General features: G+C 38.0%; 2 protein-coding genes and 1 pseudogene across 4 annotated transcripts; 1 reads left to right on the forward strand and 2 right to left on the reverse strand.

Annotated features, from left to right (window-relative positions):
- Window positions 1-66,036: 66,036 nt before the first annotated feature.
- PURG (purine rich element binding protein G) lies at window positions 66,037-100,412 on the reverse strand. 2 transcript variants are annotated; one of them, XM_061177340.1, is made up of 3 exons: window positions 100,187-100,412; window positions 98,981-99,856; window positions 66,037-66,677 (listed from the first exon to the last, which is right to left on the reverse strand). In XM_061177340.1, exons 2-3 carry the CDS (start codon window positions 99,848-99,850, stop codon window positions 66,573-66,575), a joined length of 975 nt encoding a protein of 324 aa, XP_061033323.1. In that variant the 5' UTR covers window positions 99,851-99,856; window positions 100,187-100,412; the 3' UTR covers window positions 66,037-66,572. The 2 variants fall into 2 exon arrangements, with proteins under 2 accessions (XP_061033323.1, XP_061033322.1); XM_061177339.1 differs by lacking the exon at window positions 66,037-66,677 and having other exon boundaries at window positions 98,733-99,856.
- Window positions 100,413-100,516: 104 nt separating this feature from the next.
- On the forward strand, window positions 100,517-230,945 carry WRN (WRN RecQ like helicase). 2 transcript variants are annotated; one of them, XM_061177178.1, is made up of 35 exons: window positions 100,517-100,617; window positions 132,962-133,066; window positions 133,723-133,835; window positions 137,210-137,355; window positions 137,817-137,965; window positions 138,703-138,852; window positions 140,070-140,139; window positions 145,038-145,152; window positions 147,093-147,516; window positions 149,593-149,658; window positions 151,599-151,740; window positions 153,280-153,355; window positions 154,806-154,873; window positions 155,161-155,269; window positions 155,843-155,911; window positions 160,765-160,847; window positions 165,298-165,404; window positions 172,104-172,291; window positions 183,970-184,144; window positions 187,955-188,136; window positions 191,725-191,826; window positions 192,110-192,202; window positions 196,869-197,010; window positions 204,647-204,817; window positions 204,894-204,991; window positions 206,017-206,086; window positions 206,919-206,992; window positions 212,811-212,886; window positions 213,115-213,227; window positions 214,910-215,024; window positions 215,964-216,095; window positions 218,504-218,666; window positions 222,248-222,462; window positions 227,095-227,226; window positions 230,186-230,945. In XM_061177178.1, exons 2-35 carry the CDS (start codon window positions 132,974-132,976, stop codon window positions 230,303-230,305), a joined length of 4,341 nt encoding a protein of 1,446 aa, XP_061033161.1. In that variant the 5' UTR covers window positions 100,517-100,617; window positions 132,962-132,973; the 3' UTR covers window positions 230,306-230,945. The 2 variants fall into 2 exon arrangements, with proteins under 2 accessions (XP_061033161.1, XP_061033160.1); XM_061177177.1 differs by lacking the exon at window positions 100,517-100,617 and adding an exon at window positions 100,846-101,051.
- On the reverse strand, window positions 224,973-225,055 carry LOC133081491 (U2 spliceosomal RNA; annotated as a pseudogene).
- Window positions 230,946-288,358: the final 57,413 nt, after the last annotated feature.

Here is a 288,358-nt window from a genome sequence, read left to right on the forward strand (position 1 = left end):
AGGCCTGAAGCGTCTTTCGCTATTGATGGGTGAAGACTTTGGAAGAGGGAACCCAAATGATGCACCATCCCATTTCCCAGTAATCACTTATCATAAGGCACATTTGAAATGTGTTTTACATCTTGAATGTAGCATATCATGAGATAATTTTAAAAATTCAGTCTACAGCAGGGTTTTTGTATGTTTGTTTTAACTTGAAAGAGGAGCTTCAGGAATATGTGAACACACAAAAACTATATGAAAATGGAAATGATTAAGTCCAATTTAGTGGGAAAAGATTCTGTAACTTCATCAGATTCCCAGATACGTGACTTCCCCTAAAATGGTAAGAACAGCTTTATGTTTATGTGCCTGTAAAATGGTATTTCTAAAAATTATTTTAAGCTCCGGTTTTATTCCATGTGAAATAAAATTTTATTATTCCTCTTAATCTATTTTGTCAATAAACAAAAGTTCAAAATCTATTTCTCATTTTCTCCTTCATTGACCCTATCCCTCCTCTTAAACTTAAGAATTAGGGTACTCAGCAACTGTACTCCTAGGACTTTACACCCAAGGGACATGTATAAGAATTTCATACCAACACTATTCATAATTAGCCATATTAGCCATACATTCATAATAGTACTGGAAACAACCCAAATATCCATCAACAAAAATTGTGGTATATTCATCTACTGGTATATTTAACAGCAATGAAAACAGAATAAACTACACTTACATGCAGCAACATAGATGAATTTCATGTTAAGGGAAAGAAGTTAGAAAAGAATATATATTGTGAATTTCCATTTATATACTGTTCAAAATGGGTAAAACTAAACTCACATTTAGGGATGCATACTTACATAAAATATACAGAAAAGCAAAAAAGTGATTTCCATGGAAGTCAGTGTGTTGCAGAACTATAGGTGATTATTTTCTTCAGTATGCATTTCTCTAACCTCAAAATTTCATACAATGAACATATGTAATCAGTAGGGGAAAAATAGATATTATTTTTAATAGTGAATAGAAAGGACAAAGAGTGCTACAATAAAACTGAAAAAAGAATTATCTTGTGAACAGCACTATGTAACTATATCAAACCTATGACTTTAGTTTCTAGTCCCTCAATTCCCATCTTTGTTTCCTTTTTGAAATCTAAAGAATTTCAAGTTCTGAAGAAAAAAAATCTACCATTTATTTTTTATTACCTAAAAATTAATTTTTGTTTTATTCCCTATCATTTTCTTAGATTTATTTATTTTCTATTATCTTCTTGGTTTGGTTTGTTTATTTTCATCTTATTTTTCATATTAAGAAAATGTTTTTAAGACTGTGAGTCTGAGGACTTCCCTGGTGGCACAGTGGTTAAGAATCACCTGCTAATGCAGGGGACATGGGTTCGAGCCCTGATTCAGGAAGATCCCGCATGCCACGGAACAACTAAGCCCTTGCACCACAACTACTGAAGCCCACGCACCTATAGCCCGTGCCCCACAATAAGAGAAGCCACCACAATGAGGTGCCCGCGCACCGCAACGAAGAGTAGCCCCCGCTCGCCGCAACTAGAGAAAGCCCGCGCGCAGCAACGAGGACCCAAGGCAGCCAAAAATAAATGAATAAATTTATTAAAAAAAAAAAAAAAAGACTGTGAGTCAGCCTCTGAGGTCATACATTGGCTTCATCCTATGAATTTTTATGTATAGTATTTTCGTTATCGTTATTTTCTAAATAATTTGCGTTTAAATTTAAAATTTAAAATTTTCTTTTTATGTCAAGAGTTATTTTGGAAGCCTTTTAAATTTCCAAGTGATTTAGAAGTTGTTTTTTCTGTTCTTATTTCCCAGTTTAATAACAACACAGTCAGAAAATATGATCTGTACAACTTTGGGGAATTTATTGGGGTTTTTTATGTAGCCTAAAATATGTTAATATTTATAAAGTTCCCATTGCTGTTTTCTGTAGTGTACAAAGTTTAGCATACACATACCTTATAAATCATTATTTAGAACATTCAATTCTTTTTTTCCAACTTAATGTTTTTGCCTTTTGATTTTTCCAAGAAATCAGAGAAATGTGCACTCAGAGAAATGTGCTTCTATCAGTTTCTCCTTGAATTTATGGCCACTTTTCTTCATGTTATTTAGTACATAAAGCTTTATGAAGATTGTATTTTCATGTATATTGGATCTTTTCTCAAAATGAGTCTCTTTATCACATTTAATGTTTCTTTCCTCCTTAAATTCTGCTTTAACTGGTATTATTATTGCTATTCCTTTTTACTGTTAACATTTGCATCTTATTTCTTTTACTTTTCTGTGTTATTTGGTTTACCTATTTTTAATAAACAGTGTGTAATTAAATTTTATTCCTTGTTAATTTCTTTTTAGAAAGGGATGCAAAACCTTTGTAGGTATAACTGACAGTCATCTTTTTTTAATGCTATTTTTCATGCATTTTTGTTGGGTTTTTTGTTTTATATCTTTTGATACATGGACTACATTTTCTTTTGTTCTCCTCTAGTGTTTTGGCAGGTACAGATACTTTTGTTAACTAAATAATAATAGAACTTGTTCATTCTAATTGTCACAAATGAAAACTCTGCCATTTCTTCCACTTGGCAACTAATTCAATTTCTATTTCTACCTGCTTCCTTTTTACCACAGTCTATCGATTTATAATCTCATCCTATGTTTAAATTTTTAGCATTATAAAAATTATTTAATACTTGGGAAAGTTTGTCACACAACTAATACATAGGAAAAATATTGAATACCTTAAATTTATAAGTGCAAGTCAAAGAATAAGTTCAATTATCTAAGTTTATAAACAGGACTAAATGTTTAACAAATGCCCTTTAAAGAAATTTGTATAATTTACTACATTTATAAATCAAATAATAAGATTTGTAAGGCTATTCTTAAGATTTTTTAAGTATTCCAACACTAAGCTTAAGAGTTAAGCTTAAGATTATAGTCTACACAGATTATTTAGTTATACAATTTCAAGTACATTCCTAAAACTAATCACTTAGACATATGAAAATGCCAAAACTCTCTTAAACATTTTTATACTTAATTCTAAATCTCTTGTTTTTGAAAGATGTTTACATGCAAAGGAAACAATGATATCAACACAATTTGGGGGTTATTTTTCCACGTAACTCTTGGGGTCAGTTTATTAGCTTTCTGCTGTTTCTTAATGAACAGAGAGGCTCCTGGCCCAGACACCAACAGAATTCTTTTCCATGACCCAGTGTGAGGTGAGTTTCCAAAGCAGTAAATATCCTGCTGAATTTTTTTCTACTTGAATTTCACTGGATATAGGTGAGAATTTCATATTTTCTTCCAGCCTGACTTGTCCTCCTTTGAGTCAACAACCTTCTTATTTCTTGAAATGGTATGCTGATTGAAATCTGCTCTGACTGGGAACTCCTCAAACATTGTTAACTCATTCTTTCTCTCTTGTTACTGGAATGAACATTTTCTTTATTCTATACCATTAATCTTAAATGTGGAAATCAAGTTCTATTCTAAAATTCTAATTTTAAATATGGTGCTTTAAAAAATAATTTCTAGAGTTAACTCTGATTCCTTTTCTAGATGTGACTAGCCACCAGGTGTCACAAATGTGCATGCATTTTTTTTTTTTTTTAATCAAAAGACTGTAGGGTTAGCAATAAGAGCAGGATTTTACCAAGGTAATGGTGAATTTTACGTGTAATCTACAACCCAGGCATGCAAAGTAGCATGTTTTAGAGTTGGCAAGGACTTTACAGCTTCTGGAAACTGAGGTCACAGATGTTACATAAGTTGCCCACACAGCTATTACTTTATTAAATACTTGTAAGTAAATAATATTGTTTTCTTCCTATTAAGAAATCACTTATTCCCCACACGTTGTACTCCATGTGAAATGAGATTGAAGAGGAATGGGTTATTGAAAGAATCAGTGTCTTTCTAGAGAGAAAGACAGTGCCACTTTCCAGATAGATTTCATGGTTAGTTTGTTTGTGTAACTGGGTTTTAACCCAAAACATCTTTGCATCAAGACATATTTGTCTGTTCTGTCCTCTCACTCTCTCTTTCTCCACCATTGAGACAAGCTAAAACTAACTTATGACACTTTCAAATGGTTGGATCAAGTTGATTTTCTGTTGAATATTTTCTAGTCCTTAAGGACTTCAGTAAATATTTTTGGAGAGACACTATGCTTTGTATATGTTACCAGACACTGTGCCCTTTACATATATTCTCAGGTAATCCTCACAACAATCCTGAAAAATGGCATTAATTTCATTTTACAGTTGGAGAATCTGAGGCTCAGATGAAAGAATTTCCTAAGCACATACAGCTAATAAGCGATAGAGCAAGAGTTCAAATCTAAGATCTTTGGCTCTTAAAACCCACCTCCTTTCCACTGTACCACACTGAGTGGAAATTTGAAAAGAGCAAGTAATTTTCTTACCAAATTCCAAAAGTAGAGGTAGTTTATTTGTCAAAGTTTTAAGTACCTAACAATGAACCTTCATAAGTTCAGGTCTTTGACATTTTGTAAGATAATTACTGTAGTTTCAGGGCAGTACTGGGCATTTGAAAGAGCTACTCAACAAATGCTGTGGACTTTAATCCAAAGAAATGATATTTTCTCTTGAACGATTAATTATTAATTTCCTGGCAAGAAAGCTACCATGTAAAAGTTTCCAGCATCTTCTCCATATAGTAAATGACCTAGAAAGAATCACTTGAGTAGTTCTGTATTTGCAAGACAAATATGCACCCAGTTCCCTAGGGGAAGAGTGTAGTGGTAAATTTTCCATGACTTAAAAATGGCTGGGGCTTCCCTGGTGGCGCAGTGGTTGAGAATCTGCCTGCCAATGCAGGGGACACGGGTTCGAGCCCTGGTCTGGGAAGATCCCACATGCCGCGGAGCAACTGGGCCCGTGAGCCACAATTACTGAGCCTGCGCGTCTGGAGCCTGTGCTCCGCAACAAGAGAGGTAGCGATAATGAGAGGCCCGCGCACCGCGATGAAGAGTGGCCCCTGCTTGCCACAACTAGAGAGAGCCCTCGCACAGAAACGAAGACCCAACACAGCCATAAATAAATAAATAAATAATTTAAATTAAAAAAAAAAAAAAAAAATGGCTGCATCTCCCAATACCCTCTTGTGTGAAAATCTTGACTTTGGGGAGAAAATGTGCACATTTAATCTAGAACCAATGTGCTTCCAGAGAGCAAGGAGTGGAAGGCCTTGACTAACTTTAGAGTCAATATAAAACTTCTCTGATGAACTGAGATGGTCCCCACCAGGATATGCTGGAAGGATAGCTCCCTGAAGGACCCCCAAGGATGAGCACAGTATAAAGGAAGAGAGAGTGTGGTGACAATGGCCAGCATCTATGCTCAGCCTGGCCTGAGTGTGGAAGCTCTTCCAGACAGTATGCGATTACCCTGGAGTTACAATGGGGCTGTGTAACCTTAGGAGCACAAGCTTGGAACAGAAAACTGGAGAAAAAGACTTCTCCATGAAGCTAGATGATCAGTGGCTCTATCACAAACATAAGCAAGGGTGCAGAGGTAACGCAGGAACTGCTGTTTCAGTGGCACAGTGGAGTGACAGGAGTGGCGTTGGCAGTGACAGACACATCGGCTGCAGAAAAGGACAGTCCGCTAGTGGGCTGGTCACTTCTTTCTCTACATAGCCTTCCCAAAGCAAAAGTGGCCCCTCTGTACTTACTAAGTCTCTGGAGTCCTCGGACAAATCATGGTGGGGAGGTGGTCAGATTTAGCAAACAATAAACAAATAAAAATACAGGATGCCCAGTTAAATTTGAATTTCAGATAAACAACAAGTAGTTTTTCAGTATAAATATGTTCTATGTAATATTTACCTGAAATTCAAATTTAACTGGGTGTCCTGTATTTTTTGTTTGTCAACCCCACTTCCAAGGTAAAAGTTACAGAATTTCTGGACAATTATGTCAGATTAGGCTTTAAACAGGGGTCATACCAGTTAATAAGCCAAAATAGACTATAAACAGTATTTTGTCTGTAATCTCATAACATCTGTGCCTACCTCTATTATAGCACTTAACCCTGTACTGCAATCACTGATTTTCTTACGAGTCTCCGCCAATTTTCTGTGAGCTATTTGAGGGAAGGCACTGTGTTTTCCCCATGTCTGCGTCCCTGAAGCTCAACATAAAACCCAAGATAGCCATATTTGCTAAATGCTAAATGAATACTTGAGAAATTAATTCGTTTCAATGAACTTGGGCAAATTGTCATTCTCTCCAATAGAGGGCAGCTGTGCACACAGTACTGTACAGGGCAATCTGTTCATAAGGGCAAACCAGCATTCATAACCTGAAAAATTGTATACCCCTGGCTCTGTAATTACAGCAGTGCTGGCCAATCCCCCACTCCCACCCTAACCCATGCCTGGGTCAATACATGCAGGATCCAATCAGTCTGTGGGAAAGGCTCACACATCCTACACAATTCTTAATGTTCCATTGAAAAGCTCAATCAAAATCTCCTCTTTAGAAATGCAGAACTCTCCTACATGAAAACATTTGGAAAAAAAAAAATCCAGGGACTACCCTGGTGGCGCAGTGGTTAAGAATCCGCCTGCCAATGCAGGGGACACAGGTTCAATCCCTGGTCCGGGAAGATCCCACATGCCACGGAGCAACTAAGCCCGTGCACCACAACTACTGAGCCTGCGCTCTAGAGCCCGCGAGACTGCGTGCCACAACTACTGAAGCCCGTGCACCTGGAGCCTGTGTTCTGCAACAAGAGAAGCCACCGCAATGAGAAGCCCGCGCTCAGCAACGAAGACCCAACGCAGCCAAACATAAATAAATAAATAAATAAATAAATAAATTTATTTATTTATTTATTTTAAAAACCTTGTGCATGAATGTTCACAGCAGCATTATGCAAAATAGCTAAAAAGTAAAAACAATCCAAATATCCATTAACTGATAAATGCATAAACAGAATGCGGTATATCCATACAATGGAATATTATTCAGGCATTAAAAAAAGGGAAGTTCTGATACCTGCTACAACATGGATGAACCTGCAAAACATCATACTAAGTGAAAGAAGCCATACACAGAAAGGTCACATGTTGTATGAGTCCATGTATATGAAAGGTCCAGACTAGGCAAATCCATAGAGACCAAAAGCAGATTAGTGGTTGCCAGGGGCTGAAGGGAGAGGGGAGATGGTGAGTGACTGTTAATGGATATGGGTTTCTTCTGGGGGTGATGAAAAATATTCTGGAATTAGGTATTGGTGTACAACGTAGTGATTATACTAAAAGCCACCGAACTGTACAGTTAAAACGGTGAGTTTTATGATATGTGAACTGTATCAGTTTAAAAAATAGGCCGAAAAAGTTAAATTTCTTATTCTGAGACATCTTTTCACCTACAAAATCATGACAAAGTGATACAAAAGATTAAAGTTTTAGCACAAGCTTCTTTTTATATTTATTTAGAAATGTGTATTTCTTTTTCCATAGGGTCGTTTTTCATTTTTTGGAAAGAGACCTACTTGTATTGGTGCTCTTAGTTGAATAACTTTTGATACCCAGTGTTCTCGGCATTTACTTGGCATCAAGAAATATTTTATTTTATTGATTGATTCTCCAATCCCTAGTCTAACCCATAAGTTATTGGAAAATGTATCAGGCCATATACCTAAGAAGGAAGAGACAAGACATAAATCTAGGTCTAAGGAGAAGGTGACACATGAACTCCGAGATGGATCCTTCTCTGGTTGGCTCTTCAGCAGGCATCATCTAGCTCTGCTCTCAGACAAATTCTCCAAGTGAAAGGTGGAACTTGGAGGCAGATCTCACACCAAAACTCTTCAGAGAACAAGTCCTTAGCAAAATGCCATGAGTGTGTTTTCCCAGGAGTTATTTCTGTTCTTCTTCTGAACAGCAGTTCCATTTGCCCAGGTCCAGTTTCTCTCAGAGTTTGGATTCTACCCATAAACCCAGAATAACACATTCAGATTTTATTTCCTACCAGTTCTTATGAAACGGGTACAAATTGGTTTGCCTCATCCTTTTATCTCCTTGGAATTTCTTTTGCTGACAGTAATAATGACTGCTATGAAATATGTGTGTATTTGAATATATGTATTCAAATACTACATAGGAGATCAAAATCTGTAATCCCATACCCACAGAGAAGATCGTTGTTAAGACTTTGATCTAGATAGGGCCATACTCATCCCTACATCTATATTAGTGGTTCTCAATCCAAGGCGATTGTGACCTCCAAGGGACATCTGGCAAGGTCTGCAGACATTTTTGGTTGTCACTGCTGGGTTGGGAGAGAAGTGACATTGGTAATGGCATTTGATGTGTTGGGACCAGAGGTGGTGTTAAACATCCTATAATGCACACAACAGCCCCCTACAGCAAAGAATTATCCAGCCCAAAATGTCAACATGGCTGATGTTGGGAAACCCTGATTTACATGATCACACTTTATGTTCAGTTTTATAGTCATACTTAATAATGTATCATGGACACTTCCTCATGTCAAAACCTAGAGTTTTACCATATCTCTTTGTATTCTTTTTTTTTTAATAATTTTAATTAATTAATTTATTTATTTTTATTTTTGGCTGTGTTGGGTCTTCGTTTCTGTGCGAGGGCTTTCTCTAGTTGCGGCAAGCAGGGGCCACTCTTCATCGCAGTGCGCGGGCCTCTCACTATCGCAGCCTCTCTTGTCGCGGAGCACAGGCTCCAGACGCGCAGACACAGTAGTTGTGGCTCACGGGCTTAGCTGCTCCGCGGCATGTGGGATCTTCCCAGACCAGGGCTCGAACCCGTGTCCCCTGCATTGGCAGGCAGATTCTCAACCACTGCGCCACCAGGGAAGCCCTCTCTTTGTATTCTTAATTCAATAATAAATTTTTAAATGAGAAAGGAATTTTGAATTTTATCCAAATGTTCCCGTCTATTGAGAGAAACATAAGTTCTTTTCCCTTAATATATTAATAGTGTATACTATGAATTCATTTTCTAATGTCAAGTCATTCTTATGATTCTCAAATAAACCTTTGTGATAAAAATTTTTAATCTCCAAGAACTCTTTCCTTTCTCAACTGCCTTTAAAAAATTTTTTATGGCATTTTGTATCTTTTGCAGATTCTTTGTGTCTTTAAATCTCTCTGAGGACAATAATTAGAAGTTTTTAGATGGTCTCTTCTATTCACAAAATATCTCTTTCTTCTAGAATGGGCTGCTCTGCTTTGTTTATCTTAAAGCTTTTCTCAGGCTCTTGTTTTGCTTTGAATATCTGGGGACTCGAACTTGTTCATGCATATTTTTCACTGATAGACTTGGTTGTGCAGCATTCAAGCTGGCCCTGGTACCCCAGGGTACCTCCACAGTCCTAAAGGTCTGTTCCACCATAGCTCTTCCCCCAAATAGGATAGCAGGCAGGAATGTGCTGACAGACAGTATTCCTTTTGGAGTGAGTGCAGATTGCACAGGTGGGAAAAGCCCAGCTAAGCTCAAGCCCCTTATTTGCTGCAGTAAGAAAGACCTAATGTGGCATCAGAGTGGTATTGTGTATTTCACCCCCTGCTCTTGCTCTGCTTCCTTTTTTCTTTGTGTCTGCTGTGGGGTTGCAAAGCTGCCCTGGGTTCTACTCAACTTCTCTCTTGGACTCCAGTGATCTCGCTGGCAGTCTTCCCCTTTTATTGAGATTTTTTTTTTCTCATCATATCTAACTTGGATGCAAATGCCTCCACTAGGCATTCTATCTACAAACAGTACAATTAATTATCCTATTCCATGACGCACTCCCCAACTCCAACTCAGTATGAACTTGGAGTTCCTGCTAGAAACCACTGGGGAGAGTGGTGCTCAGCTGTGTATCAGACCTCGATTTTGGACAGCAGGTTTCTTATTTACAGTTTCTTCATCAGGCAAAGAACTTCCTTTTATGTATTTTCTATCCCCTCAGTGAGATTTTGGCAGGTATGAGAGATAAACACATTCGCTTAGGCTACCATCTTGAACAAGTTAACATACAAGTTTTAAATTTCAAAACATATATTCAAAATCAACTTTCCAAAATAAAATCTGCACCAGTTTACACTTCTATCAACAGTAAACAAGAGTGTCAACTTCCCCATTCCCATGCAACCTCCAGGCAAAAATCTCGACTTTAAATTCTTATCTTCATAGATTCAAAATATTTTCTTTTTCTTTTGATTTGTATTTCTTTGTCAACGAATTTAATATCTTTTCATCTTTGTAATAACTTCTTAGTTTCTGTTTCTGTGAATTTTCAGTTTGATCCCCATTTATTGTTCTATTGAAGTGTTTGTTGATTTTTATTGATTTCAAAAATATTTGTACATACTGAGTGTATTAATTATATCTCTGCCATGTTACATGTATTTTTCCCAGTTTGTCACTTGTATTTTGTTTTTATGGATGGCCTATTTTGTTCTAGAAGTTTAAAAATAATTTAAAAAATAAGTTTGATAATCAAACCTGTCAATATTTTCCTTTATGGTTTCTAATTTTAGTGTAATACTTAGAACGTTCCTTTATTCTACTTTCTTTTGTTTTCTGTTTCTTGAGATAAATTCATAATTGATCAATATTTCTTATTTATTCATATAAATATTTATAGCATTGAATTTTTCTCTGAAAAAGGTTTTAGCTATGTCCCAAAAGTTTTGATAAGTAATGTGACATTGTTGCTATATTCTAAATAATCTGTAATTTCAGGGTTTTTTTTTTCACTTTTATTGTGTAACTTCAGTTTTAATGTCTCCTTTACCTAAGAGTTATTTAGAGGTGTCATTTAATATTTCCAGGCAATTTCTTTTTTAAAAGTTATCTTTTAGTATGGTACTGGCACAAAAACAGAAATATAGATCAATGGAACAGGGTAGAAAGCCCAGAGATAAACCCACACACATATGGTCACCTTATCTTTGATAAAGGAGGCAAGAATATACAATGGAGAAAAGACAGCCTCTTCAATAAGTGGTGCTGGGAAAACTGGACAGCTACATGTAAAAGTATGAAATTAGAACACTCCCTAACACCATACACAAAAATAAACTCAAAATGGGTTAAAGACCTAACTGTAAGGCCAGACACTATAAAACTCTTAGAGGAAAACATAGGCAGAACACTCTTTGACATAAATCACAGCAAGATCTTTTTTGACCCACCTCCTAGAGTAATGGAAATAAAATCAAAAATAAACAAATCAAAAATAAACAAATAAATTTTGATTTTAAAAATCAGAAATAAACAAATGGGACCTAACGAAACTTAAGAGCTTTTGCACAGCAAAGGAAACCATAAACAAGACGAAAATACAACCCTCAGAATGGGAGAAAATATTTGCAAACAAAGCAACTAACAAAGGATTAATCTCCAAAATATACAAGTAACTCATGCAGCTCAACATCAAAAAATCAAACAACCCAATCCAAAAATGGGTGGAAAACCTAAATAGACATTTCTCCAAAGAAGACATACAGATTGCCAACAAACACATGAAAAGATGCTCAACATCACTAATCATTAGAGAAATGCAAATCAAAACCACAATGAGGTATCACCTCACACCGGTCAGATTGGCCATCATCAAAAAATCTACAAACAATAAATGCTGGAGAGGGTGTGGAGAAAAGGGAACCCTCTTGCACTGTTGGTGGGAATGTAAATTGATACAGCCTCTGTGGAGAACGGTACGGAGGTTCCTTAAAAAACTAAAAATAGAACTACCATATGACCTAGCAATCCCACTACTAGGCATATACCCTGAGAAAACCATAATTCAAAAAGAATCACGTACCACAATGTTCATTGCGGCACTATTTACAATAGCCGGAACATGGAAGCAACCTAAATGTCCATCGACAGATGAATGGATAAAGAAGATGTGGTACATATATACAATGGAATATTACTCAGCCATAAAAAGGAACGACATTGAGTTATTTGTAATGAGGTGGATGGACCTAGTGTCTGTCATACAGAGTGAAGTAAGTCAGAAAGAGAAAAACAAATACCGTATGCTAACGCAGATATATGGAATCTAAGAAAATGGTACTGATGAACCTAGTGGCAGGGCAGGAATAAAGACGCAGATGTAGAGAATGGACTTGAGGACACAGAGCGGGAAGGGGAAGCTGGAATGAAGTGAGAGAGCAACATTGACATATATACACTACCAAATGTAAAATGGATGGCTAGTGGGAAGCTGCTGCATCACACAGGGAGATCAGCTCGATGCTTTGTGATGACCTAGAGGGGTGGGATAGGGAGGATGGAGGGACACTCAAGAGGGAGGGGGTATGGGGATATATGTATACTTATAGCTGATTCCCTTTGGTGTACAACAGAAACTAACACAACATTGTAAAGCAATTATTCTCCAATAAATATCTATATATATAAAATAAAAGTTATCTTTTTATTGATAGCTTCTATTTTTTACTTTGTTCAGAGATTTCTACTTTGTAGAATTTATTATTTATTGACAATATGATCCCTTAATCTCTATGCAATTTCATTTATTCTGAAAAACTCATCTCTAACCATCCTCATGAGATCACTCACACTAATCATTACCTCTATTCATGGAGCAGGTCTTTCCCAGTCTCACCCAATCTGCTGTAATTTGATTCTCACTGGCTTCTCTCTCTTCAGAATGACTCTTCCTTTATACTTTCTTTCCATTTCTATAAACATGTGTGAAATTATCTGAGGTATGTAGATAATGGTCTTTTGGAGCATTGGAAGAGTCTTAGTATGGATCCAGACCACAGCCAGGTGGAAGCTTATGCAGACCTTGAACTAGACCTGCAAGATAATATAGACCCTCCAACAACAGATGCAGCAACGTCTGCTGGGAGGTTGGGAAGAAGTCCAGTTCAAACGGGCAGAACAAAGTGTTTAAGAGATCTAGAAAATCCAACAAAATTGATCTCAGATTAGTCCAAAAGCAGGGTAGCAAGAGCTTTAAGAGGCTTGTAGAACAAATAAAGGTGAATTCTGGAGGCAATGGAAATCAGAGATAGGCAGCCAGAGAGATCAACCATGGAATCAACAACTGAGAAGAATTCTGGTCTCCAATCCCCAAAAGATTGCTGACCTGGAAAGGTGACCAAGAATTAGAGCACAGAACATGGTAGAAGAATGCTAGGCACTGCAATTCAGGTAAAGTATCAGAGGTGTGAAACAGTAAATGTGATGACATCAAGTCCAGTGTTTTGGGGTTAATGCCTTCTTTCAAAGATTAGAATTGGCCCTAGTGATGAGGTATCTCTTGGTTTAGGGTAGCGAGTTGTGGCAGGAGGGAGTGATATCAGGCATAATTTGACATAGCATATGTAAAACTTAATTATCCCACTGAAAATATCCCTCTGTAAATGGTGCTAAACAATGGATTTTTTTTTTTTTTTTGCCACACTGTGTGGCTTGCAGGATCTTAGTTCCCTGACCAGGGATCGAACCCAGAACCCCTGCAGTGGAAGTGCAGAGTCCTAACCACTGGACCACCAGGGAATTCCTGAACATGATCTTTTTTTTCCAGTTTTATCGAGATATACTTGACATACAACACTATATAAGTTTAAGGTGTACAGCATAATGACTGTACATATGTTGTGAAATGATTACCTCCATAAGTTTAATTAACATCCATCATCTCATATAGATACAAAAAAAAAAAGAAAGAAAGAAAGTGTATTTTTCCTTGTGGTGAGAACTCTCAGGATTTACTCCCTTAACAACTTTCAAATATACAGCAGTGTTAACTATAGTCATCATCTTGTACATTACATTCCCAGTACTTATTTATCTTGTAAATAGCAGTTTGCACCTTTTGACCACTTTCATCCAATTCCCCCACCCAAACTCCCACCCCGCCTCTGGCAACTGCAAATCTCATCTCTTTTTCTATGAGTTTTTTTCCTTTTTTTAAAGATTCCACATATAAGTGAGATCATACAGTACGTGTCTTTCTCTGCCTGACATTTCACTGAGCATAATGCCCTCAAGGTCTATTCATGTTGCAAATGGCAGGGTTTCCTTCTTTTTTATGGCTGAATAATATCTGGAATGTTATCTTTATTAAAAATAATTAAATGTTCAATTTGCACATTGAAATAAATTGATAATAGAACTGATAACTATTTTTCAGCTTTATTGAGGTCTAATTCCTGTATTAAAAACTGTGCATATTTAATGTATACAATTCGATGAATTTGGACATATGCATACACCTGTGATAACACTGCCACAATGAAGGTAGTAAACTTATATCCATCACTCCAAAAGTTTCTTTGTGTCCCTTTGTTTATTTGTTTTTTGTGGAAAGAACACTTAGCATGAGATCTATCTTCTTTTTTTTAAAATTTAATTTAATTTAATTTTTAAAATTTATTTATTTTGGTTGCGCTGGGTCTTAGTTGTGGCAGGCGGGCTCCTTAGTTGGGGTGTGCCAGCTCCTTTAGTTGCAGCATGTGTGCTCCTTGGTTGTGGCTGGTGGGCTCCTTAGTTGCGGCTTACAGGCTCCTTAGTTGTGGTATGTGTGCTCCTTATTTGCGGCTCACGGACTCCTTAGTTGTGGCATTCGAACTCTGAGTTGTGGCATTAGAACTCTTAGTTGCGGCATGCATGTGGGATCTAGTTCCCTGACCAGGGATGGAACCTGTGTCCCCTGCATTGGCAGGCAGATTCTTAACCACTGCACCACCAGGGAAGTTCCCATTTAACAAATTCTTAAGTGCACAATATCATACTGTTAACCTTAGGCACTATGTTGTACAGAGCGTCTCTAGAGCTTATTCATCTTACATAACTGTGACTTTCTACACATTGAATAACACCTCCCCATTTCCCCTTCTACCCAGCGGCTGGAAACCACCATTCAATTTTCAGCTTCTCTAAGCTTGACTATTTTATGTACCTCATGTAACAGGAATCATAAAAGTATTGTCCTTCTGTTACTGACTTATTTCACTTAGTGTGATGTCTTCCAGGTCCATCCATGTTTTTGCAAATGGTGGGATTTTCTTCTTTTTTCAAGGCTGAATAATACCCCATTGTATGTATAGACTATATTTTCTTTATCTATTCATCTGTTGGTGAACATTTGGGTTGTTTCCCTATCTTGGCTATCATGATTAGTGCTACAGTGAACATGGGTGTGCAGATATCTCTTTGAAATACTGATCTCCCTTCTTTTGGGTATATACCCAGAAATGAGATTGCTGGATCATATGTTAGTTCTAATGATAACTTTATCTTACTATTGTACCAAAGTGTAAACTAAATATTAATATAGTTCCCACTTGACTGAGTAAAGACTTGAATGTTTCTATGGACACGTTAAAAAAAAAATGTAAATGAAAACCCCAGATCCTAACACACTGTAAGCCCTCAATAAATATTTTTGAATTAATGAATGAATAAATGACTTCGTGTAATATGTAAGAGGGAAAAAAGGGAGAAAAACTAAAGACCCATTAGTAAGGTCATAGAAAAGCATAATACATTCATATTTTGTAATATTGTATGATCATGAAAAAATAATCAGATAGAACTTTTGGTACTCACAATGAAGCATGTTTATGATTTTTTTAACCCAGAAATAAAGAGAATATGGCTCTCCATGTATCCATTATCCAGATTCAACAATTATCAACATTCCGCAGTTCTCATTTCATCTATCTTCCTCTTTTGTTCATGACATATTTGATGAGTGAAACACACAAATACACATAGCATCATCCAATTTTTGTTTAAAAAGTAACACACTGAGAGAGAGAGAGAGAAGGTGTGTGGGTGCATGCAGTAAGGGATCTGGGAAAAAACATATCAGACTCTTAAGTGATTATCCCTAGTGTGTGGGAATGAGGTAGTTAAGAGTAAGATAGGAAGATAAGATTTTGATTTTTTACTTTATACTGCTGTGTTCTTGGTTGGTTGTTCTAACAACATCATGTATTACTTTTGCAACTATTGATAAAATATTTAATGAGAAAAAGGAAAGCATTTTATATAAAGAGCTTAACAAAATAACCAACATTATTATTTTTATTAACTTCAATGCTCAAGGAAGAAATTTAATTTAGCATTTAGGTATGGCCTTTGTGATATTTTCCGTTTTCTACCACACCAGATACAAACAATCCATTACACCAGTTTTAGTATATATGCTGTCAATGTAACCACATGTAGACAACTCGTACTATTGCCGGAAAAGAAAACTAAGCTATCCAGGGAGTTCCCTGGAGGTCCAGTGGTAAAGAAACCGCCTTCCAATGCAAGGGATGCGGTTTGACCCCTGGTCAGGGAACTAAGATCCCACATGCCACGGGGCAACTAAGCTGGCTCGCCATAACTACTGAGCCAGCATGTCACAACTAGAGAGAAGCCCACGCGCCGCAACAAAGGTCCCCGTATGCCACAACAAAGATCCGACGCAGCCAAAACAAAACAAAACAAAACAAACCTAAGCTATCCAGCGACAGCAAAGCCCTGAACAAAATGATGTGTACAGCTGGGAGTTGTTAATAACTGATTTGATCAGTGCAGAGTGGGTTGTCACAGAGATGAGGAGCAGGAAACCCTCTGGATCGCATTCATATAGAATAGGAGGTGAATTCAGGTATTGTGTGGTCCCTGGAGGCTGACAAGCCCGTTATTCACAGTACACATTGTGTCATGATGGCAGAGCTGTTACCCTGACAAACACTAATTCTTTGTTGTCTCTCGTCTGTGAATACATGAGACAACGTTCAAGAAAAGGAGTGAGTTTAGTGCATAATATTGAAAAAATGATGAGGAAGTGCCTGTTACGGACTGAATTGTGCTCCCCTCCCCACAATTCATATGAAGCCCTAAGCTCCAACGTGACTATATTTGGAGATCAGGCCTTTAAGGAGGTAAGAAAGGTTAAATGAAGTCATAAGGGTGGGGCCTTAATCTGGTAGGACTGGTGTCCTTTTAAGAAGAGGAAGAGACACTGGAGATCTCTCTCTCTCTTTGCACTCACAGAGGAAAGGCCATGGGGACACAGTGAGAAGGCAGCTGTCTACGAGTCAGGAGGAGAGACCTCAGCAGAAATTGACCTTGCCGGCACCTTGATCTTGGACTTCTAGTCCCCAGAACTGTGAAAAAATAAATTTCTATTGTTTACACCACGCGGTGTGTGGTGTTCTCTTTTGGCAGCCCTAGGAGACAATGTTCTAGCATCTTTCTTTAAGACTCTCTTTTTATTAAACTGAGATCCCCTGTTGTCTTTTTTCAAGGAATTCTATTCAACCTTCCAGTCTCATCTATGTCTTTTGTTCTCAATCTTGTTCTCTTTCAATTGTTTCTTATCATTTTCGTATTGCTAAGCTTTTATTAAAATATAGTCTTTTGCTCTTTAGATAAGAAACTGAGAAAAATGTAATACAATGTGATTTCATTCCTTGAAAAAAACTATTTAAGAAAAATATAACTTAAAACTCCGGTTTAGAACAAAATTGCCAAAATACCTTAGTTTCCATGCACATTTTTATTCTCTTCTTTATACTCTCTAAATTAACTTTATTCATCTGAATCTGTTTAGAAAACGGTGACCCTCGCTATCAGCCTATCAAGATTACCATTTCTATTCAAGAGTTTTTAAATATACTTAACAGCTCTTTTTTTTTTTTTTTTGTAAACACTAGGAGTAAAGAATTCTGTCTTAAATATCATTGTTTCAATTCCTAGCATGATCCCTGATAGAGATCAGCAGATATTTTTAAAGTTGATTTTAATTGTGTACACATTAATCCTCAAAATTCTCGTAAGTTGGTAATAAACCCAAGTTAACAGAAAAAAGATCCAAGGGAATGCAACTGTTAATGATATATAAAATATACTAAATGTTAGGCAATTAGGTCTTAATCATAACTTGCTGTAAGACCTTTGGTAAGGCACTTAGCCACTGAGTTTGTTTCCTTGTCTGTGAAGAGCAGGCATCCACTGCTATTCGTGTTTTTCCCTTTTCAGAGAAAAGGTTGAGGAACACTGGAAAAGATGATCTTTTTTTTCTTTTTTTTTAAGATATTAAGTTTATTTATTTATTTATTTTTATTATTTTATTATTTTTTATTTTTTTATTTTACTTTTGGCTGTGTTCGGTCTTTGCTGCTGAGTGTGGGCTTTCTCTAGTTGTGGTGAACGGGGGCTACTCTTCGTTATGGTGTATGGGCCTCTTATTGCGGTGGCTTCTCTTGTTGCAGAGCACGGGCTCTAGGCATGCGGGCTTCAGTAGTTGTGGCTCACGGGCTCTATAGCGCAGGCTCAGAAGTTGTGGCGCACGGGCTTTGTTGGCCCGTGATATGTGGGATCTTCCTGGACCAGGGCTCGAACCCGTGTCCCCTGCACTGGCAGGCGGATTTTTAACCACTGCGCCACCAGGGAAGTCCCAAGATGATCTTTAAGATTCCTTCCAGTTCTAATATTCTTTCAGTCATATGTCATAATTCACAGTCCGAGCTGCATGGCATGCTGGGACATTCCAACAAGCAGGATCAGGGAACCTGGGCCAGAAAGTGACAGTGTTGTGAGAAACCCCAGGAGCAGGAACTCCCCCTGGGGAAAGGTTGTGCCATCAAATCATCAAGTCCATGGAGATGCGGCAAACTCCAGGTGACTCTAGGTCAACAGCACTCTCTAAGAGGGGAAATTTGACTCAGAAAAATAGGCACAGCAGTGTGTGCAGGATTTCTGGACAGCAATGATTCTCAGCATCAGGTGGGCTTCCAGGATCGTAAGTCAGGGAGGACTCAGAGTCAAGTTATTGCAAGGAATAGCAAGAGTCCTGGAGGGAAGTGGGAGGAATAAACTTGGTGAAGGGAACCTGGGTTATGTTCTACCAAGCTGGGATTCAGGGCCAAGCCTTGTTCCCAGTGGGGAAGCTGCATGGGGGCAGAGAACCCTGGTGGACAAACCAGACAGGCTGGCTACATCTGGAAGTGGTGAGTGTGTGTGAGTGTGTCTGTTTGCTGGGCGTGAGGATTAGAGGCAGGCTGCTGCTCAGTGCTCACATGGACATCCAGGACTCTCTGCACCTTTGGTGTATCAATTATTTCTATACCCCCCTCACTCTCGGGGAAAGCTTCTCACTTCTTGCCAGACTGGGTTTTCACGTGTTTGAAAACTGGGTAGGGTGAGCCTGCAAAGAGGAGGACGTGAGCAAGCAGTGACTGACATTTGGCAAGTGGAGGAGGGAACCACTTCTCTGGGGCCATCAGAGGCTGGAGGTTTCCTGTTGGTCTCACCCTATCCATAGTGATGCTATGGGCTAGAGATGCCTGGGGACACTCACATGGGCCTGAGGGGAGCACCCGCAGACATTACCCCTTTCAGAGTTAATATTGTGGCTGTACCAACCCTTGTGGTTCTTATTCTGATTGCAAGACACTCAGAGGTTACCAGGGAGAGGCTAGGGGCGAGGGAATGGGAGTCAGTGTTGAATGGGTATAGAGTTTCTGTTCAGGAAGATGAAAAAATTCTGGAAGTGGATAGTGGTGATGGTTGTACAACATTGAATATTCTTAATGCCACGGAATTATACACTTAAAATGGTAGATTCTATGTTTTGTATACTTTACTACAGTCAGCAATAACCATCAGGGAACTTTAGAAAAAAACAAGGTTTATTGGGACTTCCCTGGTGGTCCAGTGGTTAAGACTTTGAGATTCCACTGCAGGGGGCGTGGGTTCCCTCCTTGGTTGGGGAACAAAGATCCTGCATGCCGTGCGGCGTGGCCAAAAAATTAAAAAACAAAACAAAACAAACAAAAACACTCCCCCAAAACCCAAGGTTTATTACTCACAGGTCCTGGAGGGCACATGGCACACCTGGAGCCACACAGCAAGGTCTCTGGTAAAGAGAGAGAGTGTGAACATGGGCCTGGAATTCTGCTTTCTTTGGGGGTTGAGGCTGGGGTACCTAGGATTTCACGGGTTCACTCTTTATTGTTGAATTTAAAGCAGGAATTAAAGATGGCAAGGGAAAAACAAGCAGTCAAATGGGGTCAGTTATCTAAGTCAACCAGAGAGCTCGAAAACAAAGGAACTTCAGGGGTGGGGCGGCCTGGCTCTTTAGTCACGTAGCTGGCAATGTGTTTATTCGAGAAGACAGTCTTTGAAGTGGATGCCTCAGCAGTCAAAAGCTTCATGTCAGGCACTGGTATGACAATCAAAAAGGCCAACTGTCAGGTGCTTACACTACACTGAGCTAGGACCACGTGGCAGAGCCATGTGCGGCAGACTTAGCCCACCACAGAAAAGAAGGTGGTCAGTTAGAACTGTCCAAAAGTGAATTCTCTATCACTTAAAAGTGTTAGTTGAATTAGAGTTGTCTGAAGATCTGTAAGGGATACTATGGAGGGAATTCTTACCTAAGCCCTTAGCAAGCCAGTCAGCTCTGCCTCCAAAGTCTATCTGCAGTCTGACCACTTTCCCTGACCCTTTCCCCCGTCCAGCCACCATCATCTCCTGCCTTGACCACTGCAGACACTTCCTCACTGGGCTCCCTTTCTCAGGAAAGGCCTAAGCAGTCTTTGAAAGGCTCACCTGATTAGGTCAGGCTCACCTCAGATAATCACCTTTTAAATTAATTCAAAGTCAACTGATTAGGGACCTTAATTACAGCTGCAAAATTTCTTCACCTTTGCCATATAATGCCACTTGATTATGGAGTGATGGAGTGATAGTCCATCAGAATCACAGGTCCTGCACACACTCAAGGGGAGGGGATCATACAAGGGTGGGGTCATTGGCAGTCATCTTAGAATTCTGCCTACCACAGGTGTATTACCAGCCTCAGCATAACCCTATGGGGAGCTCTGGAGTATAAATTACACCAAGCTAAATCAGCCTTGGTGTGAGAAAGCCAAAGCTGTTGGGCCCTACAATGCCTTCATCCTGGTCATCTTTGTTCAGGTACTAGGTGGCTGGTGATAGAAGTCTGAAATTTTGGGCAAGTCCTTAGTTGTTTAACGCCTCTTCTGCAGTGACTCTACTCTGGTGGGCGTTCATGGGGATACAAAGATCCTCTCACTTTAGCCCACTCCTGTAAGCTCCCAGGCTGTCATGTCCCCAGTCTTAATCCTTCCAGACCTCTGACCAACCAACTGAATTATTCACCAGAGCCTACGAGGAATGGTGAACTACGGGGTGAATGATGGAAGTGGCCCACTCCTGTGCAAGCAAGAGAATTTACATAGAAATGCTTAAAAGACAGTTCACTTTGTATTATCACTGGGCAGTGGCAATTCTAACAATGTCGGTATTAAACTATTTCTCCACACCGGGGTGGACTGTTCCCACTGCCCCCCCACCCCAGCTTGGTATATCCTAATAGTATCTGCCCAACAGTCCACAATACCATTCCTGCAGTCATTTCTCTCTTCACACACGTAGATGACCAGGTGCACTGCTTGAAACTCAGCCCATCAGGAGGGCTTCCCCTCACCAGTGTCTTTCAAGAATACTCTTGCATGGGGTTGTAGTGCATCCCATTCTATCTGTGGTTCCCTCTGATGAGCTGACCCATCCAGCCTTGCCAAACATTACAGTAATTAAGTTCACCTTGTTGCTGGTGGTTAAGGTCTGCCACCTGGCCTCTACTGTTCCGGAATCCTACCACCCCATTGTTATTAAAGAGAACAGTTGCATAACAGCCTCTGGAACAGTCAACCCTGGGCGATGGAGGACCCCACAACTGTGTGTCTCAAGAGTGCTCTGTTCTCCTCATTAGTACATCATCCCTCATTGTGTAAGTGAAAGGAACATCCTCCGTGCCTTCACAGGGAACAAAGTGGGTCCTTGAGTCTTAAATAATTGATTCATTCATCTCTGAGCCTTTAGCTACTGTCCTTAACACTCTGCCAAAGCATTTCTAACATCTCCACTTCTTTTAATGTGGGCCATTTCCCCCACAAATTCTAAAAGCCATCCCAATAGCACATTAGGACTGGCTTCACTGCCAGGAAATTAATTCCTGAGTCACAGGATATGGACCTCAGATTAACAAACTCTCCCTTATCCAGATTAGTGTGCTGTCCCCCACTCAGGTCCAGCACCCTCCTGACCCACTCCCAGACATGTTAGCCAGGACTTGAAGCTCCTTCAGTGAATACTCTCTCTCGCTGTGTGTCAGGACCAGCTCTTTCTTAATCAGGCCACAGTGAGATTTGTCTCTCCTTATTGGTCTAGTGGCCAGGCGGGAAGGAGGTTGCTGAACTTGAGAAGGATGGCAAATATTGTCTTGAGGAGCACAGGGCATCTGCCACACTTGAGGCTTTAAGTGGTCTTCAGGCAAGGGGTGGGCTGCTAGTCTCTAGCCAGGAGCCTAGAGACCACTTCTGCAGACTCAGAGGGTTCGAGGTTCTCAAGTGCATCTACCCCAATGTCACCATTCCAAGTCTCAGGTTTATACTCCTTCCTGAATAAGGCCCTGACTCTGATCTAGGAGACTTGATGAGGCTGAAAATACAGCCTTCTCTGAAGTTCTGCTACTCTTAAAATTAGGTCCTGGCCTGGTCTTTAGCATACTATGTCCTCTGGTTTTGGAATGTGAAAGTCTCTTTTTTAGTCCTTTCTGTGCTAAGGAGGCCTTCTGACTGTCACATCTGAGCCTATTTTATCTTCAATGTCTGGAAACAGTCAACCAATTTCACAGTCCTTACAATTACCATTTCCTTCTTAACTTCTCAGACACCAGAGAAGTCACACAAGCCACTGGCTCTCCTCCCACTGTGTCCTATCAGTTTCACCGCAGATGAAAGTCTTAGTGATTGCAGTTCTGCAGTGTGCCAGGGACTATCGACACTGCACTTACCCCAGGGAGGAAGCTCTGGTTGCCATCTGGCTGGCAAGTGACCCAGCTTAGAACCCATACTTAGAGTCAGCTTCCCAGGACCCCCTTCAGAATCAACTGTCTCAGGCTCAATTCCCCCGAAGCAGACACTGAGACAAGGATTTGTAATCAAGTCATTTAATAAAGAGGTGCTTCCAGGAGAATTCTGTAAGGAAATGTGGAAGCAGGATGAAAGGGGAAGAAGTGTGCACTTTGGGGCAAAGTCTCAGCTTCAGCCTGTCCCTTTGGGATCTGGAGTATAAACTACCCTTAAAGTTGGAGTCCCTCAAGACAAGGGAGGTGGGCTTTCATATACCACGTGGGGCAGTCACAGGCTAAGGCCTCTCCAGGGAGAGATGAACTCCCGGGCCCATCTGCTTCCCTGCAAGTGTGGGTCGACCGGCCCCACAAGGTCAGCTACGCTGATCAAAGAAGCGTCATGGTACATCTGTCAGCTATTCCAAGAGACTTCCCAGATTAGCTGACACCTCTGGGTGAGGGAGGAGAGCGAACCACAGGCATATGAACAACAGGGCCAAACCAGTAGGTTTTCTGCGCTGTGTCTATTGAATTGGGGCGATGAGAATTCTATTTCGTGTGCGTGTGTGTGTGTGTGTGTGTGTGTGTGCTTTTTGACTCCTCAGTACTGGCAGGCTTCTTCTGGGCACATGCTTGTATTCCCCATTATTTAATTGCCATCAGGATTAATGTGTCCACATTCTAATATTAGCATCATAAAGGAAGGGTGTAGCTATTTCTGTCTTTTGCTTCACAGTGGATGAATGTCTACCTTGCCTACTTACAGAAACACAAAGCAAATAGAACAGTGGATATAGACCTGAGGATCAATGAGCACCCATCAGTTTAAGGCCTGATTTACAGGCACCTTAGATGGCTGCACATATAACCATAGCTTAAAAAAACTGTTCAACTCTTAAGAATCATCCAGAATGAGAACTTTCAGGAACAGAGCAAGGTTAACTAAATGATATTTATTTACTCAAACATCCTGCACACCTATTACTTGCCAAGCGTTTTGTCAGGGGAGAGGCACACGGTGATGAATAAGGCACAGTCCTTCTCCTTGAGCTTACAAATGAGTGGAGGAAGCACACCAATATATAGTTACATAATACGAACACATACACATACAACCTATAGTTGTGCTGGATGCAAAAACAGAGGTAGATACAGTTTAAAAAGAGGGGTAGAATAAAGTTGCTAGAGGATATCTTGCTTCAGCCTCAGGAATACTTGATAAAACTGTGATGAAAAATTGCAGACAAAGAAGCCTACAGAGTCACTGAGTTTTCCACAACTGGAGATGCGGTGGGAGTATTATGTTGCATATGCTTCTGACTCCTTCCCAAGCCTTGAGTATGATGCAAAGAAGATGACTTAACGATAGTGCCTGAAAAATGATTGTTAACTCTTGAAGGAGCTATCGTCATCACCCCCAACAAATACTTGTTTGCTCCTAACACAAGAGATGCTGGGGGTGGGGTGAAGGATAGAGAGGTTAAAGGCCACCTTTACAAAGACTTTCCTGCTCTCTCCAGCTAAATATTTACCTGCACATTTTACCTCTTCTTTGGCACTTATCGCCTTATATATTACCATTAGCTCTATCTCGCTAACTCAAGGGTCTGATTTTTGGATGTAGAGGCTACGTCTCACTTATCCTTGGCTCTTTAATAGTGCCTAGTGCTATAGCTTATATGTGAGTGGCTTTTACTAAATGTTGGTGGATAAATGAATGAATGAGTGAATGCAATGCGAAGACCTTGCAGTGAAGATGGGGAGATAAATTACATACACGTGAAAAAGTAATTATAATATTATAGGTCTAGATCATCAGTAGTATAGAATAATAAGGAAATGCTTTGCAGCTATACCATCAAGGACGGGTAGAATTGAAAAAAAATGAAGGCAGACATTCCGGAATAATTAATAAATGAATGAATGAAGTGAGCATCTACTAATGCAAGGCATTGTGTCAGGGCCTGAAGATACAAGAGTGAGCAAGACTGATATAGCCCTGCCCCACATGAGAAGTAGATACAAAACAAAGAAATACACAAATAACTATACAATGAAAATTGTTGTAACACCACAAAAGAATGCAATGCGGTTGTGTATTAGGGGGACCTAATTTGGGGGACCTATATTAGGGTGACATTTACGCAGAGACCTGAAGAGTGAGTTGAAATTATCCGGGTGTATTAGTTTCCTAGAGCCACGTTGCCAAATAACCACAAACTTGGTGGCTTAAAACAACAGAACTTTATTCTTTTACATTGCTGGAGGCCAGAAGTCCAAAATCAAGGTGTTGGCTGGGCCATGCTCCTTCTGAAGGCTCAAAGGGAGAATACTTATTTGCCTCTTCCAGCTTCTGGTGGCTCCTGGAGTTCCTCGGCTTGTGGCTGCATCATTCAAATCTTTGTCTCCATCTTCACATGGCCTTTTCCCCTCTGGGTCTCCTCTATCTGTCTCAAGTTTTTCTCTCCTTTCCCTTATAAGAACATCAGTCACTGGATTTAGGGCCCTGCCTAAATCCAGGATGATTTTATCTCGAGATCCTTAATTACATCTGCAAAGATATTTCCAAATGTGCTCACATTCACAGGTACTGGTTTGGATACATCTTTTGGGGGACACAATTCAATCTATGCACTACATTAGATGAATGGATATCCTGGAGGAAAGGAAGGAGGAAGAGCCTTCCATAGACAGAAAACAGCATGTCAAAGACCCTGCTATAGAAAGTAACACAATACTTTTATTCAAGCAATAGAAAGGAGGACTTATTTTTAAACATACTGAACAGTTTCTTTATAGCTTCCTCTGAAGATCCCACTAAAGTGACAGAAAATGAATTTGAAATATATGAATTCACAAGAATAAAGAAAAAGAGGCAATACTGGACTAGTGATGTCAAATTTTTGGAAAATAGTAAGGAGAGGGAGGAGTCATTAATAACCTTAGTAGAACAGAAAAAGCTGAATCCTTAGGTGCCTGTGTAGGAGGATGACAAAAAAGAGCAAAGCCATCTCCCATAAAACCACAGAAAGAGTCAGTTACTGGAGGCAACAGAAGCAGTGGAATGAAGGGTAAATGATGGGGTGAAACCAATGATTAGTTGAAAATCTGTATATAAAACAGATTCCTGTTCGTTTTCCCCACGTTTCATAGTTAGGCAGCAACCTTTCCTCCCGCCTCTGCAGGACCCCAGAGGTTTATAATCTGAAGAAACTGAATTAGAGAAGTTCCACACTTGAGGACACCAGGCAGAATGGAGGGTAAGTGCAGGACGGATAGAAGGCAGAATAAGGGAGAATTCGCACATTGAAAGGCAGAGACCCCACCCCTACCCCACCATGCCAGCCACCCTTCCTGCTCATCTCTGAGTGGTGGCAATCAAGGTTATAGTTTCTAGGCAAAAAACACAAGGTGCTTCTCTAGAAAAACAGAATGGTCACAGAGAGGGGAAAAAATAGTTACACAAACTGATATTTTCAGTTCTCTTAATTCAATGGGATCCTTGCCCAAAGGCAACTGGTCAAACCAGTCCGTGCACACAGAGCTTCAGTCAGCTCCCGTATTCCAACTAAATATGAGTGGACAACCAAGTGTCGCCATACACTGAAAGAAAGTCAGTATTATGAAATACAGAGACTAGGAAAGCAACTCAGAGGAAACAGATATTACGAAGAGCAGAAGAAAACTTCATAATATCCCCAGAGAAATCAAAGAAGATACTCCCTTTGTGAAACAGTTTTCAATTCCTGTAAAAATAAAATCAGAAGAAAGTGTGGGTTTGGAAACTGGCCCCCTTACATGGAGGGCAAGGAGAGACCAAAAAAGAGGCAGACCACTAACAGGTTGGTAGGTGGCAGGTTTAATAAGCAAGGGAACATGTTTATAAGGCTTGTCTTGGGTGGTCACAAGACGAGTAGCTCTCTGCACTCACCTGCCAGAATCTTAAAGCTTATAAAGAGGTCTTAACTGAGTTCAGTTACATACACTGTCCAGATGGTCTCAACAACACCTTACTCTCTTAAGCCTGCGTCCTTGAAAATGGTTCCCATTGTGAGAAGAGTGGGCACAGCACACATTCTAAGGACAGGGGAGGGGATGAGGAACCTCTGATTACGTGGGTCCAGCTTGAGGGTCAACCTGTGCTCATGCCCTCTTGAAAATCCTCCAGCAGAAAGAGCATTTGGAAATTTAAAATATGAGAGATTAAAAACTTTCAGTATTGGGAATTCCCTGGCGGCCCAGTGGTTAGGACTCTGTGCTTCCACTGCAGGGGGCACAGGTTCAATCCCTGGTCCGGGAACTAAGATTAAAAAAAAACTTTCAGTATATAGGCTGGAACATAAGGTCAGGAAACTCTCAAATGTATACCTTTTCTGCAAACAGATAGAACACAGGAGAGTAAATCTTCTTCAGAAAGAGAAAAAGAAAATCTAGGGGAGCAAATTTTCAAAAGAATAATACAAGTTTAAATTTTAGTCTGATCTGTTTCAAGAATGAAACTGTCCTTTAAATTCCCAGGATAATGAGTGAAGAAACACCTACAAAGCAGGAGGTGAACATGGGATGAAGGAAATAGGGAACACAACATAAAAGAAGGATGAGGGAACTCCAAGAAGATGAAAGTCTTTGGGATAACAGTTTTACCAAAAGCCTAGAGAACACTAGTTCAGGTTGGAGTAGAAGACTATTGGTCTCTAAAATACACATATACCCTATCCAGAACTGACACATTTGATGATATGAAAAATAATAAGTGAGTTTTATAATTCTGTAAGGAGTTGGGAAGAAAAAAATTAATGGGTACATCATTTACACTAAGCAAAGGAATGGAAGAATCAACTATTAACTGTAGATAAAACCAGAAAGAAAATATAATCAAGTTATACTTTTGGTTTAGCAGTAAACAGTAATTATATAGTTACAGTAAAGAAATCACAGTACTGATTTTTTTTTTTTTTTAAGTTTTGATATATCTAAATTGGTAGTATTATCAGGGGAGAAGTGTTAGGAGTGATGATGCTAAATCTTTACCATCCATTATAAGAAGTTAACAGATAATATCTAAAGTTAATAACTCAAGCATAGAGCATAAAATAATAATATCTGCAAATACCACAAGAAATACTTAAAAGAGCTGAAATGCTTGAGTAAGTGGGATTGGACTGTACAGTGAGTTGGGAATTCTTGTTTTATGTTTTGAAAACTTGTAGTACTACTTGACTTTATTTAAAAAGTTTTTATTGAGATACAATTGACATATAACATTGTATTAGTTTTAGGTGTACGACATCATGATTTGATATTTGTATATGTTGGGAAATGATTACCATAATAAGTTTAGTTAACATCCATCACCACACAGTTACAAAAATTTTTTCCTTGTGATGAGAACTTTTAAGATCTACTCTCTTAGCAACTTTCAAATATACAACACAGTACTGTTAACTGTAGTCCCCATGCTGTACATTACATCCCCAGGACTAATTTATCTCATAACTGATAGTTTGTACATTTTGACCACCTTCACTCATTCTGCCCACTCCCTCTACTTAACTTTTAAAAAATTATAAAGCCTTATTTTTATTAAATATTAAAATACCAAAGTGGCAGTAGCATAGTAAGTAAGGATGAGGGACACCTGAGATAAAGCTGGAAAGTCAGGGGGAATTAAGGAAGAAGTTCTGTGACAGTACAGGAACGAAACACACACCCATACAAGCTACAGCAAGGTGACAATATTAGTACCTTTCATTTGTATAATACATTGTGATGGTGAATTTTATGTGTCAACTTGACTGGGCTAAGGAATGCCCAGAGAGCTGGTAAAACATTTCTTGGAGTGTCTGTGAGGATGTTTCCAGAAGAGATTAGCATTTGAGTTGATAGATCGAGTAAAGACTGTCCCCTCTCACCAATGTGAGTGAGTCTTATCCAATCCACTGAGGGCCCGAATAGAACAAAAAGGCAGTGGAAGGGCGAATTCTACTCTCTCTTTTTGAGCTGGGATGTCCATCATTTTCTGTCCTCGGACATCGGAGCTCCTGATTCTTGTGCCTTTGGACTCCAGGGCTTAACATCATTGGCCCTCCTGGTTCTCATGCCTCTAGAGTTGGACTGAATTATACCACCAGCTTTGTTCTACAGCTTGCAGACAGCGGATGGTGGAACTTAGCCTCCATAACCAGGTGAGCCAATGCCTATAATAAATCTCCTCTTATATCATTCTATACATAGCCTCTGGGTTCTGTTTCTCTGGAGAACTCTTAACTAATACATAATAAAACATAGTCATAAAGCAGAATTCAATAGACAGAGAACTTGGTTAAAAAAAAAAGTAGTTAAAAAAAACCACTGGCAGTTCAGTGGTTAAGACTCTGTGCTTCGACTGCAGGGGGCATGGGTTCGATCTCTGGTCAGGGAACTAGATCTTACATGCTGTACAGTTCGGCCAAAAAAAAAAAAATTAGGTTAATGATAATTAGCCTAACTTCACAGATTCATTTATCATATATGTATCAGGAAATAATGATGATCAGAACAGACATGACCCCTGCCTCATGGAGTAGTGTACTGGGAAGAAGGACGTTAAATAAAAAATCATAAAAATATATAACTACAACTATGATAAACAGTATGCTTACAGAGTATATAGCAGAGAGTCTGTGATCTAGTCTGGGTGACACAGAAAGCCTTCTTTCAGAGGAAACAAATGCAGGCCAGGGTGCTTGAAGAAGAGAAGGAAGGGGAAAGTGGCACAAGATGAAAATTTTGAGAGACCATATCAGGCAGGGCCACAGGGGATATAACAGAAATGGGAAATACTGAACAGTTTTGCACAAGGGAGTGATGAGTTTAGATTTTTGTCTTTAGAAGATCACTTAATGATGCCATGCCTGTTATTTTAAACAGTATATACATATATGCTCTTAACACACTAGGAATAGAGGGGAACTTCCTCAACTTCGTAAAGAACATCTACAAAAAAACAACAGCTGGACTTCCCTGGTGGCGCAGTAGATAAAGAATCCGCCTGCCAATGCAGGGGTCACGGGTTTGATCCCTGGTCCGGGAAGATCCCACATGCCGCGGAGCAACTGAGCCCGTGTGCTGCAAGTAAGGAGCCCATGTGCTGCGACTAAGGAGCCCCGCCTGCCACAACCAAGACCCGGTGCAACCAAATTAATTAATTAATTAATTAATTTAAAAAAAAATCATACTTAATAGTGAGTGTCACGGGCTGACTTGTGTTCCCCTCCCTCCATTCATATGTTGAAGTCCTAACCCCTAGTACCTTGGAATGTGACTATATTTTGGGACAGGGTCTTTAAAGAGGTAATTAAATTAAAATGAGTTCATTAGGGTGGGCCCTAATCTAATATGATTGGTATCGTCATAAGAAATGGAAATTAGGACACAGAGAGGTACAGAGGGAAGACCATGTGAAGACACAGGGAGAAAACAGGCATCCACAAGCCACGGAGAGAGACCTCAGAAGAAACCAACCCTCTGACATTTTTTATCTCAGACTTCTAGCCTCCGGAATTGTGAGACAATAAATTTCTGTTTAAGCCACCCGGTCTGTGGTATTCTGTTACAGCAGCCCTAGCAAACTAATACAGTGCGAAACTAGATGCCTTCCTAATAAGATCAGGAATAAGGCAAGGTGTCCCCTACCATCACTGCTATTCAACATTGTACTGAAAAAACAACAACAAACATCGCACTGGAACTCCTAGCAATGCAATAAATAAGACAAGAAAAGGAAATATGTCTATGGAATGGGAAGGAAGAAGTACAACTGTCTTTGTTCATAGGTGGCATGCTTGTCTATGTAGAAAATCCCAAAGAATCAACCAAAAAACTCTGGGAACTAATAAGCAATTATAGCAAGGTTGCAGAATACAAGGTTAATGTACAAAAGTCAATTGCTTTCTTATATACCAATAATGAACAATCAAAAATTGAAATTTAAAACAGAGTCATTTACACGAGCCCCCCCCAAAATTAAACACTTAGGAATAAATCTAACAAAATATGTATAAGAGCTATATGAGGAAAACTACAAAGCTCTGATGAAAGAAATCAAAAAAGATCTCAATAACTGGCGAAAATATTCCATGTACATGGATAAGAAAAGTGTCTCAATATTGTCAAGATGTCTGTTCTTCCTAACTTGATCTATGGCTTTGATGCAATCTTAATCAAAACCCCAGCAAGTTATTTTGTGGATATATGTATATGCTTTTGTGTATGCATAGACTATATTCACAAAGATTCATTAGAAACTGCTAACAATGTTTGCCTCTGAGGGTGAGGAGCTGGGGAAATGGGGGGGAGGCTTGCTTTTACATTTTTTGTATCTTTTGAATTTTGTACCACGTCCATGCTACGCAGATGAAAAAAATTCAAGCTAGAAAAGAATTTGTACAAGGTCACACATGTAGTAATGGATAAAAAGGGACTAAGGTGGAACTACAGGGTGGAAAAGAGAAGGGGTTTCTCTTTGTGCAGGTTGATAGTGACAGAGAAAGATGGAAAGAGCCTTATCGTAGGATTAGGAGTGGGCTAGGCAGAGTGCCAAGCTAAGGATTGTGGACGTCATCCTGCAGATCATGGAGAGCTGCCCAAGTTTTATGCAGAGGATAATCTGATCAAAGGAATATTAGGGACTTTACTGCTCTCCTCTCCGACCACTGCCCAGAATCCACCTAGTTAGGCTTCAGAGGGGTGAATTAGGAGGAAGAGGAATTCTGTAAGAATTGAAAAAGTAAGATATAGAATGATTCTCTCTTAATAGAAGCAGACAGCTTATTTAAATAAGCCTCCAAGGGCTGCAGGAGTGATGGGAACACGTGGGAGCACAGGAGGCCATATAGGAATAACCTGATAAGTAGCTAAGGAGACAGCATACACATAACCAGTGAGCAATTAGGAGACAGCAAGCAGTTCTGGGAAAAAGTATCAGGAGTGACTCTAACATTCCTAGCTACCCTTCACAACGATTGCTTTTTCTCTTGGACCAAAAAAATTGAGTAAGCTGTGTTCAGATTAGAATGACTTCTCAGTGTTACGAGAGAATAGAGGATCTAAAAGTCATTGCATTTGTACATGGAAGCCTAGCTGTAATGCAATCATTTGCATTTATATAGAAACATTCGTCTAAGGCAGAAACGTGCTTCCCAGCATTAACTTATTAATCCTCACAACATCCTTGTGAAGGAGTCGGTGATTATCTCCATTTCACAAATAAGAAACACTGAGCTGCAGAGAGGGTAAGTGATTTGGGTGAGAAAAGGTTGGGTCTATATAGGGAATTAATACTTGTATTAATACAAGTCTCTTGAAAATGAGTTATAAATGATTGGTTCAACACAGCTTAGTGTTCAGATTTCTCAAAAGTTTTTAATAAATGAATATCTTGCTTTGGCTTTATAACCAGCAGAATCTGATTATTATTCAGTCTTTATTCCCTCTAATGAATAACAGAATTTGTCTCTTGGGATTCAAAGCCACATTTATCCCTGACTAATAACTTTAGAGCCCAGAAGTCATAGACTCTGAAAGGAATTGCAAGGTCAGGGAAGTAATGAGAGAAAGTCACTTGGCTTATTAATAGGTTATTAGCACTTAGTTTCAGTTTTTGAACGACAAGCCCCCCACCCCCCCAAAAAAAACCCAAGGTAAAGATTTGGGTGCAGGTAGTTTATCCAGAGGACATCCCGAGAAGCTTGTTGAAGGAGAGGTAAAATAAGACAGGGAAGAGAGGAAAGTGAATAAAGCGTTCCTGATTGAATAGCTTACCGCTGTGGGAATGGCTCTCTCTATTCCATAGGGACCTGCGGTGAGACTGCGTACAGCACACCTCAGAATTGTCTCATCCAGGAGCAAGGAAGTTGGGGTTTTTATCCACTAACTCCTGAACCTCTTTAGTTGAGCATTTTTCCTGCAGCACTTTGTGCCCAGGAATAGCTCCTGGCGCCAGAAAGCCCTGAGGCAGAGAAATGCTAGCAAGCTGCAGGTGAAGTGCCTGACATTAGCGGTTTCATTGCTGACGTATCCATAGCAAAGACACAAATCCCTTTTAGAAAGCCCTGGGTAACTTAGGTAATTAACTACTGGAGTGTCCCGGCTTTTCTTTTCCAAAGCCCTAATTCCCGATCTTTTGTTTGAAATTAGCCACTCAAGAGTGAAACCAGGGACTTCCCCGGTGGTCCAGCGGTTAAGACTCCCCGCTTCCAAGGCAGGGGGCACTGGTTCAATCCCTGGTGGAGGAACTAAGATCCCACATGCTGCACAGTGCGGCCAAAAAAAAAAAAAGTGAAATCAGGAAGCCCTTAGGAACCCCGCCCTGGACCCAGTTCTGTGCTTGCTCCCTCTCTCTTCCTGCAATTATAATAAGAACCACAGGGCTTCCCTGGTGATGCAGTGGTTGGGAATCTGCCTGCCAATGCAGGGGACACGGGTTCGAGCCCTGGTCTGGGAAGATCCCACATGCCGCGGAGCAACTAGGTCCGTGAGCCACAACTACTGAGCCTGCGCGTCTGGAGCCTGTGCTCCGCAACAAGAGAGGCCGCGATAGTGAGAGGCCCGCGCATCGCGATGAAGAGTGGCCCCCACTTGCCGCAACTAGAGAAAGCCCTTGCGCAGAAACGAAGACCCAACACAGCCAAAAATAAATAATAAATAAATAATAAATAAATTAAAAAAAAAAAAAAAAAGAACCACAAGGGGCGGGCCGGGCACAATGTTGGCTCCGGGGAAATGTCTGGGGGCTGCCACCAGTATAATAGTTGGGGCCCAGATGACAACACTACACAAGCCTTCAGCAAGTAAGGGGTGTCACACCTGAAACTGCTGGTGACCTCAGGACAGGTCAAGAGGAAAAGATTAAAGCTCTGACCGCATCCGCTGCACTATTCAACGATTCAACATTTACTGAATACCTACTATGTGCCACTTTGCTAGGTGTAGGAATACAACATAACTAAAACATGGCATTTATCTGAAACAAATTCGGATCATGACACTCTTTAGATGCCCTTTAGTAGTTCAGATCTACTTCAAACTGCTACTATATTATGAGAGATGCAGAGAAAGTTGTAAGCTTGAGATGGAAAAACATTGAATAGCCTTAATATATTCTATTCAATTTGGGTTGACTGAGGGAGTGATTCCCCAGGCTGCTTTTCCAATCTTATCCCAATATTTAAGCTATAAGGCTTTGGTTTCATGCGGGAACATGGCAGAATCCTCTCGCTTTATGAACCCACTTTCACCACATTTCAATTACTTCTTCCCTAATAGGGACAATATCTATTTGGCTTCAGTTTTTGCATCTCTCCTAGATTGAACCACAAACATACCGGTTTGTCCCTTTTTAATTTCTTTGCCTGTTTTTTTCTCTTTTCGATCTGATCCTCCCTTTTAAAAAATCTTTCCGATGACAGTGAGTTCATTTTGAGCTTTCCTTCCCTATTCCAGTGCCCTCATAATGACTACTCCTCCCTGACAATTTCTGGTCTCCATTTAAATTGAATGATATTATTATGTAATATTGAAATTCCATGCTCTTTTCTAATTTCCAAGATAGAGCTAGGTGAACTTTTCCCTGGGTTAATAGATTGTGAATGAGAAAAGACAAGCTCTGTCTCTCTGCCTCACAAACGTATCCTAATAGTATTTATGGATTTTAAGCATGGCTCTGCCGACTGAAAAAAAATGCACAATGTGAGAGTCATGAGTTAAGTTTTATTTGAGGCAAAATGAGGACTATAGCCCGGGAGAAAGCATTTCGGATAGCTCTGAGAAACTGCTCCAAGGAGGTAGGGGGGAAGGTCAGTATATATGTGATTTTGGTGAAGGGGGATTACACGTAATCAAGCACATATTTTTCGCAGAAGGTTTCTGCTAGTCTCGTGAAGATTACTGCTAGACACGAGAAGCAGACGTCACCATGAGGGATTTTAGTGCTTTTCTAGATACGAGGAGATGCAAGAGTTGGGCTCATTAAAATCATCTCCTGAAAATATCTAACTATCTGAAGACCCGTTCTGCCAGTTCTTCCCAGAGCGCAGAGTGCCTCATTTCTGATCTCTGCCCTGAACTCATTTCAGAGGGTGTTGAAAGTCAGCAGCTGCAGTGGCTCATAATTAATCCTTGTAGAGGTAGATGGCAAGTGCCAATTTGTAGGTGACAGCTCTCAGGAATCAACCTTCTCCTTCCTGACCATTGTTTGGCCCAATGGAATAATGATGACAAGACCCTCAGTTTAACGTAAAGGCAAAGGTAATATGTTTTCTAGACATAATGCTATTTCTGCTTAGGATTTAAATCTCATTGAGTATATTTCCAGATAGTCTTGTGAAGAAGTGAAATAAAGTAGTTTGGTGTGGTGGGGAGGATTCAAGTTATATTTCTGTTAACTACGTGGTTAGCATCTATGCTTACTGTCATGCAACTCTTTCCTTGGCCATTTGTGTGCGTCCTGGTCATTGTCAGATATGAAAAATGCATGTGTGTACACACATGCGCACAAGTGCTCAGTAATAATCCAAGAACAAAGTCAAATGAGCCTTGAGTGTTAGCCGTTGTGAATTATCAGCACCGCATTGAGGAACTCCAAAAGCTGGGAGTTAATGCTCCCTCTGCTTGATTTGTCTTAGTTTGGGCTGCTGTAACAAAACACTGTAGGCTTGGTGGGTTAAACAACAGGCATTTATTTCTCACAGTTCTGGAGGCTGAGATGTCCAAGATTAAGGTCCTAGCTGATTCGGTTCCGGTTCCTGGTGAGAGCCCTCTTCCTGGTTTGCAGATGGCCACCTTCTTGCTGAATCCTCGTATGGCAGAGAGAGATCACCTCTCTCATGTCTCTTTCAGGGCATGAATGCCATTCATGACCTAATTACCTCCTAAAGGCCTCACTTCCAAATACCATTGCAATGGAGATTAGACATTCAACATGTGAATTTTGGGGGGCACGTTCAGTCTGTAGCACTAATGTTAGTATTGTAGAAAAGTACCTGTATTTCCAATACAAGAAAAACTTTATTAAGTAATGAAACTAGACTAAAATTCAAAATCAGAGATGCTAGTGGATGTATAAACACTATTGCATTCCCACTGGCAAATCAAACCACTCCAGGTCCTTGAGACTATGATTTGCAGTGTCCTCACTCTTCTGAGCCTTTAAATTTAAAAATAATTTTGAAAGCATTTTAAAACTTGGATAAAAAGAAAAACAACTTGGAGCAAAGAGAGTACAAGGCACTGAAGTGAATTGTTGATGGGAAATACATATTAGAATGTATTAAGGTGACCTCGTGTGTGTGTGTGTGTGTGTGTGTGTGTGTGTGTCTGGTAGTAGGGTGGGGAGGTAGAATTTAGAGAAAGCTGAGAAAGACACCATCTCAAGTTCATCTGGGTAGACCAGCGGTGGCCTTCATTTAGCATCCTAAGGGACCATTGGAGCCCACCTTTCACTGCCCACCCCTCAATTATGCCTATTTCCTTTTCTCTCCCCATTTCCCCTCTTCTCTTTGTTGAACGACTTTCCCTCCCACGTGTGCTCTTTTCTCTTTCTTCCTTTCCTTTGCCTCCATCCTGCGCTCAATATCACAAGCAGTAACAGATAACATTTAAACAAGTCCCCAAAGCCTCTTAGAAATCCAGAATGAATCCATTCAGGTCAAGAATCTCCTTAATTTCCCAAAGGAAGTCAAGATTTGCCCTGTTCTCATGGCTGGCTGCATGGGAGTTCAGAAGTATTCTCTGTTACACGCGCATGAAATTTCCTTGTCGATAGTGGATTATTGTGATTTCTGATATTTCAAGCCCTCATGCATCCTTCACTGAAGGATTCAGGAGAAATGATAATAGTCCCAGCCATGAATTCCTATTAAAGCTGAGTATAATGTAAGTATAATTTTTTTCAAGTCCTAACTAAGGACAGTGGAAGGAACTAGTGATCAAAGGCAATTAGGAGTAATTCACAATGATTAAAACACCTGCCCTGCTTGTTACTCTACATATGATTCTTTTGTGATGCTAAGGTTACTGAATTAAACCGAGATTTGGTTAATATGTTGCAGATGTTGGGGAATCAGACAGCCTTGTAAATAGAGTGAAGGTTTTCTCTGAAGGGATCAATTATTTCTGGTGTCATTTATCCAGTTGGACTTAATAAATCAGAACTTAGAATGTATAGCAGGGATCATGTGTCCCATTTGAGATCTTGTTCTTTTCAGAGATAGATTTTAAAGGGGGCTTTCAGGGAGGTGAGTGTCTGGGTGTGGGATCCTGAGTAAGAGATGCAAAGATGGTATCTGTAGTAAATTTGACAATCATCTCTTTCCCATCCACAGTGCTGTTTTCAACACATTGTTCCACCCACAACCCCTGGAAAACACCATCCCCCATCACAACTTGTAGGACAGGTTGTGGATACCCAATACTAGATAACATCAATTAGACTTTTGCTTTTGAGAAGTTGGAATTGTGACAATGAGAGTTTGAGTCTCTTAGATGCTCATGGGTATTTGAACTGAAAGGTAATGGACAGTCAGGGCTGAAGCTGAATTTAGGGAAGCTCCATGTTCAAGCCAAAATTATAGGGAGCTGAGAGTTTGTCTTCAAAAGGAAGCAGGAGACTAGCAGAGCAATGTAGCCAAAAAGAGACTAGAGATCGTGCAGCATCCCTGATTACTTAGGGGAAGTAATGCTGGCTGTAGTTTAGTCCTTTTCATTGCTGAACAGTATTCCATTCAATGTACTACGCCATCCCATAGTAAAGCACAACTCACTTATCCATTAATGAATTCTCTAGTAAGAAAACTCATTATACACCCAATAGATTTACCTGGTTGTTCAGGTAGAAAGATTCATAGCACAAAGGGATTCTTCACTTTCAGAAGGATTTTCCCCAGAGATCCTTTAACTAGAAATGACCCTAGCAGCACTTAAAATGCAGATCTATTTACTGAAAGCCAATTTACATTTTTTTAATGTAAAGATTTTAATTTATGTATTAAATTCCAGAAGACCCTTGGTAAAATTCCTTGTTCTAGTCCTAAAGCTTATTGATACTTGTTATACATTTAATGGTTTTCCCTCCTCTTTGGGGAAAAAATAGAAATACAAAACTGTGACTAACTAGTTTTCTCAAGCAAGTCTCACCAAGATCCGTGTGCACGTTTCTTGGGAAAATAATTTGTATTTTCATCACAAACAGAACATGTAAAATTTGCAAAGTTCCTACAGGAAATCACTAATATTTGTACTGATATTAATATAAAGTATACCATATTAATATTATACTAATATTTGAACTAATATAAATACTAACATTAGTATTAAATTATGGAGAGGGACCCACGTACTGAATCCTTCTTAACTGAGATAAGGGAACTACGATTAGATGTCATCATTGCCCATCTTTTCTGCATCAGAAGTTTTAAAAAGGGCCAGAAATGGAATTCCCTTGTGGTCCAGTGGTTAGGACTCTGAGCTTCCATTGTCGAGGGCGCAAGTTCAATCTCTGGTCAGGGAACAAAGATCCCACAAGCCGCAGGACGCGGCCCCAAAAAAACAGGGGGGCCTGAATGTTTTTTCCCTTTGAAGGAGAGGAAAACCACTGCGGCTAGAACCACTGTTTTAGCCTCTTGGAGTGTGGGGAGGGTAACATCTGATTACATGAAAAAAGAAAAGAATTCCCACAGGCAGAAGGCTAAACCTAGTGTGGTCATACTTGAATGTTGTTTCATTTTGTTTTGGTTAGAGAACAAATAGGTATTAAAATTTCTTTTTACTGGTCTCAGAGTCTTTTGGCATTTTTTAACTTTTTCGTATAATTTATCGAAAAGAATCAAAATTAGGCCTACTCCAAAAAAAGGGAGTGCTTAGCATAGGTACTAATTGATCCTTTTACATTTGTCTTTAACAAATCATCACTTCTCCTGAGCAAGTAGAAAAATAGTCATTTGCAAGATTGCGTTGTCTGCTTACAAGTGCTCACCTGGAGTGATGTCTCTCTCAGAATTCTCTTTGATTAGGTACCCACATTGCACATATCTTTCTTTAAAAAATAAGGAATCATTCAGCATTATTATTTTCATGTAACAAATACTTATGTGCTAGATGTCAAGGGTACGGTAGTGAAAAAGCAGTAAGTTTATCCTGAAAACGAATTGAAAATACTGTGAATGAACAGTTTGCAAGTGAGAAATGTGTCAAGCTGAGATTTTGCTTTGGGGGAAAAGATGCAGAAAGTGAGGAATAAAGACGTAAGGTGACACTTTTTAAGGAATGACATTCACCCTCACCTCCACAGGTTTGAAAAGTCTGGAAGTTTTCTAGCCCAGAAGCTCATGTTTGGGATTAAAATCATCCTCATTCAGAATGGCCCCTATTTCCTCTCCCCAACATGGAATATTGTTTCTAAGATACAACACACAAAGAGTGGCATTTTTTTAACTTAAAAGAGAGATGGAAGATGTACCTTGGATTTTGTGTATGAAGTCCATAGATCAAAGAGCAAAATAAAATTTGCTTTATCTTCATAGAAAAAGTGAATTGTATTTGAAATCATCCTTTCAAGGTAAAAATGGACAGAAATTCAAGCTTGAAGAAATATGTTGGATATTTTTTTTCTTCAATGAATGAATTTTGTTAGCTCTAACACCTTTCTACTATTTTGTGATGAGTGAGAAAGCCTCAAATATAAATGCTAAGCACTGGCACTGACCTTTTTCTACAGCTACTTAATCAGCGGACTTTGTCCAGAACAAGCAGGAATTGCCCCGAAAGACAAGAGCCATCCCTTGCTGTTTAAGTGACTACTCCTGTTGGCAGTAATTTTCATAAAGAGAACACAATGGCTGGAAGCAAAGGAAAGTTCTTTTCCATCGTCTATTCCTCTATAACGCCAAAAATAATCTGCTGAAAGGCGGTAGGGAAAAAAAAATCTTACAGACAACTTGTGCTTCGTCTGTACTAGGTCAAATGATTTTTTTTAAATGAATTGATTGCAAAGAATGGTTGTTTTTGCATTGGGTGGAAACAACTTAAGCTTTTAAGATTTACCAACTAGCAGACTCTGCTAGCCCAGTAATGATGGTGGTGGTGGTGGTGATAGAAGATATTATTTATTGAATGTTTACAACATGCCCGGCATTATTCTGCCCACGATCTAATCCGCAGTAACCTAACGTCTTTGTTGTACGATGAGGAAATGTCCAAGATCACACAGCTGATATGAAATCTAGCTGGAATACGAGCTCACGTTAATGAGCTTGAAAATACATGTGTAAAATATACCATAGAAGGGCTCATCTTTGTGAAAATTTACTTTGCAAATGCCTACAAAAATAATGTAACTTGATATTAAAACCTAATAATAATAGGCCCCAAATGCCTTGGATTTAAATAACCCTTTTTTCTTGAATAGTCATCTTTAGAAAACAGATTTATCAACACTATTTTATACCACTTAGTCATTTCATTTTGAAGAGATTGCAGAAGACGATTTTTATGTCTGAAAGTTCCTAAAAATTGAAAGTGGTATTCATCGATTTATGTAATCTTTCACAGCGTGTGTAACATACTTTTGGATGATAATGGTGGTGAAGGTGGGGATGGGGTATGAGAAGAAAATAAATAAGTTTGGAATGAGAGTAAGAAATAATATGTCTTGTATAAATCTAGGCAAGCCAACCCACTGCTGAGGGGTTCAACATATGTATACTTGGAGTAATATAGTAGCATAGATTCCTGGGTTATCTGACAAAGATACATTAAAACAAAAGAGATAATGTACAAGAAGCATTTAGAATGCCAAGTATAGGGCTTCCCTGGTGGCGCAGTGGTTGAGAATCTGCCTGCCAATGCAGGGGACACGGGCTCGAGCCCTGGTCTGGGAAAATCCCAAATGCCGCGGAGCAACTGGGCCCGTGAGCCACAACTACTGAGCCTGCGCGTCTGGAGCCTGTGCTCCGCAACAAGAGAGGCCGCGACAGTGAGAGGCCCGCGCACCGCGATGAAGAGTGGCCCCCGCTTGCCACAACTAGAGAAAGCCCTCGCACAGAAACGAAGACCCAACACAGCCATAAATAAAAATAAAAATAAATTTAGAATGCCAAGTATAAAGTGACCATGGTGCTGTATTTCACATGTATGACATACAAAACTGCATTCTATTTTTAGATATATATCCTCTTTTTTTGATATGACGGGCTTCACCTTTCTGACAATTGGTACTCTTCTTCATTCATATCTTACATATTACCCAAACCGTGTAGGCTCTATCCTCAGGACATGCTTATTGTCCTTCCATTTCTCACTATCTCCACTGCTTCCCTGGTTCAAGCCACTGACATCTCTTGCCTGGGTTACTGCAAAACCTCCTAACAGGTTTCTCTGCTTCTCCCTTGCCCTCTTGTGGTCTTTTGGATCCTATTAAAATGCATGTCATATCGTGACACTGACATGCTTAAAACCCTCTGGTAGCTTCTCACTTCACTCAGAGTACAAGTCCTTATGATGGTCTACACATCACTACAGGGTCCGTCCCCTTTCCCCATCAACTCTCCCGTCTCATCTCTTATTCTCTCTTGTTAACTCTGTTCCAGCCACGCTTACTTCCCTGCTGTTCCCTGAACATGCCAGGAACAATCCTGCCTCATGGCCTTTGTGCTTGCTATTTCCTCTGCCAGAAATGCTGTTCCCTCAGTATCCATACTGCTCATTTCCTGACTTCCTTCAGGTATCTGTGTAAATTCAGCACATCAGAGAGCTCTTCCCTAAGGGCCACGACCTTTTTTTTGGCTGCACCGCACAGCTTTTTGGGATTTTATTTCCCCGACCAGGGATTGTAGCCTCGGCAGTGCGAGCACGGAGTCCTAACCACTGGACCACCAGGGAACCCCCCCTCCCCTGCACTCCTTATTCTTCACATTCTGCTTGATTTTTTTCCTCCATTAATTCCTAGCACTTTTCATCACCTGACAAATTCTTGTTTGCTGATTGTCTCTCTGCTCTTGAATGTAAGCTTCTGAGGTAAGAACTTTTGTTCAGTTCACTGCTGTATCCCCCAGAACGTAATAAACACTCAGTAAATAATTGTTAAAAAAAAAATGAATGAGTGAGTTCATCCTCATGGTAGTTCAGGATTGAAAATAAGATGGAAAGGATCTTCCCCTTTAAAAAATTGGCTTGAAAGCAGATTTCTGTAATACAAGTTATGTTTGCACATTACATAAACTCTTACATGATTTAGGAAAAGTGGTTCTAAGTTTCCAACAGTTTCCATTTTGAGTTGCTGATAACCAAAGTGATAAAAGAATACGAGAGAGATGCATTAAAAGTTTGAGGCACATCTATGTAAGCTCTATGAAAGCAGAGATTTTTCCTGTTGTATTCATCACAGCTTTCCTAGAACTTTGAACAGTGCCTAACATAGTAGGTGCTCAATAAGTGTTTATTGAACAACTGGACACATTTTGTACGTTCCCTTTATGCAAGCAAATAGCAACCTAACTCTTTTCTTTTGCCAATGCCCCTAGGCTGCTTTCCAAACAGTGAGTTTTAGTAGGTACATCTACTAAAGTATTTGTTGAGCACCCTCTATGTGCAAAGTATGGTTTGATGCAGTTATTGGGCTTTTTGCAGAGCCCCATGAGGGGCAATGGGCCTAAACTAGGCTACTGGCCATTAGGGTATGTGGAAGGGGCAGAATTTAACTTCATTATGGCAGGAGTATGGCCCGGATTCGACAACTGATTGAATGTGAGGGGCAAGAGGAAGGAGGATTGACTTTTCTTGACCTTGCTGCTGTTCATCCCGCCCTTCAAATAGCTGTATGGAAAATGTCCCTGAACTCCTTCAACTTGAGGCCCCGTGGAAAACCTGCATGCTATGCACGGCGTGAGAAAGCTTACAAACAAGTCTCAGATAAGGACTTGAGACTCCAGGGACAGAAAAGTTTATGACGTGATTTTTATGTTAGGAGGTCTGTACTTTGCTTGAAGATAATTTAGCATAGACTGAGTGTTATTATGTGTTTGTTACTTACATTAAGCTACAACCTAGTTGCAGCTAGCATTCTGATCAGAGATTACCAGGGATGGCTATCCTACACAGGTGGTGTTTCTGTGATTATGTGTATCTTGATCCACTCATGGTTACTCTACTACTTAGCAGAGTGAATGTCAAAAAGGCCATTTTACTGAGGTGTTAACTAGCATGAAGAAAGGTAGAAATGGGTAATTTCAAGATATATTGATTGGTGAAATATTTTAGAGACATTCCCCACACTTGCATATATAGGATACAAGAATCAACAGAATCCTGTAGCATGTATCCTTAGGAATGTAACTGTAGGCTAAGAGGATTCTTGTCTATTGTTCTGCCATGTCTGTCTAGAGTGGTAAGAGAATCTGGAAAAAAAGAAAAAGAAAGAAAGGAAGGAAGGAAGGGAGGGAGGGAGGGAGGGAAGAAGGAAGGAAGGAAGGAGAAAGGGAGAGAGGGAAGAAAGAAGGAAGAAAGGAAGGAGGGAAGGAAGGGAGGGAGGGAAGAAGGAAGGGAGGAAGGGAGGAAGGGAGGAAGGAAGGAAGGAAGGAAGGAAGGAAGGAAGGAAGGAAGGAAGGAAGGAATTTCTTTTGAGCTCAGAATGGGTTGTGTGAACGGCTTCATGCTTGCCTGTTTAGTGAATGGTTCAATAGTAAATGTGTGTGTGTTGGCAGAATGTGGTCTGAGGGCTCCTTTCTTCATACCCAGGCACCAACGTTGTGGTAGATCGCTAATCTTCATTCAAGGCAAATTTTTGGGCAGCTACTGTCATCTTTCTAAAAGAACCCCAGTGTTCCAAAGTGGCTTGGATCAGCTTGCAATACCTTACCACCGTATGGTATAAAATAAAGCAATCCTAACATAAAATAAGTGTAAGTCAGTCCAATTATTTTAAAATTTATACCAGGATAACTATTAGATGATTTTTGAAAACATTAAGCATATAATTATTTGTATTCTTGTCTGGCATCCCTGATGTGCTGAAGCCTTAATCAAGACTGTTTGCCAAGTGTACAGCCCAGCAAAGCCTGCAATGATGAGGCTGCCACTTTGAGCTTCTGGAGAAGAAAAAGTCACTTGGGCAGTTTGTGCCTGGTCACTCGCGTTATCTTTCTCTGTGCAAGGTGCGCCTGGTGATACAGGAGCAAATCAAGGCCAGGGAGAGAAGGCAACTGAAAGTCATAGGAAGGTTAGAGCAAAGAACCATGAAGGGACCTATGAAACACTGAGAAGAATTAGGGTGAATTGCTGAACGATATCATTGCTGTCTGGTGCCCCAAGGGCAGCTGACAATCAGCATGATATTTTTCCTGTTTCTTTTACACAACAGAAAACCCATGATCTTGCTTTATTTATGAGGCAACTGAATATTCTTACTCTGAAATGAGCTTTCAGACCTCTGGTATTTGATTAAAGGAAAGCAAACTCTTCATCTGTTTTCAAGCACCTATTTTCTCTGGCCCTTCAGCTTTTTTTGTGTGTGTGTGAATGGATTAAAACTATTAACTTTCCATAATATCTATGAATTTTGAGAAATGGAGAAATATCAAATCACCAAATTTAGGGTATAAAACATGTCTTGTTTACTTTAGTCTTTTTTTAAAAAAATTTATTTATTTTGGCTGCGTTGGGTTTTCATTGCTGGGCACGGGCTTTCTCTGGTTGCGGCGAGCTGGGGCCACTCCTCGCCGCGGCGTGGGGGCCTCCCACTGCGGTGGCCTCTCCCGCCGCGGAGCACGGGCCCTAGGCACATGGGCCCCAGCAGTTGCGGCATGCAGGCTCAGCAGTTGTGGCTCGCGGGCTCCAGAGCGCAGGCTCAGCAGCCGTGGCGCACGGGCTTAGCCGCTCCGCGGCACGTGGGATCCTCCCGGACCAGGGCTCGAACCCGTGTCCCCCGCATTGGCAGGCGGACTCCCAACCACTGCGCCACCAGGGAAGTCCTAGTCTTTCTTTTTAATTATCATTTTCTGAACTTAAATTATACAGCTGTCTGTAAAAATGTGCAAATAAAAAAATCCGCACCTTGACACAATCAAAACAAGATATTTTGGTACCTAACTAAATTACCTGTTTATCTTCAATATACCTTATTCATTACCTCACAAAGAATGTTTTTAATTTTGGTGTATTAAAAAAGCCTTCTTTGTAAATGAAGTACTGATTCATGCTACAACATGGATGAGCCTTGATTCCATTTATATGAAATGTTCAGAACTGGCAAATCTATAGAGACAGAAAGGAAATTAGTAGTTGCTGGGAAGTGGGGCAGAAGGGAGGGGAGTGGGTTGGTGGGGATAGGGATTAACAGCTAATGCGTATGGGGTTTCTTTTATAAGGGATGAAAATGTCCTGAAATTAGATTATAGTGATTTTGTGAGCCATCTTTTATTTTCCTTTAAACTGCAACAAATTTGCACGTAGGAGCATATATCACGTTAAGTACTGACATAGCAAAATCACATAGTTGCATTTAGAGTTACTCAGTGGTGAGACACACTGTTTATACCTCATCTTTCACAATGTTGGAATATGGCCAGTGATTTCAAATCCATACACAGGGTGCAACAGTTTTCCTGTGTAATTAACAAGTGAGAGTTTAAATGAAGGATGCTATGTATCTAGTTTTAGCTCATCTACAAACCATCTTTTAGAACCAGGAACTACAACATAAAGAAAGAAATTATATTTAAATAACAATGCTCCATCTGTAGGAAATCAAAACCAATTACACTTACCCTTCATTTGCTCAGTCCTCAATGTTGAGGATCCAGGCAAGTCAAGAGGGATAAATCCCTGTTAGAATTTTTTTCTCCTGCTACCAGTTGTGCAATGAATGAATAAATGCACACACAAAAAGGAGATACAGTAAAGGAAATCACTTATGTGAAAGAAAATAACATTGTGTCTAGCATATGGTGCATATGTGATAAATGATGTGGTAGTTTCTTAATAAGTAGGAGAGGGTGTTTTCTGCTAAATAGAAAACAGGCTTCAGCTTGAAGCTCTTCACTAATACGTAATTGCTATTTCGCTATATGAGGGATTCAGAATTTAATTAGTGATTTTTCAGTATTTAGACCTTTGCTTATTGGGCAAGAGTGAGAGTACAGAATGTAGAAAGGAGATGATTTTGTTAGTATCTACACTTTGCAAGCATGGAGGAAAGAACATTTAATCTGTTTGGTAGGTGTGGGTGTTTTTAACCTTTCACTCTCTGGTCTCCTTGGAGAACTGTCAGGAAGTTTTAAAATTCTCACACTCTGCTTTGAGACCTACAAATCAGGAAGTTATAGAAGTCCTGTTCTGAGACACGAGGACATTTTCCAGTGTGGCAGACCAGCCTTCAAGCTGATTTGAGAGAGGTGTTGAGGGCACAGTCATCAGGCCAAATTGCTTTGAACTGTAATAGTAACGGGTGACAGAGAGATTAGAGAATTCAGAGAAAACACGAAGCACAGCAAGCCATCTCTGCAACATCATAAAATATCCCTGTGTTGTCCGTCTTTGTCTGTCCCATTCCTGGCACAGAGCTCCCAAAACCCTCAAAATTTCCTAAGTGCTAAGAGAAGGGATAAAGGTGTCTTTTGTTATTCATTACAAGCCTGTTTTAACCACACCTGGGTTTATGTTAATGACCTGACTTCTGGAAAGCCCAAGTGGAAGGGGGCTGGTTGCCAGGGGAACCAACCAGGCTGAAAGGGGCTGGAGATTGAGCTCAGTCACCAATGGCCAATGATTTAATCCGTCATGCCTGTGCAATGAAGTGTCCCTAAAAATCCGAAACGACAGGATTCAGAGAGCTTCCAGGTCGGTGGACCCATGGAGGTCTGGGAGAGTGGTGGGTCCAGAGAGGGCATGGACTCTCTACACACCTTGTCCCCATACCTTGCCCTTGAGTTTGGTCCAATTTCACTAGGAGTCAGATTGGAGAATTATTTAATATTTAAAGATGTATAGGGACTTCCCTGGAGGTCCAGTGGTTAAGACTCAGCGCTTCCACTGTAGGGGGCGCGAGTTCGATCCCTGGTCAGGGAACTAAGATCCCACATGCCACATGGTGCAACCAAAAAAAAAGAAAAAAGTTGTATAATATGGATCACTAACCCCTACAACCTTTAGGTCTTTAGGGGTAGAATCAGTCTCTGCCATTCCTCCCTGGGATACGGTATTGTTTTTGATTTATTATAGTATCTTTGCTGGGGGAGGGGAGTAGTTTCAGAGACTTCCACTTGCCTTTTTCCATTAAAAAATTTTTTACCCCACAAACCAAGGAGCCAGTGTAGGATATTCTGCTAACTAGTAAGTATATCTAGTCCAATAATACATATGCATATAGATAGATAGATATAGACATTGGCAGGATACAAATTATAAAAATTCAATCATATACAATATATACAAATAACAGTTGTATTATAAACTAGGAATGGACAACAAGAAACAAATTACAGAAACATGATTTATAATATCAAAATTATGAAATACTTAATAAATTTGAAAAAAAGATGTGCAAGGCCTGTACATTTGAAACTGTAGTTCACGAAAGAAATTAAAGAAGAACTAGATAAATGGAGAGATACAAAATATTCATGGGTTGGGACACTCAATATTGCTAAAATGTCATTTCTCCCCAAATTGATGTATAGATTGAATTCAATCCCATCAAAATCCCAGCAGGCTTTATTGAAGAAATTGAGAAACTGATTCTCAAATTCATTTAGAAATGCAAAGAACCTAGAATAGCCAAAACCACTTTATAAAGAATAAGAGAGTTGGGATACTAACACTTCCTGATTTCAAGACTTATTAATCAAGACATTATGGTAGTGGCACCTAGATAGACAAATATATCAATAGAACAGAATAGAATCCAACAATAGAGCCACATGTATATGGACAACTGATTTTTCAACAAAGATGCAAGGGTAAGTCAGTGGAAAAGAATAGTTTTTGCAACAAATGATGCTGGAACAATTGAATATTCTATTGCAACAAAATGAAATTTGATTCATATCTTACACCATGTACAAAAATTAACTTAAAATGGATCATAGACCTAAATGTAATACATAATACTATAAAACTTGTGAAATAAAATATTGGAGAAAATCTCTGAGATCTTGGGTTCTATAATATGGCACCAAAAGTATGATTCACAAGAAAAAATTGATATATTGGACTTCATCAAAATTAAAAGCTTCTGTTCTTTAAAAGACATTGCTAAGAAAATGAAAAGGCTAGCCCCAGAATGGGAAAATGTCTGCACTCATACAGTTGATACGGGACTTGTGCAAAGAACTCTTAAAATTCAAATAAGGCAATCAAAAAATTTGCAAATCAAAAATGGGAAAAGATTTGACACTTTACTGAAGATTCTATAGATAGTAAATAAGTATATGAAAAGATACACAGAGTCACTAGTCATAGGGAAATGCAGATTAAAACCATGTGAGATACCCCTGCATACCTATTCAAATGACAAAAATTAGAAAAACTGATCATACTAAGTATTGGTGAGGATGTGGAGGAATTGCTGGTGGGAATGTAAAATGGAACAACCACTTTGGAGAACAGTTTGACAGTTTCTTAAAAAGTTAAACATACACTTACCATATGATCCAGTCATTCCATTCCTAGATATTTAGTAAAGAGAAATGGAAGCAAGTGTACATAAAATACTTGAACACAACTTTTCACAGCAGCTTTATTTTTTAATAGCTAAGGGTGGCAAACAACTCAAATGTCCATCAACAGATTAATAAATTTAAAAGTTTAGTATATCCATACATTGAAATACTATTTAGTAATAAAAGGAATGAACTGTTGATAGACACAACAATTTGGTGAATCTCAAAATAATTATGCTGAGTAAAAGAAGCCAGACAAAAAAAAGTATATATTGTATGACTCAATTTATATAAAATTCTAGAAAATGCAAACATCTATATTGATGGAAAATAGGTTGTAGTTGCTGGGGGATAGAGGAATGGATGAGGATGGGTGGGAGAGTGGAAAGGAAACTTTTGCAGATATGCTTATTATTTTGATTGTAGTGATGGTTCCATGGTTGTATACAAAATCAAAACTTATTGAATTGTACACTTGCAATATATACAGTGTGTTGTTGGTCATTTATGCTTCAATAGAATAATTAAAACACTCATCTCTTTCAAACAAGTAACTTTACTTCTTTTACATATTTATTTGTAAAATATGTTTAATGCTTCATTAGTTGAAATTGTAAGAAACTGAGAACAATGCAATGTCCATTATTAAGGGATTAGTTAAATAAATTTTGATGCCTTCATACAATGGAATATTAAACAGTTTTTAAAAATAATTTTGTTAATCTTTAGACACAGAAAGATGCCTAGGATATTTTAAATATAAAAAGTAATTTGCTTGCTGGTGTTGATGTAAAATGGTGCCACTGTGGACAACAGTTCCTCAAAAAATTAAATACAAAATTACCATATGACCCAGAAATTCCACTCCTAGACGTATATGCAAGAGAACTGACAACATATGTCTATGTAAAAACTTGTACACATATGTTCATAGCAGCGTTATTCATAATAGCCAAAAAGTGGAAACAACCCAAATGTCCATCAACTGATAAATGGATAAACAAAATATGGTATATCCATACAATGGAATATTATTCAGACATAGAAACGAATAAAGTACTGGTGCACACTATAACATGGATTAACCTTGATAATATTTTGCTAAGTGAAAGAAGCCAGACACAAAAGGCCACATATTGTATGATTCCATTTTTCTGAAATGTCTACAATAGGCAAATCCATAGAGATGATAAGTAGATTAGTGGCTAACAGCCCTGGTCCAGGAAGATCCCACATGCCGCGGAGCAACTAAGCCCATGCACCACAACTACTGAGCCTGCACTCTAGAGCCTGCGAGCCACAACTGCTGAGCCCGCGAGCCACAACCGCTGAGCCCACAAGCCACAACCACTGAGCCCGCGCACCTAGAGCCCGTGCTCTGCAAAAGAGAAGCCACTGCAATGAGAAGCCTGTGCACCGCAACGAAGAGTAGCCCCCGCTCACCGCAACTAGAGAAAGCCCGTGTGGAGCAATGTAGACCCAACGCAGCCAAAAACAAACAAACAAACAAACAAATAAATAAATTTATTTTAAAAATATCTTTTTTAAAGTCTTAAAGTAGTTGCTTTTTTGCAGTAGAAATTTGACTATTGAGCTTAAGAGTACTCACGAACTAACACACCATTGTAAAGCAATTATACTCCAATAAAGATGTTAAAAAAAAAAGTACTCATGAATATTTTAGCATTACTTTTATTACTTATGGTCAGTTCAGACTCCAATTAGGCTAATCCTTCTCCCCCAAATTTGAGTATAAGGATCAAAATTACCCCTCTCTCAAAATGAGCCAAATAAGCATCAACATTTTATCAATGGCTGAGATGAGCTCTTTGTGATGCAAATGCTTCTATGCAGTGGGGTGGCAGCCATGAGAGTATGCCTCCCAGATCTCCTAAAGCAGGGAGGATAATGAACCAAAGGCACCAGCTGCTGTGCTCTGACTTCCATCACTGTGTTCACGCCAAGACCCCATTCCCTTGGACTGTTCCCGGTGACTGCTTATGGCAGGGACACGAAGGCAGGCCCATTTCTGAAATACACAGGATTCCTCTGAAGGGCACCTTTGGCTTGAGGTCTCCCTGTTGGTCTTGCCAAACTTCCTTGGAACAGTGTTGAGTTCTAAGATGTTCCCCCTCTCATTCACAGGGGCTGTATCAGCCTTGGTCTGAGGGTTCTGCCCGCCTCCTTCAGCTCCCCATTTTCCTTCTCCAGCACTTGCCCCAATAAATCTCTTACATCTCTAATCCTGGCTTAGCTTTTGCTTCTCAGATGACCTGGACTAACACAAGCAGTACCAAGAATGATCCAATACAAGACTGACGTTTGAGACTGGCCCACTAACCATGCAGCGGGCAAAGAGGATGATGACCTGGTTGATAGGTGGGGCACGGATGGCCCCTGGTGTAAGACGGTGACTCAAATGCTAAAGATTTCATTGATGGTGACCTGGGGAAAGGTCCTGGAGGAGGAGAATGCTGTTGCAGATGTGATGATTCAAGTATTGGAAAACTCTGGAGAGAACAATATACTCAAAGACAGCAGAGTTGGCTGATTAATGCTAAGCGGTATTCATGCCAGCAGAGGGATAATGAGGGACTCAGAGCCATTAACAAGCAAGTAATGGCTAAGTGTGAGAGCCAGAGGGTCTCTTTGGTAGCTTCCAAAGAGGCCCTTACCTCCTGTAGAGTGGGAGAGCAGACACAGTTGAACAGGTCAAAGATCAAATAGAATTGTAGAGATTCCTAGATATTTGAATACTCAGCTGAGAGACATCTGTTATACCAAGGTCAGGGTGCTGGTCAGGGAAAACCTGGGACCCTGAAAACTGGGATGAGGACATGTAGATGGATGTCCCTGAGTGTATTTTCTCTGCAGGACTACCCCTACCCCCATCCTTTAGGCTTGCACAGGTGTCCCATCCTTCCCTGGTAAGAGCTAGCACTTCTATCATGCCAGAAGATGCTCCAGAAACCTCACCCTTAGGGAGGAACATGAGCTTCCCTCAGTAGCCGCCCTCACCTCCTCCCTGTCTGATAACCAAGGTTCAGTCTCAGCATAACCTGGGTGGGTACATATTGGAAATGATTAAGAAGGAAGGACACTATACACCAGGAGAGCTGCAAGAATTAGCTAGTGTGTACCAGCAGGAGCAGAGGTGTACCCCTGGGACTGTATTTTGAGAGTGATTGGAAAGGGGCCTGAAATGTAACTTTCTTAGGACCTGAGATTCAACACCTTGGTAAGGACCCCAGGGAATGGGGCAAATTCACTGCTAGGGTGGTTCTTAGAAGTTTGGGTAAGGCAATGACAACACTCAGTGAAGTGGGAATTTCTGAGTTGCCCTCAGTAGGAAAGGATTCTGCAAGAGGTCCAGGCTGCAGTGCCAGCAATACTGCTCACTGGTCCAGGGGATCAGAGGAAGGGATAAAGAGGCTGAGGGAAGGGGGAACTCCAGAATGCACCGTGTGAACATTCAGACTCCTGCCACTTCAGTGAAGTTTTTAGGGGGTCCAATGGTCAGGAGCATGCGAGGACATCTTCTCAAAGTAAAAGACATATTGTTGCATTTTGCATTCCTACTACATAAGGAAGGCCAGCACGCTTACGTGGCTTTTCTGGGCTCAGGAGACAACACATTCCACAGATGAAAATATTGCTCTGGCCCATATCTACTACATAGATAAATGCCAGCTTTGAGTAGAGATCAGAGCAGGAAATACTTACAGTAGGTACAGCAGTGCTGCTGCTTGGTCCATATGATTGGGCAAACCCTATGGCTTTGGAAGGTGTCAGCGTTGGGAAAAGATGCAGTGGGAAAAGATGAGTCAACTGCCGTCGGCTGCCTCAGAACTGACATGAGGGAACGGGGTGGCCATGGTAGCAGAGACAGAGGCATCCAATCAGAGGACCCACTTCACCCTGAAGGAGGTGGATGGAGTAGGCCTATGACATGAATATCACACTATCTAGAAGAAGCCAGCTTCAGAGAATGCAGAAAGTCTTCTAAGGGCACAGTTGAAGTGCTAACTTGAGGCAATACTCTGGAAGCATAGCGTACAATCCTTCAAGATGCAGTACATGCATGAAATCAGAGGCCTCCAATCTGGGAATCAAGAGGTGGAAGCAGGTGGCTCCACTTACTGATCTCGGAGAGGCATCAGTGGGTGGTGACGTGAAGGGAATCTTAATTCCCTGCCCAGGAATTGAACCTGGGTAGCCTGAATGAAAATCAGGAATCCTGATTTTTACTGGGGGCAATGCATTTCTCACGGAGGCAAAAACTGTAAAAACAGGTACACCGTTTATTATTAGAGACATAGCACAGCAACAAGTGGGAGAGCACACAGAGAAACAGTTTGTTTAGTTAAGACAGAAGCAAGGCAGAGATGCACACCCAGAGAGAAAGGGTGTGAGGTCCTCCCTAATGAGGAGGAGCCCATTTAAGAGGCGGTTAAGTCATTTACATAGGGCAGTTCTTCCAGGTCTTTGTTTACCTCTGGCCAGTTATCTGGTTTCTTTTCCCACACGCGACCTGCCCTAGGACCTGCCCCAACACGCGTGCGCAATTGTTTTCCAAGATGGATTCCAGCCCAGAGGCCTTAGCATCACATATTATGGGGTGGTGCCCCCTCCTTTGTGACACCCCCAAGGAGCCTTTCTGCGCATGTGCAGTGTCTCCCTTGCCCCAAGGATGGGAAATATATGACTTCTTTTTTTTTTTAATATAAATTTATTTATTTATTTTTGGCCACTTTGGGTATTTGTTGCTGCGCGCGGGCTTTCTCTAGTTGCGGCGAGCGGGGGCTACTCTTCACTGCGGTGCGCGGGCTTCTCACTGCGGCGGCTTCTCTTGTTGCGGAGCACGGGCTCTAGGCACGCGGGCTTCAGTAGTTGTGGCACGTGGGCTTCAGTAGTTGTAGCTCGTGGGCTCTAGAGCACAGGCTCAGTAGTAGTTGTGGCTCACAGGCCTAGCTGCTCCGCGGCATGTGGGATCCTCCCAGACCAGGGCTCGAACCCGTGTCCCCTGCATTGGCAGGCAGACTCTCAACCACTGCGCCACCAGGGAAGCCCCTATATGACCTCTTGATCTTTTCCTCAAACAGGGTTTAGCCCCCTTCTGTCCCTGCCATGACTGTTATCTTAAGGTGTCCACAAGAGACAAAGCCTGGCTATTTACCCTGTTTCTGTTGTCACTCCCATTTCAGAGAGCAAACAGGAGGCTGATTGTAAATGCCTAACCTGGAGCCCTCATATCTCTTGTCTCAGGAAATGCAAACAGGAGGCTAGTTGTAAGTGTCCAGACTGAAGCCCACTTTTTTCCTGCCTCATTACCACTATAGGGGAGGAAAACTTTTCCCTTCTTCCCTTCCCTTTTCCCTCCTTTCCCTCTGGTTCCCTTCCCTTTGGGAACCAAAAAGCTGTCTGTTCATACCTGATTCTATTCCAGTCAAAGCCTTGGTAATATAACCAATGTTTCCAGCTGTGTCTTGTTACAAGGAGAACAGATTCTTTTGAACATATGTAAATAATTATATTACCATAAAAATAAGAACACTCATTAAGAGTTTTTGGATTCTAAAGGAATCAGGGAGAAAAAGATGTGTTTTTCATCTTTGTTCACAAAGGTGTATTTTACCAAACTGCTGATTACTTAAGAGAAAAAGGTATCCTTAAATCTGGAAAAACAAAACATAAAAGAACCAACATTTCAAACAAAAAAATCATAAAAATTATAATCATCCTCATCGGTTCATTCAGTCCCATGTAATTAATTCTTCTTGATCTTGATTCTTTTTTAGCAGTTTTACAAAGCCATTAGTTTCTCCATTAGAGTTCTATAAATTCTTACTCAGTTCACTCAGTATGAAAGTTATTAGAAATCTGTATTCTAGAGTACTTGTCAGAGTCGTTTGCATGAATCCCTCTGAAGATGAAACACTTCTGCAAAAACATCAGAGTAAAACAATAACCTCTGTAAATGACAAAAGACTTTAAAGTGCCCATGGTTAAAGATCTGATGAGAGCTCATTAAAATGTTATTGACAAGGAAATTTGGTTATTTCTGTGACTTACATCTCAAGATAATAACTAGAATTACAAATGATGACATTATACTAGGACATATCAGATTTCTAGGAATTTCATACAATTTCTGGAACACTTATAACATACACCTATACAAGTAAAACAAAGAAATTTGATAATGCTTCCCATGTAATTTAACATATCAAATAAAGCTAATTAGTTTAACCCCTCCCTCTCTCTCTCTTTTTTAATAAGGAGAGAGAGCAAATTTTGTTTTTGAGATGTTCCAGGGGATCCCAGAACTAAATCCCATTAGTTTGAGGTCAGAAAGACTTCACTTAGAATTTAATTTTTTTTTTTTTTGGAGGGGGTAGAAGTTTGCCAAAAATTTTTTGATAAAAAGGTTTTAAAACAATTAAATAGGCTCATTGGTCACTGTGAAACAATACTTAGTTATCCATTTAACCAAAGTGACAAAGACTTAGCAGACAAATATAGAAAGTTACATAGTTGTCAAAAAAAACCCTTAGCTCTTTTAATAGAGAAGACTTGGTTTTATGTAATCAAAGACCTGATGAAGACAGTGTGAAGCATAGTAAATTTTTTCAGTAAGACATAAAATCTTTGCTTTCGGGCTTCCCTGGTGGCGCAGTGGTTGAGAATCTGCCTGCCAATGCAGGGGACACGGGTTCCAGCCCTGGTCTGGGAAGATCCCACGTGCCGCGGAGCAATTAGGCCCGTGAGCCACAACTACTGAGCCTGCGCGTCTGGAGCCTGTGCTCCGCAAAAAGAGAGGCCGCGATAGTGAGAGGCCCGCGCACCGCGATGAAGAGTGGCCCCCGCTTGCCGCAACTAGAGAAAGCCCTCGCACAGAAACGAAGACCCAACACAGCCAAAAATAAATAAATAAATAAATTATAAAAAAAAAAAAATCTTTGCTTTCCAAGCAGATTACTTAAAAGGTAAAGAAAACCTTTCATAATCTTATCGAGAACTGACCAATGGTCCAAGAAAACTTTGAGCTTTTTAGTAGATGAAAGAAAATTAAATTTTAGTTTTACACAAGCATAAGTATACTATTGATATTAAAGCTTATTAAAAAACTATTATAATAAATTCATTACATTTTTAGCCAGCTTAAGTACACAAAGTAAAATTCCCTTTTTCTCCCTCCCTCTCTCTTCCCAACTTTTTATATTTAGTTTGTCCTTTACTTTCCTCTTTCTCATTCAGAATTAACCAGTTTTACTTTTGGGCAAATTTAATTTCTCTTAACGAAAATGCATCTCCAGGGACTTCCCTGGTGGCACAGTGGTTAAGAATCTGCCTGACAATGCAGGGGACATGGGTTCGAGCCCTGGTCCAGGAAGATCCCACATGCCGCAGAGCAAGTAAGCCCGTGCACCGCAACTACTGAGCCTGCGCTCTAGAGCCCGTGAGCCACAACTACTGAGCCCGCGTGCCGCAACTACTGAAGCCTACGCACCTAGAGCCCGTGCTCTGCAACAAGAGAAGCCACAGCAATGAGAAGCCCTCACACCGCAACGAAGAGTAGCCCCCGCTCGCTGCAACTAGAGACAAGCCCATGCACAGCAACAAAGACCCAACACAGCCATAAATAAATAAATAAATAAATAAATAAAACGCTCCCAATCTTTAAAAAAAAAAAAAATGCATCTCCATAACTCGTACATTTCTTACCCAAAAACACATCCTACTTTCTTTGCATACAGTTATTTCCCTTATTATTTCTAGTAGTTTTAATTACAGGTATTAATTAGAAGTCTTATTCCTTAAAACCTTAATTTCTAGTGAAAACTAAGAAGTAAGCAACTGTGAAGTGTGTTATATAAACATTCTTTACATTAAAAAATTTATGAATACATTTCATAATTTCTAGATGCATACTCTTCCTCATAGTATAATTTTTCAATGTAGCATGAGGCACGTTTAACAAAACAAGTATCTTTAGTTTCTCTGTTAATAGGCAGCCCAAAGTGGACAAGCCTATGTTCAATAATTAACGTTCCTGTGTTTTATCTTATTTGGAAATGATCTAGGTATTCAATGAATTTCCAGCATTGAATTTAACTTAGCAAAACTCTAAGGGTATAAGTTACCAAAGAGATTTGGGAAACTATTTAAGCAGACATATCATAAGACATACTTACTGTTGAAAAGTTCACTTAAAAATTTTCATCCCAGGCTTCCCTGGTGGCGCAGTGGTTGAAAATCTGCCTGCCAATGCAGGGGACACGGGTTCCAGCCCTGGTCTGGGAAGATCCCACATGGCGTGGATCAACTAGGCCCGTGAGCCACAATTACTGAGCCTGCGTGTCTGGAGTCTGTGCTCTGCAACAAGAGAGGCCGCGATAATGAGAGGCCTGCGCACCGTGATGAAGAGTGGCCCCCACTTGCCACAACTAGAGAAAGCCCTCGCACAGAAACGAAGACCCAACACAACCATAAATAAATAAATAAATAAATAAATAAATAATTAAAAAAAAAATTCATCCCGCTTACATTTATTAAATTCAGTCTTTCCCACCAATCATATCTAGATTACTCATGAAAACTTCATGAGACATCAAAGCAGCCGGTCATCACCTTAAGTTATTTTTCTTGCTGACTAATTTGGCAACAGAGTATACATGAACTTACTTGACTTTCAGTAAGTCTAGGCAGAATAAAAGTATTATACTAAATATAAGCTCTAAAGACATGCCTATTTAATAAACCAACAAACTTAAATTAGCTTTTACTTTACAAAATTATTCTAGATCACATGAACTTGAAAACATTGGGTTCTTTTTTATATTTCTGAGATCATAATTTATATAGCCCTTGTTTGTCTTTAAGCCAATTAAATAGAACTCTTTACAAATTAATTTTGGCAATACCACTCGAAGGTAGAAAAATATCATATATATAAAACATGCATCCATAGACATACATAAACACACAGACAGACACAGAGATCCTATAGCTTTTGTTCCAAAAATTTAGCTATGAATCAGGTACAACAATACAAAACTCATTAGTTTATAAATAACAATTGGAATATGTTAAGATTACCCTCTCAGATGACTAAAGCTTTTTACTCTTTGTGGAGAAGACTTTTAAAATTTGTATTTTCCCTTGACAAATCTTATGGAGGCTATGGACCAGAGTTTGGGCAAAGGAGCTTTTATAGCAGTCTGCATATTTCAAGGCCTTTTTTGCCCCCCTTCAGTCTCAGGTGTTTGTGGGCAGTGTTTTAGTTATCTCCTGGGATGTTTATATTTCAAAGACATGGTAAGATGTATATCTTCAGTGGTCAGAGAAAGAAGGTAAGTTTTTTCCTGGGAAGTTTGGAGTATATTTGTCTATCATCAAAAGTCTAGGAATAAAGAGGTAGACATAGAAAATGGACTTGAGGACATGGGGTGAGAGGGCGAAGCTGGGGCGAAGTGAGAGTAGCATCGACATATATACACTACCAAATGTAAAGTAGTTAGCTGGTGGGAAGCAGCAGCATAGCACAGGGAGATCAGCTCGGTGCTTTGCGATGACCTGGAGGGGTGGGATAGGGAGGGTGGGAGGGAGGCTCAAGAGGGAGGGGATATGGGGACATGTGTATGCATATGGCTGATTCTCTTTGTTGTGCAGCAGAAACTAACACAGTATTGTGAAGCAATTATACTCCAATAAAGATCTGTTAAAAAAAAGTCTAGGGTAATTACTATTTTAAAATGTCCATCTTTTTCTTATGTGCAGGACAACTGTACTTCCAATGTCCTGATTTTTTTACAATATCTGCAGATGTCTGAAGGCAAAAAAGGGGGTGAGTGGATTTTGACTTGTTCTCAGAGTTGGGCTTTTGTTTCTCTAAAGGTTCAAATTGCAAATCAAGGATTTTTGATTTTAACTTCTTTTTTCTCTTGCATTCCTGCAAGCTATCTTCAAAGAACTGGGTAGCTGCTTCTGTGATAATGATAGCAGTTTGACTAGCCCACCCAACCACAGTAGTTTGAATTTGCCTTTTTATATCAGGGAGAAAATTTCCTACTAAAGCAGAAATTAAAAGATTTCTATGCTCTGGAGCTTCACGGTTTAGTGCAGTATGCCTTTGAAAAGTCTGTACAAAGCATTCAACAAAGGCCTTTGGATATTCTTCTTTCTGAGTGCACAATTCAAACTTCGACCAACTCACCCTAGGGGAGAAATCTTCTATTATGGCTTCTATTAGACCCTGAACCTCGGCCTCCAGCTGATCCATTTCCTGATAATTTGTAGGAAGGAAGACCTTGGGAGAAATTCTGGTCATCTGTTTCCTCTGTGAAAGGGCTTTTGAATGGCCACTAATCTTTCTACTTCCTCTCTCTAAATTTGGTAGGATCTTCTGAAAGTGGAGGTAAAAGGGCTTTATAATTTAAAAGGTCTGTCACTGTCCAGGGTACATAAATTCTTGGTCAAAGATACATCTGTAAAGGATATTGCATAGGAAGGCCTGATGCTTGCAGAGCCTGATTTAGAGCCTAGGAAAATAGGAGGAGTTGTAAAAGACAGTCAAGTGAGCCTTACTGACCTTCCCAGGTGCTTTTGCTCAATTCACTTTCTGGCTTTGAGCATTTACACGAGTAACCTGTATACCCTGGGCGTAGAGACCAGGCTAGAGGGCTGTCTGTAACTGGGTGTTTAAGGGATTTTCTGCGAAAGGTGGGGGAGTTTTGAGAATTTGCTGAGGAGACGGTACTGGATTTTAAGGAGGGGAATTTATTTTGGATGACAACTTTAATTTTTGTTCTAAGTCTATTTTCTGTTCTTTCAGCTTGTTAAGGGATTCCCTCAAGCTAGCCTTTATAATCTTTTTTTGAAATCTTTTTCATTTGGTCTTTCCACAGATATCAATAAGATAATTGTTTAGGATGAGAGCTCGCTAAAAAAATTTTTTTCTTTCAGATGTGGCCAATTCACAGGATCCATCACCTGGCCATTGATGAATAGGATCTTACAGTAATCTCAACAGTGACTCAAACCAATAAGCCTTTTTATGGCTTAACCATGAACACAAGAGGTATCTCAAAGGACAGTGCAAAAGATGCAGCCCTCACAAGATCCAGAAAGTTCATTCCCAGAGTTAGCCTAAGAAAGCAAAGACCTTCGTTGTCACAGGCAGTAAGACACCTGTAGTGAAAACAGTGTCTTGGGTCTCCCATGAGAATGTGAGATACCTCCAGTCACAAAGCTGCTAATCTGTGACACTGGGCTGGTGCTACTGGAATGGGACATTTCCAGCAATAACAAGACAATGAAGGTTGAAATGACAAAGGTCCTTTATGGACTGGGACACCTTATGACAAATTCCCTTGAGAGCTGGCACAGTCAGACAAAAAGAATGCTGAGACTTTGTGTCTCAGACTCCCTGTCTATTTGACTGGCCATCAAATGCAAGCCAGTACTTGCATCTTCCAGCTGGCAGAGACCAGAGAGAATATTCTCACTGGTCACAAAGCCAAGCTCTCAGGACAAAGAACAAGATGAAAGGAAACTCTCCTCTGGTTTTTATATACATAGGAGAACCAGAGCAAAGTTTGCCCAAATAGATGCTGGTCTGGTGAGAACTGTGAACTCATCGCCTTGAACAACAGACTTATAGGACCTACACCTGTGTTCTGCCCTGTGGTTTTCTTCCTTATGACAAATGACACAAAAGACAGAGACAAAAGAAAACAATGACCATCTCTGGGAGGAAAGGGATCAATCAAGCGTACTCGTAACAAATCTCTACCAGAGTTGCTGCACCCAAGTAACCAGTTCACACAAATATTTTCTCCTGCTAATCTAAATTTAAGAAAAAGAAAAGGACTCTCACACGCTCACTTCCAACAGACCCTGCAGGCAGAGATCAGGGAGACTCACATGGTAAGAATTCTTACCTTCTGCCGGCGCTTGTCAGAGGTCGTGGGATCTCTCAGCTGCTGCAGCCCCAGAGCAAACAACGACCAGCCCGTGGAGAGTCCCACGCCGGGCGCCAAAGCTGTAGGGGAGGAAAACTTTTCCCTTCTTCCCTTCCAGGTTCTTTGGCTGGTCTGATAATTAAAGCGACACAAGATAGATTAACAGGAGAAAAACAAATTTAATTTCATACGTTTGGGAGTCCATAAAAATATGAGACTTCGAGAAGTGACCAAAACAGGCAGCTTTTATACCTTTTTAGACAAGGAAACAATTTGTGATGAATTGACAGAACAAAGGGATCTGGACTCGGGGTAGCACATTACTGAAGAAGTATCAAGATTTGTTTACATAGCCCTCTGAGCCTTGAATTCCCTACTCTGTTGATAAGGATGCCTTCTACACTCCTGCTACAGGGAGGGTATCTTCACGTGGGAGATTTATTTCCTGCTTTCAGGGGACAAAGGAGGATCAGAATGTCCTTCTTGCGCTGGCTGTTTCTTAAGTAACTTTAATTCAAAATGATCCATATGCCAAAGTGGTACATTTTGGGGTGACATATTCAGCTCTCCTTCATCATCACTATCAATGACCCACTGGGGGAGTTTGCCTCCCTGTTCCCACAGCTCTGGTCTCCAAATGGGGCACGTTCTTGCCAAGGAACATAGCCAGGATCCATTGAATTACAATGTAACTAACAAGTTACAGCTGCTGGCCTGGCACTGTGGATTCCTTATGCCAAGGAACCAGCAGGTTAGAAGAGGAGTCACCACATGGGCAGGGATCATTGACGCTGACCAGAAGAAGGAGATAGTGCTGCTTTAAACAAGGGGCCATGGCGGGAGGAATGTGTATGGAACCCACACGATCCACTCAGGCCCCCCCGTTTCTGCTCACGAACCTGGGCAGCAACCACAGCCTGAGAAAGGTATGCTGCTGCGTTTGATCTCAGGGCCACAGCTGGAACTCATCCCCTTCCTCTTCCATCATCCATTCTAAATTACCGCTCGCCCCAGCCCTCGCCTTGGCAGGAATCAGTGGCTTACCTGGTAGTAAGACTCAAACCTTCATTCCCAAGGGGTCTGATCTCTTGGTAGTCATACCTTTCCGGGGTGACTGCTCTGATGAGCTGGTGTGATTATTTCCGTTTCCTTGGCAGGTTTGTATCATGGAGCCCATCATAACATGATGCTATTCATTAATATGACTCATTTCCTTCCTATCTGATTTTATACTTGTCAAGGAACATAGTTACTAGGTTTTATAAGTAGATTTTCCTATTAGAAAGAGAATTGCCAACTGGTCGACACAGGTATTCTAATCTATCTAGCATTTAATTCCTTCCTTTAAAAAAATAATTTTTAAAATTATAAAAATAATATATGATTATCATGAAATAATTTAAAAAGTATAGAAGCAAAAATTGAAGTCCACTTCTTTTTTTTTTTAATCTATTTATTTATTTATTTTTGGTTGCATTGGGTCGTCGTTGCTGCGCGCAGGCTTTCTCTAGTTGCGGCGAGCGGGGGCTACTCTGTTGTGGTGCGCGGGCTTCTCATTGCGGTGGTTTCTCTTGTTGCAGAGCACGGGCTCTAGGCACGTGTGCTTCCGTAGTTGTGGCACGTGGGCTCAGTAGTTGTGGCTCACAGGCCCAGTTGCTCCGCGGCATGTGGGATCTTCCCGGACCAGGGCTCGAACCCGTGTCCCCTGCATTGGCAGGCGGATCCTTAACCACTGCGCCACCAGGGGAGCCCCTGAAGTACAGGGGCTTATGCAGTTTCCTTTTAATCCTACTCCATAGGACAACACTATTTTTTGTTGTAAATTAATTGTTTTCTCCATTGGATATCTGACACTCAAGGTGTTATTTTAATGACCTTGTTTAAAAGGAATCTCTTGTGTATTTACCCAGAATGAACTAACAAAACTGAGTTTTTAAACACACAAAACTGAGAGTCAACTCTTTCATTCAGAGTCCTTTTTAATCTTCACAAGCCAATCTTTTAGTAAGTCTTTTAGGATGGCAAACATTATGCTTTGCAAAAAGGGTAAGCTTCAGTTACCACTCAGAATGAGAGATCATTTGGGGAGAATATGTATAGTGCTGTGCTTACTGCATTTCAAAGTTTATTCAATCTTATGAACTATGACTCATTTGTTTTGGTGTTAAATTACTTTTTGCTTATTTTCTAGAAGTCTTTTCATTTCCCCAAGGATAAAGTGGGGGGTAAGAAAGTGATTTTCTTTTTCAGTGTGAATTCAGCATGCACCTACTTCAATAGTTTTAAAAAGAATGGGTGAAGACAAGTCTGAAATAATTTAGGTTATAGATTGGCTTTTTAAAAAAAAGAAGGTCGGGGATTCCCTGGTGGCGCAGTGGTTGAGAATCTGCCTGCCAATGCAGAGGACACGGGTTCGAGCCCTGGTCTGGGAAGATCCCACATGCCGCGGAGCAGCTGGGCCCGTGAGCCACAATTACTGAGCTTGCGTGTCTGGAGCCTGTGCTCCGCAGCAAGAGAGGCCGCAATAGTGAGAGGCCCGCGCACCGCGATGAAGAGTGGCCCCCACTTGCCACCACTGGAGAAAGCCCTCGCACAGAAACGAAGACCCAACACAGCAATCAATCAATCAATCAATCAATCAATAAAATGTTCAAGGGAATTCCCTGGTGGTCCAATGGTTAGGACTCGCACTCTCACTGCCGAGGGCCGGAGTTCGATCCCCGGTTGGGGAACTAAAAATCCCACAAACCTCGTGGTGTGGCCAAAAAGAAATAAAAAGAAAAGAAAAAAGAAGGTTAATATTACTATCATTGGCCATTTTCAAACTCAAAGCAATTCCTGATGAGAAAAACTAGTTCCCTAAGATGAGTAAGGTTAGGCTGTTAGCATACATGAAATTTAGCTCAAAAGATGTTCTTCAACGGAAAACATCTGGATCTTTATTAAAGTGTTTTCATTCAAGAATTTACAAATGACACGAGCTTAAGATCTTCAAGGGAAATTATCGTTTAAGGAACAGAAAAAGCAACTTACCAAAATAAGGTTGATAAAACTGTAAAGGCAAATATAATTTTGTACCTTTAAAAAAACCTCAATGATGGTTTCACTCAATGAGGGAGGGACTACATTATTCTCACAAACAACCAAACTTACAAAGTGTAGTCATTGTATTACTTTTCAGTTATAAAGGGCAAATGAGTTTTTGAAAATAATTTCATACTAAAAAGGCTGATAAAAAATTTGTGAGAACAATTTTTTAGGTGGGACAAACTGTGATGAACTGTGATTTATAACTATGGTTGACCATGGGGATAAAAATTAGAGATCTTTCCATGTAGATTAAAAAGTAGACTTTTTTCCAAAAGAAGTTTATTTATTCTCTTACCCTTTCATAAAATTAGAATTAATTTTCTTTAGATTACCAGGCAAAATATTACCACAGAAATGAAGATACCCTAAGACTTTCTTTGACCTTTCTCTCTCTTTTTTATTGAAGAAAACCTGGAATTATTTTATAGCACATTTACTAATTGCCAGTTTTCATGAGCTGGAACCCTGTAAAGGTAGTTACAAAAATATACAGTAGAAATGTCTTTGGGGGGACTTCCCTGGTGGTCCAGTGGTAAAGAATCTGCCTTCCAATGCAGGGGACACAGGTTGATCCCTGATGGGGGAACTAAGATCCCACATGCGTGCGGCAACTAAGCCCACACACCACAACTACTGAGCTCGCACGCCTCAACAAGAGAGCCCGCAGTGCTGCAAACTACAGAGCCCATGCGCCCTGGAGCCTGCGCGTCGCAACTAAAGAGAGAAAACCCGCACGACACAGCTAGAGAGAAGCCCGCGTGTCACAACGAAAAATCCCGCATGCCTCAACGAAGATCCTGCGTGCTGCAACTAAGACCCGACGCAGCCAAAAGAATTGAAAGTAAATAAATAAAATAAATATTAAAAAAAAAGAGAAAGAATCCGCCTTCCAATGCAGTGGACGCAGGTTTGATCCCTGGTTGGGGAACTAAGATCCCACATGCTGCGGGGCAACTAAGCCTGCACGCTCTAGAGCTCGCGCGACACAACGAAAGATCCCGCATGCCTCAGCTAAGACCCAAGGCAGCCAAATAAATAAATATTAAAAAAAAAAAAAAAAAAGAAGAAAGAAATGTCTTTGGGGAGAGGTTGTGATTTAGTAAATACTGCATTTGTTCAAGATACTGCATTTGTTCATGGAGATGCAAACCCAGTGTTCATATGGGCTCTGTTCTCTAAACTTCATTTTCTGATATTAGAAGTCAGACATGATTTAATAACTATTTGAGGCAAAATTACTGTAGCTTACATTTTTTATGTAATAAAGAACCATAGTAGTATTGGAATGTCATTTCACTCATGGACCCACTCGATTAGGTGAGTAGGTTTGATCATTTTCTATTTGAGACCCATGATTGTTGCTTGAGGAGCTTTATAGATTTATCTCGATCTTTTCTTTTAAAATTTAAGGTTACCCATGGGTTAGGAAAAATACCAAGGTCAGCATGCAAATTCACACACTGCCTTAATATTGCGTTTATCTCTGGTTTAGGAGAAATAGTCCTCTGTCCTCATGAAGATACAGGAGCAACTTCATTTGTCCTAATGCTGTGATTCTTAGTACAAATGCTAAAATTAAAAATCAGTGAACCCCCTGCATGGGCTTATCTATTATGCCATTCTGGCATGTGATATCAGCTTGTCCTGGAAAGTTCCAATTTGATTTTTTTGTCCTTATTTTCATACACCTGGAGAGGAACTTTTAATATAAGCATTTAGGAATGGCTTTTTCAATGTCTTTGTGTTGCAGTAAAGGTTTTGAAGGCCTACTTGCTTCCATGTAAACGTTATTTCATGGACCAGATGATATCAACCTGATGATAAAACTTTATTAATAAAGTATTAAAATAGACACTCAGGACGTCTGTGCTCTTCTCAACTTACTTATTTCCAGGTTTGATAGGTCTAGTTTTTATAGATCTGATCTGAATTTGATTTTAGAAGCCAGGCCAACTGGATTTAAATTCCTAAAGATAACATAAATTTTGGGCACAAATAACAAAATAAACACTACAAAAGGTCTACTTTTGGTTGATATGAGGGCCCAGCAGAACTAATCTGCTTTCTGAAAAATAATTGAGAATACAAACTAATCACACATATAAACCAGTTTATTAGATTGTCAGTGATACTTTGAGACAAATTCAAGTTATTTTATTGTACTTTATATAAACAGAGGAAGGGAGGAAAGTTTTAAACATGAAGCTTTGTTCAGCATGTGTGCAGTTAGTATCCACAAAAGCACCATTGGATATGGAAGAATTAGCACCACAGAATTTTAGGACCTAACTGTTAACATGCATCACTGAAAAATTTGGGACATGAAAACTGAAGTAGTACATGGTATGGTCTATTATAAACAATACAAGGCAATTTATGACTTGTTTTCATACAGTACAATACAATCACCAATCAATGAGAACCTTTTAAGTACAATACAGGACAAAAAACACTTTGTACCCTGTTAACACTAAAGCAGTTACAGATTTAAAAACATGTTTCTTGTAAGAGGCGGTGGGTTGAAATGATCCCTCCTCCTCAGTTTTTAAATTCAGAGTTATATAGTTACATGATCTCTTAAGAAAGTATTTTCAAATCTATGTCCTTCTACCTCAATGCTGACAAATGGTTTTTTGAAAACGGAAAGGCTTGATGAATTAAAACAGAACAAAACAAAACAGAAAAAACCTGATAGAGTCAAGAAGTACTCCAGTGTGGTGGAAGATATTCCACATAAGATCGGTTTGAAAATGATGCCAGTGGTGTTGACACTTGTCTTCCCTTCCGCGGAGGAATGTCAAGAACAGAAGCCTTGCATTCACGATGAACTTCGGTTCATTTCTTTCACCGAATGCCTTTATTCTGAAGTGTGACATAAGAGACTTATTCCTTATTCCTCAACTGTTTTTGTAGTGTCATAGGGCTGTTCCTTATGCTGGATTTGACAACAGTGAAAAGGGTGGATATTCCCTCTGGATTTAGGGTAATTTGTGAGCTAAAGAAAAAATATTAATTTAAATTTAGCATATATGAAATTTTAAAGGGAGTTTCACTATTTTCACAGTACAAACCTATAATGAATACCTTTCTGTTTCATTGAAAACCTTTCTGTTAGAAAACATGTAACAAACCCTCAATTTTAAGTCACGTCTAGGCCAATTTTGGCGTATTTGAAGATACTGTATAAGAAATGTGCAATAAGAATAGATATAGGTATATTCAGATCTCAGTGCATTGATGCCAAGGAAAATATATTTTTACTCCCCAAGAGAAGAATATACCTTGAAGCATCTATGCAGACACATGAATCAATCATATATCTGCCCAACTTCTAATTCTGGAATAGTGATAACAGGGTCATTTAGGAAAAAGTACTCAATTACAGTATGGCAGCAATTTTATGTTGTATATATTTAACAGCAAAAACATTTTTGAAAATAGAATCAGTACTATATGGTAAGTTTACAATTTACTATTTCTATACTTGTAACACATGCATTTATTTGTTTTCCCAGTTTTTAAAAATCCCACTAGGACCAACATCTTTCAGAACAACAATCTAACATTAAACAAAAACCTTCTAAGGAAAATAGCTAGCATCACAGAGATTTGAGAAAAGTCTGTTACTCAGCATCACAAAATACTCAATAGATCTACATTTAAGATTGTTCATGCCATGACATTAACACACCTTTGGGTTAATATATCTTATTTAAAAAAGAAAACAAAGAAACAAACCAAAGAACTGACATGGAATTTATCTTTAGTTTCTCCTTGGTAAGAGTAGACTTCTAATAAACTTGACTCCTTTCTGTACCATGTAATGATGACTACATCTATGAAGCAGCATTTACATTTAGCAAAACATTTACGAGTAATGATAGGAAAATGGCCACTAGAGAGAAAGAATTAAAAATAAGTAAAATTATAGAAAAGTGGTTTTTTCTTAAGTGAACTGCCCCCAAACAAACAAACAAAAAAAGCACAAAGTTTGTTTGCTTTGAAATATTCTTCTGTTGAAAAACATTTTTGGACACAAGTTTAGCCAATCCTTATAAATGTCAGAGAGATGTAAGGTGTAATTTGAGAAAAAATTTAACTTTTGAAAAAAAATCCTATTTTTTTTCTGTTGAACCAAATCTATTGTTTAAATCAAGTACTAATTTTCTGAAGAGGAAACAGGTATACACAGCAGCACATCCACATTACTGATTTAAATTTGATAATTCTCCAGGCATGGCTGACTTGAGCATAGAAGAAGCAACACTTATTTCTTAATGTTTTAGGGTTACATTAAAAAAAAACCTCAACTAAAACAAAATTGAGTAACGACAGGCTGGCTTAATAGTTTTGATTGACCTTATCTTTGATCAACATTTCAAAACAAGGTAGTACCAATTAAAAATAAGATTTAAAAAATAAAAGCTGTCTAAAAATTTTTCAATGAAAAAGCCTTCAAATTTTACAACATTTTAACCTCAAATGATTGTAGACTAACTTAGACTAACAGTTTTGCCATTATCACAAACACTTTTGTTACGCTTGAGTTTTCTTCTGTATTGTTCATTGGTTGTATTATGTAATACAATTTTCTGTTAAGTTAAAATAGTTTGAATTATTACATTTAATTATAAGAACGTTTAGAAAAACACATAAGTTGGATAAATTTATAAAAGGATAAAGAATATTTTATGGGATTTTAGACAAGTTCTATACAGACAAATAGCTTAGTTCAAGGTAATAAAGTGCCTTCATTTCCAAGTAATTAATTTTTCACTAAAATATTTTAAGGCTTTATAAGAAACTTAAAGTTATCAGAAGTTTGATATGGGGTTATGCTATTAATTAGCATTCTTTCATAGTCCTTATTTCATTTACTCTTTTGATCCATATTAGGTATTTTTAATAATTAGCAGCTTAAAATGATAAAATTTGAATTACAAATTCTGAATTCATTTTGTGAGGAAAAGGAAGAGGTATAATTTCTAAATGCTGTGATTTGTACATAAGACACACATATTGCTTGTGAACAATCTAAGTTTATGTCATAATATACAACAGCCAATGCCCCCCAAAATTCAACAGAATATTTAATCCCATGGCAAACAGGGTCATCATTTCATTCATACATATATTCTGTTGTGTTTACATTTAAAATGATTGTGCAGCCTTGAATGAAAAAGGCCACAGAAAATCTAACATAAATTCTTCAAATACAGGCACAATTAATATTTTTATTGCAATACCTTATGCATAATCTATATTGATGCCAATATCTAATATTAAAGCATTTATATTTATTTTCATTTTGCTTCTAATACCCATGGATGTATCACAGTAAAATACTGGTAACCTAATCGAAGTATATATAATAGCCATATCATACAGAATTCTATTTCTTCTTTTGATTTCTCTTTGGAGGATATGGGGGTATTTTAAGCACAGCTGTGTCCTTAGTTCTCCTGGCAGCTCCAGATTTTAAGATAAATTATGACTGTATGGACATCAACTACTCAATTGGTTACAACCAATGAAAACAAATTAAAATGTTTGAATATTCTTTTTCAGGAATTTAGTTAATTTTATCAGAAAATTACTAAAGTCAGGCACCAGATTAAATGGCCATGACATCTAAAATGCTTTTCTAATTACCACTGGATTAATTTAAAATGTTCCTTAAATTTAAAGTTTTTTGAGATTAGAATGGAGGAGGAAAGGTAAAACTCATTGCAAAAATTAGTTTATGTTCCATATAATTGGAAAAACAGGAACTACCAGTAGGAAAAAAGTGCTGATCTTAAAATTGGGTTTGGTTTTGAATCTAAAGCCTAGTAAGAGTAATTCCTGGGAATTAAAAAAAATAAAATGGCATAAACTTTTATAATTGCACATTCCTTTACCAAAGTGCCACAAGTTACCAAAAATTTAAAAAAATGTACATGAGTCTACTTTTCAAAGTCTAAGTATATATAAATTTACCTTTCTTTTTAATAGTATAGTACAAACTTAGCACAAATATAAGCAGGAAGATGAATTATAACTTTCTAAAAACAGTATAGTGTGTTTTAAAAAAATAACTATTAAGAACCTTTGTCATTATGAAGATTCAAATCCAAGTATAGCCAAAGCATTCCCATAAAATCTGAAAATATCATGAGAGATTATCTAGGCAAATTTTAGTAACACCCTGCCATGCAATGCACAGACATCATATGCTTTTTTTTAAACATAGTTATCCTGTTTTTATCTGATTACATATTATACTCAGTTTCTTCCATTGCTGAAGTGACAATATATGCAATAACTGAGTTTTGAAGACAGTATTAAACATTAAGGTTTCTAGTCTTAAGTGTTCGTTCCTGTTAAGCACAGCAAAAATGTTTGATGCATGGGTAATTAATTTTCATGCTTCTATCTCTTTATTCTAAATCGAAATGTGAAATGGAAATGTATAGACGTAATATAATAAGGACAAAAGGACATTAGAGACAAAAGCATCAACATATGGAACAAATAATAAGCAGCTGTGGTGGAAGCTCTCCATATTATTAAATTTGGTGAATCAGGGAAAGACACAAACAAACAAACAAACAAACAAACAGAAGATCCCTTTACCATGTAATAATTATATTAATATATATTTTTAAATAGATGGTACCCACGTTAGGTTAGAATTTTAATAGTTTTGTTGCTTGAATGTGATGAAGTTAAACTAGGGAGGTGTCGCATTCTAAACTGAGACCAAAAAAAATTTTATTATTCAGAGGAGAGAGAGAACATAGGATCATGATGCTCAATGACAGCTCACCTGTCTTTTTTGTTATGCCACAGGCTAAACAGTGTGGTGTAGTGTCTCATTTAATTAGGGTGAAAAATGCTGGTAAAAACACACAATAACTTATGTTAACATTAGGATTAGTTCATAGTCATGGAATATTAAATGACTAGCAAAAAAGGACCCCTTCTTTTTTCTACAGTTTGAGACTCTCCCTTGGGTGTAAAAATGACCACATAAAAGCATATGAAAGAAATGCCCAATTCTATAAATTCTTTACCTTCTGAGGATATAGAACGGGATATAAAAATTGGTATCCTAGTCCTCTGAGAGAAGTAACAAACTTTAAAAACAAGTAAAATCAGAAAGGATCAGGCATGATAAATCGCTGATGACAACTCCCCCAAACCCAACATATAATAGGTTAGTCACAGAAAGGACAGATATCCTTCCTATATAATTTAAAGAGCCTTCTTGTAGTTTTCGAATATGAGAATATAATCTCTTATTGGTAAGTAATAGTCTTGGATAGTGGTAGCGTTTAACAATAACTAGAGAAATACTTCAAATAACACTGAAATGTATAATATTCTTAATAGAAACTACAGACGTGTAGAAACTCCACACTATATATGATATTCCAACTATATATTAGCTCATGTAATACCCAAAATAATATGATTCCACAATCTTTCTTGCTACAACACACAGATTTTTTTTCTTGATTTTGCAAAAGCTAGGAAGTTGTATTTACCTAATTTAGTTTTTCCCTGGTAGCACTGCTATAGTGATGACGTAAGTATTGAATATACTGATGAGGACCATTCCTATCATATAATTAATCTTGCTTTCTATTATTCAGCTCTTTTATAGCACTTTTCATTTCCAAATGCCTCATAATCAGTTATAACAGTCACTTCTCATTGTATCCCTATGAGGAAGGCAAAGTTAATAAATTGCTTGAGCAGTGGTAGAACTACACAGATGTATCTTCTCCAATCCAAAGGCAGTTGTCCTATTCTATGTATCTATACCATACACTCTCTGAGGCCGAAGACTGGATCTTGTCTGCTGTACATCTAGACCTAGCCGACTATCTAGCTCATGCTGTATGCAAAATAAATATTTGTTGACTTAATGAAAGAGAAATGAGATTGAGAAAACAGAACAAAGAACTTCAACTCCACTGAAAAGCTGTGCTTGTCCACTCTTGCGTCTTCTCTATTACAGGAAGGTAGGTAGTATTACTCGTCTTAAATGATAGGGTAGTATTATGCACGATGGCAAAGCCCATATTGTACATGCCCTCCAGAGTATCGATGACGCGGCTGTTACTACAACTACTCCTAACGCTTTGAATGATTCACCTTGCCTTTTGTCAAATATTTAAATGAGAAGTTGTACTTTTATGTACAATAGACTATCCTTAAGCTAATTCAGGCACAAAGAACCAAGGAAATAATCCTCCCAGCTGCAATCATTATCATGACTATGGAGAATATCAGAAGGGAGTGGAAAGACAGTTACACAGATAGGCGAAAGGAACTGGGGACTAGTGTTCTTCAATGTTTCGGAAATAAGTGCAGGAAAGTTAAGATCCTTGAGAAGGTAGAGATTTTAGTGAACTAGGTGAATGGTGAGATTAAACTAGACGATATCAAAGTCTTTTCCAGCTCTAAAATTCTATGCTGTGCTAACTGGTTCCTCCTCTGATATGATGGGAATCTGTATGGTAATCAAAATATATTTTATTTTTAAGAAAAAAGAATAACCTTGTAAAGTTTAATATTCTGGAACTCTTGAACAACTGTGAGTATTAAAAGTTTTCTTCAAACCATCATTAGGCCTCCTTTTGCAGCAACACCATGTAAAGCCTTTTAAATCCTAAATAAATCCACTTATGTCAATATAGTGTGGATATTACAATATGTTATGTCGTCAGCACGATTAGCAGCTAAGAGCTTGCTCCTACTCCCACTACTTTACCTGAACATGTCCTCTAAAGAATAGGTCTTGGGCTTCCCTGGTGGCGCAGTGGTTGAGAGTCTGCCTGCCAATGCTGGGGACACGGGTTCGAGCCCTGGTCCGGGAAGATCCCACATGCCGCGGAGCAACTAGGCCCGTGAGCCACAATTACTGAGCCTGCGCGTTTGGAGCCTGTGCTCCGCAACAAGAGAGGGCGCGATAGTGAGAGGCCCGCGCACCGCGATGAAGAGTGGCCCCCACTTGCCGCAACTAGAGAAAGCCCTCGCGCAGAAACGAAGACCCAACACAGCCAGAAATAAATAAATAAACCCAAAAGTTTAAAAAAAAAAAGAATAGGTCTTACCAGTTAAGTACAACTCATGCCCTCATTCCCAGTTTCAAAGAGAGAAAGGTGAAAGAAATGATTTCTTGTAAAAATTAGAGTTATGGTTTCAAATCACATCAGTAAAAAACACTAAATGGTAACGATATTAAGTTTGAATCTCTAAACTGCTGTACGTGTTAATAAAAACAGCACTATTAATTAGAACATTTTGACTGAGAAGCAAAAACATTATTCATTCCAAAATTAGGAAGCAAAAATCTAATTTTTATTAGCCAGAAGCATAAATACACAGGTGGAGGAAAGATGATTTACTATCAGCTTTAATTTCTGCTAAGTTAGGACTTTTCAAAACTCTTCAAGCTGCATGTACTCACTGGGAACTCAGGCTTATAATTCTTTATTTCACAACCTAAGACCTCTTTACCCTTTGAACATTAAACTCACATCATTACGCATATTCACGTGGGAACCAGGGCCATATCCTCACTTTTCCACATGGCAATAAACATTATTGGCAGTTAATTAAAATTAATTACTACAACCAAAAGGATGATGAACTGCTTAGAGAATTCATGCATACTGCTTGAAAGTAGTTAATCGTCTTCATAGTTTAGAACATATATCCTTGATGCTGAGTATGATAGCACTTCAAATCCTCCTTATGGGTTAAATTACACTGAAGAGATTCTCTTGGTAATTTAAATGTAACTGCCTTTTCATGAGAAGTAAGACTTAGGCCAAATTCTACATTAAAGTAGGTCATGTTAAAGGGGAGTTTCATTTCAGTATTTTTGGAATAATCAGAATGAAATATGAATGTGGTACAATAATTTAGGAACCATAAGGAGAAAAACAGCTATCAGAGAGGAGAAGGAAAGTATGTGTATTTAGTGGCAGGCAGAAAGGTAAAAGAAATGAGAAAATAAGTAGATGAGAGGGATTCAGAGAATGGGAGTACTCTGAAATGTTATTAATATTCTCTCAATAATCTGGCAAAACATTTCCTTTGAGTGTCTTTTTCCATAGAACTGATACAGCATTGTAGTACCATATGGTTACTCTTTCTCTTGCTGAATAGTTGTATAAACATTGAAAATGACTTACTACCTTCCCATAAAGTTAAGAGAAGCCCTGTTGGGATTGCTCTTGGTATGTGACTTAGTGTTCTGGGATCTCTTTGTGGTTCTGCAGCTCCTCCTTTTAGAATCTTAAAGGTGGACATGGTATGGATTGGGATGGACTAGCCAAAGGCCAGCTCAAGCCTCTCCTTTATTTAGTTACGTCAAAACTCAGACCCCTCTTTGGTAAGAATAGGATTCTCTTGAAAAAGACAACAGCAGATAGTAAAAATTCCTCCTTTCGATCTATTGGTACACAATTTACTAAGGCTCACTAGAATAACAATATTATCTTCCCTTAAATATATTGCCACTCCTCAGAATCTCAACGACTCTTTGCTTCAAATGGCAAAATGTAGGTAAAGTCAGTTAGAACTTTCAGAAAAACAAAAATGCAATCTGGATGTTGCTTTCATTGTATCCACGCTCTTTCCACGTATAAAACTATGGACCAATGTGAGTTTCCAATAATAACTGATTCATAAGGTCTACGTTATATAATTTTAAGAGTGCATAAAAGCTACTGAGGCATCACCATATCGATAAACAATGAAAGCATTCCTTCCGGCATGCTTTGATAATAGAGATATCATAAGAAGTATCTCCTCACTTGGAATTATTTTTCACATTACTTTCTGAGGTCGAAGCAGAACTGTGAAGTAAAATAAATAATAACCATTCTTTGGCCATTGCAATTGCTGAAGTGCACTAGCCCATTATCTCTGTTTTTAATAGAATAATTTAGAGTCTCTCAAAAGAGTATGCACATAACTAAGGTGAGAGAGTTGTTTGAATGTTAGGAGCAGTTATTTAATATTAATATTTAAGGGTATTTTGTCCCCTCCATTCTTACTACAGGTTTGCTGCCATGATTCAACTAAGATACTCAGTGAAGATCTGCTTATTTTTTGCCTGTTTAAAAAAAGCATCATTCAAAAAAAAAACAAAAAAAAAAAACAAAAACAAACAAACAAACAAACAAACAAACAAAAAGCATCATTAGCAATAAAAAGTCACTATCTACTGATAAACTCAACAGATGATCTCAAAACTACCAGGCTGAGTGAAGGAAGTCAAATACAAAAAAATACATGTTAATTTATATGGAATTCCAGAATAGACAAAAGTAGCCTATGCTAATAGAAATCAGATCAGTGACTGCTTCTGGAAGTCAGGAGGAGGGGGAGAGTGTGGGTGGTGACTGTGAAGGGGTACATGGGAATTTTCTGGGGTGAGAAAAATGTTCTATGTCTTGATATTTGCCAAAAATGACTGAATGGTATAATAAGAGCTGTATGTAAATTATACTTTAATACAAAATGTTCAACAACATTACAACTAAGCAAAATACTCCTGCTGAAGAAGCATCATGAAGGCTGGTGTCATTCTTCTTTTTTCATTTCAAAACTTCTACCCTCACCATGTCCCATAGAGAGCAACATATCCTAGAATGGGGTCCATGACTAATACTCTGCAGAGGACATGGATTTTATATCAGGGCACCAAACCAAAACAGGCCCTTTATAACTGGAGAAAAATTAAGACACATTCTTTTATGGACCATAGTAAATGTGTCAGCTCTAAGAAAAGATATAAAACATTTTATGTTCAAAAAATACCCTAGAGGGCTTCCCTGGTGGTGCAGTGGTTAAGAATCCGCCTGCCAGTGCAGGGGACACGGGTTCGAGCCCTGGTCCGGGAAGATCCCACATGCTGCAGAGCAACTAAGCCCGCGCGCCACAACTACTGAGCCTGAGCTCTAGAGCCCGCGTGCCACAACTACTGAGCCCACGTGCCGCGACTACTGAAGCCTGCACACCTAGAGCCCGTGCTCCGCAACAAGAGAAGCCACCGCAATGAGAAGCTGTGCACTGCGACAAAGAGTAGCCTCCGCTCGCCGCAACTAGAGAAAGCCCGCGCACGGCAACGAAGACCCAACACAGCCAAAAATAAATAAATAAATAAGTAAATTTATTTAAAAAAATACCCTAGAATGTAAAAGATTTTCCAAGTCAGATTTATTGCTGTGAAAATACTAATTTATAAATGCAGAAAAAAAATTGATAAAATTTTGGCTCAAATGCTACTTAACAGTAATCATGGCAGTTTGGCCTTCACTCTTGTTTTGGTTCCCCAAGGTTGTGTGAATACTGGTGTGGCAACAGTGTACCACTACTACCTAAAGCAGACAGATGAACTTAAAACATTCAGGCGGGAAGGAAACAAGATTTTACTTTATGCTACCTGGTGCATAATCGAGTGTATATATAGTAAATCACATTTTAAAACCATTTTGAATGCCAGTGGTTGGAGCCTAATTTTTAATGATTACCTCGCCACTTCAAATCTAAGGGGCCATGTTCATCGACTTTAAAGAGGTTACAATCAGAGTTAAAATATTCAATGAATTCCCAACTTCCTACAGAAATAACCTTATTACACTATCGGACGATTCCAAAAATGAAGTGAAAAAGGACTATTGGTTCTGAGAAGAAAATAGTAATATCCTGAAGAGAATTCAGGGGCAAGTGATGCCAAGTATTTAAGGGCAAAATTAAAACTGTAATCAAAAGCCAGATAATTATTTCACCAAATTATTTCTTTTTGTAATTCCAATTCTAGCCCACCAAAGGCTTATGCTGTCCTAAACCCATGTATCATACAAAGATATCTAAAATATATAATTTAACTACTATTCATCATTTCCACTAGAGAGTAGAAGAAAGAAATGGAAAAAGTAAGAAATTTCCTTAGCACAATGCCTGGCCTGTGGGAGGAATTCAATAACTATTTGTTGAATCAGTGAATGAATGTTTTCTTTTCCCTGGAATTGTCATTTCTTACCTCACATAGTTGCTTCTTACTATACGTTAAAAATTCAGTATGACTGAAAAGGAAAAGTACAGGCACATACTTAGTAAAAAAAAGTAATGCTCTGAAACCCCTAAGTCCCATGTCATTATTGCTGCTACTACTATTGTTGACAAAAAAATCGCATAAATATAAATTGACACAGTTGGAAAACAACAACAATAAATTGATACATGATAATCTAATTTTTAACTATAAAAAATGTTCTTTTAAAAGCTCAATTGACACTAAAGGACACTGTTTGCTTCTCTAGAGGCAACGATAAAAACTTACATAATTAATAGAATGGGTAGTTGTGTGATGTTTCATGTAAATAGTTTCTGAAATAGTGAGAGGTTTAAAGGTTCATAAGTACCAAAGAAAAACAGAATGCTAAGTGCTAGAAGATAGAAAAAAATATAGTTTAAGATTATATGAGGGACTTCCCTGGTGGCGCAGTGATTAAGAATCCACCTGCCAATGCAGGGGACACGGGTTAGAGCCCTGGTCCGGGAAGATCCCACATGCCACGGAGCAACTAAGCCCGTACGCCACAACTACTGAGCCTGTGCTCTAGAGCCCGTGCGCCACAACTTCTGAGCCCACGTGCCACAACTACTGAAGCCCGTGCACCTAGAACCCATGCTCCACAACAAGAGAAGCCACTGCAATGAGAAGCCCGCGCACCGCAACAAAGAGTAGCCCCCGCTAGCCACAACTAGAGAAGCGCGCGCAGCAACGAAGACTCAACCCAACCAAAAAAAAAAAAAAAAAAAGGCTCAGTATTGAGACAATGTTCTGTAGGGGCTTCAATTATAACGGCTCCTTTACCATCTTGAAACTAAGGGTTAAAGTGTCTATCAACTATCAAAAAAGCTATTTTTCAGAATCAAAAATGACTCATGAACATAATCTTGTAATAGTTTTCACCTTTAAAATAGATAGGTGAGAAAATTCTTCCAGCTGAGAGAAGAAAACAAACACATATTCTAAATGAATCACACATACCATCTCCGACTGATTCTGAAGCAAAATAATAGAGAAGTAGATATTAGGTAGTGGAAAGACCATTTAATAAGGTCTAGCTCAAGTTCTGAAATGACTAGTTAAATGATTTTGAACAAGTCACATGATATCTTTAATATTTTTCCTATTTGTTATAAAATGAGGGTGTTACGTTACTCCAAAGAGTCCTTCAGGCAAAAAAAAAAAAGTTGATGGCAGATTAAGACAAGAAAATCATAGGTTGTTAAGTTACTACGGATACTTACACCAATACTAGAAAACGGGTGATTAGAATCCTTTTAGCAGTGGGGTAATTGGTCCCCAAATTATGCAAACTGCCTAATGATCATCTTTTTAAAAAACGAAACAGAGCAGTTCTGTTTCCCTCTAGCAATAAAACCATACTTTGCTATTTCCTTGTCTGTGGATAGCTTATTCATTTTCTTAATGGTGTCTTTTGATGAGCAGAAAATTTTAATTGCGGTGAAGTCTAGTTTTTTTTCTTTTATAAAAGTTAGGGCTTTTTGTTTCCTGTCCAAGAAATTTCTGCCTACACAGTTGTTTGCTTTTATATTTTACTGAAAACAGCTTCAAGGGATTATAACTAGCCCAACTAACTCCCTTGCCACTGCTCTACCAGAGAGCTCCTCCGGTAAAAGGAGGTTTCCTTCCAATTTTGCATACGTTTGTTATAGTTTCTGGGGAACCATCCATTTTATGGGTTGGGAAGAATTAATAATGATGTTATTAATATTTATTAAATGCTTATTATGTGACAGAAACTTTGCTAACAGCTTCAGGACATTTAATTTTCTTTAAGAAAATTTTGGCTGACTCTAGGTTCTGTGAAGCAAGAAACCTTATCTGTGTTGTTGTTGATACATCCCCTGGCCCCAAAAAAGAGAGTCATTAGTAAGTATAAACTGAAAGCTGAGTGAATAAATTCTCACAATAACTCTATAAAGTTATAAAATTTGCCCCAAATTACACAATATGTGACAGAATTTGAACCTGAACCCAGGACCGGCTGACATGAAAGTCTGTTCTGTACTCTTTACCATTCTGTACTAGGCCACTGACACTGCCTGATAACTCTGTGGGGAACCAGTACCTAGAAATACAGCTGAAATTATTGCTATTATTTAAGGGGGAGGAGGAAATTAAGTAAAATTAAATTGTTTTAAATTAAAATTGTTGTTTTATTCCTCACAAAGCAAAAAGCAAATGTGGAATTTCTCCTAAGCTCCTTCATGATAAGCCTAGACATATTGACCTTCTTATATTTATAGTTATGTGATTATTTATGCAGATTGAGCCAACATGAAACTTTTATGGCCACAGGAATATATAGAGAGAGAAATTCAATCTCCATGTAAGAATTGAGAATTCAGCCTGCTAATTCCTCAGTGAGGCTACAAAGCCATGGTTAACTGGGAATGCCAGGAGCAAGATCATTTATTCAATGGAATTTCCTAGTCAGGAGAGCTTTAACCACAATGCTTTTGATCCTATTGAAATTCAAATATTCCTAGTATGTATTATTTTGATTTTCTGCTTCAATAAATACAACATAGTGAACATGATTAAATTTTGTGTGTGTGTGAAGATTACTGCACTGTTAACTGCTGTAACGTTATAAATGAAGATGTGGATTCTTGAGTTAATTTGATAAAAACTTGGAACATCCCTTTCAAACGGGTTTTTGAAAAAGCTTGCTTCTAACTTATTATGTGGTCATTTATCTCTTGTTCATAAGAGTGTAGGGGAAAAAAATCACTAGTTGATTTTTAATTATTAACTGAATTCATTGTACAATGAAGTAGTTTTATCTCTTAAATTCTCTAAATAACATTTTTTGAAGGCTACACTGCAATGCAGTGCCATGACAAGACATGTGTTAACAGGACAGGAAGGGATCTGTATTCTAGTTATTAGGATCCAGTTCTGGAAGGTTCACTAAGGTGGGAAGCTCAGGAAAGAGAGGGTCAAAGTCTCAATAACTAGAGGCAAAGAGGCTGAATCCAGGCAAGTGGTTTCTATACAGACATGAACACCAATATAATGACTTCATATACCTACTGCCAGGGCCAAAATGGATTGTAGATTCAGTGCAGAATTGAGCCTAAAGATACAACAAAAACAGGAAAATACCTAGAATGTGTTAAAAAAAAAACAACTAATTTTGCTATAAAAACGTGTTTAATTCTAACAGATTTTGATTTCAAGTTTACCACTTAAATTTTCTATAGTGTTAATTATGAGGCTTCAACGAGCAGTGGGCGCCTTATAAACCCTGGTATTTTATTAGATCACTAGATGATCTACGGCAAATCATTTAACCTGCCTTGGCCTGTTTTCTTCATTTGTTAAGTGAGGTTAGTGATATTGACCTAAACTAATCTAACTCAATATTTTCATCAGGATGAAATGAGATCTAATATATGAAAGAACTCTGAAAAATATGTCAAATTATATGAAAAGTATTATAATTTAAAATTCTGTAATTCTTCTAACATTGAATTTAATTAGAAAACATTTCAGAACTAATGATCAGTTATAGAAAAACTTTCAGGATAAATGAATCTTTCATACCAATAACTAATTGAATTTACCCATTAATGGATTTTCACTGCAATGCATCTACAGTGAAAATTATTACAACTTGTGATTTACAAAGACACAGTAGAATCAGGCTTATTCCATTCAGCTAAGACATTGGTGAGTAATTCATAGTTGAGAACACCGATGGATTTTGTAAATCCAGACATATGGAGAGAAAAGTTTATGAAGATATCGCATATGCGATGAGAATGCAATAAAATTAAAGTGAGGATGAATACAAAGGCCTGGAGCAGGGAGGGCAAATACGTGACATGAATGTTACTATTCCTTGCCTTCCTCATCCTTCTCCCCAACTCAGTCCCCATGGACATACAGAAATCACAGCAGTCTGATGACGAACCTGAATGGGGTTTCACAATTTCCAACCTAGAGCTCAGGAAGTCATTACCATTTGAACACAGGCACATGAGATGAAAGAGAATTATTATTTTCATCCTAGGACATCAAAAGAGACGTGGAATGGAGAAGACAGAAATATTGTTTAAAATAGTATCATTGTAGTTCTCTAAATTTGCATCAATGAAATATACTTTGAACACTATAACAGAATGTAGATCATTCATCATATTTAAAGAATAAACTGTTTTCAAGGGAAAATAACATACAGCATTTTATAATAGCTCCAAACACACTTCTCATATATACCAACACACTGCCTGGCCCGTGGCAGATAATCAGATGAATATCTGTTGAATGGAAAAAATGACAGCTTGATTAGGCTCCAACAGCTGCTTTGAATCAAATAACTTTGGACATGGCACACTTAAAGCTAATGGCAGTGGAATATTTTTCTTTTGTAGTTCATTGTATCTCTAGTCCCTAGCAAAAGGGCTGGCACAGAGTAGCCACTTAATAGTCACTGCATGAATACAAGAACAGGATCATTTATCTATTAAGCAAGGGAAAAGATATTTCTAAAGTAAAATTTAGGATGGGTAGGAAACTAAAGATCTCATATTCTACTGAACCTTAATTTGTGAGTCAATCTTTGAAATAAAATGACATAGTATTTCTTATCAGGTTTTTAAATTATCACTTTCATTCCCACTTGTCGCCATTTTGATTTGTCTGTTAAGTACCGTGATCTTGAAGCAACAAGATTTCAAAGGCAAAACAGGAACAGGAACACTTGTGATTAAGTGAAGAGGGATGATTTAAGTCATCAGCCCGGGGCTCGGTGTAGAGGGGAATAGAAAAGAGGAAGAAAAACAGTCTCTGGTTTTAAACTTAAATTCAAGTTAAAAAGATGGGATTTTTCTATGGGAAAGTAAGTTTAAATTTTTAAAATATATTTAATCAAGTTTTAGGCTGTGTCTAAAAAAAATCTTTTGGAACTGGAAGAATGGCCTATTTAAAGCTTTTGGTGTATAGGGCCAAAAGATAAGTCCACACTTTACCAGAGCAACTGTAACTAAATATGAACGATGCCAAGAAGGAAAGGATGGTCAATTAATGTCAGATAAAATAGAGAAGATATAGAGAAAATGAGAAAAGCCCAGAGAAGGAAGTTGAAGGTAACTTTAGGAGAAGTTTCACTGACTCCATGGATATAGAAATTGAAAGGTTCTTCTGATCCAATGCCCACACTGATAAGCAAGCTGGAGTCTCCAGCAGTGAAATGACCTGCCCCAGTCCTATCTAGAATGCACAGAGCCAGGGCTTCTGAATGATAACATACAACACAGTACCCCTAGCCTCTACACCACACCTCTGCACACCAAGAGGGCAAAGGAGAGACCTTAGGATTCTTTAAATTCCATGAATGCTTGAAATAATAGTCCAAATAAAAAACACCTAAAATATTCTGGCTTTATAAATTATAGCACAATTATACAGTAGTGAGTAATTTGGCATCCACATTCATTTTATAGTTATTTTTGTAACAAAATTATTAAAACGAACTTATTTAGAATTGAATTATTAAAAATCTAATTCAAGAATCAAGTTTCATGTTTACCTAGATTAATTTTTTCCCACATAAAACATAAAAAAATTTCCATCAAAGTGTAGATTTTCTGTAATATGTCTCACGTCAGAAGCAAATCACCTAATGGAAGGTACTGCTTGAATCCCAGCTTGGCAAGTCATTAAATGGAATATTGGGGTCTTTTTCAAACAATGAGTCAAACAGTAAGTGGTGATTAACAAACCAAATTGCACATAGTTACCTGATGACCCAAAGGATCCTTAAATAGGAGTATAGTTTAGCAGTGTTTGAAGAACAATAATACAAACTAGTTTTAGTTATTATAAGTCACACAGGCATCCCTAATTCTAAGTAAATTTAACATTATGATTGATTAAGTAGGTAAACAGTTGTCAGAAAAAGGCTCAGAACTTGGGGAATTTTCACACGGGAGTTTACTACATTAAAGATTCCTATTGGGACTTCCCTGGCGGTCCAGTGGTTAAGATTCTGCGCTTGCATTTGTAGGGGGCACAGGTTCGAAACCTGATCAGGGAACTAAGATCCTGCATGGTGTGTGCAGTGCAGCCAAAAAAAAAAAACCACAAAGATTCCTACTGGCAAAGTATTAATGCCTAGCTTATGTCAGAGACTACAAAGAGAGGAGAAGTTAAGTTCTGGGTTGTTGGCAGCATGTGCCCTGAGGACTGCATGATGCTAAATGAAGTTCTGTGATTTAGGGGTGACAACAGTGGGCAGTGGAGAAAGATCTTAAAATGATGGGAGCACTGCAAAGAAAAAAATAATTGCTTAGTATGTTCCTGAACCAGATGCACCTCAACTCTTTCACTAAATCTTTTCTACTCAAAAAAAATTTTTTCCCCTTGCTGAGAAAACATTTTTGATTTTATAACGGAAATCAAAGGAATAATGAAATTCAATTTTAGAGAATTTTCTTTGAAGTAAATATTATCAATCTGTTGCAACAGATCATTGAAGAAAAATATCTGGGTGCTACAAAAATTATGGAGTTATTTTAAATGTTCTAAGTAAACTGCATTTTTTCTGAAAAAATCATAAGAATACATTGATATTATGAATTGTTAAATGCATAAAATGAAGAAAAGTTCAGTTATCATTATCCAAGAATCACGGTCAACTAGTTTTTCTGTTAGTTCCAAAATAATTTAAGCCAAGAAATGGTAGGCTTTTTCCTTACGTCAAGATCATAAGCATAAAACCCTAATTATAGCATTTCTGGCTATTTAGATGGATATTGCTTACAGGATTGCAAACTTTATTGAGTTCTTAAAAAATTTTAATAACAGAGTAAGAGAAACTTTTTGAGGAAAAAACTGAAAAAGAAGAGTTTTAAAAATGTTTCTTGTGTTGGGTTTTTTCTCAACTGCCAATGATTTTGAAAACAGCATTTGAAACACTTCATTTGCAGAAAATGCATTTTTATTTATGGCTAGTCCTCCCAAATTATGTTTCTAATGAAGCTACTTAAAGCTAAACAGTTTCATACTATACTAAGGGAAGATTCTGAAATCATTTAGTGAACATCAACACTGTCAAACACCAGAAAAGTTTCCAATCTACTATACTACTATATACGTAATGAGAAAACAATCCTAGAATGTACGTAGGAAAAGTCTAGGAAATTCCAGGATTTAAGCCTAATTGTCCTGGTAACTCTAACCTCAAACCTTCCACAAACAAGCACAAAGATTCCATTTGGAGTCCCCTAGGTCTCAGGAGGAAATAAAGTGCTACCTTTCCCTGTAAATCAGTGGAAAGCTTCCAGGATAAAATGCCCTTCATTCAGTCACCCAAAGATTATAAAGGGCTCTTAATATAAGCACCATTGCGCTGTAATTGTAATCTTTTTGCATGAGAATTATAACAATACAAGCTATCAGGATTCTACTTGGAGAGCGAAGTGGCAATAATTATAAACCCATTATTGGTGGAAGAAGGGTTCAGAAGATATCTTGCTTATTGAAAAGAAAGGTTGAGAAGAAAGTAGAATGGTGTTGCCAGGGGATGGGGATGGGGAATGAGGAGTGTTTAATGGGTATAGAGTTTCAGTTTTGCAAGATGAAAAAGTTCTGGAGATTGGTTGTATAACAAGGTGAATATACTTAACACCGATGAACTGTATACTTAGAAGTGGTTAAGATAGCAAATTTCTTGTTATGTGCTCTTAAACACACAAAAAAGTTGAACAAGATCAGAAGTGAGGCATTCAGATTGATTAAGGATATATTTTCTACTCCTAATAAACTTTAACTTTTATCTGAAAAAAAAGGTTGAGAAAAGTCATTCAAGACTCTGAGGGTCAACTTGTGAGAAGGCAAAAGACAAATTACCTATGGACTTGATTCGGGCTGGAATTGATTCTGAGTCTTCAGAATGTTTTGGTTGTGAAATGTGGGGAGTATGCAACCAGTGGTTATATGTCAAGTAGTTTGAATTTGAATTTAGGAGGTGGTGGAAAACTGGCATTCCCAGTGATCACTGCCCAGAAAGCTAGCCAATATGATAGCACACAATCTTAAATATTTGGATTTGTGTATTCAGCCTCTCTGAGTTTAGTGAGCCGTAGCTATTACTTGTTAATAGCATAATCAAAAAATTATCTTCCCATGGTGTTATGGCTGACAGTATTATAATTTAAGTAATTCCAGCTAGAAAAATGATATGGGAGAAAGGATGCAAGTCTAAGACCATGACAACAAATGGCCTCCAGACCATCTGTATCAGAATGAGAAAGAGCCAATTTCAAACCCCACTCTGGACCAACAAAATCAGAATCTCTGGGGATAAGGACCAAGCCTGCATTTTTAATTGCTATGTACACTATTGTTTGAGAATGACTGGGCTGAATTTGAAAGGGAGAAACTGTTGTCATTTTAATGGAAGTTAGAACGCATTAAAGGTAAATACAGAGTTTAATGCTGAAGGGTATTCTTGATGACATCATCATGGCCATGGTTCTTTGAGTTCTTCAGAGGCACAGAAGAGATTCTCTGCTGTTTTAAAGGAGGGACCATTGGATTAAAAAAATCTCTTTGGGGATTTCCCTGGCGGTCCAGTGGTTAAAACTCAGCGCTTCCACTGCAGGGGGCGTGGGTTCGATCCCTGGTCAGGGAACTAAGATCCCACATGCCGTGCAACACGGCCAAGAAGGAAAAAAACCCCATCTCTTTGAAGTATTAGAAGAGACATATTCCTAGGTGAGTCACAAGACAGTTTGTGCTCCAAGAGCCAGCTGTCTGGCTAAGCTTGAAATATTCAGAACTACAATGAGAACATTATAGCTCTAAAGCAGAGATGACAAATAGCAAATATTTGGCATGAATGCTGTTCTTCTCTCTTTCCCTCTAGATGCAGATTTCAAATTCTCAACGCCGCACTTTAGGGCAGCCAATCAACTGTAGTAACAAACAAGATGAAACAAATTTGTTGTTACTTCTCCAGGGTATGGAAGGGGATGCAGAAAGAACTGGTCTCTCTTCATAATTTTATACACACACACACACAATATTTCTGTAGAGGAGTAAAATTTACTTAGCTAAATATTTAGAAATGTATAATACAGATATAGTTTATAGACTTTGGTGTAATATATTTCAACGTACTCAGGTCTCTTTCTTGAAGGTATTATTAGTTGTCCTTTTGAAATTTGGAAATGTTACAGAATCATAGAAAGCAGAAACAACTGAAGAAATGACAAGAAAAAAGTGGACTCTCCAAGTGAGAACTGAGTTTCACACTGATGCACGCTAGATCCCTGAATTTAGATATTATTGCCGCAGCTACCCTTCTGCCTTTTACAAAGCCTTGAAACTCTCCAGGAGAGAATCACATATTATTTGCAACAGTAATCAATTTACTTGGAAACCTGACCTCTAATACAGATTATCTGAGATAAAATTAGTAAACTTTATGGTTTCTTTCCATCTCAAATTAGTAGTGCAAGAAAAAAATGAAGAGTGAAAATATTATTTTTTCGCTTCAACATTTAAACAGAATTTATTTCAGATTTTTATGAAGAAAACCTTCATTGGATAATATCCAATAATTTGGTTTTCCAATTTACCATACTATCACTTACATCTTTCCAAATAAACCTGTAGAAGGTACTTTTGAAACAGCAATATAAATACTAAACTTATTCCTTCATATAATCCTTTCTGAAAAGAATGATTAAAAGTGAAAAATTTCTTTTAAAAATTATATGTTATACTTCATTTTGTAGGGCAAATTTCATGGAACTTGTCTTAACTAATTCATTTAAGTAGTAAAGCTCATGAAAATTTGAAAACTGGTTCTTATGTTGCTTTGCAATAACAAGGGGTGCGAGGAAGTGATAAACTTTTTCTCTTTTCAGAATAATACTAGAAAAATTGAAATCACACTTCTTTATCAAACCTGGTAAATTAACAGAAGACCTGAATGCAAAAGTTCTAAGTATTATTCCTAAGAAATTCTCTCTGAGTTGAAAAGAATTTTCGAAGTAATAACAATCCAATTTTTTTCTGATTTATTAATTCCCTTTATGCATCCTACATTGTGTATGTCTAGTCTCTGCCTTAAATAATTCCAATAACAGGGGTGGGGGTAACACTACTTCTTGAAGCTAGTCCTCATATTGAGGTGAAATCTTCTATAAATCTCTATTCTGTTTGAAGCCTACTCAGATTATAATTCTAAGACAAATATTTTAAACCTAAAATTTTAATTGTTGCTATAATACAAACAGGATAGAGAATATTAAAAAAAAGTTACACCACCTGTAATGACCCTTTTGAGTTGTTGAGTATCTCTGTTATGTCAGCAGTGAATCTTTTTCAAAATTAGGAATTCATTCATTGTTTTTGGAGCACTAATCACTGAAGTTGGAAATAGAAGTTAATGAACTTGCAGAACTGCCAAGTGTCTATATGTGAATTAATTTAGTGTTTCTGATAGGATGTGATCCACTAAAATGATAGCTGTTAAGTGGCTATGTATAGTCATATATATTAATTATACAGATTTATATATAAAATATGGTTTTGTTAATTATGATCAACACATTAATTATAGAATCTCTTCAGGTTGGCAAACATAAATTATTCTTAAATATGTTAGTTATGTTTTCAAATAATATTCTCAATGAGTGGGTGAAGTATCTCTAAATTTAAATCAATGGGTCCAATTGTTAATTTGAAAAAAGTACAATAAATATACGATAGTATATATATAATTCCTCTATCCTATGCATATAGATAGGACACAGGAAGACGGTGAAAATATTACATGCTTTTAAAAGAAATTTATGTATTTCTATCCACATATATCTTAAGAGCCAAGCAGCATTTTAAGCTTTAACCTTTATTTTCTGTTTACTTAGCCTATTTTAGTAATTATGAACCATTTGAGCTACATGGAGTATGTCACAAAACGTAAATTTAAGGGGCTAAACTAATTCCAAGGTCCCTTCAAGTCCTAATACTTAATATTCACTAAAACTTGTATTAACAATTCTTGAGTATAGAAATTATTCACTTTCCTTTAGTAAGACTTGTACACCACAGTTATTTAATAAATTAAAAATATGCTTCAGTCTCCATAAATTTGAAAGCTAAACTTTTCATATAAGGATTCATAATTGTTCATTCCTATCAGAATTATCTCAAGATAGCTGTAAAAAAAATCAGAGGGAACTAATAAGAGTTATTAAATGTAATGAAAGGGTAAAAAAGAGAGGAAAATATTCTTTACCTAACCTCTAGTCAATTTATAAAAAAAAGGTTGCTTGTTTTAAGATTTGTAAATTTCTCAAAGCAGAATGAGTACCACTGAATCTTTTTCCTACCAAGATGCTACAGTTGTTTTGACCCAAGTTTCCGCTTTATTATCTTTTGTAGCTAAGGTAAAATCACATCAGCCTAGAGTATTGGTTCTTAAAGTGTGGTCCCCAGATCAGCAGCATGGGGTCACCTGGAAATGTATCAGAAACAAAAATTCTTGGTCCTCTCTTCATTCCCCATAACTAAGGAACAGAAACTCTGGGGGTAGGGGCCAGCAATCTGGTTTAATAAACCCTCTAGCTGATTCTTAATTCCCCTAAAGTTTGAAAACCACAGCCCTAGAGTAATGGAGAAAAATGTGGATCTGTAAACAGGGCAGTCATCACAATTTATCCCTCTGGAGGTAAGGAAAAAAAAAAAAGAGGAAACGTAATTAAAATATGAAAATGAATGGAATAACGCAGAAGGAGTAGGATGGCAGAAAAAGTTGCAAAAAAAAAAAAAATCACCCAGTAAAACTCTCACCAATATTGATAAGATTTTTTTTAACATAACCAGTTGACTTCGCTTCATGAAAAATTAACTTGTAGACCCACTGTGAACAGTAATTTGTCTCTTCTATGCCCTTAGGGTAGAATTGGGATAATCATCTATATTCTCATCATCTGATCCCTTTAAAAAATTATTCACACTTACTTGAAATAGTTGGTTGGGATTAGAGGTTTAATCTGTAAGCTATACTAAAAATCAAATAAGTTGGATTTATTAGCACCATACATCCCAGTAATCAGAGGCAGATTTATTTACAGTGGTGGCTGGGGTAGATTGTGCTTTATTAGTTGGGAGTTAAATTTCAGAGTAAGTCTTAGAGGCAGTCTGGTCTAGCTGAGCACAATCTTTGGCTTGGTGCCAGTAAGGATTCAAATATATTATATTCTGAAACACTGAACCAATTTCTGAACCTCTGGAAAATTATATTAAAATGGGGATAATACGAAGATTAGAAATAGTAGATATAAGGGGCCCAACAAAGCCTAGGACATGGTAGGTATTCAATGAGTAATAGTTATTAGTACTGATAAATCTTGATTGACTCTTCCTTTTGTTACCACCTTCTATTTAAAAATGGTCATGGTGCAATTTTCCTAGAGGCTAAATTCATTTCTGAAATGACCTGTCAATCATGCTAGTCAAAATATTTTCTGAAGACCTACTATGTACTGAAAAGTAGGAGTAACTGCCCTTTTAGGCCATATCATCCCAAGCGAAATGTTTTCTATTCATCTTAAACTGTTATACAGAAAGTACAGTTAAGAGTGTTGAAATTAGTTAAGTAAAGTGAAGCAGGAGCCCTTCTTTCTTAGAGTCCGAAGTGTAGTTCATAGGGCAATTTATAAATTTTCAAAGATCAGCTTTAGTCTTTATTTACAGTGTTTCAATAGTCATCTGAACAAATAAATAGGATGGAGTGGGGCTAAGGTAGTAGTGGGAGAAATTAGTGTTCTCAACCACTTTCAACAGGGTACAGTGTACAGAAGGGAGGAAAAAATGGACAGAGGTTATTTATGAGTGATGGAGTTTTAGAATTCTATTTTTACCCCTGATGATAGCATGGTTTACCCTTTTGGGAGAATTTACTCAACAGTGATAGATAAAATCCCATAATAACTCAACTGCACCTTCAGACTATTTTACCCTATTGAAATTTCTAGACTGACAATCATTGGTATAAATCACACTGCTAGTCTGAAGGACCTAGAAATAAAATACACTTTCTGAAGTAAATTAGCAAATGATAAGTAAAGTTATCACACTAGGTGTGATACACACTAGGTGTGTACACAGTAGGTGTCTTGTATTCCTAAGTCATTATCTCATGATTCTGTTGTTTTATTTGCTGGGTAATTTTGTCACTTAGGTGTGTTCTTTCGGTAAGGTTGCTTGGAGTGTTTGAAATGGGAAACTGAGGAAAATTTCTACAAAATGGCCAGGGTAAAGAACTGCCAAACTAAATTATTCCCTCCCATCCCACTTAGATTTCAAACTACACTGAAGAAGAAGCAATCAAGAACCTAAAATGGATCTGCTATTTGAGGAGAAAGAGAAGAGAGGAAAAAAACTTCTACAACAGCCAATTCACTCTATAGAATTTGTTGATCAGATGGCTAGTGTGAACCACCACCAGGCTAAAGACTGTTTTATTAAACGTTTCTGCAATCAAATTGTATGTGCACAGATGTTATTATTATTATTATTATTATTTTTGAAATTGACAAAACACACATCTATACATGCACTTCAAAATATGCTTTCCTTGCCCGTAAACACTGTCTTTGATAAAGAAATAGGCATCCAAAAGACAGGTTTAGGGAGAAAGGTGTCACTCCTTTAAAATCCCCTCTGTAGACAGTGGTGGTGGCACCAGTGACTGGAGGACTGGGATGCCTAAGTAAATGCCTCTGAGACAAAAACCTGTGTGATGCTTCTCCTCCCCTCTCATCATCAACCTCTGCAGTTTCTCAAGGCTAAAAACAAACAAATAAACAAACAAACTCATTATGTTTTATCTTTGCACACCCTAGTAGGGTCCTCTATAGCAAAACTATATTGTGCGAAGTTCAGCGTTCTTGATTTTTTGTTAAATGTCGTGATTTGTAACATAGGATGTTCAATAGGACCAAGGAAATTGGGGTCAAAGGAAGGACCTGATTCTCGGGGACCAATGCAATGACAGTTGCAGTGTATTGTTTAGCAATGTAATTTATGGTTATTTCAGGAACAATGGCATTTCAGAAAGTGATGTTAACTTTAAAAATTCTTTTGTCACATGCAATATAGAAAATGATTACAGTATGTATAAAATAAGTGATGCTACTTCCAAAAAATAAGACTTCATATAGATAATAAAAATATTTCTTAAAAAAATTAAAGCACAGGATAGTTATATAGTAAGTATATAACAATTTGGTCTTAGGACTAGGAACAAAATTTTATTGTGTGGCTAGAGAGATACATATGTGTTATAAAACTGACACTTCTGCATGTTCTTTTGGGCATCATCACAGGTTGGTGCATTATTATAGTTGTTTTTAATAAAAAGAGAGAATCTCTTACTCATACTTTCTAATCCGGGTATTATTCTTCTATTTTTTCTTTCACATTCTGTTAATACAGAATTTAAGAAGTTTACAGTAGGAGGGAACCTTAGCTTCTAGTACAATCTTGTTCATGTTTCATATAAGGAAACCACCCAACAAAAGTGAAATGATTTGCTCAGGGTCAGGCCATACACTGGCAGAATTAGGTCTTATTATTCTTTCTCAAAGGCTCTTTTAAAGGTTAAGTAAACAGGGATTTAGTTTTGAGAATGACTTGTTTATCTCATTTCTATTAGATTGATTTCTTTTGTAATAAGCAAGCAAAATAATCAGCCACCACCTTTCTCTTCTCTATTTCTTCTTTTATATTTGCCGCCTCTAGGCAACAACTTCATCAAATCCACAACAAATCATAAATAAAATCCTGAAGAAGAGTATTATCCTACAGAATCATTTGTTCTAAGAAAAATAAAATACTGAATATTTCCAAATATAGGCGTCTCAGATAAAGACATTTGGCCTCTAATCAGATCAAATAAAGTAATCAGATTTATACCGTTATTCTGATAAAGACTAAAACCAACAAAATCACTTTCCCTCCAATTTTACACTTGGAGCGAATCTAGCTTTTAAATACTATGAACGCTTTTCTTAGGGATTACTTTCTCCTTTCTTTACTCCTAATATTTCCTGGGAACAATGAATACTTGGAATAGAATAACACAGAAACTAAGTATAAAGGGGTAAAATGAAAGTACAGACAATGCCTATTCAATCTTAGAAAAAAGTCAACACTAAAGAAGAAACCGTATATTCCACTTAAATGAGTATTTTCTTCATATTCACATTACAAACTAACCTCACCGTAGCAGCACTAATTCATTACCAATAAGCTTTTATTTACTGGTAGATGCCACTGGCCTCAGTAAGACTATGCAATTTCTCACAAGGGATATTCCAAAGAAGGTAAAGTTTGGAAAACAATTTACCAGAAAGCACCAACATGGGAAACTCCTTGATTAAGGATGGAAAATTAATATTTTTTAGCCTAAATTTAAGCAAAACTCTTCCTGAAGGTGAATTACTTTCCTTTTGATCCCTCTCTTTAAATAAGGAACAATACCTATAAACCATTTTAAGCTTCGACAAGTAAGTACCTGGTGATCTTTACCAATGTTACAGATTCTGCAAAGGATAATGAGTTATTCATCACTAAAATAAAAGAAGCAAACTCTTTTATGCTTTAAAAATATATGTTTAAGAGAATCTTGTTTTCTAACAACACTTTTTCCATGTTACAAACAGAAAATCATGCCATCAATTATGGAGATATTATTCTAAAGTTGAAACCAATACTTTGATTTTTAAACCTTTTAATATTTTCATAGAGTTTACACACACCAACCCACATACTCTTTAATTTGAGAAATTCTTTCTCAACCCACATACTCTTAATTGGTTGCTTTAATTCATAACTATATAGGACCCTTCAGGGTTCAAGTATAGGACCTTTAATTTTTCAGATAATAATTTTTTCTTGGTGGTTATTAGAAAAGTGACCTTAAAGTGCCTCCTTGATGTGAATAAAAAGAGAACTGTGACTTTTGAGGGGGAGGGGTTGGGGAACTATTAAAGCAACTTGGTTTATATTTTCAGGAATAGTAATTATGCTAATTTCATTTTCAAACAATTACATTTGCTATTTTATATTCTTACAGCAGAAAATAGAGATGGTTTAGTTGTACTTGTAACCTCATAGCCCTTACGTTTTTAATCTTTTCCCAAAACATCTTAGTACCTTTTGGTCCCAAGGAAATCTGACGGACTCTGGGTCCCTCAATGGGGAATCAATGCTTTAAATAATCAGAAGTAGTGTTATCCCTTTGCTTAGTCTTGGATTTGACTAAATGCTAAATGAATTATTCATTAATAACTATACTTGATCTCATTATAAACACTCATGTTAATAAATCAAAAGATTTCAGCAGGATCATAACCTTTTGCTATGGTTCTAGTACTCATTTACTCTTACAATGGCAAGGTCTTTGGATAAAAATAATAGTAACAGAAATAGTAAAAACTGACTAACAGTGATAATTTATTAAAGCTTTTAAACATGGGTGTTTTTCATTAGAGGACACAGTTAATCTAAAATAAACTTTGGGTAAATAACTTAACATCCTGAACTGTATTACCTCAGGAAAAAGACCAATACTTTTTTGAGGGAAGGAAGAGGGGGAGCTAGGAGGGCAAAGTGGTTTCGAATAGGAACAGGAAACTGAATATTTATACATTTAAAAATTGATATATACATATATTTGCATTTTGAGTAAATTCCAATGGGAGTCATTTGAAATTTCCTTGAGGTTCCCTTGGTGTCATAAATAGTTCAAATTAAATGTAACTATCTATGCATTTAATTGATCTATGGTAACTAGATCAAGTATGGTATCTAGGTAAAAGGGGAAAAAATTCACTTATAATGACAGATCTAAAATTGATACTACTGGGTACAGGAAAGTGTATACGATATGTTTTCAACTGTATGTTTAAGAAAAATATCTGTATATATAATACATATGCTTGTATATGCAGAGTAACTCTAGAAGGAGACACAAGAAATTGGTAACACTGGTTGCTACATTTCAGTGTCTACCCATCTAGCCCATTTAAATTTTGTACTATATGCATGTTTTCCTTATTCAAAAATATTGACTAAATAAATTTAAATTACTTAAAAAATCCTGTCAAATTAAGGAAAAAAAGATTAATTTTTTAACATTATACAAGAAAATATACTAACACATAAACTGTTTTTCTACATAAATTTGGGTATGACAGAGTAACTGTGATCTAAAAACTCAATTTTCACAAGACGTGAAATTGGGAAAAACACATTTTCCCTGTACCTCACTGCTACAGTATTGTGGACTATGGATTGTCTCAACAGCATACTAACATCCCTACTCTCTTCCTCTAATGGGCTAGCCATGAGCCAATATTTCTCTATGAAATTCAAGAAATCTTTAAGGAAACTCCAGAAAGATTTTAAGAATCTTATTTGGCAGTGATAAATATTATACCTGTATTATTCTGTTGGCACAGAATCAATTTTAAATTCTCTTTGTGGTTTACTTTAGATTTTATCCTGCCAAAGATGTTTGGTGTTTTGGTAAAAGAGAAACTTCAAACTATGTGATGACTAAGCAAAGCTCTTACATAAAGCTTGGAATAAGATTTTACAAATAGTTCCAGTGAAAGACATTTGGAAATAAGCAGGAAAAAAGAAAATCTCACACTTATGAAAAAATTATTTCCAGAACACTACTTCAAATTTGCAATTAAGTCCTATTTACTTAAGTATTAAAATAAACCATAAAGCAAATTCTAAAGGAATGATAGTACATACATCAACTTTCAATGGTAGCTGCTTATTAAAACTGAGTGTCTGAGGGTGTATTCCAATTTCATCCTCTTCAAATTGTGCAGCTCAGATAAATGTTTATTTTACTGAAAATATTTGCAAAATTACAATATAAATACATGACTATATTAAGATAGGATCACTATATATAATGTATTCTTATCCACAAATATAAAATGAATGCAGTAAATATAGTATACTCTTGATGAATTGTTAGTACACAGTGTTGTTAGTAAAGTACATACAACCTATTATTAAGCAACAATTATCTAGTTTTCAAATGTATATCTTAGGAAGTTTTCAGGATGGAAGGATACACTAAGTCCCCTAATACCCTTTTTGGTTGGTGAAAGTTAGTTCTTCTGCAAGTTTTGAAATAATATCATATTTATTTTAGCAATTGTTCTTAGGCTCTTTGCATTTCCTTAATTTGAACTTTCTTTAGTCTGGGTGTTTTCTTAACGATGCCATATCAGCCAATCATACTTTTAATTCTAATACAGTATCATGCACTGTCTTTTCATTACTAATTTAAACACACATCAACAATGAAACAGAATTGTTAAAAATTTTTTTGTCTGCACAAATTCCCAAAATTAATTTTCAGGGTATTATGGGGAATCTCAATTAGATATAATCTCAACTGTAATACTAACCTGGGCTAGAAATAGTTTTTTATTGATTCTAGTCCTGAAGAATACAAATATGAACTCTACTTTAAAATTCTTTGTTAAATGTATTGGGATTTGCTTCAGAAACATCTTCTACCCTTCTCCATTACACTGATTTAATGGAAACTTGTTACTACGGCAGTTCCAACACAAACATATGCATGCAAGAGCTCACCCTACAGATTCTAACTACATAGTTATTGAAACACATCCCACCGGTCAAGTGGCATAAATGTACATCTTTTATATACAAAAGGTAAAGTGCATTATTAAATTAGTGAACTGACAGATTGTCTGCCTGGACCATATAGCTTTCAAATAGACAAATGTGAAATTCTCCCATTAGAACCAATTATTTCAAGAGGTTCCAATCAGCTTTTCCACCCTGTCATTTATTTTTTGGCCATGCTCTTTAGTGCAAATAAGCTTGTGTTTGACTCAAGTTTAAGGGACATGGCAGTTTGGGGCTTTAACAAGGAAAATTATAAAATGTGGCAGAAGTTTAATACTTTTATAATACATTGCACCTTTTGCATATAAGCAACAGATTAGTGCTGCTTTCAATTGGTAGGAGCACACTGCCAACGATTATGAGGGACCCGTTTCCAAATTTCATACTATCAGCTTATATTATTACAGTTTTGAGTCTGTACCACATTATGCTTGGATTATTATGTGCAAACATCATCAGTGTTTTAGAATTATATAGTGAACTAGTAATTTTGGTTACTAACTTTAATGCTCACTTTTTGACTTCTAACATCCAGTTGCCTTAAGAGTTTTATGTCTTCAAGGCAGGGATCCTATTATTTTGAAGAGTACCATGTGCACTTGCAGCTCCATTTACGTTACAAATGACAATAAATAAAGTGTATATTGCACAGATAAGAATAGTAGCTTATTTTATAAGATACGTCTCAATACATGTCCTAATACCAGAGTTTTGGATTGGATCTTATTTGATTATGGCTAATGAATGACTGGAAATTTTAAGTATCAAAAAAAATCATAGCATCATTTCATTTTTCGGTGAACATTAACTTTGAAAAAAGTGAAACAAAAGGACTGGCAGAAGGCTTAATGATTCTAAAGTATATTCAACTGCCGGTACATACGCATCTATCCAGTTTGTAGCTTTGAGATGGTAAAAACTCTGAAGTATACATACAATGTAGAAAATTTGGCTGCCTAACCAATTTTTCACTTAAATTATTAATGCAAAATTAAACTAATAATATTTATATACAATGAGTTAAAGATATTTAAGTCTGACATTGTATCGTGTGTATGTATATATATATAACACACATAGATGTGTGTGTGTGTGTATATATATATATATACATATATACACTCAAACCTTACCAGACTAAAAACCAAGAAGGAAATTATTTAGACTTAACAGATATAAATATTTTGGAAGGGAAGGTTTTAAGAGAGAGTATACAGTCACAGCAATAGTGATAGGAACACTCAAATACTGGAATATTCACAGCTCCAGTTTGCCAAAATCTGACAGGTTGATTATTATTAATAGGCACTACGATGGGCAGCAAAGCAATCAGTAGTACAGTAATTCAAGTGTACACCACTCCTTCATATACCCCAAAACTACTTTTTATCAAGCCTAGAATAGTTATTTTACAGTGAGGACTGTTTAAAGATCCTTGCTACTTTTAGAGTCTCAACACCCTCCATGAGCTATTAACTCTAGTCCTAACACCATCTTCTAACCTTCAGCTGGTCCATAGTGATCCAGATGGCCCACAATTATAATGAACTGGGGAGATTCCTTCATACTACTTGAGGAAACTGGAAATACAATCAGTAAGCCAACACCTGTATGTATGTCTAGGTTACTGATTGCTTGTTCTTCAGTAACGTAATCAGTGAAATTAATTTTCTTAATTCATATCATAAAGTTTTCTTAGTGACCTTACTTAAGTGTATTTGGGGACAAACCTCTGGAGGGAAAACAACTGTTAAAATAATTGTGAATTACTTATAGCATATAAAAGAAGAGCTACATTCTGAACTCAATCCATGCAGCCAGCTCTCATCAATGAGAGCTATATTTGGGGGTTGAAATCAGTGTCTGGCTTTTAAACATGATTATATGGACTCATTGTGTGGGAGGTGAATAAAGCCAAGATAAAAGACAGTAATTTCATTCAGATAAAATGCAGCTCAACAGATAAAATTTCAGTCAGTTAATACAGGGTGGGTTGGTACACATATACATTATATCCACTTGTTTAAAAAATTGCTTAGGTGTTGAAAAATTGCTGTGGCACTTCCTGGAAAGTAATTTTTAATGCCAGTAAGTGGGTGAGTCTTGTGTAAAGTAAACCTTGTGTAAAGTATCATAAAGAGCACCTTGGAAAAATGCCTGAATTATTCTTTCAAATATGTTTATAACCAATCTTCAAATTATATTTTTCCAGGCTGAAATTGTACATTTATTCTAAATGCTTTTTAGAAAAAAACTTTTTTTTTTTTTTCCTGGAATTAAAACACCTTTAAAAGTCAGGCTTATACTGGAAGTGTTGAAATGGACTTCAGGGTAGCAACTGCAAAAGTGCTACTAAAATATATTATTATAGATTATTTTTAAATCAGGTAACTGGTGCACCAACCCTTCTGAAACAGTGTTAAAGCAGCAGCATAAAATATAACACCTTGAGTCCATGATGTATTTTGGGAAAGAACCTCTCACAACCTTCAAATTAGCATGAAAAGCTAAAATATCAAGATTTCCATAGCAAAGCCTCCCACGCAACAGTGACATAAAAGTAATTCCTGAAACTTTGGAAAGTCAATAATAATATACGGTACAATAATCAGAGGTGAAGATGGGATTGTAACTAGCTTAGAATGACCAATTAAAACTCTCTCATGGCATTGATATGGCAAGTATAAACTGTAGGGTCACCACAAAATTTGAAATTATAGAATACTATAGTAACTCTAAGATTCGATTCTTTAATGGTACTGTTTAATATTCAGTTATCCAATGGACATTTAATATATTTCTACTCGTACTTTTGTAAATAAATATATTTATAATAGAAGTCAGTTTCTGTTTCTGTGGTAACTGTCCTACAGGTAATCCTAGCAGCTTTTAATGAAGTAGGAATGGAATACGTTTTTGGGGGGACTTGTTAAATAGAAATTCACACTTACATATTAGGTATATGTATCTTTTTTTAGGCTTATGTCATACTGCAATGTTAATCTTAGTTATGGTATCTAGAAGGTCAGAATGTCACACTTTGTGCTGATTTGCATACTTCAATAGTCTGGAGCAGCTGAAGCAGCTAAACTATTTAGCTCTGGGAAGGTTGAAATTCCCATAAGAATTATAGTGTTTTATGGATAACATAACATGAGAATCAGACTCCTTGAAGTATAACTACTAGAGGTATTACTCATAACAAAGGGCCAAAAAAAGAGGAAAAATTTCTTCAAATGATTATGGATCAGTACTTTTAGCCAATTTATGATTTTAACTTTTGCCTGATGGAGTTCAATTTCATTCTAGTCGAGGCATTCTTGCTCTTCACCACTGGCCCTTCTGCCATCCATCCTCTTTTCTTTATGGCTGTTGAAAATTTTCCTCATCTCTTCTTCGTACTTGATAAAATTCTCCCCAAACCTTGTCCAAGCTTTGAATGGAACAGTAATAGTATTACGGTAAGGTGGCCTCACCTCACTTACCTTCAGGAAAATTCCATATTTATTAGAGCCCACATCAAAGTAGAACCTTTTATTGTCCACTCTGAAAGAAGTCCCCTCTGGGAGTTCGACTGGGTCATCGTCTCCACCTCTGCGTTCTTCTATGTCCCCTTCGCCATAGTCTTCAATGAGCTGAACCAAGGCATCCCGAAACTCAATCATCCCTTGTGCTGGGAGGACGATAGTCTGCTCTTGCCCCAAAGTGTGGCCAAAATAACCTATCATGCCAGTCCCCCGGATCATGGTTTGTCTTATCCTTAGGAAGCGACCCCGCTGATTTTCCTTTAGGTCTAGATAGTATTTCCTATTGTCCCTCTCTATGTAATCTGTTTTGAGGACACTGTGAGGGTGCTCTTCGGACCCCACAGAGACTGGTGGGGAGGGTGCTGCGTGCTTCTGTCTCCTCCTGGAGCTTTGCTCTTTGCCGTGACCATGCTCTTGTCGGTGGCCTTTCAGGCCCAGGTGGGCATAGTGCTCGATGAAGTCCCCTAGACAGTCCTTCAGCTCCGCGGCCACAGACAGGGAGAGGGTCAGTTTACTCTTTCTGATATTGTCTTGCCGGCCTCTCCCTATCCAGACCTCGGCTATCTTTAGGAACCGGCCCCGGGAGCTTTGCTTCACGTCTAGGTAAAACCTCTTTTTCTGGATGTCCACCCTTTTGGAGGCCAGCTCCTGGATTTCAGCTGCGCCCCCGGCCTGGTTAGGGGTGGCTGAAGCCGCGTAGTGGGGGTAGTGGGAGTGCTGGGCCTGGGGATAGAGTCTACTCTTGCTGAAGCCAGAGCCCCCTACATTCTTGCCGCCGCGGCCGCGGCCGCCGCCGCCGCCGCCTCCCCTTCGCCTGGCTCTTTCCATCTTCAGCTGCAAGTGACAAACAGACACACGGGTGGGGTGGGGGAGGAGTGTTGAGAACAATCGCAGACGCCCCTCGGCCTGCGCTGCCCCAGCCTCTGCCCGGGAACCCCACACCTGGCCGCTCTTTGCGCGGCGCCGGCCGCCGCAGCGCCAGGACGGTCGGCGGCGGCGGCGGCGGGCGGCGGGCGGCGGGCGGCGGGCGGCGGGCGGCGTCTCCCGGCTCCGCACCGGGCACACATCATCCCTCCGCCGCCCCTGGCCTCCCGCTCCCGCTCGCCTCCGGGCCGCCCGCCTCGGGCTGGACAGCCCCCGGGGCCCCAGCCAGCACACACTCACATCACCACTGTTGCCATCACCGCCTCCGCCGATGCCCTTCGAGGCCGCCGCCGCCTCCAGCTCTCGGCCCCTCTGTTGCAGCCGCCGCAGCCGCCGCCCCCTGCCTGCTCCCCCGCCGCCGCTCGCACTGCCCCACGCCGGAGCAGCCGGGCAGGGGCATCTCCTGCGGCGCCCACCGCCGCCGCCCCTCCTGCGGCTGCTGCGGGGGCCGCCGCCTCTCTTCGGGCACCGGCCCGCGGCCCGCCGGAGAGAGGGGGGCGGGGAGGGGGGCGGGGAGGGGGGCGGTGGGAGGTGGGCAGTGGGCCCCGCCTCCTCCAGCACAGCCCGCTGAAGGGAAGACCCGGTCTCCGCTCTCCCCAGGGGCCCGCCCTGACGGAAGCCCAGCGCGTGGGATCGGAGCGTGAGCGCGAGGTGACCGGACAGGTGTGAAGGTGGGGATAAGGACCCGGGTGGCGAGAGTGTTCTGACTTCTCCAGGTTCCGCCGGGACGTAGGACTCTGGAGGCCCACCGGCACCCACAAGGAGACTACACTTCCCGGAGCGCTCAGCGGCGGCGGGAGTCCTCCGCGCATGCGTTTCGCGTAGCCCGCCGGGCTGGGGTGGGAGGGGCTGCAGCGCGGCGCTCTGGGAGTGGTGGACTTGGGGGCGGACGGACCCCGGAGGGAGGGGTGGGAAGGTCCGTGTCCCAGAAGTGACGTGTGCTGTGTGCGCCGTGACGCTCCGGCGTGGACTCTTCCCCGCGGGAATAAGGTCGATTGAATTGTTGGTGTCCAGCCTGAGTGACTGAGTTCCAGGCAATGCTGTTGGGACGCTGCACAAGTCGTCCAGCTGAAGGAGAAGTCCCGTTGAACTGACTCTCCTCACGGTAACGTGTCCTCCCCAACCCTGCTTCCACCTCCAGACCCTTGAGGTATCATTCTAGCCTTCTCCGACACTGGCGGTGCCCAGTCCGGCAGAGCAGGCCTCTGGGCTGTGTGTGGGATATTCCTTAGAGACGGACATCTTCCTTCTCCCTTTCCACCTCCCAGGCACCCAACCCATTTTGTGTAGTGTAACAAGTTATCCATTTTGTGTAGTGTAACAAGTTATGTTGGATTTTTTGAGTTCAAAGCATCGAATCCTTAATGGTTTGTTTTGTTTTTGTTTTCCCTGGTTGAATTTGAGTTGTTTTCTGGATATGTTTGAAGATGTAAAAATTCTCCCTATGGAAGAAGATATTAAAATCCTTAGGATGCTAATTTAGTGGTCTTTAAGTCAGAGTACTAAGGATTTTGTATAGTTCGGTGTGTTAACTTTTAGGGAGCTGAAGGTCTGTATGGGTGGGGCATTTAGATTTTCATGCCATTGAACAGTGGTCTCCCTTTGTTAATTCATCAGACATTTATTGAGCGCTGCTCTAGGTACTGGGGATACCATCAATGAACAAAACAAACACAAATCGCTCGTTTTTGGAGTTTGCATTTTGGAGAGAGATAGGCAATGAGTCAAAAGCCTGGCATATCAGAAGGTGAAGAGTGTCGGTGGGGGTAGGGAGCTGCAATTTTACAGTAGGTGGTCAGGGAAGGCCTGGTTGAGAAGGTAATTTTTGAGTAAAGACCTGAAGGAAGTGAGAGAGCTAGTCCTGTGGCTATCTGAGGGAAAGGAAAGTGCAAAGGCTCTGAGGGAGCCTGCATGGTGTGTCCGAAGAGCAGCCTAGGAGGCCAGTAAGTTAGAGCAGAGTGAGATAGAGAATTGTAGAAGATAAAGTCAGACAGATTGTGTAGGACCTTGTAGGCAATTTTGAAAATTTGGGTTTTCATTGTGAGGGAGGTGGGAAGCTACTGGAGAGGTTTGTCAGGGAAACACCATGATCTGAATGATCTTTAAAAAAAAAAAAATTGTGGGAAAATGTATATAACAAAGTTTGCTAATTTAACTATTTTTTAAGTGTACGATTCAGTGACATTAATTACACTCACTGTTACAACCGTCACCATTATTTCTAAAACTTCTGCATCACCCCAAGCAAACTCTGTAACTGGTTAATTAAGCAATAACTCCCCATTGCCCCCTCTGCCCAGCCCCTGGTATACTCTCTATGAATTTGCTTATTCTAGGTAGTATATACAAGTGGAATCATATAATATTGGTCCTTTTGCATCGGACTTATTTCACTCAGCATAATGCTCTCAAGGTTCATCTGTGTCGTACCATGTATTAGCACTTAATTTCTTTTTATAGCTGAATACTGTTTCGTTGTGTATATACTATATTTTGTTTATCCATTCATCTGCTGACAGACAGTTGGGTTTTTTCCCCCTTTTGGTTATTGTGAATAATGGTGCACTGAACATTGGCTTACAAGGATCTACTTGAGTCCCTTTTTCCAATTCTTTTTGGGTCTGTACCTAGGAGTGGACTTGCTGGATCATATGATAATTCTATGTTTAGCTTTTTGAGGAACTGCAGAACTGTTTTTCACGGTGGTGGAACCATTTTACATTCAACCAGCAATGTTATAAGTGTTCCAATTTCTCCAAATCCTCTCAAAAACTTGTTATTTTCTGTTCCTTTTTCTTTTGTCTTTTCTTTTTTCTGTTCCTTTTCTTTTCTTTGTTTTCCTTTCTTCTCTTATCTTTCCGCTTTCCTTTTTCTTTCTATTATAGCCATCTTAGGTGGTGATGTGATGTGGTATCTTATTGTGGTTTTGATTTGCATTTCCTTAATGACTAAAGATGTTGAACATCTTTTCACATGCTTATTGGCCATCGGTATATCTTCTTTGCAGAAGTGTCTATTTAAGTCCTTTGTCTGTTGTTAAATTGAGTTGTTTGTCTTTTTGTTGTTGAGTTTTAGGAGATTTTTGTGTATTCTCACTAAACCCTTATCAGATATATGATTTGCAAATATTTTCTCCCATTCTGTGGGTTGTCGTTTTACATTTGGATAATGTTCTTTGATTCACAAAAGTTTTAAATTTTGATAAAGTCCAATTTATGGATTTTTTTTTCTTTTGTTGCTTGTTCTTTTGGTGTTCTATTTAAGAATTTGTTCCCAAATCCAAAGTCATGAAGATTTACCCTTATGTCTTTTTCTAAGAGGTTTACAGTTTTAGCTGTTATATTTGAATCAATATATTTTGAGTTAATTTTTGCATATGGTCCAACTTTACTCTTTTCCATGTGGTAATCCAGTTGGCCCAACATCGTCTGTTGAAAAACTCCTTCTTTCCCCACAGAATAGAGTTGGCCCTCTGTCAAAAATCAGTAATTTGTCCAGAAATATAAGGATTAATTTCTGGAAGCTCAGTTCTGTTCCATCGATCTGTATGTTTATCCTTATGCCATACCACTGTTTTGATTACTGTAGCTTTGTAGTACGTTTTGAAACTGGGAAGTCTGAGTCTCCAACTTTGTTCTTTTTGAAGACTGTTTTGGCTATCCAGGGCCCCTTACAATTCCATGTGATTTTTTTTTTTTTTTGCAGCACCAGGTGGCTTGCGGGATCTTAGATCCCTGACCAGGGATTGAACCCAGGCCACGGTAGTGAAAGTGCCAAGTCCTAACCACTGGACCACCAGGGAACTCCCAATTCCATATGAATCTGAGGATTGGCTTTTCCATTTCTGAAAAAAAGGCTTTTGGAATTTTGGTAGAGATTGTGTTGACTCTGTAGGTAGCTTTGGGTAGTATGACATCTTAACAATATTAAGTATTTCTATCCATGAACATAGGTGTTATTGCATTTGTTGCAATGAAACTTGTCTTCTTTTTTAAAAATTAATTAATTAATTTATTTTTGACTGCGTTGGGTCCTCATTGCCGCGCGCAGGCTTTCTCTAATTGCAGCGAGTCGGGGCTACTCTTTGTTGCGGTGCGTGGGCTTCTCATTGTGGTGGCTTCTCTTGTTGTGGAGTACAGGCTCTTGTTACGGAGACAAGTCACGAACTTGTCTTCTTTATGAATGAAATGTCTTCTTTAATTGGCAGCAATGTTTTGTAGGTTTTGGTGTACAAGTTTTTCACCTCCTAGATATTTTATTTTATTCTTTTAGATGCTATTGTAAATGGGATTGCTTTCTTAATTTCCTTTCAGATTGTTCATTGCTGTTGTCTAGAAACGCAGCTTATTTTTGTGTGTTGATCATGTACCCTGCAACTTTGCTGGATTTGCTTATTAAATCTAGTAGGTTTCTTGGAATTGGTGGGACTTCCCTGGTGGCGCAGTGGTTAAGAATCCGCCTGCCAATGCAGGGGACACGGGTTCGAGCCCTGGTCCGGGAAGATCCCACATGCCGTGTAGCAACTAAGCCCGTGCGCCACAACTACTGAGCCTGTGCTCTGGAGCTTGCGCGCCACAACTACTGAGCCCGTGTGCCACAACTACTGAAGCCCGTGCGCCTAGAGCCTGTGATCCGCAGCAAGAGAAGCCACTGCAATGAAAAGCCCGTGCACCACAACGAAGGGTAGCCCCCACTCGCTACAACTAGAGAAAGCCCGCACACAGCAACGAATACCCAACACAGCCAAAAAAAAAAAAAAAATCTAGTAGGTTTCTTGTGGATTCTTTGGGTTTTTTTTTTTGTATACAGGATCATGTCATCTGTGAGTAGAGGTAGTCTTACTTCTTCCTTTCCAATTTGAATGACTTTTATTTCTTGTTTATATCTAATTTCTCTGGCTAGAACTTTCAATACTATGTTGAATAGCATTGGTGGAAGTGAGTATCTTTGTCTTGCTCTTGATCTTAGGGGGAAAGCTTTCAGTCTTTCACCACTGAGTATGATGTTAACTGTGGGTTTCTCATAAACCCCTTTATTGTGTTGAGGAAATTCTCTTCTATCCCTAGTTTTCTGAGTTTTTATATCATGAAAGAGTATTTGATTTTGTCAGATGCCTGTGTCAGTTGGAATGATCATGTGTTTTTCCTTCATTCTATTAAAGTGACGTATTACATTGATTTTCTTATATTGAGCCACCTTTGCATTCCTGGGATAAATCTCACTTGGTTATGGTATATAATCCTTTAAATTGAAATTTCTTTTAACAGAATCACTCTGACTACTGTTTTGAGACTAGACTATGGAGGCAAGCAGATAAGAGGTAATGTGGCTTGAACCAAGGTTTTAGCTGTGGAGGTGGTGATAGGAGGTAGGATTTCAGCTTTATTTTGAAGGTAAAACTAACAGTATTTGCTGATAGGTTGGATGTGAGGTGTGAAAGGAGGAGAGGAGTCAAGGATGATTCTAAGGTTTCTGGCATGAGCAATCAGAAGGATGGAGGTGTACCTACTGAGAATTGTAATTTATGGAAGGAGCAGTTCGGGGAAATTTTATACCTATTGAGTACAATATGTGCATTAGACATTCAAGTATCTAGTAAATAATTGGGTATACAAGTTTGAAGTTCAGAGGAGTGCTCTAGGCTGTTTATATAAATTTGGAAGTCACCAGTGTGCTGTAGGTAATTTTAAAGTCATCAGGCTGGATGTGATCTCCAAGGGAGTGAATGTAGATGGAGAAGAGAACAACCAGGTCTGTGACCTGAATCTGCTGTGATGTTTGGAGACTGGGGAGGTAAGGAGGGATGGGCAAACGGTACTGAGAAGGAATGCTGACTGATGTAGATGGAGAATCAAAAGTTGTCACAGAAGCCTAATAAGGTGTTTCAAGAAGGTGAGTGTGACTGATTGGGTCATATGCTGCTGATGTGTTGAGCCAGATGAGGACTGACTGTAAGATTTGGCAGCATGAAGGTCATTGGTAACCTTGATATGAGTGAGCCCTTTTGGTGGGGTGGAGTGTCTTTTAAACACTGGGAAGAGACAATGGAAGGAGTAGAAATGGAGACAATGGAAGGAGTGGAAATGGAGATGCTAGTATAGATGACTCTTTTGAGTAGTTTTTCTATAAAGGGGAGAAGAAGAATGGAGCAGTTAGCGAAGTCAAATTTGTTTGATTTTTTTAATGATGGGAGAAATTGCATATGCTTATATACTGATGGGACTTTGGGACTTTTCTGGTAGACTAGTAGAGAGGGAGAAATTGATGATGCAGAAGAGAGGTGAAAAATGCCCTTGACTAGATGAGAGGATATGGAATCTAGTGCACACAAGGAGGGACTGGATTTAGGAGCACAGATAAGTCATGGGGGATATCTATCTATCTACCTATCTACCTACTTCCATAATAGCATGGGCCAATTCCCAATTTTTTTTTTTTTTTAAAATAAATTTATTTATTTATTTATTTATTTATGGCTGTGTTGGGTCTTCGTTTCTGTGCGAGGGCTTTCTCTAGTTGCGGCAAGTGGGGGCCACTCTTCATTGCGGTGCACGGGCCTCTCTTGTTGCGGAGCACAGGCTCCAGACGTGCAGGCTCAGTAATTGTGGCTCATGTGCCTAGTTGCTCCGCGGCATGTGGGATCTTCCCGGACCGGGGCACGAACCCATGTCCCCTGCATTGGCAGGCAGATTCTCAACCACTGTGCCACCAGGGAAGCCCTTTGCTGTTCTTGAGTTTAAATATAAATTACATTTTTTAACTGATTCTTGCTCACATATAGAAAAGTATCTTAATTTGTATATGCTTATCTTGAATCTGGTTATCTCAGGAGTATTTGAACCTTTTAGTCCAACTGATAAAATTTGATAAAATCAAATCACCTCAAAGTGATACTGGGGGAAAAGTATTTTGGAGGCTTTAGCTCTTTGATAAGAGTTAAGCTTACCTCATGTGAAAGCTGGTTAGTCATAGCAGTCAGCCTCTTTTAGTTTTTTATTTTTTTTATTTATCATTATCACCATTTTTATTGTTATCATCAACACCATCATTATTCTGCAGTACTGCCCTTGGGGATCATAGAGGTTTATCAACCTGTGTCCTCCCTCACAGCAGAGCAGTCAGCCTCTTTTAAAAGTGATTTTATTTCTTTTTTGATAAATGCCTTATATAAATGCCTTATATTAAGGAGGATTAAGAAAGAGGATGGTTTTTGAATAATTTCTTCATTGGGAAATAAGCAATTAGAATAGTTTCACATTCTCCCCAAAATAATTGGAACCAGTGTTCTTGTCCCTGCATTTTATGATCTTCCACCTTTAGTCTGATAGGCTAGCTCTTCAGGGCAGGGCAGAGATTCACCCTCTCTCTAGGTCTCTTTGAGGCCGAGAAGGTAGAGATATGGGATCTTCCTAGTGTATGGTAGGAATAATAGGAGCCGTTGGAAAAAATATCAGAGGTTTGTTGCTTCTCCTGGAAATTTTGATGTGTGGCATGAGACATCACCTATTGGCACCTGATCTTTTTTTTTTTTTTTTTTGAAAATGATAATGCACAGGCCCATGGTATTTCTTTACAGAACAATTAGAACTATATGGCAAAGTCAAAAGGAATACCCATCAATCATTATTTGGCTAGAACACCAGGTTAGTAAAAGTGACTAGAACAGATGAGCAATGTTTGAACATATGTCACCATATTTCACAATGGACCCTATCCGTGTGATAGATCATCAGTGTCAGGGAAGTCTGCTGTTTAATAATGAATGTTTCCATGCCTGGCAGTAGGAACCTGATCTGCTTTTGCTGTTCATTCATGAAATGAAGGCACTGGAGTGTGGTGGTAAGATAATTGGACTGGAAGATAACTTGCCTTCTGGGAGGTGTACAATCACAAGATTGCTGATTTTTCCTTTTACTCATTTCACGTAAACTTGCCCTGTCTGAATAGGCTAATTTGAAGTTCTTATGAAAGATTTGCGTTGGGTAAACTTATGGTTGCTTTCAGAATTGTATATTAATTTTCCAGTTTCTTTTTCACTCTGTCTCTATTTTTATCTTTTGCTCTTCCTCCCACACTTAAATTGGTCTTATTGTAAAATACTGCATTTTTCTTTCTACCTGACAATGCTGAATTTCAGCTCAGTACAGAGCTTTGCATCCTAAAGTTAAATATAACTCCCATTTATTTATGTTATTGTTTTGCCAAAAACCTTACTTTTGGTTTCAAGGTTCGTAGGATTCGCTGGCAAAATAACCACTCTGCACTAAGTTAAGCAAAAATTTAAAGAGTTTATTGAATTAACACGAGAATACAGTATGTTAATTAAGAAAAGAATAGTATAACTAATTAAGAAAGAATAGTAAAGACAGAGGTTTATACATCACCGAATTGGGGAAGCACCTACATCCATATCCAAGCAGTGCTGGGAAGTCCCTGGAACAGCAATCTGGAGTCCCAATTGTGAAAAGGCCCCAGGCAGTGCGTCCACCCCACGGGTGAGACTTCAGTTTGCTACACGAAGGAGTCCCACTATAAGCACCAGGCCGAAGGCTGATAATAATCAGCCTGCGTGCAAATTTGCAGCCCTGGTATTATCATAAATGTCTTGATCTTAACTCGAAAGTCTTGGAATGTTCTCTAATCCCCGGGGGCTGGCCAGGCCCTCAAGGTGCAAAAAGCCCCCAGACTTACTCCCTGTCTTATCTAATGATTTACAAGGTGTGCTGGCGTCACCCCTGCTGGCCTGTATGTAGCTCAGCAGTTTGGCACGTAGCCAGTTTTTAGGGTCGTTGCCTGGTCAGAGAGAGGCCTAGTGCCACCTCTGAAGCCTGAACAAGACTACTTTACTAGCTTCTCCAACAGTTATAATTTTCTGTTACATTGCTATTTAATGTTATTTTATTCTTATTTTGATTTAAAAAGATTTGAAACTCTGTGTATGAAACTTTTGGTATTGTATCCTTTGTGTGGCTAGTTTTTTTATTGTTGTAATTTATTTTTTGTAAGATAAGGGGTTAAAGAAAGAAAAGGATTGGCCACATTCTTTTATTTTCAATTATATTTGTGTATTAGAACGCAAGCACAGAAAACTTGATTCAAACAGGCTTAACAAATAAGGAAATTTATTATTAAAATGGAACTTGAAGGCTGAGGTAGGGCTGACTTGAAGACTGGTTTAGTCCATCTACTGTAGCTCCATTTCTTATCTTTGCTGTCTTCTGTGTGTTGGCTTCGTCCTCCAGCTGGCTTCCATCATGGTGGCAAACTGGCTGTAGAAGGCCCAGGCTTCCCATTTTCAAATATAGGGCATCTCTTCTGGTACTTTCTTACAAGAGCAAGACGCGTTATTCTCAGAAACCCCCTAAACACCTTCTCTTGTATCTCATTGGCCTGAATTAGATCATAGGTTTTATTCTTAACCGAAATTCAAGGGAATGCCTTGAGTTTAGGCCTGAGTTTCTGAATCATCATTGTGGCAAGGGGAATGGGATTACATTAAGATCAGTTGGATTTTCCATGGGAGCTGGTAGTAGGGGCAGCTTCCTTGACGCACATTGGCTTTGTGAGTAACTGGTCATTATCTCAATTAAATTTGTGGTACTGTACAAAGGGTACAGGGTGGAATGGATGCTGGGTAGGCAACCGTCAATGTCCTCTTGATAATGAGTCCTATAAAATTTCATCTCAGGCCATATGAAGTAAGAGTAAAAAATAAAAAGGAAAAATAGGCAGCCTAAGCAAGTTTTAAATTGACTTACTTGAAAACTTTCTCTGCAGTTTCTCAGTTTATAGTGGTTGATTTTAGCTGAGTGGCTATTGCTACTTACAGAACAGAGGAAATTCATTAAAAATAATGAATTATTCAGTTGGATAGTGAAATTCAGTTATAAAGCACTTCACTGTGCCATGGATTCAGTTCAGGTCAAGTCATGTTCCTGGTTTATGGGCAGTGCGGCTTCTCACAATGACACAGCATAGAGAGAGGCTTTTATTCTTTTCCCCTGTTGCTAGCATTTTAATGGCATTTTATTGTATTTATTTGTTTCTATTTGTATTTTATTTCAGTTGACTATTAATACAAATTTTAATTTATACTTTGTTATTATAAATTATATATTACATAATACTTGACAGTTATGAAAATTTGGTAGATGCCTATAAAGAAATAGGTCTCTCAAAAAAAAAAATCCCACTGCTTTTAAAATTGCCTTGATTTGCTGTGGCTGGACCAAATGCTAATGGTGGTTTTATTTAGCTTTTCTTGTTTGCTTGCTTGGGTTATTTGGAGCGAAATTAAGATTAGCCAAAATTGAGCAATAGATTAATTAAAGCCTCTTTAATTAGGGAATTTAATGAGGGCTTTGTCGTGGATTCTTTGGTCCTAATTTTTTTACTCTGCCCCCTCCTATTCCTATTAGTGCATTGAAAAGTAGAAAGGAATTCTCAAAAAGAATAGAGGAGAATACCTTATAAATTATATCTTCTACAATAAGTTATAGATTGTACATGCATGTGTATATATGCATGTGTATATGTGTCTATATAGTATATGTATATATATATAAAGTAGTTGCTAGTATATTGGTTAAGTATAGATAAGCTCATAGGGCAAGGTTACATTTTCAGAAACTATGTAATATAATAAAAGAACTCAAACCCAGAATTTTTAAAGTTTGTTGCATTGTTGATAACATTTGAAAGGCTTTTTGACTGGAAACTGCCTCTTTTAGTAAAAATAACATAATTGTATAGGTGAAACCCAAAGTGTCTAACCAAATTTAGGACATTGATAACCAAAGTGAATTGCTGAATCATTTAAGCTGCTTTAGTCTTATAAGCTTTTTGTTAGGTTATTTGAAAACACTTACTAATCCAATCTTATAACTTATCAGTCTTTAAAATTTATTCTTTTTCTATATTCTCATCTACACACATGAAAAGTTAGTTGAGTGTATGTATATTACTGTTGTAACTTGGATTGTAGTTGGAAACCTCCTAAATATAATTTGTGTAATATAGTTACAGAGAAATAAAATAGATGCATTTTGAAATTTAGTACTCCTTGGATCAGATCTGATGCATAAGAATGAAGTCTTTTTGGATAAATGAATCCATTTTCTTTTCTCTATTTGGATTTATCATTTAAAGGAACATTCTGCCTATGAAGCACTTCAGTGTTTAATTAACTTTTGATAAATTTACATACTTAGTCTAATTTGTATGGATTTGATATCTCTTTCTGTACCCATAGGTTCTTGATCCTTCTCAGTATACTAAAGAGAATGAGGTATAATAGCAGTAACAGATCTATCACTACTCCTATCAGTATGCCAACTCATGTATAGCTGCAGTTTAAGAGATGTCACATCAGGTTTATCACTGTTTATCTTCACATCAACCCCGTGGTCAGTAGGGCAGGTAATATATAATAATAATGTAATATAGTAAGGCAAGTAATATAATGGCAATTTAATCCCATTTTACAGATGAAGAAATGAAAATTTAGAAAAGTAGTGCCTTGTGCAAGATCACATGGATACTACGTGGCCAAGTGTCACAGCATATTTTTCTAAAAAATTAAAGACCAATTCTCATACAAATATACAATGAGCACATCACATTTGTTTAATTCATTAATGAGGGAACCAACAGGAGATAAAATTGGTTCAAAGTGGAGCAAAGATTATATAGGTATACGGTTCTCCAGAAAAATAGAACCAATAGGATATATATATAGATATAGAGAAAGATATTTACTGTGAGGGACTGCCTCATGCCATTGTGGAGGCTTAGAATTTCCACAATCTGCTATCAGCGAGCTGGAGGCCCAGGAAAGCCAGTGGTGTCATTCTAGACCAAATTTGGGGGCCTGAGAACCAGAGGAGCCAATGGTGTGAGACCTGCTTAGAGTCCAGAGGCCTGAGAACCAGGAGTGCTGATGTGCAAGGGCAGGAGAAAATGGACATCTCCGCCCAAGCAAAGAGCAAATTTCCCCTTCCTCTGCCTTTTTGTTCTGTTGAGGTTCACAACAGATTGGATGATGCCCATCATTGGTGAGGGCAGTCTTCTTTACTCTGTCTACCTATTCAAATGCTAATCTCTGGAAATACCCTCCCAGACACACCCAGAAATAACTGTTTTACCAGCTCTGGGCTGGTAACCCTTAGGGCAGTCAAGTTAATACGTTAAATTTACCATCACATAAAGACATTGGAGAAAGAACTTTGAAACAATTGCTAGCTTAGGTACAGAGCTGTCCTACAGGGCAGTAAAAACCATAGGCTTTGAGATTATCTTTTCTGCTGGAGACAATTCAGTTGCATTTTTACTAGATAAAATTTTACAAGTTAACATGTAACTTCATAGAGTCTGAGTTTTTAATCAATAGTAAATAATGAGTTAAATAAATGTATATTCCGTATGAAATAATCTTTGGGTGGGCTTGTGCTCCTGTATGACGCTGAAAGGACATATTGCCTTCTTTTTGTCTTACTTATAACTTTTGGATAATTTTTCTTGTTACAATGCAACATTGGAGCCTAGGTTTTCTGACTCCAAGTCTAGATTTCTTTCCACTGTACTTCCCTGCTTCTTCATAGTATAATTTTTAATGCTAGAGCACTCTGCTGACCTTTGCAAAATCAGCTAGCCTTTGTTATTAGTTTTCCTTTGTGTGTAGTGATGGTGATACAGCTTTGTTCCTTAGAGAAACTTTGTGAAACTCAATGGACATTTGTAAAATTTGCATCAATGCCCAAAGTGAGAAATTGAAATTTTAGCTTGTTTACCGTGACTTCTCTTTTGTGACATTTTGTTAGAAAATTTTAGAATAATTCTAAAATTCTTGCATTTTTGATTAAATAATCAGGTTTGTAAAATAGTGTATTTCATCAGGTTAGCCTTCATATATTTTGAACAAAACAGAATTGAACCATTTTAGGTAGTAACTGAAAATTTGTCCACATTAAACAATATAATTGTCTCTCAGAGTGAGGCATTGAAATACTTACTGATAATTTTTTCCTGGACTTGAAATGGTTTTCTGTATGTGCTATTTAACTTAACAGTGTAGTGTTTTTTTGTTTTTTGGGGGATGCATTTCAAAAAGGTTGGGATTCTTTATTAGCCCTCAAGCAATTAGGCAAGTCAGTTACTGTGGTAACAGTAGGCATTAATTTCCTTACCTTACAGGTTTTAGGAACAAACAAATCTCTGAGCTAATCCACTGAAACCCAACTTTCTCTTGAGACTGGTGTGAAGTCTGTCCGTTCTCTAGAAGATGACACCATTCTAAGGGAAAAATGTGCTTTTGAGATGAATTTCTACTCTGCCGGAGAGAAGTGTATAGTATGGTTTAAAAGCTAGGTGGTGAAAAAGTTATCCCTTCTTAGCTAATTTGGAACTGCGATTGGTCTTAAATTTTCTAAATCTGTTACTAATTTAAATCTTAAATCTTATTGGTGTGATTTCTGTTGACATGAACTAGAAGTGGCTTGAGTGGATAGCTTATCCTACTATCTAATTGCTGTCAAATAAAATCACCTTAAGATGACTTCTTTCAAAACATAATTTGTAATTTTGGCAGATAATCTCTTAACATTTATTTGGCTAATATTACTAACCCTATAGTAAGCTCACTCATTTAGCTATAATGAGGTTCATTTTGCAACTAATTTATCAAAAAGCTTTTCTTTTCCAAGAAGTTGCATTCTTATTAGGTATTTTATGAATGTATTGTGGTGATTAAAAAAAATAGCTATAGTGGGTTGTTAATCACAGCAGCATTGTATATTTTCTAGTCTTAGAGCATTTTGTCTGTGTTCTATAGCAGCAGTTGGCAAACTGGCTAGTAGGTCACATCTTACTTGCTGCTTGTACTGAATATGAGCCTAATGGTTTTTACGTTTTTAAGTGGCTGAAAAAAAAATAAAAAGAACAGTATTTCATGAAATTTGTGTAAATCCAGGTTTCACTGTGTATAAATAAAGTTTTATTAGAACATAACCATGCCTATTTCTTAAGTATTGTTTATAGCTTTTGTGCTATAGTGGCAAACTTGAATAGTTGGTGACAGCAACAGTCTGCCTGGAATATTTACTATCTGATCCTTTAGAGGAAAAGTTTGCTGACTCTTGTCCTATAGTATAAAAAATTTAACCTTGATTGTTCATTAAACAAACAAAAAAAATCTTTCCCACTTTTATTGGCATACGTTTCCCCCGATTGCAAAAAGGTAACACGTGTTCTTATAGAAAATTTGGAACATATAGAAAAGCATAAAGAAGAGAATTAAACGCTATCTGCATTTGTGGGATAACCACTTATATTTTGGTATACATTGCCAAAGACCTTTAAAAATGTGTTTGTGGGGACTTCCCTGGTGGTCCAGTGGTTGAGACTTCACCTTCCAATGCAGTGTTGTGTGGGTTCGATCCCTGGTCGGGGAGCTAAGATCCCACATGCCTCGTGGCCAAAAAACCAAAACATAAAAAGAAGCAATAGTGTAACAAATTCAATAAAGATTTTAAAAATAGTCCACATCAAAAAAATCTTAAAGAAAAATGTATTTGTGTGTGTGTATATATATATATATAAAATATGTTAATATATACATATAGACAAATACACATCTTTATTTTCTGAAATTAGAGTCTAACTTGCTTTTTTCACTTGATAAATTATAAGAACATCTTTTTAATGACTGCATAGTGCTCTGTTTTATGGATGTACCATTATTTATTATTTAACGATTTTTCCATTGTTGGATGTATAGTCTGATTTCAACTTTTATTATTATAAATATTATATATTGCACTATATAATATATATTTTAAATATTGTGTATAACAAGGATGACTATCCTTGTATATAAATCTTTCTGGGGAATGCCGGTTATTTTTGTAAGATTAATTCTTAAAAATGTAACTATAGGTAAAATGGTGTGAAAACTAGAGAAGTATTTTGAAGGGATATCTTGGTATTTTGTGAAGAAACTCCCTTGGCCTGCCTTCGTGAAGATGGCTTATCTTCCATTTACCCTAGGTTCTGTTTAGACATACTAATTTTCACACTAGACCATCAAACTAGTCCTTTTAATAACTTGGCTGTTAAAGCATTTGATTGATGCTGATAGTTGATGGACTGGAAGAACTGGGCCAGTGCCCCACTCTGGGTTCATAGTTTTCCCTCACAATTCTACAGATGGGAAGGTAAATGATTTGCTGTGTGAGTGTTCCTAGCATCATTGTGGAGGCCATAGAGTGGAGTAATGCTCCAGGCCAGTATGAGTTGACATAGTAGACTCAGAAGTGGGGAGAAAAAGGAGATGTGCTCCAGTCTTAGGAGAATTCACTTCCTACTCCACTAATTAAGTAGATGCCCCAGACTACCACCCTGTCTCCTGTGGGCCTCTTGAAGGAAAATCCATTTGTTGGCATATTCCTACTCTTTCTCAACCACTCATTCAGTAGTGCACCTACAAAAATGTACCCAAGTATTTCACTCAAAGGATGATTTATGAAGGGGTATTGACTCTTAAAATTTCTAGGGATACTCACATCAGCTGCTAGTATTGATCTGTCTACAGCAGAGGTTAGAATTAAGAGGGCTGCAGGAAAGTGGGTCTTGGAAGTTGATATCAGATGGAAGATTGCATAGTAACATCCAGTTCTTTTGAAAAATTGGAAGGTCTGGCAACACTGGGTCCATACTGACTGTTGGCAAGAGTTAACTGAAGTTAGTGCCTTCCAATTTGTGCTGCAACATAGTGACATGGGTTATAGGTAATGCAAGATTTTGATGGTTGCATATTTTTTATAATTTTCAAACATAAAAGCACTTTATAAGGCAAACATTCAAAGATTTATACTAGGTGAAATTATATTTGAACACTTTTTTTTTTAAAATACATTTATTTATTTTTGGCTGCATTGGGTCTTCGTTGCTGCGCTCGAGCTTTCTCTAGTTGCGGCGAGCGGGGGCTACTCTTTGTTGTGGTGTGCGGGCTTCTCATTGCCGTGGCTTCCCTTGTTGCAGAGCACTGGCTCTAGGTGTGCGGGCTCAGTAGTTGTGGCTCGCAGGCTCTAGAGCACAGGCTCAGTAGTTGTGGCGCACAGGCTTAGTTGCTCTGCGGCATGTGGGATCTTCCTGGACTAGGGATCAAACCCGTGTCCCCTGCATTGGCAGGCGGATTCTTAAACACTGTGCCACCAGGGAAGTCCTGAACATTCTTTATGTAGATCCTTTTGTTAGCTACTTGAGTTCAATAACATGTACGGTTATGCATAGTAAACATGGTCAAAAAGAGTTGTGTTGTGGCTGTATCATGTAGTACTTCCTTCTGACTTTCCTGTTAAATAATTTCCTATCTATTAATCACTTTAATTGGCTATGTATATGTTATTTAATCATTGGGAAAGTTATGGGCGTTCTTTAAATTTTATTTGTCTTAATTTTCATAATTTTACTACTAGCATAGAAAAGAGCAGGATTATTAGCTAATTATTATTGTATGATATTTAGTGTTCTCTAATAGATTACAATTAATTTTATTAATTTTCTTATTATTAATTTTTAATTATTTATTCGGGCTTTTTTTTTTTTTTTTTTTTTTAAACATCTTTATTGAAGTATAATTTCTTTACAATGGTGTGCTAGCTTCTGCTTTACAACAAAGTGAATCAGTTACACATATACATATGTTGCCATATCTCTTCCCTCTTGCATCTCCCTCCCTCCCACCCTCCCTATCCCACCCCTCTAGGTGGTCACAAAGCACCGAGCTGATCTCCCTGTGCTATGCGGCTGCTTCCCACTAGTTATCTATTTTACATTTGGTAGTGTATATATGTCCATGACACTCTCTCACCCTGTCACATCTCACCCCTCCCCCTCCCCATATCCTCAAGTCCATTCTCTAGTAGGTCTGTGTCTTTATTCCCATCTTGCCACTAGGTTCTTCATGACCTCTTTTTTTTTTTTTCCCTTAGATTCCATATATATGTGTTAGCATACTGTATTTGTTTTTCTCTTTCTGACTTACTTCACTCTGTATGACAGACTCTAACTCCATCCACCTCATTACAAACACCTCCATTTCATTTCTTTTTATGGCTGAGTAATATTCCATTGTATATATGTGCCACATCTTCTTTATCCATTCATCCGATGATGGACACCTAGGTTGCTTCCATGTCCTGGCTATTGTAAACAGAGCTGCAATGAATATTTTGGTACATGACTCTTTCTGAATTATGGTTTTCTCAGGGTATATGCCCAGTAGTGGGATTGCTGGGTCATATGGTAGTTCTATTTTTAGTTTTTTAAGGAACCTCCATACTGTTCTCCATAGTGGCTGTATCAATTTACATTCCCACCAACAGTGCAAGAGTGTTCCCTTTTCTCCACACCCTCTCCAGCATTTATTGTTTCTAGATTTTTTGATGATGGCCATTCTGACCGGTGTGAGATGATACCTCATTGTAGTTTTGATTTGCATTTCTCTAATGATTAAAGATGTTGAGCATTCTTTCATGTGTCTGTTGGCAATCTGTATCTCTTCTTTGGAGAAATGTCTATTTAGGTCTTCTGCCCATTTTTGGATTGGGTTGTTTGTTTTTTTGTTATTGAGCTGCATGAGCTGCTTGTAAATCTTGGAGATTAATCCTTTGTCCGTTGCTTCATTTGCAAATATTTTCTCCCATTCTGAGGGTTGTCTTTTGGTCTTGTTTATGGTTTCCTTTGCTGTGCAAAAGCTTTTAAGTTTCATTAGGTCCCATTTGTTTATTTGTGTTTTTATTTCCATTTCTCTAGGACCTGGGTCAAAAAGGATCTTGCTGTGACTTATGTCATACAGTGTTCTGCCTATGTTTTCCTCTAAGAGTTTGATAGTGTCTGGCCTTACACTTAGGTCTTTAATCCATTTTGAGTTTATTTTTGTGTATGGTGTTAGGGAGTGTTCTAATTTCATACTTTTACATGTACCTGTCCAATTTTCCCAGCACCACTTATTGAAGAGGCTGTCTTTTCTCCACTGTATATGCTTGCCTCCTTTATCAAAGATAAGGTGACCATATGTGCGTGGGCTTATCTCTGGGCTTTCTATCCTGTTCCATTGATCTAGATTTCTGTTTTTGTGCCAGTACCAAACTGTCTTGATTACTGTAGCTTTGTAATATAGTCTGAAGTCAGGGAGCCTGATTCCTCCAGCTCCATTTTTCGTTCTCAAGATTGCTTTGGCTATTCGGGGTCTTTTGTGTTTCCATACAAATTGTGAAATTTTTTGTTCTAGTTCTGTGAAAAATGCCAGTGGTAGTTTGATAGGAATTGCATTGAATCTGTAGATTGCTTTGGGTAGCAGAGTCATTTTCACAATGTTGATTCTTCCAATCCAAGAACATGGTATATCTCTCCATCTATTTGTATCATCTTTAATTTCTTTCATCAGTGTCCTATAATTTTCTGCATACAGGTCTTTTGTCTCCTTAGGTAGGTTTATTCCTAGGTATTTTATTCTTTTTGTTGCAATGGTAAACGGGAGTGTTTTCTTAATTTCACTTTCAGATTTTTCATCATTAGTATACAGGAATGCAAGAGATTTCTGTGCATTAATTTTGTATCCTGCTACTTTACCAAATTCATTGATTAGCTCTAGTAGTTTTCTGGTAGCATCTTTTGGATTCTCTATGTATAGTATCATGTCATCTGCAAACAGTGACAGCTTTACTTCTTCTTTTCCAATTTGGATTCCTTTTATTTCTTTTTCGTCTCTGATTGCTGTGGCTAACACTTCCAAAACTATGTTGAATAATAGTGGTGAGAGTGGGCAACCTTGTCTTGTTCCTGATCTTAGTGGAAATGGTTTCAGTTTTTCACCATTGAGGACAATGTTGGCTGTGGGTTTGTCATATACGGCCTTTATTATGTTGAGGAAAGTTCCCTCTATGCCTACTTTCTGCAGGACTTTTATCATAAATGGGTGTTGAATTTTGTCGAAGGCTTTCTCTGCATCTATTGAGATGATCATATGGTTTTTCTCCTTCAATTTGTTAATATGATGTATCACGTTGTTTGATTTGCGTATATTGAAGAATCCTTGCATTCCTGGAATAAACCCCACTTGATCATGGTGTATGATCCTTTTAATGTGCTGTTGAATTCTGTTTGCTAGTATTTTGTTGAGGATTTTTGCATCTATGTTCATCAGTGATATTGGCCTGTAGTTTTCTTTCTTTGTGACATCTTTGCCTGGTTTTGGTATCAGGGTGATGGTGGCCTCGTAGAATGAGTTGGGGAGTGTTCCTCCCTCTGCAATATTTTGGAAGAGTTTGAGAAGGATAGGTGTTAGCTCTTCTCTAAATGTTTGATAGAATTCGCCTGTGAAGCCATCTGGTCCTGGGCTTTTGTGTGTTGGAAGATTTTTAATCACAGTTTCAATTTCAGTGCTTGTGATTGGTCTGTTCATATTTTCTATTTCTTCCTGGTTCAGTCTCGGCAGGTTGTGCATTTCTAAGAATCTGTCCATTTCTTCCAGGTTGTCCATTTTATTAGCATAGAGTTGCTTGTAGTAATCTCTTATGATCGTTTGTATTTCTGCAGTGTCAGTGGTTACTTCTCCTTTTTCATTTCTAATTCTATTAATTTGAGTCTTCTCCTTTTTTCTCTTGATGAGTCTGGCTAATGGTTTATCAATTTTGTTTATCTTCTCAAAGAACCAGCTTTTAGTTTCATTGATTTTTGCTATTGTTTCCTTCATTTCTTTTTCATTTATTTCTGATCTGATCTTTATGATTTCTTTCCTTCTGCTAGCTTTGGGGTTTTTTTGTTCTTCTTTCTCTAATTGCTTTAGGTGCAAGGTTAGGTTGTTTATTCGAGATGTTTCCTGTTTCTTGATGTAGGCTTGTATTGCTATAAACTTCCCTCTTAGAACTGCTTTTGCTGCATCCCATAGGTTTTGGATCGTCGTGTCTCCATTGTCATTTGTTTCTAGGTATTTTTTGATTTCCCCTTTGATTTCTTCAGTGATCACTTCGTTATTAAGTAGTGTATTGTGTAGCCTCCATGTGTTTGTATTTTTTACAGATCTTTTCCTGTAATTGATATCTAGTCTCATAGCGTTGTGGTCGGAAAAGATACTTGATACGATTTCAATTTTTTAAAATTTACCAAGGCTTGATTTGTGACCCAAGATATGATCTATCCTGGAGAATGTTCCATGCGCACTTGAGAAAAATGTGTATTCTGTTGTTTTTGGGTGGAATGTCCTATAAATATCAATTAAGTCCATCTTGTTTAATGTATCATTTAAAGCTTGTGTTTCCTTATTTATTTTCATTTTGGATGATCTGTCCATTGGTGAAAGTGGGGTGTTAAAGTCCCCTACTATGATTGTGTTACTGTCGATTTCCCCTTTTATGGCTGTTAGTATTTGCCTTATGTATTGAGGTGCTCCTATGTTGGGTGCATAAATATTTACAATTGTTATACCTTCCTCTTGGATCGATCCCTTGATCATTATATAGTGTCCGTCTTTGTCTCTTGTAATTGTCTTTATTTTAAAGTCTATTTTGTCTGATATGAGAATTGCTACTCCAGCTTTCTTTTGATTTCCATTTGCATGGAATATCTTTTTCCATCCCCTCACTTTCAGTCTGTATGTGTCTCTAGGTCTGAAGTGGGTCTCTTGTAGACAGCATATATATGGGTCTTGTTTTTGTATCCATTCAGCCAGTCTGTGTCTTTTGGTGGGAGCATTTAATCCATTTACATTTAAGGTAATTATCGATATGTATGTTCCTATTCCCATTTTCTTAAATGTTTTGGGTTTGTTATTGTAGGTGTTTTCCTTCTCTTGTGTTTCTTGCCTAGAGAAGTTCCTTTAGCATTTGTTGTAAAGCTGGTTTGGTGGTGCTGAACTCTCTCAGCTTTTGCTTGTCTGTAAAGGTTTTAATTTCTCCATCAAATCTGAATGAGATCCTTGCTGGGTAGAGTAATCTTGGTTGTAGGTTTTTCTCCTTCATCACTTTAAGTATATCCTGCCACTCCCTTCTGGCTTGCAGCGTTTCTGCTGAAAGATCAGCTGTTAACCTTATGGGGATGCCCTTGTGTGTTATCTGTTGTTTTTCCCTTGCTGCTTTTAATATGTTTTCTTTATATTTAATTTTTGATAGTTTGATTAATATGTGTCTTGGTGTGTTTCTCCTTGGATTTATCCTGTATGGGACTCTCTGTGCTTCCAGGACTTGATTAACTATTTCCTTTCCCATATTAGGGAAGTTTTCAACTATAATCTCTTCAAATATTTTCTCAGTCCCTTTCTTTTTCTCTTCTTCTTCTGGGACCCCTATAATTCGAATGTTGGTGCGTTTAATGTTGTCCCAGAGGTCTCTGAGACTGTCCTCAGTTCTTTTCATTCTTTTTTCTTTATTCTGGTCTGCAGTAGTTATTTCCACCATTTTATCTTCCAGGTCACTTATCCGTTCTTCTGCCTCAGTTATTCTGCTATTGATCCCATCTAGAGTATTTTTAATTTCATTTATTGTGCTTGTCATCGTTTCTTGGTTCCTCTTTAGTTCTTCTACGTCCTTGTTAAATGTTTCTTGCATTTTGTCTATTCTATTTCCAAGACTTTGGATCATGCTTACTATCATTATTCTGAATTCTTTTTCAGGTAGACTACCTATTTCCTCTTCATTTGTTAGGTCTGGTGTGTTTTGACCCTGCTCCTTCATCTGCTGTGTGTTTTTCTGTCTTCTCATTTTGCTTATCTTACTGTGTTTGGGGTCTCCTTTTCACAGGCTGCAGGTTTGTAGTTCCCGTTGTTTTTGGTATCTGTCCCCAGTGGCTAAGGTTGGTTCAGTGGGTTGTGTAGGTTTCCTGGTGGAGGGAACTAGTGCCTGTGTTCTGGTGGATGAGGCTGGATGTTGTCTTTCTGGTGGGTTCGTCCACGTCTGGTGGTGTGTTTTGGGGTGTCTGTGGCCTTATTATGATTTTAGGCAGCCTCTCTGTTAATGGATGGGGCTGTGTTCCTCTCTTGCTAGTTGTTTGGCATAGGGTGTCCAGCACTGTAGCTTGCTGGTCGTTGAGTGAAGCTGGGTCTTGATGTTGAGATGGAGATCTGTGAGAGATTTTCGCCGTTTAGTATTACGTGGAGCTGGGAGGTCTCTTGTGGACCAGTGTCCTGAAGTTGGCTCTCCCACCTCAGAGGCACAGCCCTGATGCCTGGCTGGAGCACCAAGAGCCTTTCATCCACACGGCTTAATCTAGTCCCCAAATCTCCACGAGGCACAGAAAACAAAATAAAATAAAACAAAAACTCTTTAAAAATGCATAGGCAATGAAGTCAATCCTCCTCACATAGGTCTTCTTAAAATTAGGTCACCTTTTTCTTTCTCCTTTGTGCTTTGTCTACTTTCCCTTGCTGAGAGGGTGCCGCGTGCAGAGGCCTCACACCCGGCCCTTCAGACCAGAGCTCCTTGGTGCAAAACGGCAGCCCCGACACAGCTCCGCGGGCGTCTGCAGAAGCGCTGGAGAGCCACCACGATTCCTATTCGGGCTTTTGATGTGACAATATTGCAAATGCTGATTTTGATAGAATTTCATAATGTTTGTTTTTAGAATTTAAAGAACTAGTGTTTATGTCTAAAAATGATTAATTGAACACATGCAACTCATTTGATTCAATAAGGAAATACAAGGCTTTGTAACTTCAGAAACTCATTTAAAAATATATTTGATTACCCTGAAGTATATATTGTGTACTTCAAAATTTTTGATTATTAAATTAAATGAAAATAAGTTATTTCAGTACCCTTAGTTTTTGTTTAGTCTCCTTAATTAAAAAAATTTTTTTTTGGATAGGATTTGTTTAGAAATATTCATAATACAGAGAGGCTAAACAATTGACAAAAAACTTTTCCCAAGGAATTAAAGACCTGTAGTATTTTAAGTACTTTATATTCAAATAGATTTAATTTCTATAGATACCTGCGTTCCCACTATGACGTCTAAGATAGTGATTAAAGCTGGAAAGTCATCCGATTCATGAGTTGAACATAATAGTTAAGTATTTAATCAATAATTAGGCAGTAAAGGATTATTTCAAAATTGGATTTGGTCTTCCCATAATTCTTCGCTTTTCAGCCTAAATCAAATGAGGTAGGGATGTCAAACAAAATACTCTGGTACCTTTTCATAAAACATCTATTTCACTAAACAAAAGATCTGAACTTTTGAAAACGTCTTTGAGCAAAAAATAAGAACGAATTTAAGAGACTGATAAAGGAAATAATCAGATTGAGCTCAAGAAGCTGGTTACAGGATTGCACAATGAATAAAGCTCAGATTACCTCACTAGTTTGCTAAATCTGCTTTTTTTTCCCCCCGCCTATGTGGAACACTATGTTTGGACCAGTGGGGCAAAGGAAGTGGAAGAGTTGCCATTTTTCAATTATTCTATTAGAAGGTATGTTGAAGATTTGTCAAGGACACAAAGACAACATTAATCCAGAAGATTAATGAAAACAGTGTTCATCGCAGTTACGAATTCATAAATATTGGCAATGGTCCTCAGTTAGAAGGCTGTATAGAATCCTTGAAAAATGCCTGGAAGGACATTATTTGCTTGGTAAAGAAGTTCCAAAACCAACCGGGAATGAAAAATGAAGTGAAAAATGAATATTTTGAAACATATGAGATATTATGGAAACAGTGGAAATTTGGGACTGGTAATAACAGGAAGGTATAAAGGCTTTATGTTAAGTTTCAAGGTAAAAAACCTGATATTCCAAGTAATATGTTGACTTACTCACAGAGAAGCTCTTGTATATTAAAATTTGCCTGTAGTTCTGAATTCTACATTAAATGATGTCATAAAAATGGTGAATCTAATGAAATCCAAGCTGCTACAGTACCTTCTTTTCAACTTTAGGTGAAGAAATCTGATTAGCTATTTCATTACTGAAGTGTGTTGACAGTCCAAAGGAAGATTTATAAGCTAAAGGGAAAATTTCAAATTATTCTATGTGAATGACTCTTACTTTACAGATTTGTTGAAGTATAATAATTAGCTTCAAAAAATGGTATCCTTAACTGACATTTTGAGCAGTTGAATTAACCTAATCAAAAGTGCAGTGATCGTGTGGAAAATATTAATATATTCACATGTACTGACAAAATTTATGGATACAGAGTAAAAATTCAGCTTTGTCAGAGTGAAGTTAAAATAATTTTAGAAGTGATTGTTTAATTGGTGTTATTTGAATCCTAAAGAAGGATTAATAATATTATTAGAGCAAAGCCAGTGTGTACCTGAGACAGAGCTTTTTAGCATTATATTGAAATACTTGGTATAAAAACATTCATTTTTGAAGCTTATTTACATCATCAGAAGAAATTAACGTATTTCTCAGTAGAAGAAAAGGAGAAGCATTAGATTTAAAGACTTTCAGCATCCTTGAAGTGCAATTTAAAGGATCGAATTGTTGGAATGCTGGTTTACAGTGAAAAAGGAGTCTTCAGTATATTGGAGCAAAGCCTCCTCTTTTGCCATTTGCTACCACTTGTGCTAACAAAACTTCTTTGTGATGGTTGCTCTACAGAATATTAAGAATATGTTGTTAAAGGTCTTAATCAGGAATTGTGTGTAACCATTTTAAGCATAAAGCATAACATACAAAAGTTATTTCATCTAGGACTTCCCTGGTGGTGCAGTGGTTAAGAATCCGCCTGCTAATGCAGGGGATACGGGTTCGAGCCCTGGTCTGGGAAGATCCCACATGCTGTGGAGCAACTAAGCCCACGTGCCACAACTACTGAGGCTGAGCTCTAGAGCCGCAAGCCACAACTACTGAAGCCTGCGCACCTAGAGTCCGTGCTCCGCAACAAGAGAAGCCGCTGCAATGAGAAGCCCACGCACCGCAACGAAGAGTAGCCCCCGCTCGCTGCAACTAGAGAAAGCCCGTGCGCAGCAACGAAGACCCAACGCAGCCAAAAATAAATAAATTAATTAATTAAAAAAAAAAGTTATTCCATCTAAATGATTTCAAGTTTGTTTTTAAAAAGTTTGAAAATTTTAATTTTATAAAGAAGATAAAAGTTTCCCAAAATTTCATATTCACACTCCCAGATCCCCTTCCCAGCATGCCGTAAAAATAGTTTCATTTTCTGAATGTGCCATGAACTTGAAGATGTTGTCAACTTCCGTATAAAACTTCATTTTTAAATGAAGCAGGCAACTGAGAGTCATCATGTATTTGAGTAAAATCAACAGATATCAAGCTTACTAAGCTGAATAGTTGACCCTTGATAAAAAAGAATTTCTACACAAAAAAGAACTTAAAAGTCCCTGTAAGTGTTATCAGTGGATTCAATAGGAAATATATTAATCAAAGAACTGAAAACGGTGGAAAAGGAAAATTGGAGGATAAGAAAGGAACTAAAACATTATTTCCTAAATAAAATACTCAATAGAATTACTGTGGTAGAACAAATATGGCTGAAAATTAAATCGGTATTTGTTGAATGCACTGAACAACTCATTGGTCTTAAGAAGCCTACTTGATCTTTCCTGTCTTAGAGGACTTCCAGAGGAGTTGTACTGATGGGCTCAGTGTGTTGGTGGGCTAGACCTTGAGATTACAACTGGGGAGATCTGTGAATAGAGATACTGCCTCCTAGTGCTTCAGTGGAAGACTTACAGTCTTTGTCCTCAGTTTGCAGCTTCCTGAGGGACCCTAAGAGCTGAGACTGCTGGTGGTAAATAGAGTTATACGGGTAAAGTAAAATAACAATCCACCCAAGAAATCCAGCATAGGGGAAAGAAGACCAACAGAACATCCAAAATAGGAAGCTCCCATTGACACAGATCTTTGAAATAGTTAGACTATAACTTTTACGAAAGAAAGAAATTATAAGCACATTTAGGGAGACTCAACTAGAGTACAAAGAAACTTTCTGAAACTAACAATCGAGATCTCAACATTATAAAAATTCAGGAGGCAAATTGAAAAACGACTATGAAATGAAGTTGAGAATGTTGAGAATGAAATTAGCATCTTGGAAATCAAGTGGAAGAAGTCTCTTTGAAATACAGAACAAAATTAAAGAGGACGTCGTCAGGTAGGAATAAATAGACACCAGCAGAAGAAATTCGGGCAGGAAATTCACTGGAATATGAATAAATGCTGTAGAAGGAAAAAAGGAATAGATTATGACAATTAATAACTAAACTAGTAACAGGGGTATATTAGTTTGCTACAGCTGCCATAATTAAGTACCACAAACTAGAAGAGTCAACAGAAATTTATTGTTCTACAGTTGTGGAGGCTAGAAGTCCGAAATCACTTTGTTGGCAGAGTTGTTTTTTTTCCGAGGGCTGCGAGGGAAGGGCCTGTTTCTGGCCTGCCTTCGTGGCTTGTAGATGACTCTTTTCCATGTGTTTCTTCACATCATCCTCCAGCTACGCATGTCTTGTCTCTGTGTCCAAATTTCTCCTTTTTATAAAGACACCACTCATTTTGGATTAGGGACGACCCTAATGACCTCATTGAAATTTTGTTACCTCTGTAATGACTCTGTCTCCAAACAAAGTCACACTGAGTTACTTGGAGATTAGGACTCCAACCTATCTTGTATTGGGGAGAGATACAATTCAACCTATAACAAGGGGAAAATTTTCTCATCTTAAGTAAAGACTTGGAAAGGAATCTTTTCCAAGGACTCACTGATTCCAAGGAGAGTAAAGAGTGTACACTTAGGCTCTTAAAAATATGAAAATCCTTAAACATCTTTAATGTTCCCAGACGGGAAAAATATTAGTCACAATTGAAGAAAGCATCAGAAAAACAATGGACTTCTTACTTGTGACATTAAAAGGCAGAAGACTGTAAGAGAACATCTACAAACTGCTGAGAGACTGTTATGTTCAGCCAACACATCATTCTCTTACCTATTTGAAAAATAAATTTTCACATATGCAGGGGATCAGTGCTTATTACCTACATATTCTACTTGAGGAAAATAATTGAAAAAAGCCTCTGAACAAACAGTTGAATCAGAACAGAGATTCACGGTTGACAAGATTAAGGGAAGAGGAAACTATAGTAAGCAATATATACATTTACATATATATTTAAATTTATATAAACATATTAAAATGGATGATGAAATTGGTAACATAAATGTTTAGAAAATAGTAAGGATTCTTGAAACAGAAGAGCAATACTAGAAAACAGGCTGTAGCCAAAACCGTATCAGCAAAAAAACAGTAGTTAGAAGGATGGGGAACTCAAAACATTCTAAGAGTTTGCCTTGCTGGGTAGAGGGACAGTGCAAACGTCAGGTCTTGGTGGGGAAGGGATATAGTTTTTCTATTTTGCTGAGATAGTAGAGTAATAGGATGGAAAAAAAGTGAAATTTTAACACTGGCAATGGTAAAAAAGAGTTTGAATGGTAATTTCACACAGTTGGAAAAAGTGGACAAAGAATAAGAGGAAACTGAAGAAAGGAAGGTAAATATTAATCAAAGTAAGACGAAAGGGAAAGCTCAAGTTCTTACACTAACTGTGAATGAGATGAATCTCCTATTGAAAGAGATGTGTTCAAATTGGGCTGTTCAAAACCAAAACCAGAAAAATAAACCACAACAAAAATCCCAGGTGTATGTTGTTTAAAACCAGCCTTTAAATAAGTGATAAAAGTTGAAAAGTAGCAGGGAGTGGTGGATAGATACGTGAGATTATTCCAGGAAAGTCCAAACCAGAACAAATCAAAATATATTATTTATTTCAAAGAGGAGCTTATTATCCTTTAATGGCTCAAAGTGAAGCATTATGAAATGATAAGACTTGATTTTAGTAAAAGACGTGTCAACGTTGTTCATACTCAACAACGTAACAGCTAAATACATAATTTAAAAATTCTATTATTCAATGACTTGGATCCCTCCCAAGAATAACCTTTATCTGATCAATGATTAAAATCCTCATGTAGGGACTTCCCTGGTGGTCCAGCGGTTAAGACTTCGCCTTCCAATGCAGTGGGTGCAGGTTTGATCCCTGGTTGGGGAGCTAAGATCCCACATGCCTAGGGGCCGGATAAACCAAAACATAAAACAGAAGCAATATTGTAACAAATTCAGTAAGACTTTAAAATGGTCCACATCAAAGAAAAAAATCTTAAAAAAAAGAAAAAGCTTTAAAAAAAAAATCCTCATATATGCTGAAGAATTTCCCTACTGCTACAACTTTACTTTTCTGTGTGCTTTTTATCTGTCCCAAGGTCTAAGTAAATTTGACACAAATGTTAGGTTTGTAAACAATTTTACTTCCAAATTCTTTGCCTGGAGACATCTAGACAGAATTTTGTATGCAAAAAAGTATTTAGGTCTAAAAATTAGACATTTTAAATTAAAATGATTTTAGCGTTATAGGTGGCTGCAGGGAGGAGTTATTGAAGTTTATTTCTGTTTTGGCAGTGTGAATGAATTACTTACAGAATTCTAAGATTTTATAGTTGTTTTATAGAATTGTTTATTATTTTCAGAAAACTCAATTTTCTGGCAGTTTTGCAAATGATCTACTCTGCATGTAGCAAAAGCTTGTTTTCCAGTTTAATAAAAATGTATTTTAAGGTTAAGAATAGACTCTCCTTTCCTGTGTGTGTCTGTATATGTATATGTATATACACATACTTTGGGATCAACTTTTGACTTTCAAGCGTTTTGGATTTGTGGCAAATATAAACTTATTAATAACCACTAACATTTGTAAAATGCCTTATAATGAATAAAGCATATATAGTTTATATATTTTATCTTATTACATGTAATGCAGGTGGTAGCACTAACATTTGTGTTGTCAGTTCTGGTTCACTGAATCAGAGATCTTCCCCAATGCCAAACTTTGATAATGATTCAAAGAGCACCAAGTGCAGATGGAATATTCTTTTTTTTTTTTTTTGGAGGAACCCCAAACTCTCACACACAGATTCCAAAAATGTCCTTTTTTTCTGCATTAGTACATGTTATGGTTTTGGATTAGCAGAATAGTTTTGAGCAATGTGTGCAAAAAAAAAAAAAACTGCGCAAAGGAAGTTTTCATTTTGAAACTCCTCTGTTTTATATTTTCTAAATTACACAGCTTACTGACGTTGACTTAAAAAATATGTACAACGTGAGAGTTGTGAATTAAGTTTTATTTGGGGCAAAATGAGGACTATAGCCTGGGAGACAGCATTTCAGATAGCGCTGAGAAACTGCTCCGAAGAGCTAAGGGGGAAGGTCAGTATATATGTGATTTTGGTGAAGGGGAAGTACATGCAATCAAGCACATATTTTTTGCAGAAGGTTTTTGCTAGTCACAAGGAGCAGACGTCACCATGAAGGATTTTAGTGCTTTTCCAGATATGAGGAGATACAAGAGTTGGGCTCATAAAATCATCTCCTGAAAATATCTAACTATCTGAAGACCAGTTTTTCCCAGAGCGCAGAGGGCCTCATGCCTGCTCTCCACCCTGAACTCCTTTCAGGGGGTGTTGAAAGTCAGCCGCTGCAGCAGCACGTGGTTTAATCCTTGTAGAGGTAGATGGCAAGTGCCAATGGCAAGTGCCAATTGTAGTTGACAGGGCCCCCTCATGGTCATAAATTGGACCATGATTTGGGAGGCATTTCATGACCATTTTGTCCTGTGGTGCTAGGAAGGCTCATTCCTAGGTCTGGCGAAAATTTCGCTGATAGGCCACTCAGTGTGCTATTACTGGACCAGGTCTGATTAACAATAGTCAAAGGACCACCTGTCTTACTAGTCTGTTATGGTCCAGAAAAAAATTCCGCCTTGTTGCATCATCTTCCCATATCTAGAGTTGCACTATTACAATTATTGATCTCATATAAAACTATGTATTTTTGTTGGAGGCTCAGTCACACATTTGGTAATGCAAGGAACAACAATCTTGTAAAACAGGCAAAATACAAACAACATAGCTAGCAGTATTATTAAAGTCGTAAGTAAGAATTTTTTAAAAATTAATTAATTAGTTTATTTTTGGCTGCGTTGGGTCTTCATTGCAGTGCGCGGGCTTTCTCTAGTTGCGGCGAGCGGGGGTGGGGGGGTGGCTTCTCACTGCGGTGGCTTCTTGTTGCGGAGCATGGGCTCTAGGCGCACGGGCTTCAGTAGTTGTGGCTCACGGGCTCTAGAGCGCAGGCTCAGTAGTTGTGGCTTGTGGGCTCTAGAGCGCAGGCTCAGTAGCTGTGGCTCGCGGGCTCTAGAGCGCAGGCTCAGTAGTTGTGGCCCACGGGGTTAGTTGCTCTGTGGCTTGTGGGATCTTCCCAGACCAGGGCTCGAACCCGTGTCCCTGCGTTGGCAGGCGGATTCTTAACCACTGCGCCACCAGGGAAGCCCCTGGCTTGATTTTTAAAATTAACATAGGCTCATGCCCATGATAGGAAAACATTTGATTCATATGCAAAGGTCCAAGAAGTCAAGAAAATGTTATAAAGGATCATACAAGCCAGGTCCAGGATCTTGGGCTAACTGTCTACGTCTGATGTCTTCTTCCTCTCATCCTAGTGTGAGTGTTGTTTCTCCTCCGAGCATTGTTTTAAGGTGATTTTGAGGTCAGCCATAATCTCTATAGGCGAGTCCAGTGTAGGGACCCTTTGTAAGTGGGAATTAATCTGAATCAGTTCTTTTCAGTTTCAGTGTGCATGAGCTAGTTAAGAGTCCCTGATAAGAGTCCTTCTGTCTAGGTTGGAGATAGTCCTTTAAATTATGTCTTTTCCAGTATGCATAATCCCCCGGTTGCAGGTTGTGGGGCATCTGATCTTCATCCAAAAGATTACTGAGATAAGCTTCAAAACCAAACTTAGAGTGCCCTTTTAATAATTTAATTAAACTTTGCATTAATATAACCTAACAGCAAGGAACTATCTAGGAAGTGAGTCTTAGTAAATACAGACCTCCATTAACAAAACTGGGATTTCTGGGATTTAATATTCATTGAAACATAATCTGTTTTCTCTCTAAAATTACCCTCATTTCTTCCAAATATAACCAAATTAAGACCAATTTGTTTGCAAAATAAGTCTGGTCTCAATAAACTTGGCCTGATGATTAATATAACTATAATTGATCATATAGACTTTTTTGCTTTGATGAAACTTTTATAAGGAGTCTCAAACTGCACTTTTAAAAGACCTCTCAGGGCTAGGGAAGTCATGACAATGGCTTATCACAGATTTCGCCTAACAGATCTAGGTGAATTCCTCCCTTTTCAAGGTCCCCCAAATACCTTGAGATTTCTGTCTCAACTCTCATGTTGTGCATTTTTTTTAAGTCTATACTGACCACCCCCCATTTTCCAGACATAATTAATAAAGCCAGAATTCCAGGCTTATTTAGGATAAGCAGCCTAGATAGGTTCGTTATATCTGGCTAACATTTTCTGGATAGATACTCTGGTATTTTTCTGCTAGTGGATACCATTGATAGATTTACAAGGCTACCATCCAGTTTGAGGTCATTAGCACATTTGATGGTTGAGGTTTTTCATTCCTTCTTCCCCAGTAGGGCCAGTGAGTTCCCCTTTCCTGCTGTTAATCCTTTCCTTCCCAGTGCATAAGAATGATGGAGTTTGTTCTGTATGGAAAATTTGTTTGCCAAAGTAATCTTTAAAAATTTTCTTTCATACATTATTAGTGTTCTCAGTTTTGGGGGTTTATGCTTGGGAAAATGAGCACTTAAATGGATACTTTCTGGATATTGTTTAATTTTTTCAGAATTTGTATTGCTAAATATCAGTAGGGGGACTTCCCTGGTGGCACAGTGGTTAAGAGTCCACCTGCTAATGCAGGGGACAGGGGTTCTATCCCTGGTCCAGGAAGATCCCACATGCCGTGGAGCAGCTAAGCCCATGGGCCACAACTACTGAGCCCACGTGCCACAACTACTGAAGTCTGTGCGCCTAGAGCCCGTGCTCCGCAACAAGAGAAGCCACCGCGATAAGATGCCCGCGCACCGCAGTGAAGAGTAGCCCTCGCTCACCGCAACTAGAGAAAGCCCGCGCACAGCAACAAAGACCCAACACAGCCTAAATAAATAAATTAATTAAAAAAAAAAATCAGTAGGGATAACAGGCTATCCCATAGTCATAAATAGTTGCTTTGATTATTTCATATTGACATTGTTTCATCATAAGAATCTTCAGGTGTATACTAAAAACTGCTGTGCCTTTACTAGAAATTTGAGATAACGGGAACTAAGGTTGGGGTTTGAAGAATTTTATTAAGAACTTAAGGCCACTTCAGTTTAGTGTGTTAAGTCACATGAGGATATGGATCTGTTTTATCTTTAACAGAAAGAGTATGTCACGGTTTTCCTATTAATTGTATTTTCTACAACCATTCTTGAAGTGTGGTTTATATTGAGTAGAGCCCTCAAAGCTTGTAACAGATTTTTAAAAAATATTCTCAACGAAACTCTTATTCTTAGGGAGACTGGTTCACTTGTTAGGCCAAGAGTGTAATTAAAAACCCTTAATATAGAAAAGCTTATCTGTCTCAAAATTCTCTTCAGGTAGACTTGTGAACAGTTTAACAGTTTGATGAGTTTACTTAGATCTTAGGAAAGATGATAAGAAAATTAAAGTTGTCAAAAAATTTATAGCAGTTTATACACCCAGATATTCTCATTGTAAATGAGATAAAGATTATTTTTTAAAAGGATCAAAGTCAGAGAATAATAAAACTTTGAAACTGCTAGAACCTTAGAACTCAATTAAACTGGCTCAATTATTTTGAAAAGAAGAAATAATAAATGTATGGTCATTAGACCTAGCATGTTGTATGTTTCTTTTTCTTTTGTGATTCCAGCTCTTATAACCTATATTTGGGCCTAGATGCCGTAACTTAATTTAAACATGTATATTTGGATCTTCAGTCATATTGATAGGTCTATCTCTGAGTTTTCTTACAAAGACTGTATTTATTCACAAAGTAATTGTTTTTTTGGATTTTGCAACTAGAACCTTTTAAAGATGAATGAACAAACATTGAAAACAACACAGCAGCGGAAACTTCCTGAATGGATGTCTACGCAGAAGAAGACATATACTGTAGAAGAAAGAAAGGTATGCCGTTCATTGATTATTCTTTAAGATGGAAAATTTAATGTGCATTTGACTGTAAAATGAGTCAATCCTAACTTGTAAACTTCAAGCCATTATTTACGTTTAGAGTTGCTGTTGTGTGAATGAACCAGAATCTAGTCATTGAATGGATGAATGGGATTAAATTTTAACTGGGTTTACAAAAATGAGAACTCTTACTCTATACTTTCCCTTTTTATCTAGTTTACATGGTTGACCTTGCCAGTTTGTTCCAATTCAGATAATAATTTAGACAGTATTTATTTTGGTGAATTTTTATGGTTAAGTGAGTTTTAAGTCTTCATAGATTTAAGCTCCATCAACCAGTCTTCAGCATTTTATGGCAACATTATTGCATGTAGAATACTAATATAATTGAAGAAAAAATTTAATAAAATAAATGCTTTTATGAAAATAGGATTAGAAGTTTGCAAATAAATTTGTTAGAAAAATAATTTTACAGTGGGTAGCTTTATCTTTGTTAAATTGTCCGTATGACTTCATTAATCTATAAAGCATTAGTTGATAAAGCTTAGAACTATAATTTGAATGCTTCAGTGAACTTTATTATTTCAGTGAATATTTATTATTTAATGTGAATTTTATTTGTGCCTTTTCGGAATTTTGTTTAACTCAAGGCATCTATTCAGAAGAGTGTTTTGGAAGATGACCTCCCCTTCTTAGAATTCCCTGGATCCATTGTGTACAGTTATGAAGCTAATGATTGTTCTTTCCTATCAGAAGATATTAGGTAAAGATTTAAATTTCCTACTTTCATTTGAATTTGGACCCTTAGAATATAACTATTATGGTAATATTTGTATGTGTATGGAGTTTTACAGTTGAGGTGTGTTCAGTATGTAATTACTTATACATGTAAAATATCACTGATAAGTTCTAATTCTGCTTTTTAAATAAAAACTTAAAATCACTGAATTAAATTTGTAATGTACCTGTTTGTTCATTCATAAGCCTTTCTATTACTCTAGCTAATTTTTTTGACTTTTCGGTACTTAAGATGTTATATATAGAACACACCAGTTTAGGAAAAACATGCAAAAATTCTTCAACCTCTAAAATGCCCCTTTCTATTTCATTAAAAATACCAACATAGTAATATTGAATAGTGATTGTGATTGTCTCTGTTGCATTTAGTTAGCAACAATTATAGCAAATGATCCTTAAAAAGAACATTAAAAATGACTTAGTATTTTTTAAATTGTCTAGTTAAATTAGTACTCTGCAATAATGCAGTCTAAGGCTCTTGAAGCATTTTACAAGGAGAAATAGGGAATTCATTCAGATCTTTGAAGTTATTATACCTGTCCTTTTTTTTTTTTTTTTTTTTTGAACTGTTACACATTGGCTTAGAAGAAGCAGAGGTAAGTTAAGCTATTTATTAATGGTCTCCTGGTAGATGTATTCTAGAAATAGCATTCAGGTGTCCTCACTCCCACTATAGTTATCTGGCTACTTTTGGGACTCATTAAATAGAACTAAATTGTCTCACAGAGAAGGTAAAATCTGTTATTTATGATTATGTATTAACTCTACCATCTTACCTTTGACAATGCTATAGTATGTCCTATCTGAAGGCAATAAGCGTGTTTTGAAGAGTGTAGTTCTGATGAATTGTATGTTTTATGGAAGGCAGGCAAGTTTTTTTAATTTTCACCTCCTTTGGTTACTTTAAAGATTTTTGCTATTCCAGGTTTTCAGCAATTAGATTATGATGTGCCTTTGTGTAGTGTGGTTTGTGTTTATCTTGCTTGGGGGTTCAGTGAGCTTTTTGGATCTGTGGGTTTATAGTTTCATCATATTTGAATAATTTCTTCAAATGTGTTTTTTCTCACATCCTGTTATTCTCCTCTTTTGCCACTCTCAATGCAGATAGGTTAGATTGCTTGATACTGTGTTGTTGGTCACGAGGCGCTTTCAGTGTTTAAAATTTTTTCTTTCATTCTTTTTTCTCTCTGTGCTTCAGTTTGAATAGTTTCTTTGGCTCTGTCTGCAAGTTCACTTATTTATTTTTTTATTCTGTAGTGTCTGTTCTGCTGTTATCCCATCCTGTGAATTTTAAATTTTGTTGTATTTTTCATCTCTAGAAGTTCCATTTGTTTCTTTTTAAAAATATCTTCTAGTTTGGCTCTTATCATATTCATGTTTTCTTTTAAATCTTTGAACATGTTCAGCATGTTTATAATAGCTGTTTTAATATCCTCTTCTGTTAATTCCACTATACTAGTTATTTTTCCTGTTAAATGATTTTTATCCTGCTTATGAGTCATGTTTTCCTGTTTTTTTCCCCATGGCTGACAATTTTTGATTGGATGTTGTGATTTTACCTTGTTGAATGTTAGATTTTATTGTCTTCCTTGAAGGAAAGGAGCTTTGCTCTGTCAGGCAGTTTAAGTTACCTGAAGATCAGACTTACATTTTGAGGCTTATTTTTAAGCTTTTTTAGGGCATATCTACGGTAGCTTTTATTCTGGACATGATTTAGCCCTGTAATGGGTGTGACCTTCCTGGAGTCTTTGTTGACTGCCCCAGGTGATCAAAAAGAATCTGCTCCAACTTTTCAGAACTTTAATGCCTCTTACCTCTATGTAAGCCCTAGGAGCTGTCCAGCTTACAGTTCCCTGGTTTTTCTTTGTCTAGCCTCGTAGTGTCACTGCATGCTTGCACGTCCTTTCCTGCCTAGCTCCCTCCTCCCCAGGACTCTACCCACAACTTATAGCTGCCTCCTCTTCTCTGGCTCTGAGCTCTGTCTCCCAATTCAGTGCTCTGCTTTGGACTCTCCTCCCTGTTCTGTTATCTGGAATGTTCCAGGCAGAAAGCTGGGGCAGCAGTAGGCCTTACCATTTATTTCCTTCCCTTAGAGAGCATAGTCCTGTACTGCCCATTGTCTAGTGTCTGAAAACTGCTGTTGATATATTTTGCCCAATTTTCTATTTGTTCATGAAAGAAAGTTATGACTGATCAGTGTTATTTCATCTTAGCCCAAAGCAGAGGTTGAGGTTAAAAAAATTTTTAAAGTACATTTTTCACTTTTAAAAATTGTGAAATAGTCATATATAAATAATAATATAACAAGCACCCATATTCCTTCCACTAGCTTTATCAAATCTTAATATTAATTTTCTTCAAATCTTTATTAAGACACGAAACAATAAAATACAACTGAAGCCCGTGTATGCCCTTTCTGATTCCCTCCTCTGCAGTCCTCTGAGAGAACTTCTGTCACGAGTTCAGTGTTTAGCATTCCCTCACATATTTTTTATAATTTTCATAATTTTATATCCCCAAATATCATATACTATTACTTTGCCCATTTAGAAACTTTAAAAATAATGCTATCAAACTCTGTTTATATTCTGCCACTTGTCTTTTTCACTCAACATTTTATATTCTTGAGAATTTTTCTTTTTGGTTTGGTATATGAAGTTCTATTTAAACTTTTATATAATGTTACATTGTTTCAATATGTTACAATTTGTTCATTCTCTTGTTGATGGAAATGTAGTGTGTCCCTTTTTGCCAGTTGGAACAGTATTGCAATGAACATTCTTAAACATTTCTGTCTGTGCACATATGAGAGTTTCATATATTTATGAGAAAAACTTGTCAGTTCATGCTGTTTACACATCTTTAGCTAGATATTGTCAGTTTTTTCCAAGAGGATTTTATCAGTTTAAACATTCACCAGTATGTGAGTGGTCCCACTGGTAGATACCCTTCTCAGCATTTAATATTGTGAAGCTTTAATTTTTGTCAGTCAGGTAGATGTGAAATTGTATAGGTTCAGTTTACATTCCTCTGAGTTCTATTGAGATTTTGTATCTTCATATATGTATTTGAATTTATTGGCCATTTGGATTTCCTTTGGGGAATTGCCTGTTCCTATTTACCTCCTTTTTTTTTTTTGCCCCCACTGGATTATTTCTCTTTTTCGTACTGACTTTTCAAGGAATTTTTAATATTTTCTGAATATTCATGATCAGTTATATGTATAACAGATATCTTCTACTGTCTGTGGCTTGTCTTTTAACATTTTGAATGATGTCTTTAGTTATGTAGAAATTAAAATTTTAATGTAATTAATTTACACTATTTTTCCCCGTTTAGCATGAGTGTATCTGATGGAGATGTGGTAGGATTTGACATGGAATGGCCACCAATATACAGTAAAGGGAAACTGAGCAGAGTTGCACTAATCCAACTGTGTGTGTCAGAGAGCAAATGTTACTTGTTTCATATTTCTTCTATGTCAGGTTGGTATCTCTTTTATTTGTTTCATTTTTATATGGTTGATAATTGTATTATATCAACTTTATCCATATAAAATTAAACTCTCGAATTAACTGGTGCTTCTCTCATCACCTTATGTTTACTTAAGTATTATGTTCTACCTGATTCACTCATATCCCTGTTTTATTTAATTTTTACATCGTCTCTGTCAAGCGTTGATATTATTCCTGTTTTAGAGAGTAGAGAACTGAAGTGTAGAGGGGCTAAATTTTAGTGACAACAGAGGTAGCATTTATGTTAGTTTTTCTGTCATTTATCAATCAGGACTTTTTGCTTTAGGCAAGAAAAGCAACACTCAAGTTAAGTGTGTTTCTGAATTTAAACTTAAACAGAAGTTTAAGTATAAACATAGAATGTGTAAGAAGTAGAAAATAAATCTATCAAATTTGATAGAACCTATGGAAATAATAAAAAAATGTTACAGTTTTCCCTCAGGGATTAAAAATGTTGCTTGAAAATGAAGCAATTAAAAAGGCAGGTGTAGGAATTGAAGGAGATCAGTGGAAACTTCTACGTGACTTTGACATCAAATTGAAGAGTTTTGTGGAGCTGACAGATGTTGCCAATGAAAAGGTAGATATAATACGTATATTATTTTCACAAACAAGAAATTTGTGTTTCACAGAATGTCCCTTCGGTTTTAGATTTTTTTGAAGAAATAATGTAGGCTATATAATGTTTTTGTAAAAAAGAAGTCCACAATCAGTGTTCCATAATGAAAACCTTCAGTTCTAATCCATTGCCTTAGCAAACAGTTTCTTTAAGCAAGCACCCTCTCCCATATTTAGTATTATTTCACTTTGTTTCATATATATGCAAATTTAAATATTGTATTTTAAGTTTATCTCTTTGATCCATCTATATCAATATCTTTTTTTTTTTTTAAGAGCATAATGCAGCTCTTGTGGTATGATGCTCTTAGTGGAAATTTGACCATCACTTCCATCACCCATATTTCACCTGTTTTATTCATGTAGTCATTAAGTTAAATTCTCATATTAGCCAACTATTCATTTGGCTGAGAAGTAGAAAGCCTACCAACCTATTCAACTTTTGTCTATGAATGATGCTTCAACAGTCCAAGAATTTTAATACCTACGTTGGGGAAATTCCAGAATTAAATTCTTATAATGTGAACTGCAAATGAGGTTTTTAGTGACAGGAAATCTATTAAGGACTATCTCTGCCTTATATTTTGGTGTAACATTTCCAGCTTTATGTGTGACATGATCATTTGGTACCAGATAATTAGGAATATCTGAAAATAGAAGGAAATAATTTTTGCTGAGTTGATTTTTCATTGCTTTTAGTTGAAATGTAGAGAGACCTGGAGCCTCAGTGGTTTGGTTAAACACCTCTTTGGTAAACAGCTTCTGAAAGACAAGTCTATCCGCTGCAGCAACTGGAGTAAGTTTCCCCTCACTGAGGACCAGAAACTATATGCAGCCACTGATGCTTATGTATGTACCAGACATCTTTAGACTATGATCTGTTTGTTAAACTTTATAATAAGTTACTTTATAAAAGTTTTATTGTGGTTGTGGCACAAACTTAAATCTTTTAAATCAGTTTGGCATTAAAAATGCTTAGGAAGAAATTTAGTGAAACTTGTAATTCTGAGTATTAATTAGCAAGTACCAATCAGCAGATTGTTTGATACTAGTTATTTTTATTGTCATGAAGCCAAAATAATGTCCAATTTATATGTAAAAAATGTGAGTTCTCTGAAAACATGAAAGGCGAATAAGCTGAGACTGAGCAAGAACAAATGGTATTGATAATGTATTTTATTATAGGCCACTACAGAATAAAAATAACTACAATACAGCTTCTATATTGAAACTGGCCTTATTTCTTATGTTTATATTTAAAATGTGGTAAAAATTTAGAAAAATTGCCTCCACAATTAGCTTTCTACTGCTGTTAGTCGGATGTATTTTCATATTTACATATTCGTACATAAGGAAATCTGGCCTTATATATATATATATATAGCACTATTGTTTGTTTGTTTCCAAGAAATGTATTTTATGTCCCAATGGGCTTTTTTCCCCCTTATACTTTTATTTGTAGATGAATATCTTATTGTTTACTTTTTTGCATCTGTTTTTATGAATGGAAGCTCCTTTTATTTATAAACAGAAAAAATTCAATTTTGTGGGGAAATAGAAAGATAATTTTCCTTTATGTTCTGTTTAAAAAAATCAGAAAACTTGTTGAGAACTAGTACAAGTTCTGTAGCATTTTTATTCATAAGAAATCCGTGTGACTTGATTGTTCCTATTAACAGTAGCTAGAAGGAGGACTGTATATACACTGACTAACAGCTAATAATGAGATAATGGGGAATGGATATCTGTAGTCAAACAGTTTTCTCTTACTTGATTGTATTTTGTTAGATTCCATTTATAAGTTATTTGATTTCGTTACCTGCTCATAATACTGGACGTTAAAATGTGAAAATTTTTATTTTAAGGTGTAGACAGCTGCTTTCTGCATTCTCACAGTTGGTGTGGTGAATAAATAAAGACATTTAGATCTTTGCATAACTTAATAGGTTGAATTCAGCTTTTTGGGTGCCATGGGAATCATTGTTTTAGATTTTTGTAAAGATGGGACATGAAATTTTATTTGGTGATCTTTAGTATACTGTTTTCATTTTTTTGTTTTCCTGTAGGCTGGTTTCATCATTTATCAAAAATTAGAAAATTTGGGAGATGCTGTACAGATATTTCCTATACATGAAGGTATGTTATGGTCTGAAAATAAAAGGTAAAATTTGAATTTGCTCATTTGTGAGGTTTATCTCCAAAAAGTATTCACACATGTGCAAAATATTTAGTATTATTACAACTTCTTGATTGTCTGAGCAGTGTTGACATTAGGATGAGGTCTGTTTGGCCAAAGCTTAGGGCTTCAGGCATGTTGGTTGTAGCAAAGCAGGACTTAACTACTTTTCCTTTGTAGCATTGCTGTTCATTAGGCTTCTAGAGTTGGGTCTTAATAACATCAGTGATACAACCACCCACCTCTCAGTCTGGAGATTATACATCTTTGCTATAAATATTTGAAGTATATAAGATGCTTTATAGTGCCCTGGTTTAAATTTCTAAATTTTCTCCAGGATACGATAACTCTTCTGTTTTTCTCCAAACAGAATGGCCACTTCCTCCCTTCCTCCCTCCCTCCCTTCTTTCCTTCCAGCAGTGTCAACCTCACCTTTCTCAAATTTCCCCCATGTATATACAGACGATATTTTCAAAAGACCACTTTTGGTTTGTATTATAAGTTTGTGTTTTTTCTTTTATTAAAGGATACAAGAAGATTAGAACATCAGAAAATAAAAAGATATTTGCACATTGTTTCTCACTTAAAATACTAGCTTATTCCCAAGATGGTAGCTAATAAACACTAAATGATATAGTAGTTAAATATATTTTTATTCATTTATTAAATATTATCCAGCCCTTTACGAATGGAGATCCAGCAGTGAACAAGACAGGCACGATCTGTTTCTTGAGAGGGAAACCTACAACTTTATGGGGGATATAGATGAACCAGAAAAAGGCAGTGTAGGAGGATGAGGCTTATGATGTGGGAAAAAAAGGTGTTATGGTTAGCATATAGGAGAGGCATCCATGTATATTTGGAGGTATTAGAGAATATTTTATGGAGAAAGTGATGTTTATGGCAAGACCTGAAATATGAGCGGGAGTCAGCTAGCTGAAGAGCAGAGGAGAAGTGTCAAAGGCACAGGAAATAGCAGGGGCCAAGTTTCAGAGGTAAGAGGTATCTATAGGCAACTGAAAGCAGTAAAGCACGGTGAGCTATTGAATATGACAGGGTGAGGGGTGTAGGAGAAGCAGAAAAAGGAAAACAGATAGGCCATGTTAGGGGTTTACATTTCCTCCTAAGAGCTATTGAGGGCTTTAAGCACAGGAGTGACGTGAATTACATTAAAAAATACGAACTTGGACTGTAGAGCAGAAAATGGGTTCTGGAGGGCAAGGGTCACAGTGGAAAGACCTGTTAGGAGGCTGTGCCCATAATCCAAGTGAGAGGTGATGGTGACCTGGCTTGGTTGGTTATATTGAGGATGGAGAGAAGTGGATAGATGCAAAAGACATTTAATAGGGCAGTAGAATGAAGAGAATTTAATGTGATGGTGTGAGCCATGTGCCAAGGATCAGTCCTGTGCTGTTGGCATGAGCAACAGCGATGAGAAACATTGCAGAGGAGGAGCAGGATTTGGGGTCGAGGAGTCATACCGTTGATTTTAGGCATGTTAAAGGAAGGAAGCCTGCGAGCTAGCGAAATGGAGGTGGTGGCCCGTAGGCACTTAGATACCCAGCCTGTAACTCAGGGGACAGTTTGAGTTAAAGGTAAAGAGTTAGGAGTTTGAGATAAAGAAGTGGGGCTGAGAGTCTCGAGGAACTCTTAGTATTTAATGTTTGCATGGAGGAGGGGACACCAGAGGAGCTGCCATGGGCATAGAAGGAAACGAGGAGGCGGGGTGTGCAGCAGGCCAAGGAAAGAGCATGTTTTTTGTAGGAGGGTGTTATCAACTGTTTTAAATTTTCCTGAGAGTCTGAGAAGCTGAGGACTCAGAATTAGTCCTTGGATTTGGCAATGTGGCAATCATTTGTAATCTTTCACTGCAGCAGCTTTGGTGTACTGGGTGATGAAAGGGTATATCGAGGAGAGAGTGGTCATGGGGGCACAAAAAATGGTCACAGGCTTGGGTACCATGAAGGTACTATAACCAAAGCAAGAGTGGAGTAGTGGAATGATGTGGGAGAAATCACGTTTGCGTGAATAGAGGACTAAGACGTAAGGAAAGTGAGAAAGCTTGTGTAAGTAACTTTTTTTTTTTTAAAGAAGCTTGGTTTGGAAAGGGAATATTTATTCATTTATTCATATACCATATTTGTTGGGTGTTTATTATGGGTCAGGCAGTGTACCACTCGCTGACGAAAATGCACTGAACAAAACAGACCAAACCTCTTTACTTCATTTGTCTGAGTGAGGGAATGATGCCCAAGGGGAGAACATGGAAGGCGTGAGGGGAAGAAAGAGCAGAGCGTCTGAGGGACAGTGAGTGTAACTGAGGTGAAGTGAGTCAGGGTGAGAGGAATAGGAAATGAGGCCGGAAAAGTAGCTTGGGCCAGATCATTTAGGGCCCTACAGGCTGTGAATCTGACTTCATATTTTATTAATTAAAATAAATACAGTGGTGAGTGATGCGAAACCTTATAGGGTTTGGAGCAGCAGAATGATGTGATTAAATTTTTATCTTAAAAGTATTTTTCTGGGCGCTGTAGGAGGGCAAGTGTTTAGGCAGGGAAGTCGGTTTGGAGGCTATTGTAATAGTCCAGACGAGATGATAATTGTGGGGATTAGGCTGGTAGCAGCAGAGGGGGTGAGAAGCGGTAGAAGCGGTATGTATTTGCTGATGAATTCTCTGTCGGGGGTGAGATGTAGAGAGTGAGAGAACAATCAGCGTATTTTGGTTGGATCCACTGAGTGAATGGGAGGGTCAGTCACAGTGGAAAGATTATGAGGAGAGCAGATTTGAGTGAGAAAAATGTAGGTTTCTGTTTTGACCATGCTAAGTTTTAGAGGCTTATTCATATCCAAGGAGATATCTTAGTTGGAAACATGATTCTGGAGTGCGTTCAGGTGGTTGGAGATATAACTTGGCGGTCGTCAGCATACAGATGGTAGTTAAACTGGAGAAGATAAAATAGGGAGCGAGTGGAATAAAGAACAGAAGAGGCCCAAGTACTGACGTCAAGGGCACACCAACCTCTAGCGGTCAGGAAGATGGGGTGCATGCAGCAAAGAGGCCTGTGAAGGGGCAGTGATGGAGGAGGAAGCACAGGAGGGTGGTGTTCAGAAGCCAGTGAAGAAAATGTTGTGAGTCCGAGTAAGTCATCTGTTTTCAGTGCCTCTGAGAATTTGAGTGAGATGAGCAACTAGGATTAACCGTTACATTTGACTGTGTGGAGGCCGTCGGTAACCTTTCTAAAAGCAGCTTTTGGAAGAAGCTTAGTGGGAGTCAGTTTAGGAGAAAATGGAATTAGAAAATTTGAAGACAGTGAGTATGGACAATTCTTTCTTTCAAGGAATTTTGCTGTCAATGGGAGTAGTGATATGAATACAGACTAATCAGCAGATTGGTGGGGGAAGACGAGATAATTCTCATTGTTGTTTCTATTTTCTTAATGAAGTAAGAAGTGAAGTTGTTCTCTGAGTAAAAGGAGGGACAGGCAGGTGTTGGGGGCTTGAAGAGAGAGAAAGAGGTATGAAATAGTCATCTTGAGAGTAGGAGAGTGGGAAATGTAGAATAACTAACAGTCATTACTGAGGGTTCGTCAAGGTCTGTGCATGAATTTAAAGCAAAGTGTCATAATCATAATTGTGTTTTATTTTCAACTATATTCAACTGTTTGGGTATAGGCATCAAGTAGGTAAAAAAAAAGTGGGTTTAATTAGAGTAGTGTTTTGCCATAGAAGAAGGAAGGAGCAAAAGAGTTGAGTCCACAGGAAGGAATGATTAATATGGGTAAGGAAGGACCGTAAGACATGGGTGATGGGGGGAGTGACAAGGGTAATGGGTAAGGAAAAGGCGGTAGGTCAGTGGACTTGGTTCTGAAAGTGTGAAAGAATTGTTGTATTGGGGAAAGCGTGTTGGAAAGAAAGATAGCATGCAGGTGTTCACAGTATGGAATGCTTGTAATTGAAGTTTGGAAATGGTGACTTTACTGGCAATTGTAAGATCAAGGGTATGGTTATGGGAAGGAGTGGCTGAGGTCAGTTGAGGAAAAGATGGTTGGAAATGGAGGGAATGAGGAACTGAAAAGGCCATACTCTTAGGTGGCCAGGAATTATCAAGTTACCTGTGAATGTTGAAGTTACCAGGAATTATCACAGGAGTAGTAGGGAAGGAAGAGACAGTGAACCAGGCGCCGAAATCTTCAATGAATGATGTAATTGTGAGATCACAGGATAACTGCAGCAAGCAGGAGTAGCTAATGGTGTATGCTATGTCCAGTGCTTCAGAGGAGCCGGGTGGACTTGTAAAGGACACAAGAAGTGGTGATGAAGAGTAAGAAATTCTAAGCAGGGGAAGGGTTTGGGAAAGGTGGGCAGGTTTTGTGGTGTTGATGGAGACCCATCAGACAGAATGAAGCTGCGAGTTTGGAAGATGATCACTGATTAGAAAGGCTTGCATTTTATTTTGTGATGACTGGTAATGAGGGCAGTGAGGAATGGCTGTTGGGTAAGGTTGTTTACCAAACTGTATTTAGTACGTAGCCTCCCATGTGGTGTTATATTGGTTTCTGATTTTGAAATAGTGCAGATGGGTTCCGATTCTCATTTCTGCCTTCACCTTCTGCCTAGGTTGATAACCACTGGGTTGTAATACGTATGAATGCAGATCACTTAGAATTTAGTCTAAAATTTTAAAGAGCAAAAATTTGGAAGGGAAATAAAGTGACTGAGGTGATTTGGAGATAGGTTAAGGAAGTCTTTTTGTTGGAATTCATTTAAAGAAACAAAATGAAAATTTAAGCCCTAATACTGTTTAAATAAATATCTCTGCTTTGTAGTTTGAAAATTAGTACTGATTCTTTTGTTCCAGAGGAAGAAGTACTACCTAGTGACGTGAAGAAACAATTGACTTCCGTCTCCGAGGACATGATGGATCTGGCTAAGCATCTTCCTGATACTTTCGAAAAACTGGAAAATCCACAGAGGTTAAATATTTCTCTTTTTATCAATTCTGTTTGTTCTTATTGCATTTTCCTATATATAGTGAAGAATTACTGTTCATTAGGGTAGACTCATGCTTGCATACATGCACACAGACTGATGTATAAATTTGAGAAATATCTTTCCAATTGTTAAATTGTGCACAAAAAGTTTGAGGCTTTTCTGTCTGCTTTGTAGGATGTTTTATGAAGCAAAGCAAAATAAAACTCCTAAGTTCACATGAAGGAAGATATTGAAGATTCAAAGTTGTCTCTTTCTTTCTGTTTATGCTCATTTTTCATTTAATTATATTTATAGTTTGGTTACTTGAAATCTATAAATAAAAGCAACTTTTAGTAGCCTCATTTTTCTGGTTATTAAGTGGTTATTATATAAAGAAGTCTACCTAATCAGCAGACTGTTAAAACAAGAGACATTTAGATTTTAAAGACTATTTTATAGCCGAAGCATTAGATAACTTGAGATATTTGGATTAACAGACATTGGGCTACTGGTGCCCAGCAGCTGATTCTTCTTGGAATCAAGCCTGGCTCTGTCCTTAATTGCTGAATGACTCCCTTGTTAAACCTCTAGAGGCAGGAGTGCTCTTGAACAGTGATTGATTATAATGTGGTAATAAAATTTTGAGGCCAAAATCCTTTGTATGAATGTGAAGCAGTTAGTTGAAATAGAATTCTGACTCTGACAAAACGCAATGTTAATGTATTCTTTTTTGGATGAGATTTGTGATAGATTTTGATGGATTTCAAAGTATGAGATAGAAATTCAGCTCTTTTTCAAAGTGATTTTCCCCCTAGCAATTTGTTTCAGTAGTTTTTATGTAACTTTGAGAATTTCTGAAAGAAATAACTGTCAACTGGGGAAAGGTACTAATAAAGCTATTTCATATTCATTTTTACATTTTTCCCTCCATGGAAGAAGAAAAATCACCATTTACATGAAAAATTACTGTTCACATGCATTTCAGATTTTTTCTAGGAATTAGAATATCTATTGAATGTAAATTACATGTGCTTAATGCTTTGCTTTGTAATATCAAAGCTAAGTAGTTTTCTTAAAATTTGAGAATGGGGAATACTGGATTCATTTTTTTTTAAAAAGATTTATTATTTATTTATTTATTTCTGGCTGTGCCGGGTCTTAGTTGCGGCATGCGGGCTCTTTGCTGCGGCGCACGAGTTTCTCTCTAGTTGAGGCGCACGAGCTCAGTAGTTGTGATGCACGGGCCCAGCTGCCCCGTGGCATGTGAGATCTTAGCTCCCTGACCAGGGATCGAACCTGCATCCCCCGCTTTTGGAAGGTGGATTCCTTACCACTGGACCACCAGGGAAATCCCTGGATTCATTTTTAATATAGGTAGATCTTGTAAAGTTTTAGTGTCAAAACAAAAACTAGTTAAATCTCTTATTTCAGGTTCTTTGTAAAAGTCTCTGGTATTACTTCACTTATTTAGATTACACTTCTAAACCAGGGGAGAACAAAAAAGGCCCCTGAACAGCCAAAATACATGCCATAAACATGAATTCAACTTCACTTAACTGCACTTCCAGTGGACTGCGTGAGGCCACATTCAGAGCATATTTGCTTTTCATTTATAAATACAGTTTGACAGGCTTGGATATCTGCTTAACATGAAAATCAGGTATGGATAAGGAATGACACCATAAACAATTAGTTTGGGACCAAACACTACTGACACTTTAGTAAGCATGCAAGTCAGCTGTTGAATGTAGAAGTACCTTGCTGTACTAGAGAGTAGCCCAGAAGCTATAAGCATATAGGGTATAGGTATTAGGGTATGAAGAGCATCTTTAATCCAGTGTGTCCTTTAAGTGAAGATCTTCTTCTTTTAAAAAGCATTAGAACTTGTCCTTAGAGTTAACACAATTAAAGTTGAACTCACCTTTCTTAAAATTTTTTTTAGGGTTTCTGTACTATTGAAGGATATTTCAGAAAATCTGTGTTCATTGAGGAAGATGATACTTGGTTCTACTGAGAATGAACTGAGGCCCAGTAGTAATTTTCACTTATTATCGTTGGAAGAGCCCACTGCTGGTGAAGTACAACAGAAACAAATTAGAGAACATAAAATTTTTACTGAAGTTGAAGATGAAGCATGGGGCACAACACCTGTTGATTTAATTAAACATGATGGAGAAAATGTAGTTGCAAACGAAGTAAAACAGGAAGAAGATGGATTTGAAGATGGACTCGAAGATAATAAGTTGGAAGAGACTTCAGAAGGAGCTTGTTTCATGTCATTAGATATTACAGAAGATGAACTCCAACGTTTGGAACAACAGGCTCAGGAAAAACATCTTGGTGATGTTACTTGCAAATCTCCTGAGGTACTAAATACAGTAAAGAGAAAACAGTTTTCATTCATGGTAGTGGTTGGCTGATTTTTTCTGTAGAGGGGCAGATAGTAAATATTTCAGGTTTTGCAGACCACACAGTTTCTGTTGTTAACTGCCCAGTTCTGCCAATTCAGTGTGAAAGCAGCTATAGACAAATAGCCTGTCTGCGTTTCAGTAAAACTTTATTTACAAAAGCAAAAAGTGGGCCGGGTTTGCAACTCCTGACTTATTATAATAAGCAGCATTTTATAGTGGAAAGATTTTTAGTGTCAATACACATTTGTTATAATTTGCTAAGCATTTCTCCTACCTAATATATACCTCTTCTTTTTGTGGATTCCCTACATATCTACTAGGGATTCTCTTCCAAACTTGAATTTTGAGAGTAGTTTTATTTCTTCATATGGGTTTTCTTTACTTGATAGTCTGAGAGGGTTTCTAATAAACTGATGTTTTTGCTTGACACTAACCTTTACTGTCATCTAGAGTCAGAAACCTACATTTTTTTCTTGATGGATTATTGTTAAACATTCTGTATTTTCTCTCAACTTCATGTTTAGGTTTCTAATTATTGTGTTCCGATTTGATTAGTTTAATTTGTGAGATTATGTTTTTCTATTGGCTAACTTAAGCATATTTTTTGAAATAGTAAAGTTGTATTAGAGGAATCATTGTGTTTCTTTTATTGTAAAGACAAAAGAGACATCATATAGCTGTATACTTTTTACCTCATTTGTTTTTCATTAATTAAAAAAATTACCTATGTTGCTTATATTTGGTAGAATTTTATACATTTTCTTTTATAATAACTAAGTTTTAAGTTTTTAAAATTAGATTTGAAAGTCATTTAATAGGATTATTTCCTCAGTTTTCTAATGACAGAGTCTCAGTATTTCTCTGTGTTTGGTAACTATATTAGTAATCACTTCTATCCGTATATGAATGCACTTTATTTTAACATTGTTTTCAAACTGTTTTCATACCAGCCATTTGTAAAGCACATTCCTCTTTTGGGGAATATCTTTTGCTAATACCTGCATTACCTTTTGATTTTCTAGAAATTTTGTATTAGGTATTCACTTTAAAGTGATATGTTTCATACAGTGACATAGAATTGTGAGCAGGATTTCATGATCTGACTCACATCATTTACCCCAATTATTGCCATTTTTTATTGTGTAATAATTATTAGCATTTAAAAAATTCATTAAAGACCCACACAGCAAATAAATAAATAATGATTTAAAAAATAAAAGATTTTTTCTTTCCTTGTATAAAACTTTAAAATCTTTTTTAAAGCTTAATTTTTGCAGGTTAATTAAGGCTGTACTTCCTTTTCCTACTTCCAATTTAAAGATTAGCCTTTTTTTGGGGTCCTTCTGTATTTCTTTTGTGGGTTTCTTTTGTACAGGTTTCTATCCTTGGACACCTGCTTCGTGGGGATTGCCATGTTATTGTAGTTTCGTCATAACCAGGTATTGGCAATAGCTGAATAAATAACTTATCTGACCCTGTTTTTCAAACACCTGTAGATGCTATTTGCAAAATAACAATATTTAAAGGTATTATTACAATCATAGGAGCTTTTTTTTATCTTTTAAAAATCAGTGGCTATAAGAGAACAACTGTAGTTCCTGGCTTTGTACAGAATTTTTCAAAATTGCAAAGAGGTTCTTGTACTCAAAACGTTTGGGAAACACAGTTTGAGATTTTTTTAACCATAGGTGAGCTTGTCACTGTACTCTCATTTAGAGAGTGTGGGCTTTATTTCATGTCTGTTTGTCTATCTTGTTTATCTTTCCAATTACATTTCTTTTTTTCTCTTTTTACTTGGTTCTTTGTTTCTTTCTTTGTTTCTATGTTTATTCCTCCCTACCATGCTCTCTCCCTTCCTTTCTACCTGTCATATAAACATATAAATATATATTATAAATTTATTTATTAGAGAAGAATAGGAAGTAGTCTAAAGTTATTTAGCATATAGGAACTTTATTTTGTGGAAAAGAGGGTATGGAGTCAATTATACTGGAAATTAATGTTTGAAATTTTTTTTTTTTGTCTTCCAAGGATAACGAAGAGGATATATCTTATGTAATTGAGAGTGATGAAGATTTAGAAATGGAGATGATTAAGGTATGTTCAACATTATGGAAAATTACTTCCAGTTCTTTCCAAGGGACATTAATTAAGTAAAATATTGCCTAATTCTAATCTGGTCCCACCACAGTGAGATTGCTATCACTTATGTAACATTAGATTTTGTTTTCCATTTCATATTTCTTTATACCTTGGTATGGTCTATGAATAATGTAGTAGTAGTAGGAGTAGTATACTAATTTTTACATACTAGAAAACATAGTAGTATGTTTTTTGTTCCCTCTTAGGTCACTTACTTTTAATCTTTTTCCTGGAACATGGGTAGTGATTCAGCTCTCCAGTATTGAAACAGGTTTCTCTTTCTTCCCATCCATGTGTATCCACTTTTATTTGGAAGTTCTGTTTTTATACATTCCATATTCTTCTTTACTTCCTTTGGTTTTATTTGCTGTTTCCTATTGTATATAATTTTCTAATGTTTTAAATGGTTCAGTTTTCCCCTATTTTGTTATCAGAGTTGAAAATATCATTTTATAAGTTATGTATTTTCTACTTCACCTGACCTCGGGTTTCTTTGTCAGGTCTTATGAATCAAGGATGGAAAATTAGAAAGAAAAACCTAAATTTTGCTAAATTAAGTGAAAAATGAAGAAAAACACAGAAGTTGACCATTATGCATCCTTGTTAGTCCTCATCTTTAGGTTGATGTGATTTTTCTTTTTATGAAATGGGATTAAGTTCCTGATTCTTTAATTTTGAGACAGTGTAGTGGGTAGTGATAGGAATGTGGATTCTGAATGTAAATGTGGGTTCAAATTCTAGCTTCTCCCTTTATTAGCTGTGTGACTTTGGGCGAGTTTCTTAGCTTTTTGATACTCAATTAACAGTCGTATTTATTATTAAGGTGTTACTTTTGAAGAGTTTACTAAAGAGCCTGGCATTTCCTAAGTGTTTATAATAAACATTAGCTAACAATAATAAAAGAATGTGCATACTAAATCATATTCCTTTAGTGATGAGCCATTTCTCCGACGAGTGCTGTTAAAGTAGTGCATTTATAGGATAGTTGTGGACTTTCACCAATTTATATTATATATTGAACCTCTTAGAAGGCAACCTGGGTGCCCATATGAGAGAACTTTATTTCCAAAATGCTTTTCTAAGTCTGTTTGTTGACTTGAATAAAAAATCAGGAAGAAAATCACTTGTTTTTCCTTTTGTAGGCCTGAAATTAATACACTTCTAAAAAAACCTTTAAAGTCAAACTTACTAAATGGAAGGTTTAATATAAAGAGAAAATGAGAACTGTGGTTTAATAATTCTTCCTGTTATTTCTCAGAAATTTTACAGATGAAACAATTTTAAAATATCCTTAGATTCGTTAAATAGATAACCTTCATTTAGGGGAAGAAATCAGATATCAAGCCAAAATGAAAACAAATAAACTTTATTTCACATTTGTAATATTCCTTTCCTAAAATTATTTCAAACTTTTTGTTGTTGTTGTTGTTTTGACAAGTCCAAAAACACATTTATTGTTTGCTTATGGTTTAAACCTTATGCTTACTCAAAAACAATGTGACTGACACATGATATAGAGAAACTCATTACAAAAATAACATTAAAACCCACATTTACCACTTGGGAATTGAAAGCATTGAAATATGATAAAGAAAAAAATGTTTTAAATAATCTAAATTCAAAATTTATGGTAACTTTCCCTGGGGGCAGTTCATTATATGGTATTAATGAACCCTGTTTATGCTGGCAGTATTCCTCTTTGGCCTTGTGCCTTAGAAACCATTCTTGAGCACATATTTAAACTGGAGCACACATGTTCTTTTGTGGTATTGCTTGCACATCTGCCAGCTTTGAACAAAATTGTAGGCTCTGTTAATAATACTCCTTTTGTGTTTGCTGAAAAAGATACAACACTGTCAATGATTTTGCTTTTAAAAATTCTTTTAAACGTTCAGTCTTTAGAAAACCTAAATAGTAGCACAGTAGATCCAAATCATTCAAAATGCATAGAAATGGAAAGAAATCTGGGTCTTCCTTCTGAAGAAGATGATGAAGATGAGAATGAAGCGATTGAAGAGGAAGAAGTTGTTGATGAAGGTAAGCCCTGTAATATGTTTGAAATGACTCATCTCTGATACCTACCACTGATTTTAATTTAGGGTCCAGGTTTTAAACATTTTGGAGGTCAATGATTTTGTGGCATGTAGTTAATTAGGTCCTAGAAACTTGTCATTAAATCCCTTAGTGCTTTGGTCTTCATAAAGCACAATGTTACTGTTTAGAAGAGTAAAGTAATAGAAGTGTTGTGTCATTTGGTGAACATGGTGATGTGAAACTTTTCATCCTAAATTTTATATTTTGTTTGTCAGAATCATTAATAAGAAATCATAAATTAATTACTTATATTAAACATTATTGTAAATGGCATAGGTACACAGTGTCTGTCCTTCAGGAGCTTATTACTTAAAATAAGTGACACAGTGTCAAATAGCAAAATGGACTAATTTGCATCCTGTATATGCAAACTCTAGTAAAGAATCCACTAAGTGAATCTTCTGTCATTTAAGTGATATGGTATTCATTATGACAAGCTGTGGGTGTCTTCTCATAGAGTAGAACTCTCTAGAGGTAGATTTCATCAATGTTAAAATGTGGAAAATTTAAAATAATTTTGTAGATGGAAATATATGAAAATGTTAAAAAAGGTTTTTTCCTATGTTTTCTTGTATGAAATATGGACAAATATTCATTTGTTTAGAAATGAATTATCTTGACTCTTTGCTTTGCTCTTTCTCGGCCCCTCATGAACCCTTCAACCTGAGGAAAAAATGAAAATCAGTGGGGTAAAATTAATGTCATTCCATTCTGCTATGCAGTTGGAATTTTGGTAAAAGATTTGGTGGAGTGGTAATTAAAATGAAGATCTTGTTTTATCTATAGAGTTTATTTGTGACAGTCATGTAATTTCTGCTTACTAGTGATTGAAAGTTGGTTATATTATAAAATTTGGATTGGCGTTTTGGTTGCCATTGTTGGCTCTAAATGTTAGTTTATTTTGTTTTTTTTTTTAAAGTATGCTTTCTTTTTTTTTTTTAATTTTTATTTATTATTTATTTTTCGCCGTGTTGAGTCTTCGTTTCTGTGTGAGGGCTTTCTCTCTAGTTGCAGCAAGTGGGGGCCACTCTTCATCGCGGTGCGTGGGCCTCTCACCATCGCGGCCTCCCCTGTTGCGGAGCACAGGCTCCAGACGCGCAGGCTCAGCAGTTGTGGCTCACGGGCCCAGTTGCTCTGCAGCATGTGGGATCTTCCCAGACCAGGGCTCGAACCCGTGCCCCCTGCATTGGCAGGCAGATTCTCAACCACTGCGCCACCAGGGAAGCCCCACAACATTGTTTTTTTACGGGGCTGGCAAACTGAATCACAACAAAGTTCTAATCCTTAGTATTAGGTAATTAATCAAAGGGTTTACCTGGAGTCATGACTGGTACCCAGAGGACAAAATTGGGTGGATTTAAAAGACAACAGTGACCTTTGATACCTACCACTATATTCTTTAAAAGAAGTCAATGAAATAAAACTTACTCCCTCTCACTTTGTGTACTTCTATTTTAACATAAATGTCCATTTTATTTTAAGACTGTTGGTTACCAGGACCTACTGCAAAGCAAATTAATTGCCTCAAGACCTACTTTGGCCATTCTAGTTTTAAGCCGTGAGTATAATCTCAGTTAATTAAATTGCATATTTACTGTTTTCTTCACAAAGGAAAAAAGGCAAATAATCCATCCATTTAACAGTAAAAGTACAACTTCATTATAGTTTATACATGCCACACTGTATTTTTTCTAAGTGACTACAAAATTATTTTGAAGTAATATTTATGTAAAATTCATATCTGCAGATTGTTTTTATAAGTGTGGAAAATGGTTTTCCTTACTATAGAGAGTTCTGGGTAGAGACATTAATAAATTAATCTTAATTTAATGCTGACTTATGTTTTATTATATAAGTATCTATGTGCCTGTTTTGTGCATCTCATTGTCTAAAGCATGTTGTTGTAATAGAAATTCATGAGACAATGGTTTGAAAAACAGTGATAATCATATCAGTTTGAACATAGTCAAAGGTATTTACATCCAAAGGGGCACATTTATAAGTATTAAAATGAGAGGAATACAAATGAGATGAAGAACAAGTAAAGTTGAATAAAGCTAATAAGAATGTAAAACTCTAGACTGTATTTTTTCTATTCTGGGAATTTAAAATTTAATCCATGGAAGCATTTCTTTCATTTTTCCTTTTGATCTTAAAAAATTAAAAAAAAAATTAAACTATGTCCTACACATAGAAAAATGCACATAAATGTACATATCGGTGAATTTAAGATCACCTTTCCAATTGATTTTTCCCTCAACATTTTATTAAAAGAAATTTCAAAGATACATTAGAGTTGTTATTTTTTTACTATGAATAGTTGTATATTCACCATTAATTCACTATTAACATTTTATTATACTTGCTTTATTATATATTGATTTTCTCTCTATCCGCTTTTTAATCCATTCAATTTTTAAAATGCATCTCAAGGTAAATTGTAGACATCCTTACACTTCCCCCTAATTACTTTAGCATGTAAATGATTAACTATAGTTAAATATTTATTTATTTATTTTATTTTTTTACTTTTGAGCTAAAATTTACATATAAGGAAATGGTTAAACCTTAGGTGTTTAACGTTTGCAAATCTTAAGTGTACATGTAACCTAAACCCTTTTAAAAATATGGAACATTACAATCACTCCAAAAAGTTCCCTCATTTCCCTTCTTGGTCAATCCTTTCACCTAGAGCATTTCTCTTATTTATTTTAAATCAGTGACTCTGTTGGATATCTAGGATGAAGCTGGAATTTATGTTATACTTTAGCTATATGTAATAAAATTTAATACAAATATGAACAGAAGTCCTAGTTGTTCAGTCAGCTTGAATGGGAGGTTGGTCAAATGGGGCTTTTGTTTTCAAGTTCCACGGTTCATATATTTTTATTGAAGCTCAAAAATGTAAACAAAATTCTGGAGGAAGTGAAAAAATTAAATGGATTTCAACTTGTCCATTGGGTTTCTTGTTAGTAAAACAGAGCAGCTTTTTGCTTTCCATCTTCCAGGGTTCAGTGGAAAGTGATTCATTCTGTACTGGAAGAAAGAAGAGATAATGTTGTTGTCATGGCAACTGGTAAGTTGTACTTAAGCAAGTAATCTAATCCTTTAAAAAATAAAACTTCAAGGTTTTGACATGCTTAGTCTTTCCATAAACTCTCAAAATACAAATATGTATACAAATGGTGTAAAATATAGAAGAGAGTGAGCTGAGGGTAGATGCTCAAATTTATGCATGAATTAACTCTTAGGAAGGTAGCACATTAGTAGTGACTGTTTATCTCATACAAGGACATCGTAAGAAGAAATCAAAGTACCAAGGATTTAGTTTTATTTGTCTGAATGTATTATTTTTATTTTAAGGGTATGGAAAGAGTTTGTGCTTCCAGTATCCACCTGTTTATGTAGGCGGGATTGGCCTTGTCATCTCTCCCCTTATTTCTTTGATGGAAGACCAAGTGCTCCAGCTTGAGTGAGTAATGCTTTCATTGCCACATTACCACCCTTTGTTTTTCCTCCTGTGAAGGAAACATTTGATTTATCATGTATGTTAAAATCTAGTTCGCAGTAACGCATTGCTAAAAGTGTTGCTTTGTCTTTATTAGTAATAAATGACACTTTAGTGGAAGAGCTTATCTTCTTTCTTGAGTTCTCTGTAATTCAAGGCTACCAGATGGCCCCGAAAAAAATTTTTAAAAAGCAAATTTTATGCCAGTTTACACTACATATCACAAAATTCTTTTCTCTTTTGGTTACCCTTCTTTAGCCTAGTGTGAAGTATATACATGGACGTGTAGTTTTTAGTTGCGAAAATTTTTTAATTTCTTTAATCTGAGCCTGCAATCTTTTTGGAAAACCCACCTTAACAGCCTGTCTTCTAATACAGCCTTTGAAGGAATTTATTTATCAAATTAGTGAGTTACAAAAAGAGATTGCAAAGACGAGGATGTACATCTTTATATTTCTTTGTTCTTTCTCACTTAAAAATGAAGTTGATATTTGTAGTGTGCACATGGTTCCAGAATATTTGTTTTTCTTCTTACAGAATGTCCAACATTCCAGCTTGCTTTCTTGGATCAGCACAGTCAAAAAATGTTCTAGAGGATATTAAATTGTAAGTAATTTATATGATTTCTTTTTTTTTTTTTTTTAAAGCTCCTCCCATCTCCCTTTTTCTTTTTTCTTTCTTTCTTTCTTTATTTATTTAATTTATGGCTGTGTTGGGTCTTCGTTTCTCTGCGAGGGCTTTCTCTAGTTGTGGCAAGTGGGGGCCACTCTTCATCGCGGTGCGCGGGCCTCTCACCATCATGGCCTCTCTTGTTGCAGAGCACAGGCTCCAGACGCGCAGGCTCAGTAATTGTGGCTCACGGGCCCAGTCGCTCTGCGGCATGTGGGATCTTCCCAGACCAGGGCTCGAACCCGTGTCCCCTGCATTGGCAGGCAGACTCTCAACCAGTGCACCACCAGGGAAGCCCCTATATGATTTCTGATCATGTGGTCAAGTGTCTGTGGTATGTGGGAAAATTTTGTACACAAAAAATTTTTATTTAATGCATGGGCAAAATATCCATAGTTTAAAAATATACTTCCTTTTTATAGTATATTTATGGAACTGTTAATTTAAAAATCTTTCAAACTCAAAGAAATCTGTTATGTTCAGTTCTTGGACTGGAAGGCTAGCATTATTATGATAGAATCATAAAATTTTGTTTTGGAAGAGAACTTGGAGAGTATCTAGTATTGTCTCATTTCACAGATGAGGAAACTAAGGCCCAGAGAAAAGAATTTGCCCAAAGTCACCTAATGAATTAATGGCTGAGTGGGGACTGGTTTCTAGACCTCTTGCCCCACCAATCCTGTCATGACATAATTCCTAACAAGAATAATGTCTCAGGCACACAGAGGTGTGTGTATATATGTATTAACATATATATGCATATATATTAATACACATTCACACACACATACATTTACTGAGTTTTAATAAATGCATACAAATATGTAACCTAAACCCCTAGCCAGATATAGACTATTACTGTCACTCCAGAGAGTTCCTTCATGTTCCATCCCAGTCTGTCCTTCTATTCACCATCCTAAAGTGAACCACTGTTTTAGTTTTTTCTACCATGCTTTTGTTTTGTCTGTTATAGAACTTCGTATAAATGAAGTCATACAATGGGAACTCTTTTAAGATTTCTTTCCTTCAGCATCATGTTTTGACAGTTCCCCATGTTCTTGCATGTATCAGGAGTTTAAAAAAAAAAAATCAATGGTATTTTATTATATGAAATTACCACAGTTGTGTTTTCATTTCCTTATTGATGGACACTTAAGCTGTTTCTAGTTTTGGAAAATTACTAATAAATCTGCTATGAACATTCCTATATATCTTTTTATTTTATTTCTTTATTTTTATTTTTTATTTTATTTTTGGCTGCGTTGGGTCTTTGTTGCTGTGCGCAGGCTTTCTCTAGTTGTGGTGAGCGGGGGCTACTCTTCGTTGTGGTGCGCGGGCTTCTCATTGTGGTGGCTTCTCTTGTTGAGGAGCACAGGCTTTAGGCGCACGGGCTTCAGTAGTTGTGGCACGTGGGCTCAGTAGTTGTGGCTCACGGGCTCTAGAGCTCAGGCTCAGTAGTTGTGGCGCATGGACTTAGTTGCTCCGCGGCATGTGGGATCTTCCTGGACCAGGGTTCAAACCCGTGTCCCCTGCATTGGCAGGTGGATTCTTAACCACTGTGCCACCAGGGAAGTCCCAGTGTATACAGATTTTTGTATGGACATATATTCTCATGTCATTGGTATAAACCAAGGAGTGGAATGACTGGGTCATGTAGTGGATATATATTTAACCTTTTTATTCTAATTGAGGTAAATCTACATAATATAATATTCACCATTTTAATTATTTTCAAAGTGTACAGTTCAGTGGCTTTTAGTACATTCACAATGTTGTACAACCATCACCACTATCTAATTCCAGAACATTTTCAGAACCCACCCCCAAAACCTCCATGTCGTGAAGCAGTCACTCCCTATTGTCCTCCTTCACTCCCTTCCAGTCACTAATCTTTCTGTCTCAATGATTTGCCTATTTTGGACATTTCATATAAATGGGCTCATACAGGATGTGGCCTTATGTGTCTGGCTTCTTTCACTTAGTGTAATGTTATCAGTACTTCATTTCTTTTTGTGGATGAATAATATTCCATTGTATGGACATATATTTTATTTATTCATCAGTGCTGGACATTTAGGTTGTTTCTACTTTTTGGCTGTTATGAATCATGGTACTATGAATATTTGTGTATAAGTTTTTATGGGAACATATGTTTTCAGTTCTTCTGTGTACATGCCTAGGAGTAGGATTGCTGAGTCATATGATAATTCTGTGTTAACTTTTTGAGAAACTGCCAGACTTTTTTGAGAGTGGTTGTACCATTTCACATTCCCACCAGCAGTGTCTTAGAGTTCCAATTCCTCCCCATCTCTGCCATCACTTGGTATGGTCAGTCTTTAATTTTAGCCATTCTAATAGGATGTCAGTGTGTTTTTAATTTGCATTTCCTTAATGACTAATGATGTTGAGCATCTTTTCATATACTTATTAGCCATCTGTATATCTTTGAGGAAGTGTTTGTTTACATCTTTTGCCTATTCCTTATTGTTTTTTTCTTATGAATTTTGATAGTCATTTGTATATTCTGAATATAAATCCCTCATTTGGTATATGGTTGGCAAACATCTCTTAGTTTATGATTTCTCTTTTCATTCTCTTAACAGTTCCTTTAAAGAGCACTTTTTCATTTTTATAATGTCCAGTTTGTCAATTTGTTGTTTTATGGATTTTGCTTTTGCTGTTGCTTTTTGGTGCCTCACTCATGATCACAAATATTTTCTTTTTTATTTCCTTCTAAAAATGTTATAGTTTTATGTTTTACATTTAGATCTATGACCCATTTTGTGTACATTTTGTATATTGTACCAGGTATTGATTACAATTCTTTTTTTTTTTTTTGCATAGGCATATCCATTTCTTCCAGCTCCATTTGTTGAAAAGACTATCCTTTCTGCACTGTATTTCTTTTTTTTTTTTAACTTTTTTTCTTTTTAAATTAATTAATTAATTAATTAATTTTTGGCTGTGTTGGGTCTTCGTTTCTGTGCGAGGGCTTTCTCTAGTTGCGGCAAGCGGGGGCCACTCTTCATCGCGGTGCGCGGGCCTCTCACTATCGCGGCCTCTCTTGTTGCGGAGCACAGGCTCCAGACGCGCAGGCTCAGTAGTTGTGGCTCACGGGCCTAGTTGCTCCGCGGCATGTGGCATCTTCCCAGACCAGGGCTCGAACCCGTGTCCCCTGCGTTGGCAGGCAGATTCTCAACCACTGCGCCACCAGGGAAGCCCTGCACTGTATTTCTTTTGCACCTTTGTGAAAAATAAATTGACTAAATATATGTGGGTTTATTGCTACACTCTTTATTTTCTGTACTATCAATCTGTTTGTCTGCCTGGATTGGTGTCTTGAGTACTATAGCTTTATAATAAGCCTTGAAATAGGTAGTACAAGTCTTCCATGTTTGTTCTTTCAAAAATTTTTTGTTTTTGTTTTTGGTCTGTTCTAGGTCCTTTGTATTTCCATAAGTATTTCAATATCACCTTTTCAATTAAAATGCCAGCTGGGATTTGATTGGGTTTACCTTGAATCTAGATATCTAAGAATTAGTTGTCTTTATAATTCTAATCACTGTTTTACACTGAGGAAACTGAGGCACACTGAAGAAACTGAGGCACACCGAAGTTAAGTACCTGTCTAAGATCACTTAGCTTGTAAGAGGTAGAACTGAGATTCAAACCTGAATAGTCTGGCATCAGAACTAATTATTTATATGATTTCCTGTGTTAATTAGACTACTGAGTTAATTTCATGAGATTAAAAGTGTATCTGTTCTGTTCTTAATTGTTTTGTTCCAATTCCTAGTGAAAGCACCATGCGTAGCACACAGTAGATTAAATATTTCATAGTCTTTTCATATAGAACATTGTTTCATTTTATTTAATTTGATCTATATCTTCATTTGGTAGAATGGAAAAGAGACTCTATACATATTTTGCCCTAGCCCTAACCTTTATTGCATACATTGTCTTAATCAGGATTCTATCTGCCCAGAATAGAAATCAGTCACATTAGTTTAAGCAAATACTGAATTTTATATTAAGGATACAAGAATGTCTTGTGGATCCCTCTGAAAAGAAATTAGCCAGCCCTCAGGAGGAGACTGGAATGGGTATTAAAAATACAGTAGGGCTTTCTTTTTATCCATAGCCTCTGTGTGTATTCCTCATTCTTCTCTCTGAGGAGGTGAGCATTCTCTGCTCTTCTAGTCACAAAATAGATTGCTCTGCAGCTTCTTTTTTTTTTTTTTTTTTTTTAAACATGTTACAGGTCTTGCCACTTGGAGACTGACTGGTTGTTTCTTGGTTAGACCCCCAAATTCTAGGACAGAGACTAACTGACTTGACTTTCATATGCTGTCTGTCCCTGGCCCGAGAAGATGCAGGCAAGACAGCAGAGTACACAGGAGAATCATGGGTGCTATGGATTTAATCATGGAGATGGGGGTCAAGGGTAGGATAATGGGTGGATTGCTAACACATAAAAGGTTTACTTTAGGCTTGATCATTTAACTCAAGCCACTGTGGTTTTGGGGCTAGACTGCTGGAAATCAGAATCTGGCTTCTAATGGCACCTTATGCTGAGTACTCCCTGGCTGGTATTGCCAACGTTTGTTTTGATGCATTGAAGTGAAATCAAAGAACCAGAATATGTGCATCTCTACATACATATAACATTCATTTTGTTTTTAATAAGTGGCATAATACATTATTTAAAAAATTATCAGGTGTTATGGTTTTCAGTTGTATTCATTGGGTGATTGTTTTTATATTTCCTGTTTCTTTGTTTGTTTTTACAGAGGCAAATACCGAATTGTGTACATAACTCCAGAATTCTGTTCAAGTAACTTGGACCTACTCCAGCAACTGCAGGCTAATATTGGTAAGTGGTATGATAGAATCTTTATAAGTATTTATTAAATTGAGATATTCTTTAAAGTTAAACTTATGAATGGATACCTGATTTTACTTCTCTTAAAGTTTATTTCAAACCTTATCTCCTCCAGGAAATTTCTGCCTCTCCAACATGGTGTCTCTCCTGTCCTATCCCAAAGTATTCTATAATTCCCTCTGCCATAGAAATTAGGCTCCTGCATTGTAATTACCTGTCTATATATCTGTTTTCTTCTGCTAGACTGTAAACTTTTCAGGGAAAAATGCCGTTCGTATTTCTTTATATTTCCCGAGTGCAGTGCCTGGCACATAGTAGGCATTTAAATGTATTGTTGAATAAATATTGAATCTTAGATTCTGTGAAATTATAATTTCCTCTTTTTCATATTCTGAATCTAAATTAAGTCAGTGTAGTGGTTCTCTACCCTTGTTGTTCATGAAAATCACCTTTCAAACTTTAAAAAAATGTCAGATCCTCAAACCTTGAAAATTGTGATTTAATGCACCTGGCACGAGGCTGTGGCAGCTGTAGTTTTTTCACAGGTGATTCTGATGTGTAGTCAGGTTGGAAACCACAGTACCTTTGATTATTTGCTATCAGTGAGTATGATTAATTAAAAAAATTAGATAGTAAGTCAGAGCCTGTGTCCTAGAAAATGTAAATATAGAATTAATTAAAAGCTGGTATCATTTTTTTTTTCTTTTGTGATTAAAACATTTCTGTCGGTTTTTCGCTTCTTGATGGTTAGGCTCAGCTATCCAAGAGTTGCAGTCACGGCTTCTATTGTAATTGCACATATTTCAAACATTCAGTTGAACCAAACAATCTTAGCTTTCTAATGTAATATGATCTCATTTTATAATTATATATTAAAATAATTCCTAACAGGTAGTTTTTTAACATTGCAGTGTCTCATTTAATGGTTACTTGCATATAACTCTAGGAAAGCATTTAACAATTGTTCTAACAATATAGTGAAAACAAATACTTATCTTTTAATATGTGTTAAATATCAACAAAAGAATGAGGGCAGAAATTAGCATTTGATTAAATATATTATCAAAAATTGCAACCATCAGCTGTTAAACTCCCCTATTGGCATGTTATATTTTTGCCTTAAATGGAAAACAAATTTGGTGTGTGTCCTATTAGGTTGTATGAAGTTCTTATGAATATTTCGCTTTCGATTAAACCCAACAACCCTAGATATATAAATTCCGTGGTTTTACTGCAAAAGTTAGGGTCTATGTCCATAGTGGTCTGGATATGTTTTGTTCCATATTAGTATTTGTTTTGTTTCTGTGGTGGAGTTAATCCAGTATTTACTTAGATCCTTTTTTTTTTAAAATTATTTATTTATTTATTTATTTATTTTTGGCTGTGTTGGGTCTTCGTTTCTGTGCGAGGGCTTTCTCCAGTTGCGGCAAGCGGGGGCCACTCTTCATCACGGTGCGCGGGCCTCTCACTATCGCGGCCTCTCTTGTTGCGGAGCACAGGCTCCAGACGCGCAGGCTCAGTAGTTATGGCTCATGGGCCTAGTTGCTCCGCGGCATGTGGGATCTTCCCAGACCAGGGCTCGAACCCGTGTCCCCTGCATCGGCAGGCAGATTCTCAACCACTGCGCCACCAAGGAAGCCCTACTTAGATCCTTTTGACAGGTAGTTCTATTTCTCTCTTTTAATTTTTTCTAAAGCATTAAATTATGAACACTGCAATTATTAGAGCTGCGTACTCTGCATAAAATGGATGAAAATGCTCTTTTTGGTTGACTGTCAATGTTGAACAAAATAGAATAAATTCTTTCTGAAATACTTTTATTTAATTTTTATTTGCAGGAATTTGTAAAACGCTTGCAGCAGTGAATATACTTAGAATTTTATTTGTACAATAGTTTGACATTTAGCTATTCAGATTTATGATTTTTATGATGTGTTATTATTTAAGTAATATGGGTTTATAACAGAAGCAGCAAACAGAATTTTACATAGAGACCCCTTAAAAGCAAACACACCTGTAATTGTCTTGTAACTTTGGAAGTAGGCTTGAATGACAGGTGTGCCAAAATGAAATATGTCCTGGACCTGGGCAGACACTTGGACTTGCACGTTTAATGTGGAAGTTCGCAGAAGCTTGCCTCAGCTGCTTGTGAAGGGCAAAGTTTAACTCCATTAAAAGCTAGTTAGTTGGACTTCCCTGGTGGCGCAGTGGTTAAGAATCCGCCTGCCAATGCAGGGGACGTGAGTTCGAGCCCTGGTCCGGGAAGATCCTACATGCTGCGGAGCAACTAAGCCCGTGTGCCACAACTACTGAGCCTGCACTCTAGAGCCCGTGAGCCACAACTACTGAGCACATGTGCCACAACTACTGAAGCCCGCATGCCTAGAGCCCGTGCTCCACAACGAGAGAAGCCACCGCAATGAGAAGCCCGCGCACCGCAACTAAGAGGAGCCCCCACTCGCCGCAACTAGAGAAAGCCCACACGCAGCAACGAAGACCCAATGCAGCCAAAAATAAATAAATACATAAAATAATAAAAATAGATAAATAAATAATAAAAATTCTTATTAAAATAAGCTAGTTAGTCAAACCTATAATTATAAGGAAGGTTTTAAAATAAAGGAGGAGCTGTCATCTTTGTTTTAATTTATTTAATTTAAAATCTGGGTCATGTAGTTTCTAAACCCAAATAAGTATAGTGGTAACATTGAATTTGTCCCAGCCACTCAGGAAATAGAAATTTGATGTGATCAACCTGTATTTGTTCATATTTAGTAGGTTTCTTTTTTTTCTTTCTTTCTTTCTTTTTCTTCTCCAACTCATTGTACTTGGTAATCTCAATGAATTGTAATTATTTGCTTGTCTGTCTCTTTTAGAATTGTGAGCCCCTCAAAATCATGGATTGCATTTTACTAATCATTTTATACCTAGAAAAGTGTTTGGAACATAGTGGGAATTTAATAACTATAATAATAATAGCTTATTTTTTTTTATTGAGCTGTCTTTTGTGCCAGCCCCTATCTTAGCATTTTACGTGAATGATCTAATTTAATCTTCAGAGTAACTAAAAAATGTTAGGTACTTTTATTACCTACCTTATACTTGTGGGAACCTGACACTTGGAAGCTTAAGTAACATGCTTAAGGTAATATAAATAGTAAGCCAGGTTATGCATCTAGGTAGTCTGACTCTAGAGCACATGTTTTTAATCATCTCACTAGTGGCAAAACATTATAAATTCTCAGATAAGCATCAAGTAGTGATCATCCCCATTGAAGGGAAAAATTATTTTTGTCTTAAGTATTAATTTGGTGATCGAGGGCAAAAGCACTACTGTCACTACTTTGAAATATCTGAAGACGTTTTAGTGAATGATTATATAATAAAGCCCTTTTCTGAAATGCATTACTACACACTGTTGATTCTGTTTCAGTGTGGGTATGTGGCGTGAGGGCAGAGTAGAGGCGTTGCTAGGGGAAGAGAACAAAGTACATTCCTTCTTACCTACTTTGTACATAATGAGATTTAGTTCTTCCCTTACCATTTTATATTAGAAAACGTGGATGTCATCCGTCTTCCAGAACTGGCATTACAGAGGAACTCTGCAGTGTAATATGTGATCAGTCACGGACAGTGATGCATTTAATCTTAGTATGAAATACGCTGAGTCTTTCTATCTCTCTTTTTTTTGTTGTTTTTACTGTATTTACTTATTTATTTTATTTTTGGCTGTGTTGGGTCTTCGTTGCTGCGCACGGGCTTTCTCTAGTTGTGGTGAGCGGGGGCTACTCTTTGTTGTGGTGCGCGGGCTTCTCATTGCGGTGGCTTCTCTTGTTGCGGAGCACGGGCTCTGGGTGCACGGGCTTCAGTAGTTGTGGCGCACGGGCTTAGTTGCTCCACAGCATATGGGATCTTCCCAGACCAGGGCTTGAACCCGTGTCCTCTGTATTGTCAGGAGGATTCTTAACCACTGAGCCACCAGGGAAGCCTCTCTATCTCTTTTGATAGCTAATCCATGAGATAAAATTGAAAGTATTACCAAAGAGAAATAGAACAGCTCTTTTTTTTAGGGCAGTATTGTTGCAAATGAGTGATAGCTTTGAGGACAAAGTAATAGTAAGTAACTAATTTCTCTGAGGAATAATGATGAAAGTTAAAATTCAATAAATATGTTGTTTGAAAAATATATATTTATCTCTTTTATCCATATGCCTTTTATCCATATATCTCCCTTTGCCTATTTTCAATAATGATTTTTGGTGTTATCTGATGTTATTTATGCTTGTATTTTCATATGAACCAAATACTTTGATTTTAATTATTTATACTACTTTCTGTAATATTTATATATTCTAATGAAGATGGTGGTAACAATTTAGATGCGTGTATTACTTTTTTTGAACTTTATTTTCTCCATTTACATATTTTTCTTTTTTTATAGGTATCACACTTATTGCTGTGGATGAGGCTCACTGTATTTCTGAGTGGGGGCATGATTTTAGAAGTTCATTCAGAACTCTGGGCTCCATAAAGGCAGTACTCCCATCGGTAAGCTTTGCCAAGTGCAATGTCTTGAAATGACTTTCTTACCAAGGGAGAGTCCAGGATTGGGGAATGGCCAAAAAGCTGAAGATTCCTCTATGAAAGGGCAAATGGATGATGTAAGCAGGGGAAAGATTTTTTTAAAAAATTCTAACCTTGACTTCCTTCTAAGGTTGGCATGTAATTTATTGAGGAATACTATAGAGCAGGACTTGGCAAACTTTTTCTGGTTCTCACACTTTCTTTCCTAATTATAAAGAACAGGAAAGTTTTATATGAGTGTTCTATATGAATGGCATATTTTATACAAAGAGCTTAAAAACTTATAATATTGGCATCATTTTATTTTTTATTTTGAAAAATTATGGATTCACAGGCAATTGTAAAAAAAAAAATGTACAGGAATGTTCTATGTACTGTTTCCCCAGTGGTAATATCTTGAATAACTGTAGTATAGTATCAGTAGGTATATGACATTGCTACAGTTTGTTCTTAGTTCACTAGTTTTATAAGTGTGTGTGGGTATATATGTATATTGTCCTATACAGTTTTATCTCATATGTATGTTTGTATAACTACCATTGCAATCAAGGTACAGAACTATTCCATTACCATAGGCTCCCTGGAGCCATCCTTTTACAGGCATACCCACCGTTCCCATCACCCCTAACCCTAACCCCTGGTGACCACTAATCTGGTCTCCATTTGTATAATTTTGTTATTTCAACAATGTTAAATAAATTGAATTGTATGGTTTGTCACCTTTTGGAACTGGCTTATGTGAGTAAACCAAAAAAAAAGTATTAGAAATTATTTGTTATTCTTTTGATAGATTATCTAGTTCAACCTCATTTCTTATTAAGCGTGCTTTTTGAGAGCTATCTTAAATATAGTTTCTTTTTTGTTAGCTCTTATAAAGATTTGATTGGCGCAGACATTACAATAAAACAAAACAAATGAACAAAAAACTTGAATGTAACACTTAGTAAGGATATATTGGAAGAGAATCAAAGTAATGTGAATTGAGCTCCAACTATGGGACTGGCCTTGGGTCAGTGTTTTTATCTTGGTTAACCCTCATAACAATCCAGCAACATAAATATCTTCATTACTTTCTTCTTTTTAAAAAAAATTTTTTAATATAATTTTTAAAGGTTACACTCTATTTACAGTTATTACAAAATATTGGCTCTATTCCCTGTGTTGTACAATACATCCTTGAGCCTATCTTACACCCAGTAGTTTGTACCTCCCACTCCCTTACCCCTATGTCGCCCCTCCCCACTGCCCACTAGTTTCATTACCTTCCTCTTGAAACAGTTCTTCTCTTACCAGTGGGATAGCACACTCTCTGGTTCTCTTCCTTCCTTATTATCTCTTCTTTCTCAGTTTCCTCTGCTTATTTCTTTTCATCTCCCTGCCCTTTTAACATTGGCATGCCTGAAACCTTAGTCTTTGGACCTATTCTCTTTCCTCTCTGTACTTACTTCCTTGGTCATTTCATCCAACGTACGGTTTTAACTAAAATCTATACGCTGACAACTCCCAGATTTATATCCTCACCCTGAATTGATACCAGCAATGTATGAGTGGTTCAGTTTCTCTCCCTCCTTTTTAGCATTTGCTGTTATTATTACTATTTTTTATTTTAATCATTTTATGGATTAATATACGTATATACACACACACACTCTTACATAAACGTTAGCTGCCTGTTCACCGTCTCTCTACTTGGATGCCTGACAGGCATCTGAAACGTAAGCTGTTCTTAACTTCCTGATATTCTCCCCATCCCACAGCAGCTCTTCCCTCACTCTCCCGCATCTCATTGAGTAGCAGCTGCATCCTTCTGGTGCTCAGGCCAAGATTTTTGGAATTTTCTCCCACCCTTCTTTTTCTCTTACAGTCTACCCCACATTTAAACAGTAAAGAAATCTCATGAGGTCTTCAGATTATGTACAGAATCTGATCACTTCTCTCTTGATCCCTGCTACCACCCTGGTACAAGCCACCGTCTCCTTTCACCTGGCTATTACAACAGTCCCCTGGTTGGTCTGTTTTCACTCTTACCCTCCTTAGTCTATTTCAATACAGCATCCAGAGTGATACTTTGAAAATGTAAGTCAGACAGATCATGTCTTCTGCTCAGAACCCTCTGGCTGCAGACCATTTCACTCTAAATAAAGACACTACATATCTTAAATGATCTGGCCTTTATTTTCTCTTTGACCTCATCCTCTGCTACTTGTCTCCTCATTTACTGGCTTCTAGCCGCACTGTTTGTTTTCATTGATATTCTTCAAAGGTGCCAACCGTGCTCCTACCTTAGGGCTTTGTTCCCACTCTTCCCTCTCCCTGAATAATTTTCCCCTGGGTAGTTCACATGGTGTATCCCTCACTTTTCTCAAGTCTGCTGAAATATTACCTTTTTTTTTAGGCCTCCTGGGCCACCATATTCAAAATTTCAAATTAACCCCTCTCCCCCAGCCATCAGCTTTCCTCATATTCCTTTCCTGTTTTTAAAATAGCACTTGTCGCTGTTTAACTTAACGTATTAATAATACATTTTGTCTATTGCCTGTGGGTCCCCACTAGAATATTCTTTGTGGGGAGGGTTTTTGCTGATTTGGTTTATAAAATCTACAACAGTACCTGGCACATAGTGAGTGTTCCATAAGTAATGGGGTAAATGAATAAATGAATTTCGATGAGAAAGCTGAGAATGTGAGAAGTAACTTTCCCACACAGGCAGTGAGAGGTAGGGCCGGGCAGTGCTCCACAGTGGGACACTATGCTAGTTTCTAAAGCAAATGATTCGAAAGAAGTTTAAAATAGTTTCTCCCCTAAAGTAGCACATAGTCCAGTAAAGGAGTTTAGATTCAGAATTACCTATAAAAGTAGAAGCAATAGTACCAAACAATAAATGGTGTATGGAACAGTATGAATAATATAGAAAGATTAATAGTGTTAATAGTACCTGTATAGAGAAAGAAGATATTTGTATGGCGAAAGTCACTAGGCTCAGGTTCCTTGAGGACTGCTTTCTATTAATTTAGAACAGTTTAAAGTAAGCTTTTAGAAGCTAGGAAGATTGCTTTCTTTAATCCTTTCCTGGGCCTTTGATTCTAGAAGGATTGTGTTAGAGGAGTTTTAAATGTTTTATGCAGTTCTGAAACACTTTTCAGTGTTGAATTAAGTCTTTTATTATGTCAGGCTGTGGACTCCATTAGATTCTTTTCATTTCTTGGGATGATTCACTGTAGCACAGGATGTTCGTCAAGCAATGGCTGAGAAAACCTTTTTCCCCTAGTGTTTTCATGAATTCTCTTTATTAGCTAAGTGGTGAGAAATGCCACCTGGTAGTTGTAGGACTCTCATTTTCCTCACTGTTCTCAGTGCTTTTTTTTCTTCTAGTCACAATCACCCTGGGACAACTGGCGTAAACTCACAGTGCTTCACACCATATTATTTCAGTAAGTTCAAAAGTAGCAAAAAATCATTAACTCATTTTGCATAAAGATTCCCATTTGGAGAGAATCTGACAAAATGAGTCTCAAGAAAGAGCAGCCAGGTAGAAAGCTTTACATCAGCCTTAAAAGTCTATGAAATTCAAATAAGAGGAACTGTGAGAAATGTGAGACATGTTGGATCTTCCCATTACTTTCTCCCCAGCCCTTTCACAAAGATCAGCACGTAGTAGACACTCAGGAACTATTTGGAGTTAGTGAATGAATGAATGAACGAAGCATGATATTATAGAGTACATAGATTAACTATACCACCCAAATTTAGAAGCAGATATAGTTCTTGGAATTCGTAGATGTGACACCATTGAAGTATATGTCTCAGGCATTCCTAAATTTATAGTCACAAGATTAATTTACATTTTGTTGCTTATTTTAACAAAACTTGGTACTTATTACCAAAGAAACCAAGATTTGCCAACTGAAAGAACAAGTTTCATGAGTTAAGAACTTGATATAACTGAGTGGCAGGGTAATTTATCACCCACACCAGTTTGCTTTTGAAGATTAAAAGGTGCAAGCTATTAATAACTATGCTGTGATGACAGGATAAACTGAGAGTATCCCAGCAAACCAGGCTGTATGGACACCTTTCTCCTAACCAGCCTGTGTGTTATTTTTACACTTCACTGTAGTTTATAACTTTTAAGCACCAAAGATTCTAAGGGAGACTATTCTGTTCATTTCTGAAGGGAAAGTAAATATTGTTCCATTAAGTTTAATACATTCCATTACTTTATTCTATTTTCTAAGTTGTGGAAGCAACATTCTTAACTGTAACTTTCTAGAACGTTGGCAAAGGAGGGAATTTATAATGATTTTTCCTGTTAGCAGGTCACTAGAATAAGGAGTTTCTAGTGGCAAAGTGGGAATTTTTAAGTTAGAAGAGAGGTTAACATCCTGTAGCCCTCTCCATCTCATATTTTGATGAAAAAACTGAGGCCAAGAGAAGTTAGCCCTTTCCAAAGTCAGTGGCAAGTCTGGGAGTAGTGGCCATGTCTCTGCAGTTCTTTTGTAGAATTCTTTTCAGTTGTTGCAGTAATATCAGTGATAGCTGACACTTCTTGAGTGCTTACTAGACACTAGACCTTTGTGTTCAGCACACCAGACCTTTTATCCCATTTGGTCTTCACAGTGACTTTATGAGGTTGTTGCTGTTATTACAACCATCTTATAGATGAGGATACCAAAGTTTAGAGAGTGAAATAAACAGCTCAAGGGACTTCCCTGGCAGTCCACTGGTTAGGACTCTGCGCTTCCACCGAAGGGGGCACGGGTTCAGTCCCTGGTCAGGGAACTAAGATCCTGCAAGCCGTGTGGCGTGGCCAAAAAAATATATATGTGTAAAAAAAATAAACAGCTCAAAATCTCACATCTAGTTAGTGGCAAAGACAGGCTTTGAACTCAGACAATTGATTCTAAAGGAGAGTTTTACACCACTGTGCTGCTTTTTGCCAGATTTTTCTACTAACTTCTTCAAAATGTGTTATGGTTCATGCTTATTTCCTTCTTTTCACAAAAGCATTGCTCGTCCACTCATACATTATATTGCTTAGAAACAAACCAGGCCCTCTTTTCTTATAGTCTCTATCCTGAAAACTTCTGTCTTTATGTGTGTATGCAGTTAAACAACAAGCATTTTTTAGTGCATTTGTAAATTGTTTGAGTAACGCACTTACGTTGATGGAACTCTTTGTTGTTGTGAGGGTGAGAATATGCACGTCCTAAGAACTTCAGTGTTTCAACTTCCCTTATTCTCAGCCATATATTTGCTATAGATATTTTTATTTGCTATAAAGACATAAAGCAGGTATATACATATATATTAAGCCTTGATTAGAGAAACTAACTTCTTTATAAATTGGCATATTCATATATAAGTTGTTAGGCAGACACTCTCTAAATTCAGAGAACAGTCTGATTGTAAGCCAAAAATCAATTAAGTTAATTTGGGGTATTTTTAAAATAATTTCACAGAATTTAAGGATAGAGAATACAAAAATGCCAATTACCTGGTCACATTGATTTTGATATAATTTTTTCCCATTTAAAAATTACTCCCAAACTTAATTGATTATTTTTACATGAGCTTTGAGATAATTTTTAATTCAGTAAAGCTATATTGATTGTAAAAATAGTTTTTAATAAATTGTATCTTGTTTTTCAAATTCTGTAATTGCTTTTTTACAAATTGCACTTAAATTTTCATGTATGTACGATAATTGCTTAAACTGATTTGTGAGGTAGATGTATTGTGTCTGAAGAGCTATGTTATGAGGATATTATTTACTGTATTTGTGATAAGCTAAAAAGAGTATTAAGAAAGTTGTAATCTTGGATATCAAGCAGCTAATGATATAGGAACAATTTTTCTGATTATGAAATAATAGCATAGTTGATTAGAACTCCTTTTGATAATAGTGGCAGAAATATTAAATCTAGTTTCATGGGAGGTGTGTTGTTATCCCATTTTAGAATTTCTGAAAGATCACATACTCATGTTTTTCCTGGTACCTGCTGTGCCTCCTGCTTTGGCTGCTAATGCAGTCAAGAAGTCTTCGCTAGATTGAAAATAGAACATGACTCGGTTGCTCAAGGAATCAGTTAATAATAGATGTTTCATTCTCTCCTTTTTTCTTTTACATAGTATGCCACGATTAACTCACTAAAACTGGTGAGAGGTTATCCAGATCACTGAGAGCTTTTCTTTTACAATAGATCTGAAAAGCCATCGACCAATATATTTAATATAGGAGACAAAAAAGACTTGGGCTTTGTATAGGTAGATTTTCAGTGAATGAAGGGTTTATAATTTGTGAATGATAGATTAATGAAAAATAAGACATAACATACCCCTCATTTGTACCAGCACTATTATAAATGTAAAAATAATAAATGGAAAGGTAGATAATTGATAAATGGACTTAATTTAATAAGGTAGATTGCATTTAGAAATCTTACGAATTTAGTGTTTTATTTGAATGATTTCTCAGAAGGCTGAGAAACAAGTATGAAGGAAGTGTTTTTCTCTTCTTTGAAAGAGAATAATTTTAAAGTTGCATTTTTAACCCTGTTCCTCTGTTCCTCCTGTAATTGTCTTCCAGTCTCTTTCTAAGAGGCAGTAGATGTTGGGAATTATTGAGCTCTTCCCTTGGTTAAAAATCACTTTTACTTATTTCAGGTTCCAATTGTTGCACTGACTGCTACTGCAAGTTCTTCAATCCGAGAAGACATTGTACGTTGCTTAAAACTGACGGATCCTCACATTACCTGTACTGGTTTTGATCGACCAAACTTGTATTTAGAAGTTGGACGAAAAACAGGAAACATCCTTCAGGATCTGAAGCAATTTCTTGTCCAGAAGACAGGGTGAGAATTTCATGGTTGATACATTTTAGTAACTTTTTTCTTCTTTTTAAAAAATGTATTTTATTTTTTAAAGTTATTTCCTTCTAATGTATATTTAACATATTTCAAATTCTGCTTAGCTTTCTTAATAATTGACAGACAACAAAAACAAATGAGTCTTTTATCTGAATTCTGTCTAGTTCACTAGTTATTTGAGTATTAAGGAATTTAAAAAGTCATCTTAATAATAAATACTTTTTGAGCCCATATCATGTGCCAAGGACTATCGGAGGTGCTTCATATAAGTGATCTAGTTTGATCCTTATAACTGCTCAGTAAGCTACATATTATTTTCATTTTACTGATGAAGAAACTGTCACTAGCTCTTCTTCCTATTTATTTTGCTTGGAGGCATTTTATATGTATGCTAAGAAAGCTTCCCTGAGCCTTATTCCCTGATTTGTCTTCTCAGTGAAAAGCTTATAACTTTCGTGTTATGAAATGTGTTTTTAAGTCAGAGTAGATGGAAATAATGTTTGTCCTACCAATATAAACAGAAAAATATAGGAAAATAGGGTTTAAAGAATAGCATTAGTGTTTTCCTTTTCAGAAGGGGGTAAAAAGAAGATTGACCCTAGGTAAGGAAACCCTATGGTAACTCTTGGTCCTTTAGGATGAATTTAAATGTAGAGTTCACTCTTGGCTTGACTGTCCTGTATTTCCATTAAAGCAAGAATGTAATGAATATACTCTGGGTGTTCTGCCTGCTCTAGGGATCTCTCCAAAGTGAATACGCATCATACTTCACTTTCTTTCTGTCCTAAAGGTAAAACTTTCTCTTGAAGAAGGCTGTTTATTTTAGGTTAGAGTATCCACAATCAGATCCTTATTTACTTTCCTAATGTTTGATCCTTTTCAGTCCATAGTATTCTCAATCTCTATGGCATTTCCCCCTAACCCTCTCCTTTTTTTTTTTTTCCTGACATTGTGATTATATTGTCCTCTTATGATATCTTATGTAAATAATTTCTTCTCACTATCTTTCATGTTAATTCTGCTAACTGAGGTTTTTATTACTTTTTAGCTCAGACTGTTATAGTCTCTCCTAACAGACATCCTTGCTCCTCAGGGCTCCCTGATTTTCAGATTTATCATCTGAAAGCACATCCCTGGGTCATGGTGTTCCTTTCCTGTGGACTAAAGGCCAGACTCCTTAGGCTAACATCCAAGACCATCCAAAGATTTTGATATTGAATGTGACAGTGGTTTTTCTAAAAGCAAATCTGGAAAGATTTTGTACCCATTTTCAATCCTCCAAGAAGAGTTGTGGTAGCAGGGAACCATTCAGAGTCAGAATGCTCTCTGCAGATCTTGGGCAAATAGAAATTTACCTCTTAATGAGCACTGACATGGAGGGTAAATTAAGACTTCAAAGTATTACCTTTTATTTTCATTTTCTTCCTTTCATTTAATTCTGCCATTTGTTTATCAGTATTCACATTTTTTCTCTTCATTGAGCTAACATGTTTCTTAAACTCTGATCTTATTTGTTTTCTATATGCATGGTGCATTTAAATTAGATCAGCCCCTCTCACCTATCTAATTTAATGGTTAAATGATGATAGATTTTTTTCCCCCTCAGGAAATTGTTATGAGGAAATAACAGTCTTTAGTAAACCTCTTGGCAAAGTAATGAATCCTTTTGTAATAGTGAGGTAAGAGATAGATGGGCTCCAGGCTGAGCAGCTGCAGCCAGTCTCCTGCTGACACTTTGAGATAAGATGCCAGGAGGAGCATTGGGCCCTGAGACCACAATTTCCTCATTCTGTGGTCAAGGGGATTTCTCAGCCTGACACATGTGCAGAGAAAGTCCTCAGTCATCCCCTAAGGAATTTGGGATGACACAACTCTAGGGGAGGGGCCAAAGGAGGGAGGAGATGCCAGCCCATAATACGTCCTGCCAGCCTCCCAGAAACCTTTGTGCTGGAATCCATCTAGACTGAGAGATGCGTGTGATGCCCCAAGAAGGACCCTGAGTCAGGCCAGATATGGGCAAAAGCAAGATGATGGGCCAGAGACACCCTGGAAGACTGCCCCCATGTAAGGGATCTAAGCCACCCCTCTTGGGTGCAGCTCACTCTGCCAGTTCGCCCATGTGCTCTTCCACACCAGCCTTTTGGGCTGGTTGAGTCCATGCAGCCGTGTTCTGAATCTTTTAGATGCCTGGTCCCGGGGGATACACCCCAGTGTAAGAAAAATAATCATAGGATAATGACTATATAATCAAAATATCCTCCCCAAGGAATCCCTGGCAACTGCAACATTTTTCTCTGCACGAGGAACTAAGTTCAACCAGAGACGTCTGATTCAGGGTCGATGGGGATCTAGGGGACACTCTGGACCCCTTCCAAATTAAAGCCTCCTGGTAAATGTTTCCAGGACACCGGATTCCTTTCCTAGGTGAGCCTCTTTGTCCTTGGTTGCAGCTTGCTCAACATGGGAGGATCCCCTTCTAAGCCAGAAGAAACACCTCTGGGATGTGTCCTTAAGAACTGGAAGCTTTTAAAATTAGACGGGCTAAGAAAATAAAAGCTTAAGTTTTACTATAAGACTGCCTGGCCTTTATATGTTGGGGGATGGAGAAACATGGCCCAAAAATGGGCCTCTAAATTATAAAACCATCTTGCAACTGCATCTTTATTGCCGTAGGTTGGGAAAATGGACTGAGTTTCCCTATGTCCAGGCCTTCATGTCCCTTTACCAGAATCCTGCTCTATGCGGCTCCGGTAATCAGAGGCCTGGAGAATCAGAGAATTCTCTCGACATTCTAGACGGTCCTCATTTAACTCCCCCAAACTCTCAGGAGGGAAACCGAGCCTCTCCTACTCCTACAAGTACCCCTGCTTCTCAGGATCCTCCTGGCCAATCCCAAACCCCGCCTCCCTATGCCCCTCTATACACACTGGTACCCCAGGATGAAAAAGCTAGTCCCAAGGGGGTAACCCGTAGTGGGACTTCCTATCACCGAGGATCAGGGAGAATATGCCCTCTTGGGCAAGTGGCAAATGGCGAAGGCACAATCAGAGTACACGTGCCCTTCTTCCTAACCGATTTAGCCCATTGCAAACAAAGGCTGGGCCAATTTTCTGAAGACCCTAGTAGGTTTATTGAAGGATTTCAGGCCCTAACCCTGGCCTTTGATTTAACCTGGAAGGATGTCCAGATAGTACTATCTACCTGCTGTACCCATGAGGAGAAAGAAGCAAAGGATTTGGACAGCAGCCCAGGGGCACGCTGACCAGCTCTCCAGGGACCAACCCAACATTTATGATATGGGTGGGGACGCAGTCCCAAATCAGGATCCCCCTTATAAGTCCCTGGGGGGAACGAGGGCCAGGAACCACGTGGTTCAATGCCTGTTAGAAGGAATGAGAAAATGTATTAGAAAACCAGTCAACTATGAAGGGGTCAGGGAAGTGACCCAAGAGAAAGAAGAAAACCCAGCCTTCTTTCAGGGACGGCTTGTGGAGGGTTTTAGAAAATTTACTAACATAGACCCCTCCACTTCTGAGGGTCAGTCCCTGCTTGGACAACATTTTATCAGACAGTCTGCCCCTGATATTAGGTGAAAACTCCAAAAGTTACAATTAGGCCCACAAGCCCCCATGCCCAAACTCCTAGAGGTGGCCTTTGGGGTATTTAATAATTGAGATCAAACTGAGGAGGAGGAAAGAACTCGGCGTGAGTTGAGGCAGGCCAAGGCTCAAGCAAGTTAAACTGATAGCCCTTGCTGTCAGACACACCGTTGAAGTTACCTTGCAACTTCAGGGCAACCCAAAGGGGCCAAGAAGGTTCAGCCATCAGTCTGGAGGTAAGACCAACAAGGGGGAATGCTCCAAATGCAAGTCAGCCGGCCCCTGGGCCCGTGAATGCCAGAGGAACCCCCCAGGCCATGCCCAGTCTGCAAGCAGACTGGTCATTGGAGATGGGACTGCCTTTGGCCCCGACAGGGAAGAGGGGCCCCCACTCCTGAGATGGCCGTGCTGGGCAACTGAGGTGACCCTGGGATTCTGGCAGCTCTCCCCTGTGAGATGTCTGTCTCCATCAAGGAGCCCTGGGTCGTTGATGTGGCAGGTAAGAAGATCAATTTTTAAATTGATATTGGAGCCATGTACTCTGGCCTGATTTCTCACGCTGGACCCCTTTCCTCCAAAAGCTGCACAGTGACGTGTCGACGGAAAGCCTCGCACCCATTGCTTCACTGGGCTCTCGCTTGGCAATTTGAACAGTGTTTGATCTCACATGCCTTTTTGGTTGTCCCTAAGTGTCCTGTGCCACTACTGGAGAGAGACCTTCTGGGCTCCCTTGGGGCCATATTACGGTTAGGAGGCCCCAAGCAGCCCCTTGTCTTGACCCTGACTAAGGCAGATTAACAAGAAGAGCAAGGGCCTGTTCCCAGCCATATTCTCCAACCAGTGAACCAGTTTGGGACAAAGGAGTCCCTGGGAGGGCCATAAACACCCAACCTGTAAAAATTAGCTTTAAGCCAGAAGCCACTTACCCTAACAAGAGACAGTACCCCATAAGATTGGAAGCAAAAAAAGGGTTACAACTCCTCATAGATAACTTCTTAAAACACGGCCTCTTCGTGCCCTGTCAGTCTCCATGTAACACCCCTATTCTGCCAGTTGTTAAGCCAAATGGAGAACATAGGATAGTGCATGACCTCAGAGCAGTAAATGATGCTGTGGTTCGTATACACCCCCTTATGGCCAATCCTTGTAACGTATTAGTCCAGGTCCCTGAGGATGCTAAATGGTTTACTGTGCTCAACCTCAAGGATGCCTTCTTTTGCATCCTAGTTCATCCCTCATCACAATATCTGTTTGCCTTCTAGTGGACTAACTCCCACTTGGGCCAGATGCAATACACCTGGACAGTACTGCCTCAGGGGCTTCGGGACAGCCCACACTTGTTCGCCCAGGCCCTAGGAAAGGAACTAAGGGAACTACACCTAAAAGAAGGGGCTATTCTACAGTATGTAGATGTTGATATATTAACATGTAGCCCCTCCATGGAGGCCTCAGATCAGAACACCACTGAAATTCTTAATCTCCCTGGGACCCGGGGTTACAAGGTCCCCAGAAAAAGGCACAAATCTCAAAGCAACAAGTTAAATACCTGGGATACATTATAAACCTTGGAAGTAGACAACTATCTCCAGACAGAAAACAAGCTATATTAGGCCTAAGTGCTCCAAAGACAAAAAAAAAACATCTCTGTACCTTTTTAGGCATGGCAGGATTTTACAGAATCTGGATCCCAGGATTTGGGCTAATGGCTAAGCCCCTGTGTGAAGCTACTAAAGGTCCAGATACAGAACCATTACTTTGGACTGGGGAACAGGAAAACACTTTTAATAGTATCAAACAGGCCCTCACGAAAGCTCCTGCTCTGAGTCTTCCCAGTTGAAAAAAGCCATTCATCGTGTATGTGGCTGAAAAGCAGGGTTCAGCCCTGGGGGTCCTAATACAGAAGCTGGAGAAGTTCCTCAGCTTATAGGCTATTTTTTCAACAACTAGAAGTTGGCCTGGCTGCCTTCGGGAAGTAGCTGCCTCTGCTTTATAGGAGGAAACTAACAAGCTTACCTTTGGACAGCCACTGGAAGTCCAGACCTCCCATCAAGTACAAGGGATCCTGGAGATCAAAGGCCACCATTGGCTAACTGGAGGCTGCCTTACTAAGTACCAGGCTTTGTTCCTCGACTCCCCAGAGGTAACCCTTAAAACTTGCTGCACCCTCAACCTAGCTACACGGATGCCTGCTGACAGCCCAGAACTAATACGTTCCTGCCTCGAAACCCTTGACCAGGTCTATGCCTGTAGGTTTAATCTAACAGATCAAGCCATAGAAAACCCTGAGGAAGAATGGTTTACTGACAGCAGTAGCTTTATTAAGGACGGGGTCAGGAGGGCAGGGTATGCTATCATGAGCGCTCATAGTGTCACAGAAGTGAAACCTTTGCCACCCAACACTTCAGCTCAGAAGGCTGAACTGATAGCTCTAACCCGAGCCTTAACCCTACGGGAAGGAAAAATTATAAATTTATAAACAGACTCAAAATATGCCTTCCCTGTTCTACATGCCCACATAGCTATCTGGAAGGAAGGAGGACTTTTGAATGCCAAAAATTCCCTTATAAAATATGGGATTGAGAGCCTACATCTCATAGAAGCGGTTCAAAAACCAAGACGAGTAGCAGTCATTTACTGCCGCGGACACGAAAAAGGAATTTCTCAAATTACCCAAGGGAACAACAGGGCAGATCGGGAAGCAAAGAAAGCTGCCCTGATACCCACAACAGAAATGGCATTGATCCCATCCCTTGCCCCTTCTAACATTGTACCCAGATATTCAACTTCTGAAGAGACCTGGCCACGAGACCAAGGGGGAACCTAAGGGAACAGATGGCTGGTGGCACATAGATCAAAAATTGCTCATACCTCTTTCTGACCAATGGAAAATTATTAAAGGGCCACATGATTCCTCCATCTGGGGGAGAGAGAAAACCACTCCATGTCTGCTGTGGTTTTCCAGCTTTTTACAGGAAAGGGCTCCCAGAGACAATCAGAAGGGTTACTCGAGCCTGCGCCCTCTGCACCACCCATAATCCGGAGGCAGCCTCAAGCCTCACCCCCTCCCCCTCTTGTTAGCCCAGCCCAGTGACGTGGGACTTACCCAGGAGAGGACTGGCAAATGGGTTTCAGTCAGGTGCCCTCTTTCCAAGGCTTCAGATACTTATTAGTATTTAAAGACACTTTCACTGGATGGGCAGAGGCCTTCCCCAGTAGGACAGAAAAGGCAACCGAAGTGGCTAGAGCACTTCTATCAATAAAAGAAATCACTCCTAGGTTCAGGTTACCCCGCCACCTCCAGAGTGACAGTGGACCCTCATTCAAAGCCAGGGTTACCCAACAGCTCTCACAGGCCTTAGGAATCAGATACCACCTGCATTCGTCCTGGAGACCTCCGTCCTCAGGGAAGGTAGAGCAGGCCAGTCATACCCTAAAGAAAACCGTGGGCAAACTCTGTCAGGAAACATCAGAACCGTGGTACCACCTGCTGCCAATAGCTCTCCTAGGGGTCAGGGCAGCCCCTAAAACAACTATTAAGTTGAGTCCCTTTGAAATGACACATGGAAGGCCACTCCTCACCCTGGACATACTAACTGACCCAGAAACCAAGCCCATCTTAAATATATTATAAACCTGGGCCAGGTCCAAACGGTCATAAAAGAACATGGAAACAGAACCCAGCCCTCCCCAGGTAAGAGCCCCAGTCACTCCATTGTAAATCCTGGGGACTGGGTGCTCTTAGAGACCTGGAAAAATGAGTCCCCCGGCGCCCAGCTACTCCCAAAGTGGAAGGGTCCTTAACAAGTCCTGCTGAGCACCCCTACAGCAGTTAAGCTCCAGGGAGTCACGAGTTGGGTCCATCTGTCCAGGATTAAACCTGCCTCCACTGATATGTTACAGGAACCCGAAGACATATATCCCAGCTATTCCTGTGAACCTACCTAAAACCCTCAAATACCCCTTCTAGAAGGTGATCCCTGAGCCAGTGACAACCGCATTGATAAGTAAACTCTCGCTTTGACATTGATTCCTTTGGGACTCTCCGGGTGACAGAAACAAGACAAGTGATGGTAGGCTGGGACTCCATAATTGCTACTGGGCTTTCGTTTACTATATGATTTCTTTTGATGTTTCTTTGCTACTTGCTATCTGGTTGCTTCCAAAATTAAAACCCTGATTGATGCCATTATGAAGTTATCAGTCACCCTAACTTTTCTCTCCCTGTTTTGGGGATCCACATCAGGGGAATAGGAATCCAAAGCAATAGTAAATCTCTCAAGAATTATAGCTCGGGGATAAAATCTACCCCAGTGCTGGATCTGTCATCCCCATCCTCAGAGCAATGCCTGTGGGTTAAAAACAAACTAATCTTTACACCTAGCAGTGACGACCTTACCTTACTGAGGGTCCTTCTAACCCTACTCTTAAAGTTTGTATTCCGTCCCTAGCGCAACTTCCATGCTTAGACCTTAACCCCTCGCGTCAATAGATCTGATGAGAACCACACACTTATTTTAAATTGCAATAAGACTAGCTTGTCTTGCTGCCACTGCCCCTATGCAACCAGCATGAAAACTTGCAGTAACACTCTGGGGAACCTTCAGAATCTGATCAATGCTTCTGTTACTCCACAATTTAATTGTTCTCACCAGCCCTGACAAAGACATACAGGTGGAAATCTCACCCATTGGTGCCCTCACCACAAATACAATCAAAGACTAAAAAACAAGGACAAGGCCCACATGGGATATGTACTTACTGGGCAGGAAAAACACCAATTGTCTGGAGTGTAATGTAGGCCCCCCCACCCAAGGCCTACGGAAGAGTCCCCACCCCTCATGCACCCTCATATAATGGTGGGCCTCTCTCCCCAAGCTGTAACGGGATCCCCTCTTGGGCAGGCTCTCTAGAGAATTGGTTTAATTCTACAACAGTGCGTCAGGCATTTGTCCCTTCTGGATATCTGTTCCTTTGTGGTCTAGACATAAACCCATTGCCTCATCAGAACAACCCCAATCCCTCTTTCCCTTTCCCAGGATTAGCTGTAGCCTTTCCTTTTATAGACAGTGCTCTGTTTACGGGACAGTGTACGTTAGGCCAACTGAGTAATCAAAGGAACCTAGGTATTACCATCCATAATATCACCCACCCCTGTGGCAAAAGGGCAATTGGCCTCACTTTGGCAGGGATTGGAGCTGCTATTGGGTTGGCGTCCCTTTGGGAAGGCTTTGCTTACCATGAAGCAGTGCTCCGCAGACTTTTGGATAACCTTGTCAGCTCTGAGTAGGTCCACAGGGAATGCACCTTCCAAACTTTCGTTGTCTGTTAGTTCCGCAGCTGATGTAGTGATGGATAACAGACTGGCCTTGGACTTTCTTCTGGCTGAACAGAGAGGGGTATTTGCAGTTATTAATAAGATATGTTGTACCCACATCACCACCACTGGGCTAGTAGAAGAAGACATCAAGAAAATATATGACCATGCCAGATGGCTTCATTCCTTCGGACAGGGATACCCAAGCACTGACTCTATCTGGACTGCAATCAGAGGAATGTTACCAAGCGCAACCTTGTTCTTACCCCCGTTTGGGCCTCTAGTTGCAATAATCCTTTTACTGATCTTTGGCCCCTGCCTTTTTAATCTGCCTGTTAAGTTTGTTTCTTCCAGATTGCAGCAATTCCATGTCAAGATGATGGTGGTGCAGGGATTCTAGCCACTCCCTGAAACAGATCCTGCTGGGATAACAGCAGAAGCCTTTCTGGGGTCCCTTGACAAGGCAGGGTGAGAGTTGAACGGCACCAGTTAGGTAGGGTCCACGAGCCCAATGCCAGCCTGAAGAAGCTACAGAAGGACCTTCCCCCTTCATCCTCCCAATAAAGATTCCTTGGGGTCCACACCTCTCAGACAGGATTTGAGGTAGGTGATAGATGGGCCCCAGGCTGAGCAGCTGCAGCCAGTCTTCTGCTGTCACTTTGAGATAAGATGGCAGCAGGAGCATTGGGCCCTGAGACCACAGTTTCCTCATTCTTGTGGTCAAGGGGATTTCTCAGCCCAACACATGTGTAGAGAAGGTCCTCAGTTGTCCCCTAAGGAATTCTGGATAACACAACTCTAGGGGAGGGGCCAAAGGAGGGAAGGGACACCAGCCCATAATATGTCCTGCCAACCTCCCAGAAACCTTTGAGCTGACCAGGAGGGAACCTGAGTCAGGCCAAATATGGGCACAAGCAAGATGATTGGCTAGAGAAAACCTGGAAGACTGCCCCATATACGCGATCTAAGCCACCCCTATTGGGTGCAGCTAACTCTGCGAGTTCGCCCATGTGCTCTTCTGCATATACTTTGCTTCTCATAAATACCATATCTGCTTCACAATCTTGGTCTCTTTGCTGAATTCTTTCTTCAAAGAAGACAAGGACCGAGGTCCTTTTACCAGCCATTTCACTGCTGTAAGCAATAGGAATTTTTACTGCTTTGATTTTTCTGCTCTATAAGTTCAGATTTTTGTATTTTCTGCTTTTTTTAGGGTAAAAAGTGATCCATATTGTTTGTATCAATTTGAACAATACAGATGCATGTAAATTGAAGAGTACGTAGATTTTTTTTCCAGTCCCATTCCTCAGTTATCATTACTGTTGATATTTTTGCATTTAGCGTTCTAGGCGTCTGTTCTTTGTACTGTGCAAATATGCGTTCCCAGTGGTGGTTGTTATTGTTGTTAGGTTGCTATAGTATGTCGGTTTTTTCTGCAATTTTCTCCTGTTATATAAAGTATTGCTGCTATCTTTCTATATATTATGTTTAATGTTTAGGATGTTACAATATTCACATTTTGGTGCACAATTTTTCCTTCTTTGAAAAATGTTTTTTAAATGAGATTCTTATACATTTAAAAGATATTTTGCATTTTTTTTTCACTCCATGGAGTTATCTACTATGAATTTTTGACATGGAAGTCCATTTGGTCACTCTCAAAAATTGCTTTGAGTAGATTATTCAGTAAGACTCGTAGAGTAAAATTACTGTCTAATTTTTCCCCTCTAAGTTTTCAGTGACTTTTGCCATAGTCCTTCTTAAAGGTTTTATATACATTTAATTTTTAAATATTTACTTCACATTTTGTAGTATGAATGTATATGATCATGAACATTTAGATTATTTTTCACTAATATAGTTTTGTCATGAATATTTGTGTATATGTATCTTTTGGCAGATGTGTGTGTTTGTAAAATAGATTCCTAAAATTGAAATTGTATCACAGGTTATGCACATTAAAAATTAAATAAAATAACTTTTCCTAAATCTAAATAGTATATTCTCTTTATATTGGTTAGGTCAGCATAAATGAATGTATTTACGTAAATGGATATGTTGAGGAATTAAATAAATGTTCTATGGAAATCATTATTTATACTTTTAATAAGTAAGTGCAAGTTTCTAAAACAGGCTTTCTAACAGATGTTATTTTCTATAATGGTCATATAGTCTCAAGATACTAGTAAATACTTCCTTGAACTGTAAAAATGATCTTTTACTATTGCATGAAAGTTCTTGCTTTTTTAGTAAACAGATATAGAAACTCAATTTTACGATCATAAGAGGGAATAAGAATAATATAAATTTTATTCCTTCTCCTATGTAAACATTACATTTCTTATATAAATGAAGACTAATTGTTAATCTAGTGCTTTGCAATTCCAAAGGATGGTCATTGCGTTTCCATTAGTTTACAGGTTTTTAGCAAGGCTTCCGCTTCAGTAAATAAACTTGTCTCTGGTTTTAATTTGAACAAAAAAGTGAAGTTAAAGGTGTTTGGGTTTAATATAATTTATTTCCACATTTGAGTGTCTAAAATGTTTCAGGTATTTGTTAAATATGTCATTGTTTTTAATATGCTTTCTCCTTTTAGTTTTTACTAAAAGGAAAATTAAAGTTTAAAAACTAAATTAAAATGAAATTAAATTAAAATTTTAAAAAGAAAGGGAAAATTAAATTAGGTAAAACTCAAACTGGTCTGAAGCCTATATGTATATGTTTGTCCTTTTGCTCTTCTTTTTCTTTAGTGCTGCTTGGGAATTTGAAGGTCCAGCTATCATCTACTGTCCTTCTAGAAGAATGACAGAACGAGTTACAGCTGAACTTAAGAAACTGAAGTTAGCCTGTGGAACATACCATGCAGGACTGAGTATTACCTTAAGGAAACAAGTTCATCATAGGTTCATGAGAGATGAAATTCAGGTGTGAAGATTGATCATCATTACTGTCTGTTCCCCATAGTGGAAACAGATATTTCTCTAATATTTATTTACAAGATCTTTATTGAATACCTTCTTCTTCTTCTTCTTTTCTTTCCAGGAGGGACAATCAGCTTTTTTTATTTTTTTAATTTTTTTTTTAGTTAAAAATGTTTTAAATTTTTTTAATTTAAATTTTATTTTATATTAGAGTATAGTTGATTTACAGTGTTGTTAATTTCATACTATATATAAAATAGATAACTAATAAGAGCCTACTGTGTAGCACAGGGAACTCTATTCAATACTCTGTAATGACCTGTATGGGAATAGAGTCTAACAAAGAGTGGATATACGTATATGTATAACTGACTCACTTTGCTGTACAGCAGAAACTAACACAACATTGTAAATCAACTATACTCCGATAAAAAAATTAATTAAAACATTTCTTTAAAGTTGGAATTGGATTTCATAATTTAAGTCTAATCGTGAAAAATATTCATTTTTCGTTTAAAAAATCGAAAACCAAAAAGGTATATAAAAACATTTCAGGTGTACAGCCAAGTGATTTATTCATACATATACATTTGAATACCTTCTTTCTGATGAGCATAAAGCAGTCACTCTGATAGAATCAGTATATAATGTGGGAGATAGATGGGTAAGAAAACTATTGCAGGCTAGTATAAATGGCAGCCTGTACATAGAATAGTGTTCAGGTGCACAGAGGAGGGAATGCTGGCTGTTAAGTTAGGTCGTGTAATGGGGTTGGTTCACCCAGGAAGAAGCAATCTGAATAGAATCTGAACAAGTGAATAACAGTTTGTCAAGTGTGCAAGGCCAGGAGGTGATGAGGGAAAAGGAATAGGTTATAGAATTCCAGGAAGGAGGACTGGCATGTGCAAAGGCACTGTGACACGAGAGAGCGTACTGGGTTCAGGAAATTGTGAGTCATTTGCAGTGGTTGGAGAAAAAGGGAGTATGGAGTAGGAAGGGCACAAAGTATAGGTAAAAAGGCAGGGAGGAATGGTGGAGACTCGTAGGAAAAGAGTTGAATGGGTTGTTTGGCCAGGTTGTAGAGGGTCTTAAAACTTGCAAAGAGGCAAGCTGGGATTGGTGTGAAGTTCCTCTAGTTTTTCCAGACTACTTTAGCCGTAGAATTCTTTATTTAAATGAAATTTTATCTAATAGGTAAAGCAGATTAAAGTAGAATCATTCTTGTGGAAGTTGATGTGACAGATGAAGGGGTCCAAGAGCTTCCCTATCTCCAAGTCAGTCCCTGGGGGTATTTTAGAATCCTCAGAGTTCTGCAGAACAGAATTTGGAAACCACTGTGACAGACTACTCTATATTTCTGAGCAAGATAATAGTATTATAGAAACATTAGACTGGGAGCACCAAGTAGGATTGATCTGAAGGAGAAAAACTGAAGAAAGGAAGGGTATTGATGAAGTTATTGTGAAGTGTTACAGCTGAGATTCATATAATGACTGGAATCCTGTTTCAGTGGGTGTCATACAGATTATTTGGGAAGATTTAAATTCAAGCCATGTGAGTAGGTTTAAATCAACACTATCAACATCATTTCCACACCCTGTCGCTCTAAGCCTGGACTAGTCATCTCAAATTGAGAAGAACTGAACTTCTGCTTTGCATTTTCTGTCAAATAGGTCATCCGTTTCCTCTGTATCTAGATCTGTCTCTGCAGTTCACTGTGCATTGTCATGATGCAATGCATACCTGCCTGAAGGCATCTGTTCTCTTTCTTCCTCTTCTTTCCAAAGTTAGGAACAGCTATCACAACTGCCTGGAGTAGAGATTTTATCCAAATTCTTAAATGTTTACATGTTTATTCTATTATCTCTGGAGCTTGAAAAGTATCAGATAAAATTTATTAGCTGCTGCTTATTGAATCTTAACAATCGATCTTCCAGCCAGTAATTGACCAGTTGTTTCTTCTATCTTGGTGTATTACTAATTATTCATTTAGATAGAAACATCTCCCAAAGATATGAGGGAGGCAAGATTTTTTTTCTTTCCTATTATTCATAACCAAATCTAACCACTTTTGGATGTAGATTTGCATTTTGAGTTTGTGACCATTCATTCTTTTAATCCTGACTTTTAGTTTTATGTCCTTTTGTATTTTATTTGCCTTTTCAAGATGGTTTGAATTCCTTTCCTTTCTGGAATGAGGTTATGAATAAATTATTGGATAAAATATCTTCATTTACACCTGAGCGTCTATAAGGATATTTTGAAAATCATGTCTACAGAATAGGTTGATCTCATCTAAAAACAGTATCATATGATGAAAATTAGATCTTAAAAGTTCTCATCATACAAACACACATATACACACAGACACAGATACATACACACACAGTAATCATGTGAGGTGATGGAGGTGTTAAGTAACCTTACTGAGGTAATCAGTCATGTCACAATATATACGTACATCAAATCATCATGTTATATATTTTAAACTTACATAATGTTATATTTCAATTATATCTCAATAAAGCTGGAAAAAATTGAATAAGAAATAACATTTAAAAAAGAAAAATTGGAATTATTATATTGCTTATTTACTCTTAAATACAGTAAAACTGCCTAGTTTTATTCACTCAGAGCTTTTTCTTAATATTATTTCCATCCCTATATTTATTTTTCTTTCATCTTTCTCATACTTCCCTTTATTTGTCCTCCCTCCCTCCCTTCCTTCCTTTCTCTTTTTTCTACTCTTGGTGCATCTTAACACATTTTTTAAAATGGCACTTTAATATTTATCAGTTATACACACACATAGTTTAACAAACCAAATCGTTCTCCAGTGCTTACAATGAAAAGCGTCAGCCCCTCATTTTTTCCCCGCTTCTTTTTCCTGCTCCCAGCTCTTTTAGCTTAGTCTTTTGGTGTTTGCCACTGTATCTTGCAATAATTTGCTTATACTGCTGCTACTTAGTTTATTTATTTATTTGCTTATGAGATTTAGGCATTATTTCTTGTTTCCCTACTATGAAAGATGAAGGTGTAGCTCTTTCACATCCCTTCCTGCCCTTCTCACCCCATCCAGAGGTTTCTACCCCCTTCACTTCCAATATTAATATCATAATTTTGGTTAGATCAGTATGTATATTCAAATATTATATATTTATGTATTTTCTATAAATGCTTTTTATCTGTAAGGCATGTAGTATATTTACAGTTACTTGTACATATTTTGTATTCTTACTATTAATACTTTAAAAAAAATTTGTGTAGTTTTTTTTGGTGCTTACCACTAATTTTTCCCTAAGATTTCCTCTAGTCATGTAAATCTGATCTTGGTATACTCATTCATATTAGCTATTCTACCAATTTTATCCTTTTAAATATGCAGAGATAAATTCATGATTCATTCTACCATCTTTAATGAGAAGCTTCCTTCTACCTTAGAATAATGCTAGAAAACATTAAGATACTATGCAGTCTTGAAACTTCATAATATTATCCCAAAGGCTCATTTAATATAATAAATAGTTTAAGAGCCTCTTTTGTGTCTTGTACTCATCTGCATTCAGAGAAACCACTTTATTTGCTTCTTTTAATAGAGAGGGAACAAATCCTATTTTATGGTCACCATTCCTTAATCTGTAAATTGGGCAGATAATCTTTTAATCTATAAGCGATTGGTTGAAATTATATTAAATTCAGTTTCATGCCATGACTTTAGTTAATTAATGAACTAATTATTCTTACCAAAAGGTAAACATGTAAGGTTTTAGTTCTACTAAATGATTGTCAAACTATGTTGTTATTTTATTCTCAGTGTGTAATAGCTACCATAGCTTTTGGAATGGGCATTAATAAAGCTGACATTCGCCAAGTCATTCATTACGGTGCTCCTAAGGAAATGGAATCATATTACCAGGAGATTGGTAGAGCTGGCCGTGATGGACTTCAAAGTTCTTGTCATGTACTTTGGGCTCCAGGAGACATTAACACAAATAGGTAAAAACATTTATTGCTTTCACCCTTGCAGATTTCTTTCTTTCCACATAAGCTTTGAAAGTATTTGAGACGACATTCAAAATTTAAAGTAATGTGTATAAGTGCATTTAAAACCAAAAGAAAACAGAAGACGTCTAAGAAGAACTTTGTGGTGTGTTGCTACCCAGAGGAGATGACCTAATTTCTTCTATACCTCATTTAGTGTGAAGAGTTAACTGAAACAGCACTGTACTGGGAATGTAATGTAGACCTTATGGAACACTTTTTAATATTGTTCATCAATGAGCTGTTTTTCTCCTCAGGTTCTCTCAAGTTTTGATATGTCTTCAGCCATCGTTACTTTAGATACCATTTATTTTGTTTTTATTTTTTTCTTCTCACGCTGCCATGGTGCTTATTCTAAATGACTTCTACCAATCCCAGTTTGTCTCTAATTACCATTTTTGTTTCCTTTGTTAGTTCTAGGAGAGCATGCCAGCTCTCCTTGGCAGTGTGTGAATGATCATGTTGCCCTGTACTGACTGACTGCCATGGAAAAGATATGGTACTTAGTGTTTAGATACAGGAAAACCATTCCACTTACATACTAAACAGGTATCTTGTTGGCACTTGTGTTCTGTGAGATTGATATTGAAAGGAAAACTTCATCTTGCAAAGCTTTAGGGGCAGGGTTTACCAACTTATTCCTTCATCCATGAGAAAAAAAAATTCAAGGAAAAAAACCTATATGTGGTAACTGATGGGCCTGCCGAGGTGAGGTGTTTTCAAAATGCACCTCCATGTAGCTACATAAGTTGAGCTCTTGCTTGGACCTGTTAGCCCATCTTATTAAAATGATGAGATATCTAATAACAGTTTTTGTTTTTATTTATTACTCAGCGATTTTTTTTGGAGTACTCACTATGTTCCAAGCATTATGCTTTGTGCCGGGGATCCAATGGTAAATAAAACAGATATAGTACCTGTTTTTATAGAGTTTACTGTATAATGGGAATGGCAGGTCTTAATCGCAGAATCATACAACCGTGGATACATAGGGTTCACTTTACTGCTCTTTTGTGTTTGAAAATTTCAGTAACCAAAAGTTTTTTTGAAAAGGATCATGCAAATTTGCATAAAATTATAACTGTGTTAAGTGCTATGAAGGAAATTTGCATCGAGTAGTGAGTATATTATGGGTGTGTGTTTACCAAGTTATAAAGGTCAGATAAGGCTTCCTTGAGGAAGTAATGGGTTAACTTGAGATATGAAAGAAGAATAGGGATTAATTAGGTAAGAATGTTTGCTATAAATTTTAAGCTTCTTTTAAGAGTAGTCACTAACTTTTGTTTCTTAACATACAGTCAATAAACCATCTTCTTAAACAAAACAATTATTATTTTCCTTTTGACACTGGTGTCTATGTGAAGCTTTTTATAAACTAATTTAAAATAATTGGGATAGAACACAGCTCTGCATGCTACAATTAAATTTGGGATGGCATCAAACATAAGTTGATTCCTACCAGTTCTGATTTTATTTGTGCATTGTGTTAAAGATGCTGAAGACTTAACAGCCCAAGTTTTATATTGTGGCTTGGCAGGTTCATCAATAGATATAGTTCCTGTGTATCTGAGTCTCAAAAGATATTTTAAATGGTTATCTCATTAAGATTTAACAGGGAGTAACAGTGATTAGTAATCAAATAGTGGTGCCAGGAAATCCACTCTTGAATCTTTAGTACAGACAGGTGGTTCTTTGCATCCATATTAAAGGAAATAAAACTATAGGGTTAATCAGCATTAAAAAAAATTTCAGCAAGGATTGAGGCCCGGATCTCTGCCATCCTTGTGACAAACCTCTTCTATTAGAAAAAACAAAGTTTTAGAATAAATGGAATAGCTGGTTTTCAAATGAAAAGATCACTGTAATCCACAAAATTTTTAGTCTGTCTTATGCTAGAATCCTGTGACTGAGAGAAGAAACTTGTCCAGTCATCAGTGTAAATATGCAATTTTGTATTTTTTATTGGCAAAGTCTCAATGTCTGCACCTGCCATTATTTAAAACAGTCAAACCCAATAGTTACTGTAATCTTTGTTTAAAGGGAATAATTTGCAAATTAATCTCAGTTTAACAAATCTTCCACTGGCTCCACCTGATTTCTATTTATGGTATTGCTTTTAGAATATTTCTTCTTTTTCAACTTATTTTTACTCTGTGGAATATTATACTTTAACTATTTTGATGGTCCTAAAAGAAGAATAAATATTCATTTGATTTGTTGTTAGAGACTTGTTACTTTATTTTCTTCAATTTGTTACTGAAACTGATGAGATTAGTTAAATGTAGATCATGGGAACCAAACATAAGGGAAGATCTAGCTCTCCGAGTGTGGGCATTGTTTCCTTTGTTCTTTCTATCTGAGGAGAAAGAGGTGAGCTAAACAAACAAAACAGAGCAAAAAACGGAACTAATATTTAGCCCATGAGCTAGGAATAATGAGGTTAGATGGTTAACCTAGGAACTAGAGTCAATCGTTGGAAGAGACCTTTTAGGGAAATTACATGGAAAGGCATGGTGGTTGGTGGTGTCAAATGATAAGAATATTTTTGAATAAGAGATCATTTGTGTGTCCAGACTTTCCAGAACTAACTTAACTGGATTCCCTGTTGGTGTCATCCTTGAGAATTGTACAGAGGTATTTTTATCAGTTAGAAGGCTGTATAGTCAAAACATGAGTGATGAGGATCAGTATTATCACTTAGATCTTGTGGATAAATTATTGTTTTCTTTTGAAATATTTGAAACCTGTTCAACTCAGATTTCTCTTTATTCTCAGAAAGATATGCAAAGACTATTTGGAAGATTGTCATCATCTGATATACGATAGTCATGGAATTTCTTCACAGGAGAGTAGAATTAACAGAGTCAGGATGAGGTATAGCAGCATTAACTTAAAAAAAAAAAACCATGTCTTTAGTGTTATTTTAAAAGTTTATATAAATTCAGTATTATGGGGAAAAAAATGGTTAGAATTGTTTGAGGAAGGAACTTAATCCTGATACTTTATTGGTGTCCTATAATACCCCATAATACAAAGAGATAGTTTTTAGAGGGCTGAGAAGTTCTCTGAAGAGCTAAAGTGATGAAGGCTCATATTTAGATCATGAGTCCTTTTCAGTATTCCTTATATAGATTAGATGCCTTTAGTTTCTCATATAAAATAACTTAAAGAATAACCTTTTACTGGGAAAAGGTAAAAATTCACGTATAGTAGAAAGATTGCCAAAAAAGCAAGTAGCATATAAGTCAAAATGAAGAACTTTAGGGTTTTAACAGTTTTTCATAGGCAGCTAAAAAATTGATGCTTAGACATGGGTAGAATTTTTTCAAAAGTAATTTTCATAAAAATCAGAAAAATGCTTGCCTCTTATGGGGGCATTGACTGGGAAGGGACACAATAACTTTCTGATCTGAGATGATAGAAATGTTCCTTATCTTGTTAGCACTGTGGATGTTATAGGCTATGAAAAATAAACAGGAATAAATAAATGAAATAAAACTGCTAATACAATTTTAATAGTACTGTGGTATTTTTAATTGACAGGCGCCTCCTTAGTGAAATATGCAATGAAAAGTTTCGATTATACAAATTAAAGATGATGGCAAAGATGGAAAAATATCTTTATTCCAGCAGGTGTAGGCGACAGTAAGTATTATTTACTTTATATCAGTTAATAACAAGGATTTATAGATAATACTCTTAAGAAAAAAGTTTTGCAAAGTAATTAGAAGTATTTAAAAAATATTTGATGGTGTTACATATGTGCTGAATTTTTAAGGCAACTTGCTTTGTGCCTCAGTAAGCTGAAGTCAAATAATGAGGTCTCAGCTGAGTCAATTAATGTTGATTTTACCTCATTATTTTCAACAATGAATTTAACATATATGTTTTTGTTCTTTCATTTAATTTAAAATTTTCTCTTGGGTAGACTCATCTTGTCTCATTTTGAAGACAAACAGCTACGAAAGGCCTCCTTGGGAATTATGGGAACTGAAAAATGCTGTGATAATTGCAGGTCCAGGTAACGTTTTCTTCTTCTAGATGGACATTCTAAAAGTCTTTGTTTCTCTCCCTTTGCAAATAATTTTTAATTGAATTTTTGTTGAGTGATATGTATTGCAGTTTTTAAAAAACAAAATAATGAATTTATTTATTAAAAAAGAGGACAAAGCAAACAGTATTACAATCCTTTACTTTTATAAATAGATAAACCAATTAATGGTAGACCTAAATCTAAACATATCAATAGTTATATTAAATGTCAATGGTCTAAAAATACCATTTAAAGGCAAAATTTGTTAGAATTGGTTTAAAAATATGACCCAACCAAATGCTGTCCACAAGAAATCCACTATAGGTATAATTATATAGGTAGATTAAAAATAAAAGGATAAAAACTGTATACCATGAAAACATTAATCAAAAGAAAGCTGGAGTTGTTACTTTTAATGTCAGATAATGGAGACTTTGGAGGAAGAATATTAGCAGGGATAAAGAAGGACATTACATGATGATAAAAGAGTCAGTTTATCAATGTATCAGTCAGGGTTCTCCAGAGCAATACATGCACATATGTGTACACACCCACACGTGCACACACACACACACACACACACACACACACACAGCCAGAGAGGTAATGAGAGAGGGAGAGGTTAATTTTAAGGAATTGGCTCATGCAGTTGTAGGGGTTGGCAAGCCTGAAATCTGTAGGCAGCCTAGCAGGCTGGAAAGTTGGGCAGGGTTTCTACATTACAGTTTTGAGTCACAATTCCTTGTTCTCCAGCCAACCTCAGTCTTTGCTCTTTAAGGCCTTCATCTGATTGGATGAGACCTACTCACATTATCAAGGGTCAGCTCCTTTACCTGAAGTCAACTGATTGTAAATGTTAATCCCATCTACAAAATACCTTTATAGCAACATCTAGGTTAGTGTTTGACCAAATGACTGGGTACCATAGCCTAGCCAAGCTGACACATAAAGATAACCATTATATCCAAGAACACCTAATCCTACATGTGTATATACTTTAAAAAGAACTGACAGAATTGAAAGGAGAAATAGAGAAATCCATAAGTAGAGTTGGTGACTTCAGCATCTCTCAGTAATTAAGAGAGCTAGTAGACAGAAAATCAGTAAGAAAATAGAAGAAATGGAACAGGACTGTCAGCAAATTGTCTAATTGACTTTTATAGAACATTCCACCTAACAGCAGCAGATACACGTTCTTTTCAGGTGCAGATGGAATGTTCATGAAAATAGACTATTCTGGATCATAAAACAAACCTTAACACATTTAAAAGATTTGTATTTATATAGAATACATTTTCTAACTAAAATGGAATGAAACTAGAAATCAACAGCAGAAAGATAACAGGAAAGTCTCCAAACACTTGGAAATTAAGTAACACACTACTAAATAATCCATTAGTCAAAGAGGAAGTCTCAAGGTAAATCAGAAAATATTTTGAACTGAATGAAATGAAAATACAAAATGTATGGGGTACAGCTAAAGTGATACTGACAGGGAAAATTAGAGCATTAAATACTTACAGTAGAAGAAGCGTTTCAAATTAGTAATTAAGCTTCCACCTTAAGAAACTAGCAAATAGGGGTAAAGAAAACTAAAAGGAAGCAGAGGGAAGGAAAGAATAAAGATAAGCGCATAAATCAATAGAAAACAAAAACAATTAGAGAAAACCAATGAACTCAAAAACTCATTCTTTGAAAAGGTCAATAAAATTGATAGAAAGTTCTAAAAAGAAAAAAAAAAAAAAGAAGAGGAGACACAGATTACCAATATCAGGACGGAGAGAGGGAATTTCACTCTAGCCACAACAGACATTAAAAGGGTAATGAGGAAACACTATGAATAGCTCAGTGCACATACATTCAGTAATTTAGGTGAAATGGACCAATTCCTTGAAAACCTCAAACTAATAAAACTCACTCACACACACACACAAAAACAACAAAAAAACCCGTCACTCACAATGAAGTACATAGCCTGAATAATCCTACAACTGTTGAAGAAATTGGATCCTTGTTAAAAACTTCCGAAAATAAAATTCCCTAGCCCAAATGGTTTCAGTGGCAAATTCTACCCCCAAAAAAGAAGTAATGCCAGTTCTACTATTTATGTGATATTCTCTCAAACATAAAACTGCACTGTAGAGATGAAAAAAAGATTAGTGGTTGCCAGAGATTAGAGGGATGGGGTCGATGTTATGATTACAAAGGAATAGCACAGGGAGTATTTTGCAGTGATGGATTTGTTGCATATTCTGATTGTGGTGATGGTTAGAAGAATCTATGAATGTGTTTAAATTTGTAGACCGTAACACACACACATAGACATACAATCATTTTAACTGTATATTAATTGAAAAAATAAAATACAAATGGTATATGTAGTTGAGCTAACCATATACTAGGTGTGGTAGCTGTATTACTGTTAGACAAAAGGAGTTTTATTAGGGATGGAGATGTTCTCTATGCAGTGATAAATGGTTCCTCCACCAAGAGGACAGAATTGTTCTATGCACCTTAAAAAAAAACCCCTACAACTATGTAAAGCACAGACTGACAGAACAGCTGGAAGAAATCAACAATTCCACTATCAAAGTAGGAGAGGTTGATATAATTTTTAGTTATTGGTAGGTTAAGCAATCAAAAAATTAGGAAGCAGTAGAAAATCTGGTCAATATGGTAACAAGTCTGATTTATTGGACATGCAGTATGTAGAAGCCTTTACCAAGCAATTAGAGTAATGTGTCTCAAACATTTTTACTTCATGACCCACATAGTTAATGGCTAATTGAGTCTAGGTTCTGTTCAGAACCCTAAGGTCTCAAGGGATTAACCTTCAGCACACCTATAATCCATTTGTAGCACACGGGCTGGGAAGTGCTGAATTAGAGACTACACTTCTCAAACATAGATGGCATATTTATAAAAATGAACTATAGGGACTTCCCTGGTGGCGCAGTGGTTAAGAATCCTCCTGCCAATGCAGGGGACACGGGTTCAAGCCCTGGTCCGGGAAGATCCCACATGCTGCAGAGCAACTAAGCCCGTGCGCCACAACTACTGAGCCTGTGCTCTAGAGCCCATGAGCCACAACTACTGAGCCCGTGTGCCACAACTACTGAAGCCCATGCGCCTAGAGCCTGTGCTCCACAACAAGAGAAGCCACCGCAACGAGAAGCCTGTGCACCACAAGGAAGAGTAGCCCCCGCTCGCTACAACTAGAGAAAGCCCGTGCGCAGCAATGAAGACCCAACGCAGCCAAAAATAAATAAATAAATAAATAAAAATTTAAAAATGTACTATATATTAAAACAGTGGGTGGCAAACTATGGCCCATGGACCAAATCCACTCACTGCCTGTTTTTGTAAATAAAGTTTTTTTGTAATACAGCCATGCCCTTTTGTTTATATATTATCTATGGCTGTTTTTGCAGGGTTGAGCTAAGTAGTTGTGACACAGAGATTGTCTGGCCCACAAAGCCTAAGCTATTTACTGTCTGGCCCTTTATAGGAAGAGTTTTCTGACCTCTGTACTAGACTGTAACCTGTCTCAAGTTTTCAATGTATTGGTTTCAAACACACCACATTTTCTGGCCAGAATGCAACAGAATTAGAAGTAAACAAGAGGATAAAAAGGGAAATTCTCATTCATTTGGAAATTTAAAATAATGCTCTAAAGTAACTCGTCAATCAAGGAAAAAACTCAAACTGGAAATTAAAACATTTTTAGAACTTAGTGATAATTACAGCAATATACATTAAAACTTGTATGCTGCAGCATAGGTGATACTTGGTGGGAATTTGATAGCTTTAAATACTCGTATTAGAAAAGAAAATTAATGAACTAAGTATCCTACTAAAGAAGTTAAAATAGAGAATAAACCTAAACATAGCCTTTTTTTTCCCTAAAAATATATCTAGAATACTGACTATATTCTTATTGCTATTTCAAAGATATTTATTATAAAGAAAGCAACTGAATTAGGTAGTTGAACTATATTAGTTGATTTTCTCTGAGTCCTTTTGTTCTCAACATGCCATAAAGAATTCTCATTTGTATTAATGAGAATTAATACAAATGAGAATTTCATTAATTTGTGTTAATGATAATTTCTACCTGAAGGATGGCTTAGGAATTTAACTTCTAAATGGACTTACATGAAAAGCTTATAATCTTTGGTCATATTTTAAAGCATGACTTTAACAACTTCTTGCATAGGAGATGTGTTTTTTCAGTTCAGAAGTTTTGCGGCAGGGGTGGGGATGGGCAATAAACCTTTTCTTCCATCAAAACCTAACACAAAAGTCCAGTATTTATACGGTCGATCAAGTGGAGCTGTTTGAGCTGTAATCCTACGTTCTGCTTGCTTGAACCTGTTTCTCTCTATGGCCCAAGGTACCTCCTGTGAAACTGGGATCCTAGGGCACTAACGTCGAGAACCATTAATATAACATACCTGTGATGCTATATTATAGTTTATATTTCATGTTTTACATACTTTACATGCTCTCGGCTGTATTGAACTTTATTTGTAGCTTCTGAAGCAGTTGGCACATTTGAGATATTTTTTTACTGGGCTACTTGTTACACTAAATCTTTTTATTTCTAAAGGTACATGCCTTGGCTAAGCTTTCTTTACATATTGTTTTTATTTAGATTGGATCGCTGCTTTTCCATTGATGACTCAGATGATATGTCACAGGACTTTGGTCCACAAGCATTCCAGCTCTTATCTGCCGTGACCATCTTAGGCGAAAAGTTTGGAATTGGGGTTCCAATTTTATTTCTCCGAGGATCTGTAAGTATGTCTGTGAGTCACCTTCAGAGTTCTTCTTTTACTCGTATTACACTTTTCTTCAGAGGTTTGCTGTTTTACCATTGTAGCTTTGGCTTTAGTTATCAGAACTCAGAGAGTCATATTAAGTTCCATTTAAGCACTGCATTCATTACCTTTGACAAAACCTGTGTGTATCATTAAGACAATGCTGCCAGGCTGTCTGTTTCAGTTTATTACATTGCAGTTGGATGACAAAACCTCTGTGTATCATTAAGACAGTGCTTCCAGGCTGTCTGTTTCAGTTTATTACATTGCAGTTGGATGAATCCCTAGACTGGTCTTTTATAGGATAATTAAGAAAAGTTTACTTTCATTGTGTCAAGGGACAGGTAGAACAAATTTGTATCTTTTGGTGCCCTGTGAAGTAGTAAATTTTTTGAGAAAAATTTAAATTTCAGTGATTATTTGTAAATGTCTAAGTTCAATAATAATATTTGGTAGTGTATTTTTTCTTTCCTTCTATTTTATTTCTAATGAGAAGTATTTAAAATTCTAAGAAAGTTTTTTTTCTTCACCAATGAATAGTTAATTCTGCTACTTTTTTTTTGAGTGATTAGTGTGCCAGCATTATGCTAGCAATTGCAGGTACAAATATGAGTAGGTCATGACCCTTATAGCCAAAGAGCTTTGTCTGTAGTCCTTTTGTTTATATGATTTTATTCCTGATTTAGAAGTCTGTAAAGTTAAGTATTATATATTGACGTTAGCTGAATAAATCAAAAATGGAAGATAGAATCCTTTGCAACTACGTATATTTATTAAAAATATACTAAAAGTAGAGATTAAAATTCTCACTTTGTATGTAGAGTTTTTTTTTTAAAGTTTTGTTTTCTTTCTTTCTTTATCTATTTTACTTATTTATTTTTGGCTGTGTTGGGTCTTCGTTACTGTGTGTGGGCTTTTCTCTAGTTGTGGTGAGCGGGGGCTACTCTTCGTTGCGGTGCGCGGGCTTCTCATTGCGGTGGCTTCTCTTGTTGTGGAGCACGGGCTCCAGGTGCCCCGGCTTCAGTAGCTGTGGCTCGCGGGCTCTAGATGCAGGCTCAGCAGTTGTGGCTCAGAGGCTTAGTTGCTCCACAGCAACTAATGTGGGATCCTCCCGGACCAGGACTCGAACCCGTGTCCCCTGCATTGGCAGGCGGATTCTTAACCACTGCACCGCCAAGGAAGCCCTGTATGTAGAATTTTAAAAATAATTTAGGTCAGCATCCATTTCTTAAATTCTCAAATACTTTGTGTAAATATTTACTTTCTGAGTTTTTGTTTTGTTTCGAAAGGGACTTACTAAGTTAGCCAGTTGTGAAATACTTTTAATGAAATGTTAAAAATATGTTAACTTCAGGTACTGATGTTTTTAGATTATGGAGTTTAAAATTTTGTTCTTAAATCTCAAGTTTGGTTAGAAATTTAATGGTAGAAGTGTTGCCTAAGGAACTTGGTTTAGCTGATATGAGTGCTGCTATATTTTTTTAAAAAAAGAATTTAAGTTGCAAGGGATAGATTTAATGTAATTGAGATCTATGAAAATTTCTTGTCTCTGTCATCTTTAAAACCTGTGCATCCCAGCTGAATGTATAATTTATAAAAATTATCCTTGTTTTAATTTGGTATAATCCAGCAGTATCCAGTATCAACAGATAAGTGGAAGTGGGCTCCTAGACAAACTTGAACTGGTCACAAGACGGATCAGATTTCACCTATTATTTGAAAACCAAGTCAGACCGCTTATACCAACAGTCTCTTCTGGGAGTCTGCAAATTAAGAAGTTTATTCTTTATGAAATTTTATATTACCCTTGCTAGATAAAGGTGTAAAACTTTTTAAAAAAGTACCACTTAACAAAAATTTGTAGACATTAACTACAGTGAAAATAAGGCAAGTTTTTTTCCCCCAATTTCAGTGATCTTGGTATCTACTGGGATATCATTTTTTAAATTATAATTGTATTTCCTTTGAGAATTTAATGAATCGTCTACCTTAACTAATTTAGGAAAAATTAATATCTTTATAGATAATTTTCATTTGTAAGATGATTAAGTATCTTAAACTTGAAACTCTTGGAGTTTATTTAAAGAGATAATATTTGTACATATAAAACAAATATTTCAGCAGCACATGATTCTCCTCTCTTACATAGGATGTTTAAAAATAGTATAAATGATTATTCAGGCCATTCAGGTGTTTGTGAATGGAGTTTAAAATTTTGTTTTTAAAGCATAAGTTTTGCTGGAAATTAAATAGTAGAAATATTGCCTAAGGAACTTTGTTTTAGCGGTCTAAATAGCTCACCACATAAAAATCTTTAAACACCTTTGTGAATTAAGTATTAAGATATGCAGTTATCTTAATTTTACAGATTAGAAAACAGACACAGTCATTAATTTGCATAATCGGGAGATTAAGTGAAACCTCTTTCCTGATCATGTTATCAAAGTGCTAAACCTTATCATGGCTCCAGAATTAGAGAACACTTTTGATAAAAGATGCTTTGACTGTAGGCAGCCATTGGAAAACTATTGTTAGTTTTAATCATCCTTTATAATTTTCAAACTTTCTAACAGGAGAGGGTTATCCGTTTAATTTTTCGGACAAGCTATTTGATCAGGTTGAAATATATTCCTAGAGATAATTATTGTAACTTTATATTTTGGCTTTATTGTTCACATAGAATAACAGTCCCAGAAATGACCTTTTTAAGCCCTGAAGCGGCAGCTGTGAACTTCCTTGGCCTGTAGGAACTGGGAAAGAGGCAAAAGAAAAAAACAAATTAGTTAAAATATAGACAGAAACTATGGACTTATTTTGTACTTTAAGAACACAGGAATCTAAAACTTCTAGAGTTAAGAGTTTATAACTATTTTTTTCTGCTAGTTATTAAACTTTTTTTTTTTTTTTTTTTGGCCACCCTGCATGGCATGCGGGATCTTAGTTCCCCAACCAGGGATCAAACCCGTGCCCCCTGCAGTGGAAGCGTGGAATCCTGACCACTGGACCGCCAGGGAATTCCCAAAACATCTATTTTTGTGTGAGCCACTGTACTCTGTTTTGTGGGGAATTCAAAGCGGAATTAGATGAGACATCATCTAGTATGGAAGGTATTACTTGAGAATAAATAAGTATATTGCAGCATAAAGAGAGATCGGGGACATATGAATAGATATAAAGTATTATTTAAGTTCTGAAGAGAGAGTGCTTGTTAATGGCTGTGAAACTAGAGAAGTCTTTGTTACGGTATCACTTTCTATTCTGTGGATGGTAAGAGTAGATTTGGGCATTCAGAGCCAACCCGGGGGAAGAAGGTGGAGAGGAATGTGGCATTCCCAGCAGAAAGAACTACCACAACAAGCAATGGTGATTTTTAAAGAAGTTAATTCAGAGAAGTGGCAAGTTTGTTTGTTTTCTCTATCAGATAATGGTGCAAAGATTTGGCTTTTATTAGAAAGTGATCCTTTGGGACTTGGGCTCTGGCCAGTCGGCTCTCTTTATTGTAACACACATCGATCCGTTCATAGGTTTCCAAACTCCCTGATGCATCCGTTTGGTACCCTAATTTTTCCAACCTGTTTTTTAAAGGAAAAGAATGGGTTGATAATTTCCATTTTTGAGACTTTGTCCCATAGAAGTAGACTCTTAGAGCAAAAGGATTATTTAACTCTACCACCTTATTATACAACGGTTAATACTAAGTCCCAGAAAATTAAATGACCTGTGTCATGTCAGGTCATTACTTTGTGCCAGAAGCAGGATGAGCTTTCCTAACTACCATTCTAGTGCTGTGTCTGTTTTATTATGCTGTTCACATGCAGTTTTAAATTTGTATTTTTAGGTTGAATGATCTAGAGATACTAGAATGAAGATTTATGATCGGTAAGGGATGTGTGCATGTATAATTGTGCACTCCTTAAAATCAGTGCCCAAATCCCTATATCCGCTATGGCAGCTTTCTCATCCTTAGCAGTTTTACTTCGTCAGTGGGTTAACCTGGAAAATTAAGTTAACTAGAACATATAAGTAATTAATGGAAGATGCCTCGCTCAGAGTAAGAAATTGTTAGACATATGTGTTTTTTTTTTTTTTTTTAGACATTTGTTGTTGAAAATCCTTATTCTGTTTTTTCAAAAATGTTACTTGGGTAAATTTGGATTTCTCGTTGAAAAGGGAATATGATTTCTTTAAAACAAAATGATCTGTGTCGAAGAGCAGAAGTATTTCGTTTTGTGTATGGTGATTGCCATGGAAACATGACAGTGTAAATTTATTCACACAGTACACAGTATTCACAATGATTATTGATCATGAGGGGAAGGGACAGTTACCCCTACTGATTAGAAGAACATCTTATTTCTTCATATCAGCAAATGTGTTCATTCACTTCAGGTTGTTTTCTGCGTACAAAAGGGAAGGCTAGAGGAATAATTTTTAGTGTCCAGATTGCTAATAAGTACTAGTTAGGCAACTTAATATCTTTAGTGTTATTAGTTTGCAAGCAATAGATTCTCCTACTATAAAGGTAAGCCCCCAGCAGGTGTAGAATGCCATTACAAGTGTTCTGGGAAAACTGACTCGATACTGAGTCAGGGCTTTTGCTTTTATGTTAAGGAAGGCAGGCTAAGTTAAAGGATCAGCTGTTAACTCATAAAAATAAAATTAATATTATTGAGCCAGGCTCTGTCCTGTCCTGGTTACTCAATCTTCACGACATCCCCAAGAGATAGGAAGTATTATTATACCTGTATAGCAGCTGAGGAAATAGAAGCACAGGTAAGTTAAGTAACTGACTTGCCCAAAATCCAAAAGCTAGTAAGTACTGGAGCTGTGACTTGAACCCAGGTGGTCTAGCTGCACTAACTACAATCAGTATATATGTATATGTGTGTATATTGGTGTCTGTGTGTGTATATATCCCTGGTGTAGTGGTCTGGAGGACTGTGTCCTAGTCGTACCTCTATGACCTTAGGCTACCACTTAACATCTTTGAGCCTCTGATTGTCTGTATCTGAGTAAAAATGACTAGATAGATCAATGAGCTCCAATGTTCCTTCCAGATCTGAAATTCTGATGTTTGATTTTAAACATTCTACACAAATCAAACCAAAGTCAGTTAGTGTAGGTAGTAGAGGTTGTTATGGAAAAAGGTGCCACGTTGTACGTGGGTGTTTCTGTTTCTCTGAATCTTGTTCTAGTACAATTTTTGTAAATATAATCACCATGATACTAAAGCTTTATTACTTAGCTATTTTAATACAAAATTCAATTTCAATTTTTATTTTTAGAATGCATGTTACAGACCCTGTTAACTAAACCTATAAGAAGCCTGTGTTTTAAAAAAGCTCAGTGTATCTAGGCACTGATGTGTCTCTGATGGGAACTTTCCTTATCTAATCTAATTTCAGCCTAGATTTCTTTATGTGAGGGATCAGTCTTTTTAGGTTATTTCGCTTGTATTCACATTTTTAACATTCCAAAATGATAAACTTGTAACCATAACCTTTTCATCAGTTGAACAAAACCAATACATTTGTAATACAGTGAGGCTTATAGTGCCTGAGTTATGTCTGCTGGAACTCATTCTGTATATTCCTTTCATTTTGATCCCTGGATTTGAATATGCACTGATTGTTAAACCATCATTAGAGTATAGATGAAATATAAAAATGTTGAGTGACAGGATGTGCCTATTTCTAAAATTTTAGACTGCATTTCATATTGAAAATTTTAGAATACAGGAACTTCTTGACATGCTCAAGGAGTGAATGTTTTTGAAACATGAATATAACCTAAAATACAGTATTTGTTATGAAGCTCATGATCAGTCTAGCGAATTTAAACAGAAAGGTATTTATTACTGGGTGTTAAGTGGCTTAGAGTATTGTTGATAAGATTATACTGCAAAATAATCTGCCATGGAAGCAGTTGCCTCTTCTGTGGTTAAGTTATCTGTCAGTGCCTGACCCCAAACTGCACTGAATAGGGAGCTGTAACAATCGGGAAGGTTCTACTTCTGCTTGATCTGGGAGCTGCCTTCTATAATCTGTATCAACAGAATGAATGTCTCCTGTTACTTAGGAAGCTAGAAGCTGTATGCTAGGTTCTTTGCTAACACTTTCTCATAAAAAGCAAACCCCTCCACAGTCATGCATACCTGCAAATATAGCAAAGTAGCGCCCTTTGCCTCACTTCCTGTGTGTAGATGTCATGCAAAAATACCTTTGTTTAGTGGAACTTAAATCACATCCAGAAGCCTAGTTGAAAGAAAGTTTGAGAAATAGTGTCTGTAACTTCCCGATTCTGTGGTAGAAGTCACAGTGGAGGAAGGGCAGAATGACCCTCGAATTACAATCTGCTGTATTCACCGCAAATACATTAGATAGGAGCAATTCTCCAGAGAGCGCTACGTTCATATAGTACCATACACATTTAAAAGTAGTATTTAGATGTGTAGGATGGATGAAGGAGGTAATCAGGGACTTCCCTGGTGACACAGTGGTTAAGAATCTGCCTGCCAATGCAGGGGACACAGGTTTGAGCCCTGGTCTGGGAAGATCCCACATGCCACGGAGCAACTATGCCTGTGCGCCACAACTACCGAGCCTACGCTCTAGAGACCACGAGCCACAACTACTGAGCCCGCGTGCCACAGCTACTGAAGTCCGTGCGCCTAGAGCCCGTGCTCCACAACAAGAGAAGCCACCTAGAGCCTGTGCTCGGCAACAAGAGAAGCTACCGCAATGAGAAGCCCACGCACCGCAACGAAGAGCAGCCCCCGCTCACTGCAACTAGTGAAAGCCTGTGCGCAGCAACGAAGACCCAACGCAGCCAAAAATAAATAAATAAATAATTTTTTAGGAAAGGGGTAATCAGAGGGCAAAGTGAATAGAAAAAGTTCTCTGTGGAGAGTGAAGGTGGGGAGAGTCATTTCCATTAGAGGACAAGAGAATTGCATATGATGAGCTAGCTTCCCCAACATTTCTAGACCTTGATGGCTATGAAGAATCTCCGATCGGAATCCTCTGGTCACTTAGGGAAAAATATCTCAAAAACATCAACTGTCTAGCATGCACCTGCTCTTTCTGATATATCTCAGTGAAGCAGCTAAATCAGAAATGATCAAGTAAACTTTGCTGAAACATCACGGACCAAAAGCACAGTAATGACAACAACGCAGTGGAAACCTGCGTCTTGGCACTGCACTCACTGATTACCAGCTATGGGTCACACTGCCTTTGACACCCATGCTTCAAGTCTTGAGCTGTAGATTTATGATCACGGTTTTCCAACAATCATGTGGGTATGTTAATAAAAGGTCTAAATAGCAAAGGTTAAATATTCCAAATATATCCAAACCTATGCATTGGGAAATGCATGTGATTTATATATAAAATTTCCTGCCGTTATTTAAAACAGAAAAGGAACACTATTTTGAGTGTATTTATTTGTGACTTAAGTAATCAGAGCAAGCAGGAGGGGTATAAAAATTTCGTAGGTTTTTAAAGCAGAAATTTAGTGTTAAAGCCAAAGAATCAATAGACGGTTTCGTGTTTTACATCTCCTGTTTAATTAAATAAACATTTTAAGAAATTGATTTTATTCCTAATTTCAGAATTCCCAGCGTCTTGAAGATAAATATCGCAGTCACAATTTCTTTGGCACTGGCAAGGATCACACAGAGAATTGGTGGAGGGTTTTTTCCCATCAGCTCATAACTGAGGGATTCTTGGTAGAAGTTCCTGGGCAAAGCAAATTTGTAAAGATTTGCACCCTTACAGAAAAGGTAAACAATGTAGAAGTCTGCCTGTTTGATTTAATTTTCTCACTGTGCATTAAAAGATTCTTCTTGTGTTCAATAGGGTAGAAATTGGCTTGCTAAAGCCAAAACAGAATCTCCTCAGAGCCTTATCCTTCAAGCTAATGAAGAACTGTGTCCAAGGGAGTTTTTTCTACCAAGGTTCATTTTTCACTTTTTTTTTTTAACTTCTGGGTTTTCTGTTGTTTAAATGATTCATTTTATACCAATTTACAGGTACCACACAAAGTAAAATGAGTAAAGATAATCATTTTTGCATACCTCTTTTAGTCAGTTTGGGGGTGGGAGTCAGTAGGGAGAATGATAAATCATAGAACACTGTCTTGGTGAATAGGAAGTAGACGACTATAGTACTTAGAAAGCTGCTCTCTTGTTGATTAAAGAAGTGTATAGCACAGGGAACTAACTATATTCAGTATCTTGTAATAAACTATACTGGAAAAGAATCAGGAAAAAGAATATAGATATATACATACATATATGTATAACCAAGTAACTTTGCTGTACACCTGAAACTAACACAATATTGTAAATCGACTATGCTTCAATTAAAATAAATAAATAAATAAAATAAAGAAGCAGCATTGAGTTCAATGTTGAAGACTCTATATACCATATTTCCTTCTTATGTATAGAGGACGGGAAAGAAATACACGTGTTGCCTACTTTTTAGTACCTTTACATGTTATCGATCATTTTTCAATTTTTTTTTTAATTGAAATATAATTGACATTTAACATTGTGTAAGTTTGAAGTGTACAAGTATTGGTTTGATACATTTATATATTGCATTGTGATTATGGCAATTGCGTTAGATAACACTTTTATCACATCACTTGAATAGCACTTCTTTTTTGTGTAGAGAACAATTGAGATCTAGTCTCTGAGCAACTTTGAAGTTTATAATACAGTATTATTGACTATAACCATTATGTTGTGCTTTAGATTATCAGTTTTACTTTTAAACTTAAAAAACTTTAAAGAGTTTTAAATCTAGACTTTGAAGAGCTTAAGCTCTTTGGAGGGGAAAAATCAATTTCAAAAAGCATCAGTTCTAAAAGAGTAATATAACCTTATCTGCCTTTCTAAGAGTGGAGGTGTGATGATTCATGTATTAGATAATTACATTTTAACATTTGAGATAATTTAATTTTATTATTTTTCAGTTCTAAAGCTGTATCTTCCGGCACTGAGCAACATTCCTCTAATCAAGTACCAATTAAATTAACTTCAGAGGTTTGTTTTTATTAAAGAGATGGTTCTTATTATTTCATTCTTTATTGATGCAACTCCTGTTTAAAATTTTTCTGTTTTATTTCCACTCAAAGAGGAAAATGCCATATATAACAAGACATAAAATGTGGAAAGAGAAATGATATGAACAGAATAAAATATGCAATATATGATTTCTGGGGTTAATAGAACAGTTAGAAGTATCTGAGAAAGTAATGTTTTTTTTTTTTCTTTTAAGCCTATTTTATAACTCATTTGGCTTGGATATTATAACACTTTTTATAATATCTTTTTTTGGATATTAGAGTACTTTTAGTTGATGGAAAAATAAGCCTGATTCCTAAATGTTATCATTACAGTTACATAGACACATACACATACACAAAGCTTTTCCTGCTTTGTTTTGGATCTTAGGTAACTATCACAGATTAAATACTTATCCACAGGCCGACTTCCACTAATGAGGATACTAGGGTGATGGGGTGATGGACAAATGTGCTGAATTAAATTTTCTGGTGAACTTTTTCTGCTTTATTAAAGTATACACAATGTAATTGAATCATTTTTGTGACTTTGGCTCTTGCTATGTCTCTAAGAATTCTTTTGATCATATATTCTCTATAGATTTGGGAGGAATGGGATATTACATTGCATTTCTAACTGCCCTAGAAGTTGATAATTCATGAGCTTATTTTCAGATGATTTATTTGATGAGTTGGTTAGTAAAAGGAAAAATTATTGTAATATTTTGTATCTTATTTTCTTCATTTTTAAAAGTTTTTTGAAACTTCTCTCTTTTTTATTTTTGAATGGACCTTTATATGTTTAAAAGCAGTCCAGCTTGTATAAGATGTATTCTTACAAAGCATGTGATAAAATTTCTTCTGGGAGTAACATTCCTGAAAAAAGGTACAGAATTCACATTTTTATTTTTTATACTCACTTTATTTGCACTTTTTCTCATTCTTTCCTAGAGAGAAAGGTCTGTCAGATGTTGGGCTATTTCACTGGCAGAAGGAAGTTAAAACATAAGCCTCTAGTATTATAATTATTAAAGCAGACTTACAAAATGATAGTTTTAATGTTAATTTAATAGCTAACACTTCTGGGCATTATTATTTGCCAGACTGTGCTAAATGCTAAGCATTTTATAAGTAATATCTCATTTAATTCATATAGTAACCTATGAGTTAGCTACTATTATTTATCCCCATTTTACAGTTGAAGAGACTAAAGGTTAAGAAGTTAACTAACTTGTTAGGAGCATCCATCTAATAACAGAGCTGACTTTCACATCTATATTTGTCAACCTCTAGCATCTAAACCCTATTATTATATTATATTTGTATGAAATATATATATTCCCACTCCATTTTCAAAAAAAACGATCTTATGGCAACATAAAATGGTAGATATTGGGGTTGGTAGAGAATAAAGGTAATGCACCTATTGTGCTTTCAAGCTTAATGACTTTCTGACTTAATAAAAGTGTAGAGAATGTACAGAATTACAGAAGGTCTGAAAATGGAGAATTTAAAAAACTTGTTAGGACATATGCACAGATTAAGTGGACTACACTTACATACATAGCAGGTGAAAGAAAATGGTTTGTTCTTTAATGGTTTGCTCACTTAGATAGGTAATACTACTTTGGATCTGATAGAGACATTTACCATAATACCAGTCTTCCACCCCAAATAATTTCTTTTTGTTTGGATATATATATACTGTGTTTCATGTAAACAAAAGGTTTAAGGAGTGTGCAAAACAATATACCTGTTCAATATGCTGAAGCATTTCTTCATTTAAACATTCCCTGTGGCATCTTCTTTGTGCCATGTACTATTCTAGGCACTGGGATTCAGTGGAGGATAATAGAGACATAGTCACTGGCCCTCCCAGAGTTTATATTCTAGTGGGATATACACGTAAGGGAACAGAAAATTACAATCCAGGGTTGTAACACTTTGGAAACACTTTGGAAGTGACACTTGAGGCTTAAGTAGCAGTTGGGTGAAGTGAAGGGATGTTTTCTAAGCAGAGGAATGGTCCATGTACTAAAACCTGAAAGCAAGAAGAGGGTATGACATGATTGAGGGATTCAGCAGTTTGCTAGCAATTCCCTGACAGAGGGAAGCAAGGGAGTGGGAAAATTTAAGACTGGAGAGTTGAACAGTGTCTCGAATATCCAGTTCCTTTCAAGCACTCGATTTGATCATAAAAGCAGTTGGTCGCTAAGGAAAGGTTTTAGGCAGAACAGTGACATGATCAAATTTATGATTGAGAACAGGGGTTGACAAACATGAAGGATCAGATAGGAAATAATTTAGGCTTTGAGGGCCATGTGGTCTCTGTCTCAACTACACAGCTTTGCCGTTGTGGCCTCAAACCAGCCATGGATGATATGTAAATGAATGAGTGTGGCTGTGTTCCAATAAAACTTTATTTAGGGACACTGAAATTTGATTTTCATATAATTTGCACATGTCACAAAATGTTTTCCTCTTGATTTTTTTAACTATTAAAAAATGTAGAAGAAGCCATTCTTAACTACAAGCCTTATCAGAACAGACAGATTTGGCCTGTGCACCCCTAGCATGCCGACCCGTGGTAGATGGCTCTGGCTGTGGAGGGAATGGACTGCAGGAGGATCATAGTTGTAGAGACACAAATAGGGAGGCTCTTGCTGTGTTGTTTGCAAGAGGCTATGGTAGATCAGTCAAGGGAAGTGGCAGTGGGTGGGGAGAGAAAGAGATTTGTAAGATATTTAGGAGATGGAATTGTTAAGACTCAGTGATTGAAAAGATAGGCAGGTTAAGGAAGATGGAAGACTTGACTGTGATGCTTGGGTTTTTGTCTTTGATGGTGGGTGAGTGCTGCCATTTCCTTCACTGGGCTATGTAAGAGGAAGACAGGTTTGAAGGGCTGAATGTTTAGGGGATGAGGTTAAATTAGGAGTTTAGTGATAGACATACTAAGTTTGAGATGCCTGTAGAGTGGTCCAGAAGTTAATTTTAATATACGGGCTTAGTGTACAGAAGTGAAAAAGATGCTTACATGTCAATAACTATTATTTTAAATTTCATTTGAATTTTCATTAAAATAATACATGTGAATGTTTTTAAAAGTCAGTTGAGACTTAAAGGCATATAACAAAGCACACGAGTTCACACCCTTCTCAAACCCATTTTGTTCTGTTCTATAGAAGCAGTCACCCTCAGATCTTTTGACCAGTTTCTATGGTATTGGCCTCCATATTTCTTTTTTTAAAAACACCTTTTTGGGACTTCCCTGGCAGTGCAGTGGTTAAGACTCTGCACTTCCAATGCAGCAGGCGTGGGTTCGATCCCTGGTCGGGGGGGAACTAAGATCCCACCTGCTGCGCGGTGAGGCCAAAAAAACAAACACCTTTTCAGCATATATTTTATTAATATTTATTGTACATTTCTCTTTGAAAGGTTGAAAAAAAGTGGGGAAAAGGCTAAGAAAGAGGGCTATTGTTGACAATACCTCATCTTTCCTTTATTTTTAAATTGAAGTATAGTTGATTTACAATATAGTTTCAGGTGTACAGCATAGTGATTCGGTATTCTTACGGATTATACTCCGTTAAAAGTTATTACAAGATAATGGCTGCAATTTCTTGTGCTATAAAATACACCCTTGTTGCTTATATATTTTATATATAGTAGTTTGTATCTTTCAATCCCATACCCCTAATTAGCGCCCCCCCTTCCCTCTTCCCTTTGGTGCAAAACCTGTGAGTTTTGCATATACATTCATTTGTATTATTTTTTAGATTCCACATACAAGTGATATCATACAGTATTTGCCTTTCTCTTCCTGACTTATTTCACTATGCATAGTATTCTCTAGGTCCATCCATGTTGTTGTAAATAGCAGAATTTCATTCTTTTTTATGGCTGAGTAATATTCCATTGTATGTATCTACTCCATATCTTTTTTATCCATTAGTCTGTTGATGGGCATTTGGGTTGCTTCCATATCTTGACTATTGTAAATAGTGAACATTGAGGTGCATGTATCTTTTTGAATTAGTGTTTTTGTTTTTTCTGGCTATGTACCTAGGAGTGGAATTGCTGGATCGTATGGTAGCTCTATTTTTAGTTTTTTGAGGAACCTCCATACTGTTGTCCACGGTGGTTGCATCAATTTACATTCCCACCAACAGTGCACAAGGGTTCCCTTTTCTCCACACCCTCTCCAGCATTTATTTGTAGACTCTTTGATGATAGCCATTCTGACAGGTATGAGGTTGCCTCCGTATTTCTAAGTGACATGCTTAGATTACTATTTTTTTGACTTACCAGTTTTAGAAATTTTCTGTTGACATCCTATAATGGTAAATTAGGGCTTGTCTCCCATATCCCCTTCCTTCATTTATTCTCCATCAATGCCCCCCCCCTTCCTTAGAACAAAATTATATTTCAGTTTTTGGTCAAATTAATAATTTGTTTTTACATTATTGTATCTACTCAAATATTATATAACACTAAGGCAATCTGTGTTATTATGGCCACCACTCTTAATTCTCCTTGATGTTAATAATTCCCTTTTTTATTTCCTTTACTTGTTTAGTGTTCCTATTACTAATTTTTTTTTTTATAGTAGGTCCTCGTTGGTTATCTTTTTAAAATATAGCAGTGTGTACATGTCAGTCCCAAATTCTGAATCTATCCCTCTCCCCAACCCTTCCCCCCTGGTAACCATAAATTCATTCTCTAAGTCTGTGAGTCTGTTTCTGTTTTGTAAACAAGTTCATTTGTATCACTTTTTTTTTTTTAGATTCCACTTGTAAGCGATATCATAATGATATTGGTCTTTCTCTGTCTGACTTACTTCACTTAGTGTGAAAATCTCCAGGTCCATCCATGTTGCTGCAAATGGCATTATTTTGTTGTTTTTAACGGCTGAGTAAGCTATTATTAATTTTTATATTCTCCTATTTTCAATCTGTTTTAATTTGTTTACTCTCTTGGAGAGTTCCTTGACTTTATATCCCCTCCCATCTAGTGAGATTTTAATTTTAGATATCAAATTTTTAATTTCTAAGAACTTTGTTCTTGTTCTCTTTCTTTAATCATGTATAGCAATCTTTTCTTGATTCATGGTTACAAGATTTCCACTTATCTCTTCAATGATATTATATATTTTGGGTTTTTTAAAAAGATTTTCATGATTTTTCTATCATAATTTATTCCAGACTTACTGAGATTCCTTTTTTTAAAAATAAATTTATTTATTTTTATTTATTTATTTTTGGCTGCGTTGGGTCTTCGCTGCTGTGCACGGGCTTTCTCTAGTTGCGGTGAGCGGGAGCTACTCTTCATTGCGGTGCATGGGCTTCTCATTGCGGTGGCTTCTCTTGTTGCAGAGCACGGGCTCTAGGCGAGTGGGCTTCAGTAGTTGTGGCACATGGGCTCAGTAGTTGTGGCTCACGGGCTCTAGAGCACAGGCTCAGTAGTTGTGGCACAGGGGCTTAGTTGTTCTGCGGCATGTGGGATCTTCCCAGACCAGGGCTCAAACCCGTGTCCCCTGCATTGGCAGGCAGATTCTTAACCACTGCACCACCAGGCAAGTCCCTTATTATATATTTTGTACTTTTCTTCTGTGCACTTGTAATAGCATTCATAGGCAAAACATTTTCTAGCAAACATTTTCCACATATTTTTCTGCTTCAGGGATATGTTACACAGAATTTTGCCAGTATATATGATAATAAAATTTTTTTTGTGAAATAATTTAACATACCAATTTGCAAATAGTCCATTAGTATAAAGATTTCCATAAATACTATGATAAAGGTAAATATCTTATTATTTAAAACAAATTTATAGTTGTCTTGAGTCACCTGATATGACTAGTTCTTTGAACTGGAGTTTTCTTTCCTCATGTTCAAATCTCTTTATTCTAGTGATAAAATCTGATAATTGTAAAAATGAAGTCTTACTTTACACTGTAAATTTTTAATTCTTGAAACAGGGAAATTTATAAACATTTCTTATACATCAAACATGTTCTTCTCTTTCCCCCCCAAAAGCAGAAATTTATTTAAATTTGACACCTTTTACATAGGCTATTCTATACAATTTCATTTTTATAACTTTTCCTCTTTATAATTAATTTATCCGTGAAATTGCCCCTTGTAGAACCTGGTTTTCTATCTAGTTTGCTGCCTTGCACCTTTCATACCATGTTAATTGCTAATTGGGTGTTTTAAATTCTTTCGAGGAGTCAAAGGCAAAATTACTCCTTTCGGCTTTTTTTTTAGTTTGATTTTGAAGAAAAATGTGAATAATTTGATTAATTCCATGCTAATGTTCCTCAACAGCCAAAAAATAGTGCTATCACAAGAAGAGTTATAGATTGTATCATTCTTGGTTAGAAAAAATTTTACTTTGGTATAGATAAGGAGTATTTTCTTTCCAAGTATTTGATTGATGAGGAGGAGGCAAATGCTGTGCTTAATCGCACCAATTTTGTGATTGACTCAAATCATAGTTTTAACTTTACCTATATAATGAATGTATTTGATACAAAATGTTTAAAATCTAGGCTGTCATTTAAGTGACAGTTGCCTTACTGGTATTGTGACAAATAAATGTTAATATTGATTGGGAAAGGTATTCTCATTTTGGGGGCAAAATAAAAAGTGAACTTGGAGAAAGAAAAGCTTTTATTATTTCTTTTCTTTTAAATGTTTTAGCATCATGGTGCCATCACCAGGAAAATACTACAAGTCCTCAGAACCTGTTATTTCAGCTGAAGAGCAGGAGACTCAGGTATGGCTTTTGTAAAAAGGCAGTTAGTTTTTGAGAAGATAGTTATGAGTCTATGCATGCTTAAAATTCTCTTGCCAGTATTTTAAAAATTGTTCTTTAGCTAAGAGTCTAAGATACAGTTCATTTTTCATCCTAAGGGGGAAATGTAATATCTGAAGCTCTAAAAATAAAGGGCTGGATTTTTCAAAGTACATTTAAACAAATGTTGTTTCTTTGCTTTTCGTTCAGACTACATTATATGGCAAATTGGTGGAAGCTAGGCAGAAACATGCCAATAAAATGAATGTTCCTCCAGCTATTCTGGCAACAAATAAGATACTGGTGGATATGGCCAAAATGAGGTAAACTATTGCATATTTCTAACTTATTTTCTTCTAACATAATAGATTTGTAAAATACATCATTTAGCGATAATATGACTGTGGCTCCAGCAGTCACATCCAAGAGGTGGTTCCCAAATCTCCCATGTTGCTGCCAATGATCTCTTTCTTCACTGAGCTTTAGTCCCACATGAAACCAACTGTTTTCAGCAATCAGACCCAGTGTATATAAAATCTAACTCACTACCCACCAACCCTCCGTACATGCATTTCATGCAAATGCCAAAACTCTTCCTTCTGAATTCCTTATTTTTGTTAGTCATACTAACATGTTCCTAGTCACGCCTGTTTAATACCTCTGATATTACTTTTACTCTTCTAACATATATCCCCATCTTTCTCTTATTATATAGTTTTTAGACTTTTTCATTTCAGTGTTCCTTCTGTGTCTGTCTATGCCTTTCTTCCTTCTTTTAGTGACACCATGGTAGTTCAGACCATTACCCTTGGACTGTTGCAAAAGCCTCTAACTAGTTACTCTTTCTTCAGCCTCTCTCTTTCTCTGTTTCATCTGATATATGAATACCAAATTAATCTTTTCATGTTGTACTTCTGCTTAACTAGTTTCACACTGTCTTAACTTATTTAGCCCACAATTCAAGGCCTTCCATTTATGGACTTAAACCTTCTTTTCCATCTGAGTCACAGAATTTTAATGCTTAATCTTACCTAGATTGTTTACCATTTGTTTAAGTCTCCTTTTCAACTTCCATATACTTATTTACAATGTTGCTTCTGACTTGTAGTTTCCTTGATTTCCCAAAACTCCTATTAGGAAATCCTTTAAGATCTCGCTTTATTGTTATTTGCTCCATGAAGCCTTCCATGTTCTTATCAGCAAAGTGATTCCTCTGTGGATTTCATAAAGGACTTTTAAATGTAAATTTAAAAGATGATTGTATGGCACTTATTACATAATGCTTTATTTATTTTTTTGTTATTGTATTCATGTATATGTGTCTTCTAGATTTTAAACTCTGTGATGAAGATGTTATATTCCTCATCTTTTTGTGTTTTCCAAAGCACCTAGCACAATGCCTAATAGTCACTAGGTGGTCAATAAATATTTAGAAGAAATTATTTCCAAAGAATTGTTGCTTGGTAATTGTACTCATCTTGTATACTTCCTTTTCAAAAATTGTTTCTGTTGCTAAATTTCATTCAAGAGATGTTACTTTAGAGAAGAATTTTCTAATAATGTTACATAGTGCATATATCTTATAATAATTATTTCATTAAAAATAAATATTCAAAGACCACATTTTAATATTCAGTGAAGATATTTAAAGGAAAAGGAGTAATCATTAGATTGGCAGATTTTTAGAAAGAAGACATCAGACATTCTCTTCATATTGGACACAATAAGAAATATTAAAAGCCTGAAGTAGTTAGTTAGCAAGTTTATTGTTACAGGTAAAAACTTTGTAAATAATGAATGAGATTTTCTTCTGAGTTTCTTAGCCTCTTAGTTGTCCTCTAAGAATCATAAAACACAATTACTTGTTTTATACATTGTTTTTGGTTGCTGGAAAAAAATCCATGTTTATTGAGTGTCAGTATTGAAGCTAAATATCTATCAGCTGTGTTGCTGGAGTGGTAACGTTTCAGTGGTTTCTTGACTTTTTAATTTTTTTAAACAACAGACCTACTACAGTTGAAAATGTGAAAAGGATCGATGGTGTTTCTGAAGGCAAAGCTACGATGTTGGCCCCTGTGTTGGAAGTCATCAAACATTTCTGTCAAATAAATAGTCTTCAGGTAAAATACTATGGTTTGCAGGACCTCTGAGAAAATAAACTTTTTTTGACGATTACAAAACACCCTTCAAAAGCAGCATTTTTCATTTCTATGCTGGACACTTAGAAAATGAATCAGATAGTTTCTATAGTAAATCAGTTATAAAAACATGTTAGTTACCTATTTTTTTAAATTGAAGTATAGTTGACTTACAATATTATATTAGTTTCAGATGTACAGCATAGTGATTCAGTATTTTTATATATTATACGCTATTTAAAGTTATTATAAAATATTGGCTATATGCCCTGTGCTGTACATTGCATCCTTGTAACTTATTTGTTTTATACCCGGTAGTTAGTACCTCTTAACTCCCTTCCCCTATCTTGCCCCTTCCTCCACCTCTCCCCACTGATAACCACTAGTTACCTAATTTTTAAGATGATTCTGAAGTAATAGTTGTCAAACCTGCTTATGTCTGTTTATTTTGTTGAGAGGTTTTGTTTTTAAATCTGAATAAGTACTGTATTTTAGACTAAGAAATTATTTTACCTTCAAATGTAGATAGAAATTAAAGCTTCATTCATTCATTTACTATTCACTTCCAGGGTATTAGGGGACTAATTTAGAGGCAGAGTGGTCCACATTATAGTGCATTTTTAGTCCCTCTTATTGGCTTAAAGGGAAGACTAGGAATTTCTAGTTTTACAACCATGTTTGTAATTACAAATATTTTATTCAAAACTTATTCTCTCTAGCCTTATTTTACTTTTTAAAATCAATATGTAAAAAATAAAAAAAACTTTTTGAGCTCCTCATAAAAAGGGAATTTGGGGCTGTTCCTTAGAGGTTTTATTTGTGTTATTTTTTTCCCTAATAGCTAATGATCATGTTGATATTCTATCTATCATTATATTGATATTATTTTTGATCATTTGTGCTACATTTAAAATTTTGTAGACAGACCTCTTTTCAAGTACAAAACCACAAGAAGAACAGAAGAAAAGTCTGATGGTGAAAAATAAAGCAAGCTCACTTTCACAGTCTGCAGCCATCACATATTCTTTATTCCAAGAAAAGAAAATGTGTTTGGTAAGTGTTACTTTCAAGTTAGAGGGAATTTTTAAATTTATCTAAACGTGTTTTATCAGCTTTTCAATATCAAAGTTGAGACTTGGGATAAATTTCTTCTAATCCTACAATATTTTATGTTGTTTCATTTTATAATTAATTTTAGAACAGAATGTCATTTGCTTTTTCTGCTAAGCCCTTTTCTGTTAATTAAGTAAAAACAGCAAGTATAGTTTGACCATGATTATCTTACAGAGGTTGTATCAGAGGTACTGATAAACACATTTATAGCTTAGGGATATTAGAGCAGCCATATTTTAAGACTACATTTTTTTAAATGGGATTAATAGTTAAAAAACTATTACTGTATGTACTGATAAGAGATAATCTCCAAGATACATTGTTAAGTAAAAAAAGGAAGATGCATAGCACTGTGAAAAACATACATAAATGTGTATGTATATATATTTGCATGCTTATATATTCACATATCCTTGGGTATGTATACAAAAGTGCATAGAATATCTCTGAAGGATGTCGAAGAAGCTAGAAATAAGTTTAAAAAAATAACAAACTTGCTTTTCACTCTATCTCCTCTAGTATAATGTTCTATTTTTTTTAACCATGTCTGCTTGATGCTCTTTGAAAAAAATCTGATTACTGTGAAAAATGGCCATACTTAATGTTTCTTCGTTGTTTTGGCATAAGTCCTTAAGGCTGTTGAGATTTTTTAAATATACAAAATGAAGAGGATATCTTAGTGGAATAGGGACAGAATGAGGCTTCCAGCTAAGTTTCACTAATTTGCATTCCTGTCCTTTCTGATGTTAAATTGGTTTAGATGAGGCTGTATGGTCCAGGGCCTGCTTTTCCTGTTCTCTGTGTCTCCATCCACTAGGCTATGTTACACACTTTCTATTCTGGTTAATATCCAGTATAAATAAGAATAAACAGTCCATAGCTTATCTTAGTCACTTAATATATGTTCTCCTTACATAGCCAAACTCCTTAATTAAAAGTACAAAAGCCATTACACAAAGAACCAAATAATTCCATTGAACTATTTTTGAAACATATTACATGATAAATAGGAATTTTAAGTTCAGTCTCTTATTTAAACAGTAACTTACATGTACATGTTAAACATGCTTGTATATACACAATTTGACCAAATATGTGTGGTATAACTGTATATAATTACCAAGAAAATATGGAATAGCCTCCAAATTTTTAAAATAAATTGTATTCTCATACTTAGCCAGGATATGAAGTTTCATGTATTATATTACATATTCATGGTTAAAAATGTGAAGAGTGGTATATCTTCATTTGTGTCTTTTGCTATTGTTTGGTTGTATATTATTGTGAAATATTGTGGTGTAATAATCTGTACTTCCCAGGAGTCTGAGGGGGTCTTGCCAGTTAACTGCAAAATTAAACATGCCTAAGGACTAATTAATCAGGAGGAATAATACAGTTAGTTTTAGGTAATACAATGCCTGGTATCAAATAACCCTGATATTATGCACACATGGTACACATCTTCTAGTAGAAAAAGTGTAGACATTTAGTGAAAGTAACTTAAAACCTTCCTTTGAAGGATGAAAATATTGCTTTAAATGCTCTATTTTGTGAAAATATCAGCATTCATACAAATACAGTCCAAATTCAGACTTTCAAGGTGTGCTAAAAAAGAGTGTCATGAAATAATTTAGAGCTGAGTGACTAAACTTTCTGAATGTTTAAAAGAATGTTTTATCTAACAGACATCTTAAATGGATTTGGAGCTACATTTGTTAAAAAGCTACATAAATATGTAACAGTGTCCTTAATTTAGCACAATTCATGTTAAATTCAATGCTAGGCAAATGATGACAGCCACTTGTAAATTGTTATTATTATTTTATGAATAGAGCCAATTTAAAGCACTTTTTAAACTCTTCTTGAGAACCTTTTCTAGAGTACATTTGGAGCCTTATGTTATTGCTAAGCATTTTACGATTTGTCTTCCTGGAAATTCATGTAACTGAAGTACCGTGTGTTATTTCAAGTATATACATTATTGGGTTACAGTTTACTGTATTTTTAAAAGGTTGTGGCAGCTATTAGACTTACGTAGAATGACTACTCTCTGTCACTAATAGGTTTTTAAGGTGAATAATTACAGAGGGATGAGGATTGATTTCTTAGCTAAACCTGGGTGATTTTGCTTTTATTCAATATAATAAGTATAAAAAGTACCACCTGTGGAGTTCTAGCATGTGAGTCATTTTAAAGAATTAGTTAAAATGAGAAATTTAAATGAAGGTTTAGTCCACTGTTTATTCTCAGTGAACATTTACTACCTGAAGGTTTTGGACCTTGTATTTCTGTACAGTACAGTGGAAACTTCAAAAAACTCACTGGTTGTTTTGCTGCTATTTCTCTAGAAGAGTGTAGCTGAGAACAGGATTCTGCCTCTCTCAGCAGTTGGCATGCACTTGTCCCAAGCGGTGCAAGCTGGCTACCCACTCGATATGGAGCGAGCAGGTCTGACTCCAGAGATTCAGAAGATTATTGCTGATGTTATCCGAAACCCTCCCATCAACTCAGGTGATAACCATGACCCTCGTCCGCAGCCTTAATGACTTGAGTCATTGAACCCAGATGAAGTAAACAAGCAATCCACGAATATTTTTCACTCTGATCACATTAACCCTTTATGCTACTATGAAAACTTTACTTTTGTAATGCTTTTTATTGTTTTAGAAAAACAATCTTTCTTCCCATTATCACTCAGAGAAAAGTCTGAGTCTGAGAAATTCTTGCTTTTTTTTTCAGCTTCAGGTTACAACTTCCACACCCATTCCCCGAACAGTGCTCTTTCATCCTTTTCTAATTTCTACTTCATCACTTGAAAAAAACACGGATTCTTTCCCCATAGCTCACTGACTCTTAGCTTTTTTCTATATCTTTCTGATTCCCTGTCACTGGTTTCACCTAAGTAGCCTTTCTTATCAATACAGTCAATAGTGTCAGGCACTGTGGCGTTGAACGGATGGACTGAGTTCTCTTGGGCCCCTTGTAGAAGGGTTTCCTCCTGTCACTTTGCTACAGAACCTCAACTGTGCTCATGGAGATCAAGCCCCTTTGTTTACCTTGCAGAAAATTTTAAAATATGCCTATTTTAAAATTATGATCCCTTTTTTACAGAAGTAAAGATGAGGTGGATTAGAAGGATTTTCACACCCTAAATGTACAGATGTAAACTAGGTGTGTTATAATTCAATAAATCTGATAAATTTTTTTGGACTATTAGGACAGAGCAGTGGACATACAAAAAGCCTTATCTCCAAAGCTGTAGTGCAAATAGTTAAACTTTTTATTACCTCAAATTCCTTCCCACTCAGGATCAAGTATACAGTTCTCCCCCCAAATTTAGAAATAAGGGAAAACAGATCACAATTAATACTATACTTAACTGATCAGAACAAAGGTATTTAAGTCACCTTCAAAGGCAGCATTAGTTCTAGTCTTGAGCAAGACTTGACTGAAGGACACCTCCATCTCTCCTTCCATTGCTTAACCTTGGAGGCAAGGAGAGAGACAGAGGCAAGTTTGGGCAGTGGTCCTCTAAGTTAGTTCCAGGAAACCAAAGTTTCTGTTTTTACTATACCATGTTAAAGTTGTACTGCCAACTATTTAAAGGAAAGAAATATGCAATTTCTAATCCTGGTCAATGAGACTTCCAAGTGTTTTCAGGGCCTGTTTATAGCTTATGTCAAGATCTTATTTGAGGGAGATACCTTAACAACTAATTCTGCTTCTGTATCACAGCTTTCTGGTTATGATTTGATTTCCCATGTAGGTCTGTCTATAGGGAAAATATGCTCTAGTCTTGCTAATCTGGGTACTTATCTATATGATAGTTGTGAATTCATAATTGGAAATTAATGAATTGGCATTTTGTGAGCTTGGTTAATGTGGCTCTATTAAGGTTAAAGTAGGTTTGTAAATCTGAAAACGTGAGGGCCAAATCCTGTACTGTGATAAAATATCCAAGGTCACTTAGCTGTGAGTCATCTTGTGAGGAAGCTAGCCAGCTCTCCTGGTCACTCTCCAGTCTTTCTAACTTCAGCAGCCATTTTACTAGAAATTAAGGAAGAGGAAGGACCACAGTAATTAATTGCAGGGTTAGAATTGGGATTGTATAAAACCTCTCTTTCTCCAGTGCAGAATGAAATAGTATTTTAGAGGAAGTCAGAGACTCAGATGCCTTCTTGATTTTAATACCCCAGAATTATTTTTTCCTTTATGTATGTATTATCTCTCAGGATTTAGAGAAAGATATATCTTTTATTTATTTATTTTATTTTTGGCTGTGTTGGGTCTTCGTTTCTGTGCGAGGGCTTTCTCTAGTTGTGGCAAGCGGGGGCCACTCTTCATCGCGGTGCGCGGGCCTCTCACTATCGCGGCCTCTCTTGTTGCGGAGCACAGGCTCCAGACGCGCAGGCTCAGTAGTTGTGGCTCACGGGCCCAGTTGCTCCGCGGCATTTGGGATTTTCCCAGACCAGGGCTCGAGCCCGTGTCCCCTGCATTGGCAGGCAGATTCTCAACCACTGCGCCACCAGGGAAGCCCCAGAGAAAGATATATCTTTGATGAGCTGTTTGGTAGTATGCAGTATTCTCTGAAAGAGTTTGTGCACTTTTTTTCCCTTTTTCCTGTTGTCTTTACTATTATACACTGAGTATAGCAAATAAATTTTCATTCAGTTAAATATTAAATTGAAATTCCAAAGAACAATGGAATTTAAATTATACTTATTAAACACTTCATCTTTCTGTCAATACACTGTATATAGGTTGTACAAATAATACGAAAAAATATATTATTGTCATTTTCTTCCAAAGCCAAAATTGAGAAAGATAAGTATCATGAGCTCTAAACTTTATTTCTTTTGATTGTATGGTTATAGTCTGTAATATATCATTTATTAATGTGAAATTTTATTTTTGAATTCTTATTTTTCCTTGATAAAATACTATTTGTTCTCTTACTGGAGGAAACATTGTTGAGTTATAAATTATAATAAGAAATGAAGATATCCATGCCACACTAATGATTCAGATATGGTATTTCATCTTTTACTTAACTGTAGCCATATCACATAATTTGGTGTTTTAATGAACAAGTTTGTTGGCATTTAAATTTTGCACAATCTTGAATTGAGAATTTTCTATAGTTTATTATGGCATAATCTTAATCTTAAAAATAGAGTATTTGTGAATTGAGAAATTATATCTATTATTTTCATGCTATCTTATTTGCTAAGTAGGTTTTGTCCTTGTAACAATATTTTAAGGAATTCTGTACCTTTTTATTCTTTTAGTTTTTTCCATTTACATGACTTTAAGCTTCTTCTTTTATGGAGCTGAGATTCTAACTATGCTTAATAATAAATGAAGCAGAGTATTTAATGAGGTACCTGGCAAGTATTTTTAATAATTTTGTTCTTTCATTCTTTATGTGCATGTAACTAGAAAATTAAGGGTGGCTTCCAAGGGACCTGCCACGAAAGTAGGGGTAATATGATCTCTTTTAAGCACTGAAGGAGTGCAGGTGGTACTCATTATTTCACTCTCCAATAGATATTTTCAGCACTTACTTGTGTGGAAAGTTAGGGCAAATAAGATCTGAAAATAAAATCTATCTTTCCCAGAAAACTTATTTAAATAATAGGCATTTTAAATAGTTGATGTGTTTTGTTATGCTTCGATAGCCATTGAAAGAATCCTTTTTATTAGCATCTTATTTACAAGTATGATTAGCTTCTATTTTAAGGATAAATTATTTTCAAAAAATTAACTTATAATTGATATTTGGAATTTCTTTGGATGGTGGTTTTGATTCTCAGGGCAGCCCTCAAAAGACGGTTTGAAACAAAAGTTAAGCAGAGTTGATAGCCTGACCTGACTATGGGTCTTGGAGGCAGGGGTGCAGGTGGTGCAGGAGTGAGGGGACATGTTTTACTCTATTTCTGTTCTGTAAGGGGATAAGCATTTGAAAGAGGGACATTTTCTTTGGCCACCTTCCTCCTTCCTTTCTACAAAACATGTCACTATTTCCAGCTCATAGGTTTTCTGCAGTGTTCTGTGTAATTTATTTTTAAATCTTTTTTTTTCATCCTTTACAGATACAAATAAAATTAAACTAATTAGAATGTATGTTCCTGAAAACATTGACACGTACCTTATCTACATGGCAATTGAGATCCTGGAAAAAGATTGCGACAACAGGATGCTATGCCAATCTTCATGTGATTCCAACAAAAAGAGATGTTTCCCCAACTCTGAAGAGAGCTGTTCAAATTCTAAGAGAAGCAAGGAAGAAGTGGGCACTAATACCAAGGTGTTAATTATATGTAGAATTTTCATATAGTGTCAGATTGTTCAATTTGCATATCTTAATACCAGAATGCTGTATTTTTTGAACTGTTATAAATTCTGATAGAAGGTTACTTTTTAGAAAATCTTGGTGCTGTACTTCCGTTGCTTTTCATAAATCCGATCTGAGAAAAGAGATTTTTTTAAACACCAGGAAAAGAGGAATATAGTCCATCTATTTAGCTTATTGAATGTCAGCTTAAATTTTACCTCTACCTTATATTGACTATATAGTCTGGAAATTCTCTTTCTTTCATAGATATATTTAATATTGGCTGTAAGCATATGGTAGTTTATGTGGTTAATGAAAATAAAACCAAATTCTATGATATATACCTCCCCAGATATTGGAATTTGTCTATCATTCTGTTACTCCTCAGTCTCTGTTCCTGTTATATTGAATCTCTCAGGTACAAGGATAATTGTTGCTCATGGTCCTGGCCATATCCCAGTGCACTTTTGCATGATCAGAGAAAGACCATGAGTTTAGTATTATTTTTACATGGTATATTTTATTAAAATCAAATGCTTTGAATATTATTGCTCTGTGTGTTATATGAGATAAATAAATAGTAATCAGAGAATAACTATTCTTTGACATTGTGACTCTACTAAATGATTGCAAAGACTTGAAAATTTGACCTTTAGTATCTTCCAGGTCTAAAGTTCCGTGATAACAGTTTGTGAAAACTATAATTAACTCAAAAATTACTTTAGTTCCTAGATGATAAATTCAGCATGGTGGTAGGTGGTTGCTACTAGTTATATTAGAGAATTAGGGACTTTATTTCAGTTCTAAGTAATCTTTATAGGATTTCCAACAGTTAAACTCCTTTTCTCAATAGCTTAAAAAGTAAGAGGAACTGATCTTTTAAAATTCTGTCCTTCAGTTAGATTTGTATATAGTCATGTACTAGATAACCTAATGAAATTTGATTAACTGGAATTCTTTACATTATTTTGGCAATTGAATTAGCTATAAGAAGGGCATTACTAGCACACCACTGTAAAGCAATTATACTCCAATAAAGATGTTAAAAAAAAAAAAAGGGCATTAAAGGAGATATACGTTGGGCAGGTGGTAGTGAAATTTGGCTGCTATTCCCAGCCTTTTATTTCTGAAATCTATACCAGGTGCCTAAGACCTTATTTTTTTCCCAACTGTATCTGTCAATAGGAAAAGGTGTAACTTGTTATTTTTCCTGAATATTGAAGCACATTTATAGTGAAATACTGTTTTTTTTTTTTTTTTTTAAACATCTTTATTGAAGTATAATTGCTCTACAATGGTGTGCTAGCTTCTGCTTTACAACAAAGTGAATCAGTTACACATACACATATGTTGCCATATCTCCTCCCTCCCGCATCTCCCTCCCTCCCACCCTCCCCATCCCACCCCTCCAGGTGGTCACAAAGCACCGAGCTGATCTCCCTGTGCTATGCGGCTGCTTCCCACTAGTTATCTATTTTACATTTGGTAGTGTATATATGTCCATGACACTCTCTCACCCTGTCACATCTCACCCCTCCCCCTCCCCATATCCTCAAGTCCATTCTCTAGTAGGTCTGTGTCTTTATTCCCATCTTGCCACTAGGTTCTTCATGACCTCTTTTTTTTTTTTTTTTTTTTTTTCCCTTAGATTCCATATATATGTGTTAGCATACTGTATTTGTTTTTCTCTTTCTGACTTACTTCACTCTGTATGACAGACTCTAACTCCATCCACCTCATTACAAACACCTCCATTTCATTTCTTTTTATGGCTGAGTAATATTCCATTGTATATATGTGCCACATCTTCTTTATCCATTCATCCGATGATGGACACCTAGGTTGCTTCCATGTCCTGGCTATTGTAAACAGAGCTGCAATGAATATTTTGGTACATGACTCTTTCTGAATTATGGTTTTCTCAGGGTATATGCCCAGTAGTGGGATTGCTGGGTCATATGGTAGTTCTATTTTTAGTTTTTTAAGGAACCTCCATACTGTTCTCCATAGTGGCTGTATCAATTTACATTCCCACCAACAGTGCAAGAGTGTTCCCTTTTCTCCACACCCTCTCCAGCATTTATTGTTTCTAGATTTTTTGATGATGGCCATTCTGACTGGTGTGAGATGATACCTCATTGTAGTTTTGATTTGCATTTCTCTAATGATTAATGATGTTGAGCATTCTTTCATGTGTCTGTTGGCAATCTGTATCTCTTCTTTGGAGAAATGTCTATTTAGGTCTTCTGCCCATTTTTGGATTGGGTTGTTTGTTTTTTTGTTATTGAGCTGCATGAGCTGCTTGTAAATCTTGGAGATTAATCCTTTGTCCGTTGCTTCATTTGCAAATATTTTCTCCCATTCTGAGGGTTGTCTTTTGGTCTTGTTTATGGTTTCCTTTGCTGTGCAAAAGCTTTTAAGTTTCATTAGGTCCCATTTGTTTATTTGTGTTTTTATTTCCATTTCTCTAGGACCTGGGTCAAAAAGGATCTTGCTGTGACTTATGTCATACAGTTGATAAGAACAGATACTACACTTGATCTTAGCCAAAAGGCCGAGAAGCGATGTGAAATACTGTTTTAACCACACATTAATATTATTGCTTTCCTCCTATTGAAATAACATCATATTCTGAAAAAAGAGTGGGGGTATTTTGGGGGGGTGGGTATGTAAGTGGGTGGAAATTAAGCCTACCGGATTCAGCCTTTTCTTTTTCCCCATTTAGGGGAACAAGAATATTGGGGCTAGGAAGTAGATTAAGGGGTGAGTGAGCCAGCCAAAGTGTTTTTCCTTCGTCTGCCTTCCAGTATAGAAAGCTACTCTGAACACTGTAGAGTCTGTTGGAGGCCTGGTTTTGGGATCCTTCATGTGTTAACATTCATCTTCTCTACTGACCTGGGTTGTATCCCTTAGTCTATTTCATCTTATGATTATGAGGTTTCTAATAAAAAATAATGTCACAACAGATTCTTCTTATTAGTTGATGCATTGTTAGGTTTACATCTGTTGTGACTGCGGTTAAGATAGAAGCTCAATCATGCCTACGTTTACTGGAGGAAGATTATGTCTTGATAATGGTAGTTCTGATTCAATATACGAAGGTACACAGTGGATTCTTTAAATATGTAGGTTTTTTTTTTAATTTCTGGAGAGTTTTCTTAAATTGTAGATTTTAAATTTTTGTTTATTTCAGGAAGTTTTTAAAAATTTTACTTTTTAGTATTTTTGTCCCATCGCTTTGTAGTTCTCCTTAATGGACTTCTGCTCTCTATATGTTGGACCTTCTTTACTGAGCTACAACATCTGTCACTTCTCATGAATTCTTTTTGGCTTTTCATTTCTCTTTAAATTAAACTTTTCTTCTTTTTCACCTTCTATTTCTGTTTGGACACAATCTGTTGTATTTATTGCTATGTTCCTTATAGTTTAATATTCACTTCTATAATTTTTTCTTTTATTTCTAATTCTTTCCAGAGCTTTTCCCCTCACTTTTGAATTTTTCTGATTTTAATTTATGATGTTTGTTTTGAATTATTTTCTTAACGTTTTTCAGCTCATTTTAGGAGGTTACAGTTTTCTATATCTTAGCAAGTCGGTGTCAGATTTGACCTTCATAACTTCCTGTTGCTCCTTTTTGTGTGAAATTAGTTTCCCTGCACTTTCAAAAGATGGCATGCTTCAGGATAGTTTTTCCAAGTTCCCAGAGCTCTCCTGTTGTTTTTGTGTAGCATTCAAAATAGGGAAACTTGGTTTATGACATACCCCGTTCTGCCGCTTTTACCTGGGCTTTCTCGTCCCTTTGCCTCTATTATACCCATCCTGCTTGATTTTGATATAACCCCAGCAGTTCTCAGTGTCGGGCCTTCACCTGGAAGTTCATAGGTGCCAGCTGCTCTAGTCACTTAAGACACTGCTGTGGACCCCTTTCCGTCGCCTGCTGTTGGGTTGGGCAAAGGCCCTCCCACTTTTCAGATGCTGTTCTCAAATAAACCTTTCCAGTGTATACCTGTGGGCTGTTTGGTTCTCCTGTTCTCAGGCACCTCACTGCCTGCCTCTGCTTTCTCCCACACAGATGCTGTACCATGCAGGTCTTAGGGCTGTTGGTGGTTTTTCCTCACATGCTTGTAGTTTCGGTTTCCTGAGGATACCTTTAATACACTTAGTTTCTTTGTAAATGTAGATGGTGAATTTTTGGTTTTGCTCCCTAATTCTATCTGTTTTAATGCTGGGATTCAGAGAGATTAAAAAACTATGCTGCTGCTGCCACCATCTTCCCAGAGCCCTCTCCTCATATGTCACTTTTTTCCATCTTATTTTTCTTGACTGCCTGAGAGAGAGAGAGGGGGAGAGAGAGAGAGAGAGAGGTCTCATGCCCTGCCACTGAGTTTCATTATAAATTAAAACATACAACATTTTTATACACTATTTTAAGATACTCAGGAAAAATGCTGGGGGGGTAATATTATTATAATCATTATTGTTAAAATTCAGTACCTCAGAATAATATGAATTTTCTTAAGCTTTGCTTTTTTAGGCATAGTGTGTTTCTTTCCTAAGGAAATAGTGCATGTAGTAACTATTTTGTATTCCACAAAAATTTTAAAGGTTGATGGAAAACGTTCTTGTGATTTTTCACTGAAAGATGAGAGTCACAGAAATTCACTAAAACTAACTTCCTGGAATCAGCCATTCAGCGATCCCAAAATAGAAGATTTCTTTGTAGATTCTCATTCACAGGTAAAATTGATTTAATAAAGTAGTTTTCATGACAAATATATTATGCTTGATAACTAATATACCTAGATTTATCTTAGTTTTTAGATGAAGTTAAATGCAAATATAATGTATGTATTTGCTTACATATATATGGGTACATATAATCAGCAAATGAGTTAATGTTTTATATTCTCAACTTAATGATAGTGGCTTATTAATAGAACTTGGAGTACCAAAAAGACGTAAATACTTACTTAAATTTTTATTATGATTGCTGGGAATTTTAGCCTTCTACTAATGAAGGAAATAGTCACTGAAAAGCGTTGTTTCTGTTATTAGACCTCACAATTAAAGTCCTCCAGATACTTATTGTTGAGACTCAAAAGATACACTCAGTGTAAGCAAGAGTTTTACCCCTTTCTCAATGAAATAAGCTCATTTTTGTAATGATAGGATAAATGCTGAAGATCATATTCTATCAATATAAAAATGTTATAGGAGATAAAAGACTTGAAATGATATTAGCTACCAATTAATACCAAGAATAAATGAGGATGTGTTTTGATATTTTGTAACTCTCCAAATAATCCAGTGATACAGTATTATATACTGTTACTCTCTTTTTCTGTGTGAAGAAATCAAGGCTTTAATAACATTCATAAGGTCATACATCATACATGTAGTAAGTGACTCAATTCGAACTCAAACCTAGTTCTGTTTTTTTTTTTAAGTTGCTTAGGCTTATTTTTTTATATTTATTTTTAATTGGAGTATAGTTGCTTCACAATGTTGTGTTAGTTTCTGCTGTACAGTGAAGTCAGTCAGCTATATGTATACATATATCCCCTCCCTCTTGGACCTCCCTCCCACCCCTCCTCCCCCATTCCACCCATCTAGGTCATCACAGAGCCTGTCTGGTTTTAAAGTCCCTGCGTATTCCGTAGTATTCTGCTACGGCTACAGCAGGACTTCGGGTTTTTTCCTTGGCTCTGTTATTGTTCGGATCTTGTACTCTGTTTTACTTTTTGGCTTTGTTATAATTTTAACTGGTTTCCTTCTTCCAATTGCCCTTAAACTCTAATTGCAAGCAATGATAGTTGTCTGTGGCTGCAAGGGATTTTGATAATAAAATTCTCGGGGGGGGAAGAGTATTTCTGGGCCAATTTTATCTCTACCCAAATGCCCTTTATCCGTGCCACTTTATATCCCTAATACTTATTATTTCTAAGTCAAACATTATAGTATAATACAGTGTGTATAAATCTAATCTGTTCTCCTGGTCTTCTCTTCCTTGTGAGGAAATAGGTGCCTGGGAGAAAAGTTGCTATCTTGGCTGTTTTTTTTCTTTAGCTTTTGCTAAAGTGTGAATAGCCCTTTCTTCGGCACTGGATTTATTTAAGTTGGAATAGCTAACAGCTTTTACCTTTTAAAAATATAAGGTCACACAGTTTTTTTGTCAAGGATTTTTTACTTTTTTTCCCACCTTTAAATATTTTGAACCCATTGTTAAACACAGAAAACATAATAAAACATAACAAGCAGTTGACGAACAATTCATAGATGTAGTCTTCATTCTTGAAATGGAATAAATTATACTTGTATACCTTAGGCTAACAGACACATTGTAACTTAGATGAGACCACCTTACCTTAAAGCCCTCAAATAGTTCCAATAAATAAATTAACTCTCCCAGATTCCAAAGTATAGTCATGTTAGAATGATTTCTCCATCATGTTGGTTTGAGGAGCTAGAGTTCAAGCTGAGATTATACAAATTAATACCATTTTGAGCTTATAGAACTTACCTATTAAAATTTTTAATAGGTATTAAATTACCTATTAAAATTTGTTTAATGTACAGATAATATAGTACACAACCACTGCCTTTGGGTTTAATTTTGTTTTCAGGGACCTTTAACTAGGGTTCTGAAGCTTCATTTGGTGCACAGGTCTCCTAAAATCAGGCAAAATATCGTGCATGTGTACGTTTGTCTTTTTTTCTCATTAGTGGACCTCTAGTTTTTAGCAGATTCTCAAAAGAGTCTATGAAACAGAACCCTTTTTTTTTTTTTTTTCCATTTATTCAGCAAATGTTTTTTCAGTACCTGTTATGCTTCAGCAACTCTGCAAGGTCCTGATGATGCCTGAACCACTCTCCTAGTCTGTCTACCATTGTAGATGTACAAGTTGTATTGCAAGGTCCTGATGATGCCTGAACCACTCTCCTAGTCTGTCTACCATTGTAGATGTACAAGTTGTATTGCAAGGTCCTGATGATGCCTGAACCACTCTCCTAGTCTGTCTACCATTGTAGATGTACAAGTTGTATTGCAAGGTCCTGATGATGCCTGAACCACTCTCCTAGTCTGTCTACCATTGTAGATGTACAAGTTGTATTGCAAGGTCCTGATGATGCCTGAACCACTCTCCTAGTCTGTCTACCATTGTAGATGTACAAGTTGTATTGCAAGGTCCTGATGATGCCTGAACCACTCTCCTAGTCTGTCTACCATTGTAGATGTACAAGTTGTATGCTTTTTTAAATGCCTAACATAACTGTGTGTGTGTGTGTACACATGCTTAGGCAGATGCCTTCCTTGGAACGTTAAATTCACCATTTTGGCCAAGCTAAAGCAAATACACCATGGGACATAGATCTGAAATAACATACAGTTCTTTCCTTTCCAAATGAGAGTCTACACTTGAGTGTCTAAAAATAGGTAACAGGATGGCAGGTAATTGCCTAAAAAAATGATATAGTTGATTTTGTCTCTCTCTCATGTGTTTATTTTTGGATCCAGAAATAAATTCTGTAGATCTCATTATTTTGTTTTATTTGGAAAGGGAAGGCTTGTGGGTGTATATTCAATAACCTATGTTACTTTGCAACTGAGACACATTTTCAGCAGTACAAATATATATATATATATATTTTTTTTTTTTTTTTTTTTTTTTTTTTTTTCTCTCTTTCTTTCCTATAGACTTCATCTGAAACCTCAAAGAGAAAATTACCTGGGTGGTTTGCCAAAGGAAATGAGACCTTACCTGATGCCAGCAAGAAATCAACGGCCAAAACTAAAAAGAAGGGTCTTTTTAGTTAAACTGGCAACTGCCAGAGGAATTATGTGTGTCTTGCTGTGTTATAAGAGGGAAGCTGTATTTCATTTCTGAAGAGTGGGGAGTAATATTTTTGTTTAAGAATTATTCTAATCTCAAAGTAAAACTCACCTATTTATTGAACAGCTGGTGTCTTAAAACAGCCTTGTGCAATTCACATAAAGTTGAGTCTTCTGAGAGCCTGAGTGAGTACCTCATAGAACAGAATCTTAGTTTCCTATGAGATTGCTTTAAGAAATCATGTTACTGCCCTGTTTTCTAATCTCTTTACTTACTTCAGGAGTATGTTTAGAATATGTAATGTGTGGTGATTTAATATAGATAACAGATTATCAGTTGTAAGTGATTATGTGTGTGATATGAAATATTCCTATATTACCAAAATTCTGTCTTATAAATGAAGAACGCATAGTTATTTTACGAATTGTTTTTTCTATTGTTAGAAGAAACTCTTATACACATTTTAAAATGATGTTAGTGGACCAGAGCAGTGAAAATGAAACATTTTGGGTTCTGTGTAAATAGAGGAAGGAATATAACAAAGGAGACCAATTGCACTAGACAACTATGCACTTTGTATGTTATATACAATTTCTATTATTTTTCAAATAATAATAAAAAGTCCTTAGTACTGAATATTGTAAAGATATGTATTTTAAACTTTCATATACTGAATTACCTTGAGCACCTTTAATTTTTGATGTCAGAATTTGATTCTAATATCTCTTTATGTAGCACATGTAACTGAAATATACAAAACACATACTGACACTGAATTGGGTAAATCATAGTTGATATAACTTTAAGCAGTTCACCATATGGCATTTAATTGACTTTTTTGTAAATAAAAATAACTGTCATTAATAAAGAAGAAATATATGTTTGCTGTAGAAGAATTAGAAAATCCAGAAAAGTGAAAAAAAAAATCACATAAGTTCCACTGGTAGGTAATCAGTTAACCCCTTTCATGTATCCTGCCAAGCCTTTTATTTATTGATTGATTGATTTTGGCCGCACCGTGCGGCATGCAGGATCTTAGTTCCCTGACCAGGGATCAAACCCATGCCCCCTGCAGTGGAAGCGCGGAGTCTTAACCACTGGACCATCAGGGAAGTCCCCTGCCAAGCCTTTTTATATTCACTTCTTTTCTTAGTTTGTTACATGAATAATACATGAATGAATATTCTTTGTAAAGCGTTCAAGCTATACTTAAAACATAAAAGTCCCCATATTCCCGTTTCCCCACATCCCATTACCAGCCCCTTTCCAGAAGGTAACTCGTATTGAATATGTGACGTATCATTCTCTAGTCATTTCTTCTGCATTTACGTGCCTCTGCATGTGTAGCTACACATACATTCTTGTTTTTTTTAATTTTTATTTTTATATTGAAGTATAGTTGATTTAAAGTACTATAATCATTTCAGGTGTACAACATAGTGATTCAATATTTTTGTAGATTATACTCCATTTAAAGTTATTATAACATATTGGCTATATTCATTGTGCTGTACAATATGTTCTTGTAGCTTATTTATTTTATACACAGTAGTTTGTACCTTTTAATTCCCTACCCCTGTATCTCCCCTCCCCATTATCTTCTCCCCTCTGGTAACCACTAGCTTCTTCTGAATATGTGTGAGTCTGTTTCTGTTTTTTATATTCATTCTTTTTCATTGTTGTTTTTTCTACATATAAGTGATAACATACAATGTTTGTCTTTCTCTGTGTGTCTTATTTCACTGAGCATAATACCCTCCAGGTCCATCCATATTGTTGCAAATGGCAGAATTTCATTCTTTTTTATGGCTGAGTAATATTCCACTGTCACTCTCTGCAGATGACATGGTATTTATGTATAGAAAATGCCAAAGCCTCCACCAAAAAACTGTTGAAACTGATAAATGAATTCAGTAAAGTTGCCGGATACAAGATTAATATATAGAAATCTGTTGCTTTTCTATACACTAATAATGAGCTATCAGAAAGAGAAAGTAAGAAAACAAAAGTTTTAAAGTTGCCCAGAATAAAATATCTAGGAATAAACTTAACCAAGGAGGTGAAAGACCTATACTCTGAAACCTAGAAAACATTGATGAAGGAAATTGAAGATGTTACAAAAAAATGGAAAGATATCCTATGTTCCTGGATTAGAATGTTAAAATGTCCATACTACCCAAAGCAATCTACAGATTTAATGCAATCCCTATCAAAATACCCATGACATTTTTCTCAGAACTAGGATAAATAATCCTAAAATTTACATGGAACCACAAAAGATTCTGAGTAACCAAAGCAATCCTGAGAAAAAAGAACAAAGCTGGAGGTATCATACTCCCTGACTTCAGACTATACTACAAAGCTACAGTCATCAAAACAGTGCTGTACTAGCACAAAAACAGACACATAGATCAGTGGAACAGAATAGAGAGTCCAGAAGTAAACCCATGCTCTATGGTCAATTACTCTACAACAAAGGAGGCAAGAATATACAATGAGGAAAATATAGTCTCTTCAATAAGTGGTGCTGGGAAAACTGGACATCTACATGTAAAAGAGTGAAATTAAAACATTTTCTCACAGCATATATAAAAATAAACTCAAAATGGAGTAAAGACCTAATTGTAAGACCAGGATCCCTGAAACTCCTAGAAGAAAACATAGGCAGAACACTCTTTGACATAAATTTTTTTTTCTTTTTTTTTGCACAAATGAGATCATGCTGTATGTAATTTTCTGCAACAAACTTTTTCTACTTAATCTATCATGAAGATCTTTGCATGTCAGTATATATATCGGTCTAGTTGTTTTTTATAGCTATCTACTATGCTATTTGGTGAATATACTATAATTTATATAATCACTTCCTATTGGTGGTTTTGTCATTTTTCTGTATTTCAGATTGTTTCTAGAAGTACAGTTAGAAGAGTTAAGCACAAACATATTCTTTGTTACTTATATTTCACTTGAATATATTATGAACATGTTTTTCCATGTCATTAAATAGACTTCCACAGAATCTTTTTGGGGGCTTTCTATAGTGCAGTGATTCTCCAAGTGTGGTCTGCAGACCGTTAGGAGTCCCTGAGACCCTTCAGGGGATCTGCAGAGGCAAAACTATTTTTATAATACCAAGATGATATAATATTTGCCTTTTGTACTATGTTGAGATTTGCATTGAGGGTGCATAGCTGCGGTGAGTAAAACCACTAGCAATTTAGTGCAAACCAAGGCAGTGGCAGCAGATTATTGATTTTATTAATTCTCATTTCTTAAACACATTTTTTCAATATTCAGTGTGATAAAATGGCAAATACACATAAAGCATCTGTGCTATATACCAAAGTATGATGGTTGTCTTCTAGAAAAGCACTTGTTTGATTGTTTGAGTTGTGAATTGAATTAGTTGCTTTTTTTCTGTGGAATATCATTTTTACTGACAAGAATGACTGATAGAAAATGTGATTGGTTATTGCTCCTAGGCGGAGGCATAGGCTTCCTAGATCCCCAAGTTCTCCATTTTCCATGAGCTCCTTCTGGGTTTTTTTTTTTATCCTCCCCACCTCCCTCCTCCCCTTGCCTGACACCCTACCACCAGAGTGTGTTTTGGAAGCTGTGCCATATTTATCTGCCTCATCACCAGGTGCAAATAACTGGTACAAAATGACCTCAGCACATTACAGGGTATTTACCATAAGAATATATGGACTGAACTTTAATTTCCTGAATGAAGCATCTTTCTTCAGCAGCCTCAGGCCTCAAGTTTGCCTCAGGTTCATTCTTAAAAACAAGGAATTTCTTTGATTGATTGATTGGCCGGGTTCATTCTTAAAAACAAGGAATTTTACTTATTTATTTATTTATTTATTGGCTGGGTCGTGACTTGCGGGGTCTTAGTTCCCTAACCAGGGATTGAACCCGGGCCACGGCAGTGTAAGCCCTGAGTCCCAACCATTGGACCGCCAGGGAAATCCCCAAGGAATTTCTTTTAGAGTACTATTCTTATGCTGTCTCCTCCAAAAATATTAATTACTTTTTCTTCTGTGTTATTTGTCATTGGACCATAGGACCATGATAACAGAGTCAGACAAATCCCTGACAGTTATTTAGAATTCAGAAAACTGTGGTCTAGATAGTTAGAAGGAGAAAAGAATAGAGGATTCTTCCTATTCAAAGAGGTAGCTTTAGAATTAACTGAGAGCATGAAAGATCCAGTGGAATGACCTTAAAGTCATTTTAGATCTAAGTAGACATTCATCTATCTTATGGGGAGCAAGGAAATGCAAAACCAACAAAAACACTGTAAGAAAGTTAGCTACAGTCTTGATGGGAGCTGCGAACTGAAGCCATCTCAGCTATCTGAGAAGATGTCCCCATCATTTTGCTTGGGAAGGCAATCCAAAAATCATTGGGATAACATAGTTAACTTCCTTACTGGGTAAGCATGTTTAAACCTCAGAAAAGATGAGAAATAAGTAGAATACAGAGTAAATTAAACCTTTGGTTGTAATATTTTAGGGTTAAGGAATGATAAGTACATATTTGATATTGTAAGCATTTGTAATGCTTGAGATATTTTAGCTTATTAGAATAACAGATTATTCTTGTGACTCATTTAAAACGTATCATTGAAAAATTAGTAATATATGCTTGTTATTTTTAAGTTGAAATCCTACCAAGTTTGAAACATTATTGGGATATTTAATAAGAGTTTTTAAATATGTTATTGCATAGAAATAGTATCATCCGCAAATTTCCCTTATAAGAGAAAGAAAAAAAATCTAATATTATACTTACTAGTAATACTAAGGTTAATATTAATATCTATTCATTAAACCCAGAGCTTTCATTGTTTTTCAGAAAAATTAATAAAACTTCAGCCTCATGTCCAGCTTCATTTTCTAACTCAATTTAAAAAGGTTATTGAGAAGTATGTACTCATTATGTTTCAGTCAATAAATATTTGCATTTATAGTTTGCAAGACAATATGCTGACTTCATAAAAGATGGAACAAATAGGAGAAGACGAAGCAATATGGTTCCCATGCTTCAGAGAAGGGAAGGTTTACTCTGTGACGAATTAATAGAAGAGCATCTCACAAAAGTATTTTCTTACAGGAAGCAACATTTTTTTTTTTTTAATTTTTGGCTGTGCAGTATGGCATGCAGGATCTTAGTTCCCCAACCAGGGATCGAACCCGTGCCCCCTGCAGTCCACTTAACCACTGGACCGCCAGGGAAGTCCCCTGGAAACACAACATTTTTAAGAAAATATTTATTTCACATACTCAGTAAGATATAAGAAGAAATGTGTGAAAGACATTTTTCTCTGTAAAGGAAAAAAAAAAAGATCATAGGAAGGGATCATAATGATAGCAATCATAACTAATAACTTATTTGGCATTTGCTGTATGTCACAACCTGTGCCGTTGACCTTCAGGATAACATGTAGAGTTGGAGTCATGTACTGGCCTGTTTGTGTACACAGAATATACATGTCAGGAAGGAGATCACAGTTCATGGATATGTAACCAGGTGGGGTTAGAGGTCAAGTGGGACTTTGCCTTTTTTCAAGTGGAACTTTCATTTTTTTTTCCTGACTTTTGACTAAACCTAGAATTGATAACAAAAGATACTAAATGCTCCAAATTCTAAATTCAGAGCCCTTCTAGCTATTCGAATTATAGTGTCTTTTTAGCAAAACTGGCACCATCACTTCTCCCTCATTCGCACTTTGCAAAAGAACAGTATTGGGTGAGAGAGAGAACTTGCTTTGCAAGGGAACAGAGGGCAACAAACCTTTCATCCTTTCTTTACCGTGAGAAAGGAGGCTTTTCACTTGGGCCTCCCATCCTTATTTCTAGAAGACTGAAGGTGCTGGAACCAGGCACTAGATTAAGGAGTGTGATGGTCTCTTTCTGGAAGCTCTGACCTGCTGGTCCAGTGGAGTACCTGATGCTCCTGGAGCCTCAAAATATGGTGGGGCTGAGAATACAAGGGCCAGCGGGACAGCCTGCCCTCCACCACATGACACAGCAAGAATGTGTGTTTCCCGAGGCTTGAGTGGACCCCTTGGAAGGAGCTGGGTTTAAAGGCCATCCTTATGATCCCCTCAGAAGAAGGCGACCTGAGGGGTGAGTGCATCCCAGCAGCAAGAACACACTTGGCAGGAGTTTGGAGAGGGGTGAACTCCCTTGAACCCTTGGGGGGACCAACGAATAAAACCCCAAAGAGAGCCGACATTTGGATAACCTGCCAACAGACTAGTCAATTAGCAGAGAAGGAGCCACAACCAAAAGAAAGGGAATAAGCAATCCTGCTGGTCAGTGACATGCTTTTGTTTTTCTTCCCTTTCTCCCCTATTTTAACTCCAAAACGTAAGTGCATGGAAGAGGGAGGGGGTGTGAAAGAGACAACTGGAACCACCTGTCTAGTCGGAGGTGCATGTGACGAGCACTTGGAAGCAGACAAGCAATTGAAGACTCAAAAACTGAACTGACGCTGTGCTAACGTCCCCAAATGATAGAAAATTCTGAGATTGGGCTGAGATATAAAGGGGGCAACCACCCAAGGGGAAAAGCGATTTGATACTTGGTAGAAGTTAGAAGAAGTAAAAGTTGATGTTTATACCCCAACATATCCATTTGATATATGTTTGTAGGAGCCTAAAGTTGTAGACTGAAACACTCCTCATTACTCAGTTAGTGGCTGGGTGTCCAGAGGGAGGCAGTCTACCTCCCTACATAGTATTTGGTGGACACTACTTGCAGAAATCACTGTGGTCCAGCATGTGCCCCTTACTGTGTTTGCTCAGAAATCTGCGGTGTCAATGCCCCAAAGTGGCTCCTTCTTTAAATGGCAGATTCAGCCTCTCATCCAAGTTGACAGAGATAGAAGTAAATATTCCGCAAATATTTATCGAGTACCTTCTATGTTCCTGGCACAGTTCTAGGTGCTGGGGATATAACAATGACAAAGGAAACAAGTAAAACGTTGTGTCTTGGATGGTGATACGTGATAGAGCAAAGCAGCTTGGAAGGGGTAGATGGTGTTTCAAACGGTGTCAGGGAAGGCCTTGCTGAGCTTTGGAATTAGCCTGGGTTTGACAACTTGTAACTGCGACCTTGAGCAGATCAATCCTCCCTAAGCCTCATTTATCAAAGTTATTTTACGGAAGAGGAAGCAGGCTTAGAGTGATTGGAGAATTAAATGAAGTACAGCCTTTATCATAGTTCTAAGCATGCTGTAGGAATAATAAACATTAGCTGTTCTCATCCTTTGCCTATATGAAGGCTACAGGGGAAGCCACATTACATATAATCAGAAGCTGCCTAGTGGTTTGGTCAAAGAAATATTTAAGGGCACTGGATAGATTGTACCAAAGTAAGTATTTTTCATTTAACAAAAGATAAAAAGGGGTGGGTATTCCAGAAACTTTTAAGAAAATAATTGGAATAATAAAATATTTGGAAGTTGATGAAATACTCTGGTTCATGAATCCGTTATCCAAGGCACGGTCTTAACATTTCTGAATATAAACTATTTTAAATTTCCTCAGAGGTTTATTGCAGCTGATTAAGGGTAAGGATATTTAAGCTGGGGAGTGCAGAGTACCCAGGAGAGGAACAAAGAGAGAGAAAAGGGGGCTGCTGGAACCCTAAGCCTTAGAGGAGATGTGGGACTTGGCAAGGCCCCTAAACCCCCTTTGTCTTAGTCCCTAATAGGGTCAGTTCATTATTTTTATAGACTCCTTTGAATTATACAGTTTTAAGCACCAAGAACCCATCCGTTTCTTTCTTTTTGAACCTTTGTCTCATCATTTTCGCACGGGGAGTAACTAAAGGAACATTGACCTCAGTGGTTCAAAGCACCACCTAGTGCTCACGTTTGGAAATGTCAGGTGATACGGTACACAGGAAAATCAGATATAATTTGCTTCGATTTTCTCTTCACGTGGTGCTCGGCTAATGTGTCAAGATTTGGAGGGAAAGGGAGAGTTGTTTACTCAGACCCAGTTTTTATAAGCCACAGAAAAACTGGGATCTGTTTAGTCACTTATAGAGCAGCCAGAATTTGAATCTAAGTCTGTTCATCAGTTCCTACCTGCAGGGCATGAGACTTACTTACCTGATCTCAAGTGGAAATCTTCCTTTGACCTGTATTGAAAAAATTCTGTGGCTATCCACAGTCTAGAAAGGAGCTTCTTAAACTTTCTTTTCTCATCTACCCCGCCCCACCCCCCCCCCCACCACAGAGAACTCAACCCACAGCCTCCTATACAGAATGAGAGCAATGCTTAGTCATCACTTCATGAATCTCATGATTATGTCTAGTCTCCACACAGATTCTAGGTCTTGAAGGTAGAATTGCACTCTGGTAGAGAGCATCTCTGAAGCCTAGGGTAGGTATCACTTCCATCGCCTCTCTCCTACCAACACCAGGAACTGCATCACCCAGCCATTCTCTTTCAGGGACTCTAGATAAATTTCAAATGGCAAGGTGATGGTCGTGGTGGTGGAAGGGCTGGAGGACGACTGCGAAAGTGATTCCAACAGTATAGCAAGATCAGCAAAATGGAATTCCAGAGGGATTAGTGAGCGGCTGGGCATAATGGGGGGTAAACAAAGTCCGAAATTCTTAGTTTTCCCAGGTGACCATCAATTCCCAGAAATGCTCTGGGTTTCCACTGTAACTTTCTAATTAATCAGATGAACTCTGCCCTTCAAAAGTGTTATGACCAGACTGTTATATCCTTACCAATTACTCCTGCTATGTACCTTGGCAGGTCTCCTCCATAATTCATGTGCCAGGATCCCTGCCTGCTGATCGTTCAGTAAGTCTGCTCAGAGTCCTGCCAAGTGAGCTGAGGTATTGACGTATAAATAAAATAAGGTGTTGCCCGGCTTTAACGATATTAAAAAGGTAACTAATTTTTCAAGTGTGCTAATTCAATATAACATAATAAAGAAAATTGCCTTGCATTTAGAGATATGTGATTTCAGAACCTACCAGTTAGCCTGCTTCCAAAATTTCAATTCCCCTAATGGGGAAGAACATATTTAATTCAGATAGCTCTAACCCTGACTTTGGTGATAAAATGCCCTATTCAGAAGCCACTAGTTTTTTTTAATTGGGGTATAGTTGTTTTACAATGTTGTGTTAGTTTCCACTGTACAGTGAAGAAGAGTTCCCTGTGCTATACAGCAGGTTCTCATTAGTTATCTATTTTATACATATTACTGTATATATGTGAATACCAATCTCCCAATTCATCCCACCCCTCCCGTTTCCCCCTCTTGGTGTCCATACGTTTGTTCTCTACATCTGTGGCTCTATTTCTGCCTTGCAAACTGGTTCATCTGTACCATTTTTCTATATTCCACATATATGCTTTAATATACGATATTTGTTTTTCTCTTTCTTACTTCACTCTGTATGACAGTCCCTAGGTCCATCGATGTCTCTACAAATGACCCGATTTCATTCCTTTTTATGGCTGAGTAATATTCCATTGTATATATGTACCATATCAGAAGCCACCAGTTTTATGGGCATTTAAAAAAAAAAATTATTTATGTATTTTTGGCTGCGTTGGGTCTTCGTTGCTGCGCGCAGGCTTTTCTCTAGTTGTGGAGAGCGGGGGCTGCTCTTCGTTACGGTGTGCGGGCTTCTCATTGCGGTGGCTTCTCTTGCTGTGGAGCACGGGCTCTAGGTGCGCAGGTTTCAGTAGTTGTGGTGTGCAGGCTCAGTAGTTGTGGTTTGTGGGCTCTAGAGCGCAAGCTCAGTAGTTGTGGTGCACGGGCTTAGTTGCTCCACAGCATGTGGGATCTTCCCGGACCAGGAATTGAACCCGTGTCTCCTGCATTGGCAGGCGGATTCTTAACCACTGTGCCACCAGGGAAGTCCTTTATGGGCATTTTTTAAGCCAGGTAAATGATTTGCAATGAGAAACAGAAGTCAAGTCATCTTTATCATTTTTGCTGGGATCCAGTGCTTACTGGGTGTGTGTGTATGTGTGTCTGTGTGTGTTGTTTTCATGCACATGACTATACAAATTCCTATAAATCAAAATCTTGAGACACAGTGAACCAACCATGAATGCCAAACTTGAACCAGCCAGGTTAATTTCCAGAATAATGAATTGAATTGCACCTTCATAACAATTTCTTAAACCCTAAGCCAAACCAACTTTAAACAAACAAACAAACAAAAAAGGTCCTAGTTTGATTTTAAATGTATTTCTTCTTCGTTTTTCATTTTTATTTTCTTTCTCTTCTCCTTTTACCTCCCCCACTTCCCCAATATTTAGTGCCAGAAGACAATGGAATAATATCCATAAAATTCTGAAGGAAAGAAATTTTGACAAAAGAATATTATAGCCAATGAAGATGTCCTTCAAATAAAGACTTCTGGCAGGCATTGCCTAACATAAAGCATGCAAGACATGCAATACTCAAGAAAATTTCTTTATCAATGAATCTAGAAAAATAAGGGTTGAATCAAAATAAAGGACATAAGAATAGACACCCTGTGATAAAATCACTGGTAGGTACATTGAATCCATTTAAATATAGATCTCACACTAAAACCCATAAGAATCATGGTTACAGAATACAAAGTAAATGATATAAATCTGAACAATGTAAAACAATAACTAAGAAAAATCAAGCAGTTGGAAGAAGGGATATGGGAGAACTTGTTCCTTCATAGCAGAGAGTTAGTCAATTATGTCTAGAATTTAAAAATACATGAAAAAAAAAAAGAGTGACTGAAAGCTAAGTTTTCCTCAATCTTTTTTCTTATCCTTAGAAGGATATTTTAAGGAACAATATCTCTTGAGAAGAAAGAACACTGACTTGATTTCACAATTTTCTTTCCGTTAAATTCAAGTGAAATTAAATTCAGTACATTTTTAAAAAGTGGTGTGATCCCATTTAAATAAATGTCATTTATTCTATCTTTCCAGTGATGGATACATATGCACAGACAATTGCCCCCTTTGGGAAAGAGGTGACAGTCTTCTTTTCTAACTCTAATTTGCAAGGGTTTCCATGGAGCCAAATGGACAGCTTTGAAATGTGTTCCCCACAGCTGGGAGACATAGAGGACTGGGGTCTGATAGCTGCATGGGAATTCCAGAGGGTGGGAGAAGGACTCAAAGCTGCTCTGGTGTCAGAGCTGGGAGAGGTGCTTGCTGTGCTGGGAGAAGCCTTCTCCCCTAGAGTTTGAGTAAAGGATGTGTGATTGTTTCCTGTGGATACATGTGGACCAAGCAGGAGAGATGCCTGGTGTGGGGTCTTTTGGGGGCCTGTGGTGTAGGGTTGACTGACAGAGTGAGGAAAACTCAGCACGAGGAGGCTGGTAGTGTACCTCTGGATGCCCAAGGGTTGAAGGTGTTGCCAGGGAGCTTTCTGGGGTCACGGGAAATTCAGGGACCTTCTGATGAGCCCATGGAAAGTACCACCACAATCCATGTGTAATTAACAGCCAGACCCATCTGGAAATACCAGTCAAGCAAGAATCTAGCTTGACTGCCACCCACTTTTGGCCCCGGAGGGGTTAGACTGTAGCTTCCCCATAGGAGAGGAAGTAGTTAGGAGACAGTAAAGGGCAGAAGAAACACACACCCCCTTCCCCACTTCTGACCTGAAGGCAGCAAAATTTGAAGGATGGAGAAAATGTATCGCTAAGTCAAGTTTTGGGACTTTCACTGTTAATATGCGATTAGGTATTTTAACTTTTGAATTGAGGCTATTTTTATGACTAAAAGTAACTGAAGGATATTTTGTTATCTGTCAGGAGTTAAGAAAAGTCGATAGCTTCAAGATGGCGGAGGAGTAAGATGTGGAGATCACCTTCCTCCCCACAAATACATCAAAAATACATCTACATGTGGAACAGCTCCTACAGAACACCTACTGAATGCTGGCAGAAGACCTCAGACTTCCCAAAAGGCAAGAAACTCCCCACATACCCGGCCGGGTGGCTGACAGAGTCTTGCTGCTCCAGCTGGGTGTCAGGCCTGAGCTGAGGTGGGAGAGCCGAGTTCAGGACATTGGTCCACCAGAGACCTCCCGGCCCAGGTAATATCAAATGGCGAAAGCTCTCTCAGAGATCTCCATCTCAACTCTAAGACCCAGCTCCGCTCAATGACCAGCAAGCTACAGTGCTGGACACCCTATGCCAAACAACTAGCAAGACAGGAACACAACCCCACCCATGAGCAGAGAAGCTGCCTAAAATCATAATAAGTTCACAGACAACCCAAAACACACCACCAGACACAGTCCTGCCCACCAGAAAGACAAGATCCAGCCTCACCCACCAGAACACAGGCACCAGTCCCCTCCACCAGGAAGCCTACACAACCCACTGAACCAACCTTAGCCACTGGGGGCAGACATTAAAAGCAACGGGAAGTATGAACCTGCAGCCTGCTGAAAGGAGACCCCAAACACAATAAGTTAGGCAAAATGAGAAGACAGAGAAATACACAGCAGATGAAGGAGCAAAGTAAAAACCCACCAGACCAAACAAATGAAGAGGAAATAGGCAGTCTACCTGAAAAAGAATTCAGAGTAATGATAGTAAATATGACCCAAAATCCTGGAAATAGAATGGAGAAAATACAAGAAACGTTTAACAAGGACGTAGAAGAACTAAAGAGCAAACAAACAATGATGAACAACACAATAAATGAAATTAAAAAATTCTCTAGAAGGAATCAATAGCAGAATAACGGAGGCAGAAAAACCGATAAGTGACCTGGAAGATAAAACAGTGGAAATAACTACTGCAGAGCAGAATAAAGAAAAAAGAATGAAAAGAATTGAGGACAGTCTCAGAGACCTCTGGGACAACATTAAACGCACCAACATTCGAATTATAGGGGTCCCAGAAGAAGAAGAGAAAAAGAAAGGGACTGAGAAAATATTTGAAGAGATTATAGTTGAAAACTTCCCTAATATGGGAAAGGAAATAGTCAATCAAGTCCAGGAAGCACAGAGAGTCCCATACAGGATAAATCCAAGGAGAAACAGGCCAAGACACATATAAATCAAACTATCAAAAATTAAATACAAAGAAAAAATATTAAAAGCAGCAAGGGAAAAGCAACAAGTAACACACAAGGGAATCCCTATAAGGTTAACAGCTGATCTCTCAGCAGAAACTCTGCAAGCCAGAAGGGAGTGGCAGGGCATATTTAAAGTGATGAAAGAGAAAAACCTACAACCAAGGTTACTCTACCCAGCAAGGATCTCATTCAGATTCGACGGAGAAATTAAAACCTTTACAGACAAGCAAAAGCTAAAAGAATTTAGCACCACCAAACCAGCTTTACAACAAATCCTAAAGAAACTTCTCTAGGCAGGAAACACAAGAGGAGGAAAAGACCTACAATAACAAACCCAAAACAATTAAGAAAATGGTAATAGGAACATACATATCAATAACTACCTTAAATGTAAATGATTAAATGCTCCAACCAAAAGACATAGACTGGCTGAATGGATATACAAAAACAAGACCCGTATATATGCTGTCTACAAGAGACCCACTTCAGACCTAAGGACACATACAGACTGAAAGTGAGGGGATGGAAAAAGATATTCCACGCAAATGGAAATCAAAAGAAAGCTAGAGTAGCAATTCTCATATCAGACAAAATAGACTTTAAAATAAAGACTATTACAGAAGACAAAGAAGGACACTACATAATGATCAAGAGATCAATCCAAGAAGATATAACAATTGTAAATATTTATGCACCCAACATAGGAGCACCTCAATACTTAAGGCAAATGCGAACAGCCATAAAAGAGGAAATCGACAGTAACACAATCATAGTAGGGGACTTTAACACCCCACTTTCTCCAATGGACAGATCATCCAAAATGAAAATAAATAAGGAAACAAGCGTTAAATGATACATTAAACAAGATGGATTTAATTGATATTTATAGGACATTCCATCCAAAAACAACAGAATACACTTTCTTCTCAAGTGTTCATGGAACATTCTCCAGGATAGATCATATCTTGGGTCACAAATCAAGCCTTGGTAAATTTAAGAAAATTGAAATCATATCAAGTATCTTTTCTGACCACAACTCTATGAGACTAGATATCAATTACGGGAAAAAATCTGTAAAAAATACAAACACATGGAGGCTAAAAAATACACTACTAAATAACCAAGAGATCACTGGAGAAATCAAAGAGGAGATCAAAAAATAACGAGAAACGAATGACAATGAAAACACAACGACCCAAAACCTATCGGATGCAGCAAAAGCAGTTCTAAGAGGGAAGTTTATAGCAATACAAACCTACCTCAAGAAACAAGAAACATCTCAAATAAACAACCTAACCTTACACCTAAAGCAGTTAGAGAAAGAAGAACAAAAAACCCCCAAAGTTAGCAGAAGGAAAGAAATCATAAAGATCAGATCAGAAATAAATGAAAAAGAAATGAAGGAAACAATAGCTAAGATCAATAAAACTAAAAGCTGTTTTTTTGAGAAGATAAACAAAATTGATAAACCACTAGCCAGACTCATCAAGAAAAAAAGGGAGAAGACTCATATCAGTAGAATTAGAAATGAAAAAGGAGAAGTAACAACTGACACTGCAGAAATACAAAGGATCATGAGAGATTACTACAAGCAACTATATGCCAGTAAAATGGACAACCTGGAAGAAATGGACAAATTCTTAGAAAAGCACAACCTCCCAAGACTGAGCCAGGAAGAAATAGAAAATATAAACAGACCAGTCACAAGCACTGAAATTGAAACTGTGATTAAAAATCTTCCAACAAACAAAAGCCCAGGACCAGATGGATTCACAGGCAAATTCTATCAACCATTTAGAGAAGAACTAACACCTAACCTTCTCAAAATCTTCGAGGCCACCATCACCCTGATACCAAAACCAGACAAAGATGTCACAAAGAAAGAACACTACAGGCCAATATCACTGATGAACATAGATGCAAAAATCCTCAACAAAATACTAGCAAACAGAATCCAACAGCACATTGAAAGGATCATACACCATGATCAAGTGGGGTTTATCCCAGGAATGCAAGGATTCTTCAATATATGCAAATCAATCAATGTGATAAGCCATACTAACAAATTGAAGGAGAAAAACCATTTGATCATCTCAACAGATGCAGAAAGAGCTTTCAACAAAATTCAACACCCATTTATGATAAAAACTCTCCAGAAAGTAGGCATAGAGGGAACTTACCTCAACATAATAAAGGCCATATATTACAAACCCACAGCCAACATCGTTCTCAATGGTGAAAAACCGAAACCATTTCCACTAAGATCAGGAACAAGACAAGGTTGCCCACTCTCACCACTATTATTCAACATAGTTTTGGAAGTTTTAGCCACAGCAATCAGAGAAGAAAAAGAAATAAAAGGAATCCAAATCAGAAAAGAAGAAGTAAAACTGTCACTGTTTGCATATGACATGATACTATACATAGAGAATCCCAAAGATGCTACCAGAAAACTACTAGAGCTAATCAGTGAATTTGGTAAAGTAGCAGGATATAAAATTAATGCACAGAAATCTCTTGGATTCTTATACACTAATGATGAAAAATCTGAAAGAGAAATTAAGGAAACACTCCCATTTACCACTGCAACAAAAAGAATAAAATACCTAGGAATAAACCTACCTAAGGAGACAAAAGACCGGTATGCAGAAAACTGTAAGACACTGATGAAAGAAATTAAAGATGATACAAATAGATGGAGAGATATACCATGTTCTTGGATTGGAAGAATCAACATTGTGAAAATGACTCTACTACCCAAAGCAATCTACAGATTCAATGCAATCCCTATCAAACTACCAATGGCATTTTTCACAGAACTAGAACAAAAAATTTCACAATTTGTATGGAAACACAAAAGACCCTGAATAGCCAAAGCAATCTTGAGAAAGAAAAATGGAGCTGAAGGAATCAGGCTCTCTGACTTCAGACTATACTACAAATCTACAGTAATCAAGACAGTATGTTACTGGCACAAAAACAGAAATATAGATCAATGGAACAGGATAGAAAGCCCAGAGATAAACCCACACACATATGGTCACCTTATCTTTGATAAAGGAGGCAAGAATATACAATAGAGAAAAGACAGCCTCTTCAATAAGTGGTGCTGGGAAAACTGGACAGCTACATGTAAAAGAATGAAATTAGAACACTCCCTAACACCATACACAAAAATAAACTCAAAATGGATTAAAGACCTAAATGTAAGGCCAGACACTCTAAAACTCTTAGAGGAAAACATAGGCAGAACACTCTGTGACATAAATCACAGCAAGATCCTTTTTGACCCACCTCCTAGAGAAATGGAAATAAAAACAAAAATAAACAAATGGGACCTAATGAAACTTAAAAGCTTTTGCACAGCAAAGGAAACCATAAAGACGAAAAGACAACCCTCAGAATGGGAGAAAATATTTGCAAATGAAGCAACGGACAAAGGATTAATCTCCAAAATACACAAACAGCTCATGGAGCTCAATATCAAAAAAACAAACAACCCAATTAAAAAATGGGCAGAAGACCTAAACAGACATTTCACCAAAGAAGACATACAGATGGCCAAGAGGCACATAAAAAGATGCTCAGCATCACTAATTATTAGAGACATGCAAATCAGAACTACAATGAGGTATCACCTCACACCAGTCAGAATGGCCATCATCAAAAAATCTACAAACAATAAATGCTGCAGACGGTGTGGAGAAAAGGGAACCCTTTTGCACTGTTGGTGGGAATGTAAATTGATACAGCGACTATGGAGAACAGTATGGAGGTTCCTTAAAAAACTAAAAATAGAACTACCATATGACCCAGCAATCCCACTACTAGGCATATAGCCTGAGAAAACCATAATTCAAAAAGAGTCAGGTATCACAGTGTTCACTGCAGCTCTATTTACAATAGCCAGGACATGGAAGCAACCTAAGCGTCCATCAACAAATGAATGGATAAAGAAGATGTGGCACATATATACAATGGGATATTACTCAGCCATAAAAAGAAACGAAATTGAGTTATTTGTAGTGAAGTAGATGGACCTAGAGACTGTCATACAGAGTGAAGTAAGTCAGAAAGAGAAAAACAAATACCGTATGCTAACACATGTATATGGAATCTAAAAAAAAAAAAAGGTTCTGAAGAACCTTGGGGCAGGACAGGAATAAAGACACAGACGCAGATGTAGAGAATGGACTTGAGGACACAGGGAGGGGGAAGGGTAAGCTGGGATGAAGTGAGAGAGTGGCATGGACATATATACACTACCAATTGTAGAATAGATAGATAGTGGGAAGCAGCCGCATAGCACAGGGAGGTCAGCTCGGTGCTCTGTGACCACCTAGAGGGGTGGGATAGGGAGGGTGGGAGGGAGATGCAAGAGGGAGGAGATATGGAGATATATGTATATGTATAGCTGATTCACTTTGTTATATAGCAGAAACTAACACACCATTGTAAAGCAATTATACTCCAATAAAGATGTTTAAAAAAAAAAAAAAGAGAAGTCTGTGCACCTGCACCCAACCACGTTTGCCATGGTGCCTGGCACTTTTATGCTGCTCTGTCTTTCTAGAATTCTCTCCGTCAATTGAAACCCTGCACTCCCTTCAAAGCCCAGTTCCAATGTCACCTCCCCTGTGAAAGCTTGAGGGATCTACTGAAATGGAAACTTCTGCTGACTCCTCTAAACTCTCTGAGCACCTTAGTTATTTTCTTGGCTTAGTACAAAATAGACCTTAGAATTTCACCAAAGTCTATGCTAAGCACAACTGGGGCGATTTGTTAACAAGGAAACAAACCAGTTCTCTCTTTTGTATTGATGTCAGTCTCTCTGTGCTCATGGGAAAAGGAGAGCAGTACCACTTCAACACTTGATGGAAAAGCAAATTAAATTCTTAGCCCTGAGGCCGATGAAATCGTGAACCGTCACCTTCACCAGCCCAGCAAGGGTCCGCGCTTTACAAGACTGGCGTTTAGGAAACAGGAGCACAGCTGAAGTGATCATTTTTTATTTGCCCTTCCTGCCTGGGACAGACTGCATGCATCAATGTATCCCTGCATTTTCTGTGGGCATTTTGCCTTCTTTGTGATATGGTACTTTGCTCTATGCCGAGAGTCCCTTCCTGCCAAGTGATGTCTGCCAGGGGATACATAATACTGCACAAAATGGAACGAGTTATAGAAATAGGTCATATAAAATTTCAGGACCTTGTTGAGGTGGAGAAGTCGCTAAATTAGAGACACCGTGACTGTGAAATCCCAGGGTCCCAGAATGTCGATGAAACTGGGGTTTTACTTTGTGTAATATTTTATGGTCACTGGGGAATGTCTGCCTAAGTGAACCCATTTTTTTATATCTATGAAAATAGTAACAGTACTGTCACCTAACACTAAATAAAGAAGTAAGATGTGCCACATTTAGAGATGACACCGTCATCGCCAGGGGAGGCGGACTTGGTGATGGTGTTAGAAGCAGAGTTTGGTAAGAAGGAAAGGGAATTAGAAACTGTCTCCCTGCCCCCACCCCCTACCGTGAAAATTTACAGCAAATTCTTGGCTAAATGGTTCAACCTTATGAATTGCTTCAATAAAATTTCCAGTTTAAGTATGTACAAAAAAAAAAGAAAAAGAAAACTTTGATGGCTTAATACAAAAGTGAAAGTTTCCCTGCACCAAGGAAGGAGGCTCTTCTAATATCAAAATAAAGAGAAACAAAATGAAACAAAAACCTCTTCAGAAGTGACCACAGGGTCTTCCCTGGTGGTGCAGTGGTTAAGAATTCGCCTGCCAATGCAGGGGACCCAGGTTCGAGCCCTGGCCCGGGAAGATCCCACATGCCGCGGAGCAACTAAGCCCGTGTGCCACAACTACTGAGCCTGCGCTCTAGAGCCCACGAGCCACAACTACCGAAGCCCGTGCGCCTAGAGCCTGTGCTCCACAACAAGAGAAGCCACTGCAATGAGAAGCCCGCGCACCGCAACAAAGAGTAGCCCCCGCTCACTGTAACTAGAGAAAGCCCGTGCGCAGCAACGGAGACCCAGTGCAGCCAATAAATAAATAAATAAATTTATTAAAAAAAAAAAAAGTGACCACAAAGAACAACTTTGTGCAAATAACCAATATTTAATTGGCTCCCAAATCCCTATGACATGTCTTAGTAACCTTTAATCATTATAAGGATCCCTCATATATTCTAAGCTTTTATAAGTTGAACTCCAAACAATAAAACTAAGAGGAAGAAATAATCCTGTTACATAGCACAAGGGTTATACTTTCTAACATCCTTCCAATATGAGTGTGCTTCAGATTACCTGAGCTTTAGCTAAGTCTGTGTAAGAATGACTTTTTAGAAAATGATACGAGAAGTAGTTGTAAGTCAAAAAAGCAAGTTTCCAAAACCTGCCTGAAACTATAAAGACTTCAGCTGTCTGAGCAGGAGGCCAGGAGAACCTAAATATTTTGCTAAGAGACCTGTGAAAAAGTAGAAAAATCCAAATCGCAAACTATTGCACTTTTGGAAGAAATGTATGCTTAATATTCTGATGGGATCTTTCAGTATCATAAAGAGAAGGATTTTCTATAAAGATATTTAGAAAATCTGAAAGATGCATTTATTGGGCTCTTCAACATTTGAAAAACTCCATTTTCTCCCACAAATGGTATAGTTCTTTTGGTAGGTGAAGCATTTTGAGAAAATGCTCTCGTATATGAACTTGCAAAGTTATTTTCTGAACGCTTTTCTGAAGCGTTTTTTCCCCTGCATTGAACACTTTGTTATAAAGAGCGAATCACTTGAAAAATAGATGATTCCTTTTCATAGCCTTACTTTTAGTGTGAATTGAAAAGATTGCTTTCAGCTTTCCCTACTGAGTTATTATGGGGTGTTACTCTTTCTGGCTTTGTCTCTCACCCACTTTCTTTATTATAAGTGGGGAGGGTTTGGTTGCATGATTTGTGTCTTTCTATAGATTATTTGCTAAAAGTGACAGGTAGGAAATGTTATAAAGGTTTCCTGCTTTCTCCCCTAGGACAATGCTGGTCGGTAGAATAATGTTTTATTCTCCCCAAATAAAACCAGCCTTGGTAGGTGGGGAGAGGGGCATATGATCTGTACCAGGAAATTACTTGCAAAGCCAACTTAATCTTAGAGCCATGAGGAAGAAAGAATCTTGAAATGTTTTCTAATCTGTCCTTGGTGTTCAGGTAGGACATTGTAAGCAGCCTCCCTCTTTTTAGTCTTATTTTACTTCTTTTTTCTCCCTTCTCCCTTTCTCTTCCCTGTAACCCTGCCCCACTCCCTTTTCTTCTTCCATTCTGTTGCTCCGCCCCCCTCCTCAAGGAGCTTTCTCAGTCTCTTTCCAGATCGCCACTGAGTTACCCAGAGTTCAAAGGAGAGGTCCCTGGCTCAGGGATCACAAAACTTATACCTCGAGTAGGTAGAGAAGCCACTCTTAAATCCAAAGGACTCACTGACCTACCCATGCTCTGGTCTAACTCCAGTTCAGGAACCAAATCTCACGCACTTATACTGGTGTCCTAAGGAAACCGTAAAGTTTGCGGCGTGAATGAGGATCAAGCTGGGACCCAAGATATCTTCAGAACAAACTGGGGCAATAAACCACCACCCCTGACATTTCAGGGTACATATTTCTGTTAGTTCACTTACCCAGATGGCTGTCACATCTGCATTCAGGGGTTGTTCCTTTTGGGCTCAATTGCTTGAATCTTAGTGCAGCCAACTATGACACCACCAGCAATTAGCACTTTAAAGACCTTTTTTAAATCGTTAGTAGTTTCTGAGGAATAATTTCTTAGAGCTTCTGCTCTCAAAGATATTTTCTGCTTCACACATATTTCCTGTCATTGATACTATGACACTGATTCCCCTGTATTCTCCCAGCTTCTGGGAGTGCGGCCAGAAAAGCCTGTAGCCTTCGGCTCCCTCTGGAAATTACCCACAGCTGTTGTTGGGGGCAGCCTGATCTATTGACCAGTTTCCAGAGGAACAGAAGGCCAGACGCCCTTGCTGTAGTGCAGGCCAACTCGGAAGGGCCATTGCAGCTTCCTTGTGCCCCAGGGGGCTGGGGGTGGCCGAGGCCTTTGTCGAGGCCGCATTGTAGCTCAGCTTCTCTCCCATTCCCTCCTCATTCTGCTAACCCCCTCTGCCTCACACAGGGGTTGTGTCCAAGAGCTTTCTCTAATACACTTACTGCATACTAATCTCTGTTTCGGGGTCTGCTTCCAGGGAACCTGATCATAAAAATTCTCCTTTCCTAGTCTTATCAGGGAAGACAATCACAAACAAAACTAAAAAAAAAAAAAAAAAAAAAATGATTTCATTAGTTACTAATGTAACAATACACTACATAGCCTTGTGCTTTAGCATGCCAAAGTCAAGCTCTCATCTTCTTTGGTTGAGCTGCAAAAATGCGTGGGAAAAAAGAAAAAAAAAAAGGCAATTCCCTGGCAGTCCAGTGGTTAGGACTCTGCTCTCTCACTGCCGAGGGCCCGGGTTCAATCCCTGGTCTTGGGAACTAAGATCCCACAAGCTGTGCAGTGCGGCCAGAAAAAAAAAAAAAAAAAATAGGTGGGTAGGACCCCAAACAACTGGGGAGAAGAACAGAGATTTAAACTTTTTTGCAGGAAAGAAATTTCCAGAATGGACCCACCACCAAGATGGTGCCTGTGGGGCTGAGGGCACAGACTGTAGGCAGAGTGCCTTAGTTTGAATTCTTGCTCTACCATTAACTGTGTCACTGTGTCACACTCTCCTCATTTGCAAAAAGGAGAATAATAGTACCTCCACTATAAGGTTGTGAGAGACTGAATACACAAACAGTGGCCAGACCATATGTAAAAACAGAACTCTGACCCACGATCCACAGCAGCTGGCCCAGGAAACCAACGCATTACCTACCGGAAGCCAGTGTACAATCTGCAAGTCAGACTTGTGGGTATCAGACTGCTGTTTTCTAGCCAACAATCCAGGAAGCCAAACAATAAACCCTGTAACAGTTGGCCCCAAACAACCAGGACTTGATTGCTAACCTAATTTTTGTCCCTGCTTCCAACTTAGGACCAACTAGAGAAAACCAAACACTCCCCCTCGCCAATCACCTAGGATATCCCCCTCCTAATTAGTCTTTCTGCAGATTCCGCCTGCCAGCAGCCTCCAGTCAGGGCGTACTTGAATTTGTTCCTTTGTCCGCTGTAAAGCTTTCCCCCTCCTCTGTCTGCCTTCGAGTCTATGCCAAACGCAAGTGATGGTGGCTACCTGTCTTGCTCCAGCAGGCTCCGGATAAAGAGCCACTGCTTGCTCTCATTTTGGTGGTCTTGGTTTATTTAACAGTTATCCTGAGGTCCCGCAGAGACCTGGTTTGTACTGTCTGTCACTGCAGTCACCAGCCTTCACCCAGGGTCAGTAGCACCCACAGAGACCCCCGTCCCTTCTGCTGGAGGCTTGTCGAGTCCGGGAGGACATGGTCAGTCAGTACTGGGTCTGAACTCCGCTCTCTCCGCGTTGTTTCTTGACTATTTATTCTCAGTTTGGTACCGGGTTTCATTATCGGTTCCCATTTGTTTAGCATCCTTGTTGGTGTCAGGCCGTTCCTTTTCATCACACCTAGCTGTCTTTCGTGTTGCTGTTTTGTGTTGTGCCGTCTCAAAGTGTTTGTCCTAAGGAGAATCACAGTAGAACACACAGAACACATAAACCTGCTGTTTGAACCTACCTCACAGACTTTGCAGTTCTCACTGGACTGGCATCTGTTTGGACAGACTTTGCTGTGAATCACCAATAAAACCAGCTGAGGTTTTGCTTTCCACGTCCATTTTGGGTCCAGAGAGCTTGGCTTTCATGCAGAGAGAGCATGCTCTGGTTTTCCGTCTGGGGTCGGGGGTTAGGGGTACAGATTGCCAGGTCTACGTTTTCACTTTGCTGTGGTTTCAGTTACTCGGGGTCAACCGTGGTCTGAAAATATCCATATCAAAGGGAAAATTCCACCAGTTTTAAATCGAGCGCGGTTCTGAGAAGCGTGATGAAATCTCGCGGGATCCCACTTGGTCCCGCCCAGACGGGAGTCATCCCTTTGCCCAGCGCGTCCCGCCGTTTGTCCCTGAGCGCCTCGCGGTATTGCAGTGCTTATGTTCAAGTGACCCTGATTTTACTTAATAATGGCCTCAAAGCGCCAGAGTAGTGGTGCTGGCAATTCAGATATGCCAAAGAGAAGCCGTGAAGTGCTTCCTTGAAGTGAAAAGACGAAAGTTCTCTGCCAAAGAAAGAAAGAAAATCATATGCTGAGGTTGCTGAGATCTACGGTAAGAACGAATCTTCTCTCTGTAACATTGTGAAAGGAAAAAGAAATTCATGTTAGATTTACTGTTGCACCTCAGAGTACAAAAGTTATGGTCGCAGTGCGTGATAAGTGCTTAGTTAAAGCTGGAAAAGGCATAAATTTGTACAATAAGATATTTTGAGAGAGAGACCATATTTACATAACTTTTTATTACAGTATATTGTTATAATTGTCCTGTTTTATTATTAGTTATTGTTGTTAGTCTTATTGTGCCTAATCTATAAATTAAACTTTATCATAGGTATGTACGTGCAGGGAAAAACGTACTATGTATAGGGTTTAGTACTATCCACGGTTTCAGGCATCCACAGGAGTCTTGTACCTGCAGATAAGGGGGGACTACCGTATGTTCATGCCGACCGTCGCCACATTTCATGGGGTTGTCTAAGTCTAAATCCTCTCCTTTGCCAGGGAAAACTCCTACGTCTTCTATGTACTTTTATCAAAATACTAATTCTTATGCTTCTCTTTCTAAATGGCATAACTTTACCGGGGTTGATTTGGGCCTTCGGTGGCCACTCAGGGAACGTTTGATTTGAACAAAATTGTTCACTGAAGAGGTGCTTTAGAAAAGAAAAGGGAAAAGGTTTCAAAGGCCCAGTGGGCTGCGTTGTTTGGATTGGTATGCAGAGGTCTCCTCAAAAATATTCTGAGTAAAAAATTGCTTCATTAAAAGGTTCTTTGGCCAAAGCTATTGAGCAATTGGACAAACGTAAGCAAGAACAACTAGACTCACTCCCCTGGTAACCCACCCACTCTTGTTTTCCTCCCTGTATCCTCCAGCCCTCTTGCCCCTTAACCTTCTGATTTCTCTTCCCCAAGTCCAGACCCTACTTTTTTCCAGCAATGCTCCTAAAACCCCCAAATGTCAGTTGCTTCTGAAGATCCATCCTTCCCATGAGCCAGGTATGAAAGCAACTGTAGAATTTCAGCTTTGGATCTGAGTTACATTAAGAGCTATGATGAAAGATTTCCCTAAACCCAAACATGACTAGAAAATATTCACAGAAGAATTTAGAATTCTTTTGGGTGCATAGGACCCAGGGTTATCTGACTTGCGTCAGCTTGTACACATGTTCGGTGGAGCCTCAGATGCTAAATTCTGAATGGCTAAAGCTGATTGGACTAACTCAGAACCCCGGGTCCTGTTGGGATCTGTAGGATCCCTCTTTTCACAATAAACCTCAAGGTCCAAAAAGGGCTAGAAAATTAGGTCAAAGTCTCTTAAACCCATACCTGAAACATTTCCAATAAAAATTGATTGAACCACACAAGTCAGTCAGGCAAACAAAAAGATGAAACTATAGAAGAGTTTTGGGATAGACTAGAAAATACCTTCCAACAACATTTGGATGTTAAATGTTAAAGAAGGTGCTGATGGAACAGCATCCTTTCATCTCATTTTGTTAGGAGTTAAACCTAAAATTGGAGACTTAATTTAAAAGCAGAAATTAGAAAATGTGATGGTTAATTTTATGTGTCAGCTTGACTGGGCCATGGAGTGCTCAGGTGTCAGTCATTGTTCTGGGTGTGTCTGTGAGGGTGTTTCCAGATGAGACGAACATTGGAATCGATAGACTAAGTAAAGCAGATGGTCCTCCTAGTGTGAGTGGGCCTCGTCCAGTTAAGAGCCTGAGTAGAATGAGTTAAGAGCCTGAATAGAACAAAAAGACTCCCTCCCGTAGGAGGGAATGGCTCCTGCCTGACTGCCTGCGAGGTGGGACAGCCGTTTCTTTCCTGTCTTTGAACTTGAACTGAAACATTGGCTCTTTTGGGGTTTTGAGCTTGCTGGCATTTGAATTGGAACTATGGCATCAGCTCTCCTGGGTCTTCAGCCTACTGACAGCGGGTCTGGGGACTTGTCAGCCTCCATAATCACATGTGCCAATTCGTTACAATCTTTCTCTCTCTCTCTCCTTATATATATGATATAGATATGCAGATGTATAGATAAAGATATAGATAGCTCCTATTGGTTGTTTCTCTGGAGAACCCTGACTAATACAGAATGGGAAATATCCTTTCGCTGAACACCACCACCTGACAGAACATTCCAGAAGGGCTTTAGAACAAAAATGAGACACAAACTTGTGGCAGTGCAGATTAAACAGCTTGGTGGTCCACTCCCCAGCCAATCACCTACTGACAAAAACATTTGTAGATAGTGTGAACAGAAAGGACACTGGAAAGAAAATTGTTCCATCCTATGAAAGAAAAAACAAGACAAAGAAAAATCCCTCAATTCAGATCAAGGAGGGTGCTCTATGAATGGAAAAAGCACCCTCATTGATTCCTGGTAGACGTAGATTGATTTCTCATCTATTCCTGGTAGTATGGGTGCTACTCTTTCTGTATTAAGACCTGTAGCCCTTTGCTAACCCTTTTTATTTTTTAAATTTTATTTTTTAAATTTATTTTTACTGGCGTAAAATTGCTTTACAATGTTGTGTTAGTTTCTGCTGTACAATGAAGTGAATCAGCTATATGTATACCTATATCCCCTCCCTCTTGGACCTCCCTCCCAACGCCCCCATCCCACCCATCTAGGTTGTCACAGAGCACCAAGCTCCCTGTGCTATACAGCAGGTTCACACTAGCTATCTGTTTTACACATGGTAGTGCATTTATGTCAAACCTAATCTCCCAATTTGTTCCACCCTCCCCTTCCCCTCCGTGTCCACATGTCCGTTCTCTATGTCTACGTCTTTATTCCTGCCCTACAAACAGGTTCATCTGTACCATTTTTCTAGATTCCACATATATGCATTAGTATACAATATTTGTTTTTCTCTTTCTGACTTACTTCACTCTGTATAGACAGTCTCTAGGTCCATCCACATCTCTACAAATGACCCAATTTCGTTCCTTTTTATGGCTAATATTCCATTGTATATATGTACCACATCTTCTTTATCCATTCATCTGTTGTTGGACATTTAGGTTGTTTCCATGTCCTAGCTATTGTAAATAGTGCTGCAGTGAACATTGGGGTACATGTGTCCTTTTGAATTATTGTTTTCTCAGGGTATATGCCCAGTAGTGGGATTGCTGGGTCATATGGTAGTTCTATTTTTAGTTTTTTAAGGAACCTCCATACTGTTCTCCATAGTGGCTGTATCAATTTACATTCCCACCAACAGTGCAAAAGGGTTCCCTTTTCTCCACACCGTCTGCAGCATTTATTGTTTGTAGATTTTTTGATGATGGCTATTCTGACTGGTGTGAGGTGATACCTCATTGTAGTTCTGATTTGCATGTCTCTAATAATTAGTGATGTTGAGCATCTTTTTATGTGCCTCTTGGCCATCTGTATGTCTTCTTTGGAGAAATGTCTGTTTAGGTCTTCTGCCCATTTTTTAATTGGGTTGTTTGTTTTTTTGATATTGAGCTCCATGAGCTGTTTGTGTATTTTGGAGATTAATCCTTTGTCCGTTGCTTCATTTGCAAATATTTTCTCCCATTCTGAGGGTTGTCTTTTTGTCTTGTTTATGGTTTCCTTTGCTGTGCAAAAGCTTTTAAGTTTCATTAGGTCCCATTTGTTTATTTTGTTTTTATTTCCATTACTTTAAGAGGTAGGTCAAAAAAGATCTTGCTGTGGTTTATGTCAAAGAGTGTTTTTCCTACATCTTCCTCTAAGAGTTTTATAGTGTCCAGTCTTACATTTAGGTCTTTAATCCATTTGGAGTTTATTTTTGTGTATGGTGTTAGGGAGTGTTCTAATTTCATTCTTTTACATGTAGCTAGCTGTCCAGTTTTCCCAGCAACACTTATTGAAGAGGCTGTCTTTTCTCCATTGTGTGTTCTTGCCTCCTTTGTCATAAATTAGGTGACCATAGGTGCATGGGTGTATCTCTGGGCTTTCTATCCTGTACCATTGATCTATATATCTGTTTTTGTGCCAGTACCATACTATCTTGATTACTGTAGCTTTGTAGTATAGTTTGAAGTCTGGGAGCCTGATTCCTCTGGCTCCATTTTTCTTTCTCAAGATTGCTTTGGCTATTCGGGGTCTTTTGTGTTTCCATACAAATTGTAAAATTTTTTGTTCTAATTCTGTGAAGATTGCCATTGGTAGTTTGATAGGGATTGCATTGAATCTGTAGATTGCTTCGGGTAGTATAGTCATTTTCACAATATTGATTCTTCCAATCCAAGAACATGGTATATTTCTCCATCTGTTTATGTCATCTTTGATTTCTTTCATCAGTGTTTTATAGTTTTCTGAGTACAAGTCTTTTGCCTCCTTAGGTAGGTTTATTCCTAGGTATTTTATTCTTTTTATTGCAGTGGTAAATGGGATTGTTTCCTTAATTTCTCTTTCTGATTTTTCATTGTTAGTGTATAGGAATGCCAGAGATTTCTGTGCATTAATTTTGTATCCTGCAACCTTACCAAATTCATTAGTTAGTTCTAGTAGTTTTCTGGTGGCATCTTTAGGATTTTTCTGTGTATAGTATCATATCATCTGCAAACAGTGACAGTTTTACTTCTTCTTTTCCAATTTGTATTCCTTTTATTTCTTTTTCTTCTCTGATTGCCATGGCTAGGACTTCCAAAACTGTGTTGAGTAAGAGTGGCGAGAGTGGACATCCTTGTCTTGTTCCTAATCTTAGTGGAAACGCTTTCAGTTTTTTACCATTGAGTATGATGTTTGCTGTGGGTTTGTCATATATGGCCTTTATTATGTTGAGGTAAGTTCCCTCTATGCCCATTTTCTGGAGAGTTTTTAATCATAAATAGATGTTGAATTTTGTCAAAAGCTTTTTCTGCATCTATTGAGATGATCATGTGGTTTTTATTCCTTAATTTGTTAATATGGTGTATCACATTGATTGATTTGCATATATTGAGGAATCCTTGCATCCCTGGGATAAATCCCACTTGATCATGGTGTATGATCCTTTTAATGTGTTGTTGGATTCTGTTAGCTGGTATTTTGTTGAGGATTTTTGCATCTGTGTTCATCAGTGATATTGGTCTGTAATTTTCTTTTTTTCAGATATCTTTGTCTGGTTTTGGTGTCAGGGTGATGGTGGCTTCGTAGAATGAGTTTGGAAGTGTTTCTCCCTCTGCTATATTTTGGAAGAGTTTGAGAAGGATGGGTGTCCGCTCTTCTCTAAATGTTCAATAGAATTCGCCTGTGAAGCCATTTGGTCCTGGACTTTTGTTTGTTGGAAGACTTTTAATTACAGTTTCAATTTCATTACTTATGATAGGTTTGTTTATATTTTCTAATTCTTCCTGGTTCAGTCTTGGAAAATTGTACCTTTCCAAGAATTTGTCCATTTCTTTGTGGTTTTACATTTTAGCTAAACCTTTTCTGCAGAGTGAACATAGCATACAGTGGTGGATATTTCAAATCCCCCACAGATTTTCCCTCTCTCCCATCCCTCAACTGTAACACTTGGGCCTATGATTGAAAAACATCTTTTCCTGCTCTGTGATACCACCTCTGCAAATTTAATAAGGGGAGATTTACCCAGAAAATAAAATAATATTAAGTGCACACCCAAGGGACTATTTCTTGAAGTTCCAGAGGATTCTTCTATTCACAATCAAGTTGTGTCTGCTCTGGATATACCTTTGCGTCCTTCATTATATTTAACCTACGCCCCAGATAAGGATCTCAGTGCTGTACTTGATGCTCTACGGGCTAAAAATTACACTGACATTGGCAAAATAATAGGATCAGGACCTCTAAAAGTTCAGGTAGATCCTACCAAACTATTACCTAAAACCTCCTCAATATCCCTTGAAACCAGAAGCAAAGGACAGCGCAAACATACAGTTGCATGCTTTATATCCAAAGGTCTTCTCATGCTCTGCACTAGCCCTTGTAACATTCCTGACCATAATGCTCTGTAAGACACCAAAAGCATGAGGATATTGATTTGTACAAGGTCTCGGTTCTGTCAAAATTGTTTTCTGTAACCTCTTTTTTTTTTTTTTAAATTTATTTATTTTATTTATTTATTTTTGTCTGCACTGGGTGTTTGTTGCTGTGTGCGTGGGCTTTCTCTAGTTGCGGTGAGCGGGGGCTACTCTTCGCTGCGGTGCGCGGGCTTCTCATTGCAGTGGCTTCTCTTGTTGCGGAGCACAGGCTCTAGGTGCGTGAGCTTCAGTAGTTGTGGCACATGGGCTCAGTAGTTGTGGCTCGCGGGCTCTAGGCGCAGGCTCAGGAGTTGTGGCTCACGGGCTTAGTTGCTCCGCGGCATGTGGGATCTTCCCGGACCAGGGCTCGAACCCGTGTCCCCTGCATTGGCAGGCGGATTCTTAACCACTGTGCCACCAAGGAAGCCCTTCTGTAACTTCTTGGTGGTACCTAACCCAAACACCATCCTGTCCTCAACTCCTCCTGAAGCCACGTGCTTTCCTGTGGGGGATATTTGCTCAGCCTTTCTCAGTGTGCCTCTACCCAGGAGAGTCAATTCCTTTTTGCCCTCACCTGGAGAGGGCAATATAGCTGGACAGTCATGCCCCAAGGGTTCACTCCTACTTTTCCCAGACCCTCAATCAAAATGTAAAAGATCTAATTTCTCTTGTGATTCTGTTTTGATATAATATGTAGATGATTTTCTACTTTGTTCAGAGAACAAGGAAGCCTATAAAAAGGATTCCATTTACTTGTTGTCATCCTTAGCAGAAAGGGACACAAAGTTTCAAAAGATAAATTACAATTTTGTCAGAATACATTTCATTATTTAGGGCATTAACCTCTCTAAAGAGGGAAAAATACTCTCTCCTCATAGACTAAAGGCTATCCAAGTTTATCCTAGATCCCTCCAAAATGGCAATTGAGAAGATTTTTAGGTTTAACTGAATATTGCAGATCAACTGATCTATTTAATTTAGTCCCAAACTGCATCTGTCAGATATATAAATTTCATCACAATACATTCAAATACATAGGGTCTTCTTTTCTTTTCTTTCCTCTTTTTTTTTTCTCTTTTCTCCTCCCTCCCTCCCTCCCTCCCTCCCTCCCTTCCTTACTCCTCCTCCCCTTGTGTTCTCTCTCTCTTTTCCTTTGGTGACTTACTTTCTGTAGCCCTGAGTTCTCCTGCCCCAATCTGGATAGATTCTCTCCAAAATGGTTTCTGAATACTGGTTTTCCTTTTATTATCATCCTCGAAGTTCTTTTTGCCTCTTTCCTGTGTTGGATTCCATGCCTTCTTCTTTCTCAGTTTACTCCCATACTTGGTCAAGTGCATCCTCCAGAAACTTCTAGAAAAAGGGTACATGTCAGTTAATTTTTTGAGATTTTGTGTGTTTGAACATGTTTTCATTCTACCGTTTTACTTGAATGGTTTCAACTATACATTAGTCTGCTCAGGAGGTGGTAACAGAACACCACAGACTGGGTGGCTCAAACAACAGATGTGTATTTCCTCTGGTTCTGGAGGCTAGAAGTCTGAGATCAAGGTTCCAGTTGCTTCTGCTTCTGGTGAGAAGTCTTCCTGGCTTGCAGACAGCTGCCTTCTCGATGTGTCCTCATATGGACTTTTCTTGGTGCAGAAAGAGAGCCAGCGATCTCTCTAGGTCTCTTCTTAGAAGGACACTGATCCTATGGGATCAGGTCCGACCCTTATGACCACATTTACCCTTAATTACATCCTTAGAGGCTCTGTCTCTAAATATAGTCACATTAGCGAATAGAGCTTCAGCATATGAATTTTGGGGGGACAAAAACGTTCAGCTCATAACATATGTACATGTGTTTTCCTATGTTAGAAATATTTTTCCTTGGAATTTTGAAGGCAATTCTCCATTATCTTCTAGCTTTCATTGCTGTTGAGACATCTGAAATCGTCCCCATTACTGAACCTTTGTATTGAAGTGTTTTGTCTTTCTGGATGCTTTCAAGATCTTATCCCCAGGCTTCTGAAATTTCATGATGATGTGCTTTAGTGTGTTTTCTCATTCACTTCTGTTGGATACTTTGTGGATATTTTCATTTGAGAAATTCATATTCTTCAGTTTAATATCTTCAGGGATATTAAAATTTTTTTTCTTAGATAATTCCCTCTCTCTTTCTTCTTTTTTAAAGAGGTCCTATTTTTCTGATTTAAATATCCGGATCTGAGATGTTAATTTTCTTACTAAGCTTTATTTTCCATATAATTTCTTTGTCTTCCCAATCTGTCTATTGTATTTTGGTTTTTGTATGTACAGCTCTGAGGCAAAGCATGATAGGCATACTGTTCTTCCTACTACATGAAGGCAACTACCTCTGACTATACTTGTAATAAGAATGAAAAACAATTGCTGTGTGCTCACTCATTGCCAGGGGCTGTGCTAAGTTACTCCAGTGAAATAACACCACATCGGAATTGCAGCAGTAATCGCCATCACTAACTGCTCCTGTGTGTGATAGTCTAGAGTCCTCTCTGCGCCCTCTCTGGCTTTTCCACTGGGCAAAAACTGCAAGTGTTAAATTGTGTTGTGTTACAAATACCATCCCTGGCTTCGAAAGTAGTCAAATTCATAAAAACAAAGTAGAATAGTGGTTGCGAGGGTTGGAGCGAGGGGGGGATGGGGAGTTGTTTAGTGGGTGTCACTTCAGTTTTGCAAGATGAAAAAGTTCTGGAGATTTGTTACACAATAATGTGAATATACTTAACACTACTGAACTGTACACTTAAAAGTGGGTAAGATGGTTACTTATATGTTATGTGGTTTTTACCATAAGTTTTTAAACAATTAAAAAAAAAAAAAGAATACCATCTCTTACATTTCTCACATGCTTGATTTTGGAACGAATTGCTGCAGTTACACCAGGGATGTGATATGGTGTTTGGTTTACTATCTTGGAAAAGCTTCAATTCTGCCCTTCCTATCCAAATAGCCTGTACTTCACAGGCCAGGGAACCCAAGTGGAGATTCTGCTGGTTACTACATATATCTCTTCCCACTCTGCATTCTGGGATTAGGGAAATAACCATAGATAGAATGGGTCTCTGGTCGCATTGGGCAGTCCGTTTGGGCCAAGACTCCATTTACCCCAGGATCTCTTTAAGCCTCTACTCGGCCTGGTGGACCACAGTGGAATCTTGGATCTCTGGAGAATAGGGTCACTTCAGAGCCCATATCTAGTAACCCCAGAAGATCTGGTATTTCACCTTTCCCAATGTCCAGTTATTCTCTTAAATGGCTGTAGGCACCTCTAGGGAATCCTGGAGGGATGATTTATGGTGCATATCTGTGACTGCATTACAGGATCCTTCCCCAAAGTTCTTGCTTATTAGCCAAGGAGTTCTGGGTCTTTGAACTTATTTAGGTGTGGGAACTAGTTAAGAGGCTGTTAACTCCTCAATACAGCAACTTGAGTTAGGTGTCTTCCCAGCAGACCTAGAATTTTTCTACCTATAAATGCAAAGCAGCATCCTTTATATTCTGGGGATTTCATGATCAATTAGATGATCCTACAGAGTCCTGTGAATCTAAACCCTCTGATAACAACTTGGCCTTTGTGGCTTATTGTGGTAATTGTGCTCACCTTGTCTGTGCTGGCAAAGGCTACCACGTGTCTTCTACTATTCAGGGATCCCATCATTTCCACTGAAACCAGCGAGCGCAGTTCCATTGTGGCATCTCCCCTGGTTTTCAGTGGCGTATAGAGGATAGCTACCACAGAGCTTCTCAGATACGCTGGTTACCCCCTGCCCCACCAATGAATATCTTCCCATCTCATCAATGACTCTCTTAATTTCCTAATGTCTTGGTGAAGAGTGTGTCCTCAGGTCCTTTTAGAGGCTAAGATTAGGATAGGGGCAGCTGAGTAGGTTGGTCCTAATAGATCCAGTCCAACATTTCCATCTCATTGAGGCTTTGGATTCCTTCTGCAGTAAACCAGAGAATTTTTGGCATTTTAACCTCATTGACTACTTGTCACTGTTGAGTCGAGGCTTCAGTTAACCAGTCCAGTAGATTGTTAACACTATTCCCGGGCGCTGAAGCCAATTCATTAAATTCTAATTCCTGGGGAAGTGTACCCTTGTCAATAAGTGCAGTCCAGTCAAGCTTTATATTTCAGTTCTCCTGGTGTCACGCTCTTCAGATCACTTGCATTTGTTCTATTCAGAATCCTGTAGCAGACACTGTGCTTTGTCTGGGTTCTGTTAGCGTTGAACTCCCATTATGAATGTGAAGGCAAGAAAAGTTTGAAGGGCCGGGTCCTGAGGAGAAGAAGCATTTATTTTTAAAGCAGGTACAGGAACAGCCACTGAATTTTTTTTCTCCCTCGGAAGGGGTTGACTCCACTCTTAAGGAAGGTTCAACATTCTCAGTCTCATTTCTGACTGCTCAGGTGACCCCCTCCCGTACCTCAGGTTCCCACTCCTTCTCCACCAGCTGATACCCCTATCTTGGTGCAGAGACATGGTGGGGCTGAGACTTCTAGGTTTTATAACTGACGTCTCCTAAGATCAGGCTTGCGGTACTCAGCCGTGTCTTCTCTGTGACTGCGTAGGATAAGACACTCTATAAATCCTGCAGTAGATCTTTCTGATTTTCCACTTGTGTTTGGAGTTGGATTATCACAAACTCCAGTTTCTTCTTTTCTCTGTGTATGCTCTCTAGGGCCATCAGAAGCCAGCTGGCCCCGCTTTATCTTTATCATCAATCCCATTAATTTTATGAGCATGATTGTTACCATAGCAGTGATAAGTCCCAGACATTTTCCTTCTCAACAGCTTGCCAACCTGTAGGGCATCCCGTGCCCTGTGATAATTTCAGTAACTGTGATGCCAACACTTGCCATGGATGACTTGAATCCCAGTTTCTCTTAACAAGCTATCTGTGAACTTTTCAAATCCCAGAATTCTACTTTACAGTCTTTTTCCTAGGACCACTCCAGGCAACAATTACTTTATCAGTCAGGATCCTGTGAGAAGACAAATGGTACCTCAAACTAGTTATTTTGAGGAGGGTTTAATAATGGACTATTTGCCAAGGCATAGGTGAGGTTTAAGGGAACTGAGAGAGGATAATGTAGTACTGTGGGTTAGAAATTGTGGGGAGCTGATGCCATCGTGGCCTGAAGAGGCAAGGGGAAGAGGTGGTTACTGGAACCCAGAGAGGGATGCTCTGGGGAGAAGGCTGCCAGGTAGAGCTCCCCCTTTGGGAGGAGGATGAGGCAGCCCGTCAAAGTGACTGGGAAGGGAGGGAGTTGAGGGGGACGGGAGAGACTTCACTTCTTCTCTCCTCTGATTTCAACCCGATGCTTCTGTTGGCCAAATCCTACCAGAAGCCAGAAGGCAATCACTAATGCAGTCTCTTCCAGCCAAACACCTGGGGCCCACATTGGAGAAAGGTTGAGAGTAAATATAAGAGGGCACATAGAAGATAGCCAGCATCACATGGTCTAAAATACTGGCCTGCCTGGCAGAAATCATTGTCAGAGTTCTCCTGGGTTTATGATATATATGTGCCATTCTGTGCTGTCTGGTTTAGTGAATGTACATAAACTTTATGAGTCATTTTCTGTTTCGGTTGATATATGTCCCTTGAAGAAAGTTCTGTAAGTAAGTAGTGGTCTTATTTCTCAGGAGTTCCAGATAAAGCCTCACTTATTCCACTTTTATTAGAGAAATAATTAACTTCCAAAATAAAAATAATTAATCTTTGATTCTTCCAAATAGCAAAACCCAAAAATGATAATAGTAATAATCACAACTAAAAGGAATTACTTCAGTTTTGTAACCTGGAAGGTTCTCAGTAATGAGGTGATGGGGTTAGAGAGAAGAGACGATTTTTTTTTTAATATAAATGTATTCATTTATTTATTTTTGGCTGCATTGGGTCTTCATTGCTGCGCGTGGACTTTTCTCTAATTGCGGCTAGCGGGGCTACTCTTCACTGCGGTGTGCGGGCTTCTCATTGTGGTGGCTTCTCTTTGTTGCGGAGCATGGGCTCTGGGTGCTTGGGCTTCAGTAGTTGCAGCATGCAGGCTCAGTAGTTGTGGCTCACAGGCTTAGTTGCTCCACGGCATATGGGATCTTCCTGGACCAGGGATTGAACCCATGTCCCCTGCATTGGAAGGCAGATTCTTAACCACTGCACCACCAGGGAAGTCCGAGACACATTTTAAAGATATGAAGATTGTTAGGCTTTGGAGACTGGATTGAGGGGAGTGTTGGGGAAGGAAACAATTTCCCTCTACCCTTTCTAGGTTCTTCTGGCTGGTCTAAGAATTAAATTGACTTGAGACAGGTTAACAGGAGAAAATCAGATTTAATTATGTATGTATGGAGAATCTGCACAAACATGGGAGATTCCAAAAACAGTCAGGCAAAATGAGGTGTATACAGTAAGTCTCCTACATACGAATGAGTTCCGTTCTGAGAGCACGTTCATAAGTCCCATTTGTTTGTAAGTCCAACAAAGTTAGCCTAGGTACCCAACTAATATAATTGGCTATATAGTATTGTACTGTAACAGGTTTATAATACTTTTCACACAAATACTACATAAAAAACAAGCACAAAAAATAAAACATTTTTAATCTTACAGTACAGTACCTTGAAAAGTACAGTAGTACAGTACAACAGCTGGCATACAGGGGCACATTCACATCATTGAATGTTCACAACTTGAAGGTTCGTATGTAGGGGACTTACTGTATGTCATTCTGGACTAAGGAGAAGGGGACAGGGGTCTGGGACTTCAAAAGGAAGGAAGGCAAGTCACAGGAAGATGAAAAAAGAGCAAACGTTTGGTAAACAAACGTTTGCTGGGCCACGTGGAAACAATAGGACACAGAGAAAAATTGTAACATGCGCAGTTTGCTAGGTTCCTCTCTGTCTACCACAGCTATTTCCTATCATACTACAGATAGCTCTCTGCCTGGGATAGGTCCCCTATCTAAATTCTTTTAGGCAGTTAAGAGGGAAGAGGTAAAAGTTATTCCTGAACCTTTTTTATTTTTTAAACAACCAGCCTAAAATAATCCTCATGCCAAAGAGACAGATTTTGGGGTGGCAAATTTTGCTTCCCTACAGGAGGAACTCTCCCTTCGGTGAATTGTCGGATGGCGGTGGTTTTTTTTTTTTCTCATTTATTTTTATATTTATTTTTGGCTGTGTTGGGTCTTCGTTTCTGTGCGAGGGCTTTCTCTAGTTGCGGCAAGCGGGGGCCACTCTTCATCGCGGTGCGTGGGCCTCTCACTATCGCGGCCTCTCTTTTTGCGGAGCACAGGCTCCAGACGCGCAGGCTCAGTAATTGCGACTCAAGGGCCCAGTTGCTCCGCGGCATGTGGGATCTTCCCAGACCAGGGCTCGAACCCGTGTCCCCTGCATTGGCAGGCAGATTCTCAACCACTGCGCCACCAGGGAAGCCCATGGTGGTGGTTTTTTTTTGGCCGAGCTGCTTGTGAGATCCTAGTTCCCTGACCAGGGATCAAACCCGGGCCCCCTGCAGTGGAAGCGAGTCCTAACCTCTGGACCACCAGGGATTTACCTGGATGGTGGTGTTTTAACCAAGGCAGGGAATCCTGGAGGTGTTGTAGAATTGGATTGGGGAGATACTCAGTTGTGTCTAGGCTGAGTTTGGAGGTACTTCTGAGACATGCAGGTAAAAATGCAAAGGAGACAGACTATGGGAATTAAGGAGAGAGTTCCAACCTGGGGATGCAGATTTGGGTCCTGGGCTTGGAGGTGTTTCTGTGAGTTGGATAGCGGTGGTCCTGATGCTAATTCTCTTTGAAACATCCTAGCGATATGTCAAACCAGAAAAATCATATATCTCAGGGGAGAGGAGATAACATTCCGCTTCTGCTCAGGAGCCAACGGGGGCTGGAAAAGTGTACGTTGGGAGGATACCTGGCCACCCTCACCTGGTTCACGGTTTTGTCTTGGGCTGGCCCACACAATGGTTCCTGAATAAATGTAGTTTCAGGGGGCTCCGAACTAGGTTCACTGTGACTCATTTTCTGGGACAGCGAGGGTGTGGAGACCAGAAAGTGCTGGCCACCTGCCTCCCTCCTGGGACTGTAATTAGCTGAGGCTTTTCTGCCTTTTGTCATGTTAAATGGTGCCTGCCTGTGCCTGGAATCCAGGAGGCTTGTAGTTAATTTGTGAGAGAAAAGGGCGACTCACTCCTCTTTCCCAGGCTGCTCTTAAAGAACTCAAGCTTTCCTAAACGGTTCCCAAGGGAACCCCTTCAGGCTCCATCTGAAATTCATCTTTATTTCTGAATTACTCCTTTCAAACTAGTTCCCATTTCCTGGGGAGAAGCAACCCTTTGCCTATTTGATGCTTGTTTTTTGGGGGTCCTGTATGGATTTCTTTTATTTGTTAGGGCTCTGACGGCAGCATAAGCTAAGGTTCTCTCAGATCTTGGTAAGTAGCCAGAATCCACATCTTTCAAACCCACCAATAGTTTAGTAGCCTGTTTATATCAACCCAACCTCCAAATGTTCCCAGGATAATGGCCACAGGGAATGGAATTGAAACAGGAGGGAAGAGGGCAGGGCACAACCTTTAAAAGAATGACTTAGCCATAGTACATGACAAAGACTAGTGAGAACCAACTAGGTCCAAGATGGCAGAAGATTTGACTTCCAGTAGACCTTGAGCCTCATTATACGCTCATTGTAATACATTAGCATCTAAATGACACACCCACCAGCACCATGACAGTTCTGAGGCTAACCATAAAAGGCCAGAAAGTGGGTGGTGGCCCAATTCCTGGAAATCCCTGCCTCTTCCCCAAAATAGTTGGAATAATACTCCCACTCATTAGCCTATGAAATTACCCAGCCCATAAAAACTGACCACACCATATTTCGAAGCATCTTGCCTCTTGCCTTCCGAGATGGCCCGCACTCTGTCTGTGGAGTGTGTTCCTCTCTAAATAAATCTGATTCTTCTTTCGCGATGAAGAATGAACCTTAAATTCGCCGGGAACAGAATGAGAAGAGAATCCATCTGCAGAACAAACATCCATTTCAGTGTCTGCTCAGGGTCACCAGAAGGGCTTTGAGACTTATCTCTCCTTGGATGTACACTTCGGTCTGTGAACTGATTTCCTAGAAGAGCCTTTACCGGCTGTGATGCTGCTCAGGCCATCTGCTTTAAGGTTTCTTGTGCTCTACGCCTTACAGAACCGGAATTTGTGATCTCTCACAATACAGAGCTTGAGGTCACCTTGTTGTTTGAGAGCAGCAAGCAGAGAAAACAATAGCTTTAAATAACATTGACAATGAAAAAGGCTTCAGTTAGACAGACTTCCTAAGGAGCTTCCTTTTTTAAAATTTTATTTTTTAAATTAATTGTTTTATTGGAGTATAGTTGATTTACAATGTTGTTAGTGTCTGCTCTACAGCAAAGTGAATCAGCCATACATATACATATATCCACTTCTAAGGAGCTTCTTTTAAAGAGGGCACAGGAAGGAATGAGGGAGTGGGGAATCCAGAACCTTCCTGTTTTTAGCTTGTTGTAGCAAGGAGATGGTGATCTATCCTTCAGGCCTTTCCCTGTGGCTGAGGAAGGCTGCTAGTGGAGTGTTACTATGATGGGCTTTCCAGGGGAGCTCCTGTTGTATCTTTAGTTATAAGAAGTAGAGTTTCCTATATTTTCTTACACCCCAAATCCATCAACATTTTCTCTGAGGCGACAGCAAGCACTGGAGGAAGATAGAGGTGGATTTTCCTTTGTTGTCAGAAGCTCTGGTTCATGATTAGTCACTACCTTTTTAGGTAATACAAGAAGGCTTGACTTTAATAAAATATCTTAACAAATAAACATGGAAATTTACCAATGGTGTAAATTAGGGGCATGACTATATCACAATTTATAGGTCTTTGTTTAAAAAAAAAGTTTCTCTTGTGAGATCCCCTAAAATGGCTTAATTATTTGAATACAGACAAGGAGTTATTTCGATTTTGATACTCATCTTGTAAAAACATAAAGTATATACTTTTAAGCCAAAAAACAAAAAAGTTGTCTAACTATTCGCTGATTGTAAGGGCATCAGTATTGAAACAGTAACTTCATTATTTTATGCCCATCCTCTGATGCCTAAAACATAAGTTTTATGTTAACTAGCTAACAGGTTGTAAATGAAATTACTTTTCCTAGGTTCCTTCAACAATCATACTTCAAACTGTGGTGTTTTTTTCACCGGCAGGCTTAAAGGTCCTATTTCCAGTGTATGATCGACTTACTAGGAAGTAGCTGAAGCCAAATACTGAGTGTATTTGCACTGATCTGTGGTAGGTGAGAGAGTTGCCTGTAAGTAACTGGATGTCTGTGTGTCCATTCATGGAACAGGTGGGAAGAACCCAGCTATGTGAAGACACCCAGCAGAACAAAGATCATGATTGTCTTATGGCAGACACTTCTTTGCAACTAAATGGGAAATAAGGAAAGTGTTGAGTTTATGGATGTACCTGCTATTTGATAAGAGTTGGTAGAGGATTATTGCTGTGTCTATTTAGGCTGTGTTCACATGGTCATGTGACTTGATGCACAGAAGGTTTGTTGTTCGGAGGGGCTGTCAGAGTATCTTTTTTCCTGTCTCACAGGACAGGCTCCCACGAGAAGACTCCCTTCTAATATATGTCCCTTAGAAATGACTTCATCTCCCACATGAAGGGAGACTTTTTATATTTGCCTTGGAGTTTCCATTAGAGTCCTAGAAAAACTCTGAAAGGGGTCTAAAGCTAATGCAAATCTCTTCTCTTGAGAAGTTTTGGTTATGATAAGAAGTTATCTAGGACAATCAGTTGAAGAGACATTGCTTACATGGAAAAAAAGTCTGAATTATTAATGAAGAAGAGAGAACTATAATGAATATTGAGTGAGGTTAAAAAATAATACTCAGTGCACTCAGTGTTGGAGAAGAAATAGAATAAATAACATCCGAAAATATTTTGCATTTGTCAGAAGCTAAAATGTTGATAGGCATAGTGTAACGATATAACTGAAGTTGTTGGTGGGGTTTAAATATTTTGCAGCAGTGTGCGCATACATGAGTGTGTGTGCGTGTGTGCATGCATGTCTGTGTCTGTGATTGTGCATGGTGAGTAGGGTGGGTAGAGTTTGAGGCTATAGGTTAAAAGAAAAAAAAAAACGCCACTGGATTTTCTCCCCGGGAAACTTTGCCGATGTGATTGAAGAATTGATTTATTTTTCACTTTTCAGTGGTGATACCCACTTTTCTTTAAACATGATCTAGTTTCTACTTGCTATTCTTATAGAGAATTAAGGTTTAATTCCTGATCTTAGCTGTTGGATAAATGTGCTGTTAATCCTGCTGTTTTATAGAGTCAGGCCCACCAGCAGCCCCTAACAGCTTTTCTCCCTAACTGCTCCTTTGATGTCCTGAACTCACAGTGTGCTGTGTGTGTTCAGGACTCACATTCTGAAATGTAGTGATATCGGGTCAGTTATAGAAGCAGAGAGTTGTTATCTATCCCCAATGGGTCAGTGACCCCTCAATGGGTCCTTTCCCTGGAATTGCAAATGCCAATCAAAGGAAACCAGGTTCGATAAAGCTGAGTAGAAACTTTATTCATTGATCAATGAATGGAGAAGGGAGAGCTCGTGCTCTAAATGCACCTTCCCTCTGAAGGGAGGGGAGTAGGGTAATTTTAAGGTTTAGGAGGCAGACATGTCGTCAAGGCTCTAGGAAAGGGGCGGAGATTTCCAGGGGTGGGGCTGAGGGCAGCTGGGACATGTGCAGTCTTCCAGGCTTCTTTGCACAGGGCACTAATTGTGCCTCTCAGAGTACAAATCCTCACCTGGGGCGGAGAACTTAGCATGGTAAGGAAGCAGAGGTAACTGTGGACGCCTCCAGGTCTCATCTGCAAAGGCGTTCCTGTGGTCAAGTCCGAGCCAGTTCAGGGTGGTTGGCCATTGCATATCTCTCAAAGCACAGATGCAAAACATCTCTGTCAAATACCAGGTACTTTTGAAACAAACGCAGAGGTAAATCAAGGCAGGGATCCTTGAGGTCTCAGGGACCGGTAGGGGTGTCAGAGTATTCTCACCAAGGTCAGGGTGTTTGAAAGTCAAAGGAAGCAGAGTACAGTCTGAGGAACCCCATAGAATTTGTTCATTTATGGTGTTACCCAGCAAGGGGAAGACCAGATACCATGGGACGCAATGGTCCTTTGCAGAGAGAAAAGCCTTTATTGCAGGATGGCCAAGAAAGGAGACAGGAGGCAAAGCTCAGGTGTGTCTCCCCAGTCTGGGCTTCTGTCAAACTTCGATGAGTTAGGGGAGGAGGGTTGGCTGCGGAAGTGCTGGGGGGGTAGGTTTCTATGGGAGGGCTTTGGAGCTTGGCGTTTATGGTAAGACGTGGTAAAGCGGCTTCGTACCGCATCTTCATAGACAATGGACCCTTCACGCCCCAAAGGGCTCTGGCATTCAGGTTCTGGTCATGTCCGTGTCCTTTCATTCTGTGGGAGGTGAGGTGCGGGGCTGGGGAGCTTTGATTCCGGCTGTTGTTTGAGATCAGAGTTTTCTCCTCTGTGCGTGCTTCAGCTGCATGACTTGCGGTTTTGTTCTTTTGTCTCTGAAAGATGACCCAGTACAGTATCTTGCTAGAAACAGGAGAGGGCCCGTTTGGCCTGGTTCTGCGGTTATCATAGTTCACATGGAAAAATTCCAGCTGCACCAAGGCACCAACTGTGGGCTGAAGTGTTGACTGTAGTGATGGGACCGAAGCCAACAGTCGGACCCAATATGTGCAGGAACCTAAGAGAGAAAAGCAGAGTTTCAAAAGAATTATTGATCTACCTAGAGAAAAAAGGAAAAGAATCTGCAATCGGTGGCTCCCTGGGTCATGCTGGACATAACTGTCAGTTCAGCTCCACACTTCCTGCAGGACCAAGGTTGTCCCGTGGCAGACTTGTGATGGGGAGCATGATGGGCCAGGTCCCGGTGTCCCCTTCCTCTGAGAGCCTCCCATGTCTTTGGAGAGCTCTTCTCAAGCACCAAGGCCTCAGTCTGCCTGCTGGATACCCGGGATTCCATTGATGTGGACCAATGTCGGGACAAGACTCATGCTCCAATATTTCCTACTTCAGACTCAAAATTCACCCATCTAATAACATATGTATTTTGAAGTTCTGCTAACTGCTCTGTGATGGGACGATCAGTAAGTTAATTTTTCTTATATGTTAATTACCTAGTTACTTACATTCTTCCCATAAGTACAATATCTTAACACAGTCAAAATGCACACTTCATCCTAAAAAGACTTGCGAGTAATCTATTTTTTAAAAATATCTTTATTGGAGTATAATTGCTTTACAATGTTGTGTTAGTTTCTGCTGTATAACAAAGTGAATCAGCTATACGTATACATATATCCCCATATCCCCTCCCTCTTGAGCCTCCCTCCCACCCTCCCTATCCCACCCGTCTAGGTGGTCACAAAGCACTGAGTTGATCTCCCTGTGCTATGCGGCTGCTTCCCACTAGCTATCTATTTTACATTTGGTAGTGTATATATGTCAGTGCTACTCTCTCACTTCGTCCCAGCTTACCCTTCCCCGCTGTGTCCTCAAGTCTGTTCTCTACGTCTACTTGCGAGTAATCTTGATGGCAGTGCGGAGCTGGAAGGGATGTTGGAGATGGGTTAAAGTCAAGTCCTCTCATTTTGTAAGGGAGGCGGGAGAGGCTGCCCTGAAGTGAAGCCACCCTACAGAGTCACGCAACTTACTGGTGTCAGGGCAGAAATCAGACCCTGGCCTCTTGACTCTGTGTCATGTGTGGTGAGAATCAGAGTCACAGTGTACAATGGTGGGATTTTTGTGTTTGTTGTTCAAAGGCATATAGGAGCTTCCTAAATCACCAAGCCCTTTCCACATGCAGGGTGCTGTGCTTAAAGCTGGAGGAAGATATACTGACTTAGGGGAGAAGACAGTACAAATGTGCCTAAGAGATAAATCACAGTCCTAAGGGATATACCTATTCTGATGTGTGGAGCAAAGAACTACCTCCGAAAAACATACAAACCATATTAATTTCTGTTACCTCTGCATTTTACCACTATTTAGTGTCAAATCTTATAAATTCAAGGGTCATCAAAGTGTGCTTGTTATCTCATCTTTTTTTTTTTTTTTGCTGAGGTTGAGAATTAATTCATTTGAATTACTCTAAACTCTGAAACTTAGAAGAAAATTGAAGAGCCTGTGTCTGGAATACAAATACCCCTAAAAATCAGGTTTGTCCCAAAACTCAAGGAAGAATAGAATTGGTAAAATCAGATTTTAGGCCTGACTTCAGAATAGGAATACTTGGGAAGTAAAAGGAAAGTGAAGAAAAGGTTGTTAATTGAGCTGAAGGAAAAAAAGAATTTCCTTAGGAGAAAGATTGAGATCTTAGAGGTCAGGTCAGACAAATATGAAATATGTCAGATCTGTGTTCCTTTTGGAATTGGGCTTGGGAAGCGGGGATCTTACGATTGTTAATAAATTGTTGAGTGTTTTGAGGAGCATCAGTTTATAATATCAGTCTTTCCTGTCTGGATTCTGAACCAGTTAAGTCTGAAGATGCCAGGAACACAAGGCTCAAAGAGAAACTGGACATTAAAAGGCTTGAAAATATGTGGAATGCATGCTGGGGCCAGAGAAGGGAATCTCAGGTAAATCCTGGAGACTTGGAGGGACCACCTTGCAAATTTCTCTGTTTCGCTATGTGAGGGGAGATTGTGGAGAGGAGGTGACCGAGGATGACCCGCAAGCTGAACCCAGGCAATCGGAGGCTCCTCGCCCTTTCCCTGCCCTTGGAAGGTATGCTCTGCCCACTGTGCCCACAGTGGGACCCATTTTCAAGGATGCAGCCTTGAGAGAGCAATGTGTTGTTGAGACCACCTGGATGGTGTACGTGACTGAACCCCCTTTAAGCCTCTGCATAAACTTAAGATTCTGGCGGTGGGTGCAGAGATCTACTCGACTTTGGGCTGCCAAGACAAGCCTTGTATGTAAGTTATGTTGCTTATTAAACCTGCCACGCACCAATCTGGAGTGGTCTGCCTCTTTCTTCCATCTTTCCTTGCCTTCCGTGTTCGGGGGCCAATTTCAGATTTGACCCAGGAAGCTCCTGAGGTTGTGACCCAGGACGCTAGAAGACAGAAGTGTCTTATGTGCCATTCTGGAGAGTGTGCAGTATGTTTAGGTGAATTATTTTTCCTAGAAAAGGGGATGCATAATATCACAATTTCTTCTTGATGGTATATTTCTCCTAATGTGAGTCTGGATTTTTAAAATACTGCATTTTGAGAAGATTATTTTGTTTGGAGCAAGTATGGTAGGAGCTGGCCATTTGTGTTTTCTACATTTTGCGCCTGGGGTGCTGATGCTTGGAGTCTCATTTTTCCTATTTACTCTGACTCTTTGGACAAGAGATTTAAGGGAGAGATTTGAGTTTGGTTAATTCAACTTGGAGGTTATGAAGGAATCGATTCTGTAGAAGTTAGGCTGTAGGTTCTGAAGCCGGGGCCTGACTCCACCCAGGCATGGAGGTGAGATTCTCTAAAGCAATGCAGAATAGAATTTGGGAGGGGGACAAATTTGGGGACAAATGCTTTTCAGCTATAATATATGATAGGATTTTATTTCTGGAGTCCAGTTTCTTTCTCGACACTTACTATTTGAGGGGATTCATATTGGCTAAATTTGGTGCATATTTGTATTGCTGCTGAAAAAACATGTCCTTTTGGCTCCTTGCACACTTCTTGGGCAGCTGTGTTACAGTGCAGCTGGGCATCACTTGAGATGGGAAATAGGTAGGAAGTGAATTTAGGCTTGGGGATACAGTTTGGCCTTGAAATTAATTCAGTAAATGTTCCGTTTTGGCCATCTCAGAGCCTTTAGGTACAAAAATCCTCTCCGTGTGAGCCCAAGGAAGATAAAGAGCGGTAATAGGTGTAGACAGAGAGGTCCCGTGAAAGTGGAAGCAAAACTGCTCTGATACGCTGCAGACTTTCTTCCCTGAGAGAGAGAGCGTGAGCCATGTTCCCAGTTCATTGTGGGCTTGGTTGTTCCAGCACTGAGCTAAGAGAGTAAAGACTGTGTGTGTGTGTGTGTGTGTGTGTCTGTGTGTGTGTGTGTGTGTGAGTGGGGAGGTGTTATTGGTGGTGGTGATGAAGAAAAGGCTTATCTGTTATTATTTTTGCCTCTTGTGAAGGGACTTTCTCCCCCATGATTCCTGCTTCCAGGGAGGGGCGAAGCTGTCGGTTGGATCCTGCTCTTCTGTCAGGAGGGGGTTAAATCTGCCAGAGGTCACTGCTCCTGCACCACCTGGTTCCTTGTCCTGCTTCCTGTAAGATTTTCCCATCAGGCGTGGTGCTCCTCGCCTTCTTCTAGTAGGTTTCCTTGCTCTGGGCTTCCCCAGTTTTCTAACTTCTCCATGTTAAGTCAGTGGGTAGCTGAGTCAGGTCAGACCTGTGCTGGGGCCATCAGGCATTGTGGGGAGGAGATTATTAAAGCTGATATTTTGGTACCTGTGTCAGGAGACTTTTCTGGAAAAATCCTGCATGTCCAGGTGAAGACTCTTGCTTTACCTTTTAAGTCTGACACTCTTTCTTTCACCTGCAGAGACAGGGGCTTGATGGGCTGCCACTTTTGTTTTCAGAGCAAGGCCTGAGGAGTTTCATTACAAAAAGTGAATTTATACAAGTTGCAAGAAGAGAAAGGAACAAAAGAATGAAGCATACTCTAAATTCCTTATGTCTTTTGCTCTTTGAGAAAGTGACCCAAATAAGAAAAGTTATAATTTCATCTCACTACTCTCATCAACTTGGATGTAAAAGGGAGTAAGGTAGCTTCACTCCTGGGTAAGAGGAAGCAGTTCTCATAATTGGGGCTTGATAGTGGACAGACCTCTCAGCTGGTCATTCCTAAAATGGGTGAAAGGAGGTCTACACCATTTAGACATTTGAACGAAAAGAAAGAACCCCTACCAGCAGTGGTTTGAGAAAGCAGCTCTCGTGATCCTTGATGATTACTTAATAAGTTGAGTAAATATTAATCATTTGAGCAGTAGATTCTGACTGATAGCTGTCTTTTCGAATTCTGAATTTTTTCATTACTGGTTATATTTGTATTTATTTAAAATATGCCAAAGGAAAGGGCATGTTCCCTGATCTTTGGTCAAGAAAGCCCCCAAACATTTATTACATTATTTTTCTTTATCAAAATTTTAAACTTGTCTGTAGTCAAATTAATCTTTTCCTTATGGCTTCTGGATTTTGTATTATTTTTAGAAAGGCCTTTTCCTCTTTGATATATCTATGTGTGTCTCTGTGTGTATTTATGCATTGTACATGTATATACATACCTACATATATATCATTCATACTCACATTTATCATCTCCATTCATTTTGTTCTTTGGTTTAGCTTATATTTATTGTAAGGAATATTCTTCTCAAATTATGCCTAGCTGCAGTATCTAATATACCGCTCCAAAAAAGTATGCAAGGAGTACAGTTTTTTTAAAAAATAAATTTATTTATTTTTGGCTGCATTGGGTCTTCGTTGACTTACGCGGGCTTTCTCTAGCTGTGGAGCGGGGGCTACTCTTCGTTGCGGTGCGTGGGCTTCTCACTGCGGTGGTTTCTCTTGTTGCGGAGCACAAGCTCTAGGCGCGTGGGCTTCAGTAGTTGTGGCACGTGGGCTCAGTAGTTGTGGCTCACGGGCTCTAGAGCGCAGGCTCAGTAGTTGTGGCGCATGGGCTTCCCGGACCAGGACTCGAACCCGTGTCCCCTGCATTGGCAGGTGGATTCTTAACCACTGTGCCACCAGGGAAATCCAAGGAGTACAATTTTGTGTAGAGTTTTTTGGCAGCAATATGGAGAATGGGTTGCAGGGATGCAGATGGAACATGAATGGGACAGAAAAATCAGTTCGGGCTGTAGTGATAGTCACAACAGAGAGGAAAGGAGAGGCCGGAAACACAGTCAAGTGGTAGCCCGGGCCTGACCCAGAGACCGTGGGATGTGAGCGTGTGGGATGGGAGGGCCCAGGTGCCTGGATCGTGAGGATGACCAGATGGTGGTGCTACCACTGAGAACGCAAATACCAGTGAAGGAGCACGTTTTGGAGGAAAGAAAATGAGACTGAGAGATTTTAGTTATGTCTGCTTAAAAGGAACGGGAAATGCCTGGAGGGGGTAAAAAAGACTGGGCAGCCCTGGCAGCGGCAGTGGTGGGTGGAGGTTGGCAAAGATGGGAGGCTTTGGATGGGCAGGCGTCTGCTGAAACCCTTGGTGGTGGGACATCAGGAGAGGGGGGAGGGCTACAGCAGGGAGGGAAGTTAAAGCTGAATGCTGACCCTCTCTCCACCTATAATTCTACCCACAAACCCCACTATCCACTTGTTTTCTATCCTCATCTCAACCTAGAAAGGCCAAGACAAACCCATTTTAGGATTAGAGTAAACTATTTCCAGAAGGGGTTTCTTGTCTTGGAGGTGGAAGTTGTAATTAGCAGTGACTACGTTACACTGTTCAATGAAAGGCCATCCTTTGCCGAAAGTACTGTATGCTGTGCGTGTCTCTGCAATTTCCATGTTAGCCACTGGGTGGCGAGCTCAGTTCACAGAAACAAAACAATCAGCTCCGCAGAAGTTTCTTTTTCTAACACTGTTGACAAAAGGAAGACCGTTAATAGAAGCCAAGATTGGCTGCTTTGTAGAAAGGAGAGGATAGAAACTTTAAAAAAAAAATTACCCTTTTATTGAATAATCCATTTGAGCATTTACTGCTTGATTACGTGCCTTACAAAAGTGTATTGCTTTTAGGGGCTTCCTTGGTGGCAGAGTGGTTAAGAATCTGCCTGCCAAGGCAGGGGACAAGTGTTCGAGCCCTGGTCCGGGAAGATCCCACATGCCATGGAGCAACTAAGCCCGTGCGCCACAACTGCTCAGCCCTCGTGCCACAACTACTGAAGCCTGCACACCTAGAGTCCGTGCTCCACAGCAAGAGAAGCCACCTCAATGAGAAGCCCGTGCACTGCAACAAAGAGTAGCCCCCGCTCACTGCAACTAGAGAAAGCCCGCGCGCAGCAACAAAGACCCAACGCAGCCCAAAAAATAAATAAATAAAAATTAAAAAAAAAAGGTGCATTGCTTTTTTTTTTAACTTTTTTTTTTTTAACATTTTTAACGTATTGATTTTTTTATTTTTTTATTTTTGGTTGTGTTTGATCTTTGTTTCTGTGCGAGGGCTTTCTCTAGCTGCGGCAAGCGGGGGCCACTCTTCATCGCGGTGCGCGGGCCTCTCACTGTCGCGGCCTCTCTTGTTGCGGAGCTCAGGCTCAGCAATTGCGGCTCACGGGCCCAGTTGCTCCGCGGCATGTGGGATCTTCCCAGACCAGGGCTCGAACCCATGTCCCCTGCATTGGCAGGCAGATTCTCAACCACTGCGCCACCAGGGAAGCCCTAGCGTATTGATTTTTGATTCCCTGTTCCTCCAGGATGCTGAATTTGAGAAAGCAATCAATAAAGATTAGTTCAGACAGCCAGGTGCCACAATCACATAGTGATCAAATTCTGTTCCTTAACCAGACAAGCTGCTTTTTATTCCCAGACCTCACCTCTCTAATACACCCCTTAGTCCTTCCTGTGGACTGAATTGTTCCCCCCCTCCCCCCCGCCAAGTGACTGTATTTGGAGATATGACTTTTAGGCGGTAATTATGGTTACATGAGGTCATAAGGGTAGGGCTCCTAATCCTGTTTGATTGGTGGCCTTAAGATGATTTAACATTTCAGGATTATCTTAATGATAAGTACTGGGGAGTTGAAGAAACCCTGAGACAGAAGAACAGTAGAATATTTTTCTCATTATCCCCAACTGTCTTAAACAAAACAAAAATCCCTAAAACTTGTCATATATGTATATTTTATATAGTATATATAAATTTTTTGTTTAGGAAATTATCAGATACCCAATTGCACAGAGCCAGAGGAAAGCTGATAGTCTGTGGCAAAACTTCTAGAATCTCTCCTGCCAATTTTCCCCTGTTTGCTAAAAATAAAAATTCCTTAACTGGGGACAAGGCCTTTGATTCTGCAATTTGGAATGAGACTTAAAAGTGCATGTCCCCGGAAAGTTAAAGTGTTGTCTTATATTCATCCCAAGGTGTAAAACATGGATTCCTTTACATGTAGCTGCTTCGAGGAAGTAGAGTGGAGAGGTGGTAATAAAAGAAGGGGAAAGGCGAGGAAAGGTATAGAGAACCAGGGGAGATAAGAAGACAAACTATCTCATTCAGAATTAGCAAGGCCCAGATCTGCTCAGTAGCCTTGAGATTTTGTTGTTTTTCGTTCACTTACAAAAGGCATACACTTAAACATTGAAATAATCCAGACTTTAACTTTAGCTCAGAATCTGAAGTCCCGTGCTGACACTTATGCCTTTGGGCAAGGTGCTTTCTGATGCCTTTTCCTGATCTATAAAACAGAGCTAATGCCTACTCATGGAGTTGTCTGGAGGCGAAAATGAGATGGTGCCTACAAAGCCTCTAGCCTTGTGTGGCACAGCATTGGTGCTTGGGATTGTTTGGTGAGGGGTTAGCATCATAGTTAAGAGTATAGCCTTTGGGGTCAGACTTTTTGGCCTAAATCCAGCTTGTCCACTTATTAACTAGGCTGTTTGAACAATTTGCTTTACAAGTTTCCTCATCTGCAAGCTGAAGGTCATATTTACCTCCTTTTGTGAGGATAAGACAACATGCCTCAAGCGCTGTGTATAGTGAGGGCTACTTTGTAGAAGCTCGATAACCAGCAGCTGATCCTGTCCACTCATTAGGCTTGGTCACTGCACTTGGCCCTGGGGGAGGAAACGGTAGATGGAGGCTGCAGTAGCTCTCTTCTGCTCAGGCCTCTCGCTTTCACTCTTGCTGTCTCTCTCTTATTCTCTTTTTTAGGTCTCCTGGTGATAAATGCTTCCAGTTTTAGTTTGACAATGAGCTTATTGAATTTTCACTTTTGAAAAGTATTTTTACTGTGTATAGAACTTTAGGTTAAAACACTTTGAAGATATTATTTCATCATCTTCTGGCTTTCATTATTTCTTTTGAAAAGTTGTCCTATGTCTTACTGTTTCTCCTTTGAAGGTAATCTTTTTTTAAAAAAAATTTCTCTTTACCTTTGTTTTTCAGCAGTTTTAGCTCTGTAAATAAACTAAGTACATCTTAACTCTGGTGTACTTAGGTATGATTTTCTTTGTATTTATCTTGCTTGGGGTTTGTAGTGCATTTTGAATCTGTGGATTTATGTCTTTCGTTATTTGTTGCATTATTACTCCAGATATGGCTTTATTCCCATTCTCTATTTCTTCTTCTGGGAGCCTGATTACATGTGTTATACATTTTTATTATATTCCTTTGGTCGCAAATTTTTTATATTTTCAATTTTTTTCTCTCTCTGATTCACTCTGGATATTTTCTTTTTTAAAAAGACTTTTTTGGGGAGCAATTTTAGGCTCATAGCAAAATTGAGTGGAAGGTACAGAGATTTCCTGTATACTCCTTACCCCTATGCATGCTTAACCTCCATCATTATCAATATCCCCTGCCACAGTGGTACATTTGTTACAATTAACGAGCCTACAGTGACTCAGCTTAATCATCCAAAGTCCATAGTTTACGGTAGGGTTCACCCTTGGTGTTGTACATTCTGTGGGTTTGGACAAATGTATGATGACATTTATCCATCATTATACCATCACACAGAGTATTTTCACTGCTCCCCCATATCCTCTGTGTTCCATTTATTCATCCTTTCCCCTCACCCCCACCCCATCCTCTGGCAACCACTGATCTTTTTTACTGTCTCCATGCTTTTGCCTTTTCTAGAATGTCATATGGTTGGAATCATACAGTATGTAGGCCTTTTCATATTGGCTTTATTCACTTAGTAATATACATTTAGGTTTTCTCCATGTCTTTTCATGGCTTGATAACTCATTTCTTTTTAGCACTGAACAATATTTCACAGTTTTTCTATTTTCTCACATAGTGGAGATCATTGGTTGCTTCCAAATTTTGGCAATTATGAAGAGAGCTGCTATAAACATCCATGTGTAGGTTTTTATCTGGGCATAAGTTTTCAGCTCCTTTGGGTAAATACCAAGGAATGCAATTGCTGGATTGTATGGTATGAGTATGTTTAGTTCTTTAAGAAACTGCCAAACTGTCTTCCACAGTGGCTGTACCATTTTGCATTCCCACCATCAATAATGACTGTTCCGGTTGCTCTACATCCTCACTAGCATTTGAAGTTGTCGGTGTTCCAGATTTTGGCCATTCTTAATAGGTATGTAGTGTTATTTCATTGTTGTTTTAATTTATATTTCCCTGATGTCATATGTTGTGGAGTATCTTTTCATATGCTTATTTGCCATCTGTATATCTTACTTGGTGAAGTATCTTTTAACTTTTTAATCAAGTTGTTTGTTTTTTTATTGTTGAGTTTTAAGAATTCGTTGTTTATTTTGGATACAGTCCTTTATCAGATGTGTCTTTTGCAAATATTTTCTCCCAGCTCATCTGTTATTTCTTCTTGGATCATGCCTTTGATGTTATATGTAAAAAGTCATCCTCATACTTAAGGTCATCTAGGCTTTATCCTATGTTATCTTCTAGGAGTTTTATAGTTTTGAATTTTACATTTAGGTCTCTGATCCATTTTGAGTTATTTTTTGTGAAGGGTATAAAGTTTGTATCTAGATTTATTCATTTGCATGTGGATGTCTAGTTGTTCTTTCACCATTTGTTGAAAAGACAGTCTTTTCTCTTTTGCATTGCCTTTACTACTTTGTCAAAGATCCGTTGATTATATTTATGTGGGTCTACTTCTGGGCTCTGTACTCTGTTCCATTGATCTATTAGTCTGTTTTTTTGCCAGTGCCACACTTCCTTGATTACTGTTGCTAAAAGTAAGTCTTGACATTTGTTAACATCAGTCCTCCAGCTTTGTTCTTCTCCTTCAATATTGTGTTGACTATTCTGGGTCTTTTGCCTCTCCATGTAAACTTTAGAATTAGTTTGTTGGTATCCACAAAATAACTTGCTGGGATATTGATTGGGATCACATTGAATCTCTAGTTCAAGTTGGGAAGAACAGACATCCTAATAATATTGAGTCTTCCTATCCACTTGATACTTTCTTCTGAATTACAGTCAGTCTTCCATACTGTGGGTTCTGCATGTATGCATTCAACCAATGGCAGACTGAAAATATTCAGAAAAGAAATTTCAGAAAGTTCCAGAAAGCAAAACTTGAATTTACTGTACACCAGCAACTATTTACATAACAGTTACATTGTATTTACAACTATTTGCATAGAGTTTACATTGTATTAGATATTATAAGTAATCCAGAGATGATTTAAAGTATACAGGAGGATGTTTGTAGGTTGTATGAAAATACTATGCCATTTTATATGAGGGACTTGAGCATCTGTGGAATTTGGTATCTGCAGGGGGTCCTGGAACCAATCCCTCTGTGGATACCAAGGGACAACTATATGCTCTTGTCATTAAATCTGTTTTCAGTTGATTAATGTTAGTAATTGTGTTTTTCAGGTCCAGAATTTCTATTTGAGTTTTTTTTTAATTTACAATTTTTTTTTTTTTTTGGCTGCTCCACGCAGCTTCTGGGATCTTATCTTAGTTCCCCAACCTGGGATTGAACCTGGGCCCTGGCAGAGAAAGCACCAAGTCCTAACCACTGGACTGCCAGGGAGTTCCCAAAAGTTCACAGTTTTGAAATTTTCCATCTTGGTTGTTTAAGTTAAATATGTCACCCAAGGTTATTTTAAATTTCGTGTCTGACAAATTCAATATCTGGATTTCCTATGGGTCTGTTTCTGTCGTTTGTTTTTTTCTTAATTTTCAGACAATTCTTATCTTTTTGGTCCTGATACTTTTAGATTGTATGCTCTACATAGTGCATGAAAAATTATAATGAGAAGTTGAGGCTCTGGACACTGTTATTTTTCTCCAGTGATGATACACTTTTGCTTCTGGAAGGCAGTCAGGTCAGGGACTGATTACCTCAATTCAATCAGATACTGAGATGTTTCAAAGCTTAGCATCAATCTTTGTGAAGATGGGCTCTCAGAAGACTGAAGGATCTTCATTTGTAGTAATGTTCCCCCCAGAGCTAAATGGCCTGAATTGGGTCAGATGCTCACTTCTGAATCAATCGCTTTGACCTGAGGAATGCTAGTTACACAGTGGCTAAGGTCTGGTTCACCTTAACCACCTGATTAGGTTAAAACAATCAGGTCCCAACCCTGGAAGTGGCTTAATCCAATTCTCCAACTACTGCAGGATAGTCACACAATGCTGAGTGGGTAGAAAAGGTTCAGGGAGAGAACTACGTTTTACTACACATGCTGACTGCAAAAAGCATTAAACTCAGGCTTGACTTTACCACCAATTTGAATATACAGGCCAGGTAGTGCACATTGTGTCTTTAAACTTGAAAGTTTCAGTAAAGTGAGGGAGTAGGATTATGTCATACAGACGTGTCTAGACCTCTTTACTCTCTGGTTTTTACTTCTTGACCTCCTGCCGATGCAGCCAATGAGGTTTTATTCTGAAAAAAAAAGAACATTTTTGTCTCAAAATCCCAGAACTATTGCACAGGTCACTAGGAAAGCAGGATCCCTGTTCTACTTCTTTAGGAATTCCCACCATCTTACTCCAGAGATTTAATTTCCAACTTCTAGAAAGTTCTTCCTTCTGGTTCACTTATGCACGTGGTTTATGTAAATATGGTCCATTGGCCTCCTCTATGTGAGTCACCTGTGGTGCTGGCTAAGAATGCAAATTCTTCCCTCGCCTTGAGAGATCCTGATTCGGTAGGTGACGCTGATACATATTAAAGTTGCAGAAACACTGTTACATACTTTATGCTGCAGTGTGTGCCCTTTCCTACTTGTTGGCTCCTCAGAGGAGATGGAAAACATCTGTTCATCATTCTATGCATAAGCCATAGCATAATTTTGATTACCTCAGTCCCACAAGACTCCGGTGATATGGGTTTATCTTATCACATTGGAAAGTACCCAATGTCAGGAACCTCATATTCTTACTTCAGCACTTCACCTCTTTTTCCCAGGCTGCCGCCCTCTCATCTTTCCCTTTGTTCTGCTTGCTCCAGCCAAACCTGTTATGACCAAAGAAGAATGGCTATTAGGAAACACCTACCTGTCCCCCAGTGATTAAGACTCTTCTGTTGAACATTTAGGGTTTATATAGAGACCTTGATGGTTTGTTTTTTGAGTGTTGTTGATATTGAGAGATTTGTGTTTCAGACCAAAATATTTTTTAACATCACTTAGAAGAATAAACAGGTGCCTGTGACACACTAAAAAATGCTGAGATCATGTTAATTAAACGTAATGAGAAATAAATAACAAATATATGGACGACACATGAGTTCCAGAGTGGAGATAAACCCTGTTCTCCACTGGAGAATGAAGCACTAAAAACAGCACTGAAAAAATGCTGAAAAAGAAATATAATGCGGCAAAAACCATCGTACTGGATTCTTTTTTTTTTTTTTTTTTCCTTTGGTAAGATGTTTATTCACATATTTTGCCCATTTTTAATTGGATTGTCTGTTTTCCTATTCTTTTTTTTTTAACATCTTTATAGGAGTATAAGTGCTTTACAATGGTTAGTTTCTGCTTTATAACAAAGTGAATCAGCTATACGTATACATATATCCCCATATCTCTTCCCTCTTGCATCTCCCTCCCACCCTCCCTATTTCACCCCTCTAGGTGGTCACAAAGCACCGAGCTGATCTCCCTGTGCTATGCGGCTGCTGGATTCTATTTAAAATGTTCATTATCACTTATTATAAAGCTATAACATTTATATCTGCACATTACTGGTAGATAAGTGAATAAATCGATAATTCAGAAAAGTAACGATATAAATAAGGTTTAATACATAATAAAGGAGGCAAAATAAATCAGTGAGAAGTACACCTAGGGGAGAAGTGGAGGGGATGGAAGGAGGAGGGGTAAGGTCTTCGGCCCACCTGTGCTGTGCTGGCCCTCAGCACCTTAGAGATGAAGGATCCCAGGGGAAGGAGGTGGACATAAAAGGGAAGCTGGCATATATGGGAACCATACGATAAGAAGGTACTATAAGTCATGGGTGGAATATTATGCTGGGGAATAGAGGTGGACTCAGAAATGTTTTTAGGCTGGGGCCATCCCAGAGTCATGGCAGTGATGCTTGTTGGTAATAAGGGCGCTCTTCTGACTTTATGTTCTTATAATTATTGCAGATCCTTTAGAGTGGGTCATGGCTGCTGTAGAGTGGGCTCCTGGAGGGAGAAGACTGGTGGGCAGTGGGGTGGTGGCGGGTGGAAAGGATGGGCCACTTAAGTAGGGGCAACAGCGTCATTGCAAGTATCTCTCTTACTGTTAAAAATCATTTATTATTTTTAGTGTACAGAATTATAACGCCAAAACAAAATGTAATATAATTATAAAATATAATACAGTTTACTGTATGACATAATGCAGATAATTCAAAGAATATATTAATGCATGAAAGAGGAACAAAACGTCCCTTCCCACTTTACCCTCCGTCTCTGTCTTTCTCTTTCTCTTAAGGTTACCACTTAGGCTTTTCTTCTGTATGTTCTCAGAAAAAATCTATACATATACTAGCATGCATTCAGGCATTCGCTCCATAGGTATTTATTGAATGACTTCTCTATGCCTAGCATTGTTCTAGAATGGATGCTAGGAATAGAGCAGTGAACAAAATAACCACGTGGATCTTCTATTCGGATGGGGGGAGATACACAGTAAGCATGTAGCATATTAGATGGTGATAGATGCTACAGAGAAAAATTAGGCAAGGGGTGTGTGTGTGTGTGTGTGTGTTTGTGTGTGTGTGTGTGTGTGTGTCTATGCCCTGGCAGAGAATTGGGGAATGTTTGCTAAATTATATAAATTGGCTTACTAATAATGCTTACTAATAAGAAAAAACTAGAACAGAAATTTAAAGGACAAAGTTATCCTTGTGACTCTCTGGAGGAAGAGCATTCCAGGTAGAGGGTTTAACAAGTGCAAAGACCCTGAGGCTTGTTAAGCACTTGGTGTGCTTAACAAATGGCAGAAGGCCAGGCTGGAGGGGAATAGGCAGCCGGGAGAGTGGTAGAATATGGGATCCAGGGTACCTGTGGTTTGTAGGCTTTTACTCTGAGTAAGATGGGGATCCAGTGGAAGGTTTTGAGCGGGTGACTGACATGATCTGACTTAAATCTTGGAAGGATTGTTCTGGCTTCTCTGTTGAGACTAGACTACATGAAGGGAGGGATGGAAGGCAAGGGGATCAGTTAGGAGGCTTTCAACATATTTCAGGGGAGAGATGATGGTGGCTTGGAATAGAATGATAGGGTGGAAGGGGGCAGAAGTGGATATATTTGAGATAGAACCAACAGAATTTGCTAGTATATTTATTATGGTGTGTAGGAGAAAGAGAGAAATCCAGATTGACTCCAAGATATTTTTAAAAATTTATTTTTTCCTAGTTTTATTGAGATACAATTGACATATAACGTATAAGTTTCAGGTGTAAAACGTAATGATTTCATATATTTATGTATTGTGAAATGATCACCATGGTAAGTTCAGTTAACATCCATCACCTCACGTAATTACACATTTTTTTTTCCTTTGCGCTGGAAACTTTTAAGGTCTACTCTCTTAGCAACTTTCAAATATACAATGCAGTGCTGTTAACCACAGTCATCATGCTGTACATTACATCTCCAGAACTTATTTATCTTGTAACTGGAGGTTTGTACCTTTTGACCACCTTCGTGCGATTCCCCCTCCTCTGGCAACCACCAATCTGATCTCTCTTTCTGTGAGTCTGGTTTTTTAAAATTCCATATGTAAGTGAGATCATACAGTATTTGTCTTTCTCTGTTTTGTTTATTTCACTTAGCATAATGCCCTTAAATTTCCATCTGTGTTGTCACAACTGGCAGGATTTCCTTCTTTTTTATGGCTGAATAGTATTCCATTATGTATATCTGTCAATGTGTGTGTGTGTATATGTATATATATATACACACAAACGTTTTCTTTATCCATTTGACTCCAAGATATTTAGTTGGCTTGGGCAACTGGGAAGATGGAGTTGCCATTTACTTAGATGGGATGATTATGAGAGGAACAGGTTGGAGGAAGTGTGTTGGAATTGAGGGCTTGGTTTTGGTTGGATTAGACAACCAAGTAGCTATGTGTAGTAGACAGTTATATACACGTCTTGAGGCCAGAACTTTAAATGTGTGAGCCAGCAGCACAGAGATGGTATTTAAAGCCGTAAACTAGATGAGAGCACCTGGGACGAGAGTGTAGCTAGAGAAGGTATGTGTATATGTAGGTATTAGGTAGTGTGCATGTCCAAAGAACCTTTCAGGAATTCAGGTTTGATATATGATGGGATTAGTATAATGTCCTAAAGCAGAAAGAAATTTCAGAGAGAATTACAGAAGAGTTTGCAGGCTTCCATACTCTTATCAAAAATGGAAAAACTGAGAATCCATGGAAATAGTTACCATGGAGACCTCAACATTCCAGGAATGATAAACTGACTGGACCTAACTGTG

This window comes from Eubalaena glacialis, chromosome 20 (genome assembly GCF_028564815.1).
Source record: "Eubalaena glacialis isolate mEubGla1 chromosome 20, mEubGla1.1.hap2.+ XY, whole genome shotgun sequence".
NCBI lineage: Eukaryota > Metazoa > Chordata > Mammalia > Artiodactyla > Balaenidae > Eubalaena > Eubalaena glacialis.

Coding starts and splice junctions, on each gene's coding strand:
- WRN (XM_061177178.1), top strand. CDS start 132,974: ATGAATGAACAAACATTGAAAACAACACAGCAGCGGAAACTTCCTGAA. Junction 151,741..153,279: donor GGAAGAAGTTGTTGATGAAG/GTAAGCCCTGTA, acceptor TTTTATTTTAAG/ACTGTTGGTTACCAGGACCT. Junction 155,270..155,842: donor GACCAAGTGCTCCAGCTTGA/GTGAGTAATGCT, acceptor TTCTTCTTACAG/AATGTCCAACATTCCAGCTT.
- PURG (XM_061177339.1), bottom strand. CDS start 99,850: ATGGAAAGAGCCAGGCGAAGGGGAGGCGGCGGCGGCGGCGGCCGCGGC.